At 39.5% G+C, this 279,479-nt stretch overlaps 37 protein-coding genes, 2 long non-coding RNA genes and 1 other non-coding gene across 71 annotated transcripts; 19 read left to right on the forward strand and 21 right to left on the reverse strand.

The window, feature by feature from the left end:
- Positions 1–3,612: 3,612 nt before the first annotated feature.
- Positions 3,613–7,112, reverse strand: LOC110186078 (glycoprotein-N-acetylgalactosamine 3-beta-galactosyltransferase 1). Its single transcript, XM_020955113.2, has 4 exons — positions 6,521–7,112; positions 6,285–6,378; positions 4,013–4,309; positions 3,613–3,948 (listed from the first exon to the last, which is right to left on the reverse strand). Exons 1-4 carry the CDS (start codon positions 6,982–6,984, stop codon positions 3,715–3,717), a joined length of 1,089 nt encoding a protein of 362 aa, XP_020810772.2. The 5' UTR covers positions 6,985–7,112; the 3' UTR covers positions 3,613–3,714.
- A 1,947-nt stretch (positions 7,113–9,059) lies between these two features.
- Positions 9,060–10,072, forward strand: Cpr23B (Cuticular protein 23B). The gene is made up of 2 exons (XM_020954936.2): positions 9,060–9,156; positions 9,227–10,072. Exons 1-2 carry the CDS (start codon positions 9,145–9,147, stop codon positions 10,070–10,072), a joined length of 858 nt encoding a protein of 285 aa, XP_020810595.2. The 5' UTR covers positions 9,060–9,144.
- A 1,160-nt stretch (positions 10,073–11,232) lies between these two features.
- LOC110185925 (glycoprotein-N-acetylgalactosamine 3-beta-galactosyltransferase 1) lies at positions 11,233–14,173 on the forward strand. The gene is made up of 5 exons (XM_020954937.2): positions 11,233–11,805; positions 12,410–12,962; positions 13,022–13,118; positions 13,188–13,439; positions 13,504–14,173. The coding sequence occupies exons 2-5, from the start codon at positions 12,421–12,423 to the stop codon at positions 13,750–13,752; spliced, it is 1,140 nt and encodes a 379-aa protein (XP_020810596.2). The 5' UTR covers positions 11,233–11,805; positions 12,410–12,420; the 3' UTR covers positions 13,753–14,173.
- LOC110185841 (glycoprotein-N-acetylgalactosamine 3-beta-galactosyltransferase 1) lies at positions 13,922–16,058 on the reverse strand. The gene is made up of 3 exons (XM_020954849.2): positions 15,200–16,058; positions 14,283–15,110; positions 13,922–14,089 (listed from the first exon to the last, which is right to left on the reverse strand). The coding sequence occupies exons 1-3, from the start codon at positions 15,968–15,970 to the stop codon at positions 13,922–13,924; spliced, it is 1,767 nt and encodes a 588-aa protein (XP_020810508.2). The 5' UTR covers positions 15,971–16,058.
- A 784-nt stretch (positions 16,059–16,842) lies between these two features.
- Positions 16,843–18,125, reverse strand: LOC110185927 (phenoloxidase-activating factor 2). Its single transcript, XM_086832201.1, has 2 exons — positions 17,890–18,125; positions 16,843–17,834 (listed from the first exon to the last, which is right to left on the reverse strand). The coding sequence occupies exons 1-2, from the start codon at positions 18,070–18,072 to the stop codon at positions 16,989–16,991; spliced, it is 1,029 nt and encodes a 342-aa protein (XP_086688327.1). The 5' UTR covers positions 18,073–18,125; the 3' UTR covers positions 16,843–16,988.
- Positions 18,126–18,715: 590 nt separating this feature from the next.
- Positions 18,716–20,016, reverse strand: LOC110185929 (phenoloxidase-activating factor 2). Its single transcript, XM_086832211.1, is given in 3 exon segments — positions 18,716–19,769; positions 19,830–19,949; positions 19,951–20,016. Coding segments are annotated over 3 exon segments (1,035 nt in total). The 3' UTR covers positions 18,716–18,920.
- Positions 20,017–21,092: 1,076 nt separating this feature from the next.
- On the reverse strand, positions 21,093–22,786 carry LOC110185989 (glycoprotein-N-acetylgalactosamine 3-beta-galactosyltransferase 1). Its single transcript, XM_020955016.2, is given in 4 exon segments — positions 21,093–21,572; positions 21,642–22,337; positions 22,339–22,535; positions 22,611–22,786. Coding segments are annotated over 4 exon segments (1,356 nt in total). The 5' UTR covers positions 22,654–22,786; the 3' UTR covers positions 21,093–21,152.
- A 650-nt stretch (positions 22,787–23,436) lies between these two features.
- LOC110185751 (uncharacterized) lies at positions 23,437–32,619 on the reverse strand. 2 transcript variants are annotated; one of them, XM_020954749.2, is made up of 5 exons: positions 32,387–32,619; positions 29,028–29,356; positions 27,347–27,457; positions 25,380–25,676; positions 23,437–25,308 (listed from the first exon to the last, which is right to left on the reverse strand). In XM_020954749.2, the coding sequence occupies exons 2-5, from the start codon at positions 29,037–29,039 to the stop codon at positions 24,763–24,765; spliced, it is 966 nt and encodes a 321-aa protein (XP_020810408.1). In that variant the 5' UTR covers positions 29,040–29,356; positions 32,387–32,619; the 3' UTR covers positions 23,437–24,762. The 2 variants fall into 2 exon arrangements, with proteins under 2 accessions (XP_020810408.1, XP_020810409.1); XM_020954750.2 differs by lacking the exon at positions 32,387–32,619 and adding an exon at positions 31,173–31,306.
- Positions 32,620–32,950: 331 nt separating this feature from the next.
- On the forward strand, positions 32,951–33,550 carry RpS21 (ribosomal protein S21). Of its 2 annotated transcripts, XM_020954772.2 has the most exons (4): positions 32,951–33,009; positions 33,081–33,139; positions 33,211–33,402; positions 33,472–33,550. In XM_020954772.2, exons 2-4 carry the CDS (start codon positions 33,090–33,092, stop codon positions 33,479–33,481), a joined length of 252 nt encoding a protein of 83 aa, XP_020810431.1. In that variant the 5' UTR covers positions 32,951–33,009; positions 33,081–33,089; the 3' UTR covers positions 33,482–33,550. The 2 variants fall into 2 exon arrangements, with proteins under 2 accessions (XP_020810431.1, XP_086688182.1); XM_086832056.1 differs by lacking the exon at positions 33,472–33,550 and having other exon boundaries at positions 33,211–33,406.
- A 1,256-nt stretch (positions 33,551–34,806) lies between these two features.
- Positions 34,807–50,019, forward strand: LOC110186002 (uncharacterized). Of its 4 annotated transcripts, XM_020955030.2 has the most exons (7): positions 34,807–35,455; positions 38,409–38,502; positions 45,212–45,664; positions 45,733–45,828; positions 47,362–47,771; positions 47,837–48,253; positions 48,820–50,019. In XM_020955030.2, exons 3-7 carry the CDS (start codon positions 45,227–45,229, stop codon positions 49,157–49,159), a joined length of 1,701 nt encoding a protein of 566 aa, XP_020810689.1. In that variant the 5' UTR covers positions 34,807–35,455; positions 38,409–38,502; positions 45,212–45,226; the 3' UTR covers positions 49,160–50,019. The 4 variants fall into 4 exon arrangements, with proteins under 4 accessions (XP_020810689.1, XP_020810690.1, XP_020810688.1 ...); XM_020955031.2 differs by lacking the exon at positions 38,409–38,502 and having other exon boundaries at positions 34,870–35,455; XM_020955029.2 differs by lacking the exons at positions 34,807–35,455; positions 38,409–38,502 and adding an exon at positions 42,407–42,732.
- Positions 50,020–50,709: 690 nt separating this feature from the next.
- On the reverse strand, positions 50,710–58,304 carry Ifrd1 (Interferon-related developmental regulator 1). Its single transcript, XM_020954654.2, has 5 exons — positions 56,339–58,304; positions 53,265–53,949; positions 52,919–53,162; positions 51,509–51,736; positions 50,710–51,395 (listed from the first exon to the last, which is right to left on the reverse strand). Exons 1-5 carry the CDS (start codon positions 56,373–56,375, stop codon positions 51,312–51,314), a joined length of 1,278 nt encoding a protein of 425 aa, XP_020810313.1. The 5' UTR covers positions 56,376–58,304; the 3' UTR covers positions 50,710–51,311.
- On the forward strand, positions 51,771–52,868 carry LOC110185687 (uncharacterized). The gene has a single exon (XM_020954655.2). It carries the CDS (start codon positions 51,958–51,960, stop codon positions 52,801–52,803), a length of 846 nt encoding a protein of 281 aa, XP_020810314.2. The 5' UTR covers positions 51,771–51,957; the 3' UTR covers positions 52,804–52,868.
- Positions 58,057–60,583, forward strand: LOC110185583 (uncharacterized). 2 transcript variants are annotated; one of them, XM_020954515.2, is made up of 3 exons: positions 58,057–58,479; positions 58,646–59,680; positions 60,187–60,583. In XM_020954515.2, exon 2 carries the CDS (start codon positions 58,648–58,650, stop codon positions 59,632–59,634), a length of 987 nt encoding a protein of 328 aa, XP_020810174.2. In that variant the 5' UTR covers positions 58,057–58,479; positions 58,646–58,647; the 3' UTR covers positions 59,635–59,680; positions 60,187–60,583. The 2 variants fall into 2 exon arrangements, with proteins under 2 accessions (XP_020810174.2, XP_020810173.2); XM_020954514.2 differs by having other exon boundaries at positions 58,096–58,475.
- Prx6a (Peroxiredoxin 6a) lies at positions 60,483–61,514 on the reverse strand. Its single transcript, XM_020954516.2, has 3 exons — positions 61,141–61,514; positions 60,884–61,076; positions 60,483–60,793 (listed from the first exon to the last, which is right to left on the reverse strand). Exons 1-3 carry the CDS (start codon positions 61,412–61,414, stop codon positions 60,592–60,594), a joined length of 669 nt encoding a protein of 222 aa, XP_020810175.2. The 5' UTR covers positions 61,415–61,514; the 3' UTR covers positions 60,483–60,591.
- Positions 61,515–61,954: 440 nt separating this feature from the next.
- RabGGTb (geranylgeranyl transferase type-2 subunit beta) lies at positions 61,955–64,055 on the forward strand. The gene is made up of 2 exons (XM_020954716.2): positions 61,955–63,241; positions 63,365–64,055. Exons 1-2 carry the CDS (start codon positions 62,644–62,646, stop codon positions 63,790–63,792), a joined length of 1,026 nt encoding a protein of 341 aa, XP_020810375.2. The 5' UTR covers positions 61,955–62,643; the 3' UTR covers positions 63,793–64,055.
- On the forward strand, positions 61,956–62,380 carry Sbat (LSMD1 domain-containing protein Sbat). Its single transcript, XM_020954717.2, has one exon. The coding sequence runs from the start codon at positions 61,956–61,958 to the stop codon at positions 62,316–62,318; it is 363 nt and encodes a 120-aa protein (XP_020810376.1). The 3' UTR covers positions 62,319–62,380.
- A 242-nt stretch (positions 64,056–64,297) lies between the features above and the next one.
- Positions 64,298–69,996, reverse strand: NTPase (ectonucleoside triphosphate diphosphohydrolase NTPase). Of its 4 annotated transcripts, none has more exons than XM_020955012.2 (4): positions 69,671–69,996; positions 66,369–66,510; positions 65,059–66,188; positions 64,298–64,902 (listed from the first exon to the last, which is right to left on the reverse strand). In XM_020955012.2, the coding sequence occupies exons 1-4, from the start codon at positions 69,701–69,703 to the stop codon at positions 64,810–64,812; spliced, it is 1,398 nt and encodes a 465-aa protein (XP_020810671.1). In that variant the 5' UTR covers positions 69,704–69,996; the 3' UTR covers positions 64,298–64,809. The 4 variants fall into 4 exon arrangements, with proteins under 4 accessions (XP_020810671.1, XP_086688184.1, XP_020810672.1 ...); XM_086832058.1 differs by having other exon boundaries at positions 69,004–69,887; XM_020955013.2 differs by lacking the exon at positions 69,671–69,996 and adding an exon at positions 66,593–66,874.
- A 76-nt stretch (positions 69,997–70,072) lies between these two features.
- Positions 70,073–153,229, forward strand: lilli (AF4/FMR2 family member lilliputian). Of its 5 annotated transcripts, XM_086832059.1 has the most exons (12): positions 70,073–70,742; positions 74,995–75,073; positions 75,734–76,259; positions 143,605–144,518; positions 146,495–147,729; positions 147,798–147,851; positions 147,918–151,060; positions 151,132–151,323; positions 151,398–151,478; positions 151,568–151,733; positions 151,918–152,068; positions 152,274–153,229. In XM_086832059.1, the coding sequence occupies exons 7-12, from the start codon at positions 148,461–148,463 to the stop codon at positions 152,402–152,404; spliced, it is 3,321 nt and encodes a 1,106-aa protein (XP_086688185.1). In that variant the 5' UTR covers positions 70,073–70,742; positions 74,995–75,073; positions 75,734–76,259; positions 143,605–144,518; positions 146,495–147,729; positions 147,798–147,851; positions 147,918–148,460; the 3' UTR covers positions 152,405–153,229. The 5 variants fall into 5 exon arrangements, with proteins under 5 accessions (XP_086688185.1, XP_086688186.1, XP_086688187.1 ...); XM_086832060.1 differs by lacking the exons at positions 70,073–70,742; positions 74,995–75,073 and adding an exon at positions 73,413–73,774; XM_086832061.1 differs by lacking the exons at positions 70,073–70,742; positions 74,995–75,073 and adding an exon at positions 73,413–73,628.
- Positions 153,230–161,407: 8,178 nt separating this feature from the next.
- Positions 161,408–162,115, reverse strand: LOC147643708 (uncharacterized). The gene is made up of 2 exons (XR_015271484.1): positions 161,812–162,115; positions 161,408–161,587 (listed from the first exon to the last, which is right to left on the reverse strand). It is a non-coding gene; the product is annotated as an uncharacterized LOC147643708 (long non-coding RNA).
- Positions 162,019–167,748, forward strand: Rbp9 (RNA-binding protein 9). Its single transcript, XM_086832070.1, is given in 8 exon segments — positions 162,019–162,552; positions 163,871–163,990; positions 164,058–164,160; positions 164,319–164,794; positions 165,014–165,271; positions 165,843–166,122; positions 166,252–166,429; positions 166,719–167,748. Coding segments are annotated over 5 exon segments (2,046 nt in total). The 5' UTR covers positions 162,019–162,552; positions 163,871–163,990; positions 164,058–164,160; positions 164,319–164,331; the 3' UTR covers positions 167,586–167,748.
- Positions 167,749–173,371: 5,623 nt separating this feature from the next.
- Ts (Thymidylate synthase) lies at positions 173,372–174,739 on the reverse strand. Its single transcript, XM_020954815.2, has one exon. The coding sequence runs from the start codon at positions 174,613–174,615 to the stop codon at positions 173,611–173,613; it is 1,005 nt and encodes a 334-aa protein (XP_020810474.2). The 5' UTR covers positions 174,616–174,739; the 3' UTR covers positions 173,372–173,610.
- A 428-nt stretch (positions 174,740–175,167) lies between these two features.
- Rrp1 (Recombination repair protein 1) lies at positions 175,168–177,766 on the reverse strand. 3 transcript variants are annotated; one of them, XM_086832069.1, is made up of 4 exons: positions 176,525–177,766; positions 176,392–176,463; positions 176,114–176,304; positions 175,168–176,048 (listed from the first exon to the last, which is right to left on the reverse strand). In XM_086832069.1, the coding sequence occupies exons 1-4, from the start codon at positions 177,576–177,578 to the stop codon at positions 175,389–175,391; spliced, it is 1,977 nt and encodes a 658-aa protein (XP_086688195.1). In that variant the 5' UTR covers positions 177,579–177,766; the 3' UTR covers positions 175,168–175,388. The 3 variants fall into 3 exon arrangements, with proteins under 3 accessions (XP_086688195.1, XP_086688194.1, XP_020810812.2); XM_086832068.1 differs by having other exon boundaries at positions 176,114–176,307; positions 176,525–177,761; XM_020955153.2 differs by having other exon boundaries at positions 176,114–176,463; positions 176,525–177,732.
- gammaTub23C (gamma-Tubulin at 23C) lies at positions 175,250–180,076 on the forward strand. 3 transcript variants are annotated; one of them, XM_086832072.1, is made up of 4 exons: positions 175,250–175,373; positions 178,213–178,374; positions 178,426–178,628; positions 178,688–180,076. In XM_086832072.1, the coding sequence occupies exons 2-4, from the start codon at positions 178,326–178,328 to the stop codon at positions 179,864–179,866; spliced, it is 1,431 nt and encodes a 476-aa protein (XP_086688198.1). In that variant the 5' UTR covers positions 175,250–175,373; positions 178,213–178,325; the 3' UTR covers positions 179,867–180,076. The 3 variants fall into 3 exon arrangements, with proteins under 3 accessions (XP_086688198.1, XP_020810814.1, XP_086688197.1); XM_020955155.2 differs by having other exon boundaries at positions 175,262–175,377; XM_086832071.1 differs by lacking the exon at positions 175,250–175,373 and adding an exon at positions 175,617–175,757.
- On the reverse strand, positions 179,937–182,292 carry LOC110186107 (uncharacterized). Its single transcript, XM_020955154.2, has 3 exons — positions 182,164–182,292; positions 180,412–182,113; positions 179,937–180,351 (listed from the first exon to the last, which is right to left on the reverse strand). The coding sequence occupies exon 2, from the start codon at positions 182,100–182,102 to the stop codon at positions 180,462–180,464; it is 1,641 nt and encodes a 546-aa protein (XP_020810813.2). The 5' UTR covers positions 182,103–182,113; positions 182,164–182,292; the 3' UTR covers positions 179,937–180,351; positions 180,412–180,461.
- Positions 182,293–182,553: 261 nt separating this feature from the next.
- Positions 182,554–184,130, forward strand: LOC110186109 (uncharacterized). Its single transcript, XM_020955156.2, has 2 exons — positions 182,554–183,004; positions 183,075–184,130. The coding sequence occupies exons 1-2, from the start codon at positions 182,698–182,700 to the stop codon at positions 183,848–183,850; spliced, it is 1,083 nt and encodes a 360-aa protein (XP_020810815.2). The 5' UTR covers positions 182,554–182,697; the 3' UTR covers positions 183,851–184,130.
- A 179-nt stretch (positions 184,131–184,309) lies between these two features.
- Chd1 (chromodomain-helicase-DNA-binding protein 1) lies at positions 184,310–192,659 on the reverse strand. 5 transcript variants are annotated; one of them, XM_086832066.1, is made up of 7 exons: positions 192,382–192,659; positions 190,583–191,122; positions 190,407–190,522; positions 190,160–190,339; positions 185,470–190,071; positions 185,279–185,404; positions 184,310–185,204 (listed from the first exon to the last, which is right to left on the reverse strand). In XM_086832066.1, the coding sequence occupies exons 1-7, from the start codon at positions 192,388–192,390 to the stop codon at positions 184,997–184,999; spliced, it is 5,781 nt and encodes a 1,926-aa protein (XP_086688192.1). In that variant the 5' UTR covers positions 192,391–192,659; the 3' UTR covers positions 184,310–184,996. The 5 variants fall into 5 exon arrangements, with proteins under 5 accessions (XP_086688192.1, XP_086688191.1, XP_086688190.1 ...); XM_086832065.1 differs by having other exon boundaries at positions 185,470–190,074; positions 192,382–192,630; XM_086832064.1 differs by lacking the exon at positions 192,382–192,659 and adding an exon at positions 192,257–192,379.
- Positions 192,660–193,457: 798 nt separating this feature from the next.
- Positions 193,458–195,485, forward strand: Bem46 (abhydrolase domain containing 13-like protein Bem46). The gene is made up of 5 exons (XM_020954478.2): positions 193,458–193,799; positions 193,855–194,096; positions 194,159–194,500; positions 194,559–194,737; positions 194,799–195,485. Exons 1-5 carry the CDS (start codon positions 193,661–193,663, stop codon positions 194,917–194,919), a joined length of 1,023 nt encoding a protein of 340 aa, XP_020810137.1. The 5' UTR covers positions 193,458–193,660; the 3' UTR covers positions 194,920–195,485.
- Positions 195,162–198,502, reverse strand: okr (DNA repair and recombination protein RAD54-like okr). The gene is made up of 6 exons (XM_020954477.2): positions 198,177–198,502; positions 196,806–198,126; positions 196,596–196,749; positions 196,134–196,539; positions 195,913–196,076; positions 195,162–195,776 (listed from the first exon to the last, which is right to left on the reverse strand). The coding sequence occupies exons 1-6, from the start codon at positions 198,177–198,179 to the stop codon at positions 195,470–195,472; spliced, it is 2,355 nt and encodes a 784-aa protein (XP_020810136.2). The 5' UTR covers positions 198,180–198,502; the 3' UTR covers positions 195,162–195,469.
- On the forward strand, positions 198,275–203,423 carry Edem2 (ER degradation enhancer, mannosidase alpha-like 2). Its single transcript, XM_020954474.2, has 7 exons — positions 198,275–199,470; positions 200,147–200,293; positions 200,355–201,174; positions 201,230–201,623; positions 201,691–201,962; positions 202,271–202,369; positions 202,435–203,423. The coding sequence occupies exons 1-7, from the start codon at positions 199,307–199,309 to the stop codon at positions 202,972–202,974; spliced, it is 2,436 nt and encodes an 811-aa protein (XP_020810133.1). The 5' UTR covers positions 198,275–199,306; the 3' UTR covers positions 202,975–203,423.
- LOC110185634 (uncharacterized) lies at positions 203,043–210,097 on the reverse strand. Its single transcript, XM_020954591.2, has 4 exons — positions 209,280–210,097; positions 205,418–209,176; positions 205,146–205,344; positions 203,043–205,079 (listed from the first exon to the last, which is right to left on the reverse strand). Exons 1-4 carry the CDS (start codon positions 209,746–209,748, stop codon positions 204,338–204,340), a joined length of 5,169 nt encoding a protein of 1,722 aa, XP_020810250.2. The 5' UTR covers positions 209,749–210,097; the 3' UTR covers positions 203,043–204,337.
- Positions 210,098–210,230: 133 nt separating this feature from the next.
- LOC110185956 (EEF1A lysine methyltransferase 2) lies at positions 210,231–211,026 on the forward strand. The gene has a single exon (XM_020954974.2). The coding sequence runs from the start codon at positions 210,341–210,343 to the stop codon at positions 210,989–210,991; it is 651 nt and encodes a 216-aa protein (XP_020810633.1). The 5' UTR covers positions 210,231–210,340; the 3' UTR covers positions 210,992–211,026.
- A 695-nt stretch (positions 211,027–211,721) lies between these two features.
- Pect (phosphoethanolamine cytidylyltransferase) lies at positions 211,722–219,575 on the forward strand. Of its 5 annotated transcripts, none has more exons than XM_020954679.2 (7): positions 211,722–212,238; positions 216,640–216,890; positions 216,955–217,021; positions 217,223–217,335; positions 218,054–218,217; positions 218,278–218,463; positions 218,569–219,575. In XM_020954679.2, exons 1-7 carry the CDS (start codon positions 212,150–212,152, stop codon positions 218,884–218,886), a joined length of 1,188 nt encoding a protein of 395 aa, XP_020810338.1. In that variant the 5' UTR covers positions 211,722–212,149; the 3' UTR covers positions 218,887–219,575. The 5 variants fall into 5 exon arrangements, with proteins under 5 accessions (XP_020810338.1, XP_020810340.1, XP_020810341.1 ...); XM_020954681.2 differs by having other exon boundaries at positions 211,725–212,238; positions 218,090–218,217; XM_020954682.2 differs by having other exon boundaries at positions 211,739–212,238; positions 218,111–218,217.
- Positions 214,101–214,792, reverse strand: LOC147643709 (uncharacterized). The gene is made up of 2 exons (XR_015271485.1): positions 214,381–214,792; positions 214,101–214,321 (listed from the first exon to the last, which is right to left on the reverse strand). It is a non-coding gene; the product is annotated as an uncharacterized LOC147643709 (long non-coding RNA).
- Positions 219,576–220,930: 1,355 nt separating the features above from the next.
- Positions 220,931–221,126, forward strand: LOC147643710 (U2 spliceosomal RNA). The gene has a single exon (XR_015271608.1). It is a non-coding gene; the product is annotated as a U2 spliceosomal RNA (small nuclear RNA).
- LOC110185855 (uncharacterized) lies at positions 220,937–222,755 on the forward strand. The gene has a single exon (XM_020954864.2). It carries the CDS (start codon positions 221,255–221,257, stop codon positions 222,149–222,151), a length of 897 nt encoding a protein of 298 aa, XP_020810523.2. The 5' UTR covers positions 220,937–221,254; the 3' UTR covers positions 222,152–222,755.
- Positions 222,756–226,488: 3,733 nt separating this feature from the next.
- On the reverse strand, positions 226,489–239,788 carry nrv3 (sodium/potassium-transporting ATPase subunit nervana 3). 3 transcript variants are annotated; one of them, XM_086832074.1, is made up of 8 exons: positions 239,645–239,788; positions 237,024–237,565; positions 229,152–229,292; positions 228,770–228,889; positions 228,135–228,301; positions 227,732–227,842; positions 227,502–227,667; positions 226,489–226,855 (listed from the first exon to the last, which is right to left on the reverse strand). In XM_086832074.1, the coding sequence occupies exons 2-8, from the start codon at positions 237,148–237,150 to the stop codon at positions 226,752–226,754; spliced, it is 936 nt and encodes a 311-aa protein (XP_086688200.1). In that variant the 5' UTR covers positions 237,151–237,565; positions 239,645–239,788; the 3' UTR covers positions 226,489–226,751. The 3 variants fall into 3 exon arrangements, with proteins under 3 accessions (XP_086688200.1, XP_086688202.1, XP_086688201.1); XM_086832076.1 differs by having other exon boundaries at positions 239,305–239,788; XM_086832075.1 differs by having other exon boundaries at positions 238,115–239,788.
- A 3,479-nt stretch (positions 239,789–243,267) lies between these two features.
- On the reverse strand, positions 243,268–247,109 carry LOC110185619 (cytosolic 10-formyltetrahydrofolate dehydrogenase). Of its 2 annotated transcripts, none has more exons than XM_020954566.2 (3): positions 246,940–247,109; positions 244,079–246,187; positions 243,268–244,016 (listed from the first exon to the last, which is right to left on the reverse strand). In XM_020954566.2, the coding sequence occupies exons 1-3, from the start codon at positions 246,943–246,945 to the stop codon at positions 243,387–243,389; spliced, it is 2,745 nt and encodes a 914-aa protein (XP_020810225.2). In that variant the 5' UTR covers positions 246,946–247,109; the 3' UTR covers positions 243,268–243,386. The 2 variants fall into 2 exon arrangements, with proteins under 2 accessions (XP_020810225.2, XP_020810226.2); XM_020954567.2 differs by having other exon boundaries at positions 244,079–246,184; positions 246,940–247,108.
- A 1,262-nt stretch (positions 247,110–248,371) lies between these two features.
- Positions 248,372–249,783, forward strand: Gr39b (Gustatory receptor 39b). The gene is made up of 3 exons (XM_020955112.2): positions 248,372–249,256; positions 249,497–249,664; positions 249,727–249,783. The coding sequence occupies exons 1-3, from the start codon at positions 248,372–248,374 to the stop codon at positions 249,781–249,783; spliced, it is 1,110 nt and encodes a 369-aa protein (XP_020810771.2).
- Positions 249,784–250,756: 973 nt separating this feature from the next.
- dtr (defective transmitter release) lies at positions 250,757–256,106 on the reverse strand. The gene is made up of 5 exons (XM_020955001.2): positions 255,862–256,106; positions 255,329–255,798; positions 255,204–255,268; positions 254,921–255,006; positions 250,757–254,863 (listed from the first exon to the last, which is right to left on the reverse strand). The coding sequence occupies exons 1-5, from the start codon at positions 256,007–256,009 to the stop codon at positions 250,851–250,853; spliced, it is 4,782 nt and encodes a 1,593-aa protein (XP_020810660.2). The 5' UTR covers positions 256,010–256,106; the 3' UTR covers positions 250,757–250,850.
- A 372-nt stretch (positions 256,107–256,478) lies between these two features.
- On the reverse strand, positions 256,479–261,691 carry Tsp39D (Tetraspanin 39D). 4 transcript variants are annotated; one of them, XM_020954688.2, is made up of 4 exons: positions 261,540–261,691; positions 258,393–258,501; positions 257,666–258,244; positions 256,479–257,609 (listed from the first exon to the last, which is right to left on the reverse strand). In XM_020954688.2, exons 2-4 carry the CDS (start codon positions 258,453–258,455, stop codon positions 257,544–257,546), a joined length of 708 nt encoding a protein of 235 aa, XP_020810347.2. In that variant the 5' UTR covers positions 258,456–258,501; positions 261,540–261,691; the 3' UTR covers positions 256,479–257,543. The 4 variants fall into 4 exon arrangements, with proteins under 4 accessions (XP_020810347.2, XP_020810346.2, XP_086688204.1 ...); XM_020954687.2 differs by having other exon boundaries at positions 261,451–261,687; XM_086832078.1 differs by lacking the exon at positions 261,540–261,691 and adding an exon at positions 259,586–260,729.
- Between the last annotated feature and the right edge of the window lie 17,788 nt (positions 261,692–279,479).

The raw sequence follows: 279,479 nt of genomic DNA on the forward strand, positions 1-279,479 counted from the left end.
ATTTGATCCACATTAATAATTAATTTGTCTTGCTCAGCGAAATAAAATTTAAAGAAAACAATAACAAATACTCTTTGATGGCTTAACAACTTTCACTGCAAAGAAACACCAAAAAGCCAAGGGGCCCAATGACGATTTATAAGTAAGACACGGCTACGCATAGCTGAGTAATTGATTTCGTACAGCTCGGATTTCGATACAATTTCAATTTTCAGTCCCAGATAATATCAATTTTAATGGCTTGCAAATCGAGAGCGTTCGATCGAAGGTCACGCAATGTGGCTAGACAGCGACAACGCACATTTCAAAGAAAAAAACTCAGGCGCATAAAAATAATAATAATAATCGGACAGGTGACAATAACAAGAGCAGCGGCAACAACAGCCAATCTCTAGTGTGTAGTTCAGCTTGTGTAGCTTGTGTCGGCCCACAAAATGGAACACGCGCCATTGAACAGCGACAACGCGGAGAGTAAGTCAAAGTTAAGGCAAAACGCATTAAGCATACGCACTGTGTGACGGCCGCTTTGGAATGGAGAAACACTCCGAAGCACTCTGAGCTTGGGCAAATAAGTAAACTGAATTAACTAGCAGGTAGCTGCATTTGGTAGCCGTGTTAGCTTAGCTTGTTAGCAAATAGTTTTAAGTTCGAAATTGGTAGGCCTCATAAATTACGCGGATTTGCCACTAATTGGGTTCTTTGATTAGACGCGATTATATCGAATGAACACTTCAGGGGCAATTAAGGGATTCTACAAAATCGAATTTAAATTAAATACTTTAATGGGTTAAATTAGAATGCCATCGATTTCCGTGTATAAGTTTTGAAACTATCTTTAATCCTAACATATTGAAGTAAAATGATTATATATCTAGGTAAATATAACTAGGTAAATAGAAAAGTACTTATTTTATGGGAGCTAGTCATTGAATAAGTCAAGTCAAGAAAAGTGAAAACATTTATAAAGCACTTAATTTTTGATTAATAAACAAAATTTAAAACTTCTTTAAATTTGTTTAAAAATAATTTTCTTGAAAATAATTAGTTTTAGATATTAAATAGGTTAGCATTTTAAAAGACAAAATCAGCTACATTTCGTACATATTTATATACCTTTCCAGGGTATTAAAATTTCAAGCAGAAGTCTGCAAAGCAGGGAACAAGTCATCTCCGACCATATAAAGTATATATATTTTTGATCAGCACCAACAGCCGAATCGATCTAGCCATGTCCGTTTGTCCATCTGTCCGTTTCTACGCAAACTAGTTTTTCAGTTTTCTTTCTTTCTTGTTTATTTTAAAACATATGTCATAAAATAAAGCGGAATAATTATAATATTTCTTAATATTTAAATGTCTGCATATAAATGAGAAGTATGAATCCCATAAATATTTCCCACAGTCATCCTGAACGATTAAAGGCGATTAGAGCCCAAATGAGACCGACTCCGATTTCGAACCCATCCCATATCCATAGCACGGCTCTCGAGTGCAGTTCCAAGGTGCACTTGTGGCCCACTCCCAGCACCGGCTAAGCGCCCTGTTTGAACAAGTGCCGGAGAACTCGCTTCCTCAATAGACGTGCTGGCCTGCATGAGCTTGGCTTTTATGTTCAAGTGCTTGTATTAACCCATTAACACACTGAGCTCATGCCTAACTATAAGCCGGGCTAGCAACGATACAATGTAAGTGCGAAGCAGCACCAGCAGCAGCAGCAACAAATTAATGTAAAGCTCCCAGTTCCCTTTCACTAGCTTCTAGCTCTAAGGCATCCAATTTATTGTACCATCTATGATATTTGTAATGCAATTTTTACCATAAAGAGTCTCGCGAAACATCTCAATCTCCAAAGGCATTCCGAACTCCGAATCTCGGTGAGGAAAGGGGCAAAATGGCAAAATGCCAACTGACACACACTGAGCATGCGTACGTGATTTCGGAATTAATTAACCGACTTTGGCTCGGCAACGAAACAGCTGAATTTTGCGACTAAACTGAGGCAGGTGAGGCGGCATTAAGGTGAGACTGAGGCATTGACTTTGGTAATGAAAAGCAAAAACAGTCCCGTGCAGTTCAGTCGGACGGCCCTTCATGCAAGAATGCCGCCAATGAAGGATTACCAGACACTTTTCGCTCGCAAAGCTTCAGCCTTTCGTCGGACTCTGTGAAGTCGTAAAGTGTTAATTAAATACCTGCATAACTAGCAAGGTAACTTTATTATATTTAAAATATATACTAAAGACAATGCGTCATTCGCTCAATACAAATACAATCGGAGAATACTCAAGAAATTATAATACATACATATTAAATATTCTAAGTATTTATTATTTTATTGTTAAAGAAATAGATAGAATAAGATAGAGTAAAACAATTTAGTATTATTAACTGCCTTAAAACCATACAGAAAAATATATATATTTTTCTATTTCCATTATATAATGAATATTTAAAGAAATAGTGTACTAATAAATTTAATATTAGGCAAGCAAGTTGAAAACCTACAGTAGAACCACGGTTCAAGACTTGACTAAGCTAGGCCTGAGTGCGACTAAGATGGAGATAGAAGAATATTATTGTGTAACAGCTCTCTCCCACAAATGTACTTGTAACCAAACATAATGTTACAGTAAAATTATTTGGACTGGGCTTAATTCAAAATAGCAGTGGTCTTTAAAATTATATTTTTTAACTGTCTGTCTTTCTGCCCATTTCTACCCTAACTATAGTTACTTAGTTTTTTAGTTATATAAATACAGACTAACTTACTATGTAGATAGTCTTCATAGTCTTCCCATTATTATACAATATTGTCATAGGAACGGTCAAAAAATTAATCAATTGCAAATCGAGATAAATTCATTAATTTTTAAGACATTCATTGCATATGATCTAAAATATGCATATTTTTTAATTTGTACTGTACTAAATGTTATAAATTCAATAACTTCACGATATGTGTATAGGAAACCGTGAACCGTAAACCGTATGTGAATTCAAAATATAAAATGTATGACTAAACTTAATTAAATTATAACCCAATTTAAGAATAATTCATAGAATTTTATTAAAATCAGATTTTATCATCTAGCAGTCAATATATTTAAAAGCCTATAAAGATCAACAACAGCTTTGTATTTTTACTAATAAAAGATCCTTTGACCGAAACCCATTAATTTTCATTGATTTCCTGCATTTAATTAAAAAACTATTACATTTTCTAAATAAAATATTTTACCTTATACATAAACTGTTATTAATTGCATGCGCTTAATCATTCAACAGATCGTAAGGCCAAATGTTATCAAAATTATTTTTCGTAGACAATGCCCATAAGTATGCTAGAATTTATACGTAAAACTCGTGTCAAATAAGAAGTAACGGATTTTGACTTATTGCCATACATACAATGATTTAATAAATAAAACAGCTTAATTAAATGGATGACTTTTCACATATCAATAAAAATATTCCTTAAAATATAAAGAAAAACATATGACTTAAGCATTTCCCAAATAATTTTTTGATTAACCACCGATCTTGTCGCTGGTATTGTCACCATAAAATAAAGAAACATACACAACCAACCCACCCAACAAACTCTAAAGAACCTTTACGAATCTAAAACCGTTAAGTTGCTTCCTATTTAATTAAATTAAAATCACATCGCATGCTTAAACTAATAATGGCATAAATAAGAACACGCTACAATAACTAGAAATTCTCTGGTTTCTCAGACATTTGTATCAAGTCTTTTATATTCAAATTATCTTCCAGTGGAAATCGTCTGTTTAAATCAGATGAACTTAACAGATATCTCTGATTTCTTCCCGAATTCAAGTTGTGATCAAAAACTCGGAGATAATAGATTAGAAACTCGTAAAGGAACATGCGTTCACGGCTGGCGTAGTGAAAAGCTACAGAATAGTTGGAACAACACCGCAAACCCTAAAAAAGAATATTAGGAAATTAGTAATAATTGCAGATTCTGAGAAAATAAGTCAGGACTTACAGTTTCAACTCGAGATACACTCATCAGACGCAGCCAGTCCGGAATGGTGGAGTTTGAGTCCGCGAGATAGTGCTCCAAGTTCAAGGGCATAAACTTGGGCTTGGGATCTCCATCCAGAGATTGTGCCGAATCAACGAAATGAACTCCCACATTTTGCAGACAAATCCCCATGTAAAAGTCCTCAATACCCATTTTCTTTGGCTCCGGACATATCACCGACGATCCATAGGCCTGAGTCATGAATCGGTTCAGAGCCTCACGACTCAGAACGTAAGAAGCGCCTCCGGACATATAACTCTGGGAATTTAAGTAAATAAACAGAGTATATATAAACCATTTGTTACTCCTTGTAGCTCGATATTTCTATATTTAGTAACACTAAACATATAGTTTAATATTCCACACGCCCCGTTTTAATTAAAGCAAACCTGTCTCGCCCAATATGAAAATATTAACCTTGAGCATGAATATTCACTTCAAAGTTCCGAAAAGACCACGTGGTATCCAAGATATTCCAAATATTAGTAACGGTCTTCGGTTTTTAGCATACCCACAACCAAAATCAAAAATCTGTGTTTAATCCTCTTTTAGAGGCCGCTCAGCAGGGAATGAAGTGTCAAAATACGCATCAAGTTGAAATGTGAACAGGCAAAGCCGCCAAATTAATAGAAATGATAATGAAATTTAGCAAATTGTCACTCAAGACTTATGATTATGTCGGATTTATCCGCTTCTCTAATAGAATAGGTATAATTATATCAAATCACTGCCTTACACTGGCAGAAAAACTAAATAAGTAAGACATAAAACATAATGTATGTTTTAAATCATAAATATTCATAATATACATAAATCAAACACTTGAGTTCCCATCAAACACCCAAAAATAATAAAATAAATGCATAATTCATGCAGGCATAAAAAATATGTTAATCGACTTAAAAATCCCAAAAAGATAAAACAAAAGCCCGGTAAACTATAGTCAGGGAGATATTCACAGCAATCAATCAGAAATCATTATAACATTTATGATGCATTAGGAATAATTAGCCTCCGATAAACGAATATCCAAGTCTGAGAGACAGGCAGAAGCAGAAACAAAGAAATATTTTTATTTATATTCACATTGAGATAAAACCGACCCTCCATAGCTCATTTGTTTATATTTATGCGTACAAACGTATGCAGACAAAATGTTTGTACTTTGTCAAGAGAAACATGAAGCTTGCACAACGCACCAAAATGTCAAAAGGCGAAATAAATCTTGGACGAGGCGCGGCTGTGAGAGATGCGTGACAGGTAACCGCGATGACCTCAGGTGAAGCTCGGCCATTAGCTCTGTGCAGACTGCAGCATCGTTAATGCGAATTTAATTTCTTAATGTCGAATTGTCCGATCTACGAGTGATCTATGCACACGGAAAAGGCCAAGACAAGTAGCTTTTGGTCAGCCAATCAGTTAACTAATATGCAACAGCCAGCCCCTATGATATCACTCCGCCAATAATAGATTTAATGTTTGTTTACCAACAGACAATGCCCAATAAATCGCTGTTAATTATTATGGGATTACACTCACAAAAAAGAACCGGTTACTGGCACAAAGAACACATATTGATATCGAAGCGAAATTAAAACCCGAAAAGAAAGTTCAAAGAGATTCACTAAAAGTTCGAATATCTAAGTAATAAATACAAGCTAAAGCATTAATTATCCATAACTCTGAAAATTATTTAATAACTCTTTAACACGATTTATCATTTAGTAAAAAAGTGCGAAAATTTGACCAGAACGCATGTTCTCACATTAATTTGACATATACAAACTGTTTTCGCCTTTAGCAATCCTGCTGAGCTCGGAAGGCATAATTCACTTTTGCTCTAAGCTTAAGATCTTAACCCAACTCTCAGATTCATGGAAAATTTGCAATTCAAATCAGTTTCGAGAAGCGAGCGACAATAGCATGGAAGATGAGTAGTTAATTAGACGCTTATACTAACGATCAAGTCGATCACTTACCGCATTAGTAATAGGCACAGAGAAAAATGCTTAAAAATTAGTAGTTACTAAGAATGATCTATCTGTTTAATATTATAATTTTACATACTGTATTTCATCTATAGAATTTTAATTATTTCTTTCTTAAGTTCTTCATTAGATGGCTATGATTTTTCTCTGTGCATTCAAGATGAAATCGATTATGCCACTTATTAACCACAACATAAGCAAATGAGGAAGTTAATGTCGAGTTATGATCAGCATTTATCACTCACCACATTGTAGCGTGTCATCTTGTAGCCAAAGTATACGGGTGTATCCGGATCGAAACCGCTCAGCAGGTGGTGAAGATTCTCCATGACGACATACCTGTAGAGGTGAAAAAGTTAGAAAGTTCCAAGACCACAACTCACAGAGCAGGGATGCCCAGTCTAGATCCTTCTAGACCCTATGATTTTCTGAGGCAAATAAAAGGACCCTTTAGGGGCATCCCTGTTTCAGGCTCACTTACGTATCATCATCCGCCTTGAGGAACCAATCAAAGTCTTGTCCAAAGTTCTCCCAAACATGTCGGAATCCCTCGCGGGTTTTGTTCCACAAATCCTCGTAGTTGCCACCATTGGCTTCAACCACCTGGACCACGCCCAGCGGCTGATAGTGCTCACTGCTCACAAATATCAGATGGCTACATCGCCTCCCCCAAGTGTCGTACACAGTTCGGCCCAAATCCTCCACATTTTCCGGACAGGTCAGCACCATGCACAATATTCGGGCGGGTGGGAGCACTTCAGTTCGGGATAGTGCGTCCATGGCAACGGACACTGGAGAGGAGGAGGAGGATGAGGAGCTGGTCCAACAGGGCGAAACCCGGCTCACATCGTAGACGTACAGAAGAAGGACGAAGGCGCAAATGAATCCTGCGATGAAACCCGTCAGAAGGTGCAGTTGGGAACGCAGCTTGATCTTGGCCGACATGCTGCGCGTTGTGTTGTGTTCTCCGCGACGATCGACTCCCGATTGCCACCAGCTGGCCAATTGCTTTGTTTTGGCCAAAATCAGGCAGTAGCATGGAAGCAGTTATAGCCAGCAACCGGTTTGTTTTGTTTTCTTATCACAACCATCAAAAGGCGGTGATTCGGTGGGAGATTAGTGATGTTGATTTGACTATGTTGAGATTATTATTTAAGTACGAATTATCCAATGCGGATTAACAGTCTGGAAGCCTGGCATTCTTATCTACGCCAGTAGTATTTATTAGTAATAATTAAGCGTAGTTCTTGAACCCTTTTTGTTTTCACTACCCTGCCTAATAAATTAAATTTAGATGATAAATTATCTTAAAATAGATGATGCAAATATTATGTGAAAATCTTTCTTCCAGGGAATTAAAAGGTTATATACTATAAATGGCTTAATAGCGTAAACCATTGTTCTAGAAAAAATATCATATCAACAATAACATCATCTGGCCTTTAAAATTCCTAAAAAGTAAAAAAGTATCTAAATTCACATTATACCTATTTATTTATGTTAATTATGAGTTGAATTATAATAAAATATAATTTGTAGCATTGTAAAATGAACTGATAATATAATTAGAATATTCCTCCAGGAAATCAGAGTCTATATATAAACGCTGCGATACTTGTGTGATGAAACGATCGTTTTTTTATTGTATAGGTACAATATAAAAAGATATATAATTAAAAGAACCATTTTTATATATTGAAATATTAAATGCGATATTTTCCGTTGTATAAAATGCTTTAATATTTACTATTAGATATTGTGAGTTATATTTTAGTTTTGGTTATTATAAACTTTCATTTCAAACAAAATGTATTATTTATTTTTATTCATATGTATTTTGAACTATATTTTCTCCTGATCATAAACTAGGATCCTTTCTTCTGACATACGGGGTTTTTCCGTTGATAAATAAGTATATTAAGCATACATGCTTAATAAGATAATATTATAACAAGAAAGGAAGCTAACTTCGGCACGCCGAAGTTTATATACCCTTGCAGATAGAACTTCTATGAATAGGAATCCATACAATATAAATTATATATATTTGTGTTAAAAAACAATGAAGTAATACCTGCTTTCATTTCATTCATATATACATATACATATTATATTTGCAGTTTTACATTCACAGATTTGCATTTTTCCTCTACATCAAACGATCGTTTGTATGGCACCTATATGATATAGTCGTCCGATTTTTATGAAATTTGCCACAAAATTTTAGACTTATATAAAATGGCTATACCTCAAATTTGATGAAAATCAGCTGAAAACTAAAAAAGTTATAAATTTAATTGTATTAATTTCTCGATCGTTCCTATGGGAGCTATATGATATAGTCGTCCGATTTTTATAAAATTTTACACAAAATTGTAGAATAATATGAAATGGCTATATCTCAAATTTGATCAAATTCTGTTGAAAACTAAAAATTTTATAATTTTTTTTGTAAAACTTTTCCGATCATTCCTATGACAGCTATATGATATAGTCGTCCGATCCGGCCCGTTCCGACATATATACGAGTGAGAGTATATAGAAGACTAACTGCAAAGTTTCATTCAGATAGCTCCAAAACTGAGAGACTAGTTTGCGTAGAAACGGACAGACGGACAGACGGACAGACGGACATGGCTAGATCGACTCGGCTGTTGATCCTGATCAAGAATATATATACTTTATATAGTCGGAGGTGCCTCCTTCACTGCGTTGCAAACTTCTGACTGAAATTATAATACCCTGCAAGGGTATAAAAATACAGGTAATAAATAAAGATCATATTTTTCACAAGGTTGTGCCCCAATTCTGATTTGATTATTGTCACACACAGCTATCATCATTCAATTTCGTCTGCGCTTACGCAGCATAAAAATTGTAACAAAAATGAAAATGAAAGTGTTACCAAAACATTGTGATGGCTTCGCACAATGGGAAATCGATCAATTGAAGCGCATGACATTGTATAACGCGTCTCATTGAGTAATAAACCAATTGCAATTGGGATGAGGTATATAAACTCCAAGTCGCTTCAATTATGCCAACAGTTACACCCGACAATTTGTGGAGGCATTCGCACGGAAGGAGTATCCAAATTATTCAGAGATGACAGCTAAGGTGAGGTGGCATCCATGGATCCTTGCTTCTTTATAGGATTGATTACCAAAATTCATTGATAAATTTTCAGTTGTTTGTCCTGCTGTCCCTGGCACTCTTCTCTGCTGCCCAAGCGGAGTACAACTACAACGAGAAGGCGGCCACAGCCATCAACTCCTTGGAGCACTCTGGATCCAGTTCTGGCGAGGATTTCCTCAGTGACTATCACACGCCCAGTAACAATGCCCTGAATTCGGAGGCCACACCCGAAGGCTACGACTATGCAACACCCAGCCGGAATCAATTCTCCGCCGGCAGCCGTACTGCCAGTGTCCAGGCCTCGAATCTTCTCCAGAATGCGGCCAGTGCCGTCAATGCCGCTAAGGACGCCAATGCGGATAACAATGTCGCATCGGTCCTTCTTCCCTCGCCGTTGCCCGTGCTCCGCCAGCACCAAGAACCGGAGGTCTTTCCCCCCGCCAGCTACAGCTTCAACTATGCCGTGAACGATGAGTCCACCGGTGACATCAAGGAGCATAGCGAGACCCGAGATGGCTATGTGGTGCGTGGCTTCTACAGTCTCATCGATCCCGATGGCTACAAGCGCACCGTGACCTACACGGCGGATGATGTCCACGGCTTCAATGCTGTGGTCAATCGAGTGCCATATGCCCTGAAAACAGTGGTTGTTCCGGTGGCTCAAGCTACTCCCTTGGTGGCCCTTGATGAGCGTTCGAAGTCTGAGAATATCCTGCGTTCGTCGGGAGCAACACTCCAGGAGTCAAACTCCGGCTCCCAGTCTAGTATTAGGTCGGGATCGAGATCTGAATCTGGATCCAGTTCGGCTTCGGGATCGGGAGTAACCAATACGTTCGCAGAGGATAGCTATGCCAATGCTCCCAGGGGACTGGACTCCTCCGGCGGTCCCTACGCCTGAGTCCTGTTGTTTGGCTACGTGCTCCTTGTATATTCACTCATCGTACTTCATTTACTACTAGTTTTCTAATTAAATAAAAATAAAACACTATAAAAAAATAACGTTGTCAAGTTTCGGGCTGAAATTAATGGTTTTGAAGCTCTACAAGAGCTTTCCACCGGCATTTTCACGACTCTAGAGAAGGTAAAGCCTTTTATTGAGGAAAACGAAGAGTTGACAACATAAAAGGCTTGCTGTTTTTCCCCAACTCTCGTTAAAGGTTAAAGTTTTCTTTTCTAAAGTGCAAGAGAAAATGTTGCAACTTTGATGACGTAACAAATATTTCGATGTGGAGGCAATAGTTAATTATTTTAAATGAATTATAGAGTATTCTGAACTCGCAGCATATTTAATATTTTTGTGTTTAGTTTAAATACCGTAAAATTCTGTATGCAATATATTTGCGGTAATAATAATACTTAATATTCCTTCCTAACTCAATTATTCAGACATATTATTATCTTTAAGTAGCAATTAAAATATAAAATTAAAAATTAAGCTGACACAAGGCATGGTAAAAGTATACTAATCATATAATAAAAACTTTATTCATTTACAATAATAAAAAAAATATATAAAATGAATAAAAATAAATTAAATATATAAAATTTGCAAAAATTCTTAAGGATTTTGAAAACCGTTGTGTATTTTATATCCAATCAGGATAGAAAGTTTCTATTGAGTGGTTACAGTCCCTTGTGTTGAGTAATTCTTCATACACAATTTATACGATTTTTTAAGTTAAAAACCTGAAATTCTATAATATCTATCACAAAACAAAGAGTTAACCCTCCACAAATCTGTATTGAATTAAAAATTAAACAACTAAAAATCTGGCAACATTGTGTCCCAACAAGCGAACAAGGATTTTCTATTAGGATAGAATTTGTCCTTAAGTGGTTGGTCATTTGTGTTGAGTAATTTTTCATACACAATTTATAAAAATTTTTAAGTTAAAATCCTAAAATTCGATAATATGTATAACTTGAAAACAAAGAGTTAAGAGTTATCCTTAAATCTAGCTTTCATAAAAATTAAAAAACAAAAAATCTGGCAACATTGTGCCCGAACAAGCGTTAAGGTATTTCTCCAACAACATTTCCGACGCGCCCATTTAAGCCAAGTCTGTCAACTGCCGGCAAAGCGCGAAGACGTCAGTGTTTATTCCGTTGCTCGGTGCTTACTTGTTTTGTTTTGTATTTTTTCATTCATTTTGGCCCTGGCTCTTTGTTTATTTTTTGTTTTGGGCTTCAAGTCGCGTTCCAAACCGCATTTATTGCCACTCCATCGAGGGCCTCCATTTGAAATTCTGTACGAGTACCGGCAGTAAACAAAGTGAAAAGCTATCTGCAAATGAAACATTGAAGAAGTGACAGAAGGCAACGATTCGAAACGATCCAAATGCGATTGCAACGTCTTGCAAAAACATCAAAGAGGCAAGGCAATTGCCATTTATAACTCAGCAATTGCGAATCGAAGTGAACTTAAACAATTTCTGACATACTCCGTACCCGTACCGGTCGCACCTGCGCACCTGAGCGTGTGCCCGAAGGTCAACCGCATCTTTACAAGCTTTCGCGTCTGCGTCACTGCCTCAAGAATGTGTTAATTCGGTATTTCGACAACAACCACGGCCTGCCTATAAAGCGACAGCGGCCACTTGCTGCCGGACGACACGAGATTTGCATAAAAAAGTAAACAAATGCGGCTTATGAGTAGACGATGCTTCACAAAAGATAGGAATAATCAAAACAAAATCGGTTTCATATTGCCAACGGTTTGAGAGAGTGACGAGTATTCAAATTCACAAAAAAGCCTATGTGGAGTAGGTTTATAACTTAATTCCCTAAATGTGGGGTAATTCCCCAAATGAAGGTGTTCTGGTTTTTAAAGTGATACATAATGAAGTGTTATATTATAAAGACTTGCTCGTTTTGCAAGCTAATGCCAATCAATATACAAAGTCGGATTTTTCTTAGAAAAGAATTCTCCATTATATGTGTATATGTGATAGGAAATAAGATATTATTAAAATCTAGTAAAAATAAAACATTCTTAACAATAGAGAATGCTCTTGACATATACGCTATCTGTTTAATTCAGCTGAGAAAGTTTCTGATCCTTCCTTATGTACTTCGTAAATTTATCAGATTTTAAACATTTAATTTGTATTTTAATGAAAACGTTTATAGAGTAACTATGTTACATATTGGTTGGCTTTCTATCGTCGCAAAATAAGTTAAGAAATTCAGCTTAAATAATTTTCTTTTGTATTTACATAACTTTTTACTTCCATAGTTACCAACATAATGATTGGAATGCGGCAGTATCGGAAGCGTATTGAGCTTGTTTTGATGGTCTTCATCGGCCTCGCCTGGGGCATCCTCTTATCAGAGTTAATGCGGCGAAATCGCTGGCATGGAGCATTTAAAAACAATCAGGGAATAAATGGAGAAGCCACCAGCCGCCTCTTTCCTAGTATTGGGAGGAGCAGCTCGTATGGCCCTTATCCACCACCGAATTTATCACCTATGACCACGCCGTTCATCATCACCGAAGACTCAGTTCAATTGGCCGCCCGCCTCTTAAATGAGCCCCGTGTCCTGTGCCTAGTTCTGACCAGTCCTAAGGCTCATAAAAGCCGGGCCGTTCACATCCAGCGGACCTGGGGCACACGATGTCACAAACTGATCTTCATGAGCACGAAGGAGGACAAGGAGCTGGGTGCCGTGGCGCTTAATGTAAGGGAGGGTTACTCTAACCTTTGGGGTAAAACGAGGGCCTCCCTGGAATACGTGTACAAGCACCATTTTAAGGACTATGACTGGTTCCTAAAGGCTGACGATGAAACGTAAGTGAGAACGAGCAAAAATAAAATTATATAAATTCCCTATCTTCCCTTAATTTTAGCTATGTGGTAATGGAAAATCTGAGGGCTTTTCTATATGCCCACAGCCCAAAGTCACCAGTTTACTTCGGCAACAAATTACGCCAGAATGTTACACAGGTATGTAAATGCTTTCTCTTTGATCTATAAAGATTGATCGAAATAAATTATTGGTTGTGTATTATATAGAGTAAAATCTCAAGCGGAGGGAAATATGTTCTAAGCAAGGCAGCTCTGCATAAGTTCATGAAGTACGCCTTTGATAACAGTAGTATCTGCAGCAACCTGAACATAGGATTCGAGGACATAGAGCTTGGACGCTGCATGCAGTCGGTGGGTGTGATGGCCGGGGATTCCCAGGACGAGCAGGGACTAAGCCGCTTCATACCCTTCTCGCCCCTGCACTGGCACAAGGACCATCGAAACTACACTACATCAAATGTAAGGCTAACTAAAGAGCTGCTTCTAGTATAAACAAAAGCTTATGTTTTCGTATTTTACACAGGATTCTAACGATTGTTGCTCCGATTCGGCCATCTCCTTTCGCTCCGGTAATGCCAAGGAGTTCTATGTCCTGGACTATATAATTTACAATCTAAAATCTTTTGGCATCAACAAAGGGCAGGAGTACACGTCTCCGAAGAAGTCCTATATGGATGCCTTAGGAACTAGACACAGTTCCCAAACGGAAGAAATGGTTCCAAGTAAAATGAAATCAAACAAAAGCCAAATACAAGCCAAAGTCAATGGATGATTCGCAATCAGATAAATAATTTACTTTTGAAAGTGACTGACAAAAACAATGCCAAAGACTACGAACAAGTTAAATTTAATTATATCCTTGACAGCCTATATATTTATACAAATTAAAATTATAAGATAATATTGAATTTCATTATATTAAGGTATATAGCAAAAATATATCACAAATGCCCTGACTGTGACCTCTTCTTTCGCGAACTCCTTGACGGAGGATGTCCAGCAATGAGGCCATAAGGTCGCGATTCATACAAAACAGTTTCCAGAAAGTGCATTTCATTCGGTGATACATTGTGCACCGAAATCGAATATGTTGAACAACACTCCCTGCCCTGTGAAATATTTTGGTTTATTAATATGAATGTAAATAATAAACATAATATAGTATAAAATACATTACATTATTTCCATTTAAATACTTTTATAACTGAGACTAGTATTCTATAGAATATAAATATAATTTAATATATATATCGGGTCAGGGGTTGCTAGTTTGTAAATACAACAACAAATGGGTACACTCACCTTTTTGCATCTATGAACCAGATATAAAGACAGCCAAAATTCATCATTGTCCTCTGCTATAAGAAAGTACTGCAGAGAAAGCGAAAAGAATCGATGGCGTCCATATAGATCTCTAGATTCGCCGGCTTTCACCTTAAGTAATTCCATGCACCTGCCCATTTCAAAGTCCTCGGTACCACTAGCCCCGGGTTCGCAGACTGAGTTCTCACCTGTCGCGTTAACGAAAAGTTCCACAGCTTTCCTGCTCAGGACATAGCCTGCTCCTCCGGACATATAAATTTCCGAACTTAAGTTGAAGGTGGATCCAAAGTAAATGGGAGTATCGGGAGAATAGGGTCGAAGCATCAGACGCATATTCTCCATAATGGCATAGGTGTCGTCATCGGCCTTGTAGAACCAGTCGGCTTCGTGGCCATAATGCTCGTACGCATGTCTGAAAGAGGCCTTTGTCTTGCCCCAAAGCTTATTGCGTTCATCGCTGACATTCAGGGCCACGGTCTCTGCTCCTTGCACGCCACTTAGTCTGGATTTGCTGTAGTATATCACCCGGTTGCAGTGACGTCCCCAGGTCTCACTGATAGACTTTACACCGTGCATGTATCCCTTGGGCCAGGTTAGTACCAGGCACAATATCCTTACGGACTGAAACATGTGACGGGCCACAATGTTATTGGGCGGTCTGGATGCTATGTTCAAAGACTTTAGCTCCAAGAGGGGATTCACATAACCGTACGGTCTCAGATGATAGAGCACATACTCCAGAACTTCCATCTGGCCTGCCGTCACATAAGGGAACAGGACTGATCTGCCAAAGCAGCTGTTCCAGCTCTGCATTTCAGGAGAAACCATTCAGAATGGAATTAAACTTTACAGATTTTATAAAGAATTTAATTGAATTAATTTAATTCAACGCTCACCTGATTTCCGTAAACGGATTGGAAGGCGCAAGGCCACAGCCAAAACATTTGGCGCAGAGTAAAGGGTACCAGCTCATCCGGAACGTTGAACTCCACGAGAGCATCGCTGGGACCATGCTCCATTCTTCCAAGGCACTCCTTGAGGGAAAACTCATCGTGCAGGCAGTTTCTGGTAGAGAGCTGCTCCAGGGCCTCCCGACTAAAAATGTAATCGGTGCTGGGAATCTGACCCACATGGGCGTACACGAACAAGGAATGCTGGGCATTGAAATAAATGGCACGGTTGGGCGAATAGGGAGCCAGCAGGTAACGCAGGTTCTCTACAATCACAAAGGAGTCCAGATAGACAACCAGAAGCCAGTCGAGCTCATGGCGAAACTCCCTGAAGATGCGGCGGTAGGCCTCCGTTATTGGAATCTCCCAGAGATTGATGGTGGACAGGCGATTGCAGCGCCGACCCCAAGTACTACGGATGTGCTCCAACTTTCGAGGACCCCGATTGAAGTCCGACACATCCAAATAAACCAGGCAATGTACACGGATCTGCTGCTCAAGGAGCCTTGCTATACGATCGTCGTCCCAACGCTGACTACGTAATCCCACTTGAAATTCATGTATATTCTCCTTATATGGCTCAAAAATTAAGTCGTTGAGTTTATCACAGGCAGTGCTATTGTAGAACATTAATTCCTCGAGTATAACCAACCAAATCAAGGTTGATAGGAACAATGGCCAGAGAAACCCCGCCAGGAACCTTTTCATAACTTCCATCGGAAAATGGCTTATTTTATAAGAAATTCGAATTCTGTCAGTTTAAAACAAAATAGTTTGCAAATGTTACTCAGTTACTATTAATCAATAAAGCAATTATTAAACATACTAATATTGATATCAAAACGTTAAAAAACTCGTATAATTATTCTGATTCCCCCTAATCTTTCACAGGAATTCGAAGCATATGTTTTATATGTATTCCAGTGTACAAAAAGTTCCAAAACAAAGAAACATTCAGTAATCTGAGCAATTAATTAATATAAGTATATGTTTAACCTCATAAATCTTTAATCGGTATGGCTTCTGATTTAATGCTAATAATCGAAATTCCCAAAAAAGCTTATTATGACTGCGATTAAGATTAATTATATATGATTTCAAATGTGCATCTTTTGTTTCATATTTTCTTCTGTTAATCGTTTTCTTCTTGTTTTCTCTAATTTCTATAGTAAATTAAAAAAAAATCAACCCTGGAATAACTTTATTATTTTAATTTATAAAATGAAATAGTTTTTATATTATTATTTTTGATATTTCAAAAATTTTACAATAATAAATCATTGGTAAATTTAAGTTTTCCGAAATACATTACGCACAAATTATATTAGAAACTAAGGTATAATAAATAAATAAAAAGTTGCAGTATAATTACACCGATGAGTTAATTAACATGAAAGTTATTTGAGTTTCTGTGTAAAACATTTACTGCAACATTCACTTTAGTAAATAATGGATGTTGCTCAACATGTCCCTAGCAACATTAGCATTTTGTGATTGTTGCGCCACATGTAATGGGTACCGGGTATCCCACAGTCGATCACACTCAACAATAGCTTTCTTACTTGTTTTTTCAATAGTTAAAACAAATATTTAACTAAAAACTTCATCACTTTTAATTTAATGAATTTCTTTTTAATAAAAAAACTTTATAGACCTTTTTTATTATTATTATTATACGGAAACAGCAACTAGGAATCTTCGGTAAGCTTAACTTCTCATCGTTTGAAGCAGATCATTACAATATTACATCGTATGTGGGAAATGGTTTGAAAGCCGAATTTGTGTCATCGTTTAGGACATTGTCTATCCACGGCTTCAACTGTGCAACGCTAGTGTATAGACCAGGTACATCAGGCTGACCGCATCCCACGCCAATGTTGACAACGCCAACCAACTCATATTGCGTGGGATGCCCGGCTATGGGACACATCAATGGAGATCCGCCGTCGCCCTTGCAGGCATCCCTGCCCCTCTCTCCGCCCGCGCAGATTAAACTGGGATGGAGCTGGTATTCCCTGCCCAGGCTTGTTCTCCTCAGTCGAGCCAGGCACGTAGCCCTATCCACAATGGACAGGGAAACTCTCTTTAGACGGTGCGAAAGCTCCGTATCCTTTTGCGTAAGTTTACCCCAACCGGATACCAAGCAGCGTTGGTGATCAAAGGTCGCCTCTGGGACGGGCTGGCAGATGAATCCGATGTGAGGTTTCGCCTGAAACGAAGACTCTAGGACGATCAGCGCCAAGTTGTTTGCCCCAGACTGCCTGAAGTACTCAAACTCCGAATGCAGAACGATCCGTGCCACTCTCCTTTGCTCCACATAGCGGCTGTTAGGGGCAGTCAAGTCCCAAATCCCAGCTTTGACTACCAACGACTCCTTTGTTTTGTTGACCAGCAGGTGAGCGACGGTCAGCACACAATTCTCGGTGACCAAGGAGCCGCCACCCAAAAATATTTGCCGCTCAAAGAACGCCACAATCCAGGGAAACTCGTAAGGATGTGCCTGATTGGTAGCCACTTGCTGCTGGCTGTACAGTCCATTTGGATAGCTCTGACCGCAGTGCAATGGAGCACCGACACTGGTCTGTGAATGATCTTTACTTGAGTAATATGGGTTTCATTTGAATTTAAACACTCACTATTTGGGAAGCGTGGCAGCAAATTTCTGCCCTCTGACATGGATTCGGTACGCTGGAGTTTGCTTCTCGGCAAAGCGCATTTGGAACACACTCCCTCTTATGACCACAGGGCATCCTGGAGGCACGCAGACCACACGAAAACCAGCAGAAAGCAATTAATATTATATACAAATTTTGCGACATTCTTGGCGTAACGACTGAATCACAAAGCGGCAGTGTATTCTGCTCGTTTTATTCCGAACAAAAACGTAACAAATTTGATAACAAGCTGGTCTTTTGCTATCAGCTTGAGACATACATACATACATCATCATTCCAGGAAAATATAAATATAAATTATAGCAAATAACTATAAATAATATTCTAGGCTATACAAAAGAATCATGTCTAGTAAATCCATTAATATTATCAACTCTAGAATGTATAAACTATACAGAAATATATTTTATTTTATATACCGCTTAAGGATGAAGAAGACCTTGAAGACCGTCTAAACATACGTATATCTGTAATTATAAGGAAAATTAGTTGCAGTATACATTTCAAGAGCCCAAAAAGATATAAACATTAAACATCGGTTTATTAAGCCGTATAACATCAGATCCCACTTAGTCTTATCTTCGTCTTCTGAACGACCATATTCCACGAATTGCAAATGTATTCCATTGAAAAATATAAATAATACACATCAAGCAACATATGTACTTTATACAGCACATGAGAAATGAACACTTAATTAAGTCCATTATTCCTATTTGTTGTATTTTACCAATCAAAACAATTCTTAAACTCCAAAAAAGTGAAATACATACATATACAAATATTATTTACAAATTTTTTAATAATCCTCTTTAATTCGAAGACTTTAGCTTTTATTAATATTCGTAATTATAAACTGTTTCGAGCGACCATTTAACCGTTAAATTCTGAATTATTTTATTCACATCAATTTATTAGGATATATAGCATTATTTCGACCATTTAAATTCTAATAGATTTGTTTCTGAGCTATTCCTGTTATCTATTTGCTTCTACTTTTCCAAGGATTCCTGGATTTTTAGATCAATCCAGTCCTTAAACATTGCCACATTCGTGTAGGTTCCCGGGACATCTTTTTTGCCGCACTCAATGCCCCAGTTGACGATGCCCACCTGTTCGTAGCGATCCGCATCCTCTTCGAGGGCACAGAACAGGGCAGATCCGCCATCGCCCAGGCAAGCATCCATATTGACCTCGCCGCCGGCACAAATTAAACTACGAGCTAGACTAAAATTGGGCCCCAACTTGGTGTTCCTCAACTGTCCCTGGCAGGTGGAATAATTTACCAACGGCAACTCAATATTCTTCAGGATGTTCGAGTGACGCGTCTCAGAGTACGAACGTCTTCCCCAACCGGCAACTTTGCAGCGTTTTCCCTCCAAGGACTTCTCTTCCTTGGGCAAACAGATGGTCCGGATATGCTCTTGGATTTCGAATGGTGTCTCCAAAAAGAGAAGTGCCAAGTTATTGGCTCCAGTCAAGTACTCAAATTCTTCATGACGCTCGATCTTTCGCACTCTGCTCTCCTCATGGGGGAACCGCTCCCTAGCATTGGATAGATCCCACTCTCCAGCTCTGACCACAATATCGGCCTCTTGTTTTCCGCGCAGCAAGTGGGCACCAGTGAGCACAACTCCTGGGGCGACTAGGGAACCGCCACCCAGGTATTCGTCGTTGCTAAATAGAGCAATTGTCCATGGGAATTGCCCAACCCGTGCCTGTCCTGCCAATACTCGAGCGTTCGCGTCAAGACCATTAATATTGCTTAGGCCGCACTCGCCACCTTCGACTTGTGGAGCATCAGTTTTGGCACCCCCATCATCTGCTGATTCATTCTTGTCCTGGTAAAATTAAGAAATTAGAAAAATGATACTAAAACACGGATAGCACACTTTGTTTACCACTTTGATTTCCTCACAGCAAACGTAAGGATCACTACATGATGATCGGTAGTTAAGTCGGTAGCTAAATGCAGGCGCCTTTACTGCGCAAAGGTCCTTATGAACGCACTTGTCCGAAGATATTGCACGCTTTGCCTAAAAGGACGCAGCCCAAGAGAACAGCTCCTATGATCCACTGCCGTGTCATTTTATAAGACTGCGAAGAAAATCTTGAAGTGACTGAAGCCGTGCCAGTGTTTCCACAATTTATACCAGCGATCACCACTCATACCATGACATCCGCTCTTTGGGTTTATGTTTGTGGAAGGAAATGCTATCACTTGGTTGCCGTACTGATCTGTGGAGTATGCTCTCCGACAGCCTCCCAAGCTTAACAAGTCTATATTCCGAGAATGCTCAATAAATTGTGTAATCATAAATAATGACATCAAAAGAAATTATGAATTATTCACCTTAGGGAAAATTATTATTTAAATAGTCCCAATTATAAAGCACAGCCTAAACAACCTGTTTGTGGTTGCTGGATTTCATGTAGACATACCTAAAGGATCTGCGAGAAACAATTGAAAAATGTATAGTATGAATGTATGTATATAGTTTGTTAACAAACCTAGATATACTTAGTAATTTTGTTTATTGGTGTACAAAGAATAATCAAAATTTTTAACTTGGGATACGCGTAGGTTGCTGAGACGTCTTACTTGGCTCACTCAAAACACCCTATCCGTATCCTCTCTAAGATCCTCCAACGCCCAACCAAGTATCCTTATTGACCTCTCCGCCGTCACAAAATAAACTAGTATCCTGGGTGAAAGAGAATCGTGCATTTCCCTACATTCTGCATCTTGGCATCGTTTTCCTTCGAAGGATTTTATTTCGGTCTGGATATGATATATGAATTCAAACAGTGTATCCAAAAAGAGAAACTCCATGTTATTGGCTCCAGTTGAATATAGAAATGTCTCATGGCTCACAACAGGAAACAGCTCCTAAATCGAAAGTTTGTTTAATGATTGTTTTCTTCTGTAATTTATGAAGAGAAGCTCTTCTGATCTCTTAACTTATTGATAATCATTGATAACAGCGGATCATTGAAAAATAACTATAAAACCATTGAAAACATTTGCTTAACATACATCTTCAACATTTACTTTTGTATAAATTTAAGTTCTTTTAATTTGACCATATAAATAAGAACTTATACCTAAGTATGTACTACACCTGATAAATTTTTTTAGCCAATGAAAAAAGACTGAAATATTAATTAGATTTTGTTAACATCTTCTTATATACAACCATTTTATATAACTAATATGCTCTATTCTATTCTTTTCGTGACTTCTCTTCAGACTTTTCATTCACGTCCTCGTCAGTTTCCTTTGTTTCCTCATCCCTTTCTTCTGTTTCATAGTCTGCCTCTTTTAATTCCTTTTCCCTGTACTTAGACTCTTCCTTTTCTACTTCCTTCGAGTCCATTTCCCGGGCATCGGGCTCCTTAGGTTTCTCAGTGGTTGTTGTCGTGTAAATCCTGTCATAATCATCCACAGAGTCCTCATTGCTGGCCGCCGGTTTTTCAATGGGAGCAGGAAGCAATTGGCCCACCTCTAGCTTGGCAGGCAACGATTCCAGTGATCGCATTAAGCCGTATGGCTTTAGGTGATAGATCAGATAGTCCAGGACATACATCATGTTTGGAGCCACATAATGAAAGGAAATTGCCAGATCCGAGCAGCAGTCAAGACCCTGTACGATTGGTATTGGATTGGATTGAAATAATTAAAGATCAGATTTAGATTGAAGAAAGTATCTTACGTCATCCGTCTTGTAGTAGAGGTACTTCCAATACCAATAGTCCTTGTTCCACTTGGCTGGTATCAGATGATGTTCAGGGACAAACGGAAACATCCTTCCACGTCCCATCATATCCCTGGAGTCGCCGGCCGTCACATTCAGATGCTCCATGCAGCGACCAATCTCGATGTCCTCGTTGACCACAGTGCCCGGCAGACACATCTTCGGATTGGGTATCCCTTCAACCACAAATCGACGCAGTGCTTCCCGGCTTAGAATGTAGCCAGCACCGCCGGACATATAGCCCTGCGACACAAATGGCTTGAATTTGAAGCCAAAGTGCACGGGCGTCTTGGGGCTGTACGGGTAGAGCATGTAGCGCATATTTTCGATCACCGCATACGTGTCGTCATCCGCCTTGTAGAACCAGTCGGCATCGTTGTAGTGATGCTGGTAGACGTACTTGAACGCCTCCTTAACCTTGGCCCACAGGTTAACGCGGCCCTCGCCCACATTCAGCTGCACCGTGGGCAGTTCATCGTCCTGGCCGGAGCTCATGAACAGCAGGATATTGCAACGCTTGCCCCACGTCCGTTTCACGTGGCGCGCCTTCTTCTTGTGGTTGGTGGGATTAGTCATTACCCAGCAGAGGATGCGCACCTCCCGCTTCAGCTGCTCGGCCACGGTGGTGTTGTCATCGGGATGATCGTGCTGGAAAGGAATCGTGGTCAGGTGCCTCCGCCCCATCGAGGTGTCCTTGTTCAGCATGTAAGCTCACAGGGCTGCGCAGGCGCTGACTCAAGTAAGGATACAGGCTCTCTTGGGGCGAGACACTCGAGAAAAGCACCGCCAGGCAATAGCCGACCACCAAACCGACAATGAGAGTGAATATGGAACGGTTTTTCGATCGAGGAGCTACAAGTAGAACAGAATATTAGTGGGAGCCTAGATTATAGATCCTAACCTCCTTATAAATGACAACTACAATACCTTCTGTAAGCAGAGACCGGGTCAAAAGAGTTGTGCTGGACATCTTTTCACTTAAGGAACAATATATTTTAGGTCACTTAAAATTTCCCTTTCAACTGGAAATGCTTGAAGTTCACTTGAATCAATAGCAAGTTGGTTTTGCCTCTAATCTCCGGTTGTTTACCATTATGTTACGTCAAAACTTTCTGAGACAATATGTTGTTCAGCTCGAACTGAATCCGAATGCGTTTGACAATCGACTGAGTGGCAAAGACGACGACTGGCTCGGATCAAATGGTTTGAATGTAGGTTTATAATGAAACAGTTGTTTAAATATAAGTTTTAAGAAAAGAATACTTTGTAAATGACAGATACATATATAGATCCTTAAAGAGATATATGTAACCGTAATATTTCGTGGGTAAAACTAAAGAATAAAAGCAATAAATCCGATCAAGCTATAAGTAGAATATTATTCGAGTAAGATAATTGAATAATTATCGTGGAATAGAATTAAGCACAACAATTATTGTTTTGGTGAAACCAATTAACAAACCCTAAACATATATAACCATAAAATATATCAATTGATAATTGATAATATTAATATCAATTAATAGAACAAATAAAACACCACTAATAGGTGTATCTTTTCAACAAAACAAATATTTTAGATAAAACAATAAGTAGCATACTTTCAGGCACATATTTTATAAATCGCTAATATACTCCCTCCCTTTTCTTTTATGAATGCCTTTAATTTTCCCATTATTTTCTTATATAGGAAATCTTTAAAAATGTTTGGGTTTTACCGTCCCTTTTCATCCAAATTAAGAGGAAACAACTATGCAGTAATCATGTGTGTCATTTTATTAAACTTGCAAAAATTTGTGGGCTACACTTAAATGGTAATAAAGTAAGGAAGTAATTAATTGTCGTATCTAGTTTACAGAAAAAATATAAGCAAAACCCATTGAGTGTTACTATAATTAATAGCTAATTTAGGGACAAAAAGGCGTTTAAACGTAAAGCACTTGTCAACAATTGCTTAGGGATAATGTAGGACTATAAATAGTTTCAAATATACATAATTAAATATTAGTATGTGTGTGTATATATATTAATGGTTATGTACAGGGGACATTGTAACATTATCATTCTGGGTCCATGTTAACATTCTTTATAATAGCTAACATTATTGTTATGGTTAATGTTTAAATTCAAAATACAAGCTCCAAGTGGTTGTTAATATGGATGATACGATTATCTAATATATATATATATATATTTATTTATATATAGTTTGCTTTTCATGGGGTTTGCCATTTAGTTTAGCTTGGACGTGTTCGTACTAGTGGATTTTTTTCATTTGGATAATTAGTTTTGAGATTGAGTGTTTATGATTACAAGCAACACAACTGGTGGGGATATGGATATCTTTAATAAATACTCCATTGTTCCTTGGTGACTTTTGTAAAATCGATAAAGTACATTTTAGGATTAACCTGAAATTACCGATATTCGATATTCGATAGGTTTTCTTTCTTGTAACTTGTTAGATCGCTAAATAATAACATATCGCTTTTAAGCACCGAAATAAGATATTAAATCGCAGTTTTGACAGTGAGTCTTGTTTCCTTTCAAGGTTATCTTTCATATAGAAAGGGTAAACTTTATCTATTCGAGAAAATAATCAGTAAGGGTAGAAACTGTCAGTTAACAGAGCAATCAGTAAGCAGTAAATTTAAAGTTAGGTTTATATTCCTCATACATATTCGATAGTCAAATGATTTTCATATGTGTTCAGAAAAAATTATTATTTACGTTAAAAACTGTCAGTTAACCGATCTATTAGTTAGCAGTTAATTTTACCCTCGTTAATATTCCACAGATTCATGAATCAATTTGAATTCACTGACAGTTAGCGTAGTGGTTAATCTTAATGGACACTGAAGAATCGATCCTAAGTCATTCCAATTCATCGCCAATCCATATCCCTGGTTTTCCCCCAATTTATTGTGGGGGATCCCCGCTGTCACTACGTGGTCACCTCTGCCATAAACACTCTGTCTCCCTCTGTCGCTTCTCCTTCTGTTTCAACATAAGCAAAAAGGCCAACGTATTGTGCATAAAGGTACTTGGGAGGCATGGTCTCTGTATCGTGAACATCCCCTTACGCCGACATCGTCGGTATTGTGGAACCAACTCCGGACGAGACCATCGCCTTTGTGTTGCGCGCCACCATCGTCCGGACCCGCTCCTGGAGGTAATCACAGATGGAGGTGTACTTCTGTTGGTGCGCCAGCTGCAGGGCCGTCAGTCCCTCCTGGTTCTTCATCAGCACATCGCTGCCGGCTCCAACCAGCTGCTTACAGACAGTCATGTGACCGAACATGGCCGCCGCATGCAGCGCCGTCTCTCCGTTGGGCAGCAGGCCGAGATTGGGGCGGTATTTGAGCAGAACTGTGATGACCGCCGCATGACCCTTGTGGGCGGCCTTGAAGAGCGGAGTGGCACCATCACAGCGCACTGTGTCCACATTTGCTCCATTCTGCAGCAGCACCTTACATATGTGATCCTGGCCCATCTGGGCAGCTATCCAAAGGGGCGTGGCGCCATCGATGCGCTTGATATCGATCTCTGCACCGGCCTGAATCAGCAGGGACAGAACTGTGCGATGCCCATTTTGAGCGGATATGAAAACTGGTGTGGCACGGTCCTGCAAAATATAATTAAGTGAATACTTAAAAATTGTATAGGCTTAAATTTATTATCTATGTATATATGTACCTTCATGTGAGCATTCACATTCGCTCCACAGTCCAAGAGCTCCCGAACTATCTTCACATGACCACCTTGGGCGGCCACAAAAAGTGGTGTTCCCCCATCGGCAGAAGGTGTGTCCACACTGGCACCGGCCTTCATCAGGATCTTCACTACATCCAGGTGGCCGCCTTGGGCGGCAAAGAAGAGCGGTGTGGTTCCCGTCAAGCGGCGGGAATTTGGATCAGCTCCCTGATCGAGCAGCTCCATCACGCAGTAGGTGTGACCTCCGGCAGCAGCCAAAATAAGTGGAGTCGTTCCATCCTGTCAAGGGATAGATCAATGGAAAAACAGGTTAACTGACAGTAAGTTAAAGGTTTTAAGTTTTCAATAAATAAATATATATTTTTTAATTTAAAAGAAACAAGAAAGCTTCAGAAAACCGTAGCTTAATTCGTTTACAATTCAACCCCTTTTAATAAAATTAAAGATTCTACTTCAAAAATCAAAAAGTAAAGGTCTATTTAAATAAAAAAAAAAACAAATATTAGTCAATTTTTATATTTGGTGCTTTTAAAACCTATAAAAAAAAGTATCTAAAAATGTGTAATAAAAGGCTTTTGATACCAAATTCTAAGTCTATTTCTTTTTATTTCTATTAACAGTTCTAGTCAAAAGATTAACTTTACGACATTAAGAAGTCTATTGGAATATAACAGACTAGCTTTTAAAGTGTACATGTATACAAATGAAAAGAAATGTACTCATTTATTCAACAAATTATTTTTACATTTGAATTTAAATTGAAGATTACTTTTGAAAACAATCTTGAAACATTAAAACAAATTAAATGGAATTAATACAATAACCTAGGTACACAAATCCAATGCAATGCTTTGCTGTGTGAAATGAAAAGGAAAATCTTTAAGTTTTATAAATCCAATGCGATAAATGAAAACCCATTTGATTTAATTGTTTAATGGACCCACCATCAAGTGATTTGAATAGCAAATTGCGATTAGTTTCACCAACTCAACGCCAAAGCGTTTCGTGTGGATTTGCATGCATGTCTGTGACTCGTCGGGGGGGAATCGGTAAAAAACTAAGCAGACGGAAAACAGATAGAAGACATTATATCCCCCAAGCGAAAATCGCGCCACAATTGCAAATCGCTCTCGATGCAGTTGGACTGAATCCGAGCTGAATGGGGGAGTCACGTAGAGACGACTCCGAGTCCGCGTGCCCTTTCCGTGGACATTTGCAGAGCAGCCGGCATGTAATACCCTGGCACAGTGCCCCCGCAGCCCACTTTCCTTTCCTTTGCACTTCGGACCACGCTCCGCTGAGCGTCAAGTGAAATTTAATTTCATTTTTTCATACACTCTCAGGGGGTATTAAAATATGCTCAAAAATTCGAACTTAAACTAAGTATCTTATAGGGCAACTGCCGCTTCCCAGATAAAAGAAAGGTTGAGAAATAGCTACGGAAAATTCTCTTTAACAAAAACATTTAACAAATTGAGCAATGTCATGTAATTATGTGTTAATTAATTTAACAATTTTCTATTTAATTTGTTCTAAATAAAAGTGTATATTGGTGTTCGGTGAATGTGCTCAATAATTATTATTTCTGATGTCTGCTGTCGGTTTCGTTTTGCTGCACTTTTCGTCTTCTTTGCCAATTGGTGCGTACTTTAAGCCAACAAAGTGTTAACTATTAACCGATTTTAGCGTTGTTAAGAGTTTATATATATATATTATTTTGACAGATATTTCGTAATATTAACTCTCGGCATTTACAAGTCGCATGTTTAACGCTTTACGGATTGCATGTGTAAGTTCAGTAAATAAAGCCAAGTTGATATAACTTGTCACATAACTACATTGAGGAAGTAATATTTAAGCAAGTGAACTGAAACTATAATGTATTTTCAATCTCAGATCTTTATCACTACTTTTTTGACCCCATTTAGATGCCTAAACATTAGACTTACCTCATCCTTGCAGTCCACATGGACTTTTCCGCTGTCCAGAACTCTCAGCAGAGCCACTTCATCACCCCTCATGGCTGCCATGTGCAGCTGCACATCCGATGGCGTCTCTTTCTACATTGGGGGAGAAGATGGAATCAAATCAATTAACAACTCAGAGCTGCAGCAGCAGCTATGAAAACAAAAGAGGTATTTGGATAATGACACCCACGGCCCACCCGTTCCCCTCTCAAAAAGTTGCCTCATCCGGGGCGCCTCTGTTGAGGAAAAAACACGATGACGATGTGGGGAAATTACTTTTCCTGTTCACTGTAATTAGGGTCATACCAGTTGCAAACAGCAAAAAGTTATTTAACAGCGGATGTGCCGTGCACATTGAATGCATTTTTTCAATACTTTCGCTGTGGCCTAGGTCTAATGTTAAATGTGTATCTTAACCCTCTCAGGTGAGTTCATTTTCTTTAAACAAGTAGGGCAATTATATTAGAAAATAATTGTTAAGATGAATTTAATTAAATTTAAGCTACAGAAGTAATTACTTAGTTAGGCCTAATAAAATAAAAACAAAACGAAATACTCTAGCTTTTCTAGTTATTAAATACGTTTTTAATTTAAGATTTTACCTACGGATTATATTATATTTTTTAAGGATATGAGAAATATTCTGCCAGTTTTAAAAACCCTTAAGAATGTCTAAAAGTATGAACTTTTTTAATTAAATTCACTTCTTTTTAGTAAATGAAGTTTTTAGTGATTAGTGTGACAACTTATTCTAATCTGTGTAGTGTTAGTAGCAAATGTATTCTACTTTTATTTTTTATAATATTGAGTACCATACTTTTAGACACAGTTTTGAAGAATTTAAAATCCTAAGGTATTTCTCTAGCCCCATTATCATTTTGTAGTCGATAAAGCTATGAATAATATAATGAAATATACATATCTATAAATACATTATCCTAGGTGTATGTCGCACAATAAATCACTCTGGTCACCCATCTTGAGGCCCATCAGAATTTGCGGAAAAAGGGTAAACTTATTTTAAATTAAATGCAGAGTAAAAATGTCAACTTTGCGGTAATGAAGCGAATTAAGTGGTCTAGATGTGTGTGTATGTCTGCCAGGCAGGAGGCAATAATGCAGGGACTGAAGCACCTGTTGAAAGGCACAACAACAAGATGGGGCAAAGACAAGTGAAAACCCTCACATGAACACATGACGTGCCTCAAGTTGGCGAGGGAAACAATGTAAATGCTGCTGCTGCACTTCGGAATGACATAATGACAATGATGACGACGGCGATGATGCCTCTACGATGATTATCATGCCCCCTGATGATGATGATGGCGAAGATATTTATAGGCAGCAATTGTCAGTAGCAGGTGAGAAACACTTTTAAAGCTTCAGACATATATACACTTGGTAAATCTGATTGCCAAACAATGCAATAGATGCAATGCAAATACAAAACATAGTAAGTATGTGAGAAATTAGGACATCGTCTTTGAAAATATGTAATTAATTTCTACGCCATCACACACATGTCATTTAAAGAGATGACTTTGTTAGCTAGCTTTTTCCAAACTCCATTCGTCTGATCGTTTTCCCATCACAGAGCTATCAGGCCCGTTCCGTATGGGTCAATTACAGTCTTAAATGGGTCAATACCTGAGCATTTACTCACCTTTAGCGACATGCTCGTGCACCGCCGCTCTGTGCTCTAGGCCTGGTCTAGGTCTGGATTTTGTAGCGGCTCTCCACAGCGATTGCACCTGCTTACAAGCCCGTTTCCATTGACCGATTTTCCAAATTGTAACGCTGCTCCTCCAACTGCAACACAACTTGGGGGCTAACAGTAATAGTGCAACAGGCAGCACCAGCTAGCAAGTGGCACCAAATCAGATCCCGGGAAAACCAGCAGCCGCACCAACTACAACGGCCAACTGGGGAAGCACCATCGCAAGTCCAAACTCAATCTTTAAGTCCAAGCGACCAGTTACCAAAAGTCAAGCACTGCAAATAGGAGAGGCAAAAGGCACGAGTTGCATTAGAATTAAGTTGCCGACGCGTTTACAACAGGTTTTCAAATCCCAAAGCCAGCAATTAGAATGCAAAAAAAATTATAGACGAGGAAAAGGAAAGTTTACATCCCATGGGGAGGAGTTCCTGGGAATAAAATTAAATGGAAAAAACGAACTAAGAAAAGGTGTTTAAAGGCTATTCTATTTAAAAAGGTATAATTCTCTTCTCATTTTTCAGTTTTAAATTGAAATAAATCCTTGGGAACTACCACATACTTCTGGCACTCTTATAAATATTTAATAAATAAAACTGCAATTGTACGCATCGCCTTCATTCCGACAAATATATAATATACTAAACTCAATTTGCATTCACAAATTGCCATTATTTTTTAATGAACCTAGAATGTCTTAGCACTTCTTGGTTCAAGGCTGTAAACTATTGCAATTAAAAAAGTTTTTCCTTTGCCTTTCTTAATAATATGCTAAGCTATAAACCTACCACTTAAACCCATTTTGTCTGAAAGAAAGTATTAGTTTTTTTGAAAAATATTGCACATCATGCATTTTGCTATGATTTTCCCCCGTTTTGTTATTAGTTTTTTTTGCATGCTGTAATTTCTGTGTTGTTAATGGTAACTCCCCCTGACAATTGACAGGCGGCGGCCCCTCAGATCGGACCTGACTTGGCTCTATCAACACGCAATAGGTAAGACAAAGTGAAGCATTTTCTTTTCTTTCTGCGGGCTTTTACTTTGTTGCTCGTTGCCTTATTAATTGCATTTCATGCAAGCGCATTTTTTTCTGGTTTCCAACTTTTTCTTAATTTTTTTTCTCTCTTTTTTATGAGCCGCATCATCATGCCTTTTGCCTTTCAACTTTTGACCTAGAAAGTGTTTTAGTTTTTGGGCCTTTTTCATGTGGCTTTTCATCAACATTTTCTAGGGCATACACGCACTCCGCAGTGACATCATGAGTTTACAGTTTTTCCTCAGTTTTCTTTAGTCGGCCTTTTTTTGGATTGTAAAGATTTTAAATGAGCTATTTTGATGCGTCTTTACGAATCATATTTAAAGTTGATAGTTAGTTTTGTTAGTAATATTTTTAATGATTTAACTAAAATAAGAACAGTTTTTTATCATAGTCAATTTGACTGTAATCAAAGATTAAAGTATAGAAAATGATATGTTTTATAATTATGTGTGTATTCTTGGATCCCAACATACCATTTATTTTACAAGGCGCCTACCACTGATTAGATTGTTTTGACGGACACTTGGAAGTTACCAAATGTTGTGGGGATATTAATGATCAATAGATTTTCAAATTCTTATCAGTATTGAACCATGTTGCTTTTAACAATCTATAAATCTTACAAAAATTATATTAAAGTAACAAACACAATTAACTTAATGTGAAGATTGTTCCAAGACCTTACACGTTTACAAAATTACATTTTTTAACTTAGTGTCGGCTTCCCAAAAAAAAAAAACTACAATGCCTAATGAACATTTATTATAGATTTTATGAGTTAACTTTTGTTGTAATTAGTGATATTTTTACGATACCAATGATTAGATTCACTTTCAGTTTCGTTAACAATTTTTCTGCTTTACTACGGGTTCTGGGGTATTTTCGCTATTGTGTGTTTCAGTTTATAAATAGCATCTCGCGTTATCATGATCTCATTTCATTTTATCTTCTCGCTCTCGCTTGAATTCAGCTTAGAGCTAACACATTATGCAAAACTATCATCATTTGCACAAATAAAAGGTCAACAGGCAACCTGGCCACTTGTGAGATCTCACCTCAAGAAGTCTCAGGAACCGAAACACAACAGAAAAAAGCAAAACAACAACAATAAACCAAGAGTCACGCCGCTCGGCTTTTCGAAAAGCAAACGACGCGAAGGGGACCGATACAAAGTTGGCGAGCAACTGAAAAAGCAAAATCCCACAGCGGCTACAGAGAGCTGCAGCTTTTCACATACCCTGTACATCGGAATTGCGAGGGCTTATGGAATTCTGACCAAAGTGCAAACATTTTTCATAATTTAGTCTAAGCGAACACATGAAATAGCATTATAAATAAGACTTTATATTTACTCTCCTCCTTCCGATGGCAGCTATATGATATACTTATAGATATATAGTATATAGATATAGTATATTTAGATTCTGACTTATATAGTAGTGAGAGTATACAGAAGACTAAATGAAAAGTTAAATCCAATAGATTTAAAACTGAAAGCATAGTTTGCGTAGAAACGGACAGACAGAAGGAGATGGCTAAATCGAAGTTAAAAATTAATTTTATTTAGCTGATCTCAAAGAGAATCTTTAATGTTTCTTGTAATGTAAAGCTAGTTTGATCGATTTTAAATGTTGATGTACAATAGTAATTAACCAGGCTAACATCAACCCGACATTATTTGAATCTTTTCTTTTGTTCCATTAAAAATATTCCATCAAGAAAATAATGATGGGACTGTAAAAATACTTCGATTTGAAATCTTGAAGTTTTGAGAACGTAAGTACAATAGAATACACACGGTATGTCTTCGTCTACTCTATCTGTACAGTTCCAGTTCTCTCACAAAGCTAAAGAGAATAAGTATAAGAGGGATCATGCCGTGCGAGAGCTATACACAAACAAATAAGGCTGACCTCAGGCGTTGAACGCCGCCGTTGAAAGTTCATTGAATATACACGCGACTGGAATTGCGAATGCTCAGCGACGCCTATAAATAGGCAACGTGGACTGTAAATTCCGGGACATGGCGCGTATTAACCACGACGAAAACAATCCTTCTCACTCCCACTCGTCCATTCACACACCCACGGCACATTCACACGCGAAATCGAAGGAATTGTAAGGCTATAAAAGTGCCTGAAATAACGGAACCTTCTTGCCATTGACGAAAATCGCTGCTGACACCGAGCGAGGTCAAAGGAAGTTTGCCCGCTCCCCGCATCGAATCCATGCCCGACTGGACCGACATTGGCCAAAAATCAATACTCACGTTCTGTCTACAGTAAAGATGAGTAAAGCCGAAGTCGGTGCAATTATTTATGTGGAATCTCAGGCATTTACTTTATGCACCAATAAATATGCAATATAATTTTCCCGTCGCGAAATTGTAGCCTACAACTGGCCTCGGTAAGTGTGACCGTTTGTGGCAAACAAAAATACACACAATCGCAACAAGATGTACAAAACTACCATTCGATCGATATCTATTGTGTTTTATTTTCTAAACTGTTAAGGTTAAATTACTAAATATATAAATGGACAAATGCTTATTTTTAATTGTAGTGTGTATAAGGTTATTTAAAAATTGGCGCCAACTAAAGAATGAATCATGTTCAATAATAAAGCTGACTAATAAACCATATATGAGTAATTTTTTACTTAACTTATTATTATACTTATTACAACTATAATAATAATTGAATTAATTGAAATATATAATATAAAAAATACTAAAAACACAACGAGCTGGTCCCCCTGAAATTAGTACCGAAAACTTCCACCAGAGCGCGCCACCCGCAGCGCAGCCAACTTCACGCCCAACTGTCATTTCTTTCTCTTTTTCGCCTCCACCGTCGAATTGCGGTCGCTACATTTGTAAATTTCTACAAAAAAGTGAGTTAACCGGCCGTTTGTGCCCCGAAAAGTTGGTAGATGATATCCTAATTATTTTGTTCACCTCGCAGCACCATAAAATGGAGAACGACGCCGGTGAGAATGTTGATCTGTATGTGCCCCGCAAGTGGTAAGTGAAACACGTGTTCCCCGCGCATTTGTGCCGCCGAGTGCTCACCCGCTTCTCTTCTGAACTTGCAGCTCGGCGTCCAACAGGATCATCCACGCCAAGGATCACGCCTCTGTGCAGCTGAGCATCGTCGACGTGGACCCAGAGACCGGCCGCCAGACCGACGGTTCCAAGACCTACGCCATCTGCGGTGAGATCCGTCGCATGGGCGAGTCCGACGACTGCATCGTGCGTCTGGCCAAGAAGGACGGCCTCATTACCAAGTAAGTCGCTCGATTGCACCGTCCTTGGCCCGGCAGGCTTCTAATCGATACTTCTGTTCTTCGTTTCAGGAACTTCTAAATATGTGAAAACAATAAATAGAACTTGATTTGGTAATAAAGCGAATTCCCTTTGTAATTTAACGTAAAATCGTTCGGACTTTGTGATTTACTTTTGGCTTGAACAAGGCGTTTAAAAGGTTATTTTCAGAAGCAGCTCGGTATCGGTGTATAAGAAAGCTGTCCATGAAGGATTATAAACTAGCTCGGGATATATCCTGTTGTGTTTACGTTTTGAGTTCCAGTAGTGAGTGGCAAGCTGTGGGAAAACTACGATTTTTCATTTAATTCAATGCAAAAACGGAATGATTTATAATTCGACGTGATCTTAAAATCAATTTATATCTCGACAGTTTATTTGGAATACAATATAGCAATAAGAAGTGGTGTCAAGGGACGCCAGCAAGTGGATCGAGAAGAACTTATCGATGTTAAAAATATAAATATATTGTACGCCTATAGTTTTTTAAAACATTCGGTCGTCTATTTGTACAGAAAATAAGCACCTTTGTGGTTATACCTTTTGATCAATGTCCTGCATCGGTTTGTAATTATTTAAATGTTGTGTTGCTCTTTTTATATCCCGAAAAGCATTGAATTCAAGCCAATCACGATTGTATCTAAGTGGCAGAAGGTGTCTCCGACCCCATAAACTAACAGTTCGCAGACTAAAGGGATAGAACTACCAAATTTTTCACTCAAATTAGTGCTAGAAATCGACCACTTTAATAAGGTATATGCAAATAACATTTATTGTTTATAGATAGTAAATATGGGATCTATTATATAACAAAGTTTATGTTTACGTTGAAGTTCTGCAACATTTATGTATTGTCTTGGCGCACCATGGGTGTTGGTCAACATAAGAGCATTATTAAGCGAAGTAATTTAGCCATGCCCATGTTTCTTTTAATTTCCTCAATAATGCATTAAATTTCACACAAAACTCAAACGTTTAAAATGTTGTTGCACTATCGGTATTTTCAAGGCGATATTAAGAACCACTGCTAAACTGATCGTTTATGGAATATTTTAAATTCGAATCCGAAACGTAACAAGTATTAACTTTATTACAAAAAATAAATGAATTTAAAGCAACTATAAAAGTGGTTTAATGTAGAGATACGATAGTGTATTTGGATATCAACGTATCCGTTTTTGCACCTCTAGTCTTGACTAGGTTGTGACCACCCATATTAGCTAGATTCTGTGCAAAAAATTAAGCTAAACCAATAAAATTAAAAAAAGAAACGATATCCGAATTCTTCCCAAAAGTGTGAATTTTACCCATGTATTTATGGGTGTAAAATTGTTTTCTAGACGTGTAAAATGTTTAATAACAGCTTCAGAGTGACCAGAAACAAAAATTAATTTACATCAACCCGACTGCCAACGAGAGAGAATTCTGCTAATAAGAGCACGTCTGTTAATGTATTTTACATAATACATGCGAATTCTACTCCAAAAACGAGAATTCGACTAGTATATCTGTAGACGTGAAAAATTGCTGTCTAGACCAGATGTAAAATGTTAAACAACAGCTTCGGAATCAGAGTGGCCAAAACAAATATTAGAAAAAATATCAGAGTAACCAAAAAAAATATCAAAAAGCCTTAAAAAAATTGCAGCAACAACCCTAATTATTTTTTATCGTCGGAAAAAAGATATACAATTTGATTCCGCGGAAAAACAAAACTGGCCGTCGGGGTGCGAAAGTGACAGTGCTTGTGTAGTTGTAGTAGTTTAGAAACACAAACAATTCGGTGCTGCGCGAGGTGGAAAATCAGGAAAGGCCAACTGGAAACGTGAACTGCGCGTCCCCAAAAAGGATGTGACTAAGGAAAAACAACAAAGTGCAAAAAACAAACGAGGCTCGGGATTATTTATGTAATGCAATAATTGGACTACGAAATAGTACCTCAGTGAAGCCACATCATCTGGGACACAGTATTCAGCCGTCTTCTGGACTTTTGTTTTTGTTTGCGAAAAGTATTAGGTGAGTTTGCTAGTGAAAAACAAAAGCATAAGAATATAATAAGTGCGATTGTTAAAAACAAAAGCATAACAATTACGCTCATTATGTTGTGCGAGTTACGAATTCTTGGATTGTCGCGTGCTGAGTTCTGACTCATTAACGAGCGATTCCAGGTGCACAGTGCTTAACATCTGACTCACGGATATAAACAATACATACATACAAACAACGGGGGCAGACAACGATCTGATATGTTGCACAGTAAAAAAAGAGGATTGATCATGAACATGAAATAGGAAATTATTTCTCATTCAGAACCATCCAAATTTGTGTTTTTTTAGCACACCTTAGCTTGAATATAATAAATAGGCTCAAGTTTTTATCTAACCAGTATTATCTCCCATTACCTGTCTACAAACAAGAAACTGTGTTTGTTGTTACATGACTGGTAATTACGCTGTAATACTTATTGATCTTATATCACATACTATATTTGTTATTTATATTTCTACAATCGTACAGTGGTCAAAGCGAAAGTGTGGTCGTTGCCAAAATTATTCGCCACAAATAAAAATACAATAGAAAGTATCTTTCTGGGATTGTTGCTAAGAGTATTAAAAAGCAAGCATAGAACACCAGTCCATTCCCGAATATTGTCTTGAATAACTATTCTTGGCCTTGACATTTCGTTGTGTGTGTGCCCACTTTTCCCTCTTTTGTGCCACTGTGCGCCGCCCACTTTTCACCCGGTACACTTGCACCTAAATTGCACTTAACTCGCACCGAGCGAACGATAATTTGAGCGCCTCTCTCTTGGCCCTCTCTTCTGCACATCGTCATTCGCCATAAGTAACGGGCTTCCAACAAATTCATACATACATATACTGGCGCAAAGAAACACACACACACACACCTTTACCTACGTTCATTCACTTCGATTCGCTGTGCCTTGGTTTTTGTCTTCGTTGTTGTTGCTTTTTCCACATTATATTTTTTATCATTTTTAGCCACACAAAAACTACAAATTATCTGGGTGTCTGCGAATAAATATTTGTGTCTATTTACTTGCACCCAAAGTCTGATTGGCGGGTACAGGGAACCCTTGCTTTCAATGACAAAACGGTCAGAAATGATGCGGCAGTCGCAAGGCAATAAATGGTCGATACGAAAAGTGCTGATAAACGCCCACAAAGCACTATAAGTGGGAGTTATCAATGTCTAAGCAATATCTAGATAAGCTACATACATATATCAAGGATTTAGCAGGTGTATCTGCGCAGCAGAAATGCCACTTGTCCCGGTGTCGCGACTACAGGATCACATATGTACATACATCACTTACTTAGTTTATAAATCATTGTATACTTATGGCTGCATTAAGAACTTTTTTGTATAAAGGTTTATTGTGAAGATAGTCTGCTGTTACTATGATTAAAAAAGTAATACAGTGCTACATCAAAGACACATGTGATAGGTTTTTTTTTTATTATTTTCAATTTTATACATTTTCAATGAAGTCCTAAGAATTAAGCATAAAATAGGTTTCAAATATCGTTTAATGTTATCTGTTTTAGCAAATTTCGAGGACTAGTCTGCTTGATTTAATAAGTAATCGAGAGAGTTATATAACAGATCACACATAGATTATCTTTGTTAGAAGGGAACTGCAGCAGGTTGTTTGTTCAGTTTTTTTCGCCTATTACCGATCGGGCACCAACATTTGCACTGTTATTTGCCAACTTTTGTTTAATTAGTGTTATAATAATAAATATTAAAGCTTTTTCTATGGCAGCTATATAATCCGATCCGACTATATACGAGGAAGAGATATAGAAGACTAAATCAAAAGTTTAATTTAGATAGCTTTAAAACATTGGGACTAATTTGCATAAAAACGGCCATGGCTAGATCAACTCGGTTGTTGTTGCTGATCAAGAATATGTACACTTCGGGGTCGGAAATGTCTCCTTCAATGGGTTCCAAACTTCTGACTAAAATTATAATACCCTGCAAGTGTAAAATAAGTATTGTTATATTCGTAAAGCGTAGAAAAGGTTAATGTGGTAACTAAATAGAGGTCAGAATCTTTAGTCAGAGGGCACTGTACTGTCGAAATGCTGTGAGGTAGTCATTTTCACTTTCCCAATCTACACCCGCTATGCCCGACCACCAAACTGTCTGACAATGCCATAGCGTTTCATTTAAGAGTGATTCAATCAGTTTAATTGGTATCCCCTGAGCTAACATTCGTGTGAGGGCATATTTATGTATATGAATATAAATTTTTCTGTTTACACTCGTGATTTTTCTGCTACTCTCGCAATTTTCCGCTGCACGAAATCGAGGGCAGGTCAGTGCAAGAAGTCAATTTCTGCAAGACATCATGCACTTAAATCGTTTAAATTTAGCTTGAAGCTCAGTAGACTTTTGTTGGCATGTCTTCTGCTTTTCCAAATGCCGACGGCACGCGCTAAACAACCAAGTCACGGGGACAAAAAGAGGATACATACATATACTGTATGTATATATACCAGCCAGCCCATGGCGGAATATAATATGTAAATGTAGGCAGAAAATTCTGTATTCCGTATAAAATTACGCGTCGTGGAAGTGGGCAGCTTTTGGGGTGGGAAATGCATAACTAGACAGTCGGAATGGGAATTTATTTAATAGGGTTAGAGCTGTCGGCTCATTAATATTCTGCCTTTGCTGATATGGCAATTCTTTTAAAGATACTTTTCATAAGGACCTACAATATTTCCACAATAAGTTTACCTGAAAATTAATAATATAACCGCATTTAAAGCATTCAAAAATGATTATTTTTAAACCAATAAAATTCCAATATTTTTACTTTACATTCGAGATACTTTGGTAATGACTTACTGGTATTTTCTTTTCAACTTCTAGCATTCAGCGGTTACATTTTACATAAAATATATAATAGTAGCTAACATAAGCGCTTCTTTTTCAGCTTACGCTTAGCACAACTTAGCGGGTCAAAGTTTGCACTCATTATCAGGTCCCTCAAAAATCTTCTAGTAATCGTTTGCCCAAATGGATTCCTTGTGAGTACTTAGGAGAAGGTGTTGTTCCCCTAGAATCGTTACAAACTGCATGAATTGTTCAATTAAAATGTTATATGCATGAAAAAATATATATTATTAAAGTAGTTGTTTCTTTAGAAATTAGAATTTTTAATGATTGTGAAACTTACTAACTACCGGTTCCTAGATTTTTTTTAATATTAAAAATTTTGACAAGAATTATCACATTATATTCATACTAATTGCAATCATTTCTAAGGTAACACATTCAGAAACGTTAACTTGTAAGCTTTATATTCATTTTTTATACCCTTGCAGGGTATTATAATTTCAGTCAGAAGTTTGCAACGCAGTGAAGGAGGCACCTCCGACTATATAAAGTATATATATTCTTGATCAGGATCAACAGCCGAGTCGATCTAGCCATGTCCGTCTGTCCGTCTGTCCGTCTGTCCGTCTGTCCGTCTGTCCGTCTGTCCTTCTGTCCGTCTGTCCGTCTGTCCGTCTGTCCGTTTCTACGCAAACTAGTCTCTCAGTTTTGAAGCTATCTGAATGAAACTTTGTAGTTAGCCTTCTATATACTCTCACTCGTATATATGTCGGAACGGGCCGGATCGGACGACTATATCATATAGCTGCCATAGGAATGATCGTAAAATTTTTACAAAAAATTTTTTAACTTTTTCAGTTTTCAATAGAATTGGATCAAATTTAAGATATAGCCATTTTACTATACTCTACAATTTTGTGTAAAATTTTATGAAAATCGGACCAATATATCATATAGCTCCCATAGGAACGATCGAGAAATTAATATAATTAAATTTATAACTTTTTTAGTTTTCAGCTGATTTTCATCAAATTTAAGGTATAGATATTTTATATTAGTCTTAAATTTTTTATCAAATTTTATGAAAATCGAACGACTATATCTTATAGGTGCCATACAAACGATCGTTTGATGTAGAGGAAAAATGCAAATCTGTGAATGTAAAACTGCAAATATAATATGTATAGGTGAATGAAATGAAAGCAGGTATTATTATTCATTGTTTTTTAACACAAATATATATAATTTATATTGTATAGATTCCTATTCATAGAAGTTCTATCTGCAAGGGTATATAAACTTCGGCGTGCCGAAGTTAGCTTTCTTTCTTGTTTTCTAATAAGGTTTAAGGTAGTGGACCTTTTTTTAATGTCGCCGCAATGCGGTAAATCATGAGTCAATTTGTTAACTTTCTTGTTGTTTATTTTTCTTATTATCAGCTTGGTTAGTATGAGTATACTTAATTAAAGAAGTTAAATTTACAGGCAAAAATTGATAAGAAAATCTATAAAATATGACGTATTGACAGTTATTCCAATATCGAATTGATAGGCGTCATAGTTATGTGTACGTTATTCTTTCATGAGACTTTACTTTGAAACTATGAATATTCTAATTGTTTAAAAAATAAACTGTTTAACAAATATATTCACATACATCGAGAGATTTCTAAACGAATATATGAATAGTTAAAAAAAAAAAGGGCTATAAGTCATTCTCCCACAAATTTTTAAATGATGAGTTTAAACTCTAAACTTTTGACAATACATTCTCATCATTCATTATTTCCCGGGAATATATTTTCCCGACCTAAGTAATACTATAAATATTTGCAACCCTGCTAAAAGTTTTCAGTTGCTTTTAAGCCGGTTAAGTTAGTTTCGTCAACATTTAACCGGCTTCAAACCAGTTCCTGACCAGTTCTTGCAGATTTAACTAGATAAGAGGAAACCTGAAAAACACCAGTTATCAATTATAAAATATGATTTAATCAAAAGTAATTATTTTGTCACCTTTATTCGTGCTTGTAGTGTCTCGTGATTGTTGAAAAATTACCAACAGAGGACGATTTGTCGAAATCTTCCCTCACTTCATAATTGCCCCAATTAGCAACTTTGAGAGTTTCACGTTTCGTGGGATGTTTGCCTTTGAGTCGACAATTTTCAGCTTGACTATTTCAGTTTTCCTTTTAATGAACGCTAATGACAGCTAAATGGAAATTAATTGACTTATGTACGCTGAACTGGCAAAATTTTAGGCGCAGATGCCCGCGTCACTTGGAAGTTAATTCAATTTTAATTTGAAGGTCGTGAGTTTGCTTTTCAATTGGGTGAGGTGGGGTGTCCTCACCATATATTTGTTCAATTTATTATCAATCAGTATGCTCACCTAGACCTCACCGTATGCCAAAACGAGTGTCGCAGTTAGTCAATTTAGAATTCTTTAACCTTAAACATGTATATTTGGTAAGATTTTCTTCAATTTAATCGATTTATTGCGATATTTTTTTTGTAAGACTATCCCTCTGTCTGCACACCCGAAAACTTTCCTTTGGTAAACTTGCCCTTTTAGCCAAATGTTTATAATTTTCTTTCAACTTTTTCAAGTGCTTACTACACGCTGATTAATGGGCGTGGACAGGCCACGCCACATCTATAAACGCGTACTTTTGAACTTGTAGCTTGGCAATTCGAATATTATATAAAATTCTATATATCTGAGCACCTCAAGAGCATAATTAATTTTAAATTACTATGAATTAGTTGCTTCTTAATTATCGGAACGAGTTCATTTGCGTGCAGTTCAAAGAACCTAATCTTAAGTGCTATAGCAACGCACATCGGATAGTAATCGCTGGAGGGAGAGTGCTTATAACTTATACATATAGTATAATTTATCATGACGTGATCAACATTTAATGTTTGCAAAGCGAGTACGTGTAAATAAAACACTGGCGAGCAGCGTTCGTTCAACCAAAGAGCCCTGAGCTTGAGCTCGGAGCTCCTCGGGGCTCTCCTCTCCAAATAAGCTCTACCTAGATCACATAAACCAGTTGGTTGTAACTCAGCTGGCGGGCGTTGGAAAACTAGTTTCGAAAATTGAGTTTTTTTGTGCAAAGATACCTAGAAACTTGCGGAGAAGTCACACTTTTTGATTAGCAGCGTGAGGAGGTTAACAAATTCTTGAAGATTATTCTATATTTGTACGAACTAAAGTTTACATTTTACTATAATATTTAAGACATAGGTGTTTAGGAGAGTTAAAGGTGCTTATAAGGCTCAAAAATCTCTGGTAAATGTGTCTAAAAGTATGCAATGATTTGTGTGAGGTATCAATTTTCGTATACACTTTTTTTCTTACGATCATTTTTTGAATGAATTTGAAACCCCAAGTGATGTACGTTAAATTTTGTTGTACTATTATTAAGTTGAGTGTTTATTTTTAGTATACAGCTTAAACACAGTCTGTAATTTCGGGTAGTTACTTTGAAATTGCCTCCTATAAACTTTCTTGACTGTCTGTATAGTTTGCAGGTTGTCTTTTATACCTAGGCATTAAATTTTATTATACAGTAACATATTATTTATTTAAAGTTCGTGTTTTTCTGTCTTAAAAAATATGCAAATATAATAGTAAATAATATTTTCCTGCATTCGCATTTAAATTTGCTAATTAGGTAGATTTTACAATTCAAATAATTCTGTTAATTGATCAAAGGCAGAGCGTCGCGTAGGCCGTTTGTCCATGTGGCGAAAATTAAATTTATTTCAATTTCCAGAAACTTTTCTTCTTTCGGATAAAAGATACTACAAAATTGGCAGGAATTTCTCTGTTTGTTTATGGATACATTTATTAAGCCAATGCCAACGCGCGCCGCCAACTCGTGATGTAAATTAATTGCCGAGTTGCTGTGTTGAGTTAATAAAAGATACGAGTAGCCGGCAATCGAAGAACTCTGCGTTCTCCTTCAAAGCCACTCAAAGGCCTACACTTATGAGTGGAATCGGAGAGAGTCAGAGAGGTGCTATATACTATAATGTTTGAGCTACATACATACATATATGCTATTATATAGACTCACACGCAGTGAAGATCGGCTGTGAATGTACTCACTTCAGTCTGAAAACTTTAACGCTCGCGCGATGATCGGTACCGGAGCGTTCCACTAACTGAACACAAAACAACACAGCACAAACATATGTGTGTGCAGCTCATAAATATATCCGCCTTTGTGCTTTTGCGTGCTATTTTTGTGTGCTGTAATATACACATATTGTACATTGAAGGGGAACGAGGAGGATTGCTCCAACCAAGCGAAAAACTAGTGAAAATGCCCCGGTCTTGGTTTCCCATGATCGTCATCATCAGTGCAACAAATGAAACCGAAAGCGAAGAGCAGAGGAATTAAGTTTATTAAAATGGTGGGTTCCCCATTATCAGACCATCTGGGCCACTGATTGCCCCCCCATTGCCGCGGTGTCTTGTGAACTATGTTGGTTCTGCTAGCTAATATTTCCGCTCCAATAAATTTCCCTTGGGTCCTCCTGTCAGCGGTGTTTTGTAGCCAACAAAGAGGACACACTGGCTTCCAAAAGTGATATTTAAATGGAAGCTCAGACCTACAGCCTTGACATTGCTTATCATTCATACCTCTGACATTTCGAAGGGAATTTAATTTACCTAAAAGTGTAAATCCTATGACTCATTCTTGACAAAAAAAAAGTGAAAAATACATTATATATAGACTCAAGTGCGTTATCTGTATTGCATTATCGATTGCTCATGCAGTTTTCTATCCTAGTTATAGTTCAAAATATATATATAACGATTGTTTGTTTTGTCTTATCAAGCGTTGTAATAGTCACAAAATAAAGCAACAACAAATTCAGTTATCAATTGTCAAGCCATTGAATTTGAATTAAATTAAATACTTATATAAAAATCAACTCAACGATACTACTGCACACAGTTTGAGCTAAAATGTTGCTCTGCTATTTGACTTTTGGCTAACTTTATCTTATCGCCGTCCGTTTGTCACCGTCAAAGTCGACGTTTTTTGTTGCTGGCAACAGCAAAAAGCAAAACTAATATAACGTACTAAAATGGAAAAAACATCATTATGTGCCAAAGGCCTAACCTTAACACTTAATTTATGGCCCGGGCTTATAATATTATTTGTGTTTGTCTAAAAAAGGATTTACCAAATGTGACAAAACTTGATTTATGCTCGAACCTGTTTATCTAAAAGGGTGTACATCCGTTATACGCCCCTGGAAAGCATTATTCGATTTTTCCTATATTTTCCTTTGCAAATTTAACATTAATCAACCCAAACCATTAAAGAGAATAATTTAGGAAGCGCATCAGCACGGTAATATTTAGAAATATAAATCAATTTAATAGCTGTGCTTAACAATTTCATACGTTTTATTACCATTTTCCTAACTTGCGTAGTACGAGTCACGTACGTACAGCATTTTATTTGTGTATTTCTAAGAAGGAATTCTTATCAAACCGAGCAGTGATAAAGAGCGATCTCTTTCGAAATAAAAGCTGTGACGGAAACAACAAATAAAAACAAATGTAGCAATTAGCAAAACATGTTGAACAATTCAGTGTAATTAATATCCCATTAAAAAAGAAGAGGAATATTCGATTCTCGTTCTCTCTAAATGTACAATATCAAATGGGTTTGACCACCGAGTCTCGTGCATTTTAATTGGTTATTATAGAACGACAGCTCAATGGATTGCCATGATGCCTGGTGTCCCAATATTCGATGGCTTATTTTGTGTTATATATGTGTATCTGTATATATATTTGATATTGTGATATTGTGGGTGTCAAGTTGCTGGCAGGCATTTTTATCGATGCCCTCTCTCTCTTGCCATTTCTGATGGCGACGATGTGTGTGCCTTTTGATTGATGGACGGGACGGCTGGGGGCTGGCTTAGAATTGTTGCTGGCATAATAATGCCAAAGGCCCATTGGCATTGTTTTTGCACATTTTTACCCTCCCGCGAATACTCTTTCGTATTCCCTCAGGGCACCCTTGAGGCACTGTCAGTTGTTGGTTTTCACTGAGTAGGGTTAAGCAATGTGGTCTGAAAATGGGTTTAAAGATTGTGTAATATTAACAGTTTGGGTTAAAATCGGTATATAGTAATATATAATGCTAGGGCTATTTAAAATCATGCAAGGAATCAACTTGGAATGAAAATGTAAGGCGAATAGTGTTTTTCTTTTTAATTGTTTAGCATTTTATGGCATAGTTTTTGAATGCATTTCAAGTAATTTCAACCCCAAAACCATTTCTAAAAGAGCATTTCTTAGAATTTGCTTCTTTAGGTTATGTTTTTGAAACAAATCTTTTATAAACACCTAATTTTATTTAAGTTAATTTCTTAAAAACCCTTTAAATTTGATAAGTAATATATTTTTCTTCGAAAATCTCTTAATCTCACAGAATTTATATCTGTCAACATTTTATTGCATACTTTTAGACACACTTTTAAGAGACTTCAAAATCCAATGTTTTATTTCTACCCCTACTTATTTCGCATTATTTTATATACTGCTATTCTTGTGCATGTTTTTTGTTTTAGCGAATAAATCAGAAAATTCTTTCGTTTTGTTTGAGTCAAAGCACAAGGAGTACCCCTGATGTCAGACGGCTCAGGCCGGGGTCGACTGTGCAAACATTTGCATTTGCTTTTAGAGCGAGCAGCCGGGCCAGACAACAAAACAAATTCAATGTTTATTTAAACGACACCCCCAACCCTTAGGGGAGCTTGTTTGTGTTTTTGTTGGCCATCCATCTGCCAACCTTGATGCTCTGCCGATGTATTAATTAAGTTGACACCCCCGGACTAACTGAACGATTCTGGTCTCTATTTGCAGTTGATTTAATTTAGAATGCTACCCAGCCTGGATACCTTAATGCGTTGCTCGAAGCGAGTTCTGCAATCGCCGCTGGAGGCGGCAGTGGCCAGCCAGATGCGGAATGGCCACAGCAAGTCGGCCGCCGGCGGCATCTATGGCCCCTTTACGCCGGACAACGATCTCAGCTGCTCCGGACGTGGCGATTGTGTCAACAACACCTGCGTCTGTGACATTCGCTATGCGGGCAACGAGTGCGACATCTTCAATTTACCCTACTATGCCGGCATCTCCACCGTCTTCTATGTGGTGGCTCTGGTCTCGGTCATCCAGCTGCTCATCTGCATCGTGGCCGAGTATCAGAGGCTCAAGCAGCCCTCGATCCTACGCGCCTGTCGCATCACCACCCAGAAGCTGCTCTACTTCATGGTCTTTGTGGCGGCCTCACTGCGTGGAGCCTACTTCACCACTCCCGTAAGTAATTCAATTTCCTACGATTTGATCATTGCACTTACCCCTATCTAAAATCTGTGTACTTTCAGTTGGATCTGCAGCCACAGTGGGCCGTTACCCTGATGTCCGCTTACTACCCATTGCTCATGACCTGCGCCTCCCTGATTGTCTGCATGTGGGCCGAGGTGAGTGTGGATGTAGTGGAAATAAGATTGGGTTATCCAAAGTCTAAAGCTTTACTGTTCCATGGAAGTACGCTACTCTTGGATATATAGTCAGTAGTTAGCTTAAAGCCAGGGAAGAGCAAATTATATTCTATGTAGATGCAGCTTGTAACAAATATTGCAAAGTTGGCAAAGTCCTGTTGCAATTTTATAAGATCTGGTTCAGCCTGAAGATAATATTAAAATAAGGAAATAATACATTTCAGAGATAATAATAATCAAATATTTGTAAAATGTAATAAAATGAAGATGGAAAGATCTCTGTATCTCCTCGCATATGCAGACTAGATAAGTCTGACCATTGCCTTAGGCTTTCGTTTTTGGAAGCAACTTCTGGTCTTCACATATCAACAGTTTAAGGTTTTGCCTGATTTATTCCTCACAAAAATATTAATTTTATAATACTGTAATGATGTTTAAACTTATTGCTAAAGTATTATTACGCTGATCAAGTGTTTATAACTCAGTTAATGCCTAATGAAATTTAGTAATTGTTAAAAAATGAAATAAAAATTGTTTCGTAGAACAAAAGGTCCCCCTGGCTCTTCCTTGCAAGTCCAGGGATCTCCCTTTACAACAACTTCTCAGTTAAATACAGTTGTCTTAAACTGCATTTACATAACTTGATAAAAACTCGGCAAATGCTTCATTTTTAGTAAAAGGTTTGAAACGTCACTTCTTAGTAGGCATTTATCACCAGAAATCTTGAACTAAAACAAGTTCATAAAGTCAACCTTATAACGTGAAGTGTTCCCTAAAAAAAGGTTTACTATATAATATATTACCTTACTTACCTACATAGATTAGTGCACACACAACTTGACCAAGTATGTTTTATGAACTATTAGGTAAAAGTTCCTGTTGAATAAAGAAACAACCAGGATATTTAGATAAGTTCCTAAAAGAAAATGTAAAAACTTGACCCGTAGTCCTGATTATGATTCGAAGTTAAAGACACTTTTCACTTAGCTTTTTCTGGCTAGCTAACGCATTTGAATAATGATAACAACTTATCTTAACTACTAAGTAAAAGAACTCATTTCATAAATTTCTGTGATAAGCCAAAGCTAGTTAATATTTTGCTAGTCACGAGTCCACCACTAAGTGGGAATAGTCTGCTCAAAAATTGCGATTAAATAGCCTGGCGTAGAAATATACTTATTTGATCGCTCCGACAACTGGATGGGGAAACTGGGGGAAACTCTCTGACACCATTGTTCTTCGCTCTTACCTTGTATCCGAAGTTCACTTGCACTTGCCAGTTGCGATAACGAGTCAAGTACTTTCGCACCCGCAAGTCTCTGGCCAATTTCAATTGTTTTTGCGGAACGTATATTGGGGCCTGCCTCCCTCCCGATAGACGAACGCTATTAATTAAGTTTTGAGGCGAGAGTACGTACACCAGAACCCAAAATGATATAGAAACTGTGTGAGAAGGAGTAGAACCTAGTTACTCATTATATTCATTCGCATTTGTGCTGTTCACCGTTACAGATCTTTCACCTGCGCGACATTCGTTGGGAGAAGTCGCAGTTCCTCTCAAAGAGCTTCCTCGGCTTTATCGCCTTCAACTTCTTCCTGTACAGCCTGTTTGGCATCGAGGTCTTTAACTCACTGATCAACGCGGAACGACGCGACTACGCCCACATCTTCAACGGATGCTATGCAGTATTACTCCTCATCGTAGTGGTCTTCTTCCTCATCTACGGCGTGGAGGTGTTCTTCAAGCTACGCGGAGGCTTCGTTTACGATCAGACGGGCAAGATCCTTGGTCCCAGCGAGGCGATAGTGAATGCATCGCAATTGCATCAGTCGCGATTCGGGCTGCTGAGTCAAGCGGTGATGCTCATTGTGATTGTAGGTTTTCTTACCTCCGAAACTTTGGGCGATTTCTGGAAGGCCAAGTAAGTAAAAAATAGCTTTTTTAATTAGCAAGAACAGCTGCCTTACGTTTCTTTAAATCACACAGAGTTCCTGTTAACTCGCGGAACTGGCATGACATTATTTTCCGCATCGCCGAGATCGGAGTTGCTCTGTGGTTCCCTTGCTGCCTCTGGAATTCGATGGCGCCCGAACAATTATGGATCCTGAATCCCCGCAAGCTGCTATCACGCCAAATCGATCCATCGATACCCACGCTCAATGCGGAAACCAACAAGTTGTCGCCCGAAGAGGGTCAATCGTTCTTGACCAAGAAGGACTGCTGGATTTGCTATGACAGCGATAAGCCAGAGCCCCTGATCCAGCCCTGCCGTTGCACCGGCGATGTGAGCTCAGTGCATCATGAGTGCCTCAAGCGTTGGCTGGTGGAGAGCTGCAGCAATTCGGAGGCTCAATTGTCGTGCAAGGTCTGCGGGCATCCCTACGAGATCGAGAAGTCCAAGAAGTGAGTACTGATTTCTTGTTTTTTTTTTAGCAGCTTCATTATTATTCGAATATCAGATTCGAATATTTCGATAATATATAGTAGAAATTTTATAACTTTAACTTGCCCTCATCTTTTATATCATATGAAACATTTTTTGATTAAAAAATTATATAAATAATAAACACTTACCGTGTTAGTGTTTTTGATGCAGGTTGAGGGAATAGAAAATATATAGGAATTGTTAATTGGACTGCAAACTTCAAAGTAAATATGATCATCGAGGGGAAAAGTCCAATATAATATACATATACTAAAAATAATATATCGAAAATAGCTTAAGCCTGAAATAATTGAAAATGATGATGAAATAATTGAAATATCGGCATAATAGAAATGTATCTAAAAAACGTGTTTCAATTGGTTTTCCCCCATTATATGGGCCCAATATGTTAATCAAAATATTTTAAAATACATCTTAAGTATTTAAATATTGGTATATTTCGATATATGTTACATATTAATATCTTAACCACCCCTTCACAAAAGTATATTCTAAATAAAATTCTGTTTCTTTTCGTTTGCAGACTCGAATGGGACAAGGGCTTCACCATCCAGCATTGGTCCAAAACGGTTATATTGATCACTTTGATGTGCGTGACCGGTGCCACTGCCTGGGTTGTCATCCAGATGTACGTGGATCCATTGGTGCGTGTTATGACCGTTGGCATCGCCGTCCTCATTGGCTACGTGTGCGTCAAGTGCCTGGGCGAGAATACAGTGGTGGCCTATCAGCGTGCCAAAGTCAGTTCGATCAATATAGTGACCAGCTCGGAGATGGAGAAGCTTCATACTATTTGCGAGGAGGTTAGCAGTGCCAGCACTTCAACAGCGGCTGCGGCTAGGACGGGGGCACAGGCCTCCTAAGATGAACGCTCCCCCCACACACACATCAGCTGAACTTACAGACATTAAAAAATCTACTTACTTACCTTAGTTTAGAATGCGTTTAGCACACATTTTGCTCAATGCTCAATTATTAGTTTATGGGGATGGCCTTCACCCGCCTGCTCCCCCAAAACCTCAACCGTGTACATAGGTTTAGCTAACACGTTAGCGTTTCGATTAGCGAGTCAATTTCGTCTCTCAAATTATCATTATGCAGATTTCCAAAAGCGAAATGTATTAAAAGAAGCCAAATATTATATGTAGTGTAAGAGGCGTAGGTCAGTAGAGAACCGAGAATTTCTTGAGATTATGATGAGTATATGAACGTGTTGCCAAGTAGCCCGATGAGCTGATTACATAGCTGTTGAGATGCGCCAGTAAGTCGGCCCATTATGCTGACCTGTAGTTTATACTTTTCCTTTTTTTTCTTAAGTAAAACTTACAACATAATTTATGAAGGCATTTTCGATTTCATCCCATTTCATATTCGGTTTCATCCTTGGAACAAGTACTTGGCGAATATTAAAATAAGCGAATTACATACGTTTTTACTTTGTATTCGATTGGCATAAGTTTCGTATTAAATCCTAAGTTAACAATTTAAGAAGCTAATTTATATAAACATACACATATATGTTGCGCCCATATATACATATACATATATATGCAATTTATTGTAGTTGCTACACACACGATTTGTCGAAAGCAAAGTAAAACATACACACAATCCTTAAGAGAAGAGAAAAGCAAAATCCAACACATATAATTTAAGCTACCATACAATTTTTGTGATAAAAAAACAAACAATTAAAGAATAATTAAAAATTTATAAAACTTAAGAGCCAGTATTTATTTATTTAATCCATATTTTGGGAGAAACTTTTAAAAACAATATCTTATCAATCAATCAATCAATGGGATGATATTCTATATATTATATGGAAAATTATTAGAATCGGATCTAAGAAATTAATTTATTTGAAAGTGATGCATTATATTCTTCCAATATATCATAAAATGTATCGCACATACATATATCGAACATTAAAATATAGTTTTATATATAATAACATTAATATTTAGAGAGTATCGCTATTTACTGTCATCTTTGAAGTAGATTCGACGCATACACCAAGACCAGGATCTATGCAAGTCGGACCCAGTCGATACCCTGGTCGATAGAGAGACCTTCCAAATTAAAAAGGATAATGGCCGAGATTCTTGCTACTTGAGTTTTAAAATCTTCAAATGGTTCACCAGGTTTGACCGTAAAATCGGAACGGTGGTGTTCAGAAGTTAGTTTCTGTACAGTCCTTGTGTTTAGTCATAGACTTATTCCCAAGTATAAATAAAGTTTCGTAGACCTGGAACTTTAACACCAAATTTAGAAAAGCTAAACCAAAAAGTCCAGAGGGATTCATACTCGATCTCGTATTTAACAAATTTGAGTTGGACTATGAGATGTTTTTATGGTAGTATTTTCACATCAGAAAATACATCGATTCCGGCTCAAAATAAAAGAGTTGTAATTAGTGTTTAAGCCTAAAATCATTTATTTTACACGTATCTACTACAAAATATATGTATATATATGTACGAATTATATAGCTTATATAATATACATGTAATAAAAGCAAGTCAAGCTATGACCAACTTTAGTATTTTCCCTTTCAACTATTTTAGCAACTATTTGAAGCTGAAATAGATATTGTATACACTTGTAATTAAATAATGATCAACAACTAAAGGGTTCGGTGTCCCCCACTGAAGTAGAATAACAATCGAAGTTAAAACTCACAGAATATAAGAATCAAGCTGCTGCGTCTACCGCACAGTAAGAGAAACACAACAGTTGCAGTTGCGCTAAGCGATAAATATTCAAAAATATTTAAATAATGGCTCTTGCTATTGGTGCGGCTAAAAACTAGAACAATTTTGTTACATTATTCGCAAAAATTATCCTAAAATTTAGACTTAGTTCTTCAGCTTTGGCTACACGCTCTGCCTGATTCAAGCTTAAATTAAATAAATTTAACTAGTTAGTCCAGAGTTCTTGGCTATCGGGGCTTTGAGATGGATGTTTCCGGGTCATTGTGTATGGGGCAGACTTGAAAATATGGTTTGTGTAGCCTTAGGTAACCACGGCCGAACGCTTGTCACGATTCTTTCCGCGTGTTATGGAACGTGCCTTGAATGCGGCAGCATTAACGAGGTGCTGGAAACGAAAAAAAAGAGTATAACGTTAATTCAATAATCCTGGGAACTAGCATAAGCCGTATAGTATAGTATAGTCACGGTCCGCAATCCACGCCATTATTGTCAACTTACCCGCTCCAGTTTTGATGGCTTGACCTTGGCGTTGCCATTGATGCCAGTGTTGGTAGGACGCGGTCCCAACTGGAAAATGTCGCGAATAAACTCGTTCTCCTGGAGCTGAGATGTCATGCCAGGACCCATGACCGTGCACAGAGCCGAATACTGATGGTGTATGGACCAGGCATCCAGAGTCAGGGACTCGTTTCCAAAGCGAATGCTAATTTCGGGTGAAATGTCCTCCTATAAAAATCAACAAAAGAGAATTATTAATCAAGGTAGGCAACGATTGGAAATTCCTATTTAGTTTAGTTGGGAAATGTGTGTAATAATCAGTTGTAGTTTTCTTTTCACGCAAAGCAGACTAAATTCTATGTTTTAATACAAAATTTCTCGGTGTAATTAAAAATTAAAAAAAAAAGCCAAAAAAAAATCAATTTCTTTTTAAATAAATTGTCTTCAAAATGATGCTATCAACCTATCAACATGACTATGTACCGCCGAACGCCAAAAGGTACGAGTTCCTCACACGTCCCGGGGGTCAGGAACCCCCGCAAGTCATCGAGTGTCAATGCATAGATGAGGAAAAGATCAAGATTCCGGTGGTGGCCAAGGACTGTGGCGGCGTAGAGTGGACAGGAATTGCACCGATGGGTAAGCTGGTGGATCCGCGACTCATACCCACCCAGATCACCCAGGATCAGGCGGACAACATGGCCTTTTCGGCGGAGTCGGACTGTCACACTTTGCAACCCAATCGCTTCCTGAAGATCCTGCGCACCGTCTACCCGGATCTGTACGAGCGCCTCAAGGTTATGCCCAAGGAGGAACTGAGCCGAAGGCTGGAGAATAATCGCATGTACACGACCTATCAAATCGATTACTGCGCAATGAACGAATATCCGGACGGCATATACGACAGCCTGAAGACTGAGGACGACTCTAAGCAACACACAAACAAGATGATGACCGAACGCGGACCTTGCTCAGAGTTCCGTTCGAATGTGATGAACGAACTGGAACGTGAAGCGTCCACCGGCTTCGAGGTGTCGCGGGACGAGTGCGAAAAGACATACAAGCCGTTCAAGACTACCTTTTCGGATTCCTCACAGTTTGTCGAATCTGGAAGCAACTCGCATTGGAGCGCAGCTCCAACCACATACCGCAAGATGCCCACCTTCACCGAGTACATGGACTCGATTAGTCGCAACGGTTGTGTCATTATGCGCAACAAGCTGCACGATCACTCCAAGTGCTTGGCCAAGTACTGCAAGCACGAGCTCAAGTTTACTTGCGCTGACATGAAGTAATCCAGTCCTTCCTCGATTTAAAGTCATGTGCATTATTTTGGTTTGAATAAATGTCTTTACACAAACATTCCTCTCCCTCTATGATGGGTAATTTGTAAAGCTGAAGATCACTCACCTCTAGGTAGCGCAGCACATCACGGAAGGTCGCCCGCTGGGCCTTGCGATCACGCTTGGCACGGTATTTGTGCGAATCGGTGGCCAGTTGCTTGACAGCATCGCATAGCTCACCGATATCATCCTCTAGGAAGTCCTCGTCATGGGCACGGCCCGATTCCAGTATCAAAGCAATAGTCTCGCCAGCGGCCATGCGTACATCCAAGTGTGTGGATTGCAAAAGGCCCAAGAACTTCTTGATAGAACTGCAATTGATTTCATTTAAATATGTTAACTAATGTTTAAGAAGAAAGCATTCCTTAAATTATAAGCTTTCTTTCATTTAAGAGTTTGTTAAGAGTACTTACGGGAACATGTGCTGACCAGTTGTCATGAGGGAAACAAAGTCACCGGACGGTATCAGTGTGAGTAGCAATCCCCAGGCAGACAGAGCCTCAGCATGAAGAGTACCCGCCTCAGAGGTGACAGACACTGGGGTCTTGTCATCGCCCCGCAAGTAACTGCCGGCAAAGATGGCCTCGAAGTACTGCATCAGCTGCACCAACTCTCCCACATCCTCACAGGCCAAAAAGCTCAACAGTCCCAGGGCCGTGCAGCATTTGGCACGTGCATCGAAGCCCACCGATTTGTCCTGCACGGTGTTCAACAGGAACTGGTTCATTGTCTTGGAGAAACCCTCGTCGCCGCCCAATTGAAGTACCAGGAGGGGAGCGAGCCGAGCGCCCCACACCTGCTCCTGTCCCTTGCCCCGGCGAATGCTTTTCTCCACGAAGTCCATAAGGGTCATTTTGCGGTCCTCCACAAAGTCTGGCATATAGCGATGCATAAGCAGTTCGCAAATCGCTTGGAGTGCCTGAACACGGGTCTGGGCCGACTTCTCGGTGGCCTGCTCTAGGGCCTTCTCAAACTTCTCCTCGAAACGCTCGTTGGCCAGTTCGTCGGTGGCTTCCGAGGAAGCGACCTCCGAGATGTGCGAATAAACGCTAACATTGTCGAAGGACTCGTCTTCAGAATTTGAGTCATTGGTGCGGCCTGCGAAAAAATTAAGTTTGGTTAAATATTATTGTAATTAAATCTTAATTAAAAGTATTAAATATAGCTGGGGTTGCCACTTTTTAGGGATAAATTCAACTCAAAACTAAAGTAATGCAAAGCTTTAAATATTATTGAATGTTCCTTAATGTTTTAATGTTTCCAATAAAATGGCATCTCTATTATTTCCTAAATTGCATTTCACTAACTTCCGAAATAATGTATCGACAAAATATGTCGCGCTCAATAGCCATATCAAATATTTCGAAAAGATTGATATATTGTAGGATATTGCAATTAACTTACAAAAAATAAATAAAAATAAAAATAGTAACTATAATAAATCAATTAAATAAATATCAGTTGGCATATATTTGTTCTATAAGACTTATCGCAAAATTAAAACATATATTTCTATAATATAATATATTTATAATAAGATAAAGTATTTAATTATCGATATTTTTCACAATCCCTAAGAAATCTTGGTTGGGAAAATTGATTAACCAATTATTTTGATATTTCTATTGAAAATACTTAAGAATATTACCAATATTACCCAAAATAAATATTAGAAAACAAATTATAAAAGTAAAAGAAATACATTGGAAATATGCCACTACTTTCCCAGTGCCTACAAAATCCGTCGAACTGCTTCAAACACTAACTGAGCCCAGTGCTTGTCAAACCGAACATACCGCTACAATATGCCAAGCTCTTCCGTCTTCAAGCAGTTCCCATTCTCTTGCGTGTACTCATTTAAATTTAAACTAAATACATACTCATGTAATTATATATGTACATATGTATGTGGTGTAAATTCAAATTAGAAATTCAATTATATTGTTCGCTACACAGCAATGACCTTCAAGACCATATGGTTTTTGAGAGCAAATGTTGTGCAACAAGTTTTGGCGTCTTTCTCTCGGCAGTTTTTTGTTTGCTTACTGCGACAAGCCAAAGAAAGAAAAGAAAACCCGTCGTCGTCGCACTCAACAACAACTTTCATTATGGCGATTTTCCACTGCCTGTTTTCTATTTGGGGCAAGGTAGTTTCCGCCTCAGTCTCTTGTTTTTCACCTTTTACACAAAGGCGAACGGCGACACAGCATGCTGTAACTACGGCTGCTGCTGGCCAGGTAGAAAAACAGCTGTTGGTGCGGTCTGAAAGTTGTTTGGATTAGATTCGGGAGCGTAAGCAATCTGGCCCAAGTGAAGGTATGTACATGCTGCATAACACAGAGTTGCATAATTTTTAGGTCACCCCGATAAGGCGGCTGAGCAACAAGAGGATAGAAATAGTTTCTCAAAGAGCGAAAACTTCCGCGTCTTTCTTGATTTTCAAAAGCAATGGGGAAATATAATGATGTACCTAATGTTACCCTAAATATAGAGCATAAATAAAGTGGGTTATTAAATATATTTATATCTGATCTGGTATATAAGTTCATGCCACATTATTTAATTAATTAATTTTATAAGTAATTAAATAATTGTTTAATTATTATCTAGATATACAGTGAGAAAATATTATAAACAATGATCTAAGGCACATTTTACTAGAGATGTCAGCGTGAACCAGATAACTCAACTTTTTCGCATTATTAAGCTCTTAAATATCAAGAGAAATGTCTTCACAGCACTGGAAAAATCATAAAGGTTTGACTGGAAATATAACTCCTTAGTTATAATGAGTAATACTCATTCTTTACTGAAATAATAACCAAAATGATACCCTGCAATAATACTACAGAGGCATTCCAATCTACTTTTTGTTGTTTTGCGTGATTCTGATAAGATGGCATTGAACGTTAGCTTGTGTGTTTGAATACATCTATACGTACTTGTATGTATATACATTTATATATTCAAGTATTTATATATATTTGGCGTTCAGTTCACTGCTTGTGTTGTTGCGTAGCCAGCTGAGCGCGTGAAGAGCTTTTCGTGCCAACACAGCACAGCAACAAAGCGCAAAGACAGTGGGTACTCTACAAATTAAATACCCTGTGACATTAATTTATCAGTAGATTAGGATAATCCACAATTTAAAACCTGTTATGGTAAAGCTCGGCCAAGTATTTACTAAATAATATTATTATTCTAAACAAAACCCATTGGTTTTTGAATGTATCCACGGTATTGGGGGTGCCCATTTCGGCTGATATTGCCAAACAGGTTGTGGGCACAGAAAAAGCTTTTGTTTTTGGAAGCCAACGAAATACACAATCTAGTGCATATAGTACACAGTATTTATTAGTCATGACGAATGGGAATGACTAATGCAAAGGTCAAGCGAAAAAGCAGCTGTGAAAATTTCGCCTGCACCGGCACATCTTTCCCCCTCCCACACATCTATCGCCATCTCGTTCCGCCTCGTGTGACTCACCTTTGCCTGCTCCTGCTTTCTTGTTGCGTCGCGGCATGTTGCTGTTGTTGTTAGCCGATCTGTTTTTGCGTTGTTCACGAATTTTGTTTGAACTCAACGACGACGACGTTTGCTTTGTTATTGTTTGGCCTGCTACGGCACACAGCAGAAAACAAAGAAAAAATCGGAACCGATTCCCTGTAGCCGAGTGTGTCCTTCTGTCCAAAGATGGAGACAAAGAAGGCAGAAGTCTACACGACGGCAAAAATGTCTACACTCCCGCTTTGGCGGCAACTAAACGCACGTGGTTCCTTTTCACCAATTTATTGATTTCTTTTACGAACAGAACTGAGGTTAGAATCCGGATTTATTTCTTGTCTCTCGGGGGCTAGTTGTGTTGTTCGGAACCGATTTTGATCAGGACGCACCTATGCAGAAGCTTTGGTGCTTCCAATTTTTGGAAATTCTACACGACTGTCTCTGCAGCTGCTGCACGCGGCGCTTGCAAATGTTCAACTTCGATCGCGGAATGAAGGTCGACGGCTGTTGCGGGCGTATTTTATTCACACTCTGCTGCTGGGCGATAGTACAAAAATGTCGTGCTCTGGTTGTCGTTGCAGCAAATTTCATGTTTGATTGCAATGAAGTCACTCTCCGCGCTGGCAGACACCCGCCCTCTGTTCGCAGCTCTTGTGAAATTCCCTTGCTTGCGTTCAATGTCGATTTTAGATTAGCGATTCCCTACTCCGTTCCGCTAACCTCCGGATATTGGGTATTCTGCGTGGGCCAGCACTGGCACTATGTTGACTCGACAATGGCAGCTTTCGAAAGCTTTGCGGTCGTTTGGTTAAAAATAATGCAAATAATTAAGCACTTTGATTACTGATTTTGACGAAATGAAAAAGTGAGTGACCGTATGACGAGGTGCGGGGAAATCCCTCGGATGGCGATGGAGACATTGCTGTTATCGATAAATATATGGGCAGTTTAACTTATCGTATTTTAAATTTTGTAAATAATAAAATCTTAATAATCTGTCCGTTTCTGCTCTACCACTACGTCTTATTTAGTTTGGAGAAAAACAAAAAATAAATACATGGGTCACATGGGTCACATGGGTCAACCCCGTCAACACATACAACTTACTAAAAAAAACTACAACTACAAAACAATTACACATTACAAAACAACAACAATTACTAAAACAACAATTTAAAACAATAAACACCAAATAAATTTTGGAATAATAAAACAAAAAAATTTAAAACGTCCCAATGGTTTTTGTGTTCAATATTCGTTTCTCTTCCTCTTTCATTCTATTTAAACGTTCATATTATGGTCACACTTTCTATATTTTTTCTGTACCAAACAGTGTTGCCAGTGATGAGCAAACGAATGAGCTAGATTCGGAGAAAACAAGCTCAAAACGAACAAAACATGTTAAATATCTAAAACAATAACCCACATCCAAATCCAAGAAAACTTACAACATAGTTTTCAATTATAATGAAATGAAACCTTTTTCCTACGATCTTCTGCTCAAAATTTACCAGTCGATACTGCCATAGAACAAAGATTCATTTTATCTACTTGGAATTTTTAAAATTTAATATTTGAAAGTGATAAATTATTCTTTCAAATATTTGTTGTTGTTTTTATCACATGAAATGCACTTTAACATAGGCAAAAAAAAGTTTAGTAACTATTTTTATAAAATAAATTATTATCACGAATATAATAGATGAATAATAAGCTAGTTTACAGGCTATAAGCTTTCCATAAGCTTTCCCATTTTCGATTATACCAGATTTAGCCTGAAGAAAGCCAAACTGCCAACACTGCACGAGAGTTTTCGAGTTTTTGTTTTTTGTTTAGTTTTATTTGATTACAACTTGGATTTACGCCAGCGAAGCGCAATAATTACTCGTCGATTCGCCGAGGTCGATAAGAACAGTGTAGAGAGCTTCAGCCGAAGCTCAGAAGAACTGAACTTCAGAACTCGAACTTTGTCACCAGCGGTCAGCGGTCGCCTCGCATCCGAAAACGTCGCCCGAATCTATGTATGAATGCACAGCGGAATCAATAAACGGGAGACAATAGAGCAAACAGCGGAGCAGAGGCTTGCAACACCAATTCGGATTGCAAAATAGCGAAATAAGTAGGTAATTTGTAAGCGGTAGCCGAGAGCTGTAGGCCACATCTCGAGACTGGGATTATCGCCTTGGCCAGCCGTTGAGCATTTGTATATATGTATGTATATCTTATCGCTCGGAGGCCGATAATCGCGCATTACGGAAAACAACTATAACCATTGACTTAATCTTGCAGGAATGGCCGCCATAGAGGAACGCTTCCAGGCCGCCGTAAACGTGATCAAGGGGCTGCCCAAGAATGGACCCTACCAGCCCAGCACCGGCATGATGCTCAAGTTCTACGGCCTGTTCAAGCAGGCTACGGAGGGCGCCTGCCTCCAGCGGAAGCCCGGTTTCTGGGACATCGTTGGCAAGGCCAAATGGGACGCGTGGAATGACAACCGTCATATGACCAAGGAGCAGGCCATGCAGCGCTACGTGGAAAGTCTGCAGGAGATCATTGAGACGATGTCGTTCACGGAGAACGTGCAGAACTTTGTGGGCAGCCTCGATAGTCTGGGAAACATAAATCTGGACGAACTGGAGCTGGTATCGCCGGGCATGCGAGAGTTGGCCGAGTCCCATCCGAACTCACCGTTTCATTCACGCACAAATAGTCCTCAGCACGGGTCTAGCTGCAACGGGGAGTCAGAGCTGGAGGAGGCACCAATGGCCACATCCGAAACGATAAAAGAGAACGGCCCTAGTGCGGTCCCAGTGGTGACCAATGGCCACGTCTCGCCACCACTGACCAATGGCTACGGCTCTAAATCCTCCAACTATGCACATGACAGCCACAACTACACAAGCAATAGCAGCGTTGCGATTGTGGAGCCATCGGATGACGAGTACGACGATCCCTACGATCTCAGCCATGAGCTGACCCAGGCGATTGCACAGAATACGGACCTGTTGCGCCAAATTCAGACTGCCATTTCGCGCATGAACACCGATGTGAGTGCTGTGCAACAACGTGTTCGCAGTCTGGAACAAGCCGTCAATGAGGTGCGCAACGTTCAAAAGTCAAGTGGAGCAGCGGCAGCTGCCTCGTCGAGATTACAGCCAGCCTGGTGGCCGTTTAAGAACATCTCCCCGCTCTGGTTCGCCGTCCTCATACTGTGGCCTTTCCTGGTGCGACGCTTTGCGCGAATGCTCCAACAGGCATCGCCGCAGCGCAGACGCTGACACAGAAAGTATGCACAAGGATGCAGGGACATGTGGTAGATTAATTGTAAGTACACAACAATTTCTTCAAACCGAAACCTAAACCTAAAACCCATTGGGGAAACACGAAAACTACCTTTATGAAGCCGACTTTAATCTAATCTTTTCTCTAAAAGCAATCAAAACAATCTTTATATTTTCCAAAAATAAGTCCTCCATTGATAATCCGTGACTTCAAGTTAATATCAGAATATTGTATTCAATATATGAGAGCAGTATTCCCGTAAGATTCACGGCCACGGAGAAACCTGTTTGGTAGCGAAAGCTTTTACATGTATACTTGTTTTCATTTCATTAACATATTTAAGGAAACGATCACCCAAACCCATGCCGATTGTTTGAATACCTTCGATTATTTAAACAAGGGAAAGTGCGTATCTTGGTCTTCTGTTTATGGGAGATAATTATATATGTACATATTCTTGATCATCGATATAACACATTACATTACACATTAGTTTAAATAACATATTAATTATTCAAATTCTAATTACATTGCACTCTCTTTTCCAGATTCCTTTGGTTACGGGCACGAGCTTGGTCTTTACCTTTCGGTTCTCCACGAAAGCGGTTCTTCGGTTATTGTACAGAGTTGGCCTTATTTATACAATTTTCAAATCCAGTTGCAATATCTTTACTATCTTTACCCTACTTTTGTACTCGTACATATTTATGTATTTTGTATGTATATTTATTTTGTAGATCGAAACGCGACCTTATATTTTGTCACATTCCCCCAATCATCAGATATTAGCTCGTAAGTCGAATGTTTTTGCACATTTTCGTCAGGCAGAAGGCGTTCTTCGCAATTTCTGTTGAAATACGGTTGTAAGCGCTTAAACTTTATTGTGCATTATTTTTGTTGTATTATAATTTTTGTAATAAAAAACAATGACACATTTGGAAAAAATAGACCCCTTAGGGTTGGGGTGTGATCCGTAGATAGTGCTTTCCAGAAGGCACTTCAACGGTCTCAATGCCGCTGGGAAAGAGTCTCGGAACATCTTCGGCTTTAACTGTGGGCAACACCATGCAGTTTCCACCTTGTTTCCAATCCGCTGGCGTAGCGACGCTCTTCGTTTGGGTCAAATGAAGGGAATCGATGACCCGAAGGATTTCACTGAAATCATACGGGAAATATAGGATTAATGACTATTCAAAAGGTGCTATTTCAAGGGAAGTGAAAAATGAAATTTTATCCGAAACTTACTCAAAGTTGCGTCCAGTGGTGGCTGGATAAAGAATGGATAGGCGCAGCTTTTTCTTGTCGTCCACAACAAAAACAGCTCGACAGGTGAGAGGAATACCCTCTGAATTAATCTCATCCTTGTCCAGCATATTAAGCTTAAGGGCCAGTTCCCGTTTGTCATCGGCTATAATTGGATAGTCGAAGCTGTCGAGTTCTAAAAACATTAAGAAACTGTTAGAACGGACGACGGCCTCAAGCCCTTCACAACCCAAACCCACTGGCAAAGCTCTTGATGTCCTGGATCCAGCCCTTGTGCGATTCAACGGTGTCACAGGACAGGGCAATGGGCTTAACGCCGCGCTTCCGGAACTCAGGAATCAGGGCCGCCACTCGTCCCAATTCCGTGGTGCACACGGGCGTATAATCCGCCGGATGGGAGAACAGGATAGCCCAGCTATCGCCCATCCAATCGTAGAAATCAACTTTTCCCTCGCTCGTATTCGCCTGGAAGTTGGGAAATGTATCACCAATATTTAATGCCTTGCCCGACATTTTTGCTCTCGCTTAATAATAGTATTCAATAGTCAAGAGAGTGAAAAAGTTTTGATAAATTGGAAAATTGCCGCGATAAGTGGATTCAGCTGATCGCTTTAGTGAGACCGTTTCAGTACTATGTCGAGAACCAGGGCTGCAACAAAAATATTAATTAAAATGCTTAATTTAAAATTATGGACTTCTTAAAATTCCTTTTGCGCTGGTTAAATTCTTTTTATGTTTATTCTTTTTAATGATGTAGTCCTTCATTTCGAGATCTGTAAATTACAGTTTTATAAACATGTAGTCTTCATTTTAAAAGTGCTATAGAAAAACAGTGCAAATTAATAATTTTTTTTTTAGTTTATTTTGACTATCATTGATAATATAAAAAAATATTATAAAAAAAATATCGCCACATCGATATTTGGGCACACAAAAAATAACGATATAAATATATCATTTTCAGAAAAATATCGATATATTAATATTTTAATATATTCAACAACCCTACCATTCATTATTTTGTTTTGATTTCTACACTGACGACAAAATCCAGATGACGAACCTCAGCATTACTGGCCAGCAGGTGCCTCTGGCGCCGCAACCCGTGGCAGAGCCCTTCCGCATCACAACCAACGCCCCGCACCAGATGAACGATCCCAGCTTGTCACCCGGACGAAAGAAGCTTCAGAAGTGGCTGGGCCGTGTCCTGCGTATCGTCATCACCGACGGCCGTGTCCTGGTCGGATTCTTCAACTGCACGGACCGTGATGCCAACATTGTGCTGTCCATGTGCGCCGAGTACCTGGTAGAGGGCCAGGAGCCCCGCCTCCTGGGCAACGTAATGGTGCCCGGCAAGCACATTGTTTCCCTCAGCATCGACGAGCCCGACCCACAGTCCAGTCTCCTGGTCCAATAGTTAGGTATCGAATCTCGCGTTTCTCGTTCATTTCGTGTCAATAAAGTACAATTCAAAATTTATTCTGTGTGTATTTTGGTTAAATACATTGCTGCCCTATCGCGGTGCCCCCTGATTGCGCTCCTGAACCGATCAGCTGTTTGATAACATACCGCCCGCGTTGCCAACCCTCGAAGCTGATGAATCAGCTGCGGCTCGTTGACTCTTCTAGATATTTGTTTGTTTGCTCGCACAACTATTCCTGTGCCAATTAATTCATTTAATCAAGTGAAACACCAGGCGGAAGACCGTTTCGATCCGATTCAATTGAGGCCAATCAGCAGCGATGGACTTCACGACCTTCGTCAAGCCCTCCAATGGCGGCGGTGACGCCTCTAATGGCACCCAGACACTCCAATTCTGGAAGCATGTGGAGTACATCGAGAACCATGGAAAGCAGGAGGACGACTATGAGTACTGCATGACCGAGTTCCTGCGCATGTCGGGCATCTATTGGGGCACCACGGCGCTGGACATAATGGGTCAGCTGGATCGGCTGGAACGCAAGTACATCATAGAGTTTGTGAAGCGTTGTCAGTGCCCGACAACGGGAGGCTTTGCGCCCTGCGAAGGCCACGATCCCCACCTCCTGTATACATTGTCTGCTGTGCAGATCCTGTGCACCTACGACGCCCTGGAGGAGATCGACTGCGACGCGGTGGTACGTTTCGTGGTGGGATTGCAGCAGCCGGATGGCAGCTTCTTTGGCGACAAGTGGGGCGAGGTGGACACACGGTTCAGCTTTTGCGCGGTGGCCACGCTCACGCTTTTGCAGCGAATGAACCAAAGCATCGATGTGGAGAAGGCGGTCAAGTTTGTGCTGTCGTGTTGCAACCAAACGGACGGAGGTTTCGGATCCAAGCCGGGGGCGGAATCGCATGCGGGTGAGTCACAATACTTTTAAAGTTACTTCTTTTCAAGCTACATCTTTAAAATGGCATTTATATTCCCTACTTGGACTAAGAACTAACGTGATCCAAATTTTCCTTATATTTTGCATTTCCTAGGTCTAATTTATTGCTGCGTTGGCTTCTTCTCGCTGACCAATCGCCTGCATCTGCTGGATGTGGACAAACTGGGCTGGTGGCTCTGCGAACGTCAGTTGCCGTCTGGCGGTCTCAACGGTCGTCCGGAGAAGTTGCCGGATGTATGTTACTCGTGGTGGGTGCTCGCATCTCTTACGATAATGGGTCGCCTTCACTGGATTAGCTCCGAGAAGCTACAGCAGTTCATTCTGTCCTGCCAGGACTCGGAGACCGGCGGCTTCTCCGACCGCACCGGCAACATGCCCGACATATTCCACACGCTCTTCGGTATCGGTGGCCTCTCCCTGCTGGGGCACTCTGGCCTGAAGGCCATCAATCCCACGCTCTGTATGCCGCAGTACATCATTGATCGATTGGGCATTCAGCCGCAACGCTTGAGCAGGCCGTGAAGCATCAAAGAGACATAATTTTTAGCCAATCAATTTTGCATAGTTCCGATCAGACCTCTCTCGTATTTCCTAGATTTATTTTTACAAACAAAAAAAAGACCAAAATTCCACCACAAGAATATGTTATTCACGTAGTACTCAATGCTATTTTTCCTTTTACTACGTTGTGCATTTACCCATCCTCTAACTTATATGTATGTATATTTTATATAACGATAGATAAACGAATCGTTAAATAAATATATTATTTTATTACAGCAAAACAAGGGTGTTTTAATTTGACGATCAAAAAGTATTAAAACAAACTTCGTTAAGCGAACTGAAGATTTTGTTATTTATCTAAATTTATAACTCGATCAATGATATTGATATTCAAGAATGAGGTTACTTTATTTCGCTACCCAAAGTTCCAATACGTTGTTTAGATCTCTGGGAGCATTAAGAACTTCTGGCCTCCCACCCAAGATTTAGATAATTAATTATAAATCAAATAGCCTTTACACTATTTAGACCAATGTTAACATTTTATTGATTTATTTGCAAAAATAATTAAACTAACATTTGCATATGTATGTGAGAAAAACAATTTGAAAGTTCTCGCTAATATATCTATATAGTCTAGGCCGTTTTACATATTTAAGGTAAATACATATCGATGTGTATATTGTTATGTACATGAGGAATTCAAGTGTAAGGACTAAATAGTTAAGAGCGTGGCAAAAAAGATTGCTTTACGAAAGAGACACGAATCACACGAAATTGGAATTACGAACTAAACATTAAGTGTAGTCACAGTTTGTGTGTGGATTTCAATTATAGACAATTGAAAATGATTCTTACAACAGAGCACAAAAACGATATTAAACGATATGTATATAGGCAATGTCCGAGTTGTGTTTATGTTATGTGTGTAATCTGTAGTATACTCGATGCACGTCTAAGGCACTCTATAAACAATTTCAGCTAACAATTCTGTTATGTATTTCGTCATCTACTATGGACTAATGGAGAGGAGCGTTAGGAATTACTGAACTTTTCGTCACTAGTCAGCACGTTGTAGGCACAGCCCAAGGCCCACGAGATTTCATGACCATCAATCTTCTTATAAAGCTGCAATAAAAATAAGTTAATTTACTTAGAGATATATCAACAAATATGGAAATCATAATACATCCAAGAAATAAAACTAGCTTAGATTATCTTAGGAACATTTTAAAATATCATTCTTAAGACATCGAATCAGTATTAAATATTGTTAGAACTCACCTTTATTTTCTTTCCGTCATTAAGACCAAATCCTTCGCGCAGCAGCGTCGAGATAAACGTGAGGTCGAAGCACATGAAGGGCTGCTCATCATTGGGAATGGCGCAGATCTCCTGGGCCTTCTTACGGAACGCCTCCACAGTGGTCTCTCCGCCAGCTATCGGATCCACCAAGCCCGTCTCGACGGCCCGCTCAAAGTAGTAGCTGAACGCAGCCACAGCATGCTGCTTGAGAGTAAATGGCTTGGGCTTGACCAGCGGCATGACCTTGCTCTTGACTAGCTCCAGGCAGGCGTCAAAGTCCACAATCGGCTGCTCGGCACTGGACTTGGGGTTCTCCTTGCCGCTGATCTTGTACTGAACGTTGCCGTAAGTCCATGTGCGATTGGCGATGATCGGATTGACGCACGCGCTCTCCAGCACCGAGACCTCCTTCTTGTAGCCGTGCGAAAAGACGGCGTGACGGGCGGCCATTAGGCCCAGACCCAGATAGCTGTGCGTGAAGACGTTGATCTTCTTGTTGGAGGTCGCTACCTCGTGCATGTACTTATCATACACGGGCACCTGTTCCGGATCCGTTGGCGAGAATGTAACCTGTGTGCTGCCGCCGCCCAAATCCAGGGCAGCCGCCTGGTTTGTCTTGGACAGCCGTCCCAGCAGGAAATTCACGGTGAACCAACTGAAGATGCCCTCATCGGTGCCATCCATTATCTCCACCGCATCCATGTCTACGCTAAACTCGGACTTGGCGAATAGATCTCGGACGGCATTTAGGATGTTTTCCGCCTTGCTGGCTGGCAGTAACCTCAGGCCAGCGGTGGCCTTCAGTACCAGCGGAGTGGACGACCAGTGTTCCTTGGGTATAAAGGCGCGCGCCTCATCCAGCAGCAGCTTAATGGAGTGCGCTCCATCGGCTGGATTGTCAGCAAATGAGCTCAAGCCAGGCTTGCGCTCCTTGAACAGCTCCTCGTAGAGCACCAACTTGTTGTCGATGAAGCTGCGATTGAATTTGTAGGCCAGGACGCGACTTCCCGTGGATCCGGCATCAATGATGGCCGCGTACTGCACCTTGCTGTAGCCAAACTTGGAGGCCAAGCGGGCCAAGTACGGGCTGGCATTCTCGGAGACGAAGCCTGAATCGTCGACGGGTTGATTGGTGGTGGTTTTTGGTTTAGGATGCGCAACATGCCGGACAGGTGTCGGGAAATGGGGTTCCACATGCACATACGGAACGGTGACCGTGGGGAAAACAGAAGGTTTAGTTAGCACAACTTTGGGAACATCCTTCTTAGCATAATATGAATGATACACACCAAACACAAAGACGAGTAGTATGGCGGAGATGACCAGGCAGAGGAAGAAGATCTTGAGGCCGCTGGTTCCACGGTTGCTGCCGCTGCTGCCATTGGGGGAACCGCTGTTTTTTCGCCGCAGCGGCTTTTCATCGGTGGCCAGCTGCAGATAGAACATTGTATTAGTTAGTTAGTTTAATATTCTTTGCTCGTCATATATTAAATAGCTTTTTTTAGATCTCTACCAGCTTATATTCGTATTTCATCGCTCAACTTCTCGGGGAGATTCCCGTTGCCTGCTCAGCCACAACATTTATGCAAAACTCGGGACTCGTGCGGAACAACACATTTCAGCTGTTTGGCTGTCTCTCATTAAATATTAACACGCACGCTGTTTACTATCTTTTTTTGAAATGTCAATGATTTTGTTGTTTTCATTTCATTTCTTTTTTCGGTGCTTTTATCGCTCACATGGCCAGGGATGAGGCGAAACGGCCACCGATAACAAAAACCAGGGCTACAACACACTTTTTGCAACGGTAATTTAGTAAAATACCAGTTAAAATATAAAATTTGCAAAGCACTATATTAATTTGGGTAGAGTATAAATCAGAAATGTATTTAAATTTAAAAAATGATTTAAAATCTGTGCTAGGGAATGCACTGGTAACATTATGGCCTCATTTTTCTTTTGTCTCCACAGTCTACACAATAAAAATATCTACAGGCTCATAACTTTAAATAATTTATTAATAAATACGATAAATTGAAAGCCAGTTAAATAAAGGACACAATCTATCCGGTTAAAGTCTGGTGGTAAAATTTGTACTCAATCGTTTTTAAAGCTTGTCATATAAAGACTAACTTAATTCTATTAAAATTATCAATTAAATTTATTTATTTTATTTAATGAGAACCTAATTTTGTTGTTTTTAAATAACGAGTTAAATTCGTTAAATTCGTTCATTAAATTCGTTTAAACGCATTACATTAACCTCAGTTCGGAAACAATTTCCATGCAAATAGAATAAATATTATACTTCTTTAAATACTTTTAGAAATGAATCAATCAATAATAAGAGATTATTGTTCCGGGTAATATTCTTTAAAGAAATATTAATATTTAGTTTGTTCTCTCTGGTTTATTTTTTAAATATTTTTAATATTTAAATTAAAGATAAGACACCCCCTTGCCCTCAGTGTTTTAACAACCTAAGCGTGCTCGCATGCTTTGATACAAATAGAAAGCTGTCTCTTAACTAGGGTTAAAAATGGCAATCCCAAAGTTCAAAGTCATGCTAAATTACACAATATTCAGTGGACACCGCAACAGCAACGTCCATTTGTCTAGATAGGAGAATTTGGAAGGCGTCTTATCACGTAACCTTCGGGGCGATGTGACAATGATAAGACGCAATCAGTTTTGACTACGGCAGACATGACTCGACCACCACTAAACAATAATAATCATATTAAGTGGGGCAGGCAAAAAGCGATCTTTTAGCTTGATTAAATATTAACGTGGCTGGAAGGCAGCAAACAAAACTGATGAAATTCCCATTATTTAAACAAATGTTTCGCTATTGGTAAGTGGCTTGACTGACGTAAAAATAGCTTTCAAGACCCTAAGAAAACTGTTAACTTTGGTGCTAATGGAGTTGACAAAGATATTGAAATAAGTACCCATTGTACATTTCTGTATACATTATTAATTTTGTAGAAATTATACAGACATACTATAGCAATTACAGAGCATTTAATATTCAAGTTGGGAACCTATCCCATATGTTCCTCTGAGCACGCCGCTACTGTAATCAATAAATCAATTGATAACAAGGGACGTGGGCGCCCGTCTTTTATGCCAGCTAACGATGAGTAAGAAACGCGGAAGGCATGAAATACTTTTCACAACTTATCAGAAAATACATATTAAATCCATTTGGGAAATACTTTAATGGAAGGCTATGTCACTCGATTTGATAATTCGTATTTCATTGTCTAGAACTATTTGGCGTAAGCAAATAGTGATCACACTTTGGTAAATACGAAAATAGAACAAAAATAGACAATATAAGAATATTAATAATAAAGATGTGTGGTTTTCATACAATTACTGTTTTCAACTATTTTCTACTTTGGATTCCAATTTCTTTATGGTTTAATATTTGATCTTTGAGAGATAAAGTTTCTACTAAGAAAATTTGGTTCCCTATCGCGTCCCTTAGTCAAAAGCAGAATAAAAGAACTAGTAATTGTTGTCTCTCTTCTAGATAAATTACAAGCAACAAGTAAACCAATTTACTATAACGACAACTTTATCTAGTCCCTATATGTTTGGTCATAATGCCTTTTAGATACATTAACTGTGATCCTATGGGTACAATATAATAAATATGAATAAAAATAATTTAGGTTAACGAAATATTAAGTCTCTAGAGTACTTAAACTTTGAACAGAAATTAGTTTTTCTAATTGCTCAAGTTGCGGGCACTTTATTTCAAAGCAAAATGAGAGAGCGACGAGGCAGATTATAGATATATATAAATTCCGCTTTTGTTTCTATTTAATTCTCCCACAAATTGACCTTTGAGCGGACTAATGGATAAGCGGATAAAAAGAGCCACGCAGGCAGGGTTAAGGCCACGTCCCCACTCACTGGCAACCTGTTCGAGTTCCTTGCTCGACGCAATGGCTTCTGCTCCTCCTCCTCCTCCTCCGGCACCGTCCTGGTCTGGTCCACCTGCATCTGCATTCACTGCTTCTCACCGGCGTAGGTGTCTTGTGTGTATCTGAATTTCGTTATCCGTATCTCTGAGAAAGCAATTGAAAAGCGGTCTAGCTAGGTTCGAGAATCGCTGCCAACTTAATTGTTTGTGTGGCCTTTTTATGTGGGTTTTTTCATTCTTTTTTTTAGTTTCTTTGAGCCCCCAATGACCTTGCAATTGAGGGAGAAGCTCGGAAAGCGTGGCTACCCTGGACATCTGGCGCTGGTTTATTTAAAAAACAAAAAATAAAAAAAAAAAACCGGCCGGTTCAGATAGCTCAGTGTGCCACTGCCTGGTACAAACAAACAATGTTCCGTGTGTGTGTAAAACACATTTGCATATAATTAGTTAATCAAGCGGAACCTTCTTACTCGCTCTCCCATCAAGTTAAAAAAATTGCAAACTTAAACTACAATTTAAAATTAAAATTGGCACCTTATCATTTGATTTTGAACTTCCGCCTTAGAAACGAGCGCATGCATTCACACATTTGTGGTGTGTGCGAAAAAATTGGCGTAAGAAATGTTGTTTTATTAGCCTATTTAACCTTTGCCTTACTTTTCTCTTCCGCACATCGGTGGGGTTCGTCATGTTGTTATTGTTGTTTGTGTTGTATTACTTTGTACTTAATTATGTAAATAGACGAACGATTTAGAAAACGCGGCGCGGCGCCTATTTCGTTTTCGTTTTATGGTATGTGAAACGCACAAAACTCTAGAAATCCCGATCTAATTTGGCGGCGCGTCTACCTCTGCGAACAAAACGAAAACAAGCCACGCGCACCAAAGCTAAGACATTTATTTATAAACATTTATGTTAGTGGTGTGCAAAACAGCGATGAAAATGATCGATGCATCGATGTTTATGTTTATCGGGTAATCGATAAGCTGTTATCGATGTTGCCAGACTGTGTGAAAAGTATCGTTATCGGCAAAACAGCTGATATGCGCGAAATCAGCTGGCCGATATGTTTTGCCTATCGATAGCCACGGAATCGATAACGATGTGTATTTTCGTGCTCGCTCCACCAACACAAAACACGCAACTAAATTTAATTTAAAACCCCGTTAAAAACAATGCAAACTGAACCAATTAAGTGATAAAGTGGCAAACGCTGCCGCGCCGAAAGCGCCGAAAACCGTGAATATTCCGAAAAGAAGGGCTTTTTGGGGAAAATTACACAAACCTTTTTTCGTAAGCGCTCTGCCTCTAATGTGGTCTCTTTCGCACAGCAGAATTACTAGTTGCTGTGTGTGTGCGTGCGTGTGAGTGTTTGTGTGTGACTTTGACTGCAGTTCGCGTTCGTTTTTTTTATACTAATAAAATACAAATGGACGGTAATAAAAGTAAACTTATTTCATGTGAAAAGAGAAGAGCGGAAATCGGCATTTGTTGAAAATGCTTGAGGCAGCAGCAACAGCAAAAACAACTTGCCGCCAACGAAACAACAACAACAAAAATTACTACAGCCTTATTACTACACAGGAAAATTGTCTCTGTGTGTGTGCGTGCGAGTGAGTGCGCGTATTTGTGTTGAATAATGTTTAAACATTTCTGAGTTTCGCACACAAGAAACAATTTAAGTTGCAGTCACCAGTCGCAGCGAGGAGAGATACGAACCGAAAAGCAGGTAAATGCAAAGTCAGCAGGCCAATTGTTATAAACAAAATATGTGAACATAGCCAAATGTGTCAAAAGTTCGTCATTGCTCTCTCGCCCTCGCTCTCTCTCTTCCTCTCACTCTCTGTTACGTTCTCCCATACACTTCGCTCTCTCCATCTCTCTCCCGCCACGCCGTCGGAAAAGAAAAGAAATTAATTTTGATTTTTTTCCATGCTTTTTCTTTTTTGTTTTGTTTTTTTCTTTTGCCTTTGTTGGTCTCTCGCAAAATTTTAATTTTAATTTGCTATGCGCAGCGAATTCGCGCGCAAAGGCAGAAAAAAGAGGCAGCAACAACAATTGCCAAGTAATAAACGTCAAATGCCAGACGGACGCTCTCTCGCGCGCGCTCTTTTTGCTGCTGTGTGCGTGCGTGTGTGCGAATGTCTGTGCGAGTGTGTTTGGGTTTGCTCGATTTTGTTTTTGTCCAAGTTTGTATTTTATCTTTTATTTAGGTGTTTGCATTAAATAGAAGCACCGAAGCCAGAAAGAAATTCGCAGTCTTATCACCCTTCAATTCGTTATTTATTTGATTGGAGCAGAAATAGAAAAGAAAGACAAATCTGAGAGCAACGCAGCGAAAAAAGAGCGAGAGGGCAAACACACCTCAAGGCAATTCTGATAAGAACAATTGTTAATTGTTTGAAAGCCGACATTCCAATAGTCCATTTAAACACCATGAGAGTCGCATGAAAAAATCGGCAATTGGGAATTGTGTTCGTCGCAAAATCGGTCGCTCTTCGTGACTGATGAAATAATGCAGCCGCGCGACGTCACCAGTAATCGGTGAAAATGTACCCCGGGTATATGTAAAAAGAGCTATACATATTAATAGATAGAAGGTCTTCTTTAACCTTAGAATTCGCTTTTTCTTCTTTGTGTTGATGATAACTCTATTCAATAAGTCTATTTTTATATAAACAAATATACAGATAGATGCTTGCAAATAGCTATAAGTTGCTGGTTAATTGTTAGGTTAATGAGATTTCAAAGCCTTAGAGAAGATCCAATTATGTCTGAATGGAAAATTAAATCCGTTTGTCTTTGCGTGTTCATATTATACTATTATAACAGGCTTAAAACAAGATACGGCACTGTCGGCGAAGAGTAAATAAAAAAGATAATTGGTGCATCTATGCAACTCTTGGGATTATCCTTAATCAAGTTTTTAATTTGCGATCACAAGACCTCTTCCTTCCCAGACAGTCTAAGAATATTTTGTTATCTATTGTGTCTGTTTGGCACGTGAACTCCAAGTCAAGTTTTTTTCGGGTCATAGAAATAGCAACTGATCTCTGATAGCCAATTGAAAAGAAAGGTATTTATGTATCTCACAGCTGTTTTGAGTGCATTTTGGTGTGCTTGCGCTTTATTGTTCAGATAAATTACATATCCGATATAATTTAATCACAATTTTAGCTGATATTTAGCCATTTCGGCCAGAAAAATTAAAGGGTTGAAACGTTCCCTAAGTACTTATGAATATACACATGTGTATATATGTAAAAATACTTTGGGGTCAGTTTATCCTCTCATTGTCACAGCTGATAGGTATATACATATGTACATATATCCGGAAAAGATAGTTATCAGTCCTAAAACGTAAGAATAACAGGGCAATTTTATTGATCGTTTACTAATGTTAATAACCAACATTGAACATCATGGTTGGATCAGTTATCGCAGTCAGTTAAAATCATATGCTTTTTTCTAAGCCGAAAAAGGTTTTCCACAAAGTCTACATTTCTAACATTTCTAAAATAACGAAGCAACATTTTTACAGGATTTCGACCCTTAGTCCTTATAAGTAACTTATTAAAGTAAAAATTGATACGACTAGACCTTCATATAGATAGTTACCAGAAATTAATTTAAAGAATATTATTTTATTTGACAGTTTCCAAAAACCATAACCACATTCGAGACAATATTTTATGCAACTAAAATATATATATATATGTATGTGTTTCGAGTATATTTTAGATGTACTAACTCAGTAATTTTTTTTATAATTAAGAATTGATATATAAATTAAATATTTGTCACAAAATAGAACAAATGTGAATGTATAATTCTTTTGTATTATCAATTTAGATTCATTATAAAAATTATATATAAAATTAACGTTTTTAAATAAGGTATACAAAAAAAATTGGGAGATATTAAAACCTCCTGCTGATTTCTTTTGTTGTTCGCACGGTTTCGAATTCCAATGTATTGGCAACACTAACATTAAACTCGCGTCAACATCCAGCAGTGGCAACAAAAGAGCACACAATTTACTCTCCCTTTGCCGCTCTCTCTCAAAATTCATTCACACATTTTATGTTTTTTTGGTGGTGGGGGGGAGACATATTCTCTTTGTTCAGCCCAAGAATTGTATTGGATAATTAGAAAAAAAAAGTGTACTTATATATTTTCATAACCAATTAACATGCCCATGTAAAGACGATCTTTGGCACTGTTAATTTTGGATGCGCTGTTAAACAGCTCCCCGCTCAAATGCCGCTCGCTCTCTCACACTCACTGCGCATGCTTACTCACTCGCTTCGTCTCCCTCTCACCATCACAATGGCAATCGCAATTGCTTTGCCGCTCTCGCAGTCTCTCGCTCGTTCGCTCAGTTATCGGCGTTTGTTTTGTCACTCTGTTTTGGATTTCGCAGTCGCAAACACCGCTGCCGCCGTCGTCGCCGTCGCGACGTGTGAAAAATGTAAAAGCGAAATAGCTGAAGAAATATGTGAAAAAAGGAAAAATTCATACCCGAATGGCATCAATCGAAAAAATCGTGAAATTTTCGCCGTAAAGAGTATCAGCTATCAAATTCCAATAAGAGTGCTTACAATTTAATGATATGGTGAGAAGTGTGTTCAATCGATGTTTGTTCTGTGTGCAAAGTTCATAGTCAAAAGCAATGCAAAGGCAAGAGCAATGTAAAAGCAAAAAGAGCAAAGGCAAAAGCCAAATCTAAATCAAATGTAATCTAAAAAAAAAGTTGAAAACGTAAGTTCAGCAGTGAAGAGTGCGATGGAAGTTTGATTAAAATATTTATAAAACGAAATCAAGAGGCCTTCCTCCGTCTCCGTCTCCCTCTCCCCATACGACCGCCAGTTCGCTCGCACACTCTGTCTCGCTCTCGCCACTGGTTTATTTTTAATTCGCTTGCAAAGTTTCAATGCAAATCAAAAATGGAATAGAAATCAACAGATCAAACACAACAACAACAATTTTCGCTTTCGCATTTCAATACCAGGAACAACAACAATACGAGCAACTCGAAAACGGAACAGAAGAGACTAGCAAGAGGCGAGCGAAAAAAAGTGAAATGCGCATTGACTTCGGAACATTTTTTGTGTTGTTTTTTTCTTTTATTGTCAATTTTTCAAACGGCACTTGGACCTGGACCGTGTGATTATGTAGCTCTCGCTCTCTCTTTCTCTCTTTCTACCGCTCTTGCTCTGGCCGCACGTTCGCTTTGGCACGCTCACTCTCTCGCCGTTCGCTTTCTGCTCTTCGCTTCGGTTAACGGAACTGCCTGGCCGTCTTCTTATTGTTGTTGCTGCCGCTGTCGTTTTGTAGTTGTTGTTAGGCAAAAGCAAAAGTCAAAAGCAAAGGAAAAGGTGCGTTGCCCTTTGCCTTGCCGATACAATAACAAAAACAACACACCAACTAATGAATGAATGTGAAATAAAAGGCAACAGCAAAAGCAACAATGAGAAAAGCGCACAATCAGATACATCGCGATAATTTTCTCGTTCATCTGGCGTCTTTATGATATTATCTACGCTACATTTTTGATTTTAAATTTAACACCTGCTGTTCTTCCATCAACTCTATGCCTGCAATGTATGTACACGCGTATGTATGTGTGCCTGCTGCAATTGCGATCAACAGCTGTTGTTGGTGGAGCGAAAGAGAGAACACGAAATGGGAGAGCGCGAGCGAATATCTGTGCATGTCATAAGTTTATATATGTATGTATATATGTATATGTCCTTGCGTGTGGTTTTTTTTTTGTTGTTGCAGCTGTGAGCGGGAGTTTATGTCATCGGGGGGCTAATCGAAATAATGTTATCGGGGCTTGGATCGATACATTGTTATGAATAATTTCAGTTGGATTACTATTTTCTTTAAAAATGACGATTTTACATGGTGAACTTTTGAACACATTGGTTATTATTGTTAATTATCAAATCAAATTAAGATATTTTTCTTATTCACAGCCAACGTTATAAATAAAATCGCCTCAGATACAAGCAATAATATTAATAAACCGAAAATAAATTAAAGGAAGCAAAAAAGGTTAAACATTTAGTAAAGAATAAAGAGTTTATTACCCATTGCATTAACGAAATAGTAGCCATTAGCTTTACTAAAAACAAAAAAAAAAGCAAACAAAAACAAATAGACGCGTAAAAATTTTGAGCAGAACTTAGCAAGCCTATAAAATACGCCTTCCAATAGTTATTATATATACACGCATTATATACATGCATATACATAGCCATAGCACATAAACATATATACAACGCTTAGATAATGTAGAAACAAATGGGAAATGAAAAAAGAACGATAAATAATCGTGGAAAAAGTGCGTTATATTCTAACGGTGCAATCAAACCTTAATGCAGATCTATATCTAAGCGATATTACGGCTACCCTAATACATATATATATATATATATATATACATTAAAAACATATATATATTTCTTACATCCACATAACAAAACAAAAAATAAAATTTTTACAATCCTCAAGTTAGCAGCTTAAAACCAACCAATGCAATTACTTTAAGAAAATTACTTTATCGGTAATAGAGATGCGTATTGAACAATAACAAAATATGGAAGAAAAATTAAAAATATAAATAAATAAATAAACAAGTGCAAATTACAAATATAAAATTTAAGAATTATAAAGATTTCAAATATTAAAATCAATTTATCCTACTATTCATAGGTTTAAATAATAAAATGAAAAATTTTATAAATGCGCCCCAAGTGCTTAATTAATAACAAAAACAACAACAACACAACCAAACAAAAAAACAATGTAAAACAACAAAAACCTCAAACCAACACAGCGAATCGAGCAATATTATCAATAATAAAGAAATTAATTAAAAATTGTTGTTAAAATTGTTACAATTCAAATAAAATCAAAGCTAGCAGCCTGCCAATAGCAACACAAAAAATTTAACAACAACAACAAATACCACAACTAATGCGGTGCCCAAGAAACATCGCCAACTTTAGCATCTCACACAAACTAAAGTCAGCATCTCCTCAACGCGCAGGAGATCAGGTGGGAAAGGGAAAAGGATACACCGCTTTCCTCACAAATAAAACCCGAGAGCCTTGGACTAACGCGCGACGCCCATCAAGGGCGAGCTGGACTCCGCTCCATGAGACAACCGACAACTGGAGCAACAGCAGCGATTGGAACCCGATATGGATATACATATGAAAAAACTTCCTAAGCCACGGTGAGTTCAAAATTACCTATCCATATATAAATAAATATAAGATTTAGGGGATTCCCCATTTGACTCAGTGATTTAATTACTGAAAATATCGGAGATGTATGGCGATATGATATAGCCGATAGTTTCAGTAATATTTAAAAAACTTAGTTGTATAGGAAATCCTTTAATTGTAATACAAATAAGACAATATTTACATAGTTTAGAGATAATCTTTACAATATATCGGAATTTTGTTTATGTTGTAAAGAAATTAATAAGAAATAGGTGCCAAAGCAATACCCATAAATATACCGATTAAGTTCCAAGTCCAAAGTTAATCTCTAGACATTTCCCCTGTTTTAATATCCAAATCACAAAAGACCAAATGCTACGCACAATGACATCAAATCGGATCTTCTAAAAACTTTTCTCATTTCTGCAACCCTTTTGCTTTCCGGCTCCTTTCCTCATTTTCTCATTTTTTATTGTCAATGAGCTGCGGCGGCCACTAAAATGTATAATTGAAACTTGTACGCCCACACACATACACTCACACAGGGGGTGGTAGCAAACAAACAAACAAACCAGCACATGCACATCCACATAATAGATACGTATAAAGAGGCAGCAGTCCCACAAAATAATATATATATACATATATAAAAAAAGAGGAAAAACCCAAGAAAACTGAGAAGAAAAAACGGTCCCCAGTTGCTTTTAGCGCCATGCAATAAACAGAGCGAGAGAGCGTTGCCAAGTTTTGCTTGGATTTTCCTTGGCCTGCTCTTCCACCCAACAGACGATGGTCTTCTCAATACCACCTCTCAACCTGCCCCCTGTGGTCCCCACCTTGAGCAAAGTAGAAAAAAAATCCAAGTTTCTGGGAGAGAGTGCAAGGGGTATATTGGATTTTCCGTATTATCATGGCTTATCGAAAAAGGCAGCTAGCATGGCTTGCACGATTACAATTATTATAACATTTTTGCAACTGATTAAAATTAGGTTTCTTCTGCTAGAAACATACGTTTTTATTTTTTATAAGCAGTTTTATAATATATTTCAGTCGTTTTATATTCATACCCAAAGGTAATTTGATTTTTAGGTATGATTGGTATGACCTAAAGATAATTTGATATTTAAATAGCACACAGAGTGTATAACTTTTCTTTAAAAATATCTGCATTGTAGGAAAAATCTTGGATTTAATTGGATTTAAGAAGGGTATCACATGGTGAGAAAAATTCCGCAGCACCATTCTTTCTTGTTTCCCCTCCGCGCATTTTCTTCGTGTTTCGGTTTTTGTTGTACATTTTGCCGGCGTCGCCACGCACTGTTTCCCCATGGCTAACCCATTGTGCACTTTTCGCTGCAATTTGTCGAAAACTTGGTTTTACTTTATTTTCTTATTATTTTTTTTTTTTGTTCATTCGAAAGTTTAACCATAACAGATTTCTTTAGACCACTTCCGTCAGGGCGAAGGGTGCGCGAAGGGTTTTATGTTGGGCTTTTGCAATGGCCCCTTGGTCCTTGGTCATTTTATGACTTTTTGTCGGTCCGCATGTGCGTGTGTGTGTGCCGTTTGGGTGGAGGAGGAGGAGGAGGAGGAGGGTATTGGTTTGGGTGGGTTAGGGTAGAGAATGGGACTAGAAACACTAGTGCAGCCAGTCAGCGTGTGCGACACACTCAGCAAACTGATAAAATTTTAATTTCTCCAAAATTGAAATTTTAATGTGTGTCTAGAGCGCGGTTTCCCCCTGCAAAACCACCGACGACGACGACGGCTGCCATCCTGCTTCTCGTCCCTATCCTTTGTTGTTGCACTCTGGCCTCCGCCCTTTTGGGTTTTCCCACCTTGCAGCAGCAAAATGTGCCGAGACCATGCCCCCTCCAATGTGGCACTCAGACACACACGCGCACAAGTTTTCGGTTTTTGCGGGTTCCCAGTCCTAGCCCAGCTCTCCCAGCAACAGCCATGAAAAAACCCCACCACCACATTCTATTGCATTTTGGGTCGCCCCCATTTTGGGCGACTTTCCCATTACATTCCCCGCCTTTGGCATTGGCCAAAAAGCGAATTTCCTCCGCTGCGTCCACATTATAGAGTTGAATTATTAAAATTTGTCTGACTATGTGAATGTGTGTGTGTCAGTTATGAATAGCCAAGTGGCTGCCAAGGAGCAGAATAAGCCTACACACACACAACACACACACACTGGATAGTCTGCTCAAGAAGCCCACTTATGCGGATTGGTTGATGGAGCAGGGAGGAAATGGTTTATGCACACACACGATTTGAAAGTGATATAATTCGAACTATTGAGTTGTCATTCCGTAACTAATTTGCAAGTGAACTGGAAAGATAAATGTGTTTCTTATACTTTTACTTGCACTGATATTTTAAGGAAGGTGTTTAGGAAAAAGGTAAAAGGAAATATATGTGTCACTGGTATACAATGGAATTAGCTTTTGTGGGAGTGAGATAAAGAACTTAGATATCATAGGTATATTCTTTTTATAAAATAGATAGTCTTACTATAAAATAACAATATAAACACAATGCGTTTGTCGTCACAGAATTGTACGAGTCAAGGGTTCGGGCATCACTGTTAAGTAATTAAAACATATAGCAACCTAAGGAATTAGGTACTTATTATACAAATACTAATGTTGATACCAAGGAAGGATATTATTTAATTTATTCTAAAACAACAATTTCGAAAGCTTTCGTATCTGCATCATTCCGCATGCATCAAATTGATGATTCAAATAACCTCCTTAAATAAGGAAGAAGCTGATTCTGTTTTGGCATTTGAGGCCTCCCCCATTGATTGGAGACAGCCTTGTGGCCGCCCTTTCACCTCTCCCATCATTGGCCCACTTGCACTATTGACCCACACACACACACACACACACCTAATTGGTATGCTACACGTATAGATGGCAATCAAAGTGCGATATTGTGTGTGTGTGGGAGAGCGGATGAAGAAGGTGTGCGAGATAGGAGACGACGAATTGGGCGCAAGGAAATCTCTCTGGGGATTTTACTTTTTATGTCGAAATTATACATTTTATTATGTCATTTTAATGCTACAAAGGCAGGCTCCAAGCTAAGGGAAAGGGAAGTGAAGGGATGGGAAGGGAAGGGAAGGGAGGGAGGAGCTGCGAGGCAACATGCAAACTAAACTAAACAGTCATCCAACATCCCTTGGCCCCTTTTTTCCACTTTTGCCTCTCCCCGGGGCTACCCACCTTATGGCAGACCATAAATCAGCAACAGTTAGGACACAGAGAGCACCCACAGAGGGAGGGAGCTTGTTGGCAGGAAGGAAGTGCAGGGTAGCCCTGCTTTCATTTTGTATGCAAAAGTGAACAAGGTGGAAAATAGAATGAGATGCAAAGAAAAAGGGAAAACAAACATTCGAGGAGGTGCACAGAGAAAAGGGAAGTAAGATTCTAAGAAGAAAGCAAGAAGAAATTCCCGTCAGGAAGGTGCAAATTAAACTATACTTTCTACTAAGTTATCTTGTCGAAATATTATTTAAACTTGACAATCGTTGACTAAATGTGTTACCATATTAGATTTTTCATTCAACAAATGTGTTTTTGTTTACCTGTAATTTTCCCCTGTGTACAACTGTATAGTGAACAAATTAAAGGACGAAAGTTTTAGGGCCTTTTCTGCTCCTCAAGGACTTGGCGAAAAGATCAGGGCGAGAAGAAGAAGAAGGAAGGCGCATGTAATTTTTATACCTTATAAAATTTAACCAGCAAACTGAACAAAAGAAATCGAATACGGAATCGTGTGTGGCACAGACACTAACTCGCACTAACACAAATGACAGATGTTGGGGGTGGAAAGCAGAAAAGGAAGGTCGGAAGGATGTGAATGTGAAGGATAAGGATGCGGAGGCAGGAGCCAGAACGAGAACTGTCATTGAGAGGCAGCCAAATTGTTTTATGTCTATCGATAAAGTAAATCACTTCCCCTTCTCGCACTTTTGTTTGCAAATAATTCGCTTCATACTTTTTACAAAGGGGGCTTTTCATCCGAGTCCTTCGTCCTTTGACTGCTTACGTTTTTATGTACATGTGTGGAGCGTGTGTTTGTGCATCGGTCTTCGCTTTTATTTAATGACCCGAAGCTTGTGTTTGATGCCCAGCCGAAAATCAAAAACAAAAGCACAGGCAAGCAAGAGGGAAAACAAGCAACGAATCTGAGCCACAATTGACACGTGTTGGGATTTGGGTGTGTGCATTTCCAGGGTGGTAGCTTACAAGGATAGGGAAATCCTGGCATCAAGGCGCACTCACATGCGGCACATACACAACATCATCGAGGAATTAATCAAATAATATGAGCCCTTATATATTCCATGTCTGATTAACCACTGATTAACTGGTGAAATTATTTGTGTGATTGTTGTAAGGAAAAATCTATTGAAATTAAAGACTAAGGTATACCTAATAAAACCCTTTTAAAATGAGTTAAACCACAACTTTCTCAATTGCAAATCTATCATCATAAAACCTTTAAAGGCATTTTTGTCTGTAACTTTTATGAACGATTTATGAACTATCTCGACACAATTCGTTGCTAGGTGCCACTCCCAGAAATGGCGACCTTAAATGTAGCACCTTCCGTTCTCGTTCCTGCCAAGGCTTTCTCACCTAAGATGATGTGTCTCCCTGTCTCCCTGTCTCCTGCCGCCTTCTCCCTCCAAAATGATTAACTGTTGCACACCGCGTCGCCACGCCCATCAGTCAGTTGCAGTTAAGCTGAAGGACACGCGACGTAGAAGAAATGGGTCCGATGAGGGGCTCTATCGCGTTGCCTTGGCGCTGTCCATGTCTCTATCCATGTCCATGTGCCATTGCATCCTGCTCGGCCACTCCACTCCACTCCGTTGGCGTCTTGCATCATCGTTGTCGCCTTCGACTCGCACATTTCACACACAAGTGCTTGCCACTTTAAGCCCGCGCGAACAGAGGCGGAGTAGTGTCAAGAGGAGCAACTGCAACAGCAACTGCAACAGCAACTGCAACAGCAACTGGAACCCGTGGCTCCTTTCCCCCCTGCTTGTTGATTTATGTATACCCTCCCAGCCCAAGGATTGGGTATTTTAAAGATAGTTATGATGTCGAAAGCTGCGTAGAAAAAGTTGTTTCCTCTCTTGACGTTTCGCTGCTAGAAGGCATTGATTCAATATAAGTAAGTTTGCACTTGGTTTGCGCACGACAAGTCAAAGGTTGGATGCCTCAGAACGGTTCTATAGCAAAAACCTGATATATAAAAATATATTTATAATGAGCAATAAAAACTCCTTAAACATGTAGTAAATCAACAGTTATTTTTGATACCGGAATTATATTTCAGTTGATTTTGTAATAAAGTACAGCATAGATAAAATTATAGATATTTTTAAAGTGGCAATTAGGTCTGGTTAAAACCATTTTTCTTTAATTTGAAATATATTGAATCCTTGTTTAAGTATGCTTACTTTTCGCTGCACATGTCGTATGCCTGGAATATCTTCCTGGAAAACCCCATACCTCTACATAGACATATTCCCTTTCAGCGACCCCCAAGCGGAAACAGTAAATAAGTTGCACTTTTCCGCTTACCAGAGGGTGGAAAATGCGGTGGATTTTTCATCAACCTTCCTAGCAAAGGAGAATCGAGCAGCAGAGCAGAGCTGTGGGTGTCCTTGGTGGCTTTTGTAGCCGACAAATAAAAACAAAAACTTATTTGCCATTTATTTGCAGTTGACTTTGTTCCTTCGTTATTAATATTGACAAGAAGAGGGCAAGAATCGACAAGGCTGAATTGGGGGGAGGGTTGGAGTGGAGAAAAGGACCTTCCATTGGCATTGCGTGTGCTTGCTTTTGTGCTTAATGCGCTAAACTGGACGCTTCCAGCCCGCTTTATCACCCTCTCCTGCTCCTTTCCACTTCCGGTGCTGAGGACTGAGCACTGAGGACTTAAGCTGTGGTTGTGGTTGAAAATTGTAACCTGAAGCTTTACTGAAGGACTTTTTAATGAGTGTTTGTGTTTGATTGCTGGGAACCGAAGCGAAGGAAGTCGCTTCATGGATTCTTGAAACTATCACGCTGCAGTGCGAAACGTGCTCTGCGGATGTATTATGCAAAATATATAAAATATAAAGACGAAAATGGGGAAAACAGAAGAATGTGCTCATTGTATACGCTATTTACAGATTTCAATTTTCAATTATTTGAAAAAAAAAAAAAAAAAATGAAGAAAAGTTCTTGTGATACAATTTTACGGTATTGTTCAGTAATGGAACTGAATCTCTTGTTGGATGCTTCATCTCTTATTCTTTCATTACTTTGCTCTTTAAAACCAGCTGTTATTTTATCGAGACGAAAAAGTCTTAACAAGGAGTTCGCTTCCATTATTTGACGTTTTTAAAGATGACGTTTACCATATTCGAAACACTCATTTTTGTCCCCCAGTTAAGTGATTAAAATTCAAATAATTTAAGAGAACTTGCAGCAACGAGAATACGCAATAAAAAAAAACCCCACTACATTTCACCCTTTGGTTTCCTTTTTGCACCTTATGTCCCGTTAGCTTGTTGTTTTTATTGTTGCCATTTTGGTGGGGCTTTTCCAGCGTCATCCACTCACAACAACAACAACAACTATAATAATAATAATAATAATAAGAAGAAGAAGACCGACTGTTGTGTGGGTGCTACTGCCTTCTCACTTTTGCCTCCTCTTGCTCCACATCCTCTCTTGGCACCTCTCCTTTCCGTGCTCTTTTCCGTACTCTTTCGTCTTGTTCTGCTGCCTGGCTCACACGTTTACCGTAATTAGGTGTTAATATGACATTTTGCTCGACATTCAGCAACAGCAACGACTGAGCAAAAAGCAAGCTGAAATATTTATGCAGCCTGGAATATTTATGCACTATTCTGCGTGCTTGCTTGTACATATACTACATATATGTCTGTGTTTTAGTATATTTATTATTTATTTACATTTGTATGAGTAAGTGCTTTTTACTTGTAGAGCGCCCGCTCGCTTGCTCACAACGATTTTGTGTGTTTTTGTTGCTTGGCCTAGCGATCAATAAACTGTCGGCGGCTCTCAACTCAATGAGTGTGCGTGTGTGTGTGTCTGCATGTGGTGGCAGTGTATTAGTTACGCTACTTTTGGATTAACATTGTAATGCTGTTCTTCCGCTGATTCCCCTCCTCGTCTTTTATTTTCTCTTTCTGGCACTCTGTGCTGTTGGCATTTTGTAAACATTAGGGAAATGCGTTAATGTGTGAGGCAGTGTTGACAATTCAAAATGACAAAATATCGATAATTCGATTGTAAGGATGATCGGGGGTATTGGTTATGCTTATTTTCCGGAGTTGATCACACTTTTATTAATCTTTAATTGATAAATCTCTATATGTTGCCATAGATTTAAACCCTTTTAAAACTATACTTCAACTTTAAGAATGATTTATATGGACTAGGATTTTTGACTATTAAATTAAGAGGGTATGTAAGCATCACTAACCGTTACGGCTTTCCTCGTCGTCTCACACTTCATTTTTCTTGTTCTGAACCTTCTCCTGCTCCTTTGTTTATTTTATTAGCTGGTGTAGCTTTTAGTTGAACATTATCTGAGACATTTGGTCGTCGTAAATGTTTATCGATTACCCATCGAATATCGAGGGGGATTTCCCTCCCTAGGAGGTTAACAATAGCAGCGGGTGTATAAAAATAAATTGCTAAAAACAATATGGAAACTGTTCTATACACTTCACAGCCACAGATAGTATATAATAATAGTATTTCATAATCAACAATCAAATAGAATCTTAATAGACAATTGTAAAGATCAAACATTCAATCGGAAACAAATCTTTAATTATTCTGCTAAAAACATTGAGCGCCAATAACACCAAGGAAAAGTGCAACAACAATAACAATAATAATAGCAGTTGGACGGGAATTGTGGCAAAACATCATCATCGACCCGACTCTGGGACAAGCCCACATTTCATTTATGAAAATATATTCATTGGGGGGGAAAATTGTGTGTGCGAGTGTTTGTGGTGGCGCAGGCAAGGGTTAGACACACTCGTAAATACAAAACAAGAACGGGAAAAAGTCAGCCGAACGGACCGAACAGACCCCTGAGAATTGAGAACTGGGAACTTGCCCGAGTTGCTCTACTTGCGTGACAGAGATGGCCAGAGGCGCGGTTGGGAAAGAGATGGCGAATGATGAGGGTTAGTCAGTCAGCCAGCCGAGCTTTGCTTGCTTTTTGCTGTTGCTGTTGCTGTGGGAAATTCTGGCAATCATCATAACTTACTCCATTATTATTATTCTCCAAATAGTTCACCACAGAAACGGTATGAATAACACAAATTTCCCAAAGAGTGTGTAAGAGAGAAAGAGAGAAATCAAGCGAAAAGGAATGCCATTAACTAATTTTTTCATTATTGGAATTTTCACACATTTCCAAATGTTGTGGTCAAGCGAGTCCTGAGTTTTATAGATAAGGAATTCCTATAGTTTCAATAGGTAACTTAAATATGGACTTTTATTTATAAATAATAAGGTTCAATAATGGATATTAACACTTAATTTACATGCAAAAACGTCAATCTCTAGATACTAAAAGAAGACCTTGTCGTCGATAACGATAACTATATGATGACGTCGTCATTGCAGCAAAAACTATGCAAAAAAACGTGTCGATGCCATGCGCCATGAATGTTAACACCCAAGGATAAAGGGAGAAAATGGGTAAAAAGAGGTCCTGGCCAGACGCAAAAACATTTAAAACAGCCACCCACTTTTTTCCTGTCTTTTTTATCTCAGCCAATAGTCCAGCAAAAGAAAGTGACTTTCAAAAGAACTCTTCCTAGCCTTTGATCATTAGTTAAATCTATTACTTTCAATCCTATAATATTAGCATAAGGTTTGTTAGCAGACAAAATGCCTAGTTTGGGTGATAGTAAATACTTTTTTATACAAAACAACATTTAAGCCACTTTCCTATGACTTTGGTCATAGTTAATAGCAAAATTAAAAGACATGCTTTATTTCCAAATAAATTTTTTTTTGTAATACAACAAATATAAATACCTAACTGATTATAGTTACTTTTGCAGCTTTGAAAGATAAATTAGTTGCCGCATAAAAAAGTTATCTTACATTTTGGCCAATTATCGAAATACATTTATGGTTGTTGTGATTAATGGGCCTATTAAATACAAATATTCGATTGCCATTAATAAATGAGTACATAATTTATAAAATTGAGATTATATGGTTTACGCCTGAGAAAAAATATAAAACCTATTTGATAAAAGATTGTTTAAGAAAGCTTTAAATTTCCCTTATGCCTGAAACATTTTACATGTTGCTTTTCCTGTAATCATTAGATTTAATGGTTTACATAGAAATTCCATAAACATAAGCTTTTACAACATTTCGAAGAAGAGGACCTCCTATTGATTTTGATTGCCATTGTTTGTGGCATATATAGAGTTTGTTGATTGTTTAAATAACCTGAAAAATGTATTTAAGTTCTGAGAAGCAAACGGAGTAGTTTCAAAACGTTTCTGGAAATATCCTTTTGTTTCTTTATTTATAAACTCATCAATAAGCATTCAATTCTAAATAGCACAGCAAACTCTCTGAGGGTTGGCACATTGCTGAGCGTCCTTGCTCGCCTGCGTCAGTTGCGTTTTTCCTGAAAATGTATATATTTTCACTGAATGCCAAAGTAGGGGAAATTCCGCAAAATCCAGATAGCCGGCGACGATGGTTTTTCTAGCTTTTTGTTGCTTTTTGTTGCTTTTACCGACCGACCGCCCACTTAACGCAAATGAAAAGCAGGCGGCAACAAATAAAATAAAACCAAAATAGCAATCAGAAAGAAAAGAAATGTAATTTTAGCTACAAGTTTGTTGAGTGAATGCGGCGGCTATTTTAAAAATAAACATCGACAAGGCAGCTCACGCGGCGGCAACAGAAAATAGATAGAAACTGAGGTGAGAATTGCCAGGAGAATTGCAAAAGTATAGAGAGTAAATTGGTTCAAACGAATAATAAAAGTTAACTTTTAATTACAAAAACAAGTTAATACCAAGTCTATTTCTGTTGTATTCTCTTGGGATTTCTGCAAGTTTTTTTTTTTTTGCTGAGTTATTCATTCAACACTTGTGGATAATACGTTTACAAACAAGTAGCTCGAAAATTAGCATCAGGTGTGTTGTCTCCTCCTCCTTGGCTTTACTTTAAAAATAACTTATAGTTGCGCTATTTTTATGGCCTTTAAATTGCCAAATGATTTGTGCAGCTTTTATTGGAAGCCAATTTTTGCTTTTAATTTTTATATGTATTTGGGTTGTTGCCTGAGTTTTATGATATCTTTATGTCAGCATAAGATAATTGCTAATTGATTATTGTCGTTACCGGAATGCAAGTATGAATACATATGTATTAAAAATATAACATATTAAGTATTTTATTTTCAAACAGTTTTCCCCTTAAAAACAACTGTGTCCCACTATGAACCATTAATTAATCACTCAAGGTTATACCCCATCAACAAACATTATGCCTAATAAACTTTCAACCGAATCACTTTGACCAAACAACAAACTTCCAAACTTTTCCGAAATATATCGCCATAATCAAGTTATTTATAGTTTTTCCACAAATTTCCCCCCCTTTGGAGTTAAATCGAGTCGAGGCTTCCCAAGTAGCTGAGAGTACCTAGAATTAAGTAGCAGCTAAGGCAAACTCACTTCGCCGTCAAGGTTAACCAAGTTAATAATCTTTTTTTTTTTTTTTTTGCCGATTTGAGGGCTTGCTGGCATCACGTTTCATCTGCCTGATAGAGAAACACAGATAGTGATAGCAACGAAAAGCGAGGGAGAGTGTATACATGTGTGCATTTATATATTGTATATATATTTATATATGTACGTAGCTCAGCTCTCTGATAAGTTGCCACTTGATAAGACACCAGAGTCGGATTTTTGTTCACATTGTTATGGAAATGATATTTCTTTCGATTTTTTATGTACTGCATTATTCTCGGACATTTTTGCACGTTTTTCGCTTTTGTGGGCGCGACTCTTTGTTTTATTTTATTTTTGTATTTGTTGCTTTTCCTATCTGAATTGTAGGGCCTTTTATTTGCTTTCCGTATTGCAAAAGCTGGGTAAATGTGTGTTGCTTATTGCAAGTTTAATAATGATTACGATATCTCTCGCTGGGCGATAAGGTAGCTAAATATTTTCCTCCATTATCTTTATTGCATTTATTTGATATTTATACATAAAGTGTAGTAGTTCTGGTTTCTAACGAGTAATACTTATAATAATAAGTAAATAAAAATTGTTTTGAAACAGTTTTCTTAAAAAAGTTTAAAGGCTCTCTGTAATAATTTAATTTTTACCATATAATTATAAATAAATTAAGGTTTAAATATGCTTTATTAATTACAAAACTTTTTTATTTGTCATAAAGATTGTTATAAACTAAAATCATTTAAGGAAATATAAAAAACATATTACATAATATATAATCCTACAAGTTTGTCTGCAGTTACACGGGGATGCGAAGCGTAAATCAAATCAACTCAATTTGTTATCGATAACTAGGAGAAATCTCATATTACTTTCCCCATTTTTCATTCATACCTTCAATCGAATTATGACAGGCGTGTGGAGTCAGCAGTGCAGGGGCTACTTCAGAAAAACTTCCACTTGCACATTGGCAAGCAATTTGCCTGCCAAACCTAACCCTTCCTTTTCGTCCTGCCACCGCGGCACCCCAACTAACCAGAAACCTTAACACATTTTCATTTCTTTTCAACGCGCGCGGCGCCAAACTTGGAGTAACAAAGTTGGCCCCCTTTCCTCACTCCCCGAGCAACACACCTAAATACCGCACATGTACTACAGTTCCAAAAATAAGAGAGTGTTGTTTGAAAATATTAAGAAGTTAAATATGCTAAATTTATAATACAAAAAGTTATCCAAACTAATACATGTAAATTCTAATCGTTTTAATTGGTCTAATGCTGAAATTTATGAAAAAACTTGATTTAAACAGGGCGAAAAGCAGAAGAATACTTTGTCGAATGCAGGCCAATGTTGCTAGGAACATGTTGAGCAACTCCCATGGGAAGAACAAATTTAAATGTTGCAGAAGCGTAAAAAACACAGAAACATTGTCTATAAACTCCCATTTTTATTATTGACAGAATGTCATGACTAAATCGACTCGACTGGTGATGCTGATCAATAGTATATGGGTTAGGAGACGTATTTATATGCCTGTAACAACATTCTCCCTTAATCCCTATGAGTACCAGGTATAAAAACAGAGATACCTATAAATATTTATTAAGAAATTATACCAAACTTAATTTTATTGATACAAATTATTGGGTTACAAATGAAGACGAATTAAATTAAAAGAAACGATTTAAGAAAAGAGGTTGTGTTTCTTAGGCAGTCAACTTGTACGTCTTGATAAATACAATTTAGGACATTATAATTCTCTTAGTGTAGAATTTAGCGTTTTGGTAGGAGCAAGGAGCACAGGATTCCGAGTCACGTAATTTAATAAAATGCCAGAGTCCTTGCTGCACACTGCTGCACACACAGCAGTCGGAAATTCTGTGAGAGAGATGCGTGGAACGTGAGCACCGACTGCTCTGCACCCGCTTACCCAGTACACCTGTTCACCTGGCTCACCTGACGCCCACGCGTGACATTCTCCCCGTGCTCCAAGCCGGTACACGTGTCAATAAAGAATCGGGGAATCGGTTGGGTCTGCGATGGGGATCTTGTTGTATAGGTTATGTCGAATGAAATTACCATAAACAAAAAGTTACAAAACAAAATGTGTAAGAAACAATGGGTTCCAATGTATTATTTTTTGTTTAACTAGGAAATAGTTCTTTGGGCTTAACATTGCACTTTTAGTGAATGTGAATAATAATGCAATGGAAGGTTTCATGTTGTGTTGTAATGGAAAGGATATTAATCTTAAACGAGATGTTTTTTACTTGTATAAAGTTAAAAACAGCAAATAAAATGTACTAAAACTCAAGTATATGAATATTTCAGTTGGTTAGTCAGTCTTGTGTGCAAAATATTTTCCGATATTCTAAAATTTCGTTTTCCCTACCAACTTGTTCAGGCTAAACTTTCTGGAAGGAGCGCTGGTGAACAACTTTATTACAACCATTTAATCTAACAGGCAACCCTGATTTGCCTAACCCCCCGTGCATCCCTTAGAACATTCTGCTGCACAGGACACACACATATTTCCACACAGAACTCACCTGAATGACGTAAAAGGCTATGCAAATTGCAATTGCAACATCAACATAAACAACAAACAAAGTGCAAAGCTCGCTCAGACTGCACTGTGACTGCACCAAAGCAGCATCCAAAGGGAAATAGCAACAGTTACTCAGAGAGAGAGAGAGAGGGAGCAAAAAGAGGATGTAAAACCGAGCCAGAAGAAACCGCACCCAAAAGAGCCAACAACATTTACGTACCCACCAGCCTCCATCTCCACCGTCATGTATCTAGATATACATATATATATATATATATGTAGCTCCCTGGTCCACATCCTTTAACTCAACTTGACTTGCTCGTTTGGCGCTACTTTTGCGGCATATCCTTGCATATCCTACAGGGCCTCCCCCCACTCTGACACTTTCTTTTGTGCCTTTCTAATATGGTCTCGGTTGCGTCCTGCCCTCTCTCCTCTCCACTCCACACCACTCCACTCTACTCGCTTTCAAGTTGAGCGCCTAAAATGCGGCGGCAGGAGTGGAACACATCCTTTTTACTTTGAAAATGCAACATTGAACTGTCAACTGCCTCCGCCCAGGCCACGCCCTCTTGTCCTCGTCCTCGTCCATGGCGTCGCACAATCCATTGCATTTTGGCATGCAATTTCCAAATGCATCGTACAGCCTACAAGATTGTCGTATTGCCATTTCAGGGGAGGTCCTTTCAAGGATAACAGACTATATTACTCGAATATGCAGGGAAGATGGGAACCTGGAAATGTGTCAATTAAACAGAACTTGATAATGGATAACATTTAACCAATAGACAAATATATTATTAAATATCATTATATGTAAATATCTTAATAATGACTCTTTTAATTTATGGGCAATATGTTAAACATTCCATGGTGCTTTCCCATCTCTAATCTGTGCATTCGCTTACCACTTTTTTTATGTGAGTTCCATCGCCAGTCCGGAGGGATTCTTTCGGGGTGTGTGTCTGAGTGTGTGCATGTGTCTCTATGCCGCTCCGGGTCCGGTCGTCACTTAGTTTGGGGCAAGTTTAATGGTGGCTATAACCCAGAAATTGCATGAATACTCAAGTGCTTCCTTCTGCTCCCGATTCTCCGTTGCCGCTCCTGTAACGCTATCGCAGTCCAAGGCTTGGCCCTCGTACATAAATCATCATTGCTTTTGAGTTTGCCCGACTCGATGTCGTCGTAGTCGTCGTCGTCGTCGTCGGAGTCCTTCGTCCTGCCGGGCCACCTCCTTGGGCTTTTGCCATGTCTTTTGTTTTCATTTTCGCTGCTTCTCCCTGGCCTCTTCTGTTCGTTCGTTTTCTGCTTCAAGTGGCAGTTTCATTCTTTTCGGCTTGTAGCCCTCCCTCCCTTTCTCCTTGTAGCGGGAGTCCTTTGAAGCTTTCTTCCCCTTTGGTTTCTCCTCTCGTTCCCCATTTGTTTTTGTTTTTGCTGATATGTATTTTATAGCTCATTGGCGGCAGTTACGCTTCAGTTTTCCGAATCTTTAATTGAGCGTGTGCAAATGGAGTTTCCCTGGTCCCGGAGTAGAGCGGAGAAGGAGTCCAGATTTGAGTTACGAATGGAAAATAGTCCATGGGAAAGGGCCAGGGGTCAGGGTAATAAAATCCAACATGATTGATATGATTGTCATCTGCAATATATCGTCTAAGAATGAGTAAAAAAATGCTACAACTGGAAGTTAGATAACTGCTATCAATAAAAAAAATGAAAATGGCTTCTTTACTTTGTCTTATTATAAACAAGTTTATTAAAACTTTAATTAAAAATGGCGAAAGGCAAGAGAAAATGTTGACAAATAAAGGCAAACATTGTTAGAAACATGTTGTGCAACACCCAAATAAGGCACATGTTGCTAGGAACATGTGAAGCAACGAACAGAAGAGTTAATAAAGTATCAAAAATGAATTAGACGCTGGGTCTTCTTTATTTTGGATATGAGACGTTAAACTGACTTAAAAATAATAGAATATTAATAGAAATGAAAACTATGTTATTCTTCACCACATATTTAAATCAATTTTACAATAAGCGTTTCATATGGCTCAGTCATAAGTTAAATCAACAAGCGAGTCAAAGAGAAAACAACAATTATGGTTATTTTTATTCTACGTATAATATAAATATTTTGATATTTGATGTGCAATATTTTCGCTTTATTTACCTAGATTCAATAATATTTACACGCTGTTATATGTGTCAATGCATGTTATTTGATACGAACAGCAACTTAATCCGCTGCCGAGTGAGCTTCAAAAGCGGAATGCAAATTCCACTCAGCGGTTTTGCACGCGTTTTTTTGCAACTTGTTCTTCTTCTGTTGCTGGCCATTTAACGGTGGCACCGGGTGCGGTGGTCGTCGTTTCATTAAACAAGCTTCTTGTGACCGACATACTTTGCTTAATTTATCAATACCAATTACGCAGTGAATGTACAAGAGATGGCAAACAAATTAACGTTGTCAATGGAGTACAAATATTGCAGGTTTTATGTTGTATCTTACTTCTAGGAAATTATTACATCTAGAATTTTCTAGTTATTCTATTTAGGAGTTATAAGTATAGATTAATTTTTAATTTATTCGATATTCAACTAGAAATTGCTTGGTGTGAATCCTCTTCAAAAGTAATTGCTACAAATTTATTACTTTAAAAATGTTCAATTCCTTTAAAAAATAAACCCAATTTTAAATGTTAATATGTTTTAAAAGCAATAATATTTGGATTACGATATATTTTAATTTTTCTCCAGTTATCGAAAATCGATATTTAGATAGCATTCTCGACATTTATCTCTATTCTCATAGTTCCGCCTCTCTCTTTCATGTGCTTTCGGTAGTGTCCGTTTAAAAACGCTTACATTGATTGATTAACTCGGAGGCGCGACTTTTGTTGCGTTTTTGCACGCGTGCGGTTTTAAACGCGTGCCTCTCTCCCTCTCTTTTCGATCTCACTCTGGCTCCCTATACACACACACATGTGTGTGTGAGTGTGTGTTAATTGTTGTCAAGGTTGCTTTATTTAGTTTATGTTTTTGCTCATTCTCTTTGTTTCCTCCTCTTTTTTTGGCTTTTGCATATGTTTCTTGTTTTTCGTCTCGATGTCTGGTTTTAGTTTTTTTTTTTTTACTCTCGCCGCCTCTGTGCTGTCTCTTTCTCCTTACTTCTCGGGTTTTTATTTATTTTTTTTTTTATCTGGCGTTTGCTTTCTTTTTCTCGGTTGTTGTTGTTGCTCCTTTTCATGCTCGAAAAGTTTTGCGTTGCTGTGATTTGGCTAATGCAATTTGGTAGCCGCTTTGTTTGTCTTTGGCCTAAATTTTAGTTTCGTTTTTTCTTCAGTTTTTGTCAGTTTGAGTCTATTCTTTATTTTTTTCATTCTGCCTTCTGTTGTTGATTTGATTTGATATGATTTCTATCGGTAAAAGAACACTATAAATGACAAATAAAAAACTTATGAAAAACGGTCATTTCTTTAGATACATCTATCGATAAGTCGTTTGATGAATTCTTGATAAATTCGATATAATAAAATGTAGAGGTACTAAATATGTGGGAATGATTAATTGTTATTTTTATTATTTTTTTATTTTGTATATTAAAACAATAAATTTATAAATTATGAAACTATATTTATTTTGTCAGATCTGATAAACACGTATGAATTTGGCTAAGGCTCTTGGTTAAATAAGATAAAACAGTACTCATTAAATTTTTGGGTTGCCTGAAATAAAAAGAAAATATAATAAAAGTAATCGAAACTAGGCCACTTAAATGTGTTAAAGCTTTTCGCTCTCCGCAAATATTTGAATCAGAAATGCAAGCATAAAATATATGCGGAAAGCAAAGAAACCAAAAAGCATAAATAAGAAAGAAATAAATAAAAATAAAAATTGTTTCAACGCGACGACGACTTTCTACGCTCAAGCAAACAAGTAAGCAAAACGAATCTGATTTCAGTGCGAACAAAGGGGAGGCCATTAAAGCCCCCATTTCCTCCATTTGTCACTCTCGATGAAATGCACGCAGTTTGATCGATACAACTTTAAAATAGGCCAAGAATAAAGGAATAGCCGTGTCAAGGTCGTCCAGAAGGGGAGTTTACTGCGTGGCACAAATTACAAAAAAAAGAAGTATAATTACTACAAAGCAAGAGCAGAATAACAAGTACATTTTCAAAACTAAATACTCATTTGGTAATAATAATCTTTCAATATTCTTTCCGAGACTGGTCACACTGACCAAAAACATTTTTGTATTAAATTAAAAACAAATTTTTAATGGAAAATAATTAGCTTTTTTACTTTCAACTTTTAAAAGTAACCGTTTAAATAGAATGTAAAATTATTCATTTAAAATTCTTTCATAGACTGGTCACACTGGTCTTTAAACTCAAAGACATAAAATTCTATAAAAATTCAAACTTTTTTACTTATTTTACTTAAAGAATTTGTTAATATGCCAATTTTTAGATAATATAATCTAAATTCTTATTCTTAAATTACTTTTACCTTTAAAAATATGAACTCAAGTAAAATGTTCAGCCGACAAGTAAAATATAGAGCAGAGCAAAAAGAGGCAACTTTCTAGATTGGATTATCAAGCAGTCATTTCTTTCTTGTTTATTTATGTGTAAAACGTTGTGCACGTATTGAATCTACTTTATTTTTAAAATTCTTGTTTTCTCATGTGGTTTCGTACCAAGTCTGTGAATGTGTGTGCAACCGCAAACATGACATACTGATAAGGGGCAAAAATTATACAATCGAATCAAGAGCTTCGAGTCGCTTAAAAGTAAAAACAAAACGAATCTATAAACCACTTATCAGGCAAGCAAACAAATTGCACAGAAACCGAATGGGAACGGTCTGTGGTATATTTAAGCGATCACGAATGAGATTACATTAAATATAAAACGGCTTCCATTTAAATGATACGATTTATCACTTTTGAACTGTGAAAATTTCTGGGAATGGCATTTTAACCTCGAATCATATAAATAAAGCATAATGATTGAGATGCGGCAGTTATTTTGTAAACTGTTATCAATTAACATAAAAACCAGATAGATATAGTATTTAAGAAATCAGTTTAGCAAGTATTTTTGGCAGGAAGAGATTAGTTTTTACAGAACTTATTTTAAAAGCTTAAAATAAAATGTATTCCTTTCATTAATTTTTTTCATATTTTTCTCCGTATCTTTGCAGGTGAGTTATCCATGCACAAAAACATTAAATTAAAATTAGATTACGATCGAGCTGAGTAAGTGAATCCTCATTTTTGTGTCTGTCGAAGATATGCTTTCTTTGCAAAGCGAAAGTTATGACAGAGTTCTAGAGCGTGCCCGTGTCTGTGTGTTGCAGTTGATAAACCACTTGAGTGGAAATTTATGACAAGTCACAAAATCGGGTAGGAAAGGAAAATTAAAATTTTAACTGCCTGGAAACGTGTGAAAAGTCGCATCCCACCCGCAATCATTTCAAGACAGAGAGAGAGAGAGAGAGGGAGATGGAGACGTAAAACATTGTAGTGTGCACAAGGAATCGTAAGGAAAAGTGCTGTGTGAAAAATGATATTATAGATTTCACTTTCCCCCAAAGCGAGGTCTGTGGACAAAAGGAAATTGCGGGTTAAAGGTTGCGGGGAAAAGGGCGGCCCAAAGGAGAGTTTACGAGGCGTATGCTTGATGGTTTTTACGACATTCTGACCCGCTCTAAAACCCCTTTTCCAACCCCGCACCAAGGTACTTGTGAAAAGAAGGTCGAAGCTGTACTGTACTGCAAAAGGTGATGGTCAATAGAGTTTAAAAGATACTCTATGTATTGTGTGAACTTGTAAGAGCTTTGTTTTAATTTTATTTATTTTTGATTAAAGCATATAAAATTTAAATTAAACCTTCTGATAAAGGGAAAGTCAAAACAATACAAAGTGATATTGTTATTGAAAAACTTTTTTAAATTCTGATATAAATATCAGTTTTCTAACAGAACTCAGGTTTGTCCCTAGACCTAGCTGAGAATTTTAGTTATTTCCCAGACTGACATTAATTTATTTTGTTGTTTCTACTGCAAATAATAATAATGTCATAATGCCAGATTGGCAGAGCATCTAAACTTTATACGAGAGATTATAAGTTATTCGATGAAGCTCTTCAAATCGCTATCAACCTTTGACCTTTTCAACAGGCTTTACAACCTGCGGGCAAACATTCTTCCGCTCACTCTCCTCCAGTGGCTCACAAACATCATGTATCCACATTGTGTTTGTCATCGTACAGTTTGACTGCCATTGGGTTTCACTTTTTCCTGTCTCTCCGCCGACACGCGATGCGTGTGCCACTTGTTTGGACCAAGTTACCGGCACCGAGCACCAAGCATACCCTCCCCTCCCCTCAGCTGCCTGTGCTTGTTATTGTTTAACTGGCAATGATTAATGACAATGCCACCAACAAGAAGAAAAAGAATAAAAACAACGATGGGATAAAGAGCAGGAGGAGGAGGAGGAGGTGGCGGCAAAGGAGGTGTGTTTTGAGGGTCTTGGAACATTGCTGGCATTTCTTTTTGCCAGTGACCCAGAAACATTTTTGCGCTGTCTTCACCGCCAGCTGCCATTCACCATTTTACCATTTTACCATTCACCATTTACCACTCGAGAGTGATTAGAATTTTTGGTATCCCAACGACGAGAGCGATAAAAGGAGCATTTTTATATTGATTTGTCTGACCCATTTTGTTTGGTGGGTCGTCCAGGAATGTTTGAATGGAGTTCAATCTGAGAATATTGAGAGTTCTTTGGAAGAAAACTACGTGTTAATTATAATTTAAACAATATATATAAAATAGTTCAGAATGTTTGATTAATAATTAATATAGTGATAGATCCCAAACTTCAGGGAAAAATAACATAGAAAAAAGAAAGTGAAAGGCATTTTTTTAATGAGTTATTGGATCAAAACGGAAATCGATCATAAAAAAGCATAAAATATTCGCGTTCCTTAAATCGATATTTATCGATATATTTATATGACAATTTCGACAATCAATTGAAGTTTAGAAAAATTCATAAATAAGCGAAATAAATCATCAAAACTATGTTAGTTTTTATTAGATTAATATCAAATTCTAAAAATTTTAACGATTTATATGCTTATAAAATGTTAAATAAATTATTACATGTTTTATGCTTCAGAAGGTTCTGATCAAGAATATAAGTACGTAAATCGTTATATGAATGTGGTCATAGTCAAAATATTTTTTAACATGCTAAATTAATATTTATTCAAATTAAAAAGTAGCTAGATTTAGTCTTAAAGTTACATTACATATTACCAATATTGTTACTATCTGTGCAAACTTTTGGGAACCCCTACTATTATATTACAAATTTGAATTACAAATACAATGACCAACTTTAAGACTAAATTTCTGAGTCACACGTTAATCTTGAGTCACGTTCGGGGAGAAATCAGATGAGTGTTACATTTAAATTAATATACATTTAGAACTATATAAATTCTTAAATAGAGTAAGATGTACCTCAATTAGTAAGCTTCTTAAAACACTCTTACACACTTGTAAGCGAATATGTCCGAAAGTTTTAATCATTTTGACGCAACAGGAAAGCGGCACTTTTTATTTTTTTGGACAAGCCAACGCACACGAAAAGTATTTACTTTCCTTTTGCCTTAATTTTCTGTGGCATTTCACATGCATACAATATACATACATTTATTTTACATACATAGCTCTTACCTTTATTTTGAGTTTTTGGTTGTATATTTATTTGTATTTTTGTTGTTGCCCGCCTTTTTAATGAAGCTTATTTTATTACACACCGCTCTCTGCGTCTGTCTGTCTCCATCTCTGTCTCCGTCTCCACCTTCACCTCTGTCTCTTTCTCTTTCTCTTCGAGTTGACATCGTCGTTATGTGAAAAACCTGCCTCAAGGTTATTGCCTTCTACCCCGAAACCAAGACGAAAAAAACAAAGAAAAACGACCGAAAGAGAGCGCAAAAACAAACAAATTTCTCTCATTACATGATGAGGGGGAGGGGGAATCTTTGTAGTTATTGTTGTTTTTGCCATTTTTGTTGTTATTGGTATTGTTGTTGTTATTGGTATTGTTGTTGTTATTGGTATTGTTGTTGTTATTGGTATTGCTTTTGTTATTGCTTTTGGCATCAAGCTCATTTAGCTGATGCTACTTTTTTGCTTTTTCACTGTTGCTCTCTCGCTCCTTTCCCTGGGCTTTTATGGAAAATATACAGCAAAGCAAAAAAAAAAATAATAAATACAAAAAATGAAAACATGAAAATACTGAATACTTATCGAGTTCATTTTGTTATGTACTTGGCGGTTTTCGGTGAAAATTATAAGGTCAAGGATTTTTATATTTTGTTCTTTTTTTGAGAACTCAATAACTTTGTCTTTCATTTATTTGTTTTGTTTATAACTTAGGTTTAGCAAGAGTTTTGCCTTGCAGTTAAATTATTATTGGGAAAGAATATATTTTATATCTATGACTTCCCAAAAAAAAAATTAATTTCTTTGAATGACTTCTATAAGAAACTTCGATTTATGGAAAACACCAAACTAATTCTAAATGAATAATATATTATTAGTATTCTATACTTTCAGAAATGTAATTATTCATGTGCATACTAGAATAATCTTTTATTTCTAAACCTTTCCAAGGTATTATAATTCTAGTCATAAGTCTGAAAAGAGTCATTTCTGACCCTATAAATCAGCATCAACAGCCGAGCCAATTTAGCCAAGAATTGTATTTATTTGTTTTTCCTCCAAAATTAACCTAATAAAAACGTATTCAAAAAAGCTTCCCGAATCAGAATTTATTATGTTTTTGGCTGAGTAATGATTGATGTTCCCTTTAAGGGTATTCAAATTTCAGTTTCCCAAATGTAGCTTCCTTTCTTGTTTAATTTTGGGCCTGTAACTTGGCTTTTACTGCTACCATAAATTCAATATTAATTTGTTTGAGGACACAGGTTCAAGGAACTTGAGACAAATGCCTAGAATAATTTTTCATTATGCCAAGACAACAAAATCGAACCTTATTTGCAGCTCCTGCTATACTTAGTTAATTGTGGCTAGAGAAGATAGGACACAAGGATATATATATATATGTATATATATTTACACAGTATATAGTAGGACAAATATACTAATATATATCGGGTCGTTCGACTCTCTTGCCTTTGTTATTTACGGCAAGACTGTCAGCGGTGTCAACGGCACGCTACAGACATTGGGTCGACGTCATTTGGTCATTTGTCAAAAAAAGAAAGAAAGAAAAGAAGCAGCAGGTTCCATAGGAAGTAAGGGAAACCCCGGGGGCGGCAGACAGACAACCCGACAGACTCTGTTTTCCATTTTTGGGTAAAGCCGTAGAAAAAAAGGGAGAACAAAAAGTGCTCCCTGCTCCAGCGAATCTCCAAGCCGCTGTGGAGAGACTAGACCTAAAAAAAAGGGAATCCATAGTAAATAAAATTAATTAAAATTAAACTTTTATGATGTCTAATACTCTATTTTAAAATAAACCTGAAAGTTTGCCTAAAACTTAAAATTGCTTTGAGCTTTATATGATGTTCGGCTACCAGAAGTATGAAATATGGTGATAAATAATGTTCAAAATTTTTATATTCTGGTTAAATTACCATTACTTAAATTTAAAACCATTTATTAGAAAAACCTCTTAAAGTAATCGATTTTTAAATGCAACTGAAGGTTGATGTGAAGATTAAAAAAAAAAAACATATTAACAATAATCGCTTAGAGTTAATATTCAGTTTTGAATCTTTTATAAATGCAGTAAGTTTTGAGGAAAATCAAGTTATGATGGAAACTCATCTTATATAATTGTAGTAGTAGTTCATGCTATGAAATACAAAAATATCTGAATACGTGAAGACAAATATGTGCTTGTTTATGTTACACACGCAAATATTATTGATAAACAAATAATAAGAATAGAAAACAATTATATTTATCATCTGTCTTTACTGCAATTCAATCTCTTAAACTATACACCCATTTGCTTGTGCTGCAATTTATAATTGTTTCTATCTCTTAAAGTTGACACCTAATCAGAGTTAGTCATGTTTTGCGGTCCAATTTTGCCGAAATCAAGTATTGAATACGTGATTTCGACCTCGTATAAACCTAGTATAGTCTCAATGGCAAAGTAACGAACGTGCAACACGTCGCGTACACAGAGGCTATAATGTTGACACGAGTGCTGAGTAATTGTGAAGCGTGGGAAGATATGGAGGTGTGAGTACAATGCCTGAGTACATTGTAAATGGAAATGAAAATTTACTTTATAATTTTTTAGCTTTTTTCAGTAACTATTTATATTATTTATATCATTTACAATGGAATCCCATTAATACACCAGCAATTTTGCTTACTCGAGTTCTACTAAGCTTGATTTTAATCAAAAATCGTGTTTTAGCTACACACAAATAGTTTATCAGAAGAAACCTACACTAAAGTCTATCTAAAACAGTTTGTTTTAATGTGTTAAACACACTCTTAATTAAATTTAATATAATTATGAGTACTCTGGTATAACTTCAGTATTGTGGTGTGTAAGAACCTCCTAACCCCCCTTCTTTTTTTTATTCGTATCCCACTGATAGGTAGTTGGTAGTTTGCGCAAATTAAAGTGGCATGCAGAAGAAGTTTTTCCAACAGAAAAAGAGAAAAAATATGTAAGAAAGAAGAGCAAACTAAGAAAATGCCAGCAATCACACCCACACACTAACTGAAGAGGAGGAGGAGGACTGTGTTGTTGGTAAAAAATAAAAGTAGCAGCAAAACAAGTTGATGAGTCTAAGTGGTTAAAGAAGTTGAAAAGTCAAAACTGGACGATGCGTTCCGTCCTACGTCCTTTTGAAGAGAGAGAGAGAGAGAGAGGAGAGGAAGCTGAAGCGTTACTTCAAGCAGCTGTTCGGAAAGTTGTGTGAAGTTCTTGCTACCGAGTTTTCCATTTGCTTCGAAAGAAAAGCAGCCATGAAGAAGCGCCTCCACCGCGCTGTGCCTTTTGATTAAAGGATGGAGGAATTTTTAAGGAGCTGACAAGTTGAGAGATACTTGAGTTAAGCTCAAGGAGACACACACATAGAAAACAAAATACTGTACGAGGTCAACAAGGCAGCTGGTTGCCAGATAAATGCGATAAAACGTGTGCGGATGTGCAATGTAGTTTATAAACAAAGTGTCTTTTTTTTATTGGCAATTTAAAAGGTATAAAAAAATTGCCACTTTTTAGGGTCTTTGCCAAGATATTGTTAGTATGCAGTGGCCAAAACGTACTCTAACCTCAATTGTAGGAATTTCACTTGTTAATAAAGTCCCCAGTTTATTTAAGTTATATTTCCTTACCTTTATTTTCAATGAACGCAGAAGGAAATAATTGCAAAATGCCCAAAAAGCAAGAAAGAAATATACAAACACTTGAGCCAAATAGAGCGAACAGGAACAAGAACAAGGAGGCAATTGGTAGTACGAGTAGGACATAAAGCAGAGAGAAACGAGGTGGTAATAAAGGCAGCGGGAGGATGCCAAAATGTACGAAACAAGCTTTGGCTTGGCCAAAAACAAACAAAATACAAACAGACGAAATGTTACTGCCGCCGGCGCTAGCAAGCAGCAAAAGCAAAACCAAAAGCAACGGTAGGCAGCAGCAGCAGCAACACCAACAATACCAACAATCCCAACAACACCAACAATACCAACAACACCAACAGCAGGAGCAACAATAACACCAACATCAGCAGCAACACCAACAACACCAACAGCAACAGCTTCAACTTCATTCCCAAACCAACGACAGTTGGAGTTTTTGGAGGCTTAAAGGGCAGAGGGAATTTGTGGGCATAAGGTCGCCGCTTCGGTTGCCAAATGTTTTCCCTGCCACGCCCATTACTTCAACATTTCCATCTACAGCTCCACCTCCTTTAGGTCTAGCTCCACCTGCAAGAGCTCTGGCTACAGCTACATCCTCTTGCAACCAGTTGCCACCACTTCCACCACGACCAACATTTGGTGGAGTTCCCTTTGAAGAGGCGCTAACCGCCTGCTGCTGCCGCCCTCCTGGTCTCGTTGAGCATTTGATGAGTTTTTAATTGGTAGTTTTTTCTCCTTCTTTGAGCTGTGTCTCTCCACGTCCTGGGAATGGTGAGGTTATATCCCTCAAAAAATGGCCAGGACTCGATGGCTCTGAAATACTTTCCCAGTTGGTTTCGCGTAGATTGGTGGGTTTCCTTATGTAAATAGCTTGCGATGCAATTAAGTAAACAATTCGTTTTGGTAGGGAAAGCACTAATGGATTACCGACTGAGAAGGTAAACGAAGAGAAAAGCAAAGCTAAAATATGGTTCACTTGGGGATAAAATCAAAGCTTGATTAAAAAAAAATCTGTTTTCTATATGATTCCCTAATTTGCAAAAACTTCCTTAAACATTTTATTAATTTAAAAGCTTTAACGGAAAATAAGGAATAATCTAACAAACCCACACTTTGCTGTGTGAATGGGTTTGTTGGCTTTGTGTGTGTGTGTGTTGTAATGTAGCCCCTGACCCATTTTCCTGTTAATATAAATTGGCCAAACGTGTCACAGACATTTGTGTTATTGCCATGCCAACCACTCTGAACCCTCCGTCCATCCATTCGGTTCTGGCCACCACCTCCAAAGCAGTCATCTTAATGATGTTTTTGGTGAGAACTCTCACTCTTGGTTTTTCCTCTTAATTGACATGGGTTGCCAGATACATATTTATATAGATATAGATAGATATTTGTATGTAGATTGAGGAGGCCCTTTCGCAAATGATGGGTTGGTTGGTGTGTTCATATTTCAGTATCTCCATTCAAGGGTATATCTTTCACCGTATGACTTGTGTGTATTCACCGTTTGTGCCAATTTTTTCGCTTCGTTGCCAACCAAGAGCAATTCATGATTAATGATGAGTTTTAGTTTTCAATTATTCAAGTCTCTTGGCAATTGAAAAAGAGGGTTTTCCCTTGAAACTTTCATTTTTAAACGTAGCCCTTAAAATTGGTTAAATTAGGTTCAATATCGCTATGATAAACAGTCACGAAAGTCGCCCTGTTAATATATACTTTGTTTTTTAAAATGAATTTTCAATTGTTGTGGCATTCTTAATTGCCAAACAATGTAAATGTAATGTGCTGTAATTAATTTACACTAAAGAACATTATTTTTTCATTGTGGTTTTTTATTTGAGTTTATTTTTTTGTCTTATTTATTCTGTCGTAATTCATTTAATTAAACTGAAAAGAGAACAAGTGATATTTATACATAGCTATAATATGCCATAATGATTAATTGTTATTATTTACTAGTCTTTAGTAACTTTTGAACCCAATTAGAAATGAAACAAGTAACACAAGGTGACACATTTACTTTTAACTAAATAAACAAACACTGTTATTTTGTTTGTTTTAAGAGTCGTATAACTTTTCGCATCATTTCACCAACTTGTCAAATAAGGAACTGCAAGTTTTTTTTCTTTCTCCAAAATGAAATTGAACCCGGGCCAACCTCCAAAACTTTGGGGGAAGCCCACGAAACCATCGACCTACAAGAAACTTGGCTTGTCTTACCTGCTTTTGCTGTTGCCACTGATGCACTTCCATGGTCTGCATTTAATGTGTGTCATTTAATGTCAACTTAAATCAATTGAAATGTCAATTACAACAAAACACGTAACGAACCGAAGGCCCGCAAAAAAATAAAACAGGAAAGGATAAGCGACCAAAGAGCAGGCAGAAGCAATGTTTTGGGCCAAGAGGAAGTTTTATTTTATTTTTTTATTTGTGGGCTTTACATTTGCCAAAGTAATCGAGTCGAATTGAAGGTGAAATCGGATAGACTGGGCGACATATCCAGGGGTTCCTTCTTCTCCTGCCTTTAGTACCCAGTACTTTGTTTGGTAAAAGGGGTATATTGCAGTGAAGTATTAGGTATTAACTTTATTAACACACTATTTACTAGGCATTCATATCCTAGTTATTTAGTAAAATTGCCTTAACAATTTCAGTGAAAGAGCTTAAAGCATTTGTTAAAGGATTAGCATCTACATGTACATGTAAGTATTTTGTGAGTACACCGGGTATTCCGTAGTGGGGGCCTCTGGCTCTTTCTTTCTTGTCTCCGACATCTATTTTTAGGCTCAGGAAAAACGGGCGAGCGAATGTCTCGCTTTGGGTGTCACTTTGGAAACAGGTTGACATAAAAGTTTCGGTGCTCTCGCAGTTCACAGTTCAAATGTCATCGTCGTCGTTGTAGTTGTAGGCTGACTCCAGGGAGATCCTTCCCCGCTCTTTGTAGGTCTGCCCACCAAATCGGTTCAAGGAAACTACGGCTACAAATTGCCGAGGACGTTGCTTGGTTTGGTTACTTAGACCAGGAATTAGCACAAAAGAAAAACTCAAGGGATAGGGATTTTTCGGGGTAGGTGAACAAACATGAAGCGAACTAGCAATTACACAATCTCTTTCAACAAAGACTAGAGATGAAGAAGAGAAAAAATTTGCCAAACTCTCGTCGTCGTCGTCGCTGTCGATTTTGTTTATATAGTTTTTGCAGTTTGTGTGTTATATCTTTTTGTCAATTCCTTTCTCTCCGTTTTTTCTCTTTTTCAATTTTCGTATTTTCCTTCTTTGTTGATTTTTTACTTTTCATTTGGATCTCGTTATGCAAACGGCATTCGTTCGAGGTAAATTTGAAGACGATGTGGGGCTTTTGCTTTGGGTTTTCCCTTCAACTGTGATTTCCATTTCGGAGGCTTTGAGAGGAGAGAGCTAGCTTACCTGTTAATTAGAAAGCTAAGAACGTGAAAGGAAGTTAACTTAAGCGAATCGAAGTTTAAATACCCTTTGCAGTTATAGCATTATCACTGGGAAAAATGTTATTAGAATAGGAACAAAAGTTAATGTTACATACTTTAGATGATCAATATTAATTTGGTCTTTTCTAGGGATCTAGTGGGAAAATTCAGAAAACATGTCTCGTAGTAGATGAAAATGTGTCGTAAAACGACAAATCTCTTATTTTTAACATGACCATTTTCTAATCTTTCCTCTGACAGCCATAAGATACGGTGGTCTGTTCTTCATTTTTAAATAAAAACAAGAAAGAAAGCTAACTTCGGCACGCCGAAGTTTATATACCCTTGCAGATAGAACTTCTATGAATAGGAATCCATACAATATAAATTATATATATTTGTGTTAAAAAACAATGAATAATAATACCTGCTTTCATTTCATTCACCTATACATATTATATTTGCAGTTTTACATTCACAGATTTGCATTTTTCCTCTACATCAAACGATCGTTTGTATGGCACCTATAAGATATAGTCGTTCGATTTTCATAAAATTTGACAAAAAATTTAAGACTAATATAAAATAGCTATACCTTAAATTTGATGAAAATCAGCTGAAAAACTAAAAAAGTTATAAATTTAATTGTATTAATTTCTCGATCGTTCCTATGGGAGCTATATGATATATTGGTCCGATTTTCATAAAATTTTACACAAAATTGTAGAGTATAGTAAAATGGCTATATCTTAAATTTGATCCAATTCTATTGAAAACTGAAAAAGTTAAAAATTTTTTTGTAAAAATTTTACGATCATTCCTATGGCAGCTATATGATATAGTCGTCCGATCCGGCCCGTTCCGACATATATACGAGTGAGAGTATATAGAAGGCTAACTACAAAGTTTCATTCAGATAGCTTCAAAACTGAGAGACTAGTTTGCGTAGAAACGGACAGACGGACAGACGGACAGACGGACAGACGGACAGACGGACATGGCTAGATCGACTCGGCTGTTGATCCTGATCAAGAATATATATACTTTATATAGTCGGAGGTGCCTCCTTCACTGCGTTGCAAACTTCTGACTGAAATTATAATACCCTGCAAGGGTATAAATATAGACAGCAAACTATCTGCAAAGTTTTATTCAGATATCTTTAAAACCAGGAGATAAGTTCGACTAAAAACGGACAGAGGGACATGGCTAGATCAACTCGGCTGTTGATACCACCCAAAAATATGTATAGGGTCGTATTTGCCTCCTTTACTGCATTGCAAACTTCTGACAAACATAAACATACATTTTATGATATTAAAAACTCACTCCATTATTAAGTGGATATATTAATATGATATTTTATGCATAAAGTATTTTGAAGTATTGGTTATTTGATTGTTTATTCTGTTATCCTTCATCCAAATGGAATGTACATTTTTCGCTTACATATTTTAATGCCACAAAATTGTCATTCTGAAATGGTGAGAAAGGTGAGAGGAAAACTATGATGAAACCAAAGCAATGAACACAAAGATGCATAAAATGCATTCTTATTCCCCCTTAAATGCTGGGTCCCCTACGCAAATGAACAAGCTGTAAAAAATATATATCTGTGCATAATTTCATAATGAGGCACTGAACTAACACGCTGGCATCATGGCATCGTCGTCTGCGGTAACTAAGGATGGCTGAAGGACGTGAGGCGTGGGAGTGAGAGTGGGAGTTGGGAGGCTTCTGCTTCAGCTTCGGCATATGCTCCGCTTGGCATTTGAAAATGCGTTCGCATTTTCGCTTTGAGTGTGAGCAAATTGCTCATACGCCGTGTTGAACGCGAGATGCGGGATGCAAAAAGGACCACGAGACGATGCCGACGACGGCGATGAAGAAAGTGAACGGCATTGCGGGGGCAGATGAGTGCGGAGGCGTGGCACGTCTGCTCATAATTATGATTATATGAGCCGTGATTATTCGCTTTTGCCTGCAGTAGCAGTAGCTGCTCTGCTGTGGCTCCTGTGATTTGGCCTCTGGCAATGACTAACTGACTAACTAACTAACTGACTGGATGCCCCTTGTTAAGGGGAATGAATTGAAATGATTGACTGACTGACTGATTGAATGGGAAAAGAGTGAGCGGAATCCTCTTCAAATGAATTGACTTAATAGACGCCCATTTAAACATTTTGTTATGGTTGAGCTTCTATGAATATTCTGCAAGTAATTAATATAAACAAGTTATAATTACTGTAATTAAATGAAGCTTATAATATAAATTAAAAGCGTTTATTATAAGCTTAATTAGCTTTCTATATATCATTGATTTTGGCTGACCTTCTAGTCTGAGTTTACATGTCAAATTTTTAGCAATAGGGTAATTTTTCCGCCTTATCGCAATTCACAGAAGCTACGTGACCGCAAATAGTAAAATAAATAAAAAACAAAGACACACACATGAAAAAAAGAAAAGCATCTGAAAGATGCAATAGATTCAGCAGCGGATGAGAAAAAGTGTAGAGAGAAAGAGCGGAAAACTCATATTTCAACTATAATCTTATCAGCTTTTCGATGTTGAGCCATAACCCCAAAACAAAAGACTATGCAAAATGAAAAAAAAAAATGCAAAACAATTTATATCATAACAAATAAAATAGGGAAAAACTCTGCAGGAGAAGAGGGTTGTCTTCAAATTGTGAATAAAAATGTGTGTGTGTGACCAGATTTTTTTCGGTTAACCCTTTTGAGGGAATTTACCTTGTGCTGGATGTTATATTATTTTTCAAAAACTTTTTAGTGGAGTAATATTATACGATTATAAAAGAAAACTCTGCTGGAGAAGATGGTTTTCTTCAAATTGTGATTTTTTTTCTGTTAACCCTTTGAGATAATATATCTTCTGTTGGATGTTATATTCTTTTTCAAATATATTCTATTGTAGTAATAAAAGAATATTATAATATTCTTTTACAAAGTCCATTATATTGGAGAAATATTACAAAATTATAATAGAAATAATTATTGCTTCCTCCTGTAGGACCTATTTTCGTTTAGGTTATGATGCGATATTAAGTAGGACCATATTTTGGGGTTATATCGATATTATCATGTTTCTGAAATATCCTAGTATTTTTTATTTGGTTATTTTTATTTTAAATTAATAGTATTGTGAGGTGTATTTAAATCTTCATTAGGGTTATTGTTACTTCTAACCTGTAATCAATGAAAATGCATTATTTTTGAACTCAGCGATTATCTGGAAAATGTATTAGTTCGATATTTATCGAATATGATACTTTTCTACTTTAACTGAAATCCCCAATTTGTCTGTGCACATTTCCATTACATTTTTCGTTATTAAATATTAAGTAATAGTAATACTATTTTTTGTTAAGTAGCTGTAAGCGCTCAGATATTTTCCACGAAATTTGTTTTATTGCCAAGCGATAGAGAGAGTGGAACCTAGAGCATAGATATTGCTGTTGGGGAGCACAGGATGTTTGCACACATGGCTCTTTGCTGGCCGCATTTGAGAATAAATTTGCATGACGATGGCGGCGGCAAGCCAACAATTGTTGCGGCAGTGTCCTGCCACGCCCCAGCGCCTCCCACTTTGCAGTAGCAACAACTAACAGCAGCAGCAGCAGCAGCATCCAGTGGCCGCCTGCAGGGATACACTTGCTCATCTCCAGTCCCTGCCCTTCTTCATCATCCTCCTCCCCACCAGGATGGTCTCCCAGTTGCTTCAAAATTTACGAGCAAAAGCATTTTCAAGAGTTTTATGCGCGTTGAGTGGCAGCAACGGGGTTAGGAGGAGGAAGATCCCGAGGACCCAGGGATGGGGACATCTCCGTGCCTCTTTTTGCAGGACCAAAAATTTAACTTTGCAAAAAAAGCATAGCATACACACAGAATAGATATAGACTATATGTAAATATATATATATATATATAAAGAGAACCAGGCGTTTCATTTGAGTTCCCATCTCCTCTTTCATTTTGATTTTTGTGTGTTAGTTTCGTAGTAGTTGTTGTTGATTCTTAGTGCATTTTTCCCTACCCCAGTTCGTCAGCCAGCCAGGAAGTAGGAAATTTTCCGGTTTTACTGTTGAGCCTCCTGCTGCTGCCAGGAAATCGCTCCTAGCCCTCGACGATGGGAGAGAAAAGTAGAAAAAGAGGAAAAAAATCGCACACACAAAATGAAAAGCGCGGAATATCCTCTTGGTCCATGGTCCCGCCCATCTATCCCATCCACTAAACCCCACAGCAAAGGCAATTGGGTTGACGGGCGTAGTAATTTCAGTTGAGAGTTGAGAAGAGGAGGAGGCTCTCTGGCGAAATGGAAATGGAGCATTTATTGAACTTTTCGCTAAAGATATTTTTGTATTTTTCTCGAAATGGGTTAACCGATGGCACGCAGAAGAGCGGAGCGGAGCGGTGGGCGAAAGATGTCCGCCGTACGGTGGCTCAAAAAGTAGGCCGTTTATTTTTGGTCCCCTCCTCGCAGCCGCATCCCCGGAATGAGATTGGGTTCCTAGTTCCTCCCGGTAGAGAGTAGAGAGCTCCTGGTTGTGCTGCTATTGCTACTTTAAAGTTTTCCCCGCTTTTCCCCATGCAATTGTAATGAGTTTCTCGGACCGGTGTGGGTAATGCTTTCAAGGATAATGAGCAGCAGGAGCAGCAAAGAAGAATGCTTGGCTATTAACACGAGGTTTATGGTTAACCTTTTGTAAAAGCCAGCAACCCTTGGAGGCTTTTCATAATTATCATATTTACAGTAAATTGAACATTTGAATTATTGGTTACCGTCTTGATTTCACTCTTAATCAAGTTAATTTGATATAAATTTGGTTGCTTAAAAGTTAAATTATGTTGACTGTCAGTTAATAACTAGAAATTGGATTTAAGTAAGTAAGAAATATAATGAAAGGGGTTAGATATGAAAATTATTAGTAACACTGCAAGGAAATAAAAGAAATATAAGAAATGTAGTAATTATAATTATAATTAAAAGCATTTTAAGAGCTCACAGCAGACATTGGCAAATTAAATGCTTTATATATCATCTTAAACTTAGCATAATTATTCCTTATTCTTGAATAAGTCTCTTGAAGCAATGCAAAAGAACTCAAATGTTAATAGTACATTTTCCAACCTCCTGTAATTTATTGCTCAAATCAAAATAAAAGAATTCACCATATAAAGACTGACCTCGACCAGGAGGAGGAAAAGGCAAAAGAAAACAAAATTTCATATATGAATATTCCAAGTTGATTTATTCCAAGCCGTTTTTACTGCCTGCAACAGGGATAAAAATTACGAGAAGCATATGCTGAGCTGTTTGTTCTTTCTCTCCTTGTTGTCATTGGTATGATAAATAAACAAATAAATAAATAAATAAATAATGTTTTCCGTTGAGGTTGAAGAAATTTCCCTCAACAAGAGATGCCAAAGAAAATGCAGAAAAATGAGAGCAGCAAATTGGCTTTTAATTTGTCACCTGCGCGAAAAATTTGCGGAAATCATTATCGTTCAGACATTTTGTTGACACAACACACATATATGTATATATCGTGGGCTTCTTCACCTTTATTTGCTTGTAAATTGCTTTTAATTTACGACGAAAAGTATAAACAAATACAAAAAAGCCATACTGTGCCAATGTATGAGCAATAACAATAGCAATAATAACAGAAATAACCATAAGCAACGACAATCGTTTGGTCTTTTTAAATCGTTTGCCAAATGTTTCATGAATCATTTCATTTGTATGGGCTTTGTTTTTTTTCCCCTCTTGGAACGGGGTTAGCCATGAGACCCAGGGAGTTGAAGTGGATGAAGTGGCTGACGGGCGGCTGGCTGGACGGATCGGAGATTAATAGGGTCGATGGTCAGAGTTGGACAGCATCGCCATATTTGTGTGAAAATGGCAAAGCGACCCGCCGCCAGCTGCGGCCCCCAATGAAAATGTCAAGTCATCAGGAAAATAAAACACGAAGGGCAAAAAAAATGCAAAAGGAAAACATTGTGGTTTATTTATTCGCTTGATTTGTGTTCACATAGTTCACATACGAAAAGTGTGATAAAAATCAATGGCTTTATCTTAGGCATTAGAGAACGTCATGGTTATTTGCAATTAGATGTAATAAATAAGTTAAGAATTTACAGTACAAAAATATTACTCATCCGCAATGTTGGTTATATTACTACATATAAGGTTTCCTGTTATTCTCTGACTCATTTGTATTTATATATTTTACAATTAATTAAATAACAAAATCATGTAATTCAATTATCCCATTGCTACTCTTTTATTTACTTAATCCCATTTGCATTACTGACCTGTTCAATAGGTTTGTCTGTCTATCAAACATTTGTTTCCGCTCATTCGTTTAATTGTTGGAAAAATAAAAATAAAAGGTAGAACTGAATTTTTTGTCTTTCTTCAGCAAATGGGTTTGATTTTACAGTGTTCTTTTCTAGAATCTGTGTTCTTTTTTTACACCTGGAATTTTTGTTTATTTGGGGAAATATGGGATTTTTTTCTATGGTTTTGTCTCTTCTTAACTTTCTTGCTATATAAATAATTACAGCTATTATCAATTTAAGCATTTAAAACGATACAAAATAGGAAAGAATAAAAAATTTAGATTAACAAGTTTATGAAAACTCTTGTTAAGATCAACAACAAGTTTATTTAAAAACAGTAGGAAAACCATAGTTAAGTCTTTGGTGGGGTTAACTTAAAAAGAATATGGATATGGCTTATTCCATTTGTTTAATTAATCTTACATTTATGTATGATGAAACTAAATTAAACATTGCGAAAATGTTGACAGTTAAATTCAAATGTTGCTAGGAACATGTTGATATGCATGTCTGCAACATATTTGGTAGCACTAGCCCTTAAAATCTCTGAGGTCTGATGTTTTATACGAACGCAAAGATGGATATGTCTAGATCGATTCGACTGGTAATGCTGATCAAGAATATACTATATATACTTCTTTTTGAAGATGATGGTTCTTATTAATGTTACAGGCATTCTCGTCGGCACTAATACAAAATATACGTACAAAATTACATACAACATTTTGAAGAACCTAAAATGTTTTTCTCTGTCAAACTTATTTGAAAATCAAGCAAATAGTTTAGTGCTTCTATTTAACACTTATTTAAAGCTTAATCTATTTATATAAATCTGAAATTAATATAAATGTTAAAATTTTAAAAGTGATTTTTAAAATATAATTCTTTAAAATGAAATAAAAATCATAATGGAGAACAATTGGTCTGCTGCGGAAGTCTTGGCTCTTACGAGGCGACTGACTTTTATGTGACAGGACTCCCGTTGATGATTATGTTGTACTCTATACACTTAAGTACTTATATATATATATATTTATATATACATATGTATATGTATATATTGTTGTGTCCCCTTTGCATTTCGGTTAACAAACAGTCAGAGAGAGAGAGAGAGTCAGGCTGCGAGTTGAACAGCGTCGAAGGGGGGCCTCGGTTCTGCTGACATCTTTGCGGTCGTTCATCTAACAACCTAAATAAGTTTCGCTGCCACGGAGAGAATACTCTCGTACATGTTTGTGTGCATATTTTATTTTTTATTTTTTATGGTAATGGAGCAGACCCCGACCATCATCATAGCCATCGCCATCGCCATCGCAGACGGTGCTGTCGCGCCGCCAACTCACTTGCTGTTCCACTGTTCCAGCGACCGACTGACTCACTCTATGAATAGGCCTAGCCCAAAAGACAACATAAAATAATGTAAAGGAAAATCATACGTAAAAAAAATGGCAAACGGCGTTGACAGGCGGCAGCTGAGAGCTTGGAGTTCTTTTTTCCAAAAGTGCGTGAGTGTTGGCATCTCCATTTAGGAAAATATTCTACCGTCTAAATTTTCTAGTTTCTAACTTATAAGAGAAAGATAAATCTAAAAAAATCTTGGATGATTAGCACATTTTAAAGTATGGATCTTAAAGTTATAATTTTACCCTTTTATCGGATCAAGAAAGTTAAATTGACTCACAAGAAAGGCATATATTATAAACTTACATTCATTAACGAGTCATTTAAATACTGAAATCGTTTTTCGAAATAAATTGCAAATATTTTAGTTTGATATCTTTTTTGACAAATGGCATAAACGTTCAAATTCAACTAAAGTCCATCGAGTAAATCAATATAAACTTAAAAAAAAAAAAAAAAAAAAACTGACAAATTCAATAAATAATAAAATAACTGCAAAAATGTGTCAATATTCCGACCTATATTTTGAATACACTTTATCCCAAAATACTATAACAGGTCATTTGCGCTGGAATAATCCTTGACAATTCTTTATTGATATCATTAAATTTATTGATATCAAATTTCGCATGCATGCCTAATAAATTTGCCAAATTATTCCCCAATCAATTTCCACTCATGGAAATGATATCAACCTTTTACAAGAGCATTGGAAATCCAACAGCAAAACCACACGAAAATCAACAAAAATTGACAATTTGACAGAGGTTGGAAGGGATGACTGGCTATCAATAAAAACCAAATTACAAATACATAACAGATGCAAAAATAGCTCAACGCAATTTTTATTTTATATATTCCAGCCGAAAAATGCAAACACTTCAATTTCGGTGTTTTACCAGAGGGCAAAGTGTGGTATGTGTACATGCATATATCTATATTCTTTTTATTTTTATTTTTGGGGGAAAATCGGGTCCTGTTTGAGTATCACTCATGTGCAATTTGTCCCGAGGGAAAGCTCTTGCTGAAATTTTGATACAAAAACTTGCTCTAAAAAGAAATAAAGTCAGAGGGGAGACAAAATAACTTTCATTGTGCATATCGTGGCACGTGAAGACAGTACGTAACATGGCTATAAGTCAGGGTTTAAATAAAGGTTAGGTAATCAAATCAAAATTATAGTTTTCTATAAAAGTTTATAGCAGAAGTACAGAAGTACATTAAATAGACATTGTATTTATACATATTTCAAAAATATTTATCAAACTTTTCATAGATTTTAATGTGATAAATACTTCTAGAATTGTTTTGAATTCGTTTATATTTAATTTGCTTATTTGTGTAATTCAAACTGCCTTGCAATTACGTTGAGCACCGTCCACAAACTGTATCAATATTCATTTTCTCGTTCCCTTGTTTATTTTGTATTTTCTTTTTGCGTGTTTTGTCAAACTGATGGATGAAGGGGGGAGGGAATCCCCTCTGGATGAGGCATGGAGGGAAAAATGGGCCCCACATATTCGCCATTCCGTCAGTTGTTCTCCATCTGTCGCAGACACCTGCTACACCCCGCACCGCAGGCTGGAAAGGAAAATAAATAATGCGAAAAAAAGTGGAAATAAAAAATAAATGAAAAGCTGAATTTGTTTTGACTGAATGTCACTGCAGTCAACAGTCATCAGTAGCCGGCAGCAAGCCAGCCAGTCTGTCTTTCTGTCTTTGTGTCTCTTTGTCAGCCATGAACACTATGACGTTGATAATACAGGTGTATTTACACTTGATTTTCACATTTATTTATTTATATATTTTGTTTTCTTTTAGCTATATATTTTAATTTGAAAATATTTAAATTGAAATTCATTGGTACGATGATGAATCATGAATCAGAGAAACTATGCAAGCGAACAATATTTATTTGGGTCCCCTAAACGCATAAGATTTGTTGTTGTAAACTCAATATTTGCAACAATGTTTTTATACCCTTGCAGGGTATTCCAATTTCAGTCAGAAGTTTGCAACGCAGTGAAGAAGGCATCTCCGACCATATAAAATATATATTCTTGATCAGGATCAACAGCCGAGACGATCTAGCCATGTCCGTCTGTCCGTCTGTCCGTCTGTCCGTCTGTCCTTCTGTCCGTCTGTCCGTCTGTCCGTTTCTACGCAAACTAGTCTCTCAGTTTTGAAGCTATCTGAATGAAACTTTGTAGTTAACCTTCTATATACTCTCACTCGTATTTATGTCGGAACGGGCCGGATCGGACGACTATATCATATAGCTGCCATAGGAATGATCGGAAAATTTTTACAAAAAATTTTAACTTTTTCAGTTTTCAATAGAATTGGTTCAAATTTGAGATATGGCCATTTTACTATACTCTACAATTTTGCATACAATTTTATGAAAATCGGACTACTATATCATATAGCTCCCATAGGAACTATCGAGAAATTAATACAATTAAAAATTATAACGTTTTCAGTTTTCAGCAGATTTTCATTAAATTTGAAATATAGCCATTTTATTTTAGTCTTAAATTTGTGTTAAATTTCATGAAAATCGGACGACTATATCATATAGCTCCCATAGGAACGATAGTTAGATATAGAGGAAAAATGCAAATCTGTGAATGTAAAACTGTAAATATAATATGAACATATATGTGAATGAAATGAAAGCAGGTATTAGTTCATTGTTTTTTAACAAATATATTTCATTTATATTGTATTGTTACCTAGTCATCGAAGTTCTATCTGCAAGGGTATATAAACTTCGGCGTGCGGAAGTCAGCTTCCTTTCTTGTTTATACATCTTTTAAGATCTCTGAAAAAGTACTTTAATATACTTATAGTAATATCCATAACATTTCTCGTGGTAAATATATTTTTCACTAATATTATTCAAAACTCCTCAATCATAAAGAAAATTAATATACTTCTCTTATAGTTATTACCCATAACATTTTCGTGGTAAATATATGTTTTACTGATATTATCCAAAACTCCTTAATGACTTCCCAAACTCTCCTCTCACAAAACCAAAGTCCCTGTGTCAAATCCAAAAAATAACGTTAAAAAACTTCTAAAACTTTGTTTACTTTGCCACACGCTGTGCCAGCTTTTATCCCCACGCTTTCCTATCTTATCCCCATTCAAATAAAATAGTAATTTTGACGCGGGACAGAGAGAAAGAGAAAGAGAGATAGAGAAAGAGAGATAGAGAAAGAGAGAAGTGGGGGGGCACAGAGGCCAAAAAAAGGAGAAGAAAATTAATTTGCAATGCAAATTACTTTTAATAAATTTTATAACATTTTTTTTCTGCTTCTTCTCTCCAGCAAGTGGCAATGGGGATGAGAATGGAGAGGGGATGGGGCAGCTGTTGCTCACTTTTCTTTCTTATTTTTATTTTTTCCAGGGGTTGGGCCTTGGCTGGTGGGTGGTAAATGGTGTCCTTCTCCTCTGCTTGCCAGACAGACGGCGGGGAAAATTAAGCGTCGCAACGGCATTTTATGAAGTGGAGAAGTGACTTTGGCCAAAGGGGCCAAGAAATGGAGGATTGGACAACAGGAACAACCGATGACAGGGTGGATAATTTATACCGGGGGAGGGGTGAAAATGTCGTCGATGGAAGCATTTAATGAAACGTGCAGCAGCAGGAGGAAAATGAAACCATGAAGAGAGCCGGAAAACTCCAGACATTTTTTGTGCCAACTTCGGAATAACAGAAAACTTTGCTTCATCAGGGAGGGAAAAGAGGAAGGAAGGGAGTGGAAAGTGAATACAAAAATGCAAAATGCCTGTTGTCTTGACTTAATTGAAGCTTGCAAAAGTTCATTGGATATCCGATAATCGAATATTTGGAAATTTGTCTGTTTTGGATTTGAGTTTCAATAGAAATGAATTTTCTCTAATAGATATAACGTGTCTTAATTTTTTATCGAAATTGAAATCAACCCTCTTAAGACTTCCTGTCACACCATAGATAATAATAGCATACTCCATTCATTATTTTATTATTTATTTTTATGGCTAATGCCGTCGCGTGCTTGGTCAATTATCTACAAAGTTTCCACCTTCCAGCTGTTCCCACCATGAAAAATTAAGTCTAATAATTTAACTGGTTTTTGCGTTGTCATTTTTGCATATTTGTTTATTTTTCTATATTTATACCCTGACAGAGGGTATAATTGTTTTGGTTTCTTACTAGGAAAGAGAGTAAATATTATTATAAACATATTTTTAAAAATAAAAAGGTATAATTTGACTTTTAGGGTGTTCTAAACTTCGCTACACCTCAGAAATTATATCTTTTGGGTTTTATTTGAGTTTTGTGTTTGTCAATTTCATTTAATCTCTTTTTTCCCCCGCATTCTTGTTGTTATTATTTGTTTGCTGTTAATGGCCTTTGCATTTATTCCCTCGTTCTCTTATTCAGGTATTTTTTTTCGTTTATTTGTTTGTCACAATGTTGACTTTTGGCCAACAGATATTGTTGTATTTTTTATTTGCATATTATTGATGGTTTCACTTTTAAAGTAATATTTCATTTATTATATTGTTTGCATCGCTTGTTTATAATAAGAACCAAATTGATGATGGTTATAAATCAATAGTAAACTGTTTAATTTTGATGAGTGAAACCTTGAACGAGTAATAATCATTTGAAATGAATTGATATTAAATCATAAACAAATGAATGATATAATTAAATTTTTGCAATAATATTTCCTTGACTGAATCACTTTTGTTGCTGACAAACCTTTCATGGCCATTAACCTCACAATATAACGCCCCTGGACTGCCCACAACTTGCACGATTTATTTTTTCTCATTTGGCAGCTAATTACAAATGCCGAGCTAATAAATTAAATTCGTATTAAGTGCATCGACACAACAACAACAGCAACAAACACAACAACATCAAAGCCTAAAAGGAGCCGAGCAAAAGCGGGAGAGAACATTTTTGTTACTAATTAAAATCCAGCCAAGCGAGGCGAAACGTCAGCCGAAAGCAACAACGTAAACAAATGGAATAAATTGCATTTATTTGATTTAATAAAGTACATTTCCAAGAGTCCGCTGCTGGTGGAAAACATAATTGACGTAACATAAAGTCAAAAAAACAAATCATTAAACTGGCACAAATCGAACCAAAGAAAACATAAACAAGGGAAAAATACAAAATTATGGCAGAAACGCAACAACATTTTAACGCTTCTCTCTCTTGGTCATTGTGTCTATAGAATTATGCAAATCAATCGAGTGAATCTGTCCTTGAAATTATATATATATAAATATAGAGCTTGTACAGCTTGGCAGGTTAACTATAACTATAGAAATATATAGTGCATTTAATAAGTATACAGACAAGATGTAGGGATAAAGAATGTAAATAAGCATTTAACTATTTGCTATTTTGTTGAAAGAAACATTATAAATTGAATATCTTACAAAATACTTTAATAAATCGTTCGATTTACTTGTAAATTACATCCCATTAGCAAGTGCACACCACTTCAAATCGGTTTTGCTGCGAAAGGCAAAATGATCCTTCAGGGCAATTAAAGCAAACTCGACCGGGACAAACAAGGACATGGGGGGGGGGTGGTGGGGAGTGGCTATAAGGGGGCGTGTCAGCGTGGTTCCGAGCAACACGTTAGCAAGGACATAACAAGTACAAGCCCCAATGCTCCACCATATGGTATGCGTGGCCCGGAGGCCGGCCAAAGAAGGAGGAGTTGGGCTTAGTTGGGTCCTTGGCACTTGGCGGATCCCTGGATCCTGGCAGGGCAGGAGATGAGGCTTCCGGGCAGGCCATCGCATAACATGGCAGGCCACACATGGCCGCTGGCCGCTGGCCACCATGGCAGTCATTAAACCCGCCCTCGCACCACCCGCTGACCACATCCCCCACAGCGGCCACCAGCGGGTGTGGGTGTGTGTGTGTGTGCGGTTCGTAGCCTCGCCAGTTTCGTGTGACAATTTTTCCTATGGTTTTCCCACCCCTCCCCTCGTTTCATGTTTTTTTCCTTTTTCGGCATCCGCACTTTACCCATTAGCATTGCGATGGATCCTGCTCCTCTGCCCTCTCTTCGGAGCTCTTTGTTTAAGTAATTGCCGCTCAGTTTGAATGGGAAAACGAAGTTGGTCAATGTGCGCATACTTTGCGGGTTAATCCCCTCATTAGGGTTTAGAGAGAGAGAGAGAGAGAGAGGCACTCTTGTTGGATTCGATGGAGGAGGCATCTCCTGGCTTCACAGGAATCATTAATTGGCTTGTCCGACATGAGAAGTGGGTTTTATTTAATCATGACTAAGGTAATCGAATGAACTGGGGATTTTTGATAGGTTTCTACTTGTTGAGGGTCTTTTTTAATGGGTTTTAGCAATAAATAATTACTATACATTCAAGAATTTTTATATTATAATGTTCTAAGTGTAATTGGTTTATAAATGTATCGACATTTTGACTAACTTATAATAATGCCTATTATTGGTATTCCAGTTAAAACTAAAATACAAAATGTATCTATATACTTCTTTAAACAGCAAAATAATATCTTATATAAAATAAATAAACATTATTATACATTCACTTAATATATTAAGTGGTACTTCCTTGCTCTCTCACCTCGATATAATTAAATATAATAATCCACGTCGTCGTGTTTTTTCGCTGTTAATTGTTGCATGTCTCGTTAGCGAGGGCAATGAACCTCAATTGTGGGCACGTGTCCTTTGGATTGACACGCAACAAATCCTCCCTCCCCCTCCCTCTGGGGATAATAATAAAATTGTACATCTTAACATAAGAATATAGATATATTTTCAGTCAAGTATTCAACAGACTTAACACCTGCAAAGGCAAAAATATCATCTAGAAAAAAAAGATCAAGTTACATTTGCTGAGTTATTTGCTTAACTAAGTTTTAAAAGCCTTTGGTTAATATTTGCTTTTGTTTATCAACAAATGCGACTTGGTGTTATTGCACGCAAACAGCAAAAGCGACAGCGGCACATGCGGCGTATACGTAATAAACAATTGAAGTGCGAAGAAGAACCGAAGCTAAGGGAAAAGTTGACAACTCTCGCGTCAATGAAAAGAGAATTGTTTTTATTTTTTGTTTTCTCTTTTTTATTGTTTTTTTTTCTTGCTTGTTTCTTTGCATTCTTGTTTCGCTCTCGTTGATTATACTTGTTTTATTTTCGTGTTTTGCATTGCCTTTGCGTCACCATCTGTTGTCGCTCTTTTTCGCGTTTCTCTTCTCTCTTCTCTTCCCTCTCCCCTCTCCCTTCTCTTCTTTCAGCCATTTTACTTTGTATCTCTTTTTTTTGCACACATTTGGTTTGCAAATTGCGGCTTGCTGTTTATGGCTTTCTAGCTGATTAATTAATTTTATTTATACAAATACATTCCTTATACGATTACTAATATTAAATTTTACCTCTTATCTTTGCAGGTGAGTTGAAAATTTATGTGGAGAGATGGATTCTATAACAAGATGACAATAAACACAAGTAAATATATTTTAGTCAATGAATTCAACAAGTTTTAAATGAAATTTCAGTTTTTATGGAGATTATGGAGATTTAAATTCAACTTTCACTCTGATTAGTTTTTATTGGATTAATTATGCTATAAAGAGAAGTCTCCGCAAAGCATAAACATTTTTAAAATACGTTATGTTATCTATAACTTGGGGAATTATCTTCTCCTAAACTCCTCTGGGGAAAACACAAAACGTAGCTATCAAACTTGACTTTCACATTCAGAAAGTTGCAAGGACCCATCAACAAGTCCATTTAGAAGTCGGTTGAAACTCATAAGTGGACAATAAAACCCCTTTTTTTCTCCCCCCCCCCCATTAAAGCCAAGCTCAGGAATTGAGCTTTCTGATTGTGGAAAGCCCACGGAGCTTTTCAAACAAAAGAAAACTCTGCGGGCTAAGGGGGAGACAAGAGGTGAATTCTATAGGCCTGATGAGTTGACTATTTGCAAATGTTAGCAGTAAATGGAAGCAGCAGATCCCTTAAAAAAGATATATACAAAAAACAATACCCAAACGCTGATAATAAAAGACCAAAGAGAACAGCTCAACGAGTGAGAGAGTTCCCGGGTAAAAAAAAAGAACAGGGAAAAAAAAACCAACTAGACATACGCCAACAAAAGCCGGCTGTGTGCTGCTGCTGGTTGACGAAGGAGTCGAAGTTGTACGGAGAGTGCATTAAACTGCAGCCCAAACACACACCAGAAAGAGATGGATAATGGGTCCAACCACACACACCACACACACACACACACAAAAAAAGAGACAGAGAGCGCAGGGGAAACAAATGCTCGCAAAACTGTGCTGCAACAGGCAAAAATACACTAAATGAAATGGACACTCTAATATAACCAAGAAATATTTAAATATTATAATTTTATTCGCCATATTTGTCATTCCGATGCACTTAGCATAAAACAAAACTCTCGTCATGGTTATGGTTATAAAATACAAGTGTATATTAGCTATTTACAATAAGACTTGATCGGAAGTATTCTGAATTTAAACTAAATTCGGATACTATTAAGAAAAGTTATTAAAGTAAGTGGTGGTGTATGGTGAACTTCTGCATCATCAACATGTTTCTAGCAACATTTTTATTTATTTGGCTGTTTGGCAACATGTTCTTAAGAATGTTTTGTGGTCTTCAGTTTAACATTTTCTTCTGCCTTTCATACTGTTTATTACAGTTTTTTTTTTTCATAAATTTGAGCATAATTGGACAATTGGTCATGACCATTTTACTTGTAGTTCCACCCTCTCACAGTGGCTCATGATCTACTATTGATTTACTGCTTTTTCTCTGATTATCGTCAGCTTTGACTCGAAAAATAAAACACCTTCAGTTATGATTATAATAAAAAAAAAAAAGTATACTTATGTAAATGCTTTTCTTTGCACACCACTAAACCCATAGTTGGGTTTTATTATTAATTTGGCTGCTTACTTTAGGGAAGACCATTTTATTATTTTATAATATACACCATTAATATAAGGGTATATTTTAATTATTAATAAACTGGCTGATAGTCTGGCAAAAATAGCCAAATTGGCATTCCTATCGGCTGTGAAAGTTGTTGTTCCCCGGCGACAATGACAAGCAAGTCGAGTAGCTTACAGAGGCGGCGAATGTCGGCAAAAATCCAATCCACTGGCGGATTTACAAAAAGCTTTTTGGCTACAGGCTCCCGAATCCCCTGCTCACACACACACACCACACACACTCTCCTGCATAGCTGAAAACAATAATAAATCTCAGCAGCGGCAGAAAAATCATAAAAAATAAAGTAACAAAGGCAGTTGGAGGCCCATAAAAAAAGCACAAATAACTCAAATAAAAGGAAAGACAACAAAAAAAGAAAAGTACAAGCAAAATAAAATGAAATAGTCCGCAGCAGGCGGCACTTTACTACCCCTCCGGCCCATTTCTCACTTCTCACATATAAACAGACATTCGGCGTTGATACCGAATCGAAACGAATCAAAGAACAGAAGCAACAAGAAGTGTAAGAAAGCAGAGAGCAGAGAAAAGTATCGCCAAAGGGAAATAAAAGATCTGTGGAATCCCCGACTATGACATACTCGATACATATTAGGTCTTTTAGATAATCTATGTAGAATATTTCGCAAATGAAATATCGTATATGGCAAGTTATAGGGAAATATATAGCGGAATTTAACATACTCGATACATAAGGTCTTTTAGACCTTTGCTATACATATTTTGCAAGTTAAATATAATATATTACAATTCAAATGTAAGCGCGTTACACATTTTGCTCATTATATTGTTTTTGGAGAGAAGAATATCGTCTTTTAGATTTCATAGCTATATATATATATACAAAAAAAATACATTCTGGACATTTGAAAAAAAAATATATAACATTTGCGTTACGCATCTTGTTCATAATATTGTCTTTGCTTTAAAATATATACTTCGGTTTAAATGAGCTAAAGCCCTGAAAAGTAAAGTTACACTGACAACAAAGTGGAATTCTATTCTAATAAATAAAACAAGCGTACTTTTTCGAATCGAATTATCAACTGAAAGAAATAAACTGCTTTTAAATGCCTTAAATCTACCAATCAGATGCGAATTGATTATCGATTTTAAGCCTATAGACTTCATGACGCAACTAAAGTGTGAATGTTTCAACCCTTTTGCTCTGCTTCCTCCCAACCTCAGTGCAAGTTCCATTGAATCCTGCCCCGCTGTCCCACAGGATAAGGATATAATACATGATGCGAGGAGGTGAAAAAAACAAAAAATGAAATGCGAAAACCCGCACACATTTAGCTCGGATATACAAATACATTTCGCTGTTTGGTGTGCAAACACACACTGAAATGCGAAAATGTACGTACATACATATGTATGGGCATGATTGTTTGTGCACAGATATGACCCGACTCATTTAGACCGGCAATAGCAGAAACAGCAACAGCAACAGCAGCAGGAGTAGCAACAAAGATAGCCATTTATTCAGGAGAGTGTGTGGTGCGGAGGTGGTGGCTTATAATTACAGTCGCTGTTGTATTCGCTAATGGGATGGTGGCCTATGCAGGATCGTCGTCCTGGGCGTGGCAATTAAAGCACCTTGTCCAAGTGCCGCCATATTAGGCGTAGTGCAATCAGTTGAATGGCAAATCTGGTCGAATTGGGGGGAAATTGTAGCCATTAAAACTGTATAGAGGGATGTGCACTTCTAAGACGGGGTAGAGAGAGAGAAGTACCCCTAAAAAACATGGAGTTTAAGTGTAGAATAAAATGTTTCCATATTAACTCTCTTAGAAGTATAGATAACAAATAGATTTTCACATCAAATTTCAATTTAAAAACACCGAGTTAAATGTTCTACCCTCCTATAGTCATTCAATCCAGTCTATTAGCTTGAAATGCACTACTATCAATAATTTGAACATGCCAAGGCCAGCAGACCAGAAAGTAAGTTTGCCTTTGACAGTGTTTGCTCTCCTCGACTCAAGCAATCCAATACCAACTCAATATTGGCTAACCAAAGATGGGGAGCCTCTGGCAAAAAGTTGCCACATTTTTGTAGTTTTTAGCCAAAAGCGGAGTTCGGCACATCAACAGGATTTCATTTCGTTCTCTCCATCTCTTTTGGTTCCCTTGGTCCACATGGCGTATGTGTGATATTACGTATACGCAGTGAGTTTCAACAGCACTTTAGACATTTTGATAATTGCTTCACAGAGAGTAGCCAGCATACCGTACTTGTTGTAGCTTTTGTAGTTTGCAGACTTAACTTGGTAGTGGGGTCAACTTGTCATACTAATTTTATGACCCATCCACCCCCTCTTCTCTCTAGAACCGAAAACCAAACCAAACAGAACCAGGGAGTAGTGGTAGTTGTAGTAGTCTGTCTCGTCTCGTCTCGTCGGTCTGTGAACTGTGAATGGCCTTTTGTGTGTGTATATATACATATATGGGAGCAGGTCATGGACGTGGACGTGAAACGTGGTTGTGGGGGGGCGGAGAAGTTCACTTCCACTGGTTCACTGGCCAAAGTGTGTGATTTTCTGGTCTGTTTTTGTTTTTGATAGGCAGGACGTGGTTACCCTGGACTACGCATTTTTGTGGAATTCCATCCGAGTCGAGTGGCTCCTCTGTGTGTGTTCTTGTAAAAGAGTGTCCTGCCGCAGCAACTTCCAAGTGAATAGACACACGTATGCCCCTATCCATAACCCCCAATGATCGGCCACAAAAGTATGCTATAGTTTTCTCGTGTTCCTTTCGGTTGAAAACAAATGGGGAAACGCACACCAAAAAAGCAGTCCAAAATCGATGCCAACTCGAAAAGTTGCCACATATGCTTCCGGCGTATTATTTTGAACTCACTTTTTTTTTATTTTACTTGATTTTTTTTTTTGGCAACTGTGGAAATTGAACTTTCTGGCAATAGTTTCAATAAGCTACCAGAATTCATTGATACCAAGAAACGAGTTGGTTTTTTTTTTGGCAAGAACTATCGATGATTATTAGTTGTTGAAGCAGATGAAGATGTAGACTGTTATATATTCCTATTATAAGTTACACTATAGTCCCATTGCTAGTCTTTTAAGTGTAAGGATGCATTCTTTGGCTTATTAAGTTTAAACTTCCAAGCGTTTCAATCTCAATACTCCGGAGCCCTTTCAATCAATAATTCAATTAGCCTGCAAGAGGTAACTTTCAATTCAAGGCATCAATCAGTATTTCTCATCAGGTTTTTTTCTTTTTTGAACTCTCTCCCTATTAAATCACTCAATAGAATGACGCAGGAACAAAAGGCAACACAGAAGAAAGGAATTCAAATTTGAACTCAGGCAGGGAAAGCTCTGCCTGCACCTGACATTCGCCACGAAACGAGTTCACCTTTTGGACATAGGCCTAAATGTTGACCTTATAGCTTTCCCCTCGTTTCCGGCACCATCTCTCATTTTCCACTTCTGTTTGCATTTTCCTGGCCTTTCTTGTTTTTGCAATTTTTTATCTTCAACAAGATTTATGCGGCTTTGTGTCATAATTCTAACGCTCTTCTCTCTCTCTCTCTCTGTTTGTTTTCTTTTTTCTATCTCTCTCTCGCTGTCTCTCTTTTATCCCTGTGGCTCTTTGGTGTTAACTTATGTCGGAGTCAGGCGACAGAGTGTAAAGGCAGAGAAAGTTAGACAGAGAGAGAGAAAAAATAATGGATAGAGCAAGACAGCAAGAGCAAATCCTTGTATCCTTTGTCCAGCCAAAAAGTTGGTGTTGCATTAAGGTCAATTGTTCAGACTTCTCATTTTAATATCTAATAAAATCAGTTGATGATATGTATCTTACTATGTAGAGATCTCGATACAAAATTATGATATTTACTTTTAATGGTAGTTAATTATTAATATTCATTTCTGCAAATTTTCTGCTTAGGCTCCGCAAAGATCAGCTTGCCTAGAAGTCAAACATAACACTACTTTTAAATACAATTTTAACATTCTTTACCTTTAAATACTTATTCTTTTTAGTTACATATATTTTCTTTTTGCAATATTTCGGAGAAGGTTTGATCTTTGTTTTAGTCATATTTAAACACATTTCAAAGATGTCAATGAATTGCCTAATCATTATGGTCTTGGTTTATAACATCTTTAATGTTGGAGCATTTTTTTCTGAGACTCATTCGGTCTTAATGTTTCTTCTTAGTACATAAGGATAGGGAATAAGGCTTTTGCGGCCATAAACACATAAACAGGAATTTATTGTGTTCTTTTGCGAAATCCAGTCATTGGCGGCTTTGGTTTGCTATATTTACTTTATGGCCAGAGTTTTGGGTGGTACTGGTGGTCTTGTTAATAAGCTGTTAAGGCCAAGCAAACTTTATATTAAATTAGGTATCAAATGATACATTAAAAGTCAGGATAATTCTATAAATATATTGTTTTCGATTTCCTCTTTTCGTTTCGCTATAAACTTGGGATGATTCCTGAAATCATTACCGAAAAAGAAACTTGATCAAATTTAATTAAAGTTACTGTCTACTAGAACTCGATTGACTTAATCAGTTGCTAATGAGCTAAGCATTAAGTGCCCCCAAGGACTTGATCTTCATACTCCTCACATAATTGAGTCCATCGCAGGACTTGTAATATATCCAACTAATTTCAACATCATTCAGCTCAGTCTCACTGTCAGAGGCTCAGAAGTATGCCAACATCTAAATTTCCTTAAGAAAAAAAAACACGAAATATAACTTCCTCATGCCTCACCCTGTGACGGGGCAATTATAACAAGTCCAGCAAACAGTTAACACCCGTCCGGGAAGAGCCCAAGAGGCGCCACCGAAACGAAAATTTCATCAAAATCTGTCACGTACGTGTGTCCGCAAGAATCCAAACCCACACTTAACCCCATGATGATGCCGATGTCGGGGTTGTTGTTCTTGTTGTTGCTCTCAGCTTTGTTGTGCACATTAATTTTGACAAAAACAATTTTATTTAACGGCATTTCCGGCAGACAGACAGACAGACAGAGGAGAGCGCACACATCGCATCGCTAGACAGCCACGACTGCGACGACATTTTAACCAAAAACCAAAGCTGTGTGCGATATGCAACCCAAACCCAATCCCAAACTCGAACCCGAACCCAAGCTAAACTCAAACATACCCTCAACCCCTACGGCCCCCCGCCAAACATACTCGTAAGCATCCCCCATTTGCCACACAAGTTGGCAGACAACACAACACAAGTTAACCAGGCGCATAACTGTATAAGCATGTGGACATCTCTACAGCAACAAAAGGAGCAGTTTGGCAAGAGCATCTGGGCCTGGTCAATGCATTTCAGACCTCGCATCGCTTTGCCCCGTCTCCCTGCCAGGGTTCACTTGATTGTATTGTCATTGTCGGGGCTTTTGAGTAGTTGACCAGTATCATCTGGCACTCTATGTTTGGGTATATTAGTGAAGTTAGAGTTGATAATAAAAGGGAAGTGTGTATTATAATTGAAATTATAAGATTATATTGAAAGAATAATATGTTCTAGTTTTAAAAATAAAACTTAATAATGATAAATGCATTTATAGCAACTTATACTAGTCTGAACATGAGTAGAAACAAGTACATAAAATGAATAGATTGTAAAATATCGATTACAATTGTCAATTATAACGATATATTATGAACATTTTTATGAATTTTGAACCTAATAATTATTTGGATGATCGAAAACTAAAAGCTTGTAAGGTATTAATTACATGTCGATATATTATCAAAAAGGGACAAAAAGTAACAAACATAATCAAATATATCAAATTCAAAATAACAAAAATATCGGTTACCTTTTTGAATTAACGATAATGTCAAGATATTATCAAAAAATCAATTAATGTAAAAAACAACACTAATTTAAATCTCTGAAAAGGTTAGTACGTCAATTCAGTTTGTATAAATATATCGAAATGAAAAATGTAAATTATCGATTACATTTGCAAATGATCGATAATGAGAATACATTATCAAAAAATCTATGGCTGTAAAAAACAATTATAATTTGAATATAAAAAAATACTTCTTCGATAGATAAGAATTTTAACAAAATATCAAAATTAAAATATAGAATACCGATATAATATCAATAGTATATATTTCGCTCCATTGTTTAAAGCACCCTTTCGATCTCCTTGAGAGTATTACCAACTTCGTTAACATGGTTTATCGTCATGATATCAACATTCCTTGTGCTTATATATCAAATTATCAATTATAACGATATATTATGAAGATTTTTATGAATTTTGAACCTAATAATTATTTGGATGTAAGAAAACTAAAAGCTTAAAAGGTATTGATAACATGTCAATATATTATCAAGAAGTAACAAACATATTCAAATATATCAAATTCAAAATAACAAAAATATCGGTTAACTTTTCGAATTTACAATAATGTCGAGATAATATCAAAAAATCGATGAATGTAAAAAACATTAATTTAAATCTATGAAATGATTAGTTCTTCGATTCAGTTTGTATAAATATATCGAAATGAAAAATGTGAAATATCGATCACATTTACAAATGATCGATAATGTGTATATATTATCAACAAATCTATGGCTGTAAAATAATAATTTATAATAATTTAAATATAAAATATACTTTTTCGATAGATAAGAATTTTAACAAAATATCAAAATTAAAATATAGAATACCGATATAATATCGATAGTATATATTTCGCTCCATTGTTTAAAGCACCCTTTCGATCTCCTTGAGAGTATTACCAACTTCGTTAACATGGTTTATCGTCATGATATCAACATTCCTTGTGCTTATATATTTTGCCATATTTGAAATTCCCGTTGTGTTCGCTCTGCTCAACTCGCTAGTGTTGTAACGGGAAGTTATGTCTAACACGCACGTACGGCCAATGGCACGACCCTTGCCCTCGCTCTCTCTCTCTCTCTCACCCCTTTTGGGTGGAGTGCCCACCCCGCCCACTCAATTCCGTTGATCCTGCCCAAGGATGATTCCCGCTTCCAGCACAAACACACACACAAAACCCCTCAACGATTCCCATTCGTTCATGCGACTTGACTTGATGTTTTGCTCAATATGCCAGTCAGTCACTTGGCCGGGAAAACATGGCCAAAAGTGGAGCGAACGGAGGAGAGGGAGGGACATTTGGCGAAATGATTTTCATATTTCGCGTGCAAGGAGGAGACAGAAGCTTGCCTTGTTTGGTTATGCTTACACATACTAATGCGGTGTAAGCTCACCCACACTTTACTGGAGGGGGGAAGGGTGCATGAAAATTCATTTCCCCTCATTCAATCTCCCCCCCCCATTGTCCACACTCATTTACACACACACACACACTTTGTTTTTCCCGCCAGCCGCACACACAAAATTCAAATTAATGAGGCGTGTCTCACTTATGTTTTGTTGCCTGTGTCAATATACGCGCAATAATATTATCGTTATTTGTTATTTATTATTGTTGCGTATTTGCTCAATGGCCACGCCCCTTAGTTTATGGGCTGTGTGCTGTGTGGCATGCGTAAGCCGCTTAAATAATTAGTTAATTGATTTCACCGGCCGCACTTGAAAAATATGTAAATTATTATTATTTTTTATTTGTATGCATTTTGAATTTCCGTGGTTTTTACGCAAATTACGCATATGTGTAAAATGGTGCCCTGTCATTATGTTGATTAATATTAGTTTTGGGTTTTCAATTTAATTGTCCTTTTTTACGCCATATTTAGGGGATAGGGAAAAAAATATTGGGAGAGGATTAGCTGAGGTAATAATACCAAAAGTCAGTTAATTTGTGTGCAATTTTCGCTGGACTGACTTGGCTAACTTGGTTTTAAACGAATGTTTTAATATTTGATAGCAAAATGTATATAATTTAAAAAAATCACTTTATTTTCCTATGCTAGATTTATGATTTTACACCTTAGCTTTGCTTTTAAAAATATCCATTAAAAGTGACTTCAAACGAAAGCCAATAAAAAGCGTTAACTCTTCGCTGGGGCTTTTCTTGACCGCTTACGCTTAATTCCTTTATTTATTTAGCTGCGTTTTGACACTTAATACCTCAGCACTTCATCGCCAGAGCCATTTTACATCCTTCTTCCTTCAGCCACTCCATCAGCAGCAGCATCATCATCATCTTCATCTCCTCCTTCATCTGGGAGCCAACTCTCCTCCCTCTGTGTTTTCTCCTTCGATGGCAACCGCAGAGCTTAACGCGACCACGGTGTCCATGGCTGTAATTAACTGCCACTTGATGCGAAGTCGTTCAGGGGTCACCAGTCACCAGTGGGGCAATATGCTAAAAATATATAGCAAATCTATACAAATCGTAAAATATTTTATTGTCTTGGCTTTTAAAGCTATTATTTATTAAGGTTTCTCACGAAACAAATCGTTTTGTGGGGTTCTTTTCACTTTAACCAAATCAACAAGTAAGCAAACTTTAAAATTTGATTACAAAATGAATATAATAATTGCAAATTGGAAGAAGGTCCCTTAAAAACAAGTATTATTCAGCGTTTCACTTTCATCTTATCCTAAACAATCGTTTAGCATTCAAAACCCAGGCTCTTCTGGCTCTGGCAATTTTTCGTAAAAACTGTTCACACAATTTAATAGCAAATTAATCCGTAACAAAAGAAATATATATATTTTCAAGAATGTAAAAACCACTGTTCCGCCGCTTACATTATGTTTACGCTTGCGCTGCGTTCACATTAAAGGCTGCGCGGTTCTTTATTTATGGCCATCAATATTTTATGACGCGCAACGCGCCTGGAAAGACGACGAGAGACTGGAAAAGGGGGGAGGCCAGGAGCAGTGGAAGGGAGTCGACGTAAATGCCTGGACAGACGTAAGCAAGTCGTCCTAGGGAACCCCACGAGCTCCTCCTACCATGTTGTTGTCCCTCGGCTAGGCACTTAAGGAGTAAACGCAATTAAGAAAAAAAATAAAAGTGAAAAAGCCAAACCGAAGGACGATGATGATACAGAAAGGAGCAAAAATACACACACAGCTGCGGGGAATGTCCGGGAAAAATACTCTTTGCAAATTAGTTTAATTATAAGGAAAATGCAAACAGAGCGGCAAAGAAAGTCGGAGACATTCCATTAACAACTCGGGCAACCCTCGCTGGACCGAGTCATGTGTGTAATGCTGAGAGATAGTTGAGCCGAAAACGCTAATCTCAGTCTCCATGCAAAGCTTTGGACTTGATTAATATTTATATAGATTACAAAAAACTAACTTAAGTAGATGCATTTGCAGTAACTCTCCGTCGTTGTGTGTGCTTCTAACTAATTAAAACATCACGTGAAGTAAACGTGCAGTGAATTTTGTTATTTGTTTTATTACTTACACTGGAACATACATATATGATTTATAACCAGATTTATATAATTAAAATAAAATAGTAAACAATAGTTGATTGGTTAATTAAATAAATATAGCACCTATTCTATCTCTAACGAAACTGAAATAATAATTATTCTCCAAGCCAAGCCAAAGGCATCAAGTTTAGACAATGGCAACTGTTTAGCATAATTTATGCGGAAATATTAAAAATAATGACGACACAAAATAAATACAAAATTTTCATACAAATTGTGAGTGAAGGGAGTGAGCGCGAGCTGAACAGGACGAAGGATTGCAATAATCCCAACTGAATGGATGAAGGCAGCCGGAAATAACTGTTTGTTGCGGCCCGCGGGGGTGCCGTGGTAGGTGGTCTGTCCTCGGTCCAATGGGTTCGAGTAGCTCCAGCCAGTCAGTCTCTGGGAAAATGGTAAACAAGGAGTGTAAATATAAATGAAATTTAACTAAGCTGGTACTTTTCCTACCATACTATGTTATCTATGCAGATAGGTTTTAAAAGAATTTTTTGTTATGTTAATTTGTAACTATTTAGTTATGGTTAAGGCTAAGTTTATGTTAAGTATATACGGTACAATATACTATACTACATATAATATACTACACAATATACCATACAATATTCTATAAAATATACTATAGTATATACTATTTAATAATATATTATATACTATAAAATATACCATGCAATATAGTATTTAATATACTGTACTTACTATACAATATACTATGGTATATGCTATATTATATACTATACTATATACTATACAATATACTACATTATAAACTATACTTACTATATTTAAATAGTTAAAGCTTAAAGTGCCAATCAACATAAATTAATTCTACTTTTGTGCGGATTAAAAGCAGTATTATTATTACATTATTATATCTAATACAAAACCATAGAAAGAACTCATTATTTTATCCAAGAGCTACATTTTTAAGCTTAAATATATATACTTTGTGAGTGTATGCAATGTTGCAACCACAAGTACTCGCCATTTTGGGGCTCATGTGTGCGTGTGGGTGGGTTTTATGTGTTTGTGCCAGTGTTGTGGCGCCAAAGTGTCCGCCTAACTTTGTTTTTAATGTAACCTTGTTATCAGCATTGTGCTTTGCACACACAGTCCACCCCTGCCACCACCCCACTTGCCACCCTTTTCACCTTGCCACCTGTCTGCGTAGCTTTACTATTGGCCAACAGGTCGATGTCAATGGGCTTGAAATTGCATTTGCTGCTGCTGCTGGGTTTGCTAATAAAAGGAGCCATGGTGGGCAATGGTGCGGTTCTTCAGGGCTGTGATGTGGTAATCAATTAAAGTGGTTTTTATTACGTATACGCACCGTTGTTGACCGAAAAACAAATTCCATGAGCGGCTAATTTAATGCAATTTCCAGTTAAAACCTAAAATAAAGTTCCCTTGTAACATTCAACTTAACTGTAAAAAAAGTAAAATAAAAACAATAAAAAAGCAAGAAAATACATTAACATCTGTTTGCAATCGAATAATAAGATCGCATCGGAAATCGATCAAAACTAAGCGAATAATTTTCTCCATATTTTTCGATATTTATCGATTGTGATATGACAATTTTTCGACAAATCAGAGCTTTAAAAACTTATAGCTAAGGAATAATTTTAATTTCCTATGTTAGATTTTATTAGGTTAATAAATATGCATACTCATTTTACAACATTTTAAAGTATGCTAGTTTTTGGCAATTTAACGACAAACTCCTTGTAAAACTTTGAAAAAATTTGTAAATTATTCTGCCAGAGATGTCTAGATCGACTCTGCTGTTAATGCCGATCAAGAATACATATGATTTTTAGCTTCTGACTAAAATTAAATTATTATCTACTTCTTTCTCAAGGATTTTCCAAATAAAATACTTTACTTTTTCCTAATTCGGAGAAATTTTCCGAATCCATAAAAATATGGATTCGGGTCTACGGGTCATACGAATTCTGTAGAAATCTGGTGATAAGGAGCACTCGTATCTGTATCTGTCAGGGCTATTCTTATCAATTTAGCTATCCCCCTCACCCCTTAAATTGCCAGAAACAAAGCTGGGAGAAAAAAGCAGAAAAAAAATACTAAAAGAGAGAGAGAGAGAGCGAACGAGGAGCGAGCACATGTTGCAGAAAGCAAAGTAGAAAAAATACAATAAATTACGACCGATAAACACAGACAAAGTAAACGAAAGGCGGAGCAGAGAGATAGAGAGAAAGCAATGTTTTTCTTTTACGCTTTTCCTCAGCGTTTTCCTAGTTGTGGCTACGAGAATTATTATTTTTCGTTTTGTTTTATTGGAATTTCTGCCAAAGACCAATAAATAAAATGCGCATAATTCTTGAGTCATCACAAATAGATCATAAAATGGTATACATTTTAATTCGACATTGATGAGAGGTTGTTTTTATTCTCAAATATAAGAAAATTGTATACTGCAAGACATTGTTTTAGTTGAATTTACCTATAAATTAAAAAGAGTTTAATATTAAGTAGTTTTTATCACGAAAAATTAAACAAAGTCATTCTGTTTTGTTCCTTTTGTTGAAACATTGTTTTATTTTAATTGCTTTCTCTCTTTGTGTACTTTGCTCACCTTTAAGTTCTTAACATTTACTTTTGCAATTGTTACAGCTTTTGTCTTTAGACACACATTTTTTTTGCACAACAACGGTATACGGAAACTTGTTTGTTGCGCTTTTCTTTCCTCACGTTTTTGTGATTTTTCACAATTTAATTGAAATTAATTGATTAATGTTGGAAACGTTTTTATTGCCTTGGTGTGGCTGGCTGTTGCTGCTGTCGGTTTCCGTTGTTGTTTGGAAGCTGCCATTTTCCAACTTGTTGAAAGTTTTCCCCCTCCCAGGTAGCTGCCGCCCCTCTTGGCCAACAAATAGTTTGCCCTTAACAAATTGCGCGATAATTTATTACGAGACGGCAGCAAGACCTCATCAGTTTTGTAATTATCCCCGGACTCCGCCTCAAAGAGAGATACAGAGAAGATGTATTAGCCACGTTTACATTTTGACAACTGTGCGCGATTCGTGGTCAACTCGATGTTTGAAAATTTTCTTGCAAAATGCAAAATAAATATACTACCGCGACGTGTATATAATGAAAATGTCATTAAAAATTTATGGCAAGGCGCCCGGGTTCATGATTTATAAAGCACACACATTCATACACTCGGGGAAAATGTGATACCCCAAGTATCTTGGCAAGTCAAGTGCCACAAAGTTGCATATCGAAATGGCACTTGTGCATAACTAAACCATTTTCATTAAGTTAATTGATTTGCCCGCAAGGTGGCCAAGAAGAAGGCAAAAAGCAAAGAAAAACGTTTGCTTTTCGCTTTGTGCAGATTGTTTAAGTATTTTTGTATTTGCATTTGCTTATTACTTGATTTAGTCAACATCAAAAGGGAGATTGCATGGCCTTGAAATAAACATTTAGAATCTCCTGAATTGAATTATTACCCTTGAATTTTAATGGGAAAAGAATTCAATGAGAGATATTAACATAATCTATTAAGATTTTCTTGGTGAATTTTAAATATATTTAAAATCAGTAACCAAAGCAGTGAATGCCCTGGTATTTACAGATTGTAAACAATGCACAAGTCCAGTAATATTGTAATTATGTAAATAAATCTAGTCTTGTTTTAAAGACAAATATTTGTTGTTTAATCACAAATATTTTTTATCTAATATAGCTACTTTTTCCTCATGCAAAAGTTATGTAAGACTACAAAAAGTAGCATCTACTAACCGAAAACAACTTTACCATGAAATTCCAAACCTAAAACATTTTTTTTGCATACTTCCGAGCACCTTTATTCCTGTTTTTAAATTCTCCCTTCTTTTTTTGCGCAATTTTTATGCCCCCTTAAGCATACAAGAAATATAATATGTTGCCTCAAAGTTAACCACACGAAGGAAGTTACATTAAGAGCCATAAAAATGTGTATACCACAAATCGCCCTAGATCACTCAATAAAGCCTAAGAGCAGGCACCGAAAAACAATTTAAAGACACATCGACAACTTTAATGGCCCAAAGGGGGCAAAAGGCCAAATATGATAGAGAAGAGAGAGAGGAGAGGTCGGGCAGACGGACAGAGAGATACTCGCAAAGCACATGTGTTGCCAAACGCAGCTACCAAGTTAGGAGGATATATCTGCCGAGCTCCACAAACTCATACACTCCGTTTAAGGACCAAGGATATAGATGGGGAAATAAGGAGTTTGAGGTTGTAAGGGTTTCTAGGGGTTTTTTTGTGGGGGGATTGGGTGGAAAAAGAAAAAAAGTCGGTGGACGGTCGGTCGCGTCGCACGAGTAAGTTGTCAAAAACAGCGGCGGCGGCGAGCGACAGCGGCAAACCCAAAGCGCCAAAAAATGTTGCCCCAACTATCAAAGTGAAACTTTTCTGCAAAGAAGAGTATGGGGAGTCGTGGAAAGGGTGGCGGCAAGTGGAGCTAAGCGGGGCGAAATGTAATAATGTAGATTATACACATACACACTTGTACACCACAAAAAAATAATAGATATTTAAACTGGGCTTAAATGATAATATAACTCGATTTTAAAAAAAAGTTTAAAAGAGGTTTACAAATCATTATTAGTTAGCATTGTATGATGATAATAATCTTTATTTATAAGTTTTTTAATTCGTTTTCGGTTTTATAAAATATTCCTTATCAACATCAACAGCAGAGTCTATCTAGCCATGTCCGTTATCATGCAAACTAATCTCTCAGCTTATGATCCTTTTAATGAGACTTTCTTTCTAAGCTCACAGCTTATTTCAACCAGAACCAATCCAAAACATAACAAGAAAGGAAGTTAACATCGGTAATTTTAATTTTCCGATCGGTTCTATGGCAGCTATATATATAATCCACCGATTCGCCATGCTCCGACTTATTATATACCATTAAAATTATATAGAAGAATAACTTCATAGTTTCATTTAAATAACTTGCCCTTATATTTATTCCAAAACAAATCTCTCGCATGTGTGCATATAATTCTCAACTGGTTCTAACATCTCAGGAATGAGTTCTGTTACAAATGTTGCAAGTCATTGTTTTATTAGTGTTCAAAATTAGTAACTGATCATACATACTTGCTGGTCATCATCATAGATGGATCATAGTTAATTACTGTTCATACTTACTGATTCTCTACATTTAACAATCGTTTCTCTGGCAGTTATACATTTAAAGTTCGATATTTTCTACATAAATGTTATGTCTCTAGATTTTGAATGATCCAATGTTCCAAAGTGAACTTTCCTACTTATTTATATTAATTACAAGGCCACGTTTCTTAAATTATTTAAATCGATGAACAATTTAAATGATTTCTTTCTCTGCAGACAAATCGCTAACAGGAAAAACGAACCGACTTGTGTGTGTGTGTGAATGTGTATAAGGGCATGGAGGTTGTTGAGGAGCGTTAGATGAAAGAATAAAACTCCCAACTAAACTTTAGATACATTTATTTCAAATGTAGTCACGGCAACCAACCAACCAGTCAGCAGAAGCAGCTCAGCTGTGCCTCTAACAGTTGGGAAAAAATAAAATAAAAAATAAAAAATACATTCAACGCGACACGATGTTGCCAATTAAAATGAAGATAAAATGTGTGTATGAGTGTGTGTGTACAGGGATTAGTCTATGAAATGCGGTTTAAATATGGTTAAACTCTACATTTTTATTTTTTAACTAAAGCTTAGCTTCTAAAGAGTGCATTTTGTTTCAATAAAATCGTGTTAATCGGCAGACGACTTTATTCCCAATTAAAGTCGAGTCTTCTCGGCAGTTTGACAACTTCAAAAAGTGGAACCAACAATTGTTGCCCCACCGCAGAACTTTTGTTGCTCGTCACTGGCTTTTGTTGAAAAAAAAATAGAGAAATAAAAAAAAAGGAAGCCGAGGAGGGCTTTTGTTGAACGAAAAACTGTTGTTTTTGCTGGCTGCTTTTGTACTTCTTGCAACAATGCAATTTCAATTTAAACTGTTATTATTTTGTACATTTCACTTGAACAATTTCCCAGATTCGTTTTTGTTTTTTAGCCCGTACAGCAGCTGCTCCTCCATCGTAGTTGGTTGAATGGACATCATAGTGATCCAATGGGTGTGGCAGGGTATTTTTTTCATATTTAGTCTTATTAAATATACAGAATTATAGATAAACTTCTAATACATATAATCTTGTGAACTTGTATGAACAGTTCTATGTTTTTAGGATGATTTAAAGTCTTGAAAACATAGCTCTAGTTAGCTCAAGACATCCTTAAAAAGTCCTTATCCTTTGCCTCTCCACAAAATCATATTCGCTTTTAAGCTATGATTACTTAAGACAATAAAGGTCCTGCGGTGGGTGGGAAAAATAACTGCGGTTAACCACAAAACTCACATATCTATATGTAACAAATGTATATACGCACACACCTTGTATAAATCCCAAGGCCATTGCTGAGTAACACCTGTGGGCGATGGTGGTGTCTGGCTTTAAAGTTACCTTCATTCTCAAAGCCTGGCAATTTAAGTCTGCTGATTCACTGTGCCCAGTTGGTGTGCAATTTCGCTAAAAGATCCACAGGGAAGTAGATTCAGGGGAGAGAGATGAAATTGCAGTAAAGTGCTTCGCGATTAGATTAATACCCAGGTAAATCGTAAAGTATAGATGTGTAAAAGGATGAAGAAACCATTATAAATATATATTTCAGTTCATTCTAATTCTTATAGATGAGTTTTTAATACCTTGACAAAGTAGTTACTTAATATGGACTTCTTTTCTTTCTATCCGAGTCAAAGTATCAAAAAAAGGAAGAATTGCTTTCATTACTAATCAATACTGTGCCTAAAAATTGTAGGCTATATTTCCCTTGTGTCTAAACTACCCCTTTTTCCTGATTTTCCTACTATACCGACTATAACCCACATCAATTTAAGTAAAGTCCCAAAAACTATTATCGTTTTAATCAAATCAGGCCTTTGGATAGAAAGAAAAAATGGGTTTATTGTCCAGACACAGCAACAGGAAGCAGGAAAAGTCTCCCTGGAAAAGCAGGAAACGAAAAAGAGTGTAAAGAATAAGGTGGAAAAAGAAGGGAAAAGAAATATAATCTTAAAGATACAACAAGTTTGGGTGGAAAAGCTTAGAAGTTTGGTTAAAAATCAATACAATTTTGCTATAGAATGTGATCTTAAAATATTTTATGATTTTAAGGTATTATTTAGTTACTCTTGCAATCTATTCAAGCAGTTACTTACTTTAGGGATGTTTTACTATGGAAAAAGATATACCAGCAGATCTTTAAACCTAGTAACTTTTAGTAAATAATATGTATTTTAAATCACTTTAACGTTTCAAGTTAAATCCAATTTATGTCAATGTAAATAATAACTGGGCACGAAACTGTTTCAATTCCCTCCCTATTCATACTGGCAGAAGTATTAACAGCCAGGAGTCCGAATGGGAAGAAAATCGTCAGTTTTCCTGCTGGGAAAAAGGGGAGCAAGGAAAAGGGGCAATGGGACAACAAGCACAAAATGACCAAGGCAGCCGTCGGCCGTCAGTAGGAACCAACAAGGATGTCGGAGCAGGAACAGGAACCAAAGGGGAGGACTCTGACAGGACTTGACTAGGTGGGAGGGGAGTGCTCGAACTAGGACGACGACGTCTCGTTAAAAGCAAACGCCAGGTGGGAACAAAAAACGATAAAAAGTGGAAGAAAAAAGGGACCAGGACCAGGAGCAGGAGCAGGAGCAGGAGCCTGGAACGCATTGCAGTTTTTTAGCCCCTCGTCGTTGGATAGCATACTTTATGGCGGCGTCGCTGTTAATGAAGCAGGAAATATGCGTCAGCATCAATATGGACCTCGAAAGGGAAGCACACTGCAGGAGGAGAGGTGTTTGTATTTGAAAGCAGGCTGAAAGCCAGACCACCGGACAAGTCAAGGTGCCAAGTGGCGGACCAAAAGCTGATAAGCACTGTTAGTGCAGATAACAACAGAAGCTTCTAACGGACAAAGCCATGCGCAAATTAAGCCAACCGAGAGGAGGGTGTGTGTCACGTGTGTGTGTGTGTGCATATGAAATTGATTGGAAAATGCATTGAAAAAAGTAACCAATTTAAATGCACTCAATCAGAGTTAATTGAAGAACAAATGTCCTTTCAATATGTGAAATGATAGGCCAATTACAATATTGAATAATGTCAGGTTAATTTGATTCTTAACTGACTTGACACAATCAATATGAATGCGTTAACGAAATATTAAAGCGTAAATAAACATAAGTGCCATAGAAATCAATTAAAATTGTTAGTTACAAACTATTAACTATTATGAAAGCACAAAACAATTTAATTGAGCGCAATTTTAAATTTCACAAAGCATTCTAAGTGGTAATAAGGATACCCGCTGCTTGGATTTACAGTTTAATCCTGGCTTTAGACTCATCGAACCAGCAGGATTGATTTTACACTCAACTCAACACTTAACTGCTCAAATTAATTAAATAAATTTCCAGCGTCAGGCCAGACAGACAAACAATTCCCCTCCCCTCGCATCTCACAGTCAGGTGGAGGTGGAGCAGGACCTTAAAGATATAAATTAACCCACCTAAACCGAGTGCAGCGGTGGGTTGAAGTTGAAGTTGAATCGAGTTTGAGTTCGAGGCGCTTTTGCTGAAAGAAAGTTTAATGAGTGCCATAAAATTTGTTGACTCTGCTTGTACAGACATACGAGAAAGTACGATGTTCTATGTTCTATCCGAGGGGTGTGAAGTGAGAGAGAGACTGTGGCTACGGTCGTTAGTCTATGGCGCCCATTTGATAATAAATCCTGGCTAGGACAAACACACACCTCCTCGGAGAGCAGACCTGGCTTTGTTTATGCACTGCCCAACAAAATGGGGATAATTCATCCCCATCCCTCCTGACGGTCTACTCCCCCAGCTATATCTGCTTGCTATCCGTTGTGTAATAGTACCCCTTGTCCTAGGGGTATGTTAATTTACCAAGGAAGTTGAAAATGTCACAATGACCAATTTACAATTTAAGCAAATCTTGGAAATAAAAGGATCTTCACTTCTTTGACTTGTAGAGACTAATCTAAAGTTTGTTTAAGTATAGTTACATAAAGAAATGTATCTGTAAGCAACATCCTATACATCAGAATGCTATCAATACTTTAAATACCCTTCCAAGCTATGTGATTTAAATACAACCAGGGTATCCGAGCTTCGGTGTATAGTTAAGACCTCCTTTATTCTTTTCCTTTTTATATTTTCACCTCTCCAGTTGGCGGCTTAGCGGTGGCATCGCTGCCCGTAGTTTCCACAGGGGAGTTAAGTAGACTTTTGTGTTATAAATTAGGCGTGCCAATGTGTGCAGTGACTGCCTTTTAGCTTTCCTTGCCACCCGGACCGTGCCCCACTCTGATCCTCATCCTCCACTCTTGCCCCAGCATCATCATCTTGCCCTGTTTTGCCTTGCCCAGCTCCCTCAGCTGGTAGTTAGTCTAAATATGCATATGAATATGAAATTAGTCGCATGTGTTCGTTCGTACGCCTCCGCCTTCAGGTCTTCATCCTGCCTTCTGTCACCCCTTTGGATTGAATTGAATTTTCTATGCCAAGAGCTTGGCTTTGGGTCCGGATAGGGTCCTGTGCCGGGGGAGGGGCCTCTGAAGCTTGGTGGATTCTCGGTAAAAAGGAATTCCATGCGTAATTTAATGTTTGTGCATGTTGTTAAATGATTCACGATGACCTGGCTGCAGCAGCCATGAATGAAGTGAACCTGATTGGTATTAGGAATCATTAAAATGAGTCTCTTTACTTTTCTTGGGCCTATTCTTCACCTTTTTATTTTAATTAGTTGGAAAATGCAAAGGAAATCTTGTTGTAACTTCTTAAAATCGTACAATCTTAAGTTTCGCACAACACAAAAGCGATTTAAATGTTAATACAGCATCGAAAAAGTGCAAAAACAAAACAAATACAAATTTATAACATCGCGAATTTAGCTAAACTTCTGGAAGTTCGGATGAAGAAAGTGCCAATGGGCTGGATGGTGTTGGGGGAACGCTCTCCCAAAACGTATTTGCATAAAATTCATAACATATGCCCCGACACAGGAGGTGCTGCCGGAGGTCCTGCCGATGAGGACTTGTGCGGAGCGGCACTGGAAAGAATATGGTCCTTGAGATACAATCTAATAAAAATCGACATACAAAATTGTACAGTTTGAAAGGTGAACTAAATCATTGAAAATGCAGTTGTTGCATTTGCATTTTAAATACATACAAAGGTCCCATGGTCGTGAATACTAAAGAAATAGTTTGTAAAAGCATTTATACAAATTCTTTGTGTTGTTCAATAACATTGATACAAAACGGCATAAATAAATAAAAAATACAAATATTTGGGGTAAAATAAAGCATTTTCTGTATGCAATTAATATGTTTCCAATGTAGAATTTTCGCTCAGTGTGGGTTTGGGTTCGACACTGGATTCTGAAGTCGTCGCTCCTGATGCTACTTGGTGGCATCAGGGTCCAGCTCACGTTTCTGCTTCCAAGGAGTTCGTCCTCATCATCATATTTGCTTGAACAAAAAAAGAAGGCAAAGTAAATAAATAGACATGTGTGTGTGTGTGTGTGTGTGTGTGTGGAAAGCCGATGAAACGATGGGGGCATGGCTCCTTGCCTTGGAAAAAGCAACAAAATTATGCTGAAAATTGAAATTTCTTTGAGGTAAAACCAGGAAAAGTTTATTGCAAGTTTTTTAGATTTTCTTGCAAAAAAAATATTTACTTTTATCAGAGATTTTATTTTATTTGAAGGTTTAGTGATATTGAAAGGTATTTTAATAACCTAACATGGTTTATTATATATTAAAAGTTGTTGTTCTCTTTAAAGATACATCATTTGCCTTCCCTTTGCAAACCTTTATTTAAACCCTCTCTCTTGATGTCGTGTAAACTCGCACCTCTTAGTTCCCCATGCGTGGCACTTGAAAATTCATTGGAAATGATTTATAAATGCCGCCACTGAATATGCAAAATCCCTTCCCCCCCCTCTCCCCTGACAAAACCAAAAGTCAAAATGCAAATAAACCAAAATGCGCTCCGAACAAAAGCACAACACACACACAAAGAGCAGAAAAGACAAATTATTGTAGCTTTAGATTAAATGGACGCACATTAAAGCAGGCATAGATTTGCGTTGGGAGTGTGAGTGTGGCCCTTTTGGCCATGTTCGCACACATCTCTACATACAAATAAGGCCAGAATATGACCAGAAGACCGAAAAATGCGGCATCAGAAAGTTTGTCAAGCTCTTTCCTCCCAAACTCTGCTCACATTTATTTTCGGCGACGTGCATAAACTATTTGCCAGAGTCCTGCGATGGAGACAAAATAAAATAATTAAATGTGTGTGTCTCTATCTCTCGACGCTCCTTCGGTTGAGATGTTAACAAAATTTATAAGACAAATAAATTGTTGCAGCAAAACCAGAAAAGTGAATAGCCAAAAGCGAGCAGATTTGTGGCTCTGAACCTCCCTCCCCTACTCCCACTTTCTGTCATTTCCCATTTCCCTTTTTTTCCGACTGAGTAAAGGGAAAAAAGGGTCGGCTTGGTGGTTCTGTGACCAGAAAATTAATTTTACTGACACGTTTTTCATTCATATATTTTCATACATTTTCGCACAAATAAACTGTGAGCTTGTATGTCAACGAGAAAAAAAAGTGCACCAAAAAAAAAGAAGGCGGCCTCAATTAATTTCATATTAATGTTTTTAAATCATTATAAATTACAAAACAAGCCATAAAATTGTAAACGTTTAAAAATGAGAACATTTATTTATTTTCTATATATAATAAATAAATTGCAATGTGGCTATGTAAATGAAAGTACAAGTCATAATAACGCACATTTCAAGTGCTCTTATTTATAACTTAGAATCCGAGTCACTCGTGTGATTCAAACTGATAAATTCAAGCTTCAGTTGCATCTTTTTGTCTTAGTTTGCTCTTGTATAAAAAAGTGTGTTTTACCTATTTTAATTCGAGGAGCAGCAGCGACTTGTAAGCCCGACTTGTGGCTTGTGCGTCGTCGCTCAAGTTGCAAATTTTCCATAAGAATACGCCCAAAAGGACATCGTTGTCCTCCGCCAGTCTCGGGTTAAGTGAATCCAAGCGCTGCACTCCAAGCCAAGCCAAGCGGATGCGTCAGTTCCTCGGCTCTTGGCTTCCAGTTCTTGCGGCGAGTTGTTCAAAGGACTAGGAGGACACATCGGGGGACATGGACACGGGATACATATATATGTGTGTGTAAGTGTGTATGTGTAGTGTCGCCCGTAATCCTTACAGCCATGTGTAGCTGGTTCTGGGTTTCCGTTTGCATAATGAGAAGACGAAGGGTTACATCCCCATGTGCCCCTAAGTGCACTCCGGTATGTGAGGTTAACTAAGGTGTCTAGGGGAGTAGTAGGGGGTTTGAAAAATAAAATGGAATAAATAGAATAGGATAAAAACTTAACCAAAATGGTAGAATATAAGGTCAAAACACATTTAGAAAGCCAGTTCAACATGAAAAGAAGCTAGCTTGAACAGACTGATGTTTATATAACAGTTTATAACAACTGTTATTAGAATTTAAACCATTTTTAAGGACCTTGGGAGAGGGAGGACCTTCTCTATGACTTTCGAAAATGCAAATGCAACTTTTTCATAAGTATGTTGAGTTGTACTAGACTTAGCTATTAAATTGGAAAACTTATCTTGAAAATCATTTTACTAATATTATTAATAAAAGAGACATTTGTTATTAATAAACTTTAACCAATCTCTTTATATTTAAACCCAAAACGGTCTCAAAAATATTCAACTAATTTATATCCTTTTTTCTTTTGTTTTTCAGGTACTGCAACTTTATTTTTCCTATTCAAACAACACTCTCATACAAAAAAAAAAAAAACACAATTATACAGCACAAAATATACACTTTTAGAGACATACTCAAGCAATAAAAGACTCTAATCAGGCGTAGAAGTACATATTAATACTAAATATTGCAACCCGAAACAAATCAAAACAAATTGAAAGCATTTACGAGATAAGTCTGCGAAAAGAAAGCGAAGAAAAACCAATTAGAACAGGAAACGGAAGAGAGGAGGTGCATCAACGATATACTAGTGCTTGTCAAACTGCAGAGCCTTATTAAAACAAACTCCAACATCAAAATGTTGCAAGCGTCAAAACAAAAAGAAACTAGGAGAAGCAACAGCAACATCAACAACAACAATAACAGCAACAGCAAAAGCATCAACAACAGCAATAACAACAACAACAACAGCAACAATAAAGCGCCGTTTCAACGTCGCAAAATTACAACGATAACATAAGCAATCCGAGCGAGATAGAGAGTTTAGAGAGCGAGCAAAAGTGAGGAGAAGAGAAGAAAGTTTTCTCCTTTCCCCCATTCCGGACCCTACTCCTTATCCTCCCCACACTCTCCTACTCCACCTGTTCTACATTTTTTTTTTAACTCTGCGTGCGTGTGTGTGCTTGTCTGTCTGTCTCTCTGCCTCTGTCTGTGCCCTCTCAACTGAGGATAATTGAATTATTTTATTTGTACTAAGCGCGCGTTATGGCACAGCAGCAGCAGCAGCAACACCACCACAGCAGCAGCAGCACCAGCACCAGCACCAGCAGCGGCAACAACAACACCATTCTTCTCCTTCAGCAGCCGCAGCACTACCAGCAGCAACAACAACAGCAACAACAAGACCAACTGCAGCAGTACAATAACAATTTGTACAGTCAAAATTATAAGTAAGTTTTAGAGCCACTGAGCCGCTGCACCCACGCTCGCTGTCTCCGTCTGCCTGTCGCCGTCCTTTTTTTGTGTATGCCTTGTCTGTCTCAGTCTCATTCGTCCATTGCTGATTACCGTTATTCTCATTTCCGTTTCCAATCGGAAATACATTTAGCCAGTTGTTTTAGTTTCCGGAAAGTGATCTTAAACTTTTAAAGCATGTGATCTCGATTTTAAAAGATTTTGTTAATGACAGGAAATTGTTATAAAAATAATAAAAATTATGCTGGTATTAAAATCAATTTAAATTTTTCTTAAAAGTATGCTAGAAAAACGTTATATCTTTAAACAATACACCAATAATTTTTGGCAAATTTGATAAACAATTTAAACCAATTAAGATTTTAAAAAATCCACCTCAAGAATTCTTAAGTGGCAAAAATAAGCTATTAGTTATCTGTAATATGTTTTGCTTTGAATGCTTACTAAAAATAATATCACTTTCCTTGAAAGTCTTTTAAAAATTTCGAATAGAAATCGGAAACGGGAACGGTAAAAAGTGTATGTTATGAGAACTAACCCTGTCTGCACTGCTTGCTACTGGAAATAAAAACAAGACAAAATCAAATGCAAACATTTGCACAATTCAAACGCCCCCGAATGACGCTTCTTATGCGGACAGAACGTTGTTGGCCTACACACACTACACCACATTACACTAAATTACACACACCCATCACAAATCGTGCTTGCGTGCTGCATGACACACATCGAAGGCTTGTCAAACTGTTGGCACCTAACAACAGCCATGTCCACACTAGAAGCCTAAATATTAGCAGACTCCCAAAAGTTACAGTTTATCAAATAATGGCTCTTAGTTGGATAAACATAACCTAGGATGGATTGTTTATTCAAAAGTCTTTAAATATATTCATTTTTCTTGTTGCGTACTTTGAGAAATGTTTAGGTTTTGTTATCATAATGTAAATACATATATTAATAGCTGGTTTTTTTCTTAGAACCTTAGGGCATTACATAATACTACTTACTACGAAATATATATTGAAATCAATAAAATTTAAATTTCTATAGTTTTCAAAGAAAAAATACCAACCAAATAGTACAAGTTCCACTACAATGTACTTTAATAGTCGGTAAATTAGCGAAATTGTATACAGAAATTACAATTTAGATGATTGATTTGGAAGTTTTTACGGGAAAGAAACATGATTAAGCTCCAAAACTGAGTGGGAAATTAGTTTGTGTAAAAATTGAAATAGTCATGGCTAGATTGACTCGGCTATTGAAGCTGATCAAGACTATATACTATTTATCAAGTATGAAACTGATTTTAATTATAATACAAAAATATAAACAAATTTACCTTGGAAAAAATATATGAATAAGAAGAAATATATAAAGGAAATTTAAACTACTAATGAGCACCGTATTTTCCGATCATTTCCAATTTTAAAGCTGGTATTTTATGAAAACAACAAGAATGTACTTAATAATTCTAACACGTGTGTCTAACATTATTACAAATCGAGTAAAATTATACAACCTAACACCAAATATTTATTATAAATACAATATTAAATCCTACTATTTTATTATTGGTATAATAAAATAAATAACTAAAGAAGTTAAGGCAAAGTCCTCGAGTCCGAGTCCTTGAGTCCTTGTCCAATCCCCAAAAGCACGCAATGCATGTGAAACAGTTTGTTCTGGAGAAGCTTTGCCAAAGCGGCGGAGATGTTGTTTGTTCTCTCCATTTTTTTTGATACGTTGATGTTGACGTTGACGTTGTTGTTGTTGTTGTGTTGTCTTACCTGTGATGTTCTCTGTTTGCTGTTCTAATTGTTGTTGTTACTGCACCCCAAATGCAAAGGCTTTTAAAATTAGGTGTAAAAACGAAAGCCACGAAATGAGGAAGTATGTGTGTGAATTGAAACGAAATTAATATCCGGTCTCTTCCGCTTTTCGTTTGCAGCATGGAGGAGTACGAGCGTCGGAGAAGACGGGAACGCGAGAAGATCGAACGTCAGCAGGGCATCCAGATCGATGATCGGGAGGTTAGTCTCTTCGGGGAGCCGCGCCGGCTGACGGAGGACGATGCAGAGATTACCGCCGCGCTGGGCGAGTTCGGCGACGCGCGGGTGTACATCAACCAGTCGACGGTGGGCATCAGTCGGCATCCGCCTGGCGCCGGCAATCCGCGTCTGCAGGCGCCGATGTCGATGCCGCAAGCCAAGTCCCTGGGCCACTCTCCCTCCTCCGCCGCTGCCGCCGTTGGCTCCTCAGCTCCCCTTGGTTCCGCATCCGCCTCTGCCTCAGCATCCGCTAACTCGGCGTTGCACGGCAGCAGCAGCAGCAGCAGCAGCCGCCTCACTACCAGCAGCAGCAGCGACCGCCGACGTATCTGAAGCAGGCGGATAACAAGCCCCCGTACAATGGACGCGGCGGCTATCCGGGCCAACCCATGAAGAACGACATTCCGTCGAGTAGTGGCATGGCCCCGCCCCGCGGTCCGCCGAGATCCAGCTCCGGTACCAGCAACAGCAACTCGTCCAGCGCCACAAACAATGCCAGCAGCGGCGGAGCCACGGGCAGCACGCCCGCAACTCTGGGACCGCCGCTCTCCACCCAAATGCCCAACGGTCGGGAGAAGTCCTTTCTTGGCCCACCGGCTCCGGCGATGCTCAACGGCACCAGCGGTCGGTTTGTGCCGCCGGCAGCTAGCAAGCGGCCTAGCAGCGGAGCCGGAATGCAGCAGTTGCCGCCGCCCCAGGAGAAGGACATCAGCAAAATGATAAGCGAGATGACCAACATCTTCCAGGTGACGACGCCGCTGACCTCGATTGCGGCCACGCCGCACGCCCCAACGCGCGAGAACTACAACCTGAAGGGGCCCAACAAGAACAAGTACGCCATCGATATGATCGGCTCCCCGCCATCCGCCCAGCCCTCGTCGTTGATGACGCCACTCCTCTTCCCGCCAATCGCACCCATCGCCTCGCCCATTGCCCCGTTGCTGACGACACCGCCGCAGGCCAGCCAATTGCCCCTGGACATTATGGCTACCTCCGCTGGGACGACGACGGGGGTAGCGCCCCTTATGCAACTGCCACCCACTCCGCCCAAGGCCGCGTCCGTAGACAATTCTCCGCCAGCGGCCAAGCCGTTGAAGTCGGAGAAAAATCACTCGCTGGAGAAACAAGACTCTTGGTATGTAGAGAAAGATGTGCATCCATTAAAATACATCCTGTTATTACACTCTCTCGTTTCCATTGCAGCCTTGAAAACGATCTGGAGCTTTCCGAGTCGGATGATGACCGCAAGAAGGAGAGGTAAGCCTGATCTGCAGTACCTTGCCCTGTGCTAGATTCCTAATACAATCCTTCAATCTCTTTTAGCCGATCGGCGGGCAACAGCAGCAATAGCTCCGAGTCAGACTCAAGCGAGTCCGGCAGTGAGTCGAGCGTAAAGAATGAAATGCATCATCATCCCAACCATCACAGCAACAGCAACAGCATCAGCAGCCAACCCTCCAACAGCAGCAGCAGCAACAGCAACAGCAGCAGCAGCAGCTCCTTCAGCAGCAACAGCAGCATCGACCACAGCAGCCACTGACGACATCCAACGGTGGCCAGAACAAGAATAAGTACAGGCATGAGATCATTGCCAGAGGCAGCAACACGATCAGCGGGTTGCTCAATTCCAGCGGATTCGGTAGTGCCGGAACTGGAGGCTCCGGTGCGAACTCCACAGGTGGAGCCGGAACTGGTGTTGGTGGCGGCAGTGCGTCGGCGGGCGGCACCCTGAGTAGTAGCGGTGGCAGCTCCTCAAACAAGACGCCATCGCCAACGGAGAGCAACAAATGGACACTAAGCCGATTCTTTCACAAGCCCGCCAACCAAACGAACTCATCGGAGAACGTCTCGCCCGGCAACGTGAGCATGAAGGTGCCGGGCATTCTGCCTGGCGGCGCCCAGATCATACCCGAGTCCATTGAAGTGACCACGGCAATTGTGAAGAACGAGAAGATGCTTGTGGACGACTCCATGAACATGGAAGAGGGCGAGGAGGAGGACGACGACGACGAGGATCAGCAGCAGCAGCTGCGTTATGGAGCTGGTCTCAGTGTCACTCCAGTGGCGCTGAAGGTGAAAAAAGAGGCAATCGACGGCTTGGCAATGGACGCAGAGCTTGCCCTGGGGGCGGCGATACCAAAAAACCAAATCAAGCGCGAATCCGCGGAGTCCGCTCTGTTAAATCCCCGGCTATCGGATTCCGGTACCAGTGGGAGCGGTAGCGGCTCCTCGAGCAGCAGCAGCAGCAGCTCGGACAGTGCGCCCGGCGGCTCTGAGGTTGTGCCCATGCCGGGCCCCGGCGAAACGCTCCAGTTGCCCGGAGTCCCGGCAGCCATCACAACGGTGATGCGAGTGCCGCCGCCGACGCAGAAGGCCCCGCCAAGCAGCAACAACAGTGTCACTCTAACGCCCATTCTGCCGCTGCCCACATCCCCCAAGCAGCGCCTGAAGAAGCCGCGTAGGAAGAAGCCGGCGACAAGTGCTGCGTCCATCCTGGAATCCAGCGACGACGACGAGCCGACAGCCAAGCATCCCAGCATCCTGGAGAACTCATCGCAATCGCAGGCCATGGCGGCGACAGGGCCAGTGAAAAAGGGACGTGGCCGCCCACGAAAGCAGCAGCAGCAGCAGCAGAGTGGAGGCAGTGGCAACCTAAGTAGCGCTTCGGCCGGCAGTAGCTCCCAGACCAAAGGACCAACGCTGACTGCCGCCAAGAAGCCGCTAGCCAAGGGCGGTCCCCTGGCCATGAGCAGTGTGCAGCGAAAACGCGACCATTCCAGCCAGAGCAGCTCCAATGGCAACACACCCACCAAGAAGCTGGCCACGCCACACCTGGTGGCCTCCGCTGCCTCCCTGCCGCAACCCGGAGCTGACGGCAGCACCAGTAGCTCTGACGAAGACAGCTCATCGAGTGCAGGCACCAGTTCCAAGTCGAGCAGCTCCTCGAGCAGCAGCGACGACACAGAGACGCAGAACACCAACTGTCGAATCGTCAAGCTGAACAAGACGAGCGCTGGCGTGCCGCCCAAGACGTTGCTGGGCGGAAGTGGCAGCAGTTCGGCGAGCAGTAGTGGTAGCGAGGAGGAGGACCAGGCCAGGAGCAGACAGCAGGCCCCAGGAAGTGGGCCAGCGTTGGCACAGCAGCAGCCACTGCCGTCGTACAAGCCTCAGGTGATGATGAGTCAGCACAGCCAGCAGCTGAGCAGCTCCGAGTGCTCCTCTTCAAGTGGTGGAGGTGGCGGCGGTGGCGCCAGTAGCAGCAGCAGCGGTGAGGAGGACGAAGCGCGGCGGGAGAAGGAGCGAGAGCGGAAGCCCAAGAGCGACAAAAACAAGATCAGTACGCTGACAAGGATATTTAATCCGAAGGAGGGTGGCGCCAAGAAGCAGGGTCAAGTGGTGATCGTGGACCTACAGGAAGAGCAGCAGCAGGGAAAGCTAGATCCACTGGTTCCACCTGCAGCCACGGTGCCAGTGGGTAAGCTTCGCATGACGCCCACGCAGCACCAGCAGCAGCTGGGAGCAGCTCTGGCCTCGCCAGCGAGGACAACGACTCCACACCTCACATCCCTGATCTGCAAGATCGATCTGAGCAAGCTGTCACGAGAGCGCGTCATGCGTCTCAAGAAGCTAACGCCTGTCCAGCAAAACGGCCACCTTACGCCCAAGGATCAGGGCCAAGTGATGGCAGCCCAGGTGCCCAACGGCTATGCCGGCGACGCGACGCATCCGAATTCCACGCCCAAGGTCAAGCACGAACATCCGGTGAAGCCGGATCCTGACCTTGACTCTGGATACGAGGCAAAGTTCAAGCCCGGCAGCGTCAAGCAGGAGTTCCAGTTGAAGCAGGAGCGAGACCGTGACCGCGACAGAGAGCGGGAAAGGGAACGTGAACGAGAACGGGAACGGGAGCGTGAACGCGAACGGGAGCGAGAGCAACCTCCAGGGCGACGGCGCAAGCGCAGCTCCAGTTCCAGCTCTAGTCCCTACAAGGAGAAGAAGCGGAAAAAGGAGAAAGGGGCCGATCAGTTGCAGATCGGCAAGGAGCTGCTGCCTGTGCCCGTGCTCCTGCCCTCCAACAATCACGAGCGAATGCTGCCCAACCACGATCGCCTCTCCTACGACAAGCTGCAGCTCCTTCACGAGGACGCGGCGGCCGCTGCTGCAGCCGCTGCAACAGCTGGTGTTGTGTCCGCCACCGCGAATGGCAGTCCCAGCAAGAAGCTGATGGCCATGTCTCCGCTACCGCCCCCGCCAACTACAGCCACCGTTGCCACCGTTGCGACGCCCAACACCTGCAACGAGGCCGTACAGACGACACCGACGTCGGCAACGTCCACAGCGACAACGGCGGCCACAATGACAGTTGCAGCGCCTATGGCAGCCGTTGCTCCGCCACCCGTCACCACGAGGCTCATCTATCGTTCGTACTTTGATCGCGAGGAGGAGCATCCCAGTGATGATATCAGGTTGGAATCAATCACACCGAGTCTTCGAGTTCTTTCGTATACTTACATTTCTTTTATTTCGATTGTTGTAGAAAAAACAATCAGTTCCTGCAGGAGGCCATCAGACGAAAACACGCCGCCGACATAGAGCGGGATTCCTTCAACCAGGTAACCCTATATCTGGAGGCCGTTGTTTACTTCCTGTTAACTGGCGACGCCATGGAGCGCTGCAGCTCCGAGTCGGCCACCTACACTATGTACAAGGATACGCTGTCGCTAATTAAGTGAGTATAGTAGCTTCAACAAATCTGCAATTTAGTGAGACATATAATTAATTTCATTTTCCGTAAACTTTTAGATTTATCTCCTCGAAGTTTCGTCCTTATCAACAGTCAACGAACGGTCAGCACGAAACGCACAACAAAGTGGCCATACTCAGGTGAAGTCAAGTTACATTATTAGATCATTTAAAATGTACCTAATTCCATCAATTTTCTTTTTCTTTCCTAAAATGTGTGCATGAAACAGTTTGCGTTGCCAATCGCTGATATCGCTGAAGCTGTACAAGCTGCGGCGGGCGAATTGCCGTGCGATCATTGCCAGCCTCACGGATTTCTTTCGCACTGGCCGGGGTGACATTGTCAACGGCAATACGCCCTCCTCCATATCACCGTCGAACTCGGTGGGCTCACAGGTGAGCACATAGCCTAACCCGGCTGTTGCATATCTTCTACGTTACAAGACAAATTTGGTGGGGTTCTTATTGATTTTTATCACGACCCCTGATGGTTCTTGTAATTAAGGAATGCTAGTGTTTGTTTGATTCTAAAATTCTGTGTTATTACATTGGTTTTTGTTTTGTTTTTGTATCTCAACAGGGCTCCGGTTCGAATACGCCGCCAGGCAGGATAGTGCCTCAGGATATACACAACCAGTTGTGCAAGCAAAACGAATATCTCAGTTATGTGAATAGTGCTCACGAGTTGTGGGATCAAGCCGATCGATTAGTGCGCACAGGCAGTCACATAGGTAAGTAATGCAGAGAATAATTTATATTCACGCCTAAAAAATATCGAAACTATCATAAACTTTGATAAACCGAAATGTGAAATGGTTATTGTCAAAGGATTAAGAAAAGATAACAATCACATGTTATTTATTCTTAACTTTCAAAATATATATTTGTGCGGTATGCCATCTCTCTAACCGAATTCTAATTCCTAATCCCCTGCAGATTTCTTCCGCGATTTGGATCACGAGAATGGCCCGCTAACGTTACATAGCACCATGCATGAGGTGTTCCGGTATGTCCAGGCGGGCCTCAAGACGCTCAGGGATGCCGTGTCGCATCCGACGCACCAGTAGCGACAGCGGAATCGAAGACGGAGGCGACGGAAACACCACCAAACGTGTCTAAACAAAAGTCAGGCCAAATTAGCAACTATTATTATATACTACAAGATACTAATTTAGTTAGTCAACAAACGAAGCAAAAGAAATCGAAACCAACAACCAACAACCTTCCAACAAAAAAAAGCGAAGAGATAGGGAACCTACATCAACAAACATAAGCGGAAACACAACAAACAGAAATGATTTTTGTTATTAATTTATATTTCGTATATGTAATATGTATTTTTTGAATAATGCACACCAATTACTTATTACTTATTTTCCTTATGCTCAATTTTCAATTGTTTTTATTTAAGAATGCTAAGCTTTATATTTATGCCTAGTTTTAATTGATATTACCTACAAATACACACGGAAACCACACACATTACAAGTTATATTAGCTGTATGTCTAGACTGTAAGCCAAAAAGAAAATCCAACCGTCAAGTAGCCCCTTTTACATTTTAGTTGAATTTTGTTTTTGTATGCGTGAAAGGTAATGCGCAGGAGATGGATGGCTTTTTAAATTGTTTAAGTTTTAGTTAATTTTCGCTCTGCAGCCTTGTTAGCAAATATATATACATATATATTATCACGTATGTATAAAGAAAAAGTTATAGTTGTAAATTTATTGTAATAATTTCATTACGAAACATTTTTATTAATTTTAAATTAGTTTTTATTAAAAAGCAATCACACAACACACGTTTTTAGAACAAAATACACATGAATGAAACACACGATATACATATATTAATATATATTTCAAATATATACACATATATGGACATTTTGAACTTTGTTTTTGTTTTATTTCGTTTTCACACCGGAAGCATCGCCCTCATATACACATATGTATGAACATACACCTATTCGATCTATTATTATTAATGGGTGCCTCAAGAACTCACACAGACGCAACAAGTAATAGTGCATTAGTAGAATTAAACGAGTTAAAAATCAATCGAAATAGACTTGCCCTTGAAATCGATATAGTACTTATACATATACACACATATAAACTGTACATATAGCCGCCGATATATACACATAATATATATATTTTTAATATGCCAAAGCAAAATCGGAATGCATTAAACTAGAGCGTACTTTAAGTCCGACTTCAATCAGCTAGAGGACACGGCGGACCAGGAATACTACCATGTGGAGGGGATATAATGTGGATGAAGTGGAGTCATTCATGGGAATGCTCCCATCGAAGGGTTCGCCGAGTTGCTCAGCTCACTTGGGCAGCATTTGGTTGACTCTTTTTTGTTTGGCATGGAGTCAAAACTAACACCACGAAAATCAAAGTGAAAATGTAACGAAAAACCAAAAGGGAAAGCAAACAAACCACAATTAAAACACTTTATTATTAAGTAATAAAATGGTTCTGGGGAAACAACAAACAAAGCATTCGCATTCAACAAAATGAAACAAAATAAAAAACAATTACGTTATAGGAAAATTTTAAGTTATACTCCTAGGATACGAGGATGAATCACAATTTTAATTGTGTAAACGGAACTAAGTGTAATTATTATAAATTAAACTATAAACAGAGGCAAGGCTGCCACAGAAATCTTTCCGGATTGGAAATAAATCTAACTGGTGTCCAAAAATAGGTTCTGAATGTTAGAACATACAAAAAAATTATGAATTGGAGAACAAAATTATTTCCGTGAATACTTCTTAACATCCCTTAAATTAATTTCTAATCCATTGCGATTTCTGTGGCTTCCCAGGAGATGTATTGTTAATATTTCAAACTTTGTAAATAACACAAAACATGTAGACACTGGAGACACGGAATTCTATAAGGACATACGTACATACATATACATTAATACATACATACATATACACCACTTATATATTGGTATATATGAAGATATACACATATATATATTTTTATATATATACACGATGAAATACAACTAAACAACGGTAGAAGTCATAGTTAAATTTTTTCAAAACGACAAGATCAACAACTTGCAGCAATAAGCAACCGAAAACAACAACAGTAACAACAAATAACAAACGAAACGCGCCTAGAAATACATAGTTAATAATTATATTTTGTTAAGCGTTATTATAGAAAAGAAAAGAAAAAACAAATTAAATAAAGCAAACAGAAGGACAGAACGAACTGCAAGAAAACCAAATGAATTACGTTTTAAGCTGGGCATTAGAATGACAACACGAAATGGTTCATTAACAAAACTAAAGTAAATATATATATTTTGTACAAATATAATTCAAATCAGCCGCAGCTAAAACCAAGTACACTTATTAAAGTTTAAGCAACAACAACAAACCGAAACAACCAATTTAATATGCAATTACCGTAAAGTAGTTGATAAATCAAACGAATAAAACATCAAAAAATTGTAATATTTAAATATTATTTGTAGTTTTATTAAAAAACAAAAAATGGCTTTCAAGTGTTAAAACTAAATTTACAAATTTAAATTTTAAAACCAAATGGGGAATACAAATCAGAATACGTCCCATACGTTAGGTTTTTGGGATATTTTGATTTAAAAACAAGAAAGGAAGTTAACTTCGGCACTCTTTCAGATAGAACTTCGATGGCTAGGAATTCATGCAATATAAATTTTATATATTTATGTTAAAAAATATACCTGCTTTCATTTCATTCACCTATACATATTATATTTATAATTTTACATTCACAGGTTAGCATTTTTCCTCTACATTTAACGATCGATGACACCTATATGATATAATCGTCCGATTTAAAATTTTGTCACAAAATTTCACAAAATGGCTGTAACTCAAATTTGAGGAAAAATTTTTGAAAACTGGAAAAGTTATAATTTTTAATTGTATTAATTTCTCGATCGTTCCTATGGGAGCTATATGATATAGTATTCGGATTTTCATAAAATTTTACGCAAAATTGTAGAGTGAGATAAAATGGCTATAACTCAAATTTAATAAAAATCTGTTGAAAACTGAAAAGTTCAAATTTTTAATTGTATTAATTTCTCGATCGTTTCTATGGCAGCTATATGATATAGTCGTCCGATCCGGCCCGTTCCGACATATTTACGAGTGAGAGTATATAGAAGACTAACTACAAAGTTTAATTCAGATAGCTTCAAACCTAAGAGACAAGTTTGCATTGAAACGGACAGACGGACAGACGGACATGGCTAGATCGATTCGGCTGTTGATCCTGATCAAGAATATATGTATATACTTTATATGGTCGGAGGTGCCTTCTCCACTGCGTTGCAAACATCTGACTGAAATTAGAATACACGGAAAGGTATAATAAAAACATAACTAACATAAAAATACTTGCGTCCGTGAAATATAAATTTATCATAGTTTTATACGACAATTTTGTCGATAAATCAAAGTTTAAAAAAAACTTAAAACTATGCCAAAATAACATTTATTTTAATTCGGAAAGCTTTCCAATGCTATTTTTTATTGGGTTTGTAACTCTGTATCAAAAGAATTTGTTGCCAAATTTTATCTATTTTAACGATTTCATTAAGTTTATTGCCAAATTTTAACATTTTTAACGATGTAACCTTATAAAATGTTAATAAAATTGGTACATTTTTTTCTGCCGAGGATAGCTAGATCGACTCGCCTTTTGATGGTGATCAAGAATTTAAGATTAATAGGGAAGGAAATGGCTTCTTCGTAGCCTTACAAACTGCAACCCTGCAAAGGTATAAAAATGGTACATTTGAGAAGCTGTAACTTCAAGATTTTTTTAACGATCGTCACGGTTTTCCGTTTCTTAAATTTGAATAATCTATATTGGTCTTTGAAATAACGTCTGTGGAATATATATCGATATATATCGTAAAATTCTAAAAACTCTGACAAATCAACAGAATATTTAAGAGACCAATACATTTTTCTACCCTTGCAGTTTTTTCTAAGTTTAAAAAAAAAACACTAACCTTAAATTTCCGGTTTCGTCGCCTCTATGAAAATATAAATTTAGCTTCTTTACTTGCTTGGCCAATGGCGTATATGTTGCAGTGGATCATCTAATATGTGATTTAAAATAGTTAAATTGAGTCGAAAATGTTAATTAAAATATGATTCAGTACATGTATTATCATAATGCAAAAGATATTTTTCGTTTGGTTTCCACCTTCGATAGATTAGTGTTGGTCAACCGCGTCATCGCCGATCGTGCGCAGCGCTGCCATACAGCTTAACGATCCTCTGTTCGCGATTTCCAACACCTCAGAAAGTTTTTAGTTTTTGTGACGATCCCTTTAAATATTATTAATTGCCGGTGTCAGCTGTTGATATAACGAATGTAAGTTGCCTCTAATTGTGTTGGCGTATGTTGATTTGCTTAAGCGTGATAAGAAGCGAGGGTTATGTCGTTAGCTGCGATCATTTGGCCGAAATATACCTACCATTGCAGACGCACGTATTTGATGAACACGTGCGCGATCTAATTCTTTATTGCGAGGAAAAGCGTCAACATCAAAGAAGAACTAGTCAGGTCCCATGGACGTCGAAGTCCATGGAGCACCCGGAAGAATCATATGTAAAACAGTGGCAACTAGAAGAGCGCCAACAATGGCATCAATCGTATCTCTTAAAAACAAATTCGCAGAATTGAATTCATATTTTGCTTTGGCATTGTGCGACAAAACCACCGGAACCTTGCAAGTGCATCATACATGGAAGTTCCGTCTTCAATTTTCACCTCTAAGTCAAAAGTACAACTAAGTGTACTACTCAAAATATCATGCACTATAAAAGGAACTCGGCAAACCTCAAATCTTTGGAGCGTATCAGGAGCCAAAAACAAAGATTTTCCAGTCAACAGTATGCATATAACACTCCAGGAATTTTTGATTCTCAGCTCCGAATATAACAGTTTTTTATACTTTTGCAGGGTACTTGAATTTTAGTCCAAAGTTTTGAATGCAGTGAAGGGGTAATTTCCGACTCCATAAAAGTATATATGTATGTATAATGTTGATCAGCATCAGCCGAGTCTATCTAGTAATGTTCGTCTGTCCGTTTCTGCGCAACGCGTCTTTCAGCTTTGAAGCTATCTGAATATCAATCCTTATTAGTATTTCAGTTGGAAATGGCAAGTTCGGACGACTTTATTATATAAATACATACGTAGCTGCCATAGGAACAATCAGGAAATTAATAGAATAGAAAATATAACTACTGAATGTCATATTATTAGTACGATTATAATTTCATTCAAATTCGATGATCAGAGTGTTAAACTGTAAATTAAAAACATTTTTTTTTTTAAACTGTGAATATAATATAATATGGATAGGTATTTATTTATAACTTAATGATATATAATTTATTAGGTATTGAAATATAATTTTAATATACAATTTAAAAATATGGTTTAAAGTTCTTGTACTTTGGGCATAATACTCCCTTCGGTATAACGAAGGTAGCTTTCTTCTTGTTTGTCATTAATATGCGCATATGTAGAATGGCTTATAACAATTATATGAATTACCTAAACCATACTAGCATCATTAATCGCTTTAAATTTAAACTCAGTTTAATTAAATTATGAGTTTTCCCAGTCAAATATACTCCTGAACCGTTTTAGATGCATTGCACCAACGCACAGTTTGGTATTTATCGCCTAAGCATAACTTAATTCGTGCGTGTTGGTAGTTGCTGTTGGTGAAAGCGGCAACAAAACAATCCACAAGCGGAAGAGCGAGGGGACTGTTGCATACTTGTGGGCGGCGAGGATGCAGCAGGATGGTGAGATGGGCCATTCCGCTGGCAGAGTTCAATGGTCTTTTGACAAAATGATGTCAAGTTGAGCTCGCCGAGCTGCTGGCTTTGCTTGCCTTCCGTGCTGGCTCTCTCTTTTCGCTCTCAAAGTCTCCATTGCTCTCCGCTCACCGTCTCCACGGAGCTCCAGTCAGCTGCCTGGCACTCTTTGCCCCCTTATTGTTGTTGTTTAACTGTTTGTTTGGGTGCCTTTTTCGGCTCTCTTTGCGGCCGGCTTGCGATGCTCGGGTCTCTCGTTCACACTCGCTGGCCACCTCAATGGAGAAAGGAACCTACCGCAATTCGTTTTGTGTTCACGGCTGCATTTCCTTGTTTATGTTTTGCGAGCGAATGTAGGGTACTCATGGCCGAGAGAGCCGCGGAGAGTGTTTTGTTGGGCACCGTTATGTTGCCGAAGCTGTTGCAGCCTGCGCAACTTTCGACTGCAGCTTTTTGTGAATTGTTGGAACTTGTCGTTGTTTGCAGTCCCTTTGACATCTTCTTTCCAACCATCCTGCTTTTCCTCTTCCTCTTCCATTCATACAATGTCACAATTCGAAGTAAAACTGGCTAAAATCCGGAAAATAAAATAATTTGGTTTTCGATTTCGTTAAAAGTCGATTTGATAATAAGATGATAAATTGCAAGATTACCTTTATTTTAATTTATTTTATTTTTGTACCATAAGCCTGATGCTAATTACTAAATAAGCTCCTTAACCAATTCGATTCCATATTTAAAGATCCTCTCAGGGGTCATTGAAATTAAGCTTTATATTCGATTGTAATAAAAGGCTTGCATTTGCCCCACTGTGCATGCCAGTGCAAAACTACGCAGTTATGCTATGCATTCGTCTTCCGTCAACAACCCTCCCCCCGTCCGCCCAGTGCACTGCCCAACTCTCTCCCGCCCCCTCCTCCGACCCACTCCCACTCTCACGGAGCGTGCTCAACTGTACATCGATGGGAGGAGGAGAAGGAGACGCTGCCGCCGCTGACTGCGGCGCAGCAGAGCTGGCGCGGGTCCTGGCTGCAGTTGTCCTGGCGGCAATCGAACACTTTAATCATTTAGTTCTTGCACTCTCCGGCAGCAAGTTGTGTTTTTTGATTCTCGTCGTATTGTCGTCGTTCCTGAATTGTTGTATATCGGTATCAAAGTACACACATCTTGCATACTCTCACCACTGCGCCCACACATGTACGTCCGTGTGCCCATTTGCACACAGTGCTAAGTTAAACATCTAAAAGAATCAGTTCGAAAACCCCAAGTGTGTGCGTGTGCGTGCTCAACTAAGTTCTAAAACTAATTTGCATCTTACGAATTGCTCGCGTTTTCAAAGCATCGCCAGTGAAACGGAGGAAACGAAAGCTGTGCAAATTAGCATAGGATATTTTGCGGCGCTGGCAAATAAAAGTAAGCTAACAGAAATAGTTACGGCATTTTATTTTGCATGCACTGTGCAAGGTGCCCACACCCAAAGTCGATTTTTCGCTTTGCATACATACATGCACCCGAACCAGGGGCTGTGTGTGCGATGGAGAAGCGAATAGTAAAACGGGGCTCAATGGGGCGGCTCGCAGTCGGCAGAATCGCAATTTCTCTACACTCTGGTGTACATTTGCCGCCTACACTCACACTGACGCTTACACTCTCCCTCACACTCGCAAGCTCATGCAGCTGCGTTTCGTGCAGCGCCGGCATCGCAGTTTTCAATTCGCTGCCTGCAGCCGCAGTTTAACCTAAAAAACGACGCAACCCAGGAGCGCGTCCCCCAAGGGGGTCAGCTATCCACCATTTCTAATACTTCATTAAACCCCTTCCTGAAACTTGAACAATTAAAAGACATGTTTTGTCATTAGAACCTTTTTCTTAGATAAAACCAGATGAGGGTTATATGTTATAAATGGTTTTGTTCCAGATTAACGTTATAGTATTTGAGCCACTGATCTAGGCGCCCCCCTTTTCTCCGCCCCTGCGTTGGCAGCGCAATCAACTGCAGCTTTCGGCTAAGCTCGCTCTCCGAGCTCGGCTGGCTCCCACACTCTCGCGCTCTGACCATTGCATATCTTGTGGCGCGCTTTCGCTGCAGGTTGCGCTCTCTTGAGCTTGGGTCTCTCTCGCTCTCTCTGCTGTTTATTTTTGCCGCACCCAAATGCAAGCGGCCTCCATCCGTTAGCCTTAGATGCTACTCTATTTTCTTGCTCGTTCCTTTTCTGTGCACTTTCTCGTGCTTTTTCTCTCTCTCCTCTTACCCTTTGGCAAGGTGTGTCACTTTTTTGTTTTGTTCCTGCTCTTTGAGTACGTCTTCTGCTCCGGCATGCGAATACACGGAGAGACTCCCCTCGTGTGTCAATGTGTGTGTGAGTCTGCAAAGGTATTGTGTCGGTGCAATCGGTGCATCCATCAATTAGCAGGAAGCGATTTAAACAATTTATGAATGAAAATTAATGGTTTGCACCCCACTATTTGCGGGCATTCGTTAGGGAGAATGCAGGAAGGGCCCATTCCCGAAGGTGTGCTAAGCCATCGGACTATCCCACTAAAGTTTTTAATTGGCTAAGTGAATTTTAGGGTTCGACTTCAAATCAAAAATACTAAGAAGTGTAATGCAGACTTATTTCAAATGTAACATGATTTTTAATTCTGCGGAATATTGGTTTAATTTCGAATTTTTATAATTCGAAATACCCGAATAACTACTTATGATTGTGGGAGATTGTCCCTGGATCTAGAAAATAAAATATAGGTTGGCGGAAACAAATTTATTTATTTGTTCTTTATGTGTATTGGTCTAATTAATTTTTTACTTAAACTTTATATTTTAATTATTGTCATGGGCTACCGGTCATGCTAATGGCTTAAATTCACTTGCATTTTTCCTAGTCTTGAACATAAGTTGAAATCAAGGAAGTGTTGCGCTGGAAATGTTTCTTTAAGACATACTTAGATATTTCTTTCTCCTGCCACCCAAGGATTCTGGAAAAGAAAATAAGAAAATAACCCCCTTTAAAATTCTTAAATGTGGAGTAACTTTTTTTCCCACGGACTAGCTAGTTCGTCTTGTCTGCTGATGCTGATCAATGATATACATATATTGTTAAAGGGTCGAAAATAATATTTCCAGAAACTAAAGGGGTATTAAAACAATAAACCCATTGTACTAAATGTATACATATGGTGAAATAGAAGAATCTGAGAAAGGGGTTTTAAGAACTTTATTGGTTAAACCTTAAAGTTTAAGCTCCGGCTTCAGAATACCTTCTTCTGTATTTTACATTCTTGATTGGCTCTAAGTTGTAATACATTTACTTCTTTGACTTCCATTTTCGATGATCGAGCGAATGACTAGTTCGTAATGCCCATATTTATGTTTTACGCAGCTGAAAAGAATAGTAACAGTAATTGATTATTGCATTTGCATTGCGGATACCAGGTTCTGTCACAGCTGTTTCTGTCGGCCAGAAACTCCAGCCTTTCAAAGTTACCCAAAACACTTGAATATTTACATGTAATCCTGTATATGACGATATGTGTCCGTAATACTCATTGTACGAAATGGTAAACGCTTGTGCAAAATCCAATTATAAAATATGTACATACATACCTCCGCCAGCGACCATCTCGTGCCTCCATCTAGTGAACATATAGTACCAGGCACAAGCGCTAGTGTAGTTGGAGACCCTATAGTTGGATCCACTCTCTCTTGCCTCGCGCCCGCGATACGAGCAAGAGCAGGGGACGCGTTCTGGCCAAGAAGCCGCCGCCACTCTCTCGGTGCTCCACTCGCTGCTCTCCGCGTCTTGGACACATTAGTAGTCGCCTTCGCCGAGGGGCATAAAAATAATTTCCACGCCGCTCGCCAATTCAGTTTATTTCTGTTCTGTTGAGTTGCAGGAACACGTTCTTTTCTACTTTCCGTTCGGTTTTATTTCCTTATTATTATTATTATTACGAATTAGTTTCACACTCTTCGGTTCAGTTCGGCTTGGTTTATTATTCTTATCATTACCATTCGATAAATAATATTCCAAAAGTTATTTGTTCGGTTCGGTTATATTTGTATAAGTACGATTTTCCGTTTGTCGTTTTGTTTTTCGGGAGCGCTTTCCTTCCGTTTGGTTTCGGTTCGTTCGGTTATTATTAAATATAAATAAAGCAAACACATCCCCTGAAAATTGTTTCGTAATCGCGTTGAAATCTAGAAACAACCCAAACCACAAGTTATATTCGATGTACTCATGATTTAGAGACTAAAGGTAACCACAGGCTTGCCCTACTTTTATCGGGGGCTTACGTAATTTGAAGAAGAGTTCAATATTTGGAGATCCCCCCAAAATTCATTTGGGTAAAAAGCTACTTAACCTCAAACACGCGCTAATAAGCGGCAGCATCTATGTACATACGTCAGCATCATCGCCCAGCTCTCGACCGCCATCAGCTGCGCTGTGTTTTTTGTTTTAAAAATATTTTCGAAAATATAATCTTGCCGGCTCCTCAGCGGCGCGGTTCTCCTCGCACTCATCACGCCCATTTGTTTGTTTATTTTTAAAATATTAGTTTTTCGCACGATTTGCGGCGTTGAATGCAACCAACTGCCATCGGACTAGCAAAGCGAATTGAACGCACATTTCTGACCAAAAGGTGCAAAATTCTGTTCTTGATCTCTCTTGCCAGTCATTGCCATTGAGATACACCTATATATCCAAGAGGTTAAACAGAATAATATATATTATATTTTAATATATGTATGTGGCTCTTTCAAATGTAAAGTAAAAGTAATAACAAACCCATTTAAGCTACTTTCATTGTATTTACAATTTTACAAACAATATGGCTTGATTATTCAAGGGTTTCGAATTGCTCTAAACACTCTAGGTGCCAATATTTACATTGAAATCCGTGTTCTATGTCACCGAGAAGTGAGTGATATAGATATACATGTATTTATAAATGTACATGGTACTTACTAATTGCATTCCGCAATCAAAAAGTTCAATTTGAATGTGGGTCTTTTTAGACTTCTGTTTCAATAAAAAGAGCAGAAAGAATGAAATTTTGGATATAATCTAAATAAACATATATATCACAAGTATCAGACATTTTAGAGTAACAGAGTATTTGTATCTGGTCTATAAACAAAGTATTTTATTGCACAACCATAAGTTTCCTGAAAGACCAGAAACTATAAGTTAAACAGCAATATTTCATTTGCTCTTAGTTAAACTTGAGATCTATAAAGAGAACGTTTGACTCTAAATATTATTCAATTATTTGTAATTTGTAACACTTAACTGCTAAGGAGACATTCATATTGATTATCTCCAGCCTTAACTATTCAAATAGCGATCCTTCTTTGAATTGTATCGATTTTCAGTCACATTTTGCCCTATTTTTACTTATTTACCATCCATCGACATCCATTCAGTATTTCGGTTTGGCAGCCAACCAGCAAATTTGCAGAGACCGCAGAAACAAAGAGCCTCGGATATTTGTGTGGCTTCATTAAAAAGTTTACTTTTGTTATTTCCGCCGTTTCCATGGAAAACGACGCTGGGGCAGACAGTGGACAGGCGGAAGATAGCCCGTATTTCATTTAAATTTAATTAAAATAATTGATTTTTATACCAATTTCGCCATTTGTTCTTCTTCCATTCGGTTTGCAGCAACAACTTTCGGACCCACACAAATAACGTATACAAACGTGGCAAGGCGCTTTTAACTAGGCTATAGTAAAAGCTATATTCATCCACTGCGGTTTCGCGGCGTGTGCATCTCTGAATAGGGTAAGCTAAGCCGGAAGTCAGCGGCAGAACCAATCACTAATCACTAATCGAGTTTATTTGCTTGCAGACTTCACAGCAGCAGTATTATATTTACAGCGACATATACAACTATCTATCTTCCCCCATCTATATCTGTTACTCGCTCGAACTAGTTTCCAAAGAAGAAAGCCGTAAGTATTACTACATATACAAATGTATTTGCGGTTATAGTTAACTCAAATTCTGATAAATTAAAGAATACAATATGCATTTGCAAAGTTATTTCGACCGCATCTACATACATTAAATGCAAATCCTTAAGCTTATATTCTGCCTTTTTCTGCAGCAGCAACCTCCTTACAATGGTCGAGGGTCAAACAGCCGTGCAGCAGCAGCAGCAACAGCAGTCGAGCGGAGCTGGAAGCAGCACCACTGGATCTGGCGGCGGATCGGCGGCTGTGACTGCCAACGTGACCAACAGCCAGGCTCAGACGAATGGAGGCACCACCACATCAGCCCCATCTGCGTCGGCGGCAGCGGGAGCGGGTGCCGGGGCCACAACAAACTCCGCTGCTGCAGCTGGCCAGGCTACCGCAAACAATGCGTCCGCTAGCAACAATAACAACAACAACAATAATAATAACAACAACAACAACTCAACAGCGAATAATAATAATAATAACAATAACAACAATGAACCAGATCCCAAAACCAATTTGATTGTGAACTATTTGCCGCAAACGATGTCACAGGACGAGATTCGCTCGCTGTTCGTTAGTTTCGGTGAGGTGGAGAGCTGCAAGTTAATCCGTGACAAGGTGACAGGTGAGCACATAAGTAAAGGAACTCGGATAATACAATCACATAAATATATAGATATCTATATAATATATAAATTTATTTATTTGTAATTCAATTTAAATGAATAGCGATTTATGTGGCGCTTCTGCAATCAGAGACAGGAATCTTAATTCATTTTTGTTTATAATTATCTGAACCAAGAAATGTTGTACATTTAATTAATTCTCTTTCTATTTTTTTCAGGCCAGAGCCTGGGCTATGGTTTCGTTAACTATGTCAAACAGGAGGACGCGGAAAAGGCAATTAATGCGTTAAACGGCCTGCGGCTGCAGAACAAAACCATTAAGGTCTCCATTGCCCGACCCAGTTCCGAGAGCATTAAAGGTGCCAATCTCTATGTATCTGGTCTTCCAAAGAACATGACACAATCCGATCTGGAATCATTGTTCAGTCCATACGGCAAGATCATAACTTCGCGTATTCTTTGTGATAATATCACTGGTGAGTGTTATAAGCAGTGACTAAAAAAGGGAGAATATATATGGTAGTTATCTCAATACTTAAAACACCTATTTAGGGCAGTTCGAAAATAAATCAGATTTATATTTGACTCTCCTCCAGTTCTGTATAATGTATTTTTTTTAGCTTTAAGCATGTCTTAAAAGGATATACATTTTTTTTTGAATAGCCTGCATAATTTTATTTCGAAAATTTCTGGTGCTCCACAATATATTATTCTCCGTTTTCTTAGTACATTTATAATTAATCCAACATTTTATTTTCAATTTTATTTATTACATGTAATACCAAAAAATAAGATGAACATGCGCCGGGTATGTTTCGTATTATAATTTTCTTATGTTTAACTATTTCCTTATGCTGTTCATCGATCATAAACAGTTGCATTCGCTTAAAAAACAAAACTTTTCGCTTGCTTCAATAAATAAATATCCTATGCATCTTTTCACTAAACACAATCATCCCTAATGCATGACAGCAGCTAGAAAACTCTTTGCTTCTCTTGATACAAAATTAATGTACATTTAATAACACACTTCCGACGTTATTTTAGGTCTCTCCAAGGGCGTGGGCTTTATTCGCTTCGATCAGCGATTCGAGGCCGATCGAGCCATCAAGGAACTGAACGGCACCACACCGAAGAATTCCACCGAACCGATAACCGTCAAGTTCGCCAATAATCCCAGCAGCAACAAGAACAGCATGCAGCCTTTGGCAGCCTATATAGCACCCCAAAATACCCGAGGCGGCAGAGCGTTTCCCACTAATGCTGCAGCTGGAGCAGCAGCGGCCGCCGCGGCAGCCGCCATTCATCCCAATGCAGGGCGTTATAGGTGAGAAAGAAGGCACTAAATCCATATCTATAAACTTTTGTTGTAACCTTTAGATGGATAAATATGATTGACTTAATGACAGGCTTACTAAAAAGCAATAAAACTTGTTTTATCGTCCAATTTCTGCAGCTCTGTGATCTCCCGCTATTCCCCTTTGACCAGCGACCTAATAACAAATGGCATGATCCAAGGCAACACTATTGCCAGCTCTGGCTGGTGCATTTTTGTCTATAATTTGGCACCCGAGACCGAGGAGAATGTGCTGTGGCAGTTATTTGGACCATTCGGTGCCGTGCAGTCAGTGAAGGTGAAGACAGTGCGGGAAAGGGTTATTTAAAGTATTTTCTAATAATGCAACAGTGAGAAACACTATATTCGAGTTGTAATAGCTATAGTATAGCTTTTGATGCTATTTTTCGAAAATAGCGAGATTAATGTTAAATATTTGAAAATATTTTGTAAATTTGATTATCAAATCTACAATATGTCCAAAATAGTTCTAAGCGCGATATTTTTGTCGCTCGGTTCATACCCCTTATCGAAACTGGCAGAAAGAATTTAGTTATTAATATTTAAATTTTTCAATCTCATCACAGGTGATTCGGGACCTGCAAAGCAACAAATGCAAGGGCTTCGGCTTTGTTACCATGACAAACTACGAGGAGGCTGTGCTGGCCATACAATCGCTGAATGGCTACACTCTGGGCAATCGGGTTCTTCAGGTCAGCTTCAAGACCAACAAGAACAAGCAAACGTAATTATTAACCAAGTTGGCTGCTGTTGTCAATGCCAATGCGGCGGCGGCGGCGTTGGCGGCCAATGGTTTGGTCCTACACAATCATCATCACCACCACAACCAAGGCAGCATCGCTAGCAACATAAACATCAACAACAACAATAGCTATCAATTTGGCAAATACCACAACAGACAGCACAACACCAGCACCAACAGCAACAATAGCAATTTGAGCAAGCAGCTAAGCAAGCAAGCGACCTCGACCAGCAACAAGCAACAATCAATAATGCCGCCACCTAAGAGATTAGCCAGCAACTCTGCAACAACGGTAGCAGCAGCAGATATGGCCATTGCAACTCCTCCCAACAACAGCAGTAGCAGCAGTAACACGCTGTCCAACGGCGATGCCGCTTCTTCCTCGTCGTCGAGCAACATCTTGAAGACATCCACGAAGTTCATTTACAACAAGCCGCAGAATCACTACGAGCTGCTGCAGCAGCAGTTGCAGTTGCAGCAGGAGTTCGCGCAATTTCTGACCAATGTGGCCAACAGCGCTGCCGGAGGCACGGGTACGTCCAACAACAGCAGCACCGCCAACAGCTCGATGAACCAGCGCAACGGAGGACTCGGAATGAACGCCAATACCCCAGCTGGTGGTGTTTCTGGCAATAAAAACAGTAGCAACAGCAATGGTTATATGCCCTCCTGGTCCAATTATTTCTTTTAAAGGCTTCGCTTTGGTTTTTCATCAGCCCATGCCCATGAGTCATTAATCCTTTGTAAAATTAGGTCCAGTTTGTTAAACAATCATGCGAACCCTTTGAGTTCATTTCAATTTTGTAGCTTTTAATTTTGTTTAATTTGTGAGTTAAATACAAATTTCAGAAGAAGCGCCTTCACTTTTGTTAATTCATCATCAAAATCTTAAATTTTTTCCAATGTTTATCCTTTAGTTATACGGCCATGTTTAAAACTGTAGCTTATAATTCTATTTCGTTTATGTATGACTTTAAGAACACGTCTAGTCGCCTCTCGGAAAGAGAATAGCTTCCAGAAAGAAAGATAATAGGAAACAGAAACGGTAAACAGCTGTAGTTAAGTTTTTGTTTGATGTAGAAAAAAGAACGTACACACTACGGATATTTTTAAACAGAGAATAAAATACAAATAATTTGAAGAGCCAAGAATCCACCAAAGAAATGAAAACAAACATGACAAATATTTAAGCTATAAATAAAGATGTATAAAAATGAGAAGCGAAACAGAACTGAATGATGCGTAAATTTTGCAAATAGACATTGCAGAATAGAAAAAGAAATCATACACAAAGCAAAAAAACAAACAAGACATGCATAATATATATGTTTATGTTTTCTATATATTTAATGTAAAACTTTTGCTAAAAATAAATGATGTATGCATATAAAATATTATAATCGAACCTTTTTATTCTTATCTAGACATTTGTTAAACATTGTTCCCAGTAAAACTCACGCCTAGTGTTCAGTATACACATATGTTACTCATTCAGGAGTGTCACAGAACTCGCTGTGGATTTACATTTTCAATTCACACAATGTTCAAAAGAGTGTTTCAAAAAGTTACAACATTATACAGTTCATTGCATACTTTTGGACACCTCTTCAATAGATTTTAAAACTTCAGCCATTTCTGTGACCCCTGTCCTTCACTTGTCCTTTAGTAAAAAAAAAAAAATAAATAACTGATAGACTCTCTAAATCTTGGTAAAGTGCCAGAGAAGAGCGAAATTGAGTGAGCAAAATATGAAGGGCAACAAGCAGAGCTGAGAGATGATGGCAACAGCATCCATTAGAATTTTTCAAATACAACGAATAAATGTTTAAGAAAAATTTAATGAAAACTAATGAGAAATTGAGAGAATAAAAATAGATGAGATGTATCAACGATTGTGTAAGGCTTATCCAAAATCCAGCTAAGATATCTAAGCACGCCGCCACTCAAATCGAAGTTAATGAAGAACTGAAGACGAAAGATCAGAACAAGTCCCTCCCTTAGAAAAAATTATGATATCAAAGCGAGATGTACGTAACATAGATCAAAAAACGCGCGTTTCAGCCTAACGAATTTGTTTAAGCCCAAACTCACAGCAATAACCTAAACTAATGAAAATGAAAACAAGTTAAACAAATTGCCAAACTAAATATAATACAAATTTTAAAATGCATAAATTGACAGCTATGAATTTCAAACGAAAGAATTGAGTTGATTGAATGCCGGTGGAAACGGAAAGAGTAAAGAATGAGATAAGATTGGTGCTTCACAGATTTCCTTCGAAACAAAAAGGGATTAACTTGCAAAAGAATCCCTAAAGAATAAACAAATCATATTTAAGCATGAACCTTCTGAACACACAATCTTTTATTTTAGCAATTAATTAATCAATATTCGAATACGTTTAATAGCGGATTATTAATTTCAGTTCTATTTGAACACACCCGTAATTGAGATAAGGAAATATCGCAGTGTTATCACCACATGAACTATGCTATATCTTTCAATATATAAAAGCTATAACTATTTATATTAAAAAAAAACTATTACATATGATTAACAATATATTGATGTTGTGTATTGCAAATTTTAAATGTTTATACATACATACCAAGAAAATTATGATGGAAACTTAACTTATTCACGGCAAGCATTAACATAAAAGGAGAATCCATTTTCATGTATACGTCAAGTAAATTTATTGCATATACTATTTAAAGCTAATTACCAAGAACAAATTATATATACATACAGCATAAAGCGTTACGATTACGATTATTAGGTATGTATGTGTGTAGTAATTAAAGCTCCAGCGGCGGCTTAATCTTCCCAACTCCCAACTTTAACGTAATCTCTCTCCTACCAACTGCGTGCGAGCCAAGGACTCCGAGGCAGATCCTTGCTCCGAACTCCCATACTCACACTAGGGTGCGCAAAAGCTTGACTGAACACTTACATAGAAATTCTGGCTTTTAAGCGGTAAATTAGGAATAATAATACCTTCCAGTAAATCTCAACAAAGCAAGTTCAACACAATGGAAAGAAAATAATATTCTATAAAGAGAACAAACACCAAGATGAAACGATTTTTATACAACAAATGTAGGAGGAGTTGAGGCACAGTTTTTTGTGCATATTTGTGTGGCACAGAGGAATATGTTTAGCTAAAATGAAGACTCCAGGCAAACAAACACAGGCGCAATGGCAATTGCAATTGGCAATTGATTGACAACAGTGAATGATAAGCATGAACAACAACCAAAAAGCAATCGATTATATACATTTTTTAAGAGGGAAATGTTTTATAAATGATAAATATAAAGAAAAACAGGAAACAAAAAACGCAAGAAAACCAAGAAAGTATTTTAAAAATTTAAATATATACATGAACACTATATATACAATATATTATATATACATATTATAAAAAACTTAATGGGTATGGTAACGAACAAAAACACCGCACAATAATATACAAAACGAAACCGAAACCGAAACTGAGAAATGAAGAGACGCGACATATGTATGTACGTAAGAATTCAAATTCCCAAAGGGGATCGATTACCGGTCACCAGAGAGTAAAACTAAGCGTGCAGAAAAGACTAAAGAATCGACTAAACTAAAGAAACAAACGAATGGACGAGGCAAATTTATAATTTTTACATGGTAAACGCAATAATGTTAACATTTAACAAGAGTGACGAGGACAGTATATAGAAAACAAAGCGCATATCTTGAAAACAAAGGATGATACCAGTGTATTGGGACGAAAGGATCTCAAAAAAGCAAGTGAAAAAAAAAACTTACCAATTAAAAAAAAACAAGAAAACGAGAAGTTACCACAAATTTTAAACTAAAGAAGTGAAAGGCCTAATTAACGCTACACTTTTATACTTTTACACCAAAACAAACGAACGAAGCAAAGGCGACAATGTTCGTCGTTTTTCTGAAGGCACCTTCGCGTTTTGAAGCCAATAAGGTTGTGCAAATGCCTGCAGATCTGGCCGGAGCCGGGACAGGAACCGGAAGTCTGCAGTGCGCCCTCTTTAAATGTCTGTTTCTCTCCAACACAGATTACACCCCCACACAGCAACACTCTCTCTACCCATGAAGTCTCACATAGTAAATGAATGTTGAATAGCAAAGAGAAGTCGTTGTGAGAAGTCGAAACGATGCTGCGAGTCGATGGTTATTACCTAACGATGGCTCTTAGGTGTAGCTTTATACGAAAACTGGTGCTTCTCCGGGCAGGATAAACTTTTGAAATGAAAAAAAGCAAAAGCAATACAGATCTTGTAGCGGAAATCGCATCCGTAATCCCTAGTTTACACCCTAGAGACTTGTAGGAAGCTTACGCGTGTTGACTCCCTTCCTTGTTTCTGTTATAGTAACATCCTCATCCTCAAGATCCAGATATTGAGCACAAAATAACAAGGAACGAATACGAATACCACTTTCTAATGCGAGTCATCATCAAGTAAGTTGTGGACGGAAAGACACTCTCTCTATATATGTTTAAAGATGTTCAAGAAAGAAAAGATGAAACACTCAAGATATATATTATAAATTAATTAAAACCAAATCTTAGTCGAAAAAAAACTTAGTCAAAGGTACTAATTTTAAGCACTATTGTTAAACGCAACTCAACGGCATTCAAAATGGAAATGGAATCACTCTTTAGCCAAAAACTGAAAAGATATATGGAATCTTAACTCAACTCAGAACTCTAGTGGCATTCGCTCTTTCAAGCTCAAAAACATAAGTTAACGAACATGTATTTAATTCCACATAACGATTATAATTAATAAATTCAAACTCATTTATATTTGTCTATTGGGTTAGCCTTGCATGAGGCATTAAGCCACATATTAAGTATATATGGAAACTATATGCATATGGAAGGTTTTTTTCTCGTCGTTATATATACATAGTCGAAAAATATTGGTGGACAGTATCGCGTATTGTAGTAGCAAATATGTATTTATCTTTAATCATCACAGAAGAAGGTGGATAACAAATAATTCCAGTTTAAATTAAAGTGCATAAATTATATATTGAATTACTTGCTGTCGAGTTCTCTATCTCTCATATGGACACAAAACCTAAACGATTTCCTTCAAATTTTTATTCAATTACCTTAAAAACAAGCAAACACAACAAGAAACCGAAACGAACTCACAATATTAAGTGCGGAAAATGTCAAGCAAATTTATATAGCATATTTATGGTATTTACTCTGTGCAAGATTTATTAAGAATCAATTATACTTCATTATGAATTAATCTGAGAATTTACAAACAACAAACAAAAACACACACTACACACGACGAACGATGAATGAAAGCAACAATTTATTCAAAATAAAGCTATGAAATGATGTGTTTAAATAACGTTTTGTCTCTGCAAGCCTTCGATGTATTACTGATGGGCTATGGCTGTGGGAATGAATTCTATAAGAAACCCCTTTTAGTATTTCACACACGAAACTGGTGAGTTATTCTCACGGTCAGTTTAGTTCAGGCGTTACACGTTTTTAAATAATATTAATATATGTATAAGTAACCCACAAGGTTAGGCTGGTTGTGCTCTCACAACTTCTTTGTTTTTCTTTTTCTCAATAAGCTTATGAAACATGACGTCAAATTTATAAATATAACAACTTCTGCTATCCTTATAATTCCCATCTGATGAACCTCTTAGAAGTAATGCAGTAAACGAGGATCAGTATTTTCCCCGAGGACACGCCCGAATGGAATTATAATTAATTTTTTTCATTAAAGACTAGTTATTACTTATTAGTGGTTAATAGTAACCCATAAAAACAAGAAAGAAAAACAAGAAAGGAAGCTAACTTCGGCTTGCCGAAGTTTATATACCCTTGCAGATAGAACTTTGATCACTAGGAACTAATACAATATAAATTATATATATTCATGTTAAAAAACAATGAAGTAATGCCTGATTATATTTCATTCACCTGTATTATATCTACAGTTTTACATCCAAAGTTTTGCATTTTTCTCTAATTCTATGGAAGCTACATATATGATATGGTAGTCCGATTTTCATAAAATTTTACACAAAATTGTAGACTAATATAACTTGCCTATTTTTGATAAAAATCTGTTGAAAACTGATAAAATTATAATTTTTTGTAAACATTTTCTATGGCAGCTATATGATATAGTCGTCCGATCCGGTCCGTTCCGACATACATATATACGAGTGAGAGAATATAGAAGACTAACTTCAGTTTCATTCAGATAGTTTAAAAATTGAGGGTCTAGTTTGCATAGAAACGAACAGACGGACTTGGCTGTTAATGCTGATCAAGAATGTATCTACTTTTAATAGTCGGAGATGGCTTCTTCAATGAGTTGCAAACTTCTGACTGAAATTATAATACCCGGAAAGGGTATAAAAAGAACCATTTTTGTTTTCCCATGAACCCCCCCCTCCAATCATTTTCTACGAGCACAATTATTTAAAATAGTATTTTATTCTTCTTTTAATAATTAACAATGGCTTAGACAATCTTAATTTTATGTTTCTCAAAAGTATATTAGATTTTTTTTATAAATTAGATACGAAATCCAATCTATGGATAATATTCGAATTAACATACAAAATCCAAATTAAAATTGGGAATAATAACATAGGATAAGCAATTTTAACATTTTTAATGGAATCACTTCCTCCTTGATAGTGGCGCTTATGGCCTAAACGGCCATTTCCATCTGGATTTTTGGGTAGGGATTGTAATCGACTATCTCAAAGTCCTCAAAGCGAAAGTCCTCAATGTCCTGCACCTTGCGCTTGATCACCAGTTTTGGAAACGTGCGCGGCGTGCGCTGCAGCTGCTCCTTTAGCGGGTCCACATGGTTTAGGTAGACATGCGTGTCACCCATGGTATGAACGAAGTCGCCGGGTTTCAGACCAGTCACATGGGCTATCATGTGGGTGAGCAGGGCGTAGGAAGCGATGTTGAAAGGCACGCCCAGGCCCATATCAGCGCTCCTCTGGTACAGCTGACAGGACAGTTCGCCACGGTCCTGGGAGACGAAGAACTGCGCCAGGCAGTGGCATGGCGGCAATGCCATTTTTGGTATGTCCAGGGGATTCCATGCAGACATGATAATGCGCCTGTCCGACGGATTGGTTTTTATCGTCTCGATCACCTGACGCAATTGGTCGATACCCTGGCCGCTGTAGTCGTCGTCGCACGTCCGGTACTCTGCCCCAAAATGCCGCCACTGAAAGCCGTATACTGGACCCAAATCACCAACAGCCCGGTCCGTATGACCAAGCTTGTCCAGGAACTCCCTGGTGCTGTTCCCGTCCCATATGTGAACGTTTTTTGCCTGCAGGAGCTTGGCGTCCGTCTTGCCAGCGACGAACCATAGTAACTCCTCGGCCACAGCGCGGAAGAACACACGCTTCGTTGTCAGCAGGGGAAAGGAGTCGCCACGCATATTGAAGCGCATTTGGGCGCCGAACACAGAGAGAGTTCCCACCTGTGTGCGGTCCATCCTACGTTCTCCGTTCGCCATGATGTGTGCTAGGAGGTCCAAGTACTGCTGCTCATCCTTGTTGGTCGGCGGAGGCTTCTCTGCCGACTGCACCGAGGGCTCACTCTGCTCCTCCAGCTCGAGTGTTCGCTTTAAGGGCGAAAGGTTGGCTTTTTCCGTGGAGGCCAATTGTTTATTTTCAAGAGCCAAATCCATTTTACAAAACAAACAAACAGCAAATTAGGAGGGAAATGTTGAAAACGGCGGGAATAGTGTGCCCGGAAATCGCTTGGGGAAAAGTACGATTTTCCTCGATCAGACTGGCAACTCTATCCCAAGCATTTGAATTTTACTGCGAAATCTGGCAAGGTAGTTTTATAAACGGCTTTTAAGCGTTTCTCGACCTTATTAATTTAAGGTGATTGACTTTTTTGACTTTCAAAATTTGTTTATCACGGCTGTATGATTATATTTTCATATTTAATAAAAAAAAACAATTATAACAGAAAGTGGAAATATATAGTCGACATATTTTGGAGAAGATTAAAAACATATGTTGAAATAAAATTATATATTTCTTTTTATAGGTTTAATTGTGACATAATAGTCTAATCATTAGAAACTTTTAAATAAAATTTAGCAATGAAAATGAACCCTATAAAATTTCTAAATAATCTTTTTATCAAGTCGTACACATAACCTTACGGGGGCCACATAGGGCAAGACTTCTGTTTAATTGGTTGAATCCAAGAGATTCCAATATAGATCTAAGATGAGAAGATTGTGATGTGTTTTCTTTATTAAAAAAATACAAATTTTGATGATTGATCTACAACAAAGTAATGTATCGGTACTTGTCACGCTGGAATCAAATAAACACGCAAAATGTACAACACCAAAACGAAAAACAGTTCACACACAAAGTAGTAGACCTTAAGACCTTAAACACAAGCAGAAACACAAAGAGTATATATGTATGTATGTACATCCTAAATATTGAAGAATACGGTGATTGGGCAGTGGTCGCTTCCCAGCATTTGCTTGCGAATTGTGTGGTCCACTAGCTTAGAAACGAATCGCTCGGATACAATGCAGTAGTCGAGACGCCAGCCCACATTGCGGGCTCGCGCATTAGACATGTATGTCCAGAATGTGTAGGCTCCTTTCTGGTCGGGATACAGATGCCTAAAGGTGTCGACGAAGCCCAGATCCAAAAGCTCCGTCATCTTGTCGCGCTCCTCCTTTGTGAAGCCGGCATTTTTTGTATTCGTCTTCGGGTTCTCCAGATCGATGGGCATATGGGAAACATTCATGTCGCCGCAGATCACCACCGGCTTAAGAGCGTCCAGCTTTTGCACGTAAGCCTGAAATAGCTCTTCCCAGCGCATACGCGGCTCCAAGTTAACCAGCTTTCGACCTGAATTCGGCACATATACATTGATCAAATAGAACTTTTCGTACTCTGCTGTTATCATGCGTCCCACGTCGTCGAACTCCTCGTTACCAATGCCGTACTCTACATTAATGGGCATGATCTTGCTGTAAATGGCAACGCCGGCGTAGCCACCAGGCATGCATAACCAATATGGATGGTATCCCGGCAGCCGGGTCACCTCCTCCGGAAGCTGCTCGTTGGCGCACTTCGTTTCCTGCCATCAATGGGATTTCAAATCAAATTAATGACTGATTGAAATCCTTCCATGGTTACGCTTACCTGTAGGCAAAAAATGTCCGGCTCCTCAAGATCCAACAATTGTAGGCCGTCCTTCTTTAGCCAGGCCCTCAAGCCGGCCACATTCCAGCTGGAAATCTTCAAATTGAACTCCTTGTCGTCGGCCAGGGCGAAGGCATCTTTATTCAATGTCTCTTTAACACCGCCCTCCACGACTTTTTTAGCTTTCTTGGCTGCTGGAAAACATAAATTGAGCACGTTTTGCAAGCTTTTAAATACGGCAGCACCACCGCAACCGGCCTGCTCCGCCATACTCATACTTTTTGAGCTTTCCCCTTCATCGTCATCCTCGATAACCTTAGCCTTGGCGGCGCCCCTTTTCCGGCTGGGAACTGTAGGAGTAAATAAATTTACAATGATGCCGATTTTGACTTATTAGGAGGTAGTTCCCACCTGGTTTGCTTTTTGCCATTTGCTCTGTAGCCTCCTCGTTGTTCTCCTTTTCAACCGACGACTGCTGCCCGCGTTTTTTGGTCGGCGGGGCCGGCAGCTCATCCTCCTCTTTCTTCTTCTTTGCCTGCTGCTTAGTGGGCTTGTTGTATTCGGCGCTAATGCCGTTTTCTGGAGCAGATTCCTCTGCATTTTTTTTCTTGCCTCTTTTAGTGACGGTTGATTTGGATGGGACTATACCAGAGTCCCCATCAGCACCGACGTCGGGTCGTTCAGCCTTCGGCTTCTTGGCTCGCTTATTTACCGCTTTTTGAGGCTCTGCTTCCGGTTCCTCCTCTTCATCCTCAAGGGCAGCTGTGATTTCCGAGTCAGCCAGTCCCTTGGTTCCGCGTTGCCGCTTGGCAGCTGGACCAGCTTTCTTTACCTTGTTCTTGGGGGCTGCCACTGGCTCCTGTTCTAACTCCTCTTCGATCGGCGGATGCGGTGGTTCTTTCTTGGCCCGCCGCTTTGGTAGTTCAGCTGCCTGCACCTCCGACTCGCCGCCATTGGCTTCTACTGAAGACTCCTTTCGCTTACGTCCCCTTGCTTTTGGTTCCTCGACAACAGGGGTCTTTTCGCGCTTTGAACGACCCCTAGACGATTCCGGCGGTGCCACTTCCTCTGGGGCGGAAGTAGACTCCTTGTTGGCCCGCGACCTGGGCGCCTTACCGGCGGGTGGATCAACCTTCTCTACCTTTTTAGCACTTGCCTTCTTGCCGCGTCCCCTCGGGTTGACTTCTGCAATTTCGGCGTCCGTATCCTTTGGCTGTTTCTTCTTGCCGCGTGCAGCTGCCAGCAGCGGTTTTTCTGCTCCTACTTCCGCTTCAATTTCGATAACATCCACAGCTGCCGCGGCCTTAGACGCTTTCCTTGAGCGTGGCTTTCCCTTCGTCGGAGGTATGCCCCCGACTGCAGAGTCGGTTGATGGGTTTTCATGGGAGTTGCCATTTGGAGTGGGCTCAGCGGGCTCAGACACCGCAGTTTCCGCTTGTTTCTTTACCGTCTTGGCGCGGGGCATTATGCAATAGTGTGGCACGCGTTAAATGCTCTCTACAGACACGATTGCATTAATGTAATTTCAGAATTTGCCTTTCTGTCCTGTCTGCTTGTCTGCGCCCTTCAGCGGACCGAAAACAACAAAAAAGACTGCGCGGTAACGCGCGGCGATACTTAAAGCCGGTTCTAGTGCTGGAAAAGGGACGAAGTTGAACGATTTCTCTGGTCCGTCTTAAAAAAAAAAATTGGGCATTTAATTTTTGTTAGGCACTTTACTCATTACTATTTAATAAAACTCATAATATTGAGGCTCATTCTGTCACTTTACTTATGTCGTTTCAGTAACACTCGCATTTTCATAGGCGTACGAAAATTGTCCAAATTAAATAAATATTTAAAAAGCGCAGAAGTATAGGAAAATGAAGGGCTGATAACTGAATCTTTGAAATTCAAATTCAGCGCACACAAATTTCGAAAAGTTTATCAAATCGCTACTAGGGAGTCCGTCACCTTCTTGTTCTCGAGCATGCACGACGACTGTAGCGCTCTCCAACACTGGCTAAAATAAATTGCAATACATCCCCGCTGCGGCAATTTTTTAAATATTTTACACAATTTGTTTATTTGTTTGCTCGTTTCGTTGTCAATTTGAATAGCTAACTACGGAAAGATTCCACAATTGTAGCAAAGGGCAAGTTTCAGACAAAGCTGGAAAGAAGACGAAGTCCACCTTTTGCGCCATTCGCCTGATCTATTCAAAGGCTTAAAGATGCCAAGCGAAATAATTACACTACAGCTGGGACAATGCGGCAACCAAAGTAAGTTTTAATGTGGAAAGATGACTCCCTGCTTATGCTAATCACTTGCAGTTGGATTTGAATTTTGGAAAAGATTGTGCCTGGAGCATGGCATTTCGCCCAGCGGCGTGTTGGAGGACTTTGCCACAGATGGTATGGACCGCAAGGATGTGTTTTTTTACCAAGCAGACGATGACCACTACATTCCGAGGGCCGTGCTGCTGGACCTGGAGCCGAGGGTGATCAACACCATAATGAGTTCCGCATATTCCAAGGTATGTGTAACGGCGAAAGCGCAAATTTAGTGGATTGAAAGCATTGTTCCTTTTCCAAGCTCTACAATACGGAGAATGTATACCTATCAAAGCACGGTGGTGGCGCCGGCAACAACTGGGCATCTGGCTACAGTCAGGGCGACAAACTTCAAGAGGAAGTATTCGACATCATAGATCGCGAGGCCGATGGGAGCGATTCGCTCGAGGGCTTCATACTGTGCCATTCCATTGCCGGCGGCACGGGTTCTGGAATGGGCTCTTTTATAATGGAACGCCTGGCAGATCGCTTTCCAAAGAAACTTATTCAGACTTTCAGTGTTTTCCCCAACCAGGACGAGATAAGTGATGTTGTGGTGCAGCCGTACAACTCACTTCTGACTCTACGCCGCCTGACCAGTGCTGCAGATAGTGTCGTCGTCCTGGACAACACGGCTCTAAACCGGATTGCCTGCGACCGCTTGCACATCCAAAATCCCAGTTTCTCGCAAATCAATAACCTGGTTTCCACCATCATGAGCGTTAGCACCACCACCCTGCGCTACCCTTCTTATATGAACAACAATCTCATCGGGCTAATGGCTCCGCTGATCCCGACACCCCAGCTCCATTTCCTTATGACTGGCTACACGCCACTGACCGGTGATTCGGATGTCAATAGCCTGCAGACTGTGAATGTGCGCAAGACCACCGTATTGGACGTGATGCGACGCTTGCTTCAGCCCAAGAATATGATGGTGTCGACGGGGCCGGACAAGACGAACCACCACTGCTACATCTCCATTCTAAACATCATTCAGGGCGAGGTGGATCCCACTCAAGTGCACAAGTCGCTACAACGCATTCGGGACCGCAAGATGGCACAGTTCATCCCTTGGGGTCCCACTTCCATCCAGGTGGCCCTATCCCGTTCCTCGCCGTACGTGCAGAGCAACCATCGCGTGTCCGGTTTGATGCTGGCCAATCACACCAGCATCTGCTCGCTCTTCGAGCGGGCACTTAACCAGTACGACAAGCTGCGCAAGCGCGGCGCTTTTCTCGACCAATTCAAGCGGGAGGACATATTCAAGGAAGACCTGAATGAACTTGATGAATCTCGTGAGACGGTGGACTGCTTAGTGCAGGAGTATGAAGCTGCGACACGCGCCAATTATTTGGAATTTTCAGTTAAGCGAACATCAGAAGAAGAAGACCCCAGGACTCCTGACGACGCCAAGTCGGTAGCTGGTGGTAGCGGCTAGCTCGGTGCTGCCGTTCCTCTGATTGGGTGCCATTAAAATCATCGAATGTAATTAAAGAAGTACATCAAAATTGCTAAACACATCTTTTGATTTTTATTCCCAGAATAAGTATTGACAAGCTTGCAGTTGTAGAAGACGAATTTATGTTAAATAAGTTGTGTTTGTTAGTTGCTTTGTATTAAAATACAATAAAGTCGATATTAAATATTATATTTGGTATATTCGTGTATTCTAGGTCTTTCAATTTTATGGAAGGACACATTGTATTTGATACCGCTGGAAGCAACGGTAATAGTTGGTGTTTTAACGAAAATCACAAATCATATGGCCAATACTTTATTTCAAATTATGAGTATTGGCCATTTAACAGGCATTTGCTATCATTAAGTTAAATCATTTGTAATAGGTGGATGTCGATGAGATTGCTTTTCTATTAAAATCTTGTCTTCCATTGAATCCAAATTGACTTAATTAAATGTTGTTCTCTATGTGAAAATGGGACATGGTTAAAACAATAATTATTCTTTTGTTTTTATTGTTCTTACCTTTGGATGCGTTCCGTCTGTAATGCAGTCTTTCTGCTGTTAAATTATTTTTATTGCTCATTCTCCTCCTCGCCCTGCTGCTCGTACTCTCCATTACCATTCTCGTCCTCTTCAGCCATCTCGTCAGCTTCATTCCCATCGTCGTCATCACAATGTACCTCGTCCAAAACGGTCATTTCAGAAAATTCTATATCTTCATCTTCTGCGGTAAGATCAATCTCAGGAGGATTGACAGGAGTTTCGTCCACTTCTTTCTGCTTCTTGGACGGCAAGAACAACGGTCCTTTGGAAATGTGACAGGGCAGCTGAACAAAGCGGTAGCTAATAGCCATGCCACGCTTGTTAAGCAGATCCAGCGACTTCTCGCCAATTCGAAGGGTCATTACCTTTCCGTTCTTTGACCTTGATAGGCTGCTGCGCACGACGGCCCAGTTTCCAGACAAAAGATCAGTGTTCTGTTCCTTTATAAAACGTAACGTGACGTCGTCCGGCTCGTCAACTGAGTGCGGTACATAGAAAGTTATACCCTTGAAATTGAGTACTTCGTCTTCTTTATATATCCGTAGGGGTACACCTTGTACGGCGGTGATCTTTGGCACCACCTGCTCAAGCCATTCTTTGGAGCCCTCGTCCATACAGGTCAAAACCATCATACCCGGGCGATATTTAAGGCCTCCAAAGTTAAGACTGCGAGTCCAGCCATTTTTCATTTCCTCCAGTAAGGCGTTCTCGATCTTGGTGAGTTCGGACTTCATTAAGTAGTAATTTGGATAGTCGTCGGCCACTACTGCCACTGCCAAATGATCCTTTCCGGAGTTCACTGTTTCGGCTTGGAAGCTCTCCTTGCCTCTCTTTGGCTTTTTGGGATCTTCTTTAGGTTTGCTCTCAACAGAGCGCTTTCGTCCGCCTGAATCTGTTGACGATTGCACTGGTCTTTTGCCAGAAAAAGTCCGCCTGTGCTCCAGTACTTTAGCTATGGCCTCCTCCGGAGTAAACCCATTTTCCAGATGCTTATTGTACCACTTGAGACAGGCCCCATTTAAGGTGTTGAGAACATTATCCACCGCTTCTGAGCCAGTCTCCACTGGACGCCTGCGTTCACTAGTAGGATTCCTGCGGTCAACCTGCGCCTTGGCGTCGGGAAAACGTCCCCCACGTGCAGTAGAGTCCAGTGACTCTGGATGGTTTCGGTTGCGTTCTAGGACCCTATCTCGAGCCTCTTCCGGACTGCATCCCATATTCAAGTAGCGATAGAACCAGTCGCGCCCAGCACTGTTGAATCCTTGAAGAAAGCCATCAGCGTTTCGCTTTGGTGGCTCCAGAACATTGCTCTGTTTCGGCACAGGCTGTTGCTGCTGTGGCTGATTTTGCATCACTCTTGGGTTCCCATTGGAGGGCCCTGACCACGAATTAAGTGCGGCCGGTGGCCCACCACCTCTAATCGCGTTCCACTCAGGCTGGTCGCGGCTCCAACGACTGCCGGCGGAACGCTGTGGAGCTGGTAATATGTCATTTGACATAAGGGGACGACGAGAGGTGTTTTCATACTGGGACCAGCCCGCCAATGATATAGAAGACCTCTCGGGCTCGGGATCGCGTTCCGACAGAAAACCGACCCATGAGGTGGAACTGGTATTGTTCGCCCCGCGGCTGTTCATCCAGGTCCTTGTTTGCTGGTAGTTGGAGTCCATTACGGAATTACCTGCAGCAAAACGAAAATCAGAATGCAACTTGACAGCAGCAAGCACTCACCGAAAATTGTTAGACCGGCAAAAGTAACTTTTAGTCATTAATTAGAGACTGGAAACGAATCCTTCTTGTTCGTGACACGACATCCAAAGTGTCAATTAAAGTTTAGTGTTTATTATTACAAAAATCCCAAAATTTTTATAAAAGTTTGTATGTATAGGGAATTCATTAAAAATATCAATTGATACATTTTCGTAAAAGTCCAAAAGCTTCAAATAGTAAGATCCAACAGGAATTCCTAATACATCATATAATTTTTTATGTATATATATATATATTGATTATTAGATCTGATGAAAAAGTCTGATTTGTGAATCATTCTTGTCTTTCTTTAATTTAAATTATTTTAAAGCAGGCTTTTGTTTCATTAGTCAAATTCTGTTTTTATAGAACGATTGACAAGGAGAATTCGAAGCTATCACGATACTGACATTGTTCCATCTCTAAGCATCGCTTCCAGAGTTGGTAAACCTGCCAAAGTTGTCAGGCCAACACAATGCACTTTAAATTCCATATAAATATTTACACAACTTACAAATGGCTCTTAACACACTAAATGTGAATCAGAATTCGGGAGATCAGCCCAAGATTTCTACATTTGCTGTCCTGGATCTGGAAACGACGAACTTGCCTGCTTTCAATAATAATCGCGTTGGCATAACGGAGCTGTGTATTTACGCCTTTGAAGCCGCTCTTCTGAGCCAGGATTATACGAATAAAGATGTCAAGGGTGAAAATCAGGAGGATCAAAATATCCTGCCAGAGCCACCGCGTGTTCTGCACAAGTTAAATCTGCTATTCCAGCCTTCTATGAGAGTGCATCCAGAGGCAGAGCAACACACAGGTTTGTGGGTCACAATCAATACAGTAATTTAATTTCACAACAAATATTTGTGTAAATATATTCCTACCAGGTCTGAGCAACTATCTGCTTGAGCGGGAATCCAAACTTGACCAGGAATCCGCAAAACTTATCATCAGCTTTATAAAGCATTTGCCAGCTCCAGTTTGCCTGGTGGCCCACAATGGCTGGGGATTTGATTTTCCCATCCTGAGGCAGGCCTTTGAAAAGGTGAACCTGGAGTTCCCCCACTCCGTGACATGTGTTGACTCACTTCGTGCTTTTTTGGAAATTGACGATAAGCGCTTTAGAAATGAAAGTGTCATTACAGTTCCTGGTGAAGCAGAGCAAAAGGACCACGGAGAGAAACCGGAACCGGTACCTTGCGAAGCGGATATCGAAATTCTTCAGCACGTAGAGAATGATACCATCAAGGAAATCGACTGGAAAACTAGGAATGAAACCACGCCAAAGCGTCCGATTCTAACTCCCACGCAAGCTTCTGCGAAACGAAAGCAACTGTCCGATGAGGACGATGACTTGTTGAGCTCGCCGACGCCAACCAAGCGTACAACGCAGGATTTCCGATCGAGACGCCAATTGTTTAGTGGTTTAAAGTGTGCAGAGACGAAGCGCTTTCCACCACGGCTTAAATACAAATTAGGAAGCCTATACACTAGTAAATTCCACCGACCAGCATACAATGCTCACCAGGCGGAGGCAGATGTTGCAATGCTAACCAAGCTCATACAGCATTATGGCATGGATTTCTTGGCCTTCGGCGAGGAAAAGGCAATTCCATTCCATCAAGTTAGACCACTTGGTTCGCCGGCCCAACGAAAATGCTGACCTTACTGGAAGACGTTTGGATTCCAAATGGCCACTTACATACATCCTTAAACAAGCCGTATTTTTAATGTGTCACGAATAAATGCATGATTTTATATATTTTTATACAATTAAAACCGGTGCTTACAAATTTTATAAAAATTAGAGAAAATGGATAAAACATAAAATTCTCACACAAGTCCGAAAGTATTTCTAGTTAGTCTGCTGTTTTAGATTTTTCAAAATTTGTATTAGGATATTCCTACAATAGATAAGCCAATTTACTAGCCTATAAAATCTTGTTTATCTTTTTATCAATGCAAATGCACCGACTATAGTGGTCTTTTTAATAAGCTCGCGACGACTCTAAATGTAAAAGGCCGGCCACTTCGGTTTTGATAAAATAAGTAAACATTTTGATAGCGAAATTTCTAGTAACCTTTCTTTAACCCCTTTAAAAAAAAATACCATTTGCAGATGTTTTTGTTTTATCAATTTAATTTTATATATATTTTATAATTTATTGATATACATCATATATTTGTTTTCAGACACTACAACATATTATATTTTATCGTAATTATTAGAACCTTTAAATTTAACTAAATTACACTTCTCTGAATCATTCGCTGTTATTCTTTATTTCTATATTATGGTAAATATAAATGAATGCATTATAGACAAAAACAAATTCTTAGCATGCTGTTCCTATCTTTCATCATCCTTATCATTGATTCTGTGTTTTTACAATCGTATAAGTTAATTCATAAATATAATAGTGAGAATTTGTTGTTGGTTTAAAAGCTTTTGAAACGACTCTGTTAACTGCACACTTCCATAACCTGCTGCTGTACAATTTAATAGTAGAAAAATATTGATTTATACACAAATAGTTGTCTAAGATTAGGGTTTGAGGCCGAGAATTGCAGCTCGATTCATGATGATGATGCAGTGTTTGCCCTGTGCGAATGGGTGTGACAATACGTAGTCTATGTATAGTCTATATAGTCGCTACGTTTACTTGTACATGATGTATGTATATGGGGCAACGCTAAACGTATATTGTATGCAGGTTCATTTGCTCGGAGAGGAATTTCCCCTTGCATATGTGCTTATGTCTAGGTATTTTATATACAAAAGACTCGGGTGTTCCGTGCCGGCTCCTCTTTAGGTCTGCGTGCGTCGCTCGTATTCGCTACTGCGTCTGTAGTCGGCAGGGTAGTCACGCGGCATCACAGGATAGCCGCGAGGATCGGTGCGATAGACTGATGGTGGCGGTGGTGGCAATCCGGGAACGACTCCATTCGGCATATAGTAGTTGGGCGGTAGGTAATGGTTCGGGTAAGCATGCGGCGGGAGATGCCCAGAAGGGAATCTGAATTAAGGAGTTACATTAATGGCTAATCTTGCATTGCACTTCATATAAATGCTTTGTAAAGTGACAGTTACCTGCGTTTATCGGGACGGCGGTCGCGTTCGCGTTCTCGATGATCCCGATGGTACCCTCCTCCAGGAGCTCCGCCACTTCGCGCATACCCAGCATCGTAGCGATCGCGCTTGTATTCCAAGCTGTATCTATTTAAAGAAGTAAAATGAATTAGAAAAAAATGTCCACAATGTCAAAGAATCCAGACAATTACCTCTCGCGGGCATGCCACCGCTCCATCTCCGGCGTGTAGCCGGATGGAGCGGGTGGTGGCTCATAGCCGCCTCGACCACCTCCCCCTCGACTACTATTTGGCGTAGAGGGCGAGTTGAGACCTTGCCGACGGCCACTTTCGTAGCCCGCGCCAGCACCACTACCTGGAGGTGCACCACTAGCGCCAAAATAGTCGCCGCCGCCACGATGATGCTTTTTTCGATCCTCATGGCGCTCCATGTTTTGTCGCTTAAACGACGACATGGACTTTAATTGTTCGCTGATGCCACCAGCTCCGGGAATTCCAGATGTACCGCTACTAGTGTCAGCAGCATCATTCTCGTCTCTCTTTCGCTTTAGCGGAGAATCATTGGTGAATCGCCCGCTCGCGGAAGGCGTTCCCGTATCCAGATAACGCCCACTACTAGCACGTTCCTTGTCCTTGTCCTTTTTCTTTTTTTTACCTCCGCTCTTGTCCCGATCCTTGTCCTTTTCTTTTTCAGATGATATCCCGTTGCGCTTGGACTTGCTGGGATTACCCGCCGATGAGTCCTTGGCCTTGCCCTTCCCCTCCTCCTTTCCCGTCTGCTGCTTAAGTGCATGCTTATAGATTTTAAAAAGACGCTTTGCGTCCAACTCTGTGAACTTGGATACGAAGTACCACAAGTTGCTGCGCCATTCTTTCTTTTCCGGCTCACCGTACGGCTGCAGGCATACGTCGATCTGCCTGCCGATCTGTAGCAGACAATCTCTTGTATGTTGCAATTGGTCTTGGTCGGACAGGCTTAGGTCCGGTTGATCCAGAGCTTTCAGGGCCTTTTTCACTGGACGCATTTTCTCTTTACATTCGTTGAATATGCTGGGATCCAGGTCGCCCAGTACTTCCAGGGCGCGCGGCTCATTATTTGCCGTAAAGTGCATCGGCTTGTTTCCGTTGTTGTCCGAGGCGCTATTCTTTTTCGACCGGACCTTGGACTTTTTGGTCTTCTTGGCGGTGCCACTGCTGGCCTGATCAGAGGAAGGGATGTTGTGCGGCGAGGAGGTTGAGTGATCTATATGACTGGCACCCGCACTCTCAGGGGCAGTGACCGCCTCGTCTGCATCCTGCGACCTACCGTCGGCATTCGAGCTGCTTGCTGCCTGATGGCCGGTCACAGACTTAGCGTCGTTGGTGGACGCTCTTGATGCTCGGGGTCGACGCTGACGACGCCGCTGGCCACCTTTGGTCAGTTCAACGTTCTTTTTAATGATCTTAAGCAGGTACTCGGCACGGGTCTGCAGCTGCTTGGCCTGCGGCTTGCGCGTGTCGTTTAACAGGATCTTGTCCGTGAGCTTGAGCGTAGGGTCTAGCTTCATCTGCTCCCAGGATCCGATCCCATACTGATAGATGCCGCACAGCAGCTTCGTGTCCTCCTCATTACTCCATTCGACGTCGAAGAGTGGGGCTCGCGTCTTAATGTTGAAACTCCACTGCAGCCTCTCTTCAGCACCGCTGGGCATGATTTCGTTAAGCGGCTGCAGCTCCTGCTCGCAGGTCAGCAGCTTTTTGGCGTTAAATGAGACCCCACCCAGCTTAACTGAAAAGGTAGCGCGGGCGCGCCGCTGTTTCGCACCCACCGTCTCATCCGTCGTCGTCACAGTCTTGTTCTCTTCCTCCTTGTGCTCGTCCAAGAACTGAACGCAGCGGTCGTGCAGCATCTCGCCAAGGCGCTTCAACTCGGCCAGCGGCTTCTCCTGCAGCTCGGCATCGCATGCGATTGCCTCCATGCGGTGAAGTGGGGCGGGGAACTTTTTGTAGCTGCGGATGAAACGTCGCAACTCGGCGTCTGTGAAGCCAATGATCTTCTCCTTCATCGTTGGCCGTCCCCGCTTTCGCGGTCGACCATCGTCTCCGCTGCCCTCAGAGCCCAGCTCGTAGTCTGAGTCGGCCGAATCATCCGCTTGCTGCTTGCCCTTGGCTCCCTTTCCGCCTGCCCCCCGCTTGGTCTCGTTTTGATTGGCAGAAGTTGCAGTCTTCCTTCGCGGCGGTAAGTATAGATCCTCCATTTCCTTGGCGCGCTCCTGATCCTCAATCACTTTTCGGAAGCCCTCAGGGATAATGTCATCCCAGTCCTTGCTGTCGTCCTCATCGTCAGCGGCATCTTGTTCTGCATGTTTGTTGACCGCCGCCTCGCTTGGTTCCTCCTCGAAGGCTGCTATGCTAGCCACCTTGAAGGCAGACAACAAGTCATCGCCTGGCATCTCTGGGTCCTCATTGCGTGTCTCGGCACGACGCAAGATCTCGTCAATGTCGCAGACTAGATCGTCATCGTGCTCCTGCTCGTCCTTAAACAGCTCTTCGGCGCCAAACTTTAAAATAGCCGACAGATCGTCCTTGTTAAACGGATTCGAGTTTGAAGAGTGGCCGTTGCCGCTCTTGTCGAGAACGGTCCGTCCCGTGGTATCCATCCGCTGGATGACCAGATGATCCAGCACCATTTTCTGTTTGGCTCGTTCCACAATCTGCTCCTCTACCGATCGAGCGGTGACCAGGCGATAAATATTAACCTGGTTCTTCTGACCGATCCGATGGGCTCTGGCCTGGGCCTGTAGATCGTTCTGCGGATTCCAGTCAGAGTCGAAGATGATCACTGTGTCAGCTGTGGCCAGATTAATGCCCAAGCCTCCGGCCCTTGTGGAGAGAAGGAAGCAAAAGTCTTGACTTCCCTCGGCATTGAAGTGATCCAGAGCCTGGCGCCTCATTTCTCCTTTGATGCTGCCGTCCAGGCGCTGGAAGGGAAAGTGACGCTTCTGCAGGTAATCAGCGAGGACATCCAGCATGCGTACCATCTGTGAAAAGATTAGCACACGGTGGCCCGTCTCCTTAAGTCGGCACAGCAGCTTGTCGAGCAACACTAATTTTCCGGAGCCCTTTAGCAGCGTCTGTAGAGCCTCATCCTGCAGCAGACCCATTAGTTCAAACTCCGAGGGGCGAATGAGAGCGGCGTGGTTGCAGCACTTTTTCAGCTCGATAACTATGTTTAGAAATGTGGAGGTGCTGCCGCGCTTCCCCTTGCGCAGGGCGTCGAAGTTCTTGGTAAGGATCCACTTGTAGTACTGTTTCTGCAGCGAGGTCATCTCTACTCGCAAAATTTGCTCCACCTTCGCCGGTAAGGACTTCTCTACGTCCTTCTTCACTCGGCGCAGGATGTAGGGCTCTAGCTGCTGGTGTAGTCGGGTGTAGCCCTTGTCCTCTGCATTGCCATGCTGCACCTCAAAGTTTTCCCACGTATCGAACTTCTCTGGCATGATAAAGTGTAGTAGGGCCCAGAGCTCCTTGAGTGAGTTCTGCAGCGGTGTGCCCGTAATTAGCAGCCGATGGTTGGTGTCGAACTCCTTTAGCGACTTATAGAGCAACGAATCGTCATTTTTGAGCCGATGGGCCTCGTCCACCAGCAGTGCCGCCCACTGTAGAGTGCCCAGAAATTGCTTGTCCTTCAAAACAATCTCATAGGTTGTGAGGATGCAATTGAATTTAAGCCGCTTTGAGCCCTCGAACTGCCACTCATACTGCTGGATCAACTCGCGCGACTTGATGTCGCCAAGGTAGGTCACTACATTCATGTCCGGTGCCCACAAATCGAACTCCCGCTGCCAGGCGGTCATAGTGCTAAGTGGCACCACGCACAGGAAAGGTCCGTAGAGATGGTGCAGTTTAAAGAGCGAGTAGAGGAAGCAGATAGTCTGAATGGTCTTGCCGAGGCCCATTTCATCGGCCAGAATCACAGAGTTCTCCTTGCACCACGAGTGGAGCAGCCAATTTAGACCGTCCATCTGGTAATCTCTGAGCACTAGTCCCGGCACGAGAAACTCTGGCTGGTTCTTTATTCGAGAGAACTTTGGGCGATACTTGAGCACGCGACAGTGACGAGAAGGTGTGCACTTGGAGCTCTCCCGTTCGATGAACTGCTCCGCACAGCGCTGCCACTTGCGCAGAACCAGAGCAGCATCCTCCCAGGTGGATTCTGCATATGGCAGTGACTGCCACTTGCACAGGTACTCCTCGGCTCCGTCGTCCGGCTTGGAGCCCTTGGCAATGATTCGATCCACATTGTTATATGACTTCAGCAGTTCGTTCTGTAGCTCCAATTGACATTCAAAGTAGTCAATGTCCTCGGGCCCGGCATAGCGGCGCCAATATGCCTGATCCTGCTCCTTTTTGATGAAGTTGTCTAGCTTTTTCATGCCCTTGGCCTTCATATCGCGCAGTGTCGCCTCAGACTCCCAGGTGTTGTGGATGTATGACCAGCCCTTCCACTTGATCAGAAACTGAACCTCTGCTTCCGCCTCCGATGCCTTTTCATCGAATCCCGCATTCGGATCAAAGCCGTTCTCTTCAATGGCATAGATCGTTGTCTGGTTGCCGGTGCATCCCCGCTTACCCAAACGCTGCGCCAGGATGCGCTCGATCGTCTCACACTTCTCCTCCTCCTCGGCGGCGGCAGCAGATGCGGCTGCCTGACTCTCGTCGTACTCACACTCCAGCAGATCCTCAGAGTCGGTTTCCTCGTTCTCAGAGGCTTCCTTGTAGCTAACAGCTGCGGCTGTGCGACGGGTGGCGCAGCTGCTTAAATTAAGAAAAGTTGGGTACAGGTCAGGTCAAGGGGAAAAAAATGGAGCTACCACATGAGGGAAATCAGGGAGATCATTACCGCTTGCTGGCATCGTCATCATCGCTGTCCTCCGAGCTGAAGGACTTCACCCGGCGTTTAGACTGCTGCTGCTGTGCCGGTTTGCTCCTAGAGGTAGTAGCCGCTGGCTTACGTTTTTGGGACGCAGCGGACACGTCTTCATCACTGTCCTCGCTTTCATCGCTTTCGTCCGAATCCCAGCTGGAAAATGAAAACAAAAGCTGTTGTGAAAGCGAATGAAGAAACAGAAGGATCACAACAATCTCACGTTTTCTTTTTCTTCTTTTTGGGAGCTGGAGCTCGCTTGGATTTGTCCGCAGCAGTAGCTGGTGGCTTGCGCGCCTGGCGCGTCCGTTTGGGTCTGTAGTCTTCCTCTTCATCCTCCTGGTGATGAGAACATGTTAGGAATGCCTAGCGCAATCTGCTCCTTAGAATCCGACTTACGCTGCTGCTGCTGGAGGATGTTGGCGAGACATTGGCAGAACTATCACTGGCAGAACCGTCGGCAGAGGCCTCGCTGGCTGGCTGCTGATGACCAGCCTCAGTCTCATCGTCCTCGTCATCTCGTTCCGGCTTTGACAAACTGCTGCTGCTGGTGCTCGTGTTTGTTTTATTGTTGATGCTCCCCTGATTCCTGTGATCGGCTTGGCCATCGGCATCGGAATCGGAGTCGCTTCCACTGGACCCACCGCTGGAGCTGTCGTCTTCCTGATCATCTGTGAATCCATTCGTCTTGCTGTCCGCCTGGGCAGCAGCAGCTGTTGGTGGAAAACCTGACGCCACCGTCGACGATTTGGTTTCCGGCTCCGCGGAACTGCGTCCATCGCTGGAGTTACCAGAGGAGCTGTCCGAGTCCGAATCGGAGCCTGAGGAGCCGCTGCCGCTACCGCTGCCACTGCCACTATGGTCATCGGTGCCATTCGCCGCCTCCCGGGTGTCATCTTGTTCGTCTGAGCCAATACTATTCGCCGATTCATTGAGTGCCTGTCAAAAAGATATGGCAATCAGTCGAAGATGCAGGATTCAAAAGAACTAGCATTATATGGATCACCTGAAAATGCTCAAAATACCTGCTTAAAGCGGTAAAACCTTTAAAATTTTAGCATAAATACTTCGTCTGCTCAGAAAAATCTATTTGAGAAAGAAAGGACTTCAATCCTCCCCAGAAAAAAGGTCTAACTCTTAAAGGACCAACTTCCTAATAAAATGATTTCTTTTTTTACAATTTATTCCGAAAGTTCATTGCTAAAAAGTCTTAAAAAGTAAACAGGGTGGAAACGTCTTTAAGAACAACCAAGGTATTGAGTTACCAGGACTAATCCTCTCCAGAAATTAATTTAAAGACTAGTTTATTCTAAAGCAGCCATGAAAAACCAAGAAACCATTATGGTCCTGGGAGGCTTTACTAGGAATTATCCGAGTAATTGACACTGAATGGCGGAAAACACGAATTATGGATCCTGGACAGTAGAACTACTAGAGATCCTTGAAAACAACTGGGTATTCGATCTCCTGGCACTATTTTTCCATCAAAAAGTCTTAAAAAATAAGAATTTATGCCTCTTAACTTGGGAAAAAATAATTTTTAACGATTGTTCCTGTGAAAAGGAGGTCTTATTTTAGTAAAATAAATGCCGGCTTCTTTTTGGCGGGTTCCAAATCCCAAGGAAATTGGATAAAAATCTTTGAAAGAAATCTTTGCACCTTGTGGTTTATGATTACGTAATCGATGAAAATTTTCAATTTGCAAGGAAAACCATCGAAATCCATGGAATTTAAAGCGGTTTTATAGCGGTATCCAATAAAAACAAACCGAAAATTTCGAATTTGATCAGAATTTGCGAAAATGGGTACCCAAAATATTTTCATAAAATCCACTCTGGGTGCCACGTAGGAGTCTCGGGAACAGTCGGGAGTCGTCAGAACGATGCAACACGGTCTATTAAATGGGAAAATCCTTACTTTTACCAAATGCCTCGCTCGCAGCCACAATACCAGCTAGTCAAGTGCGGGTGTCTCACGGCGAAGAGACTTCTATGGACTCTGGGGCTGAACGGCCACGCCCACAAAACGGAGCGTGTGTTTTGTATGTAGCAGTTATTTTCAGTTAATACTCACACGACGACTGGGATGAAACTGATTTAAAGCCTTTCGATTCGAATAATGGAAGAAATTCATCGTTTTTTCAACTTTTTCACACACACCGACGTTCGACATTCACAGCTTTTTCAAGGCCTACTCACCTGGCTCATTATATTGTCGTGGTAGCACCCCCAGTTGCCTTATAGCGCTCATTAAATACAGCCAATACACTTGAACACGGTCACTCTCAAATGTTTATGTTTTTCCCGCAAGCCACTTGTTCTTAAATGCACTTTTTCCAACACAAAAAGATCGCTTTTCACGTTTCATGCGTTTTTTTTTTCATGCGTCGCAGCAGAAATATCGCCACCATTTTGAATTAGTGTGGCCGGGTCATTTAAACTAGAGGTGGTCGGAAAGCGATGGGGATGGGAACTCTAGTTGCAATAATATTAATTTATAAACCATGCATATATTTAGTTTAAGTATTACTTCTTAAATATGGTTGGTTTTGGTTAATTTCTAGTTCTTTCATTTAAATATAAAATATTTTATACCATTCAAATTGTTTAATAGATTTTTAAAATTTAAATGGATATTAAAAAAACTTTTTCTTTCTTACTTTAATTAATTTTAATTTTTACTAAGGAGAATCCGTATACGATTGAATTACTGAACATATCGGCTATATATCGCCGATATATTTAGCCAGATAGGAAACAACCCAAACAAGTCACCCGGTAAATTATTAATCAAAACTCAGTCGAAGTACATGTATCCTTCTTTTGTATTTTCCTATACAATCATTAATTTTGTAAGCAACTGGACCTTTCCTTAAACAGTTTAAAAAGTCGTTACATAGAAACTCTGTAGTCACAGTAGGTTTTCAGTCATTTAGACGATATTTTTTAGCGGCCTCGGGGTTACTATTGAAACAGCTTTTATCAGTGCCGATTTTATCTGTTATTATTATTATTATAGTCGTATAGATACTACCTAATTTAGAATCCCCAGATAAATTTAATACGTGAATTTCGCAGTGTGTGGAATGATGATAGAATATTATTTTCTATCGAAAAGATTAGAACCACCGTTGGAGAGAAAAATATGGCTAGCATGCAAATTAATGTGTAATACATGCTTTAAGAAGCCCAAGATTCTCTAATCTGATTAAAATCTGGCTTAAAAATATAATTTGGCACGTTGATACATCACCTGGGGAAATCTCTCCAAAAATATGTTTAGTGAACATGGTCACATTGAAGGTACTAAAATATCGACTACATTCGATAACTACTGGCACGGCACAGGTGTTTCCAGTCAGCTGTAGATGTGGACAATTTACAATTTTGTTGTTTTGTGTTGATCTTGTTCTGGGACTTCAATCTAATTAAATTAGATAATTGGAGATGTAGTGCAGCTGAACAATAATCATTAAACATGAAGGAAGTGGGCATCGCTCTTCCCAAGTCGCGGGGCGTGGGCGTCGGAGTGCTGGCAGCCTTTCTACTATGTTTCATTTTCTACTACTTCTACGGCGGTTACATGACGTTGGCGCTCTTTATTGGCATACTCCTCTGTAAGTATGCTTTATTCGGAGCAATGACTTTGTACTAAGAATTATTTCATTTCAGTGATATTTTACAACGCCCAAGATCTGCTGCTTTATCATCCCGATCTACCCGCTAACTCTCGAATTTACATACCCATTCCGACTATGCACAACCTGCCACACATCACGGTTAGCATCAAAACGCCCGATGATGTGACGCTGCATGCGTTCTGGATCAGCCAGCCGGAGGAGCGCTGCAAGTCGGTGCCCACACTGCTCTATTTCCACGGCAACGCTGGCAACATGGGCCATCGAATGCAGAACGTAAGTTGGAATGAGAATTGATCTACTGGCCCGATCCTAACAGTTAACAAAACGTTTTGCAGGTCTGGGGTATTTACCATCACCTTCACTGCAACATTCTGTTGGTCGAGTACCGCGGTTATGGTCTGTCTACTGGTGTACCGACTGAACGGGGACTAGTCACTGATGCCAGAGCTGCCATTGATTACCTGCATACTCGCCACGATCTAGACCATTCGCAGCTGATCCTGTTCGGGCGCTCGCTTGGCGGCGCAGTGGTGGTGGACGTGGCTGCGGACACTGTCTACGGCCAGAAGCTTATGTGCGCGATTGTGGAGAACACATTCAGCAGTATACGAGAAATGGCTGTGGAACTCGTGCATCCCGCTGTAAAATATATACCAAATATATTGTTTAAGAATAAGGTGAGCTTTTAGAGATCGAATAGATCATTGATTGTAAAACCATTCGAATTTCTTGCAGTATCACTCCTTAAGCAAGATTGGCTCGTGTTCGGTTCCATTTCTGTTTATATCGGGCCTTGCGGACACCCTGGTGCCACCTCGCATGATGCGTGCCTTGTATACTCAGTGCGGTAGCGAGTTGAAGCGCCTGCTAGAGTTTCCGGGTGGCTCGCACAACGACACCTGGATAGTAGACGGGTATGCTTGAGCTGAGTAAAGATGCCTTTAATTTGTATTCTAATTTGTGTCATTCCTTTAGATACTACCAGGCAGTAAGCGGCTTCCTAGCAGAGCTACAGCAGCAGCCAACTCCATTGCAGAAGGCGCCTGAAAAGAGCAATGTGTGGGTGGAGCTGGAGCATAAAATCATTGACGTGTAGCTCCCAGATAGCACGAATGCATCAAGTGTTCTTCTATTGACTGTGTTAACACTGCGAATGGTTAAATACTTACAACCACTTGTATACATAAATAAGGACAGGGTTTTAATCCGGACACATTGCTTATGCCTTGTTGCGACTTTGTGCAGAGATTAAAAACGTGCTAGCGGTGCTGTCTGTTCATTTTAGGTAACTATAAATATGTGCTAAAGCAATTGACAATTGCAAGAAACAGTATCCACTTTGAAATTCGAATTTTTTCAATCTATTATCGGCGCTGTTTAATTATAGCTAATTTTTAAATATGTATTGCTGTTCATACATAATTGACAACTAATCAGTATTTTACAAGGGAAAAAATCACTATTTCTTTGCTGGAAAGTCAGTCCATAAAGGCTTTCATCACTAGCACGTTTACAACTTTGTGAGCCGGTTCCATTTTTTAAATGTTACAATATTGTTAAGAATGTAACGATAACTTAAGATTAGGCTAGTAGGCTAACGCAACCCAGGTTAAACAAACTGATAAACAATAAAATTTAAACAATTGCTAGAATCCAATAAAATCCTCATCGGCACTGTCATCACTGAGGGGCGTGGAGGGCCGCTTTCGAATACTTGGTTTCTCCGGTTTATCCTCTTCTTCCGTTTCGTGTGAGTGAATCTCCTGCGCCTGCGATCGATGATGGAAAACGAATGAGACGCATTTGCTGTCCGTCCAGGCCTGGGCAAGAATGCTGTCGGGCAGTCCGCGATTGTTGGAGCAATGGTACCATTGGGACAAGTGCGATGTGCAGTCTGTGTCATCGGGCGGAGGCTTTGTTTGAATGTTCTCCACACAGCGCTTACACTTGAGCCTTTTAATAAAAAATTTAAGAAGTTTGTACTACAAGGAAGGCAAAAAAAGGTTTTCTCTTTTCTCTCAAAAAAATCGTAATATATTAAAAGATTCGTAAAGTTTTGCTTATGAATTTCTAAAAAAATTGTACTTACTTTTCGTGCGTGTCAGAAAGAACCTGTGGATCAAAGCGGAACAAGTCCTTAAGATCGTCACGTGTAAAATGTTTTTCCGCTGACTCGTTGTTGTCAATGATCGTACTGGACAAAGATTTTTTGTGAGTCTGACGCTGCAGGATCTTCTCCTCAATGGAACCACTCTAAAACAGATATTTAAAAGTTTTTTACCTTAAAAAAAAACAGAATAGAATACTTACCGCCACAAGCCGATATATGTAACAGGGCTTCTTCTGACCGTCGCGCCACACTCTGGCCATTGCCTGTTCATCGTTGGCAGGATTCCAATCCGGATCGAACATAAAAAGTCGATTGGCTCCGATTAAATTCAGTCCGCAGCCGCCAGCTTTACTACTCAGCATGAATAGAAAACTGTCCGATTCTGGGTCATTGAACCTGTCCACAACCTTCGAGCGCTTTTTGATGGACATGGTGCCATCGAGTCGAACGAAACCGTACTTCCGCTTTCTTGCCAGCTGCTCGAACAAATCGAGGGTCTGTGTGTAGTTGGAGATAAGGACGACTTTATCATTGCCATCGGCTCGAATAGCAGCTAGCATGAAATCAAGCAGCATGAACTTGCCACTCAGTTCCGGGTTGAGATCTCTGAAACATTAGTATTATGAGAATTAAATTCAGATATTTAATCGATGTCAACTTACTTTGGCTTGTAGTTGCTCGGCAGCACATCTTGCGAGTTCTCGAAACCTTTCTCCCGTGCAGCGATCTTTTCATATATAAGATCCGGATGACTGCATAATTTTTTGAGAGTTGTGATGTCAGCCAGGGCAGTGAGCGAAGCCTTCTCGTTGCAATCTTAGATAAGAAATGAGATTGAATTTAAAAATACTAAGAGTTTTCAAAGAACCTACCCGCCAGGCTTCGACGCACTTGATCCGATTTTAGGAAATTCGTATAGAGTTCCAGCTGAATTGGAGTCAGCTTGGCACAGATGACCATCTCGAACTTGACTGGCAGGTATTTGGTTAGAATCTGATTGGTACGTCGGATGATGCACTGATCGACCAGTCCGATCAGCTCCTGCGTCTTCTCGATTGCTCGCTGCCGTTCCCCGTCCGTTGAATCGGCGTTCTGTCCCCGCAGAATGCTGTTCTCGAAGTTGCGCTTAAAGTCGGCCGCCGTGCCCAGCATCTCGGGATTGACAAAGTTCACCAGGCTGAAGTACTCCGTGAGATCGTTCTGGATGGGAGTGCCAGAGAGTAGGACGCGCCGCTTGGTCTTCAGGCCCATTAGAGCCTGGTACGTAAGGTTATCGCTGTTCTTCAGACGGTGTCCCTCGTCGCATATCACCATGCCCACCTCGTACTTGCAGAGGATATCTGCATAGATGCGGAACGTTTCGTAGCTTATGAGCAGAACGGGCGTACCCATACGCGTGGAGGCGTTCATCGAGAACTGCTCGAGAGCGCGAATGGTGTTCTCCTTGGTTCCCCCCTCCATGGCCAGGCAGAGGAGTCTGCCGTGCAACCACTTGGTGAACTCCTTTTCCCAATTCTTTACCAGGGACGACGGTGACACGATGATGGCCTTGTTAATTGTTGGTTTGCATTCGGCACTCTGCCGCAGCAGCGTCCACACCAGTGTGACGCACTGCAAAGTCTTTCCCAGGCCCATCTCGTCGGCCATGATGCAGCCATTGAAGTTTCCACGTCTGCCTTCCACGCACTCATACATAAACCGTACGCCCTCGCGCTGATGCGGCCGCAGAATATTGCTCAGCAACGGATCCACCACCACGTGCACGAGCACCTTGCTGGGATCCATTGCCATGCGCTCGTGCTCCGTGTAGGCCGGTGGCTGGTAAAGCACAAGGGCGTTGCAGGCCATCGGATCATGTAGGGGTCGCCGGACGATGCACCGACGTACGCCGAGACAGCGATTGCCCCCGTAATCCGGTACGTAATTGTCTATCGGCACCTTGAACTGGCGGGCCAAGACTTTGGCAATAGCCCGCTCATACTCGCTGTTAGCTGTGAAGCGGATGGGTAGTGGTATATCCATCGTATTGCTGGCATCGCGGAGAGCACAGCTCTGACGCTTCCTGTCCAGCTCTTGCTCGCGCTCCAGTTCCTGCTGGCAAGCTCGTTTGTTCTTCTTCAGCAGTGGCGGGGTGAAGGAGTGCCGTGATGCGGAGCTCTGGCTTAACCGTTGGCTGGGCGCTAAGCTCCGTCGCTGAAAATGAATTGGGATAGATTTAAATATTTCACTTGAGTTTTGTTTACCATTTTATTAAATTTCAAGACGATTTAGCGCGAACACTGCTTGTTGTAAACTGCTTGACGCTCAAAACTCTGGTCACACTAACAGAAGACAATTAACAGCTTATTAAGCATAATGTACATATTAAAGGAATATAAAGAACTAAAAACCAATAAAATTAATTTGCCTTTAATTTTTTAAACTTTGTTTGATTTAAATTTCTACATTAACCAAGTTTTCCACAGTAATACATTGCTTCGTTTTTTAGGGTATTCATGAGGATTTTGGTTTTGTGTGATGCTCCAGCCGCAGTCACACTTCCGCGGCAAGTGGTTTTTTCGTGCTAAAATAAGGGAAACTACAGATTTGATAAGGAAAATACTATCCGATATTTGCCAGCAAAGCATACTTTTCGCCTAAGTCTGCTGCACGTAAGGATTGGGATGCTCGGCCGATCGGCTGGCAACGAACAACAGCAGCATAGTCTCCGACCAGTGCTCCGATTCGGTGCAGTCGTGGTGTTTTGCCATTGGGGCAGAAAAAACAGCAAACGAGATTATAAATAACCGCTGTGTTGTTCACTGGTGGTGCACTGTTGCTGAGGGTGAAGAAGGATGCAAGTACCGGAGAACGAGTGCACGAAAAAGTGCTGAACGCGCCAGTACCAGCACCACATCATCATCAGCTCGCCGTGCACAGCACTGCTTGCTGCGTACGACCGTCAGAATTAATAAATTGGGTCGCTCGACGTTTTGTACGAAATTATTTGTTAGATTGTGTTTTGGCCCAGAGAGCTAATTATGAGTTTGCTGAATTAATTAAGTGGCAGCCGATGATTTAAAAGTTAAATCAAGCGGACAACGGACCCAAAGCGAAGTCAACAAAAGCGGCTCAAAGCAGAGAAGTAAAGAAGCGGACGCAACGCAACGCGAGCCAACGAAATTGTTTCAACAGCACGTTCAAAGTGAAGGTCAACGTCACAACGGAAGGCAACGACATCGCAGCGCCAAGTCTGGCGGCCGAAACCAAAAACAAAACCCGAAGCGAGCCACCACCATCATCACCATCACCCTCAATCGCAGTAGTCTCCGCCGCCGCTACCAGCTAGCGGATCACAGCCCGGAGCCAAAGCGCAACCAGCAGCAGCGGCACCATGAATCGCTCGGCCATGTCCATCGCCCCCGCCCTTGCCCACGGTCAGCGGCTGCTGCTACCAACTTTTGGGGCCGCTCTGCTCATCTTGGTGGCCTGTGTCCTAGGCACTGAGACCTCTATGCCCACGCAGAACATGTCCCACAAGGAACGGGCGGAACTGAGGTAATTAAGAGAAAGCCCACTTAAGCCCATGTATGCCATTCCCTCAATTATTTGTTGTAGTTTTTCCCCCAAGTGAATAATTTAGACATTGTTTTAATTTAGTCTTTTCAAACACATATGGAATCCCAACTCGCAGAGAACCGCTATAGATTAGCTTATCACCATACTTACATACATACATACATGCGTCCATCTTTCGAATCAGCAAACTTTATCTACTTAAATTCATTGTTTGAATAGGGTTATCATAACGATCGGTTATGGATTTTTCCAAATACCTTTAAATGATTTCATTTTCTTAAATAAATAAACGGATAAAATATCATGACCTATAGGCCAGACAATAGAAGGAAATGTTAGAATTGAATTTGTGTGAGTAGGAAATAAAAGGAACACATTAAGAATAGCTCTGCCTAGATTTATTTGACTTAATCCAATATAAGCCAACAAGCTTTTTAAATTAAAATTCATTTAAATATCAGCTAAAATAATTCAACACCAACATTATATTGCATTTCTATTTGCCAATAAATTCTTAATTTATAAATTAATTAATTACATTTTTTTCCTAGTTTTAATCGTTTTCCAATTTGATTAAATAATACAATTGCAAGCTTTTCCTTTTTTCCTTTTTAGATTTATGTGCTTTTTGACTAATTGTTTCGAATGATTTCAGGGAAGAAGCTCGGGACATGTTTTATCATGCATATCATGCCTACATGGAGAACGCTTACCCCGCCGACGAGCTGATGCCGCTATCCTGCAAGGGGCGCTATCGTGGAGTGACGCCCTCTCGTGGCGACATGGACGACATCCTGGGAAAGTGAGAAGGCAAAATAAATCCGATCTTGACGCTTTTCCTAACTGGTTACACTTTCCTTTAGCTTCTCCATGACCTTGGTGGACACTCTGGACACATTGGTGCTGCTGGGTGACTTTACAGAGTTCGAGCACGCCGTCAAGCTGGTCATCCGCGATGTGCAGTTCGACAGCGATATTATCGTTTCCGTTTTCGAGACGAACATTCGTATGGTCGGTGGATTGCTGTCAGCTCATATCTTGGCCGAGTATCTACAGAAGCATGCGGATGTGATGCACTGGTACAAGGGCGAGTTGCTGGAGATGACTCGCGAGCTTGGATATCGCCTATTGCCGGCGTTTAACACGTCCACAGGCATTCCTCACGCCAGAGTTAACCTGCGCCTGGGCATGAAGGATCCGCAGTTGAAGAAGTCGCGGGACACCTGCACTGCGTGTGCGGGTACAATCCTGCTGGAGTTCGCTGCTTTGTCGCGACTGACTGGCGATCCCATTTTCGAGCTAAGAGCCCACGCCGCAATGGATGCGCTATGGAAGCTGAGGCATCGTGGCTCTGACCTCATGGGAACAGTGCTGAATGTCCATTCCGGTGACTGGGTGCGTCGTGACTCGGGCGTGGGAGCTGGAATCGACAGCTACTACGAGTACCTGTTCAAGTCCTACGTCCTGCTGGGCGACGACAAGTACCTCGCTCGTTTCAACCGCCACTACAACGCCGTGATGAAGTATGTTAGCGAGGGGCCCATGCTGTTGGATGTGCTAATGCATAGGCCACACGCCAAGTCAAAGAACTTCATGGACTCGTTGTTGGCATTCTGGCCGGGTCTGCAGGTGCTATCGGGCGACCTCAAGCCGGCCGTGCAGACGCATGAGATGCTTTATCAGGTAACATTTTTCATTATTTGCACTACCCAATGATATTTATTCAGTTTTCTTACAGGTTATGCAAATGCACACCTTCATTCCAGAAGCATTCACTGTGGACTTTCAAATACACTGGGGTCAGCATCCCTTGCGCCCGGAGTTCATAGAGTCTACGTATTTCCTATACCGTGCCACTGGCGACCACCACTACCTGCAGGTGGGAAAACGGGCCCTAAAGACACTTCAGCAGTACGCCAAGGTATCGTGTGGCTACGCGGCAGTCAATGATGTGCGCACCGGCAAACACGAGGATCGCATGGACTCATTTGTACTGTCCGAGACAATCAAGTACCTGTTCCTGCTGTTCTCGGATCCGCAGGATCTGATAATTAACGTAGACGAATTTGTCTTTACCACAGAAGCCCACCTGCTTCCCCTTTCCATTGCCCAACTAGGGAATTCCACGTTTAGTGAGTACATTTTTAAGGTATATATTATATATAATTGTTATGATTCCTTTTCAATCGCAACACTCAGGCTTTCGGCAATCGGACGAGCACAACGTCCTTGACTTCATGCGCACCTGCCCCAGTTCCAATAAGCTTTTTCCTGAGAAAGTACGCAAACCATTGCGCAACTTCATTACGGGCTCGTGCCCGCGCACCAACGGCGGAAAACGACTCAGCGCTCTGGATTTTCAGGCAAGCAATGCTGATCATCTGCGAGCTGTTTACGACATGGGCATCACCATGGTTTCGGTAGGCGACCGCAGCCAAGGCAAGGTGCGACTGTTTCATAGTTTCTATAATGTAAGTTTTATTTCTGTTCCGCTTTTTGATTTCGTTTGCATTACGTTTCGACTGGGGATGTACTTATATCTAGAGGAGTCCAATCATATACAACGTGCTCAATAACATAAAAAACTTTGATATATAGAAATTTTAAATATGGAAAATTATTGCATTTAATGTTAAAATATTGATATCCAAAAACTATTCGAAAAATATTATTGGGTCAGCATTTGGGCACTTTCGCTTCCTCCTACTTCTCCACCTATCGTCATCTCCATCTTTTACTCACACATAAATGCTGAATTTATTATTTATTTATCATTTAGGCCAAGAGCCACGAGGAGGGCGAAATGGGATTGCAGTTCATGCAAGAGATGCTGGAGCTGACCAAGATGCAAAGCATGAATCAGTTGACACAACTGCAGGTGCGTGAACCTCGATTTTCTAATTCAGAAAAAGTTAGTATATCCGCAATTTTTTTCATTGACAGGCTGTGGCCTTCGCCACCGACGAGAAAACGCAAGACTGGACCGCTCTGATGGCCGGCCCATCACATTTTAGCCCAGAGCTGATAGGCGAGCAGTTTGTAGAAGGTGAATTAGTGATGGCGAAGCCGCTCCGTGCCTGTGAGGAGCAGTTAGAAAATATCGAGGAGGCTAGGGGCAAGGTCTTGGTCGCCGAGCGGGGCGATTGCACTTTCGTGAGCAAGGCGCGCCTGGCCCAAAAGGCGGGTGCCGCTGCGCTAATTGTCTGTGATAATGTGCCGGATTCTTCCGGCGAGACGCAGCCGATGTTCGCCATGTCGGGCGACGGCAATGACGATGTCCTCATTCCAGTTGTATTCATGTACAGCGTTGAGTTTAACAAGCTGTCAGCCGCAATGGAACAGCGACGGAAACAGCCGCTGCGCGTGCGGGTCATGCAAATGGTGGAGTTCAAGCGCTGGCAATTGGCCAGAGAGCAGCGACAAAATCAGACTACAACAACGACAGCGACGGGAACGCCTCAGAAGCCAGAAAAGGAGTTGTAGTGACCCCAAGGTAGTCCGCCAAAATAGCTCTATATATTTTTTTTCAAAATTGTTGCTACTAATTAAACTAATTTTGAAATTCTTGTACTTTAATAGACACGTAAGCATAAGCGAATGAATGCCGCGCGCAGTTTAGGGATTTTGCATTTCGTGGTCGTAGTTCTCAGGCTAGCAAACTAGCTTCCTAGTGGCAATCTATTATGTTAAGAGGGCGCCACACAACCTGAAAAATGTTTAGAGAAAGTTTTACTTTTCCTTGTAAGTAAAACTTGTGTAAATAAAACATCTTATATCTTAGCAATTAACGAGAAACTAAGTAAAGACTAACGTAAGAATACAACTAGTTGTTAATGTACCGAGTCGGGAGAATAAGTTAAGAAAATTTGTAGCTGAAATTGATTGTTCTCACAGACAGAACGAGTATAAAATATATGCATAAACAGAGTCAACAAGTCTTGTTTATAATTCGGGTTAAAAATTGACCAACATGTAAAAATGGAGAGCAACATGGATACTAGTGTTTTGAGTCGGTTTTGTTTTTTCGAGTTCTGGCCATCATGAATTTGTATTTCTCCTGCAATATAAGCTTATAAAATCACACTTTATTCTAAGATATAGGAAGAAGACCCGCTACTGACCTGTGGACTCTTGGTGATTCGTGATAGTTTCGAGCGACTGCTGTCAAATAAGACACCTTTACAGCTTTCTTTACCAGCAGTTTTTAGAAACCGTAGAACTTCTTACAGGATAATGAACAATTTGACTGTGTAACATGAATAAATCAAAGGGTTAAGGGAAGACGAATAAAAAAACAGTGTATACAATGTAATAAGTTTCTATTTAATGACATGATTTTGTATTTCAATTTTGGTGTTTCCTTTGCACTTCTCATATGACACATCATCCTCTGCTGCTCTGGGCGAGAGCAGAGTAAATTAAAGATATTTAAATTTATGTTTAATTATGTATACATTACATAAACATTAACGTAAGCTGCTAGTGTTTTTGTTCTTTTCTTTCAGAAAAAATTAAAAACTCAATGAAATAAAAAAAACACCTAATCAAGTATTACCGAATTAGAGCTTAGTTAAGGCTAACAGGGTTTGACTTACTCATAACTTAGGCTAGATGACGATGAAGATTATGATTGGGATTGGGAGTAAAGGGTAAAGCTTATGATAGTTTTCGATATATTTGAACTACATATTTTGGAGCTGCAAACCAGCACCAAAACTAATATTAAGTGATCTTACAGTTCACAATTTAAGGCGTCATACGTTTCTTTTTTAAATGGGCATGGGGACACTTTTCAGCTAAAATCATTGGGCGGGGTAAGAACATAATATACTAGGTGCACTTTTCACTAAACTGGCATCTCGTATTGGTACTGCTGCTGGACGGCCAGCTTGAGCATGTGATTGGTGATGCTGTCTACTGTTAATGACTGTGGTGACATCTCTATCACCTGAGACTTGTTACGCGAGTAAAACCGTTGCGCTCCATTGGCCAGAGGCGCCACATAGATCAGTTGCCGCGGATCAGCGGTGTTTATCCAGGCCTCTCCGCCTGCAGAAGACTTAATGATTAGATGATCCCCAGTATTCACCGCCTCGATTGCGTCATCGTATTGGGTCGACGGGAGCCGGTGGATGTGGAGCAGGCGGTGCGAGGGCGTGGCGTGCGACAGCTCACAGGCGATGATGTGCACCTCGGCCGGACTCTCGTCTGGCTCGTTGAGGTACTGGAAAAGTATCAGCATGCTGCTCTGGTCCAGGTCTAGACTAGGGTAGTGCATGGCGGCAAGACTGCGTCCGAGTGGCCGGCCTAGATCGTAGTTCATCAGAGTGTCGCCACTGCGGTGATCCCACACGGTAACGCGTGTCTGGCCATAGCCGATCAGGCGATCTTCTGACAAGCACTCGATGTGACGCAGCTCGTGCCGCAACTGCTTAAACTCGCGGATGGATGCCAACGTGTCCAGAGTAGGCGTCAGCGAGTACTTGCAGATGCCCGACCGCGGTCTGCCCATCACAAGTTCTTGCTGCCAGGCCATCACAAAGTATCGCGACTCTGCTATGCTCGTATAGATCACATGTGACCCTTCGCTGTGAGTTAAATTTTGTGATATATATGTATGTATATGAATATTGCTGAATTTTAATGGAGCTTACCAGTTAACAGTGTCCAAGTGAACCGAGTGCATCCGGGGTCGTAGGTCCTCCTCACAGAAGTAGTAAACATTGATGTGCAGCGACGTTAGCTTCACCTCTCGCTTGTGATGGTCCAGCGACCGGCTCTGCATTTCCAAGTAAACCGGAGTTGAATTGTGCACACAGATGCGGCTGCCGTACGGCGTGAAGATCTCGGTGTCTGTAAATAGATCAGACGCGAGGAAAAGACAATAAATTTATTAATTAATTCATTCAGGATTAAGAATAATTACCATTCGTGATGCGTCGCAACCTCCCCAGGTACACCCATCGCGGCCTCACATCCAGTTCCTGCTCCTGTTGATGCTGAGGGGATTTTGACGGGACGGGAGATTTGCTAACCGGCGAGGTGATCTTCGGCTGATGCAATACGCTTAAGACTTTTGAGTATTTCCAAAAGGTAATACACATCTCCTGCAGCACGATAAGCTGATCTAGCTCATAGTACATGTACAAAACCCTGCCATACTTTTGAGAGAGTGGATTAGAGAGCGCCCAGGACCCCTCACTCAGTCGTAGGAGGCCGCCGGGCGGAATCGAATCGATGTTCAGAACGTCTAACCCAGCAAGTCGATCGCCACTTCCCGCCTGTTGGCACGGGCCACGCGACGGCTCGGTCAGTTTGGGATTCGATGGCGGCGTTGTTGGCGAAGGGGGGTAAATTAGAATTGACTTGCTATAAGGCGTTTGAACTGGGGATGCGGAATGAATTGGGAGGTGGGTCATAGCTGCCTCCAACTTGGGTGGCACATCCGTGCCTACTAAAGCACTAGAAATATGAAGAGGGACTGGGGCGTAAACTGAAACCCCTTCCAAGGCTGTCGGCAATGATTTGGCGCGTGAACGCTTAGTGCGTTTAGTTATACGGAGGGGCGGAGGCTTCCTTGCACTCGTCTTGGCATTCGCCATGGGCTTGACACTCCTTACTATCTGCCGAGGCGTGTTAGGAGGTACCACTTGCTGCTCCTGCAGGCGATACTGTTCGGGCAATTTTTTGTCCCCTACTTCTTTGGGTCTCTTCAATCCCGTTCCCCGTACCATCTTGGACGTGTGACCCTTTTTTACACCATGAGAGGTGGTCGTGGTGTTGGTGATGATGCCGCCACTCAATCGCTTGCCGCGTCCCTGGGCCATCTCGTCCGAAAGGGCGTAGCTCTTGAGCAGATTTACCTTGCGGTTACGTAGGAGCTTTGAGTTGAGATGGGTGGTGGAGCGGGTTACAAGATCCCGAATGCGAACCTGTTTTGCCGAAACAGTGGTAGCAGCAACGGTGGTGCGTCGACGTTGCGTGGCAGTTTCAGCTTTTCTTAGCTTAGGCGCCTTTGGTATTCGAGGTTGTGTAGGAGCTTGAGGTGGAACACTCTTTGCTGACGCGGCCTTCACAGGACTTGCTTTCGCCGGAGTGATCACGGGAGAAGGACGCGGAACACTAGTTTTACCAGCATCATCGATCAGTCGGTCGGGTGATGACTGCTTGGGGGACTGTGTCAGCTGCGCTGGTTCATTGTTGGTCGCCTTAATGATGTAGATCGAGGGCTTGGTCTCGCGCGCCTGGCGCAGGCGTTGCTGCATGCTCTGCAGGACCTTGGACTGGGCTGGCGCGGCTGCGTTGTAGATTTTTGCGAAGGCAGCCTCAACGGACAGTGCTCGCTTGTTGCCTTCCTCCTGCTGCCCTTTGCCTACCTCCGGGTCCACATGAGCTTCGCTTTCCCGGGAAGATCTTTGTCGATGTCGCTCCCTTTGATATAGTGACCTTTGACTCTCCTGCTGCTTGAAAGACGTGCAGCGCTCCTGGCCGGGCGACTGGTCCCGAATATCGGAGTAATTTCCTTGCACCGGGTAATAATATCCCTTCTGAAGCTGCTCCTGATCTGCACTCATGGAGGGCAGCGAACAGACAAAATTCAGTTCCGCCTCAGCCCCTGGAACAGACCTGGCTCCCTCAGGCAGCGGGTTGTCCTCTTTGTCGGAGTGACTAGGCTCGCTGCTGCTGCTAGTCACTGCTGGCTGCTTTTTTTCCTTATCCTGCTGCCGTTCCCTATCCCGCCGTTTGCCGCGAACATCGCTTCGCATCCTGTCTAGCTGTTGCTGGGGTCGTACACGCAGCGAGCGCCGTGCCACTGTGCTGTTGGCCAGTTCGCGCATTGCTGTGGCCACCGCATTAGCCGTGGCTAGCTCAGTGAGACCCAAATAGTTACAAAACTCCTGTTGCTCGTAAAACATGGTGGGACAGTTGTTGATGTAACGTGGCTCTTGATCTCCGTCCATATCCAACGGTATTTCTACCGAATGATTATTCGGTGGCGCCTCCGGAAGATCCTGGTAGCGATACATATGCTGCTGGTGTGACTGCTGTTGCTGTTGATGCAGCTTATGATCCATAAATTGCTGTTGCATCTGCACCTGTTGCCGCATTACATCGAGTACAACACTGGATAGTTGTCGGTCTGAGGAAGACGGTGCAGCAATTTCCCTTGGATCGGGATCCACAAATTCTGACCTTCTTTCAGGAATAGGAACAGAAGCAGAAGTGCAGAAGGGAGGCGGAGCAGAGGAAATCGGCGTCATGCGTTCCAAATGCGGAGCAGACAACGCTGCTGTAGGTGCAGGCGCACTACTGTCCAGATCTATAGTTGAGGTCTCTTTAGTGACCAGCCTCTGTTCACATTCATCAATAGGCAATATGACTTCCTCGCCTTCCGGTGCCTGATCCGCCTGCATCAGCTCATCTTCGGGTATCAGAGTGGCGACGGAGGCCTTGTCCATATCCATAACCTCGTAGCAATCGTCCTCGTCATCGTCATCCAGAACAATGGTCTCCTCGGTGGGCATAACATGGAGTAAGCGCCGATGCACTACACGCTCCGCTGATTGGGAGCTGGCCTGCTCTTGAGTTGACTCGTCCGAGACTTGCATAATATCTCGGCTGATCTTCTCCAAGTTCCGCACCAGCGATTCGCGAAACTCCATAAAGCTGTGCTGTTTAAGAGGCGCAGCAGTAGCTTCGTGCCTCTCAAAGTCAGCCTGAAAGCTTTCCACATCTTCCACGGCAACACACTCGTTGCTGAATGCAGTCTCCCAACTGGAGACCTTCTCAGCCGGACTCATTTGTGGTTGCGCCTGGCAGATGCTTGCCAACCTCCGGTCCATAGCCTCGGCGTAGAGTGTGTTCTTCATAAGAGGCGGATACTTGCGCTTCAGCGGGGTGTGGGCCAGCATCAGGTCATCATCATAGTCGTAGTTGTAACTAGCGTTTGGCATTGACGAGGAACTGACCGGGAACTCTGTGGGGCTGCTGTGTTCGCGGGGCAGCTTCTTGGACACCAGTTGCATGGGCGTCACCTCCTGTTCAGCTTCGGCCGGCTCAGCTGGTGCAGTGTGCTGGATGATGCAGACCTCGTTCTCTTCGTCCTGGTCGTGGTCTTCCAGCTCGTCATCATACACCTGACAGATGTCAGGACGCTCTTCTTCCATTGGTGTATCGTCCACAAACGTTGCGTTTTCGTTCTCCTCGTCTTCGACCAGATCCTGGTGCACCAGCGGCTGTTCCAACGCTGCATCGCTAAGGTATACATTGTTACCGGCCGAAACGCGCGCCTCGTTGCCACCCAAATCCTCCTCCACCATCTCCGCTTCAATGTACTCGGCCACGTTAAGCTCGTCCGCATGTCTTTCCTCAGGCAGAAGGCCAATTAGTGCTCCGGTCGAACCATTGCCGGCCATAAGGATGGCTCGGGCGAACTCCTGCTCGTTGGCCACGCCCTGTGTGGCCACGATAATCTCACAGCAATGCTCATTAGCCAGAACAACCATATTCTCTCCATCCACAGTCTCGTAAATCATACAAGGGTCTACCCCCTCGTCCGTAGGCTGTAGACCGTCATTGTATTCATCTTCCTGTACGGTAAACTGTTCGTCAGAGTTACCGTTGGTAAGCAGAACTCCAGAATGCATCAGAGACATGGTTGGATCACGGACGGATTCGGGAGAGTCTGAAAAAAAGAAGACAAATAGATTAATATCAGCAAACTCTTTTAAATCACTTCACATTGAGCTTAGAATAGGGAAAAAAATATATTCTAACAGCGAACTCACCATTGATCTCTATGACATCCTGGCTCCTACAGGGATGCTTAGCCGGTGTGCAGCAGGCCCAGTGAGGAGCTACTTCCGTCTCCTTTTCTGTCTTAGATATCATGCTTCGGCCCAGGCCGTAGATGAAGGGTTCACCATCGCAGATATAGCTTGTGCTTGGATGCTGTTCCTCCCAGCCTTTAAAGTCACTAGAGATGAGGCTATGAATGTCCGAATCATCGGAGATCACGTGCAACATGCTGTCGACGGCGGGGTCAAGCTCTGACCCATGCTTCAGGGTCTCCTGCGGAGCCGGCGAGAAAGCCTCGGCCAGCTCTTCACTGTCAACCACGCCCGCACGAGCGTCCGGTCTGGCCGATGGCCCCGCCATCACTTCCATATCACCTCCTGCCGGCGAGTAGCAATCCAGAAGGTTCTCCTCGGCCGAGACGTAGGCCATAAGGCTCGCTCTTGCTCCTCGTTTAGACATGGCGCGCCTTTGCACTCAGACCGTCGTTGTGGTCAATAAGAGTTGAGAAGTCGTAAAGCAATTGTACAAGGATTCTTTCGGAATTTAGCACGTGAAATTTAAACAAATGTACTTGATGCTGGCAACTAAAAAATGCCCAATTTGACTGTGACTGATCATGATTACATTATCAGAGCTAGACCGATTGCCAAGCTTCTTATATTCAATATTTATTGCGTGTTTTGTTGTATATTTCCAATTTAGCAGCTTATTTTTTTATTAACTACGCAGTGTGACCGTGGTTGCATTTTAAAAATATCCATCTGCACCGGACAATTTGTATGTTTTCAAAAATCCTCTAAAAATGACCAAACACAAATATGATTTGTATCGATATATATTCGTTTTCAAAGTTTTCGAAACAGCATGGATTTTTTCAAAACAAGTCGAGGCGGTCGTTAAAATCCCTTATTCATTTAAATGATGGATTATATGCAAAGAATTCTCTGAAGCCCCGCTCCCAAAAGTCACGATATTTATATCGATATCCCAATGACCAACTTTGTTGTCCATCAGCTGTTTTAAATAAATGTGATCTATCTACCGCATAAAAATGGAAAACGAACTGAACGGATCCGAGCTGGGAACCAAGGAATACTGGGAATCAAGCTACACGCGGGAGATTGGCAATTACAAGAGCCACGGCGATGTTGGCGAGATCTGGTTCGACGAGGACTCGCAGCAGCGTGTGATTGATTGGCTGGTGAAGCAACAGGAGATCGACAAGCAGGCTGCACGAGTCCTTGACCTCGGCTGTGGCAACGGGATGTTTCTCGTGGGGCTGGCCAATGAGGGCTATGCCCATCTGACCGGAGTGGACTACTCTCCCAAGGCTGTTGAATTGGCCCAGAACATTGCTCGGGACAACAGCTTGGATATCAGCTACAGGGTGGCAGACCTCACCCAACCTCAAGACGATTTGGGCGGTTTCGATGTGGTGCATGATAAGGGCACCTACGATGCGGTCAGCCTCTGTCCTGAAAATCCCAAGGAAAAGCGCTCCCTATACCTGGCGACAGTGGAAAAGTTGTTAAGGACTTCGGATAGCCTGTTTGTCATCACTTCCTGCAACTGGACTGAGGACGAGCTGGTGCTGAGCTTCGGTGAGATGTTCGTTAAACACCACACGATTCCCACGCCAACTTTCAAGTTTGGTGGCAAGGTTGGCAGTGTCGTTACTTCAGTTGTATTTAAGAAACGTTGAGTAAAAATATTTGATCTTTTGTATATCGCCTTAAATTATTGACTTTCTTTTGGAGTTTATTTATTTCTATCTTTCCAGCCCCAGCAGACTCTTGCTTTTATCTAAATACTCAAGGAACACCAAACTGGCCTTGGTGTGAAATCCTTGTTTTTTCTAATTCCAAAAACCACCTTATATAGCTATAGCTATATTTGCTAGTTGGAAGGGGGAGAGAAATTCTTCAAATTTAAAAATATTTTTTTATATGCTGTTTTGCAGAAACAGATGCATGCATGTACAGATTCATATACAGTTTAAGGTACACATACATATGCAGATAAATTAAAATACAAGTTTTTAAACAAAATTTTTTACATTCAACATCAACAATTTTAACTAATTTTAAATATTAAACAAATACGACGTTAACAAATGGACAGCATTCTCAGCGTTGCGGTATCTATTAATGTGTTTACCCTTACAGCTTACTATTACATATTTCAAATTCTTAAAAATAAATATAAAAAAAAAACTTGACTGACAGGTAATGTGTTTATGCATTTATTTATTAAAAAGCATAGGGTTAAATTGAATTAATAACTTGTCAAATATAGTAACAAATATTTGAAAATAAAAATATTACAATAAAGACAAAATTAGAATACAATAAGAAATAAATTATTAAAATTAAGATACAATTAAATTTAATATAGTTATCCGTTATTTCAACGTTGGAGAATAAATCGTAAACAGTGCCATCGATAGTTAAATTCAACGCTCATGCAACTATCACATATCGATGTATCGATGATACTCAGTGCAAGAAATAAAAATATATAAAAAAAAAAAACAAATTCAAGCAAGTTACTCCACCCGCCTCTTACAATCCCAAAACCGAATCGAACCGAAACATTTCCATGCGCCCGCGCGCTGATAAGGCAAGGCTAAAGGCAATACTCTGAAAACTGAGTAGCTCGGGAAATAAATATTGGGAGCGTCGCCGTAGCTCAGAACACAACATACACAGCTCTCGAAGTGTGAACGTCGTCGAGTTTCCGCCTCAAAAATCAAATCAAAAAAGCAAAAACAACGTCTTTCGTTTTGCCTTCGCGTCCGATGTGCTTCTAGTGCCGGACACAGTTCTAAATTGTAATTGGAAAATTCAATAATAAGCTTGCGATGGAGGACAAGCGGGCTAATGGCGACAGCTGCGTCAGCCGCAACGGCAGTTCCAAGGAGAAGGAGATCCGCGTTTGGTGCGACGGCTGGTGAGTCACGGGGGAACACTCCACCTGCCGCCGGTGGAGCTGTGTAGGGCAAGTAACGGTTCCCATTGCGTCACTTTACTGGATTTCGTCGGAGGGTAGGGGGCACAGTGAGTCAAAGCAGAACAATTCCACGTAGGTTCCGTCTGCTCCCCGGCGGGGCCGTGGTCGTAATCAACCGGTGATAAATACTATTGGTGTGTGAAATCGAGTATTTCAGGGTCTCTTAGAATTGATTAGCGAATATGTGTGGAACTGTGGGATTCGTCTGCACTGCAGTCCGCGCAATATCCGCTCTCTTTTTCATCGGGCCCAAGTCTATTTCAGGTTCAAGGCCTGCCTGGGCGTATTAATATCCATTCTTTTCACCGATTTGTGACGAATTTAATAAAGTTTTACCGCACTTTGTGGGTTGTATGTCAGGGGTCAAACTAAAATTTAAAAATTGCTTTATAGAGTCAGAAGCTCTCAATAAATTCCCATTATATAGAGTTGTTTACTATTCTGATGGTGATTAAATGGTGATTATTATTAAAAAGACATTGAGGAAGATGGGTTAGTGAATTGTATAATATGATAGATAACTGAAGAATGTAGATATGTACATGATTTTTGAGAACTGATATTTAGATAATTTTTTTTTCTTTTAAAATTATAGATTCTATCATTTAGTTTTGGTGCAATGTATAATAACCGGTTTATCTTTATCGGAATTATATTAGACAGTAGACAGCGATACGAATTGTAGATGGATGGCCTACCATAACAAGTTATTCTGCTTTATCAGACGTACAAAAAGTTCCTCAATTGCGGTTTCCGCTGAACGTTTTATACATAAATAAAACTACATACATCTATTGTTTATGTTCGCCCTCTCACTTCTCCTCCTTCTTTGCACACTGTATTCTCTCCTTCCCGCCGAATAAACAAAGGCACACGCCCAGAAAACGAAAATAAAATCATCGTACGATTCTCTGTATATAAACTGTGCAAGCGTTCTGTGTATCCCACTGTATCGGAAGAGCGGCATCCGCCTTACTCTTCCTCCCGTTCTTCTCTCGTTCCTCTGAGGCTGCTGCGTTTACGTGGCCCATGTTGACTGCGGCAGACCGCCGGTTGTCCCTAAACATCACGTGATGCGGGCCTGCGCATGCCCTGCTCAAACCCACCTCATGCTGCCGCCATTGACCCACAATGCTGGCACGTTTTGCCGTCTTCTCATCTTCGTCGTCGTCATCTTCATCCGGCATTTACTTATGTGCCTTAAAACTGAATAGTGCATCACAATTGGAGGTTGGGTAGGGCCATTCACACTACCCTAAAATATATAAGGACAAGGGATTATGTATGATATTTGTTTCTCTTATATGAAAAAAATATACATATATATTCTTGATCCTGCAGGAACAAAAATTAATTTGATCTGCTATTATTAGGGTTCAAACTAAAATTAATGTTACATTGTTAGGAGGATGCATTTGGAAAACAAATATTCGTATAAATTCTGTAATTTAGGAATGTTTAGGAATATATATACATGTACGTATGAATTAATATACTACTACAGGAAAAAATGCTTGCCATATATGTATCTATCTATCTTTATATCTACATGTGTATCATTCAGACCGACTAGATCAACTCTGGATGATTATACTTTTCATAATACTTTTAATGGCCAGAATATACAGATGTTATATTAAAGGTATTTAAAAAGTTTTCAACGATTCCCTAAACGCTAAACCTAAGGGTAGGGATAACAATGTAATTAACGCCATTTTTATATATTACTATTCAATGACTTCACAGTGATGGGACATGATAGGGGAAGATTCGCCTAAGCTGCGCACTTCAAATTCCGAATGTCAAGTTCAAATGTACAATTTATTTTCATTTTTAATGTCATTTGTCACATCATTTATAGTTAATAACCAAAAACAATTGATTAGGAACCTGACAAGAATGTTCGTATATAGGCATTTCCGGGGTTATTTGTGACAATCTGTTCTCCCTTAAATCCCGCTGCCATTGCTGCCACTGGGTCACACCCTGTCAATGTGGAAGTCCTCCGGCTGATAAGGTCGACCTAGAAAACATACACCACATCAGCTGCCATTCTGCAAAACTCAAAAAATAAACAAGCACCCGGGTTGCCTGGCTATATTTTTGTGGAATCTGCCCATTAACCCAGCGATGTACGAGAGCACATGTACTGTGCCGCAAAGCCAAATATTCTAATCGGCAGATGAGATTGATCATTGACGCAAGCAAGTACTTCTCCAGCACTCGCTGGTCCCTCCTTTCGGGCAAGTCAATGAACCTGGGGGCCAGTGAAAAACAAATGAATGGGGCTCTCGTAACAACACTGTAAGAGCACAGGGTTGGGTGGGATTCGGCCCCAGGCCCCACGGAATCCAGCCTGGGGTTCGTCGTCAGAGCACAAATTCTACGAAGAATCGCGTGATATTTTTTTAATCAGCAACGTCGTCGTTGTCGTTGTCGTTGTCGTTCTCGTTGCTGTAGCTTGTGTCGCTGCCCGTTGCTCACTGAATTGATTGTGCGGCCCCTGGGTCTGTTCTACATATAGAGTACAATGCTATGCATATTTGTGCCTTCTGCCTGCTTCCCTGGCGCTCGGCACAGATTTCAGATTTCTGCTGCAAAAATCTCCGGGAGCAAAGGTTCTCCGCCCCGATTAATGAATGGCCCACGTTTTTACTAGCTGCTTTCCTGCTCCCCGGTTGATTACTATCACTGGGAGCAACACCTGCATAATCTTTCGTGTATTTTTAGGCATATGTACATATAGTATATAATAAAAGCTCTATTTTTGTTTCTCTTCATTATGTTTGGGTTCCGTGACGTAGATTCTATGGTTGCTTGGCTTTTATCAAGCCATCGAAGTGACGGTGCCAGACACTGGGACAGCTGGAGGAAATTGATCACTTTGTTGTATTATCGTTGTGATGCCGGCTAATTGTTAATTATACAGTCGTCTTCCCCTTCTTTTAACGCCTTTTGCCGGCTCCCTCTCTCATTCCCATTATATAGTCGTCTTCCCCTTCTTTTATCGCCTTTTGCCGGCTCCCTCTCACATTCCCACCAACAGGGGCATATCGATATTATTGTCGGTGACCAGCTTGATAATGGTGACGTTTCTACTCCTTATCAAGGTGTTTAGTCAAGTTGTTAGGTTACCTCTAGACGTAGCCTCATTAACTTACTTGTTAAAAGTAAAATTACAGTACAAAATGTGTATATACAATAGCTATAATGTCGGGATGCTAATTTACAAATTGCATCAATTGATCATTTTCAATATCCACTTTAAATAATTATAATCATCTTTAGGACAAATAATATTAATAAACGAAGTTTGAAATGTTGTATACACAAGGCGATGATGTGATGATGTTCATAATTGTCTCTCTCGTGGCAAAAATTCCATTCCAAATAAGTACATAATTGTTGTTGAGTGCAATTTGAGCGGCCCCCACGTCTCCACAAATGTGTTATCGCTTTCCCAAAGCCAAAACAAACCTAGTTCTGGGCACGTGTGCGCCTATAGGCAAGCATACAGTTTAGAATCGATGGAATGTGTAATGTTTTACTAGCACATACATATGTGCCCGCACAATTGCAATTAAAATTGCCAATCGCTACCTTGGTTGCTTGCTCCATCATCATCATCATCATTATCTCTCAACATTGACGATTTTTAACGTACCAACTCTGATGATCGAGTCCAAAGAGCAATCTTGACCAACGCAGCGCCAAATTGGAGCACACAAGAGCTACCGTCTGGCTATAGCAACTCGGCTACTGGTCATTTGCGCACTCGACCACACATCGCATCGCGTTGTCTGTAAATTATGTAAATTGTGTGGTCACACGCCCGGACAAGTTAATGGCTAAATTCCACATGAGTGCCTGGCTTTTCGCCTGACGGCTTTTAGTGAAAAAATCAAATAGTTCTTCGATTTAAGCTGGCTGGCCAGCAAAGTTATATTCACTAAAGGGGACTGTCCAAGCAAATATTATTTTAAATTTTTCAATTTTTTGTTTTAAAATAACATACATACTTGCACACTCCATATAGTATAGGTATTCTTCAAATACAAACTGGATAAAACTGGTCTGGGAATGCGACATGCGCTTGCATTATAAGGCACTCAGCTTCTTAGAATCTCTTGGCGCGAAGGTCGGCGTTGTTGAATTTATCTGACAGCCTGATAGGCCATAGACATTTCCGGTAGCAATAACCCCATGTCCCTCCCATGTCGTGTGATAAGGTGACATCTTGCTCTTGTCGGCACACTTTTCGATAACTTACCTTGTTCTTCATACAATTCTTCGACTTGTGTAACAACTCCACTAATTGAACTTTATCTTTCCGCCAAACAGCTATGATATGGTTCACTTTGGGCATGCCAATTCCCTACGACAAGCCAAAGCCCTTGGTGACAAAGTAATTGTGGGCATTCACACCGACGAGGAAATCACCAAACACAAGGGACCGCCTGTCTTCACCGAGGAGGAGCGTGTCAAGATGGTCAAGGGTATCAAATGGGTCGATGAAGTGGTTCTCGGAGCTCCGTATGTCACCACACTGGAGGTTCTCGATCAAAACAACTGTGATTTCTGTGTCCATGGAGGTGAGTGCATCATAGAAATAACTCTTAACAACAATTGCTAAGAAGATTCCCTTTGGAATTACAGATGATATTACTATGACCGCGGAGGGAGTGGACACATATCATTTGGTCAAGTCAGCTAACCGCTACAAGTATGTATAGCCAGGTTTCGACTAGAGATGTATTTCGATCTATTAACAAATTTATATCGAAAATATAAAATATAAAAAATTTTTCCAATGTTTCAAACACACATATTTCAGAATATAAAATGTTAAATTGTGAAATTGATCTATATATAATCTCTAGTTTCGCCAATCGAATTTGTATTGACATATATCGATTTCTTTTAGGGAAGTACGACGTACTGCTGGAGTCTCGACCACCGACCTGGTAGGTCGTATGCTGCTGCTGACCCGCAACCATTTCCGCCAGGGAACTGCTGAATATGACATTGAGAAAGAAGGTAGCTTTCGCTTGTTTCCACTTCCGCTTCTTACATACCTTTTATGTTTAATTTTTAATGTCCTTCAAAATCACAGCAATCATAAAATCCCATGATTTGTGCGACATTTTCATGAATATTAGTGTTTTAAGTTTTTAACAATTAACAATTACTAACGTTTAATTGTAACATTTAAATTTTTTGCACTCCCTTTTCTTTCTTATTTTTTTTATTTCTTATAAATTTGCCTGCATGCTGTGCATAAACACGATATCGGTCGAATTCAGTTATAAGTATGAACAAAACAAACATTTTAGGGCCACGCACGCTTAATTTATGCTTTCAGTTTATAAGTTTTCCCATTCCAAAGACTTGAATAGATTTGAACGTTGACTAATTCCTTGATTTATGTATGTTGCTCTCTACAACTTTACTCTTTCTCTTCTTTTTATTTCTATGTACGCACTGTTTACCACTAACCAAAAAAAAAAACTATATAATGTTTATGAAATGCCTATGAAATATATGCTAAAACCTCAATGAAATGAATGAAAACCGTGAAATGAATTCATAATGCAAAAATCAAAATGACCTGCCTCCTGCAAATATCCAAAATCCGCATCCTATATGAAATCAAAATCAAAAATCCTAAACGTAAATTCCGCTATATAATATATTACACACTCTGCTCATTTGTCTGCGTTGCTTTATTACACAAACTATCAAATTGCAAAAACAGTGACGATTTTAAAAAGACGAATGAAATCCCATCCAGGTTCATCGAACATGGGTCAAGATTCGGCAGCCAAAAGTCCATGGACCGGATGCAGTCAGTTCTTGCCGACCACCCAAAAGATCATACAGTTCAGTGATGGAAAGTCCCCAAATCCTGGTGATAAGATTGTAAGTTCCTTGTGATATATCTTTCCCTTAACATAATTCCAACCCTTATAATTTCTTCAGGTGTATGTGGCTGGCGCCTTTGATCTCTTCCACGTTGGCCATCTGGACTTTTTAGAGAAGGCTAGCAAACTGGGCGATTACCTCATTGTCGGCCTGCACACAGATCCCGTGGTCAACTCGTACAAGGGCAGCAACTATCCGATTATGAATCTGCACGAGCGCGTACTCAGCGTGCTGGCTTGCAAGGTAAGACAACATAACTAAGGATATTGCATCGATATTTGACGTGATTTTTTTCATTATTTTTCTTGATACATATCTCTTAACCTAACACTAATCTTCTTTTCACAGTTCGTAAATGAGGTTGTGATTGGGGCACCCTATTGCGTCACCGAGGAGCTGCTGGAACATTTCAAAATCGATGTCGTCTGCCATGGCGGCACACCCATCGCTCTGGAAGATGGCAAGATAGATCCGTATGCCCTGCCAAAGACGAAAGCCATCTTCGAGCTGATCGACTCGGGCAATGATATGACCACCGAGCGTATTGTGGAGCGCATTATCTCGCACCGATTGGAGTACGAGCGTCGCAACCAGGCCAAAGAAAAGAAGGAAATCGAGGCTTTTGAGGCCCTGCAGCGGCAGAAGCAAACCCAGAAGGCGGGCTAGCAGCTGGAAGCCATTTCCAAATAGTGTTTTTGTGTTTTTAAGTTGAACGTTTTATTTTAGTTTGTTTTGTGTTTCGTGCCGTCTTATTTGCACGCCCGCCTAATTTTTGTTACGTTGCGTTCAGAGAGCGATGAGCAGCTGCGGATTCGAATCCGGCGGCTCCCTCTTTTATTTTCTAGTACAATTTTTGAATAGCTGCGGGTCGCACAGGCGCGGCTCTTAGCAAGCCTTATATAATATGAAAGTTATTTACATATATATATATTGGTAATAACCTTAAATTAACGTATGTTTAAAGTCTAAATTGTATGTATGTGTAAGCTCAAAATTTGTAAATTCTACTCTGTACGTTCGATCTATTTAAGTGTTGAGAGAAAAATAAGCCGTCATTTTGATTCAATTAAGAACTTGCTAAATTATAAGAAATATATGTGAGGCGAAAAATAGCAAAGATAAATTGTGACATGTTATTCCAAACCTTGTATGTATTGTGTATGTACAAAGAAATGTAACGCAAGCTTAATGCTCACATCAGGAAGTATGTATGTTGCTGCTTTTTATCAAATGTAATCTCCGATAATATTTTGTCCTTATTTATTTAATACCTACTATGCATAAGTACAAGTTCAAGTTTTATGTTTCAATGTTTAGCTTAGTTAAAAAATACATGGCCAAAAATATTCCACCAACTGAAGTGTTTTCCTTACTTGCGGTCTCTTTTGGTAGCATATTCCCACCGAATCTTTTCATGGAATTGTTTTTAAACTCTGGGATAAAATACTAATGTAAATCATTGTGGTAATAGCCCCGTAGCTGAAAGAGCCATTCTATTGGGACGGCAGATTTAAGCCATGGCGCTTAGGGCCAGGCGGCCGGGATTTTGGCCAAAAGGGTAAAAAATGGTTTTAAGAAAATTAGAAAAAAAAACAATTTCAGGATAGATTAAGCTATCTTTCCTCAAAATTTTATTACTTTCCATTCAATACGAGATACAAAATAGCAGCTGATCAAAGTGGATATTTGCGTTTTATTTTTTCATTTTTTATGGCAAAAAAAAATTTTCTGCCCCTTTGCGGGCAGATATAGTCACATCGAAATGCTTTTAATGTAACTAGTAAAACCCAAAATTAAAAAAAATGTTTGTTTTATATATTACACATATTACTTTACAAACAAATTTAAAAAAAAAAACAGTTTTTTTCCCATGTTTTACAAGTTGTAATTTCAAACTTAGGGTACCTCCACGTACCACTTCCGATCAAATTGAAAAAAAAATTTAAAGATAACTTTGAATATCTACGTATAGTTGTCCCAAATGCGCACTCTGAGGGTTTTTATACACAAATCAAATTTATAAACTTATATTATTAAAAAATGGTCTCTATAATACTGTCTAAAGGCAGGCAAGAAATAATATATTACAAGCAATGAAAAGCTAAAGTACAATTTAAAAAATTTGTCGCATACTTTTAGTGCCACATTATACAAGCATCTATAAAAACGATTTTTTGCTGAAAACTTAAAATAATTATTGGTTTAAAACTACTTTTTTTGTTTTTGTTGTAATAGAGACAATATTGGAAGTAAAAAATAAAAATTGCGGTAGATTGCTTCAAAGCCGTTCATGTAATTGAGAAATTGGAACTTATAGGGCTTAAAACTAAAAAAATACTGCATTTAATGCAACACATATTTTTTTCTAATAAATATTATCTAAATACTTATTTCTGTAAAGAGGGGTTCAAATCGAATTGTTAGGTTTTTTTTAATGAAAAAACGAAAATTTTTTCAACTTTGGTAGGGATTATCTTCTTAAAAAAAATATTTTCTATCACTAATTTAAAATAGTTTAATAAAATATGTTGGGATATGTTTGCTTACTCAGTCATTTAGTACCAACAACCACCAAGAGCGGCGCTGGGTCTGCCCAAAAGTATGCATTGCACTGCGCATGTACAAAAGTTAACCGCATGCGTGTACATATGATTCCCAACTGGTTCTAGCAGATGTCCCATGGAGACCCCTGCAACTCGCTAGGTCAGGTATCGCTTCTCGGCCTTATGGCTAAGATCAAAGTGTAGTATCTGTTCTTATCAGCTTAACATCTGATAGTTCCTCCATTGGAGGACAACAAATGTTAAACTGATTTTTGGAAATAGACGGAGTGCTAGGAGCTTGCTCCACCTCTGTCGCGGGTTGGCCCGGTATTGCAGTACCGCCGGGATTTCGGCCCAACTAAATAATAAATGTTAATGGGGGAATGTGTGGCTTCATTGAGTAGTCTGTCAGTGTCAGTTCCAAGGCGCCATCAAAATTATGTGTTAGCCGGAAGCCTCCGTCCCGTCACCAAGCTCGCCGCCTACAGACCATGTCTGCCGCCGTGAGAGATCCGTCTTCATCAGATGCCATGAGCAGGAACCAGAAGCGCCAGGAGAGGCGGAAGCAGCGCAAGCAGGACATAAAGCAGCCCTTGTACACCAAGCACTTCTCCAATTACCGTCTGCCCGTTTCGGTGACATCGTCCTCCGACGAGCAGCTGCTGCGGCTGTGCCATTTCGGATCGCTAACATCGCCGCCCAGCGACCGACGCAGCAAGCTCTTTGTGATCTCGCCCGGCAAATCGCCCTGGGACCGCCTCCGCTTGGTGCCCTGCCCGATCCAGGGATGCTGTTGCTCAGTGGACCCGAGCGGCCTGTTGAGCCACTACCTGCGTGACCACTTATCAGGCTTGGGCATCCCCTTCGTTGAGGTGGTGACGGGGAAGCGTGTCTCGCTGAGCTGCCATGTCAGCAGCCTGGTGAGCGATGTCCACACTCTGCTGGGAGTGTTTGGCTTCCGACGCACTGGCCTGAATCCGCTCAAGTGCCCTCGGAACACACACCTGCCGGCCGAGTACCGACAGTTCTCGCAGCACGGCGCCATCCTGGTCTTCGCCTGCCGCACCCAGCACTCCATGTTGTGGCAGACCAAGGGGGGCAGCAAGCACGATGTCCTGGCCATCTGGGCGATCACTCCGCTCCAGGATGTGGTCATCTCGTTGCGACTGCTGGTCCAGCCTGCCAACTCGGCACGCTACTACACCAAGCAGGTGCGGGCACGCCCCATCCAGCCGTGTCCGGCGAGTCAGGCATGTGGCGAGTTCATCAGGACGGATAGTAACGTGATCCTCATCAGCTTCGAGGACCTGCGGCAGTTGATGGATTTGGATGTGCCGCAGCAATTGCTAACGGTGGAGCTGAAGGTGGTCGGCGAGGCAAAAATTTAAACCATGCAACACTCATTTTTTTACCAAATATATAATATAAAAAATATATAATAAATAAAATGCCAATGGAACGGCACAAATAAAACACAAAAGATATTTGTTTTTTGTTTATTTGGAATTACTTAATTCCATATCAACATAATATTTTTATTGAATTCAGTAAAATTTTTCAAACATTTCATTTTTCGTTACTCGTACACGACTTCATTTTTAGGGTTTTTCTTCAATGTGTTTATGTAGCTTTTTTTGTTCTTCTTTTTCATTTTCATTTTCATTTTCTTTAAATTTTTCGTTTTCTTTTTCCTTCTTTGTTGATGTTCATTTACTTCTTTTTGTTGTAGGTTCCTTTTAATATTACAGCTTATATTTTTTAATTTTTTTTTTTTAATATTTATAATTTTATAGTTAAACTTAAATAATACAAAAAGCAGTGTTTGTTTTTCTTCATCTTGTTACCCACATATATATATATATTTTTTTTAGTTTTACTGTGATTTTTATGAAGGATTTTTGTTAACCTAAATTAAAGCAATCTTGTTAGAATTTTCTTGAATTTCAAAAGTAAACAAAATGTAATTTTGTTTATTGTTTAATTTCTTCCCAGACGCAGGAATTTTTTCTTGAATTAAAATATATATATTAATATATATATATATATTTTTTTTTTTTGGTTTTGTCGTTTTAGTATTTATAATGTCTACTATTTATTATAATTTGCGGTTTTCACTAGATTCATTCTAAACTAAAGTTATTAAGCTTCTGCAAATTTCGCGTGTTTTGTGGGCTGTGGTTGTTGTTGTTCATATTTGTTTTTAACTGTTGTGTTTTCGGGTTTTCGTTTGTTAAATCAAAAGTCAATAATGTACGCATACTTAAAAGTAATTTTACATTGTTTCTTCATTTTATTTACCATTTATGTATATAACATTTGCATATATTTATAAGTATATATATGACTTTATGTTATACTTGCTTAGTTCTATATAGCTTATGTTTAATACAGTTTCTCTTTTTTTATTTTTCTATTACATTTTATTTTCCTCTACTGCCGCTAATGTCTCAATATTTTTTTTTCGTTTATTGTGTGTAAGTATTAAAACCAATTGGAAATGAAAGTGAAACTCAACTTCAAACCATTTTATATTCGATTTGCTTTATTATACTTTTTGGTTTGCTATATACGCCGTAGTGTGACACATGTGTTTGTGGGAGATCCTCAGAACTAAAGACCCAAAAAACTAGCTACTCAAAGTATTTCGAACGATCCTGGAAAATGGCCTTGATCAAGACAATTTCATTAACGCAGATCCTTTATGTTTCTTCTTGTTGTTGTTCGAAGAGGTGCGGCTGATTTTATTGAAATTTGTAGAATAAGCAAAGTTCTTTGAACAATTTTCAAAAAAAGTATTTTCGAATATTCTGAACATTTATTGTTTGTCGCCTGGTGTCTTGATCGCGGTTTGTCTGTTTGTCGGTTTACACACAAAAATGTCATTTTAACTGTTTTTAGTTTTTGCTTTTCATTTTATTTGTTCTTTTTACATACACATGGTGTAAAAAATGGCAGTTTATATATATGCTTGTTAAATATAATTCATTTAAATTGTGTGCTAGTAGTTGCCGCCTAACGAAGAGTGGAAATATTGCAAAGTGGTAAAGTGGCTTTGGATCTGGAACGTGGTACGAGTGAGTGTCCTGCAACCGCAGGCAGGCGAGAAGGATCTGAGACTGAACTGAGGAAAGAAATTGGTAATTGGTAATTGGTAATTCATTCGATTTTTAAGCTAGAGGGTCAAACATTAACTTGGCAGTTTTTATATCTTTTATACGTTTTTTATATATTTTTTTTTTTCGTTTTTTTTTATGTTGTATTTTTATTACCCTAGATAACCTATTAATATTTATCGGCGGTTTTGGGAACACACTTTGCCGGGACAAAACAAAAAGAAATCGTCTTCAAGTCTAATTTTGTGCGTGAAATACGTTGGATTAGAAACTAAGTTCAATCGCCTATAGAGGGGTAAAATCAACGAAAATATAGGAAATATAATTTAAAGTTAAGATCTGCCTGCGGTCGCCTGGATATACATACATACATACATACGTAAAGGAAAGGATACTGTAAATGATCTCCCAAGACGATTTTATTGTGTTCAGTGATAGCACTTGTTGCCGGCATTTGATTATACTACTTAACTAATTTTATCTTCCTTTCATAATCTGTTGTTTAGCTTAGTCGTAGGAAAACATGCACTAGCAAAAATGTTAGAAAACTTGTTGGTTTTTATTATACTTAAAACAATTTTACGTGTCCTTGGATGCTGAAGAAATCGGTTCAAAAATATACTTTCAATAACACAATGAAATTTACTTGATGGGACCAGAGAACGATATACGCAAAATTGAGAATTATGGCAATTACAATTCCAAAAGAAGGTTGACGAAATTCGGTCTTATAACTATCTCTGGTCCAAACAGAGGCCTCGTCATCTATATGTATAATTTTTTTCATTTCTCCACTTTTTAAATTTCTTAAGCCGCATTCATTTACACTTTAAGTTCATTTCATGAAAGTTGCATTATTATACCATTTCATATTACATGTATTTTAATATATATATTTATGTATAACATTTTCCATTAAACTATTATTTATTGATTTATTTCTGCATTTTGTTCTTGTTGTTGTTCTGGCAAAACTGTATAACATTTTCGTTTTGTTTCTGTTTCTGTTTCTTCACCTGGATTTTCGTCTCTTAGAAATTACACTAGTTAAAGTGGATGGAAAAGGGGGTTAGTTAATAAGCTTTCGTTATGCCGGTTAGGAGCTTTCTTACGTTTCATGTTTTCGTTTTTGTTTTTCTTGGGGAAAATAGAGATAAGTTAGTTGAGGCCTAAATATCTAATTAGCATTTCGTATTCAGAGTCGTCGAGTCAACTGTTCGTCGGTGTGAGTGAAAGTAATAGTTAATAGTTAATAGCACTGCCACAGTCAGGCAACTTCGCTGCCATGTCCTGTCCCGCAAAAAGGATATCGAGTTAAAGGGAGGACAGGCCTCCACTCAAGGGTCCTTGGTACTCCTTGTGGGGTGGACTTGACCGGCTGTAAAACATATGAGATGGAAACGGATTGGTTTTTTTTCAACTTAGTTAAATTAAGTTCGATTTATTGGTATTATCTGTTGGATTTTGTGGGGGTTGTGTACATAATACATTTTAATTTTATATGCTCTTCATGTTTATTGTAACCAGTTACTCTGTACTTTCATTTCAGCTATTTACTCATTTTGCCTCAATTATCCTTTTATATTTAATATATTTTTATGAGATTTTCCCATTAATGATCTTGGATTTGGGGGGTTTTCAATAATAAGTGAAGAATATTAATTTTAAATATGTCTGGGCTTGCGTTTTTTTTGTTTGCCTTCGTTTATGCATTTTTTGTTTTATTTATTTTTTGTTTATTAAATATGCAGCGCCTTCTTGTTTGCAGTTTTTTTGCCTCTGTTTAGTTTTCGCTTTATTATGACGTATTTTAAGAATCGCTTTTATCAACTTTTGTTTTATGTGGCCTTTGTTAATTATTCACTGGGGAAAATGCTGCGTCCTGCTTACATTTATAACAAATTGAACTAAATTATATCTGGGGATCCTGGCAATAATTTAGTTGCGTTTCAGGAGCTCTTGTGGGTGGAGACGGGGAGTGGCCTAGGGAGGAGTGGGTTTTTATTTGTATATAAACATACATATTTGTGTTTATATTCGCTCCAATTGTACAATCGATTTGTATATATTTAGTTGTTTTAAATATAAATAATGGTTTTATGCATTTTGTTCAAATAATTTGTCATTTCTTTTAAGTACAGTTGACGTTTAGCTTTTTTTAAAGTTCTTTTTTCGCTGCGCTGTTTGTCGTTTACATGTTTCTTGTTGATCCTTTTCCAAAAATTACACCAAAAAACAAATAAGATTGGCTTAACAACAGTTTTTATTTCGTTTTTAATGCTTTATGCTTTATGTTTTGTTTTTGGTTTTTCTTTTTGTTTTTTTTTTTTTGTTATTTTTATTACTGATAATATAATATTTTGCGCTAATTTAAGTGGCCTGTCAAATTTATACCTTTAGTTTTTCGCCTAAATTGTTAACTAAATCAAATTTTCCTAACAAATTAAGGTTTTTGTGTGATTCTGTGTGGGGCGTTGTTCATTTTGGTAGCGTTGGGTAGGTATTTCTTGTTTTTGTTTTGCTTGTATTTTATATGCTTTATAGCGCTAGAATTTTATTTCTTAAGTTTTCCGTTTTGTTCTTGCTGTAGCTTCTCCCTCTCATTCCTTTAGTTTTGTCTTTGTCTTTGGTTGTTGCTGTATCTCGCATGCCCTTTTTTTGGGGCCATTGCTTGCTACACTTTACTCATTTCTCGCTTGTTTTGTGTGTGGATTTGTTGCAGTTTTCTTTCTATACTTGAGTGTTGTTCAACCTTCAACCTATTGCCTCGTTTATCCTTGCCCTCCTTGCTCTCCTTGCTCTCCTTGCTCCAAGCTCCCTGCTCCTCGGTGGCCGCTCCTCGCACACGGCCGCTGTCCTTGGGGAAACGTTTCTCTTAGTCCACCATCAACTCAAAGTGGACGGATCCTCTCCTTTCCGAGCGATCGTGGTTGATATTGCGGGCCCAGGCTTTGCACTCAATGTTGATCAAGACGCCGGCTAAAAATTAGGTAAATTAATTGCATTAATATTAATAAATATTTAAAATAAACAGTTGTACAAAACAGATTAAAAAGTGGCTATAACAATGGCTTGAAGAAGTATTAAGTATGCCATTCTGGTAGGCTTTTCTTTTACCTAAAAAAAATAAAAACTAAATAACCTGGCCCCAGTGATTATTTCCTTTGGTAATCACAGCCTTACAACTCTGTAATTACAGACCTTAATTGGCTTACAACTCGTTTTTGGAAGCATTCGACCCCACCAGTCGCCCCATTTTCAGAAGGCTCAAAACAATTCATAATTAGAAAGGAGAAACTTGTGTCTTCCTCTCCCAATTGTGTGTAACCCATTTTTCTACCCCTTCGAAATGTGGCTTAATTCCTGTAAAATTGTTGGAATGCATAACAAAAAGCTAGGGAGAATGCATATCCTGTGTCTGTTAGTTTACAAGCTTCCTTTCCACTAACCCCTTTGTAAATATTTAGTGTGCCGCTTAAATCACTTTTTGTGTTTGAAATTGTGGAAAACGTAGAACGCGGTCACATTGAAATTAGAACACACTTCCGTTGAAGTAACCTGAACTAAATAGCTTAGGATTTACAATCTATTTTATCCTTTGTGATAGTTAGTTAATAATACTTACTTTCAACAGTAAATTGCACAGCTACGATTGGCGGAATATATCCCTTGATGTTTTTGAAGGGGAAGTAGTAACGTGGGAAACCCATGCGTGGATAGTAATCACGAGCCTTGATGTTCTCAACATCAGCGGGATTCTCACCCTCGCAGGAGACCCAGACAACGCTGGTCTGAAAACAGGATAATAAAATATGCTTAAACTCAATCCTTTCGTCTTCTTCCGATAAGACTCACCTCATTGGGTCGCAGGCTCTGCTTCTCCTTGATGTGCTGCTTCAACTCCTCAGGCATTTCTTCGGGCAAGGTCTTTGAATCGTTGTAAATTTCCGGCACCCAATTGTAGATCTAAATGAGGTTTAATAAAGTGATTTGTTAGCTAAACTCTAGTTACAACAGCAGAAAAGAAAAGACAATCTTTAAAAACCCTAAAAGCTATCAAATCGATGAAGTTAAACCCAATAAAGTTGTCATAAAAGCAATTATTATTTCCTGGATAAGGAAAATGTATAAGTTGTGGTTCAAAGAATGCAATAGATTGCTCTATGCTCGGATCTCCTTAAACATTCACTGATTATTGTCATTCCTTTTTGGAATCTATGATAAATTTGAGATATATATATTTTCCCCCATAACTCACCTTATTCAATTTTAGGAATATGCAGGGTCTGGCCACATGATAGCCAAAGTTGTTGTCGGCTGTGCAGGGTGCGAAGCTGGCGGCCTCGGTGCCACAGACTTTGCCCTCTGGTGGCGGATGCTCGAAGCTGCACTCCACCTGGTTCTGCTTCTCAAGATCCTCGTAAGCTGGCAATGTGATAGGATAATAGTTAGCAACATGAAGCGGCTTCGGGCGGGGATTATATAGCATAATTTTTGGCATTTTGGCATTTACATTTATATAGCAAGAGATACATATTAAAACTGCGCTTGCGTTATACACAAAATGTAAAACTTACTGTGATCTTTTCGTTTTATCGGTTATCAAAAATCAAAATATTGAAAAAAGTGTTGAATCATAAACAAAAAATGATAAAGCTTTCGAAAATCCGAAGACATGTTCAAACAAGAAATAATACTTAACTATATTTAAGTTGTAAAAACACATTCTTAAGTGACTATCAGTTTATCAAGACAAGAATATTATATATTTTTGCTATACGTAAATGAGTGTTACCAATTTGTGTCTTGATAATAACTTATTTTCAAAAAAACTCATTTAACAAAATACTTAATTAATTCGTACTTCCTTTGAGGTTCTTTTGGCTTACTTACATTTCAGAAAACGGGCAGTCTCATCAACCCAGTACTTATAATTATCCTTCTTCGATGACTCGTACCAAACTAATGTGCTCTCAACATTGGCTTCTGGGGGCATTGGTCGGAAGCCAAGACCTAAAAGGGGGAAAAACCAAGTGGAGGAGAAAGAGTTTTCTCAGTGAGCTTGAAAAAGTCTAATTGATTTTATGCTCCCCCTGCTAATATACTTTTCATCCAATTAGTTAATTAAATTTGTTTCGTTTTAACACGGAACAGAGTAAAGACTAGCCTTGGGTGTGGCTTATCCCCCCAAAAGTTTTTTATGCTATGTTTATTAGTGTTAATTTTATTGTCCGAAATTTAATGGTTATTAATTTAATAATTAAGCATTACTAACCTGGGTTAGCTCCAATCAATCCGTTGTCAAGCATCCATTTGGGCTTTTCATTGTCCAACGTTTGGTAGAACACCGTAAATATTGCAGCAAAGAATCCAGTTAACGCCGCATAAAATATTATATAGAATAGTAGAATTTTCGCTGAAAAGTTTAAAGTAAAAACAAATACCGCAATTAGTCAAAAATAATATTTACTTGGATCATCAATCGAAATTTGCCAACTCTTAGGTGATTTTAAGTGGGAATGTTATATTAAATGTAGTAGCAGTTTATAATATACCTTCCTTAAAGTTTAATTGAATTATAAACCAAACATAAATGTGGAATATAAGTAATATTTTTCCCATTAGTATCTAGTTTACCATGCAAGTTCTGTGTCAAGGAGGGCTTTCTTAAAATGCTTATCATTTCTTAATAATTAATTGAGAAAAGCTGGAATCAACGGAATTTGACATGATAAATGGGATTATTTATCCGGTCATTAAGTCATTCAGAATGCTATAAGGGGCTGTGGGAAAAATGTATTATTTCCAAAGTCAGCATCGTGGGAAATAGTGCTTCATGGAATAGGTTTCGAAGAAAGCGAAGATGATTTTTAAGCTCAACGATTATGAGAGGAATTAATTGTGACCAATGTTTAAAGTGAATAATTTAATAATTCCTTTAAAAGATAAATATTTGTATAATATACAAAAAATAGAAAAAAAAAGTCTGTAATACATATTTCTTTCATACATCATTTTAAGCCCTAATAGTTGCCATAAGGCAAAAGTTGTTTAAACATTGCTAGATTAACTCGGCTATTGATGGTGATCAGGATATACATATTCTTCATGGAGCTTCTGTACGTCCTTAAATAATTATACTCTTGGAAGAGCGTGCATAAAAATGTAAGTTCTTCTATAATATGCGGTATTTTCCTGTCCTCTTATGGAAAAATCGAGGGGAGCTTTTCCAACTTGAGAGTGCGTTTGCGCAGTGCGCCCCTCGAGGCGCTCTGGAAAGCTCTCGCTGCCATATACTCTATATATAGCTAGGGTCCTGTGGACCAACAGTTGTGGAGGCATTGTGAGTGTTCAAGGAGAAAAACTTAAAAATCCGATTGCTACTTACTTACGTCACAAGTGGGAACGGAGGGGGGAGGGGTGCATTGGGAGGACTCTAAGGACTTTTTGCTGCCATTTAAATTTTTGTAGGCAAGCGAAAAGTTTTCACTGCAAATCTATTTTGGGCTTAAGGGTTGCTCTGCCTCGGCTTATATCTGTATGTATATGTATTCGTTAAATATCTAGTTAGCGGCCAGCTTTTGGCTTTGGTTCCTGCGGCTTGGGTCCTCCTAATTGGATATCCTCCGCACTGTTCCACAGTTTTCCCTTACACACCATTTTTTCCCTTACATAATTTATGGTACTCGCTTGTCAGTTAAATAAAATGTACGTTCACATGGCAACACACACAGACACACAGAGAAAAACCAAACTCGGGCAGGAGAGAGACATTCAAACTTTTCCCATTGTTGCGGCCGTGTCGGTGTGCTTCTGCACTTAACGAGCTAGTTTTTCTATATATTATTTCTCATTTTTCGTTGTTTTTCGCAAGGAATGGGATACGCGAACTACTCAGCCGGAGGGATGAGATTCGTTGCTTTTTGTGCATGTCAAGTTGATGTCTTTTGTTGTTGAATTGAATTGGAAATTTAAATATGTAGTAGCATGTTCTTTTTCTATAAAAAAAGAAAATGTTGATCACGTTTTGGAAATTTCCTTCAAGAACTCTAGATATAGATATACAAGATATAGGGGAAAGTAACACAGTATATAGAAATCAATAGAGATAAGATGGTGGGAAATAAGAAAACATTATTTTGTGTTTGTTTATGAAAAGCCGTTTATCATATTATAATTACACGGTTGCTCTGAAATTCAATTTGCAGTTGCCTCGATGGGTAATGCCCATGATGATGATGATGATGATGATTGTGGGTCTGGCTTGGCCATGAATATATAATATCTGCGGCAAGCTTCGACTATCCTCTCCTTCTGTCTGTATGTCTATTCTGTATGTCTATCTATATGTTTGTTTGTATGCATAACTCATTTCATTCCTTCATTTTTTCTCCTGTTTCTTGGCACAGCTACATATTACGTATACGCCCCAGTAGCGTTGCTTTTCATTTGCATTTTCGTAATGGGACTTGAGCGAACGGATGGATGCCTATTAGGTTACAAGGAAAACATTTTTGCATTTGATGGATTGGCGGTGTCTCTCCTCTCTCTCTTTTTCTATTAGTGTAAAAAATTAAGCATTTGCTTGGTACCTGTTAGATATTTAAATATGAAACTAAAAAATTCATGTTTTATCCCTAGACTGCCTTTTTGGTTAGGTCACAGGAACTAAATAAAATTCAGCTATTTCCAAGGACATTTCATTGATATTTGCGGCAGGTTTTAAGGCTGAGAGGGAATCCAATTACGCTGTCATTCGTTGCCAGGTAAAGGGGAGTTATGGATGTTGCGGGAAATCCAATTGATTTGTGCTCATGTCACCGCGTTCGACGATTAACTGGGAAGGACTCTGCGTGTGTGTGTGTGTGTGAGCGCACCTGGGCAGTGCGAGCTAAGAAAAATTATTACGTGTACGCCTGACTCTCCGGCGCTCTCTCGCTCTGCGGCTTGGCTCTCCGGCTGGCACATTTCTCCCTCTTTGCCTCTCTCTTTGAACTTTGACATTTGCAGCGAGCTGCAGTGCACTTTATGCCATAATATCCTAGCGGGAGAATAGCGGGCGTGTATATACTCTCCTCTCGCTTCCTGCACCGCTTCTTCGTTTATTTTTTGATTTCAGCCACAATTTTTTACCATTTAAGTAAGAGGTGGGTCGGTGTGGGAGACGGCTCGTTTCTGTGTTTACATTTTGACAGTTGCTGAGTAAAATAAAAAATAGAACTGAGTAAAAAACACGCACAGAGGCAGACTGAAAAGGACCCACACTTGGTAACATTAAAAGTGGCACACAGACCAACCCAAAATCACCAACGGAAATGAGAAAATATATAAAGGAAGGTACAGAAACATATTCAACTGTCAACAGCACGACTCAGCACGCCGCGGGTTGTGTAGCGCGAAAACTGGCACGAGTCTCGTCCTTTTCCATGCAACAAATTCAAAAGCCCACACCGAATGGTACAATTTTGTATAGAAAAAATTGTAATTCTCATATATTAATATCCAACTTGTCAAATTTTAAATGCATGCTTTAATATTCACAGGCTCTGGTTAATTTACCCAGCGAATTCGGATTTCTATGTCAAAACGTCTGGTTTTCGTAAAGCTTAAATTGAAAACAAATAGGGCGTGTATGGATATGTTTCTGATTATTTTATATCTATATTATGATACAATTATATGCAGAATGCACAAAAATTTAAAAATTTAAAACCACAGTATATTAAATATAGACATATTTTGAATATATAGGTCAATGGTAAGGATAGGCTATTCTCTCGAAAAAAACACATTTGGGATTTTTTCATTCCAAAAATCGGAAAAATAGTTCTTGAAAGTATAGTATTATAACTTCTGAAGAAGTACTTTTTAGTTTATCCCAGTTTATCTCAGGATTTATACATACATAACATGTACCAATTAAATGCAATAAAACCTTTTGCCCATGTTTAATTTGTATGTAATTAAAAATAATTCAATCAATAATAATTTAAAAGCAATTTTTAAAATTTGGAATTTTAAGCAGTTATATAGAAAGGCATTTCAAGATCAAAATTTCAAAAGGATTGTGCCTTTGAAAATTAGTACATATGTTAAATACATATCTAAAAATTTATCGACTAATAAAATATAAGTTAAGAATAAGAATGAAACATAGGGAATCATAGTGTATAGTCTTTTGATAATAACATTTCAAAAGCTTCAAACGATATCAGATGATTTTATAGAACCATTTTGAGTATTTAGATTTTAAAAGACTATTTTTAAAATGTTTTACTCAGATCGTTTGAACAGTAAAATGATGAGATCTTTGGTATGATTTAAATAGATGTTTTTATTATATAGTAATACATACATATCCTTTTGAGATGCCGATCAGACCTAGAGCTTTGCATATATATTGTATTTTAAATGTATTATTTAGCTTGGTGTATATTGTTTATACATTTTAGTAAATTAATTTGCAAACTGATAGTGATTTTATAAGAATAAAATCTTTTGAAAATACATTTCAATAAGGAGGTGCCCCTCATTTATAGTAGGATGAACTAAATTTGATTAATCGAATGAATGGAATTTATACAATTTTATTGTTAAAATGTTAAAAATATTTTCTGTTTTAATGGATATAGTTACGACCAATATTAAAAGTAAAAGAAGCGCCTGTGTGTTTCCATTGATGAAATTGAATGCCAGGATACTTGATATTCAATTATCCCTTAATGGAAAAGTGGGGTCAAAACAGTTGAGCTTAATTATTGTTTCTTTCCATTATGATTTCTTTTCTCTACTTTTTGCCTATTTGAAATAGATTTTCAAGAGGCTGATGGATCAATTGGAGCTCAGCTGTGGCTGCTCTTGAATTACGTACTTTCCCGCAATAAATTTTCGCCCAAGTGCCTTAATGGCAAAGTTTATATTCCCTACTCCTAATGGCTTTATATAGAATGTGGAAAATTTTGCATTTTCTCTATTTTCCTTAAGCTTATGCAATTTTCTTATGACTCTATTGTTAATTGCAGTGATGTGCATTTTAAGGGCAAAGATTTTAGCAGAGAGGAGTGATGTTTAGCAAGCTCAGTGGTGGTTAACTTTCGTGGCTCAGTGTGAATTGCTTCGTTTTCGTTTTTCATTTTAATTGTTTTGCCGCAGCCTTGTTCTGCTTGTTTCTCTTTCTGTTTGTTGTCTGGCAAATTGATGTCAATAATTGAGTGCCATATGCTTCATGAATTGGTTATATGTTAATTGTGGCAATTGGCAAATGGCCTCAGATTGCCGGAGAGTGCACAGATTTGGATGCTTGCAATCTCATACAATTTGGTTTAAATAACTTAATTAACTAAGTCAACGCTTCTGCTTGGATATCTTAATTTTTGGTTACTATAAATGAAAAGATCTTCCACCATTAGCATTTAATTTTCATGAACGCAAAATCTTTACTATTTAGAGAATAAAGTATGATAAGAAGTATATAGTATTTTTCTACAGCAATGACTAAGCAATTATCATTATACTCTGTGATACACATGAAGAAGAAAAAATAACTAAAGTTGGAATGTGTTTTTAAAAGATTTTATACTGTAAGATAGTTTAAAAGTAGTAAAAAAAACATTAAAGTTTTAAGTGAGAGTTAATAGCAATTTTTGATAAATGCATAATTCTTAGTATCTTGCGAATTGTAAGGTTATAATAAAACTATATAAAATTACAATTTTTTTAATGATATTCTTACAAAACTGGTAATGTTTCTTTATCAAATATGTTGTAAAATACATTGTTAAGAACTAAATCAAATTCAATATCTTCTGAACTTGCATTAACTATTTTTCCAGTGATACCAATTTATCTTTTTTGTTAAAAATAGTTACAATAAAGCAAATAAATAAATGAAAATACAAGCCAAGCTAAAAGTACTCAATAATTAAATAGAGAAGTGAAGCTCCCTTTGGGCCACAACCCCAGCTGCAGTCACTGAATAAGCTTGCAACGCAATTTCAGAGCCGTCAAGGGAAACCTAAAAAAGCAGGCAGAACGGAGGTGTCCAATCCCTTTGTGCCTTTGGTGTAGGTCAGCCCAGTGACTGTGAGCTGGGCGAGCTCAGCACCCTCGCATCTTGGAGGAGAGGCAGCGGGACGGGCGGAAGGAAGGCGGTGCCTGGCAAGTGTTTAACTGCAGAGGCAACACAACAACATTTGCACCCTAAGTGGGTTACACACAGGGACAGCCAAGCGCGAAACGACCCACCTTTGTGCACCGGCCCGCAGCACTAAGCCGCTGCAACGAGGCTAGAATTGATTTTTTTCTTCGCCGAGACTGAGATCGCATGTCCACAAGTAGGTTTTCACATTTGCGTTTGCCTCCGTGGCAGGCGAATACTTAAACTGGGTTATAGGCAATGTAGCCTCGACTAAGCCAGCTATAGCTGCGGAGACAGACAGCAGTCAAGTGTTCTGCCACAGAAAGGTAATAGACTCTCACACACACACACCATTGATTTATAATGATTGAAAAGTGCACAACACATTGTATCATTTCTCTCTGGCTAATCACTCTAAAAACAGGCATTACAACCTTTAGCGCAAACTGATGGGTCCAATTAAATGAGAATAATTGGTTCGAAAGCCAATTTTAACTTTAACTTGGCTTTCGGTAGTGACATGTTCGTTTTAAAGACATATCCTGTTGATAAAGATTCTAATTCAAGGGAAATGGGCAAATAAGTATTATAATTATAAATAATAGGCAATAAATATTTATCACATTTTGACGGTTAGTTTCACAGCTTGAAGAATTGAGAACAAAGAAATGTTTATGCCAGATAAAAATCAAGATAATTCTCTGTTTTTCCCCGACCCCACCTGATTTTGTATTTTACCCAATTATGAACTCAACTTGTGAGATTGCTACTAACATTTTGTAAAGTATTATATAATTTTCTTTAGAAACGAAATAAAAAGGTTATATAGCGGAAGTACCTCAAACCTAAAATATTTCCACGGAAGAATTAATGAATTTTTATTTATTATGCTCAGCAAATAGATATATAAACAAGGCTTTGAATTAGAGTGAATTCAAACGTTAAAAATTCTCAAGAATTGAAAAGCTTTTTACGGGAAACCTTGATACCCGATATAGCAATCAATAGCCCAACAATGCCATTATATTTCATTAAAAATGTACTCGGAAAGCGAAGAGGAATTTCTAAATATAAGCCATCGGGCCGGCACGTGCCACAAAGGCCGATTGGGTGGCTGCTCCTCCTTCAAGATATAGGGGCAATATCAATAAAAATACGGATGCCACGTACGAAATAAATTGACATTATTCGCTTATAGCCAAATATTGATTACTGCTGCTTTATTTATGTCTTCTAAAGAACAGAGAAAGCATAACAGCAAGATTATCTAATAGATAAAAACTCAACCAGTAAGCTTTTATTTTCATAACTCGTTCACATTTTACTTTTTAAATATAGCTTTAGATATTTCAATTATCTAATTGGTTTATCAATTGCTTTGTACTATAAATAAAAAGCGAAAAGACAGCAAACAATGCTATCTATTCGATAGATATCTAGAATCGAAGGGATGGCTCCGCGCATATAGTAATAAAGAGGCTTTAGTACTATTTCGCTTCCAGCGCGGAGGAGGCATAACAAATTTATGACAATTTCCTTTTGTCACGACCCGCTTACACACGAAATCCGGCGATTAGTCATAATTCCCGTGGCCATATGTAATGAAAATTCTGATTCCTGATATGGAGAAAAGGCTGCAGCAAGGTTGTTCGCATTATGCAATCGGACAACTGAGGAACTGAAGCCTCAAAATCGAGAACGCGAGAACTCGAGGAAGTGACTCAACAATACTCACTGGCATTACGTAGTGGGAGGTCGTGCACCTCTCGTATTGACTTCCTTATTTAGCCTAACTAAGTACGTGACTTTTCGGCGCCTTCGGGCGTATCTGGTAGTAACGCACAAATCGATATTTGCCCGTCGAGTTCAAAAGCAATTAGTTGTACCCAAAAAAGGTATCTTCAAATTTATGAATAAGTGAATATTAGAAAGATGGATAAACTATATGTAAAGTTACGTTTTCGATTAAGTTTAGCATGTAGTTAAGAATCCACTAGGATAGTTACTTACCCCAACTGGACCCGGTGCGTCCAAGGCATTGGCTAGTTTCACTGTTCCATAGGAATTTTTTGAAACCCTCCCATTTGCCCATTTTTGGCGGCGGCGCATAATATTCACCAATTTTCTTATCGGCCATGTTAACGCTTTTGTTTTCTTGCTGCTTGTAGGTTGGTTTAGCGATTTAACTCGAATTACTTATTCGTTTTTGTCACTTGGGTTGTAGGAGGGTGTCTTGTCTATAAAGCTAGTTCTTTGTTAAACTATTCTTATTTGTTGTTCCTTGTGGCTCCTTAAAGTTGACGTTTAGATTTTGAACGCTTATCTAATACGAGTATATTATGTATCTTTAATTATTTATATATGTGTATTTATTGGTGTTGATTTTTGGTTTTATTTTACTTGTTGGGTTGTTTTTTTTGTTTTTGGTTTTTTTTTTGGGTGAGTTTTTCTCAATCAACTGCGTTGGTACAACATTTTTTGTTTGTTTGTTTGTTTTTTTGGAATGTTCGTAGCAGTATTTTGTTAAGATTAATGCTTAATTTGCAACGTCACTGAAAGATATGAACGGAAATTGGAAATGAATAATATTGCATAACTGTGCGATCGAATAACACCTGTTAGGTAAGGTTAATGCTTGTTTTTCGCAAAGTGCAATGACATAATGGATGAAATGGATTATTTTCTGGGTTTTTGTTAATCGTAGATTCCGGTTGTCTTTGATACTCTCACTATATTTAAGTTATTTGCTAAATTTTTAACACTTTTCTTTGTCGCGACATTCATTGATTTATACTTTATGTAAGCGAGTTCCTTTTCGGTCTGGGAGTTTTCCTTTACATTTTCAGTCCCATTCAATGGTTTTCGGCTTATGTAAACTTTGCCTTTTCCCCACTTGGCATTTGCAGTATTCAGTTTTTCCCTTTTGCCAAATTCTGCTTCAGCCTCAGCCGTGATTCGGCGCAGGCACAAGGACACTTGAGGAAGCCTGTCTTAAGAGGATATTAAATGAGTTTCAATCTGCGGCTAGATCTTTGGAGGGTCTTGTTATATATTATTTGCAATTTTCTCGACTTTTGTTGCACCAAATGCCTCGAACTTGCCAACGCCAAATAAATTGTAGTCACCTCTGCCGATTTTAGTCACACACTCTGCCTGCCAACTGTTATGTAATCTCGAGCGCGGAAAAAAGCCTCGAAAAGCCAAGCCAGCCCAGAGGGGAGCATGCGCGCAGAGAGCGTTGGGAAGAGCCGAGCTGAGCGCAGCTGGAAACGATGCTTGGAAGCTTATTTTTTCCGCTTTCGCCGCAGCTTTTGCAAGGCGAAGGTGGGAGCTACTAAGAGCCAGGCGACGGGGGTTTCCGAGCCATGAAAGTTGACAGCTGGGCGCCAGCTTAATGAGGGTTTTGAGGGGAGGAGGAGACTGAGGGTCTAAAAAGGTATCAGGAGGTCTCTGGAGGAGCGAAATCCGATCTCAGAAACCGCTTGCAGTTCTGCAATCCTCTGAAGAGCTGACGCCCAAAAGCAGGCAATGCTATACTATATAGTATACCTTCATGCAATGAGGCAAGGACAATGAGGACGAAACGGGACTCCTGCTAGGGCTTATCCTTATCGCAGGACCTGCTCGTTCCGCCGCTCCTGCACCTCCTGCTGTCGGCTTTAATGAAAATTCCCGACGCACAAACATTCGCCTGGCTTGACTTACATTTCTGCTCTTCCGACGTCGCCGTCTTTTCGCGGCGCACATTGCGCAACGCGCCCGACTCGACTCGACTCGGCTCCTGGCTAGGCTCCCGCTTTGTGCTCCTCGCTCCACGCTCCACGCTCTGCCTTTGGCTTTGGTTCTATTTCTGCGGCTTGGCTGCGCCTCCCTCCCCCCCGTGGATGTGGATGTGAATGTGAAAGTCCAGTAAAGGGCATGGCGCACCAAAGTAGGCAACGCTCTGGCCCCCACTCACAGGCATGGCAGGGAGATACACAAATGTAGAGGCGTTCGTTCGGTCACCTTTTTTTCTGGCGCACAGTGCAATTGTTAGAATCCTTGAAAATCGATATGGTTTATAACTGATATTCCCCTCGCACAAACACGCACACATACACAAAACACGGATATGATTGGAAAACTTTCAACACTTTTTCGCACACTCGAACACACACTTTCGCACACACACACACACACACTTCGTTTTTCTTAACGGCTCTGGGCCTCGGAGTCTCCGCCTTATGGCTTCGCTTTTATTGTTGCTGGCAGCTAAGAAAAAATCGAATTCCAGTATGTATATAAGTTTTACAAGGATATCTTTGCTGCCGCTGTCACAATGTCCTCGTTGCCGACCGACGTCGCCGTCGTTGTCGCTATCGTTCTCATTCTCATTCCCATTTTCGCTGACGTCGACGTAATCAATGAAAAATTTTCTCCTTTGGCACAATTGTTTCTCTTCGTGTTTTCTATTTCTTTTAATTTGCAATTAACTGACGGCGGCACAATCAATTCGTTTAATTCTGTCACATTTTTATATAGGGCGAACACAGGTTTTAATTCTGATGATTTGCGGATTTTTATGTAACCAGCGGCTTGGTGGTTTTTGTGGGGGAGAGTGAAGAGTGAAGGAGATTCCTCGGGTGACATACAGAATGGGTTTTCTTTCGCCTTCGAACGCTCCCTCTCTACGCAGACTTGTACATGATAGCTCTGGATATATAGATATATATGTAGATAGATGCCAGAACATCTATGTATGTATATCTATATGCCGATAATCCGCCAGCGAGTGCGAGTAGCAACCGTCCACAGTTAAAACGCCAATGATAGTGCCAGGCCATCGCCGCAGCTTGCAGCTGGCAATCGCTCGCCTTCGGCCATCGGCCTTCCGTTCGTTGTGCCTTCGGGAACCTTCGGCTGGCATCGGGTCGCCTTCGGTTCACCTCGTAGCTGGCTAATGGCGGCTGTCGAGTGGGGGAGGCGGAAGTGGGAGCGGGACTAGGAGCTTCGTGGAAAGCGCCAGCTCTCTGCTCAAGCTTTCCGCTCAGCTGGGTGCTATACGCCAAGTCGCTGGAAGAACAGTCGGCGGCGGTTCCGCCTGCCACCCTGCCGCCCCGCATTGTTGTTGGAGCAAGCTTTCAGCTACTTTTGCTGCTGTGATTTGCAGTTAGTTCCATTCAGTGGCTGTCAAACTATGTGGGCGTAAAGCACCGCTAGTTGCATGTCCCAATCAGTGCAGGTGAAACTGCAGGATATGCGGTCCCTACACTCAACACCCTCTTTCAAAAGCAGAGTGTGTTGCTTATCTGGAAACACAAATAAATGAATGGAACATAATGTTTATATATGTACTATATTTTATGAGATCATCGGGAATAATCAAAATTATAAGTAAGCTCGTTTCTAGACAAGCTTATCGTCAGCGAAAGCCTAGAACAAGCGTGTTAGAACGCTCAATATGATGATCGGCAGGCCTCTGGATGATTTAGGTTCCACAAGCTTTAATCTTTAAATTATATTCTAATAATAACAATGTTTATTCTTATTCGTTCCATAATGTCAACATTTGGAATGTGAGTTAAGTTTCGTAAGTCGGGATAAGCTATTGTTTAAGGCGCAGCTTTTTACATAGTTGAAAACTCAGTCAGGATTATATACCCAAGAAATCTGTTGACAATCCACAGTTTGAGGCTAAAAAAAAACCAACTATCCAATGCCTAAGGATATCGCTGATCCGGCGGGAAAGCCAAAACGGACAGTGGTTCTCAATCCGCAGTAATTTGCTGGCGTCTGACAGCTCGCATTACTGAGTCCTGATAAATCGTAGAGGACGAAACACTACCCCGCTGCTATCCTGGCCACTCCTGTTCGGGCTCATGCGCTCTCTCCACCCACAGCCCACAGCCCACAGTCCACCGCTCTCCGCTTTGGCTTATGGTACTAGTATTTCCCGCGGATACGGTTCAATCGGCGCAGAAGCCCATCAATCCGGCCCAGAGGCGTCCTCCGGAGCCAGAGGCGGCCGAACTAACGCACAGTTCCAGCGGCAAGTTTTTCAACGCGGCGAATCCGGCGTTGTCTTGCGCATTGGGGTCTGTGAGAGTGTGCGGTCGGTAATATAATATTTATTGATTATTCGCTCTCCGCCGTGTGGAGTTTTGGGCCGGAGTTCTGTCCCCACACCGATGCCGGTTCATTTTGGCCAAATTATATAAAAACTAAGCAGCCAAAAAATGATTTTTTGGCCAAAAGCCGGATGAGCGTGCTTGGCCACCGCGAAAAGGAGGAGCAAGACAGAGGGGCAGGCATTCTGGGACTATAGGTTTGCTAGCTATTTTATTCTCTTAGAGCATTTCCCCTGCCTTCAATTACGTCATTCCTCAGCTGATTGGGAAGTTGCGCGCAGCGAGTTATACAACAGAGTATTGGCCATGATGAGTCGTCGGCTTTTGTGCACACATTGGCGCTATATTTGCCGCTTTAAGACTTGCAACTTTTGTCAGTTGACTTGCCAGAGAATTACAGCCAGCTATTTCGGGAAATTTCTGCCTGCCTGAGGGTAATTTTTCTGTGTGACAGCTCCTTGATTGTTTTTGATTTCCCCCGACTGAAATATGCAGAGGAGCGGATAATTTGTCATATCCGCACTGGAAGGCAATGATGGCATGTCCTTTCGAAAATTCAACCTCTCAGGGGGTCGTTAGCTTGAGGAACTCTTATAGTATATAAGATATATTATAGTAAATTATTTTGGGATAGATCTTTAGTCTGAGGTATAGTTACATTTATGGTCTATGGAAACTAATTCGATTCTAGCTAACCCTATAGTTCAGGATCTAGTGAACCTAGTCGCGGTAAATGTCTTTGCATAACTTACTGCATAAGTACACAATTTCTTAACAATTTAATTAAGAATTACCTGGCTCAATTTAGTTCCGCAACTTGGATTGCTTTGTGTCACACCCCAATCAACGTAAATCAATCAAAATTAACACCGGAGACAAGTGGAAAATGTACACCGGACACTCAAGGGCAGCACGGTCGCCAGGATGCGAGGGAGAACAACGGATGCGAAGGACAAGGAACGCACATGTTCCTACAGCTAAATCAATTACAGAATGTTGCAGGAAGCTGGGGCCACACACACGAGACTGACTGACATTTGGAAAAAGGATTTGGCAAGGATGAAGGGCAGACAGAAGGAGAGCCGTCAGATTAGGGCGAGTGAAAGGGAAACACGTTCAAGTTGAAACTAAAACAATGGATCAGCATATTACGTATACGCCGGGCTATTGACGCAAACAAAAAACTTGTCTAGCTAATGCAGAAAGCTTGCTAAGCTGGCAAGGGATATAAACACACACATATTTAAGGCCCATGTCCGGCAATAAACATAATTGAAATATGACCGGCATAACACTTAAACCTTTAAACTAAAGCCCACAAATGGTAGCACCAAAATGAAATCAACCAGAGCCCGCCCAAAACAGAGAGGAGATCAGGTTGACCCACTTCGGTGGCCAAACTTTTCGCAGAGTCCAAGGAGCGCTGGCAAAGCCAGGCGGCACTATAATTGTCCGTGGGGATTGTGGCACAGTGTGGGCGGTGGACTGGGATGAGACTGAAGCGGGCTCCGGGATGGGGTGCAAGTCGTTTGGGGGCACATTACGTTGTTCAGCTGCCTGCCTGCCTGCCGACTGCTTGCGAATTTTCGCACAAATGGCAAAGTTTAAGTGCTTGACAAGTAGAAGTTCAGCCTGGTTTCATAAAGGTTACACCATAGGCGATAGCTCTGGGTCTCTGCAAACTATTTTATAAATAAGCAAATAACTTATCCATTATTTTATACGGAAAGATATTCCATCACTAGTTATATTTTTACAGAAATGTTAATAAGATTTCAGAGAGAATACTGAAAGAATATGGATTATGCCTGGAATTTCTCAAGATTTCTCAGGATTTTGCATACTATATAATTCTTTCTAAAACTTGTAAATAAAACAAAGTAACCTGGTAAAGACCCCCAACTTTGGCATCTGTATTCTTTCTTGTATCTCAAGGCTCCACAGATTCTTTAGCACCTCCATGCTCTCATTAATTGAGCAACCAATGGACCCCAGTTCCTTATGTGAAGCGTACTCGGGTCGTGCAATTGCCAAGTCACAAGTCAAGATATCCTCAATGTCGTTGTTGGCCAAGCAAATATCGATTGCCAGGCCAATCACAGGGCTGCCGCCACCGCAATGCCCCTCCATTCGAATGGGCAACGTTGTTAGGGTACGATTTTGGTTTTATTAGTTAGATAGATAAGAGTTCTTATAACTATGAGCTATGCAAAACATTAAGTCTTTTCATTCCCTGGGCTTGGCCCTACTCCGCTTATCCCCAGCTTCAGTATTCGATGGTCACGCACTTGGTCTTGAGATACTCGTTGAGCGCCTCCTGACCAAGGTCCTTGCCGTAGCCGCTCTGCTTGAAGCCGCCAAAGGGAGCGGCCACGTCCGTTTTGTTGTAAACGTTAATGAAGACCGTACCGGCCTCGATGCGATCAGCAAAGCTAAGTGCCTTGCTGATATCCTTGGTAAAGACTCCACTGGCCAGGCCGAACTCGGTGCGGTTTGCCCGCTGCATAACAGAGTCCACATCGCTGCCGCTGAACTTCGAGATGATCATGATGGGGCCGAAGGACTCCTCCTGTGCAATGTACATGTCATCGGCCACGTCCGTGAAGACTGTGGGCGTGAAGAAATAACCCTTGAGCCCGGGCACCCTTCCTCCGCCGTACACCAACTTGGCACCCTCGGCCACACCTCGCTGGCAGAATTCCAGCAGCTTGTCGAAGTGAGCCTTGTGATTCTGGGGTCCATGGGCTGTGGAGCGATTGAGTGGGTCCCCGATAGTCATGGTGCGGAGATCCTTGAGCACACGTCGCACGAACTCGTCGTGGATGCGATCCTCCACAAAGAGCCTTCCGGCGGCGATGCAGTTCTCGCCCTTGTTGAAGAACACCGAAGACATGCCCTGTACGAATGTTAAACAATAAATAATATTGGTTATAAAGATCTAATTCCCCAAATACCCACATGCTTCACTGCCTTATCCAGATCGCAGTCGGCAAATATGATCAAAGGACTCTTTCCGCCCAGCTCCAAGGAGCACTTCTTGAGATTGGAATCGGCGCAGGACTTCATGATGTGCTTGCCAACGGGCGTTGAGCCGGTGAAGCCCAGCTTGCGGACCAACTGATGGTCAGCCACTGCCTGGCCTGCCTCCGATCCTTTGCCCGGCAGAACATTGATAACACCTGGAGGGAATCCGGCCAGAACGGTGAGCTCAGCAAACTTGAGAGCGGTAAGGGGACAGGTCTGAGCTGGCTTGATCAAGCAAGTGTTTCCGGCAGCAATGCAGGCGGCCATCTTCCACGAGAGCATCATCAGGGGATAGTTCCAGGGGGTGACCAGACCGCAGACACCGATGGGCTCCTTGCGGGTGAAGGTCAGCACATTGTTGGGCCTAGCCGGGTTAACTGGGATCGTGTTGCCCTGGATCTTGTCACACCATCCTGCAAAGTAGCGCCATGCGTCAATGGACATGCCAACGTGGGTCTTCAGGGCCAGCGTGTAGACTGCTCCGGAGTCGACCGACTCTATGGTGGCCAGTTCCTCTTTGTGTTTCTCCATTAGGTCAGCCAGGTTAAGCATCAGCTGACCACGTTGTCTGGCCGAAATCTGTTTCCAGGGTCCGTGGAAGGCGGTGTTGGCCGCCAGTACCGCCTTGTCCACGTCATTGGCTGAGGCGCAGGCCACCTTGCAGAGCACCGTCTCATCGGTGGGATTCACAATGTCAAGGCTGCGCTTTCCCTCGGCGTCCAAGAACTCTCCGTTGATGAAAAGCTGAGTGGGAACACGGATCGTGCGTTTGTTGGCCTTCAGGGTGAATCCCTCGTAATCCAGCTGCTTACCGCCGGAGCCACCGCTGCCCTGCCGCAGGATCTTCACCAGTTGGCCAAAGAACTCCTCGAAGACGGGCGCCATAAACACATGCTCGTTCTCCAGGTGCACATCGAAGGCCTCTTTAACCTCCTCCACCAGACGCACCACATCCATAGATCCCGCTCCTGCCGCAAAGAAGTCCGTGGACGCCTCGATGGTGTCCTTGAGTATGGCCTGCCAGATGCCGTCCAGGATGCATTTCTTGGCCAGCTCATCCTCGCTGAAGTCGGTGATGGGTTGCTGCTCAGCCTGGCGGAACCACTCGCTGGCACTGATCACCTTCGATCCACGCTTGATGCGCCTCACATTGACGAAGGCGCCGTCTGTTCCCTCAATTAGAAGGCCGGCGCTGTGGATCCAGGCCGGCTTTGCCAAGCCCTTCAGGCGCAGAGGTTGACCATTGATCACGGGTCCTGCCGAGTACAAATGAGCTCCAAAGAGACGGATCTGCTCCTCGCTGCCATCGGCAAACAACACGGAGGCTATGGCTCCGGGCACAGAGTCCAGGCCACGCACAAAGTTCCAGATCCGCTCAGCCGACTGTTGCAGGTTAATTACCTGGTTCTCCGCCTTGAACATGGCCGGATCATAGGTGGCGCCCACCTCCGTTTGGGTGATCTTCGGTGCCGACCCACTGGCAACCAGGTCCACGGCCACGCCCATCGCCTTGACGCCCTCGGGGTATAGGAATCGCTTATAGATGGTGTCCAGCGTGTCTGTGGGCTCCACATTGGTCTGACGGGTGAGCAGCAGCGGTCCGGTGTCCAGGCCGTCGTCCGCCCAGAAGATACTGAAGCCGGCCACCTCGTCGCCCTCGATCAGAGTCCAAGAAATAGCGCTGGCCCCACGGTGGCGGGGCAGGATGGACGGATGGTAGCAAATGCTGCCCAGTGGTGCCCCGTCAATGACCTCCATCGGGATGAACTGCGAGCAGTAGGGCAACACATTGAGGGTGGCGCCCACGGACTTGTACTGCTCCAACACCTCGGGCAGGACGACGCCTTTGCGACGCCAGCTGGCGAACTTGAACACGGGAATCTTGTGGGCTGTGGCAGTGGTGGCCAGGATGTCCTCGCGGCTGCCCTTGTTGGGAATGGTGAAGACGCCAACGACCTGGATGTTCGATCGCTCCAAAAGCAGCTCCAAAACGTCAGCAGCGAAGTTGCTTTGGCCAATAATGGCAATGCGGAGTTTTTGCTGCTAATTTTTAAAAATTCAATAAATTAATTAAAGTAATCAATTAAATTAAAATAACAATTAATTAATTTAGCGAATAAAAGAAAATGCGTTTAAATAAATATAAAACAATTTAAAGAAATACTTCCAAAGTATGTATATAATATTAAAGAAAGAAGAAAAGTTGGGCAGATCCCTATTTGTATCCTTAAAGAGCCAGAAATGTTAATTAATTTATTGAAAAAAATCTACCAATACAATTTACGGGTTTTTAACTTTTACTAAATAATTTCTATGCAAATTTAAAAATACAACATAATTATTATAAGCTTTACTTAACAATAGAACTTCATGTTCGGTCAACAACTAAACTCGTATTATCATTTTATGGAATACGTTTGTATTTCCAAATATTATTAAATAAAATTAATCATTCGACTTTAATGGCTAAAATATAATTAATTTCTTTTGTTGTAAAATTGTACATCAATTATTGAAAATTTTGTAATAAGACTAAGTCAAGGCTGCTAAATTGTAATAATTTATTTTGAAAGTATTTAATTAACACTTTTTCTTTAATAAGCAGATTTTAAACATCGAATCGATTGAAGCTTTTGAATGGTTTAGTAAAAAATAATTTAAATGTTCCAATCAAATTAGATCAATAAGATTATTTCGTTGTAATTGCCGCACATTGAGCCCAATTTAGTAATAATATAAATCAGGTTTTGAATTGTGAAAACTAAATACAGTTTAGTTAAAAAACGTTTACTAACAGCCATAGTTATTGACACTTTTACTCAGCGCTTTCGGATTTCACACTTTTATTGTTGGTTTTTTTTAGCAAATCACTAGTAAAGATTATTCCGTTTTCACAGTTTTCCCTTTTTTTATATTTTAATGCACTAGCCAAGCGCTTTGAGGGCCGGCAAACTATCAACTGAAATCGATTGAGCAAGTCGGTCGTATTTATACCTTGCCGGCATTAGACGGCGATCAGTTCATTATCGTTATCAAGTGATTATAAACAAAAATACAAATAGAAAAACTCAAACTGAAAGCAGCATAGACATGCGCCGTTGGTGGGGCACTGCCACTGGGGCTCACTTCACACATATTTCACAATTAAATCAACAAAAAGAGATTTCTTATCAATCCGGGCCGGGGAATTGCTGCAGAATCGTGTGCATGTCGATTTAGCATGATCGGAGAGGGCCGGACCACTTGATACTTCTTTGGTATTTAAGCCTCCAATTGCGCCAAATGGTCGGAACTTGAATTCCGAATGTAAACTGAGACACTTTATAGAGCTTGGGTGTGTGATTCACCAGAAATACTTCCTTCGATTCAGTTGGTTTAGGGGGGTTTTTGGATTGTTTACACGGACACGTGTGTTCTATTGCTCCACGAATGTAATCTGACTCCCAGTTGACCCACAGACTTGTGAGAGAGGGAACTAATCGAGATAGAGTGTTCGACATATATTTTTTAACACATCTGTGAAAGGTAGAGCGTTTTAAACTAATCAGATGTGGCGACACACTGCGATTGTTTATTTTAAAGCGAAATAAATTCGGTGTTTATACATATTTATTTATTGAACTAAATACAGAAATGTGTGATTTTAAAAAAATAAATTTTCAGCTTCATGAATTGGACTTCTTTTTTAACGCTTACTTTTTGGTTAAAAATATGGGATAAAGATTATGTACAAATCAACTTACGCATTTCGATAAATGATCCTAATGCATCTTAGGTTCGCAATATTCAAGGAAGGATGTAATGCATTGGAAATATTTAGATCTGCGACCTAGAAGGCCTTCAATAAATCACACATAGAATGCTAAAATATTCCTTTACTAAGGTTTTCTTATATAAATACCTTTTTAATGTACTTATATATTTATTAAGCTACAACAATGTTTTGTCTTTAGCAGTTTATAATATGTTTATAACCCATTATTTAGGAAATGTATACATGTTATTTTAACTGATTGTAAAAGACTTTCCCCATATTTTAAACTGTTTCGCTTCTAATCTTTTAATTCCATTTTAGCTCAGCTAATTAAGATAGAACTTGATAAATTATCAATTAGCTAATTGTCGACTTTAATTGACATCTAGGAATAAGTTAAAACTTGTGCCAAGAGAGGTTGCTGTTCGGGTTGCAGCTCCACATGGCAATTAGTTGGCTTTGGAGCCCCCAGCATGCTGTACTCCCTGCAGCCGTACCTAAAGTACTTCGCCCTTATGGGCCTAGTGCCTTGGAGCGAGAAATGTGCCCGGTATCAGTTTCTGCAGAGGATTTACTCCGTTTTCCTCATACTCATCAACGTGGTCATGTTTATAGTTTCGGTTGCTATGCCGGCTTCGGATGAGCAGTTGCTCTCACTGATGGTCAACGTGATTGTGTTCGTGGCCAAGATCGTGGCAATGACCGTGGTCCTGGTGCAAATGACGATCCAATACGACGGCTACTACCAGTTCTGCCAGGAGCTCAAGTACCTGGGTCTCCGGCTTCAGGGTGAGCTGAAGATTCCATTGGGCGGATTGAGCTGGAAGTGTTATACCAAGATTCTGGGACTCGGTGCCATCTGCTTGGTGGCGGTAATACCCTCGGCATACGTTTCGTTCAATGTGACCCTGATTTACTTCTGGGTATCGCTTTTACCTGTACTGGTCATCCGGATGCAGTGTGTCCTGCTGCTGCTCTACGTGGATCTGCTGGGCCATCACATGAGGCTTCTGGGCAATCGGCTACATGACGTACTCAACTGCCACATGATGGATGCCAATTGTGTCGTGGACGCTAACTGCAAGCAGCTCTGTTCCCTGGAGTTCCTCTTGGAACTGAAGCAGAGCCACATGGAGCTCTATCAGCTGTTCACGCACTTCAACGACCTCTTTGGCTGGTCCATCCTAAGCATCTTCGTGGTTCTGTTCCTAGACAGCACGATCAACATTTACTGGACACAGCAGGTCCTTGCCGAGGTCTACGACAACACATACCTTATTGCCACAATTTCCATTTTTATTCCCACATTCGCCATTTTGTTTGCCTTTTGCCGTTGCGGAGAGTTCTGCAGGATGCAGGTGAGTGAAGATGTATTAAAGATAATTTGCATGAGTTCTTGAATTCGGATTGTATAATCATAAATTACAACACAGCATAAAGAAAACCATGTTGAAATCGAAAATAGATATTCTTTATCAGTATTTCTCAGCATTCAAAACTACCTATCCATTAATCTCTAAGGCACTATTTTGTGTCAGTAATTATTGAAAGTTATATGGAATATATAAAAGTTCTTCGATTCTTTGTTCTTATTTTAGAACATGCTCATTGGTAGCTATGTCAGGGGTTTGACCTGCCATCCGACTCTCCAGAGGGAACCGGCATATAATGATCTCTTAATGGAGTTTACCATGCAAGTTGAACATAATGTTTTGATCATTAATGCCGAAGGCTTCATGAACGTTGATAACTCTTTACTAATGTCGGTGAGTTTGAACACAGCATTTTTGTTATCAGTCTTACCTTATATATCTAATTTATTTTTCAGATATTGGCTGCTAAAGTTACATATTTAATAGTGCTTATGCAGTTTAGTTCTTTGTAGATCAATATCTTTTAGTCTCTCTACTGACGAAATAATATATTTCTAGGAAACAGTAATTACTGCACATGATGCAAAATCATATTTATATTTCTTAATAACCCTTCATTGCTTAACCTTGACCAATTTTGTATTATGTTTTACCCTATTAAGAATTAAACCATATGATAAGATAAACAATATTTATCACACCTTCCCGGGCGTAAAGGAAAACCAGTTTGGGTCAGTTAAGCGAAATTTGCCTCGTATCTTATCGCATGAACTTGATTAGCCAAAAAAACCATTTGCTTATCGACAACATCCGCACAAGTTCAACGGTGCAGTGGAAATGTTATGGCAATAAATTGGAAGAGCGTACCGGCCTCCAAAAATAAACCATCTGACCACCTCAGTCTCTAGTCGTAGCTGTTGCCATCTCCCCACAGGGGGTCCATAGCTAAAAATCACTGATAATGCCTCTTATGCAACCGACTTTGTATTCATTTATTGTTTATAAAACAAATACTGAGTTAAATGTTCTGAGCACGCGCCCAACAGCTGATGGGTGGTGAAATTTCGGGGCCTGTCCATAAAAACTAGAAATATATTTTTTGCTTAGTAGTACTGGAAACAGCAGAGAAGCGATCGGCACAATCAGTGGTAGCCGGGTGATAACCCGGACGATTGCCCTCCGCCAAGAACGGGCGAGCAAACAACGGGGCCGATCCGGCGATCCGGCGATCTAACGATCCGGTTTATGTGATGCACCAGAAAGCAGCGATCCGGTTTCAAGTGGTTCGAAATGTGCCAATTTTGATAGGGGCAAACGTATAACCGTATAACCGAAGTCCGTCTAATCGCTTCTCAAGTGCTTACTAGATTTTATTATTATTTCCTGAGATGGGAACGATGGGCGGCCGGTTTAAACTGGATTCCAGTCAGAACTTTCTACATGCCCTTATCATTGTGGGGCGCTTTAAATAATAATCGAGTTGTGTTTTTTTTTGGAATGCTCATCGATTTATTTACTTATGGAAAGTAAAAAAGAAAAAAAACTATATAAATTTTCAGAAATTATACCACAACGCATCTTAGACATGATCCGACTTAAAGGTCACCTGAGCATTGACACTGACTTCTTTGACCACCACGTCTCCGTCTTCGCTCAGGATTTCCAGGTTGCATTCAATTTGTTCGGTCTTGAGGACATCTGTGTGGATAATTGAGGCATTAGGGTCGGAATCCATTGGCTCTGAGCCTTCAAAGTAATCGATTGAAAAGGGTTTTGTTGCTGAGGAAGTTTGCGTGGTATGTTGATCTTCACTAGGTGATTTTGCTTCTTGCAACACATCACAAGTCTCTCCTTCAGTTATCTGGATTCCTTTTTCAACTAGTTCAGTCTCGCCCATTTTAGGATTGTGGGATGCGATTTCATCTCCAATATTATCATTCGAAATGTTTTTGTCGGGAATACATATTTTCTCATCTATACCAGAGAATTCCTGGGCTCCACTTTCCTCTTTGATAACATCTAGGGGAGTGGCAAAATCATCATCCATTTCGAAATCATCATCCTCATCATCACTTTCACCAAACTCTTGGCTATTCAGCTTTGTAATAATATCGGGATCGAGGAACTCATTCAATCTCTTGGCTATTTTTGCCCACTTGGCCTTGGCATTGACAGCCAGTTCGGACATGGCTGTCTCAGTGCCGGGTTTAACTTTCTTCTGGTTGGACTTAGTTTCTGTCAAGTTGGGGTTAGCTTCGGTCCTTAGATTGAGCTTCTTATCCGTTGAGGATGAAGGGAGTTCAGTTAATTCTAAAGTTTGATATTCAGTTGGGTTTGTAGTACACTTTGTATCTGCTTTCTGCTTTTTTGGCGGTAGGCTACAGAGGTTGCGACGTGTGGCTTCTTCTAGCTCGTTAGCCATTCTCAAGTCTGCCTCGAATCCTTCGGAGAAGAACGTCTTTAGCACAGATTCAGGAAGCTTTGGTGGCTCCACCACAGCTACCTCTTCCCCAGATTCGTAGTCGGTAGAGGCATCTGATTGAACATCATCATCAATACTTCGGTTGTGTCTAACAGGAGGAGCGTCTAACTCCTGTTTGTCTACTGGCTCGTTTGTAACTTTGTCCTGTGGAATTGGCACAGCCTCTTTTACCTTGGCTTCTTCGTCAGCTTGTCCCGGAGTTACTGTCTTGAGTTCCATTTCGTTTTCATTATCCGAGTTGTCTATATCTTCCAAGTCAATGCTACCCTTTTGCTCGAAAAGCTTAAAGCCACCAACTGAGAGCTTAATAGGACTTGTGTCCTTGGGCTCAGCTGGCGGTATCGCTTGTTGCTGACGCTCCCGTTCCTCGATCTCCTTCATGCGAATCATCATTTTGTTCAGGAGCTCATCCGCCTCATCCACCTTGGGATCTTTGGGCTTATCTTCAGGTTCCTCCTTGGTGATCATCGACTGAAGCATCTTGGTTTCCTCGCTGGTCAGCTCTAAGTGTTTCGATCCGGACTTCATGCATGCCTTTAGCTCGCTGTAGCTCCTCATGCATGCGATGGCACATTCTGCCTCCTCATCCGGGACGCTTTTGAGATCCAACTTTTGGAAGAATTCCGTGTCCAGGTTACCAAACGTTGTCATGGCTTCTAGCGAATAGAACACATCTTCCACCGGCTCCCCCTCTGTGCCCTCCGCCTCTGTTCCTTCCTCTTCCTTTCCGCTCTTATTGAGCGTCTCCATTTGGGCTCGCTGCAGAGCATCCATCACCAGATGCTCCTCGGACTTCCTGGGCTTTGGCTTGTACGGTGTGGTCCACGGACGTCGCAGTCCTTGCTTTCCCGGAGTATACTCTTCCTCCTCGGCCGTGTCGTAGTCCTCCGACTCAGTGTCACTAATTAGGGCTGGCGGAGGTGGCAGCTCTTCCAGCTCCCCGGTATCCTTCTTGACCACCATCAGCTTGTTGTCCACCACCTCCAGTGTGTCTTCATATTTATCGCGCTGAGCGAAGCAGCGGGAAGCGGAGGCTGCCACCATTCGCTTGCGTTTCTCAGCTTCCTTGGCTATTTTGGCGTCCAGGCTTTCAGCCGTGTCCGAGTTAAACTCCGCCAAGTTTTTAGACTTCAAAAGCTCTTGAGCTGCACGAATTTTCTGTGCACATGCGCTGGGATCACGACCCAGCTTGAATGGTTCTTTCGGATTTTCCATGGAAGTGATGAAGTCCTGGAACACGTCCAGGCATTCTCGAAGGCTTTTACCGCCAGCTGGGTCCTCCAGCTCGGGCGGTACCAACTTTTCTAGCTGCGGCTCCGCGGAGTAGCTGTATTCATCGTCAGACTCAATGGTACCAAATTCGAAGCTTTTGGGTTTCTCGGACTCCAGAGTCTTATTGGATGTCACTTCATCAATTAGATCGTTTAACAGCGAGGAGCAAATACCCTCAACGTCAACCCTTTGTATGGTTATTTCCTCTTGTATGGTGACTTGCTCCTCAATGGTTACTTCCTCTTCATATTCAACCGTCGTATCAATGTTATACATGGCATCAGCCTCGTCCTCCAAGTCCTGTAGCAACTTTCGAAGCTCCTTTTCTTCCTCTGCCATTTGCTTATCCATCTGTTGGCAGATTTCCTCAGCCTGCTCGGCACTGGTTTTGCTTGATATTGGTTGTCGGAGCACATTAACTGCTGCATCAGATTCATCTTTCGGTTCTTCCAATTGCAACTGACGCATGCGTTCTTCTAAGGACCATTCATGACTTGGGACATCGCATCCAGCACCGAAGACGCGCTTGGGAACATTATCCGTAGCGTCGTCCAAAATCTTGGCTATGAATTGATCTCGCCTGTCATCGTCATCAGCTGTGCTTGTTTCAGTTATTTCTGGCTGGACTTCCCCTATAGTCTTTGCCTCTTCCCTCTCCTTTAGTTGCCTTCGTCTTTCACTAAATTGCTCCAAGAGAATAGGTGACTTTGCCTCCAGGTAGGGCTTCAGGGATTCCTCGTCGGTCTCGCTGTCTGTTTGATCATTCTTTGATTCGGAAAAGTAAACAGATTGCCTTAGTTCATCCAGATCCTCATCCACGTGGCAACTTATTTCTTCCAAATCGTGAGCACACTTTTCAGTGGTAAAAGCACTTTCCTCCTCGAACACCAATTGTTCTTTGCTCTTGACCGGAAGGCATGGCTCACCGTCTTTCTGATACAAGTCCCTAGGGGTCGTGCTTTCCTCACAGCAAACCCTGTCTTCAAGTTTGTATTTGATAGTGTCCTCATTGAGGAGCTGCTCCAGGGGCTCGTCGTTCGAGTCGTCATCGAGTTCATCTCCGAAACTTTCATAAAGTTCACTAACCAGCTTGTTTTTAATCTCCTCTGCCGTTGGATCCGTGCCCAGCTCATTATTATCAGATACTACTTTAAGGGCCTTGCGTGTATGTTCAAGACCCTCGGAATCATCCTGCTCGGATTCACTGTCCAATAGGGGAACGGAATCTTCATTAATCTCAAAGGCCTTATCACTGGGAGGTTTTGGCAAGTCGTTTTCACAAGTACCTGCTGACTCAGGGTCTACGAAATCCCTAGTGGAATTAGTAGATTCAATTTCAGCAATTTCATCATTTGCTTCTTCAAGCCTTCCCTCTTCAATCAATATACGCTTCGCCTTGGGCTTGGCTGTCTCTTCCACATCCTTAAGTTCCCTATCATCTTCTTTGGCATCTACATTTCCCTCCTTTGCCTGCTGGACCAGCTTTTGGATACTCTGCACGTCGCCTGCCTCGGCCTCGTACAGGACTTTAGGACGACCCTCAAGGGGTATACTTTTGCGATTACTCAATTTCTCAGCCATTTCATCGGCCTGGGAGCCGGTGCTTTCGTTGTCCTCGGCCGAACTGGAACTTGTGGCACTGTGGACGGATTGCTCCTTCTGCTCGCCGGAGACCTCATCCCACAAATCATCGACATTGCCGTTCTCCATTTCGGCTTTCATGCGGCTCTTCTCAGCTGAAATCGCAGCCGCCTTTTCATCTTCCTCAGAATCGCTGGACATAAGCAGCGGATTCTGCTGGTCGGGAGGACGATGCTTATTGCGCATGCGAATGGTGCCTGCATGGAATGACTGTTTCAATTAGAATTCTTTTAAAATATATTCAATTGACTTACAGTTTACGCTTTCACGGGTTTTGCGACGTTCAGCGCGGTTCCAACGACAGTTTTCCTTGCGTTCGCCCTCATAGCCCTCTCGCTTCCTAGAAATGTTAATCATGTTTAGGAGTATATGGATCAGTAGTCGAAAAATTATTGAAAACTGCAGCAAGATGGCCTTTAAGTATTTTAGAGCTGTCATTCTAATTTTATGGTGTTACATTCGTTTGATAATAATTTCTAAGCTTTTTAAACCTAGGCTCTCTCGATTTGTGTATTTTCATGAATAAAAAATGCTTACCAGGCTTCAGCACAGGCCCGATCCCGAGGAAAAACAGGACGACTGTCCAGATAAGTAAGTTCTTTCTAAAGTTAGTTAAAAATAGTATTTAAAATCTTTATAAATATGTTTTACTATAGACTCACGCAGGCCAGAATCAATGTCTTGCGATATTGTGGCAGACGCGAGACCACTGGGTTTCCGTGCAGGACCAGGACCCTGAGATTGGGCATCTGCTCGAATATTTTCACAATCAGAATATCGTCAATGCGATTGTTCGACAAGTCCAGAACAGATAATGTCTTGCACTGTACCAAGTCCGCCAGACTCTCACTGTCCTTCAGGTAGTTCGATGCTATGTTTAGAGTATTTAACACTGGCAAAATGTCGCTGCCGATGTTCTGGATTTTGCGAATATGATTCGAGCTCAGATTCAGGGTGTCCAATTCGCGGCACGCATCCAGATTCTCTATATTTGTGATCAGATTGTTCTGGAGGAAGAGGCACTTCAACTTGGTCAGTTGCTCCAATCCCTGGATCTCGGATATGGCATTGCACTCTAGCCATAGGGACTTAAGCCCTGTGTACTCCTCCAGGCACTCGATACTCTGGAAGCCTGTGAAGTGCGTACTTATCAATCAAATGATCTTCAACTTAATGGCCGACGTTGTTTACTCACCCTGATAGTGCAGATAGAGAACATCGTTTAGGCGCGGAGTCTGATATAGCTTGTGCTTCTTGCAAAGCTCCTTTAGCCCCTTTTCCGTCATACGATTCAAGCCGGTTATTTCGCGGCGGGCGGGCACAACTGCGACTTTTTCTGACATTTTATTTGGGATTCGAAACCCAAAGTTGGTTACAAATTATTACTTGGGTCGAATGTGTACTTCGACTGACGCTGAGACAGAACAGCCAACTGACTTTCATTGAACAAACAAACTGGGAAGGATCCCATTGTTGTTATTAGCAACCATTCGGGGTGGTACTTGCACTTGCGGGTGGAAAATGCATTTTTCAGAATTCAGAATTTGAAGTGAAACCAATGGTAACAATGATTATGATGTTTAAATACTCTTTTAAAGTTTTAGTTTATAATTGGTATTGCAATAAAATATATTCCAGACTTTAATACAATATCGTTTGCATTATCTGCGATAATATGATAATATATAATAAATATAAATTTATTTAGTTAACTTAGTAATTTGCTGACTGGCTAGTCAAGGCCTTGAACACCACTGATTTAAATAGTATCCCACTGTGCTGTTTATACATTTAACGAAAATTATAAGTAACTTTTATTTTTGATTTAAAATTGTTCATTTATTTAATGGGGTTTTCAGTGCTGCACATTGGTTTTTTTTTAACACAGATTTAAATACGAATACAAATACATATATTTCAAATGCATACATATAGTGTAGTTATCAATATTCAGTTTTACAGTTTTAGAAAATTGTGTATTTATGTTTTTATTGCTAATATGCCTCTGTGTATTAAGGTAATAATATCGATTCAATTCATTATTTACTGTGATCGTCCATTATTAAAGCCTCAAGATTCAGAGATGCAAGAATTATCTGATGTAAGGATGGTTTATTCGATCTCAAGAGTGTAAATTCGTTCTGAAGCACTTTTCATTTTGAGTATGCTTAGTGACTTAAATCTTTATTTGGGGTACACATTTATTAAAGTGTGTGCGGATACTAATTGATAGTGTTTGGTGATAATCCAATTCTTTGAAATGAGTCAACTGGTGGGTATTCTTTTGGAGGGAGGAAAAGCCACACACACCCCTACATATATATACTAAAAATGCGGTTTAAATGTTACATATATAGTTTAAAAATCGCTACAAAAGGGCACTTTGTTAAATGTATGCAGTATATGATGAGAATATATGGGCGATATGCTTGAGAATATGTGTGTGGTGGCAAAATATGTTGGCATTTGTGGGGAATGAGTAAATAATATCCAAATTGCAATACATGCAATTAATTATACATGTTCTTGATTAATCAGAAGATGAGTTTCGATTTTATAAACTTACAAAATAAACAGAAACCAATCCGAACATATTTTTAATGTTTAACAAATAATGGAATGAGATTGTATGTATATTCTGGCATGCAATCTTGTGTTGCAAATATTGTTTTCATGCCAGATTCTTGTAGATAATATAGTACTAATCAGCCTTCCGTGGGCGGCGAGTGAGACACATGAGTTGGTTGTGAATCGATTTCTGCGTGAGTGAGTGCTGGTGATTGTGTGTTCGATTTAGAGACAACTACAAAACTACGAAAATTGGTTTGGTGTGTTCCCGGTACTCAAATGCGACAGACGGGATCCTCGCTGCGTAATCTAAACGTGATCGTAGCTCCGGCGAAACGAACGATACAGGCAGCAGGCGAACAGTATGGTGAGCAGCTGTTAAAGAGTCAAGAATTAATACAAAAGCTAAAATTCAACATTTATAGACTCACCTGAATACCCGCTACTGCCAGCACCACGGACGCCAAGATTAGGGTCTTCGAGTCCAAAATGCCCAAAAGCTTTTGCAAGCAACCCTGCTGGTTGGCGTGGACGGCGGTGCACTCCTTTGCCTCGCTCAGATTGATCACGGAGCAGCAAGCCGGCGGCAGGGTCTTGTTCGGAAAGATAACCTCCCAGTCGGTGGGGCCGTAGGTGCCGCAACAATCCAGCTCGGTCTGGAGCAGGGTCCAGGCATCTCGGTAGTCGTCACGGTCCTTGTAGTGCTTCATAGTAGTGTTGAACTGGCCCTCCATCAACTGCTGCAGGCCCGTGTGCTTCACATAGCCGGCAACGCCTAGCCCGATCTCGAACAGAAAGATGACCACTGCGAGAATTGCAAAGCTGAGGATCATGCAACTGCTCTCCTTCAATGCACCACAGCAACCCAAAAAGCAGATGATGGCGACGGCGGCACCGACAATAATCAAAATTATGGGTGCGGTCCAAATATGATCGCTAACGAAATTCGAATAGTGTGCATAGTTCAGTTGTACCATGCCACCCACCAAAAAGATGAGAAGTCCTGTGAGCTGGAAAGGGAAATGGATTTTCCGATTAGTTTTATTATTTTATTAGAAAATTATAGTATTACTTGGTGAAATGCATAGAAATCTATGAAAACTCCCTTTTTCTTCTTTTCTTCATAGTTCTCATTAAGCTGTAGCCTACAAAACTTACCGCAAACAGGAGATTGCAAAAGAATGTCAAGTATTTGACACATGCCAAGCCGCCGGATGCCATTATGCTCCAAAATTCGTTACTTCGCTCGCTGCTTGCCTTGTTTGGACTGCAAAGGAAAAAAAGGGGTGGAATCAGGAATAATAATCAATTGGCCAGGACAACGACTCAAGGGTCGCGGCGGCAGCGGCGGTGGTCGCACATCAATCAATAAAACGGTCAACCGCAGACACACACATGGCTCCGAATAAGTACGCATTGGATTCCAAGCGAAAGCTCTGCTCTGGACAGTCCGGGCCAGGCCAACCCCCAAATCAGAGCACACACTTAACCACCGGGGACACTGTCGCTCCGGAAGGGTACCACCTCCGTCTGCCTGGGGATTAACCCGCCCGGCCGCCCACTTCACTGGGGCCAGAGCGAAAGTTGTCAAGTGCAAATGGAAGCAACGAGGCAAGGGCCTCATTTTCATTCGTTGCTGCATTTTGCCATTTTCATTTCGTTTCCAGCTGCATTGTGTTCGTGTGCCCTAGTTTTAGGCGCATTATTATTTGTTATTACATTTTATTTTGATGGATATAACCGACGGGGGGAGGGGTGCTGCACATTCGCTGCAAGGACGACCTGCTTTGAGTGCATCGAGGGTATACGGTGCGGGCGGGTCGACACAAATCGATATTGTGACCATGCAGATGACACAAAATCGAACAAAATCTAATCAGTCACCAGAGGTCCAAGTTACCAACGACAAGTAAATAAATTTGTAAAGATAAGATTAAGAAATTAATCATACTCAATACAGAGTATTGAATACTGCCAGACGGAACGGAGTCAACTTAGCGCAATTTTAAGGGACTACCTCCAGGGACTTACATATTTCATATTCTGATGAAAGTATTATAGAAAGAATCAATTAACAATTTGGCAGTACTTTGGTAACTCTCATTGTTATTTTTTTTTTCTTTTTGTTCAGGAGCTATAGAGAAACACTAAGGAAAATAACATTGCAGAATAAGGATGGTGCAAGAGCACAAATTGCTTAACGTGTAATTTGGATGTATTTAAGTCCTTAAAAATGTCTTTAAAGTCTAACAAGTGATGCTTAAAAGATTTAACTGATATACAGCTAAAGATTTATACTTCCTGCTTCGATGTAATTTCACAATGTTAGTTTTATTGCCTTTATATTATACCTTTTTTCAAACTGGTACACAGTCATTATGCTAAGGATTACTTTACTTTGAAAAAATAGATTTTAGACTGGAGTTGACTCTTAGTGCGATTCTAATTTATAGGCAACTTTGACTGGAGTCTTATCTTATCTTGGGCATAAATATTATCAAAGCAATCCAAGTAAATATATGTTGAAAAAAGCAAATTTATTTTGTTCAGCTTTGTCTTTGATAAAGATTGGAACCCTTGCATTCAGTCTACTGAAAACTCTTCCCTATGTACATATATTTCTAGTAAATTATGTGGCAGCCGATCAGTTTGAACTCTTCAATTAGAAGAGGTCGCTGTTCCAATTAGTGGAATGACACTAGCCCTGCCCTGCCGTAGGCATAATATGCAGACCACGGACAGAAGCATAAACCCACGACGAAATCGATCGACTCGAAATTGTGTCAGCGGTGGCAAAAAGTGGCTAATGGCCCACTGGCCAGTGGCATAGCTTGATTACATGGACACACTCATATAGAGCTTTACAAAAGGAGTCCAGTGAAAAATATCACCTGCGCACCTGTCGCCGGGACACGAGAGTGGAGTAATCAAATATACATTCGACCAAACGCGTAAAAAGGACGATAAAAACGCCTTGTCAATAAACCTTTGTCAAAGGTGGCGGACATGTCTATAGGCACAGTGGTCTGGTGACGAACTCATGTAGGGATATACATAGTAATCTAAACAAGAAGGGACGATAGCTTCAGGAAGTTTGTATACCTATGGTAGCTATATAATATAGTTATCCTATTTTTATACAAATTATACAAAAACTTGGGAATATCCCTGAGGGCAGCAATCAAAAATTGTATCAAAAATTAAGAATATGAGGAAAGGACTAAAGATATGATAATCGTAAAAAGAGGAGAACATGATCAGAAATTGAATAATAAATTCCGAGAAATTTTTGAGAGACTTATAAAACCAAACAAGGTTGTTTAGCATCATGATTTCTAGATATTATAGTCAAAGGGCTTCAACAGAATACATAGCTTACTAATTACAAATAAGCAATGAATACTATTACAAATATTATAAAAAATGATAAATAACAGTATATTAAGTATATAATATCCCAATTAATATATTTAATTTATAAACCCTACATCCCAGTATATCCTACTGAAAGTGTTAGTATATTTTGTAACTATCTGCGCCCACTGTGCCTGCCCTTTCCTTTCTGGCCACCACCTGGTGGGGAGTTGCTCACGGAAGCAGACGACGAAGGAGGCGAAGGATGGGATGGGGGTCAGTGGGGCTGGAATGGGGCCTGGGCCTGGGCCTGACTGGACGTCAATGCCGGGCCTAGCTTGTGTGCGGATGCATGTGTGCATAATGATACACCTTTGCAGGTTGCGTGCCATCGGCTAATTCCGGAAACCCGTCCGTGGACACAACCCGGGAACGGGAATGGGAGCAGAGACGGGAGTAAGGAATTCCCACACACACCGGGCACAGCATTTTATTGACCGCTTGTTCTATTTTCGAAGCCGAGACGCAAAAGTCGAAAGTGTTGGCCGAATCCGGGCGACGAGTGGCGCGGTAAGGGTTAACAAACTGCAGCGAACTCGAGCAGCAACAACACCAACACCAACTTGATTTTTGGCTGCAAGTCCGCCACAAACACACAAACACAGGTAACTAGTTTCACATTCTAGATCTCAGGTAAACGCAGGTAAAAACCAGAACAAAAGCAAAACAAAGGCCAGCAAAGTGGAGCGGAAGCAAGGCAGTGAACCTGAAAAGAAATAACTGCACAGCCGCCAACTCCGCTCCCCACCCCTTGCTCCAACCAAGCGTTCACCGTTTGTCTCTATCCCTGCAACACACTCACATTCACGTTCAAAGCAAACAGTTTTCCAAAAACTGATTATCCTTTAATTCTGTGCGGCGGTAAACAATATTTTATTCCGTTGTGTATACCTGCTTGAACGCACGACGCCGTTATTTTTGTTTGATTTGCTCGCGCTCTTATCAAAACAACAACTACACAGAATTCACAACCTATCACAGAATTGTATCGGTATATCGCCGCGCTTTCACCTCTTAAAACTAGAGGTGGAGCAAAAACAAACATCGATAAGAAAAATCGATAAGAATTATAGTAAATGAAATATTTTAAATAGGATTAATTTGCGATTATAAAAATTATTGTATAGGTCTATATCTTTTAAGTTTATATTAGTTTTGTTATTAAAAAATGTTTCATTCGAATAATTTTGTATTTAATATTTTTTATATTTTATGTGTATCGTAAGATGGTTTAAGAATAGGGTAAGTACCTAGTCTCCACAGCCAGGTTCGGGTCCTCACTGTTCTTATTGGCACTGTCGATAATGCAGAGCATATAAAGCAGTGTAGAAGATAATATTTTATAAAAGCAGTACCGATAGGTGGAGCTGTTTTTGGGCAACACCTCCACCAGTGTGTACCTATATTTAAAATAAATAATTCTTTAATAAAAAGGAGTCGGCCCACAACTTTTACATTTTCATACTTGCATTATCGTTTCCAGATCTATGACACTTATTTTGAAATAAAAAAAAAACAGCTTGGCAACATGTAACTTCAATTTAAAATTATCAATTTCATTAAAAAAAATAATTAATCAACAGAATTTTGCTAAGCCGGTTTCACTATCTTTGCCAAAACCTTGATAAACGTATTATGGGTGGTTTCATTACTTTTAAAATTTAAGGTCCTTGGTCAAAGTATGTGCAAGAATTTATTTTTGAATCTGAATCTGAACGAATTATTTGTAATGTAAGTTTCGGTTGGATAGAATACGATTGATACGTTTTTTTCAATCAATTTTAAGAAAAATTTGAAAATACAATAAATTTTTGACACTATTTTTGAACAAAATTTCATATTTTGTGCAATTTTATGTTTGTTTCCGTTACCGTTAAAAATATCCGGAAAAAAATCGTATATTACTGAATGAAATGTAAAAGAAAAACTTAAAGCGTTAAGAAATATTTTACAATTTTGTAAAATATAAATCAATGAAGCATATCTATTATAATGGTATATATATTCTAGAAAAATATAAATTTACATATTATAAAAATGTAATTTTAATTCGAAACTTTTGTGCCATTTCTTTCCGTTCTAAGTTAAACTCTAAAATTCCATCAGTAAAATCTATTGGAAAACAAAAACTTTTTCAACTTGAAAAGAAAAGGATTCTCGTATCTCTTTCCTGACGTTCGAGTTGACCAAAGCCAAGGGGCGGCTAACAAAGTCAAATCCCTTTTTCGTGGGCCAATAATGAATGCAAACGAAAGTGATTGCAAAAGTTTCTCAAGAACCACGCGCCTCATTTGGCCCCCGAAAATATGCCAAGTTTTATTTGCTAATTGCAGTAAAGTGAAGCTGAAGTAAGTGAGTCTGCCCGCAAGCCAAGAAAAACTTCAATTTCAATTGGAGTTTTCCCTTAGCTAAATATACATCGCCTTCTCAGCTACAAATGAAAAACCGCCCTTGGCTGTGACAGTCTTTACAGGAATCTTAAGAAAATAAATCGAAGGAAATTCCGTTTTAGTTTGTGTGTTTGGAACACTCTTTCAATTGAAAAAGGAATTGATTTTAAAAGATTTTGAAATATATAAATATAAATAAATGAATATATATTCGGCTTAATGTTTGGAAATGTTTTTATTTGGCTTTAAGTCCACGAGAATTTCTGTGCATCTTCATCAACATTTATACCAAGATTCGACTGAAAAATCCTTGTAAACTATTTATTTATTTTAAATCACTTGAACTCTCATGATTACATTAGTTCCATTCCAATAAATCCTCAATTTGACTAAATATTAATTATAAAATAATAATTACATATAATATACCCTTAATTTAGGGTATAAGTAAATGTCGTCAGGGGTCCACTCTGCCTTGGTTTTGGTTTCGGGGGTAAAAGTTGACTGCCAGCGTTTTTCCGCAAATTTCTTTGCAAGTTTTTCCCTCACCCGATGGCTGAGTGTGTGTGTGTGTGGGTGTCTGGGTGTGTGATTGGGTGCGGGGACCAATGTTGTAATTGAATTTGCGTCAAGTTCTATTAAGTGGCGTAAACTTTTGGCCTCTGGAATTGAACTTGGCTCACCGCATGTGCATTTTTCATATGTTTATCGCAGAGTTGCGATGTATTTGCCGTTCTTTCTTCGATTCCTTTCGATTTTGCTTGACAAGTTCCGGGAAGCGAGGGGCTGTGTAAAGGAAAGTGAAAAGAATGGAAAACCAGGATAAGTCTGCGCTGTCAGTCACAGGGGTCACATATGCGGCGTTTGCCAATGAAGCATTAAATTGTTTCTGGCATTTTACAGTCACAGGGCATCTTATCACATGGCATCTCATCTCCCAAAAAAAGAAAAAAAAAATCCCTACAATCCATCTCGGACCCATCTAAATCACAGCAAAATCAAGTCGAGTCCATCAACATCATCATTATAATCAACGTTAGCCAACTGATTTCGTATGCAGGACCACACAGGCCATCACTCTAAGTTGGATCCTTGTTTCGGGTTTAATTTAGCATATCAAATTTATGCATTTTATTTTTTGGCAAATGCATTAAATTGTTAATGTTGGGCATTGAGAGGCGAAATCTAGAATATGTGTGCCTTTAAGGACCAAAACTTCCCATTGGAATCACAGCTGCTGCGATGCGGTGTGTTTCAACATCAAATATTAAGATTGTTTGCGACAGCTGGTGACATCTTCTTCACGCAGACTTTTTTATGTGCTTCTTGTGATTTTTTGTTTCTGCTTGTTATCTCATATCACTTGGCACCCTCTTGGCCAAGTTTCAGACGTGTTGACCGAGAAACCAATATACGTTCATGTGTTGCTATAACTATTTAATGGTTATTTAATATTTATTTTAAAACTTTAAAAGTGTTAAGTAACTCTGAAAATTGTTGAGGGTTGTTGAGCACTGCAGGCTGAGGTACAGATTTTTCAATTGCTATTTAAAGAAACCTAAACTTTTTTGTCTGGCTTATAAATGTTTGAGTATAATAATATTACTTCTTAATTCGAAATATCCTGTTAGTCCCTTATCAAATGTTATGTCTTAAATCCATCCACTCATAAAACTCTCTCAAAAAGCCCAATTCTCATTCCCAACTCGGTGTCAATCGTATCAATTCTCAGTCCAATTAAAGACCCGCCCAATGGCTTTATGCAAAACAATTTATCAACTTGTCAACATATTAAATGAGTTCTGGGTTAAAGATTTTGCTACCGAACTCCTTAACCCCCCGATTTGCCACATTTCCTCTTCATCCCCCCTTTGTGCCTGCCCACCAGCCCCCTTCAATCCGTCAATTCAATGACGAAACTCCAATAATATGCCAAATGCCAATATTGCGTATACGCAGCGTTGTACGTCCATTGTTCCCGCAACGTACACCGAATGTTTTGCTAACTGGGATTTGTTTAGCAGTAAGCGGAAATAGTTGTAGGCCAAAGTGTAGGCAAGGGAGTGGAGGAGAGGAGAACCGGGAGCATGTTGTGCATGTTGTTGAAGTTTATATGCAGGATAAACTGTTCAACCAACTGACGTACGTATACGTACAGGGCTTGTCCAGAGTTCAGCAGCAGACTGACTGGAGTGGGAGTGATTTTGGGGGCAGGCTCAGTCTGCCATAAAAGCAAATAACTGTCCGGCATGTGTGTGAGTGTGTGTGTATTTTAGTTAACCGAACTACATAGTTGTAGTGTCTGTGTTTAGCCCGCATATATATAGATATATACACATATATCTAATATGTTTGTCCATCAATTGTCCTGTCCAAACTGCTCCCCAAACCGAACTCGAGGCCAGTGCAAACATGCTGAAATCCAGATCCTTGACCTGACTTCTCTCCCTCTTCGGCTGCGGTCGGGTCAAGTCAACATTTCTGTTCCGAGTCAGTTAATAAATATTTTTTATGCCACATCAACGAGCAAAAGTAAATATGCCGTAAAAAAAAGACGTCATCACAATGTATGCTAACATATAAAGTCCTGAAGGATCTTTGTTTTGTGCAGTTTGTTATGGGTTTTGCAGCTGTTGCATTTCTCTCAAGATGTCTTGGGCCTTTTTGCCTGTGTTTATTTGCTTATTTGTGGCCACATATGTATGTATTTCGAGCCAAGTTATGTTTATTGTTTTCATTATCGGAGGCCTCAGCTCTGGCCATTATTGGGGATAAATATGGTTTGCAATGAATGGAAATTGAAATGAATGGAAAGCTGTACCTAAGGTGCATGCCAAGTTAATTAGGGAAAAGGGAAAATTGGGTCTCCATAATAACTAAAGTAAATAACTTTGGAAAGGGAAACTTATTATATTCTTTAAACAAACCAAGTTGCTACCAAGTAAAGTCTCCTTAAATTGTTTAGGCGACTATTTGGGTCAATTTACTGCTAAGTCGGGAAACTTTTCAAGGCACGCCCCTTCAATTCAGTTCAATCGAAAATTCTCAGGAGTGAAATAATTCAGGCAATGAAGGCCCCATCGAACGCTTATCCCCAAAATGGAAATGCCACGAGTAAAATCTCTGAACACATGTTTAGCAGCTCCACCAGGACCACGGAAAAGGACTTCTTAGAGAGAGGAAGGGGAGCCCCATCTATTAAGGTTTGACATTAGCATGAAAAACGCATTTTTCTTCAAGCGCAAACAATGGGGAAAAAGTCTGGAATGGAAAACGGGACGAGAGGGGGCCACAAAAAAAAAGGGAAAATGTTTTAAATAACTTTTTGGCAAAGTTTCCGTTCTTATAAAGGTGACAAAGCCATTCCGATTCCCAGAATTCGATATCGTTGCGACTTTGATTGAATCAAATTGTTAAAATTATTTCTTGCCCTCACCATTTGTCGCTACGTGAAATTGTATTTCTCTTTCCTTTATTTTTCTTTTTGGCAAATATATTTATGCAATTGAATTGTTTACATAGAAATAACGATTTCGAAGGGTTCAAAAGTTGAAAAGTTTCTGTGCGAGTGTGTGTTTGGTTGGTAAAAGTTTGCCATTGGCAGCTTAAAAGCTTTTTCAGACCATCAATTTTGCGGGGTTTTGTTTGGCAACCAAAAGTCAAACGACATTGATGAATTCGAATTCAAGAGGAGCGAGAATTTTAGTTGACAAATTGGGACATATGGGGGAATATACATACTTTTATGGGAATATATATTTCATTAATAAAGCCTCAATGTTTATTTTTATAGCATTTTTCAAGTATTATAATTAAGCATAATGTATTTCAATATCCCCAAGTAAATTCATTTAATTACATGTGCCTATTTTTGGATTGTCACCAAAAGTAAACGCGTCTGCTGGCTGCTGATAAGCGGCAATCACAGCTTATCCCACAGACTTTGGCCAACGCACATGGAATCCTTATCAAATCCAAGCCAAGAACAAAGCCCAGAGTGTCGCAAAAACTTTGCCATGTCTCGGCCTGATAGAAAACTTTTCGCCAGCAACTCTCTTTTGGCCCATTGACAAAAGTTGACATATGCAAAAGTAAAGAAAATGAGGGGCAAAAAAATAATACATATACAAATTATCAGGACATTTATCTGAGGGGAAAAAAGACCCAAAAAAAGGGAAGTGGAGAAATGATGGTGGAATGAAAAGTTTTGATTTATTTTTAAGCGCAAAGTTTTTGTCCTGTCACAAAGATTTTTGACAAGGGTATACGCACCAGAGAGAGAGAGACAGACTCCCAGCAGACGCTCTGAATGAAATCGAAGCAGAAAATGCTAAATCAAATCGTACCTTTTGCTGAGAATGAGAATTTGTCTCACTTATCCTGCTCCTTGAGGAAAAACAATGATCCAAACGAAGCCAATCGAGGAAAGGGAAAAGTGACTGAGGAAATAATTGCTTGCCTGGCTTGCTTAACTTTTACTTTTCTTCCCTTCGCCTGCTGCCCGGGCCTGGATTAAGCCAGCTTAAGGCCTATTAACGGCCCTAAGTGACAAAGTTGGTGTCTGTTTTTAATTGCGGACAGCTGCAATGTTAAGTGCAATCAAGCTGAAAATGAGCAGGGATATTCTTCGGGATTTGCCTTTAAGTCTCGACCAAGTTAACAACTTGCGGCCCTCTAATAAATTGTTAGTGTTTTAGCTTGAAAGTGGTAAGTACTGCTAGTCTCTGGGCAGTTTTTGAAGAAATGATTATGCTTTGGTATTAAAAATAATAAGAGAAACGTTTCAGACAAGCTATAAATATAATTTTATTAAAATAAAATATATAACAAATAATAAATAATAAACAAGAAAGGAATCTAAATTTGGAAAAAAAACGGATTTTTTTTACCCTTGCTGAGAAAATCCATCTTACCTTCGATAATGCATTGATTTCAAGACGAAAATCTTTTCTATGCTAGTTTTTATTGGGGTAATGAATCTACTGAATCAATTTGAATTTGAATTATAGGATCAAATCGGAAATCGATCATAACTAAACTTAATATATACGCATTCTTTAAATTAATATTTATCGATATTTTAATATTACAATAAAAGTAAAACTAACTACCAAAAATGCATTCATTTTAGTTCGGAAAGATTTCCTATGTTAGTTATTAATTGTTTTTATTCTGTATACTCAATTTAGAATTAAAAAGAATACACATTTTTGTCAATTTTGAAAATTTGAACAATGTAACCCATTATAAAATTTGGAAAAAATTGGTAAATTGCCGAGATCGACTCGGTAGTTATGGCTGAACAAGAATATATATGATTTATAGGGTGGGAAATTACTTTTGCACTATAGTATGTTTAATGCTTCTGATTGAAATTATATATGTATAATTACCTGCAAGAGTATAATAAAATAGCGTTCTGATCTGAGAATTTCGTGTTCAAATGAAAACATATGGTACTAATGTATAATCTTAGCTTTACTTATCTTCTCACAAGCGAACTGAGGGTTTTAGCCTCGATTTATGTAGGTTAAAACAATCGAAACAGAGTGTTAGTTAACTAAATGATAAAATAAACAATTATAGAGATCAATTAAATGAAACTTAAATGAGGATATTACTACCCAAAATACAGCCAATTTACTATGATTTTTATTAAGTTGTATAAGATATCTTTATGTACAGATATTAACCCAGATCATTCCTATAATTACTATAAACCCCACCTATGTATGTATATGCTCCTCTTTACTCTCTAGATAAGTTCCCAGCAAAGGCAGGCCGTATTTTAGCCAGCACTCTTACCTTTCCATTTTGCCAAGCAAATTTAAGCACAATTTAATTTGCCATTTGTTAATGACACAACTGACTAAAAACCCAACAAAGAAATAACAAAACTAAAAGCATTACACACACATGGGCCGAGTGCGAGGGGAGTGTCAGGGAGAAAGGGGAAAAAAGGAGAGTGCCTGCAGTGTCACTTGAAGTGTTGCAGTCGCCGCGCTGACAACGAAAATAAAAATTTGCTGTCTTCTTTTTTTTCGCAGGAGGAGAGGGACTCAGGGAGCCCCCAAAGTCTGTCGGACAATAAACACATGTTTCAGTTTGTAATACGCGGGGCCGTAAAGTTTCCCGAGTCCCTCCCATATCCTCACGCCCCCTCTCCAAGTTACCTTCAAGTGAGTGAAAAATAAACTCAAAAAAAGATTACCTAGATTTTGGCAACTGCATATGGAATGCTCTTTCGCTGAATATTAAATATATCAATAATAATTAAAATGTTGTATAATAATACATTTAAGAATCTCTACAAATAAATAATATATAAGCTAATTTTTATAATTTTTATAATTTTTAATACCCTTCAAAAGAGTGAGAATAAATAAAACAATTAAAAAAATTCAGAGCAAAACCTATAAAACTATTTAAAATAATTATTAAACATACATTTCTAGCATATAAACTATTTAAACTATTTTAAATAATTGTTAAACATAAATTTCTAGCATTTTAATAATTATTTTAAATAGTTTTATAGATTTCTAGCATCTTTCACATTTATTTTAATTACCTTTATAGGTGTTTTATTTATTAGCACTCTCTTGAAGGGTATTAAAAAAGGAGGTACTGCAAGGGTAGCCGAAAAGTATCTTCTTTACCGTTCAGTTGCTGTGCCTGTTTGCTATTGTTGTGTGTATGTTTTTTTTTTTGTGTGTGTGCAAACAGATGCCCTTTTATTTTATGTTTCGAGTGTGTGTGTGAAGTTTAGCACGCATTCCTTTTCAGTTCCCTCTTATTTTATTTTACTTTTTTGTTGCTGTTGTTGTTTTTGTTACTGGAAGGAGATTACATTTGACAATGGGGAACATGTGGTACTCATAGGGCATTGAGAAGCCTCCAGGATAATGGCCTAGGTAAGCCGTGCGAAATTGAACTGTGTCAGTGGTGTCACAACACAAATCGATTTCACACTGGCGTTTTGTGGAAATGTTTTTGGATTTGTGAGCTAAAGCAAGGATTACCGAAAGAGAGAGCACAAAGCTGGATTTGGTAGGGCATTCAGGATCCAGCCTGGCCGAGACCAGAGAGTATTTTTAGTGCGCACTGTAAGTAGTTTCGTCTGTGCCTTGAATGTGTCTGCATTTCGCCCAGTGTCTGTCTGTGGGCCATAAACTCCGCTGGCTAATTATGGCCACTAATGAGCTTGAAATGGCACTTACCAGAAACAGCACACACCACGGCAGTGTGTGTGTGTATTTAGATATTTGAATGCACCATAAAGGCAAAAATAATAAAAACAAACAAACAAAGGGGAACAACTCCTAGCCCTTTCCCAGGCGAGTGCCATTATTTATTACGACGGCAAGTGTGAAAATGTGAAACAGTAATTCAAATTAAAGTGGCCAAATCTAAAATACAACAGTTGACATTCAAGGGAAATTGGCGAAAGGATTATGAGAGCAGACAGATAATAAATAAATGAGAGGAGGGGACTTTAAAAGGGTGCTAAGGATACATGTTTAATATAGTTGAATTTTAGAATTCATTTAATTAGATTGTTGTGTTGAAACAAGTCTAGAAAGAGCAGAAATAAAAATCTGATCATTAGATATTTACATAAATATTATTTAGTAAAATAAAATTAAATTAGAAACTTGATTAAAAAATCAGATTTTTTATTAGAGTTCTTCTATTGAGTGAATTAATCTTTTCCTGATTTAATATTTTACCATAGTTCTTGGTATAGACACTGACTTAAATAACACCCTCGAATTAAGCTTAGAATACAATGTTAAACTTACTATTCTATTGTATTATTTTTATTATAAAGAAATATAAAATATATTAAATTGAAGGCCCCTTTACCTTGTGCTTATTAAATACATCAGGTTCAGTATTTTATACCAGATTTAATTAGGTTAAATAAATACACAAATAGTTTCAAACAGCTAATAAATGTGAAATAACAACCAGACTGATTATTTTCTTTAACATATTTACTAAGAGGTTTTAATATTTAAATTCCCTTTTACTTAATACCAAAAATTCCACTGTTCATTAAGAAAATATTTTCACAATATTCGCATTGAGTTGTCTGTCCCTTATTTCTGCGTTCTTGGCTTCTCTGTGTTATTGCTGGTTATTAAAATATAACAAGAGATCGGAGCCCTCGACTCCGCCTCCTTGTGCATTGTAAATTTTAATTATTTCCTACAAATGATGATTAAATTGGCCGCAGGCAACCAGCAGCAGCAGCGGCGGCAGCAGCCAGATATTAAATCAATAAATACAAAAATGCCTGCATGTGGGAATCCCCGCCGTCCTGCCTTTCGGTTGGCCACGTTTAAATGGCAATATGTAAGGGCGGCCGAGGCAGTGATGACAGTTTACCGGTTTACAGTTCATTATATTGCATAAATTGACTTTATATCGGGCCGCACTAGGCACAATATTAACAAACAACAACAAGGAGCATGAAAATGAAATGCCAGCAATTTACCGTCGACTGAAAATGAAATGGGCAAAAAAGAGTTAAAAAGACCGAAATATGAACAAAAAGTCAACAGGTAAAGCAGATTAAAAAAAAAAAAATACAAGTAACAATTGGAAAAGAGACGGGACTAGTTACCGGAGATGGCAATAAATAAATGAATGCAATATTGTTTACACACAGAGCTTAACTGATTTTATTTCTTTTTATATTTCTTCTCTATATTTATTTTAGGTAAATATCAAAAGAGGAGTATTACCTTTAATAAAATTGATTTGAAATTGAAATTGCACCAATTATTATTATTAAAATACCTTTGGGTTCATTCTATCCCTATCCCAACTTGCAAATAAATATATTTTCCCTTAAATAAATCGTAAATTCAACTCTTGCCTAAATCTTGTTAAACATTAGACCCTCGAAAATACACATTTATTTTGTGGGATAATCCTCTAACATTGCAAACCTATAAAAGGAATAAAAAACAGCCCCGACCCACGCAGCATCGAAGTATGAACAATTGGATGTACTTAGCATAGAATAGCAATTTAACAAGTATTACTGGACCAGCACATAAATGGCTACTTGAAGGACTCTTTCCCTTCGCCACCCCAAAGACCTCTTAAGTGCCGAAATCTGAGCTGCAGACGTTGAGGCTTTTGTTCAGGTGACGAAATGCGACTTCAAACTACGTGAGTTGCTTGCTAAAAGCCGCAAAAACTGAAGGCGAAAACACCGAGACGGAAAAGTTAAAAAGAAAACCGAGAAAACTGAGAAAAATCCAAAAACGAATACCCGAAAATCCATTGGTACATATAGGGTGGCACATTAAGGGGAGGCTGTATTTGGGGGATGGGCTTTGGCAATTCTGGAAATCCCCAAAGTGGGGGGATGCTGTCATTTTTGGGCCAGAAAGCCAGACAACAATGCCCAGGCACAGTTAAGGTAAATGCAATCAATACGCGCAGACGGCACATAGCAGGTATTATGTATTATGTATTATGTATAATGCATGATGCGCCCTTTCTATCCTTCGGCAAAGAGACACCATGAGTGCCATGAAAAATCAACGCCGGGCGTAATCTATTAAATTATCCTAATTTCATCACGCACCAAATCCCTTTAGCCATAAGCCTTCGTCCTTCGTCCTGGGCCTTTTTCCGACCCTCCCCCGCATCGCATCGCGTCTGGTTCGTCTGGAAAACAATAAAAATTTGCATAATATCGGTATAATATTTCAGCATTATATGTGCCCCACGCGAAAGGTGCAGAAGTGTCGAGTATTATGGCAAGATTTTTCCATTTCCCGACAATGTCTGTGTGTGTGTACGGGGTAACACATGTTCCCAACGCTTTTCATTCCTTTTTTTTTTTGGGAATTTTTGGGTTAGGTAACTGCACTAAGCGAATTTATCTTTTCGCTCCCATTTGCTCTCTGTTCTGTTCTTTGCAGCTCGTTTGAAAAATCCTCACTAATTACTTGTCTAATTACTGGGATTTTTTCTCGCCAGGCCAAGTAGCCGCAATTTGTTTCGCCAAAATCTCATTTTAAAAATAGCCAAGTCAGAGTAGAAAGGGCTAAAATAAAAAAAATACAAAGCGAAATGCTAAAATGCCAGGCTAAAATGTTAATGTAGATGAATACATGCGGAAAAGTCGACAGAAACTGAAAAAAAGTTGAAATAGATTAATGAAATGAGAATGAAATGCAAAAGACTTAAGTTCTGGGAACTTTTGTATTAACAAACTAACTAAATTTTCAAATCTATCTATTGTGTTAATAACTTAAGAAGATGAGATATGCCCACTTAAATTTGTATCTTTGCCAACGTAATATAAATTTCTTGTCAATAATTTAACTACTATGTATATATTAGGCGAATCTTGGCAATTTCTGATTGTTTGTCTTGCATAAATCTACAAAAATAAATAGCCAGTGGGAAGGATATTTGTCTTGGCCAAGGACTTGGCTCACACTCAAATAGCCGGCAATAATTTATCATAACTAACTCCGGAGGCGATGCTCATTTGTCAAGCCCAGCCAAGTACAATGAACTCCAAATTGCGAACAAAAGCCACCAGAAAATAAATAAGTTTATTTAAGTGAAGGAATATTCTTAGGGAAATCCCAGAAAAAAACACATGTGATGCTGTTCTGCGGTTGAGCTTTGATGATCCAATTGGCCGGGATGCGACAGATTCGAGCGTAAAATGAAAGGAAATTGAAATGCGGACAAATTGAATTGAAGATGGCCCGAGGGGCCAAAAGCCATGGCAAATCCTCTGGCTCTATTTCGGGCAATGTTCTTGCGTCTCCTTCTGCTTCGTTTAACTCGCCCCAAAGTATGCAACAACTTTCGCCAGCAAGTGGCACTCAATGAGTGCAATCAAATATTCAAGGCGGTGGCCAACTTCTCGACTTGCCACGCCTTGATGCATAATTAAAATCCATTAAATGAATTTCTTACTCGCGATCTCGCTTCTTTCTTATTTTCTTGTTGGTATTTCGAACTTTTTAGTAATGAATCAAAATGAAAAAAGTTTCGTTTCGACTTTAGCAACCATTTCTTTGGCCCATTAATTTCCCATTTTGACATTTACACAATCGTCGCTCCATCCTCCATTGGCCAGAAATGCAAATTTCATTTTGGTCATCATGAATGCCAAAGTGCAAAATTCAATCAATTTGAGCCATTTACCTAGCCGTCATTGAGAGAGCAGTACAAATCCACATCCGAGTGTGTGCGGGAGTGTGTGATTGAGAGTGGGTTAGGATTGTGTTTTTGACACACACAGAGTCGAAAACCCATTCAAAAATTTACCTGTATGGCTATTTGTGTGGCTGTGTCAGGTAAATCATGATTGGCACAGAGTGTTTGCCAATTAATAAACACCGAACCATTGGCTTTTGACTTGGATCCATGCAGAAATTTCAATCAATTGCATTTTTCTCTTGTCTGCTCCAAATCGAAGATTATTGGTATCAACATAAATTGCAATACTCTTTATTTAGTTGTAATTAGTTTTTAAAATAAGCGAACTATATATCAACCTAAAACAACTTTAAATTATCATTTTTATAGTGGTATCTAAAAGCTAAACTAGTTTAAAAGATTAACTAATGCCAGTGCCAAAAAGGTGTGTGCCCATTTTAATGGCGCCACTTAAGTCGATTCGCATATTTCCTTCCCGCGATTCGCATAAATAAATACAATTCCAAATGCAAATTAAGCTTAATAATCCCCCACGATATTTGCCTAGACGTAGCCGGGGTCTAATTTATCGGCATTTAATTGCTAAAGGATTTGAAGCAAAATATTAGCGGTTGCCATTCTGGTCCGGCGAGCATGAAATTGTATGCAATCCCTGTTTCAGACCCAATGCCCAATGCCCAATGCCAGTTGTTGCGGCTGGGGCAGTCCTCTGGCATTATAATGGCCCCACGACCAATGCGATTATATTAATTAATTTGCCATCGATTGCCGTATTAGTGTTTCATTGTCTTGAATTTCACTCGAGTGCGCCTAAGAGGATGGATTCGTTGCCCCAAAAGAGTGTTATTTAAGGAGCAGGGTACGTAGGACTATTTAAATATGAATGGAATGATTTACCTGAACATGAAATGAGTTCAAGTTCATCAGTGGGTAAAATTACAATTTTGAAGGTTTAACTTAAAGGTTCCCTAAGGTTAAACGACGTAAGAAATGTCCTATTATTTAATCTCCTCTGAATTCTCTATTAAAATATTGATTTTCAAACCATAAATACTTGCCTCGCTAGTGTTTAGTATAAGTATATTTTTTGCATAATCCAAAGTAAGCCACAAAGAGTCATAAATTTTGCATTAACCGGCTCTTGGTTGTGTTAAAAGAGTTTTAAAAAAAATAATTCATCCGCTCAATATCTGCATAATCTTTCAATTGCAGTCGTTAGAGTTTGTGTGGGATTTATTCCTGCGTTTTGAAGTTGAGTGCGGCAGATGTTTTGTAAAATGCTAATAATTGCCTTAATTGCGTTGATATCCAAATATTTGCATTTGCGGCAAAAGCGAAACGCATTTGAACTCTCGAGTGCCTGTCTGCGCGGCTATGGCATCTTCTAAATCTGAATCTGAATCCGAATCTGAATCTGATTATGTTTGCATTTGCATTTGCTTCGGATTTGCAGTCGCTATTGCAATGTTTTTCCGCCTCGGATTGATGCACTCTGTCAAGTGGACCGACAATGTTGATGCTGCTGATGATGACGATGGCTTCTTGAAATGTTTGTTTTAATAAATGCGGAGTAAATTGTGCATTTTATGCTGCAAATGAGGCCTGGACTCTAGACTGACGTTTGATGTTTGCCCAGGGCAAATTTACAGGCTAAGGGGAATGCCCAAAAGAAAAAGCTGCTCGAATGAGTCAATATATGTCTGCTTAAATTGCACTTAGAGAAATTTGTATTACCTTTGAAAATAGCACCAACGATAGGTAAAAATATATTCAAAATTTAAATAAAAATTGACATGCTTAAGACTTAACCTTGGCCATCATAGAGGCTTTTCCAATGTGGCAGCTTCTCTTTTAAAGCTGGTCTCTGGGACGTGTGTTTACCCAGCTGTGACGTAATTTCATTTTGCATTTTCTACCCCCCAAAATGCAGCTTTCCATACTGCTCTCCATGGGATTAATGCCGCTGACGTCTGAAATCTGAAATGATGTCTGTCAAGGACTCTCGGGCGATGATAATGTGCTTTGGCGCAAACTTTCAAACAAACCCTCCCCCCACAGCCAGGCACCAGCACAAGGCATAAGCTTTGCCCAAAACTTTTATGACTAGACACTTTTTTGGGGAGTTCCCCTTATTCTCGTTCTTGCCGGAGCTCCTCCTCCTTCTGCTGCCCCAAATGTCAGTGATTTACTCTCCTTCTGGCTCGTCAATATGCTAATAATGTAAACTCATGTGGCCGGAAATTGTTTAGCTATAAACTTTGTTTATGGCTTGCCAACTTTAAATTGAACTGACGGACGGGAGGCAGATTGGGTATTAAATGCTAAATATTTAACTAGGCATATGTTCGTCATTTGTCGAGTGCCAGATGCTGGGAGAGGAGAAGAGTGAGTGTCAAGCATGCTTATCACTTAAGAGTGTGTTTGGCAAATCATCTCATCGACTTTGGCCCAAAGTTCTTTGGGAGAAAGTCGATTGGGACGAATAATAGGCAGGCTTGATGTTTGCACTAAGTAAATGTAAAATTAAATTTAGTGTTTGTGATGAAACAGGGGTTTTACATTATTTTTTACAATTTAAAAATACAGTTTTGTTAATTAGTAATTTACTAAATGACGATGATTACAATTTTTATATAAGATATGTTTTCAACAAATGATTTTTCAGGCGGTCACCCGCTGGATATTTTGTTACTGAAATATGTTTTCAACACAGATAAGAGAGTTGTTATTTTAATCGATTGCCATATTTTTAATTGTTAAATAAACTAATGTAAACATAAAAGTTCTCAAATCAAGGTAGTAAAAATATGTAGTTAAACTTATATGTATATCCATATAATTTATTATCTATAAATCCCTTGACAAATCTTTGTATTTTCACCTGCCACCCATCCATCGCATGAAATTCCATTTTCAGCACCTAAAAAAACTTCAAATTCAATTAATTTTATTTTCGTCAAAGCAACAAAAAAATTAATGATATCTGCAGGAAAAAGTTGGATCCAAAGATTATACCAAAAAGTTGGGATCAACTCTGGGTTGATTTCCATCCAATTCCTGTTTACACATTTTGCACATCTATCAAAGTGTTTTTCTTGCAACTTTTTGTGGCAATTTATTAACGTCACCTGGCACTTTGCATACTTATATATATTCGTATATATCCCTCAAGATTTTGTTGTGTTCATTAGCCAGTCCGGGGCTTTTCTCATTTTTCTTGTTGTTTTCCTGTTTATTTGGGCAAGGCAATTTGACACTTTTAAGGATTTGCGGAGTTTGACACGCGTAACGCCATTAAATTTATCAATTGCTCAACTCGCTCGGCGGCTTTCCCTTTGCTCTTTGAGCTTTTATAGCTCCCCCTTGCTGCTGCCACTGCTCTTATTATTATTTATATATTTTTTTATTTGCCATTACGGAATTTACAACTTTTTTCAATCAGCGAAACGATTCGCACAACCGACGCGTGGCTGGGGAGCACTTGATTTTGATTATTTGCGGTGAGGAAAATCAAGCAGCAGCTCTGGATTTTATTTTCTTGTTGCCAGTATAGTGGCAATTTATCATTCATTAGATGCTGGAAAAGGAGCAGGAAAAATACAACACGACAGGAGAGATTTAGTTGAAGGAAAAGTGGCAGTTTTCTTAAGAGAAATGCAAAACAAAGTTGCCGAAATAAATTATTTTTCCTGTTTGATTGACTGTTTTATTAATTAAAATTAGTTTAATATTTTGAGTGAGATCTCTTTAGGATCCAAGATGCTCCTACAAATAAATGTCACATTTTTATAACCACACATTTAACGACTTTGTTTATTTTAATTTTATGCCCCTAAAAACCACACGTTTTCCTTCAATAAATCGAAGCCTCCTTTTATGGTTATGACTGTGTCGCAGGTGCTCTTAATATAATCCAATATCCAGGCAATAATATGGAAATGAATAAACATAAATAAGCATAAATAAAATACAAATCAAGCACAATGTGAATCCTAACCGAATTGTGGCCAACACTTTAAGCCCAACTAACGGTGACCGCAAGTTGACAAGAATTTTCACTTTTATTGCCAACATTTAACAGGCCATGACACGGCGGCAACTTTTTCATCATCAATTTGCTTTATGGCCCGGAATGGCTGCCGCCGCACAGTGCAGCCACTTGTCATAACACGGCAGCGAGTTACCGTTATCGTTTTGCTAAAACATTTACCCATGCCACAAGCCGGAAAAAAGAGAGACAACGGAAAATCGGGGAAAACTAGCTGCAACCGAGCAGCTAGAGATGGTAAGCTGTCGTTAAATAAGGCAATTGAATTTATTTAAATTACAAATATTAAGAATAAATCAGAGAGCAGCATTTGCTGGAGGAGACCTTAGTGATTTTAAAACATAAATGTTATTTTTTAAATGAAACATGAGAGTTTTCCATACTTCCATTGAAAATCTCTCAAATGTATAATTAAATTAAATAATTAATTAAATAAATAATTTAAGGAAAGCTGTAGACCAAAGGGAGAAGTCTAGATCTGTAAGCTGGAGCTTTAGGGATTCATCTAATATACGAACATCCAAACAAAAGTTTTAACTTAGAACCAAAAATGTAATAATGTATAAAATCAATTCCTTTACTTGCGCTTTATAATAATAAATCTAATAAATTGATTTGATTCCCTCTCTTGGCCCATATAAGTATTATAATCTAGCAGATGTTATGGCTATAAGACACCCATAAACGGTATCCAAAATCAAAGTCACGAATTTCCCAGGCTATGGCTATCTATATCACATCTCCCCTGCCATCTCTAGATCTATCGCTCCCAGAAACAGACGCACACAGAGGCTGGGGCATTGTTGTTGCCACTTTGCTAACATTTTCACACCCAAGACAGAGGACGGCGATGGACCAGGCCCAGAAGGCAGCTGGCTCAGCTGGACGAAGGCAGCGACAATTTGTCTGCGAATTCGCGAGGTGTTGGGAAAGGGTGAGGTTTTCCATTGGTAGCGGGTCGGGAAATGGGGTCAAAATGTGGGGCGGGGCGACCTGTCCGAGCCTCAGAGTGTTTAGCTTCGGTTGCATGTCCATGATGGCGTGTAACTGGTTTTGTATCTTTTTGCAGCTATTTCTCTTCGTTTTCCACTTCCTTTCCTTCCGAATTTTCCCTCCCTTTGCCGTCCGATTTTGTCAACATTATTCAAGCATAAACATGGCCCAAACCAATGCGATGACGAACCCAAA

Source organism: Drosophila serrata, unplaced genomic scaffold (assembly GCF_035046125.1).
Source record: "Drosophila serrata isolate PLE 108 unplaced genomic scaffold, ASM3504612v1 contig_245, whole genome shotgun sequence".
In the NCBI taxonomy this organism is placed as follows: Eukaryota; Metazoa; Arthropoda; class Insecta; order Diptera; family Drosophilidae; genus Drosophila; species Drosophila serrata.

Coding starts and splice junctions, on each gene's coding strand:
- LOC110186078 (XM_020955113.2), bottom strand. CDS start 6,984: ATGTCGGCCAAGATCAAGCTGCGTTCCCAACTGCACCTTCTGACGGGT. Junction 4,310..6,284: donor AGATGACACGCTACAATGTG/GTGAGTGATAAA, acceptor TTAAATTCCCAG/AGTTATATGTCCGGAGGCGC. Junction 3,949..4,012: donor GTGTATCTCGAGTTGAAACT/GTAAGTCCTGAC, acceptor ATTCTTTTTTAG/GGTTTGCGGTGTTGTTCCAA.
- LOC110185925 (XM_020954937.2), top strand. CDS start 12,421: ATGATTGGAATGCGGCAGTATCGGAAGCGTATTGAGCTTGTTTTGATG. Junction 12,963..13,021: donor CTAAAGGCTGACGATGAAAC/GTAAGTGAGAAC, acceptor CCTTAATTTTAG/CTATGTGGTAATGGAAAATC. Junction 13,440..13,503: donor GAAACTACACTACATCAAAT/GTAAGGCTAACT, acceptor TATTTTACACAG/GATTCTAACGATTGTTGCTC.
- LOC110185841 (XM_020954849.2), bottom strand. CDS start 15,970: ATGGAAGTTATGAAAAGGTTCCTGGCGGGGTTTCTCTGGCCATTGTTC. Junction 15,111..15,199: donor AATCCGTTTACGGAAATCAG/GTGAGCGTTGAA, acceptor CCTGAAATGCAG/AGCTGGAACAGCTGCTTTGG. Junction 14,090..14,282: donor TGGTTCATAGATGCAAAAAG/GTGAGTGTACCC, acceptor AATATTTCACAG/GGCAGGGAGTGTTGTTCAAC.
- LOC110185927 (XM_086832201.1), bottom strand. CDS start 18,072: ATGTCGCAAAATTTGTATATAATATTAATTGCTTTCTGCTGGTTTTCG. Junction 17,835..17,889: donor GCTGCCACGCTTCCCAAATA/GTGAGTGTTTAA, acceptor GATCATTCACAG/ACCAGTGTCGGTGCTCCATT.
- LOC110185751 (XM_020954749.2), bottom strand. Junction 25,677..27,346: donor ATGTGGACTGCAAGGATGAG/GTAAGTCTAATG, acceptor ATCCCTTGACAG/GATGGAACGACTCCACTTAT. Junction 25,309..25,379: donor ATGTGAATGCTCACATGAAG/GTACATATATAC, acceptor TATATTTTGCAG/GACCGTGCCACACCAGTTTT.
- RpS21 (XM_020954772.2), top strand. CDS start 33,090: ATGGAGAACGACGCCGGTGAGAATGTTGATCTGTATGTGCCCCGCAAG. Junction 33,140..33,210: donor CTGTATGTGCCCCGCAAGTG/GTAAGTGAAACA, acceptor CTGAACTTGCAG/CTCGGCGTCCAACAGGATCA.
- LOC110186002 (XM_020955030.2), top strand. CDS start 45,227: ATGCTACCCAGCCTGGATACCTTAATGCGTTGCTCGAAGCGAGTTCTG. Junction 45,665..45,732: donor GAGCCTACTTCACCACTCCC/GTAAGTAATTCA, acceptor GTGTACTTTCAG/TTGGATCTGCAGCCACAGTG. Junction 47,772..47,836: donor GGCGATTTCTGGAAGGCCAA/GTAAGTAAAAAA, acceptor TAAATCACACAG/AGTTCCTGTTAACTCGCGGA.
- LOC110185687 (XM_020954655.2), top strand. CDS start 51,958: ATGATGCTATCAACCTATCAACATGACTATGTACCGCCGAACGCCAAA.
- Ifrd1 (XM_020954654.2), bottom strand. CDS start 56,375: ATGCCGCGACGCAACAAGAAAGCAGGAGCAGGCAAAG. Junction 51,737..52,918: donor ATGTGCTGCGCTACCTAGAG/GTGAGTGATCTT, acceptor TGATTTTTATAG/GAGGACATTTCACCCGAAAT. Junction 51,396..51,508: donor AGCCATCAAAACTGGAGCGG/GTAAGTTGACAA, acceptor TTTCGTTTCCAG/CACCTCGTTAATGCTGCCGC.
- LOC110185583 (XM_020954515.2), top strand. CDS start 58,648: ATGGCCGCCATAGAGGAACGCTTCCAGGCCGCCGTAAACGTGATCAAG.
- Prx6a (XM_020954516.2), bottom strand. CDS start 61,414: ATGTCGGGCAAGGCATTAAATATTGGTGATACATTTCCCAACTTCCAG. Junction 61,077..61,140: donor GGACATCAAGAGCTTTGCCA/GTGGGTTTGGGT, acceptor TAATGTTTTTAG/AACTCGACAGCTTCGACTAT. Junction 60,794..60,883: donor ACCACTGGACGCAACTTTGA/GTAAGTTTCGGA, acceptor GTATGATTTCAG/TGAAATCCTTCGGGTCATCG.
- Sbat (XM_020954717.2), top strand. CDS start 61,956: ATGACGAACCTCAGCATTACTGGCCAGCAGGTGCCTCTGGCGCCGCAA.
- RabGGTb (XM_020954716.2), top strand. CDS start 62,644: ATGGACTTCACGACCTTCGTCAAGCCCTCCAATGGCGGCGGTGACGCC. Junction 63,242..63,364: donor GGGGGCGGAATCGCATGCGG/GTGAGTCACAAT, acceptor TGCATTTCCTAG/GTCTAATTTATTGCTGCGTT.
- NTPase (XM_020955011.2), bottom strand. CDS start 69,703: ATGACGAACCCCACCGATGTGCGGAAGAGAAAA. Junction 66,511..69,670: donor CCGATGTGCGGAAGAGAAAA/GTAAGGCAAAGG, acceptor TTCTATCTGCAG/CTGGCCACCGATGAAAAGCC. Junction 64,903..65,058: donor ATGACGGAAAGAAAATAAAG/GTGAGTTCTAAC, acceptor TTTTTATTGCAG/CTTTATAAGAAGATTGATGG.
- lilli (XM_086832059.1), top strand. CDS start 148,461: ATGAAGGTGCCGGGCATTCTGCCTGGCGGCGCCCAGATCATACCCGAG. Junction 151,061..151,131: donor CATCCCAGTGATGATATCAG/GTTGGAATCAAT, acceptor CGATTGTTGTAG/AAAAAACAATCAGTTCCTGC. Junction 151,734..151,917: donor CGAACTCGGTGGGCTCACAG/GTGAGCACATAG, acceptor GTATCTCAACAG/GGCTCCGGTTCGAATACGCC.
- Ts (XM_020954815.2), bottom strand. CDS start 174,615: ATGGATTTGGCTCTTGAAAATAAACAATTGGCCTCCACGGAAAAAGCC.
- Rrp1 (XM_020955153.2), bottom strand. CDS start 177,578: ATGCCCCGCGCCAAGACGGTAAAGAAACAAGCGGAAACTGCGGTGTCT. Junction 176,464..176,524: donor AATGGCAAAAAGCAAACCAG/GTGGGAACTACC, acceptor TTACTCCTACAG/TTCCCAGCCGGAAAAGGGGC. Junction 176,049..176,113: donor CGGACATTTTTTGCCTACAG/GTAAGCGTAACC, acceptor CATTGATGGCAG/GAAACGAAGTGCGCCAACGA.
- gammaTub23C (XM_086832072.1), top strand. CDS start 178,326: ATGCCAAGCGAAATAATTACACTACAGCTGGGACAATGCGGCAACCAA. Junction 178,375..178,425: donor GGGACAATGCGGCAACCAAA/GTAAGTTTTAAT, acceptor AATCACTTGCAG/TTGGATTTGAATTTTGGAAA. Junction 178,629..178,687: donor TGAGTTCCGCATATTCCAAG/GTATGTGTAACG, acceptor TCCTTTTCCAAG/CTCTACAATACGGAGAATGT.
- LOC110186107 (XM_020955154.2), bottom strand. CDS start 182,102: ATGGACTCCAACTACCAGCAAACAAGGACCTGGATGAACAGCCGCGGG.
- LOC110186109 (XM_020955156.2), top strand. CDS start 182,698: ATGGCTCTTAACACACTAAATGTGAATCAGAATTCGGGAGATCAGCCC. Junction 183,005..183,074: donor AGAGGCAGAGCAACACACAG/GTTTGTGGGTCA, acceptor TATTCCTACCAG/GTCTGAGCAACTATCTGCTT.
- Chd1 (XM_086832063.1), bottom strand. CDS start 192,355: ATGTCGAACGTCGGTGTGTGTGAAAAAGTTGAAAAAACGATGAATTTC. Junction 190,523..190,582: donor CATCCTCCAGCAGCAGCAGC/GTAAGTCGGATT, acceptor TCTCATCACCAG/GAGGATGAAGAGGAAGACTA. Junction 185,405..185,469: donor CGGTGGCATGCCCGCGAGAG/GTAATTGTCTGG, acceptor TTCTTTAAATAG/ATACAGCTTGGAATACAAGC.
- Bem46 (XM_020954478.2), top strand. CDS start 193,661: ATGAAGGAAGTGGGCATCGCTCTTCCCAAGTCGCGGGGCGTGGGCGTC. Junction 193,800..193,854: donor CTTTATTGGCATACTCCTCT/GTAAGTATGCTT, acceptor ATTTCATTTCAG/TGATATTTTACAACGCCCAA. Junction 194,501..194,558: donor ATATATTGTTTAAGAATAAG/GTGAGCTTTTAG, acceptor AATTTCTTGCAG/TATCACTCCTTAAGCAAGAT.
- okr (XM_020954477.2), bottom strand. Junction 196,540..196,595: donor CCGAGCAACTACAAGCCAAA/GTAAGTTGACAT, acceptor CTAATGTTTCAG/AGATCTCAACCCGGAACTGA. Junction 196,077..196,133: donor ACATATATCGGCTTGTGGCG/GTAAGTATTCTA, acceptor TATCTGTTTTAG/AGTGGTTCCATTGAGGAGAA.
- Edem2 (XM_020954474.2), top strand. CDS start 199,307: ATGAATCGCTCGGCCATGTCCATCGCCCCCGCCCTTGCCCACGGTCAG. Junction 200,294..200,354: donor ATGGACGACATCCTGGGAAA/GTGAGAAGGCAA, acceptor ACTTTCCTTTAG/CTTCTCCATGACCTTGGTGG. Junction 201,175..201,229: donor CGCATGAGATGCTTTATCAG/GTAACATTTTTC, acceptor GTTTTCTTACAG/GTTATGCAAATGCACACCTT.
- LOC110185634 (XM_020954591.2), bottom strand. CDS start 209,748: ATGTCTAAACGAGGAGCAAGAGCGAGCCTTATGGCCTACGTCTCGGCC. Junction 209,177..209,279: donor GGATGTCATAGAGATCAATG/GTGAGTTCGCTG, acceptor TCTTTTTTTCAG/ACTCTCCCGAATCCGTCCGT. Junction 205,080..205,145: donor CACTTGGACACTGTTAACTG/GTAAGCTCCATT, acceptor TTTAACTCACAG/CGAAGGGTCACATGTGATCT.
- LOC110185956 (XM_020954974.2), top strand. CDS start 210,341: ATGGAAAACGAACTGAACGGATCCGAGCTGGGAACCAAGGAATACTGG.
- Pect (XM_020954679.2), top strand. CDS start 212,150: ATGGAGGACAAGCGGGCTAATGGCGACAGCTGCGTCAGCCGCAACGGC. Junction 216,891..216,954: donor TGATTTCTGTGTCCATGGAG/GTGAGTGCATCA, acceptor TTGGAATTACAG/ATGATATTACTATGACCGCG. Junction 217,022..217,222: donor AAGTCAGCTAACCGCTACAA/GTATGTATAGCC, acceptor GATTTCTTTTAG/GGAAGTACGACGTACTGCTG.
- LOC110185855 (XM_020954864.2), top strand. CDS start 221,255: ATGTCTGCCGCCGTGAGAGATCCGTCTTCATCAGATGCCATGAGCAGG.
- nrv3 (XM_086832074.1), bottom strand. CDS start 237,150: ATGGCCGATAAGAAAATTGGTGAATATTATGCGCCGCCGCCAAAAATG. Junction 228,890..229,151: donor ATTGATTGGAGCTAACCCAG/GTTAGTAATGCT, acceptor TCCCCCTTTTAG/GTCTTGGCTTCCGACCAATG. Junction 226,856..227,501: donor TGTGCAATTTACTGTTGAAA/GTAAGTATTATT, acceptor CCTAATTTTTAG/CCGGCGTCTTGATCAACATT.
- LOC110185619 (XM_020954566.2), bottom strand. Junction 244,017..244,078: donor TGGATAAGGCAGTGAAGCAT/GTGGGTATTTGG, acceptor ACATTCGTACAG/GGCATGTCTTCGGTGTTCTT.
- Gr39b (XM_020955112.2), top strand. CDS start 248,372: ATGCTGTACTCCCTGCAGCCGTACCTAAAGTACTTCGCCCTTATGGGC. Junction 249,257..249,496: donor GAGAGTTCTGCAGGATGCAG/GTGAGTGAAGAT, acceptor TTCTTATTTTAG/AACATGCTCATTGGTAGCTA. Junction 249,665..249,726: donor ATAACTCTTTACTAATGTCG/GTGAGTTTGAAC, acceptor TTTATTTTTCAG/ATATTGGCTGCTAAAGTTAC.
- dtr (XM_020955001.2), bottom strand. CDS start 256,009: ATGTCAGAAAAAGTCGCAGTTGTGCCCGCCCGCCGCGAAATAACCGGC. Junction 255,799..255,861: donor TCTCTATCTGCACTATCAGG/GTGAGTAAACAA, acceptor CGCACTTCACAG/GCTTCCAGAGTATCGAGTGC. Junction 254,864..254,920: donor AACCCGTGAAAGCGTAAACT/GTAAGTCAATTG, acceptor CATTCCATGCAG/GCACCATTCGCATGCGCAAT.
- Tsp39D (XM_086832077.1), bottom strand. CDS start 259,000: ATGTGCAGCACCCCTCCCCCCGTCGGTTATATCCATCAAAATAAAAT. Junction 258,502..258,953: donor TATATCCATCAAAATAAAAT/GTAATAACAAAT, acceptor TTTCCTTTGCAG/TCCAAACAAGGCAAGCAGCG. Junction 257,610..257,665: donor TGGCAGTAGCGGGTATTCAG/GTGAGTCTATAA, acceptor ACTCTTTAACAG/CTGCTCACCATACTGTTCGC.